This window comes from Centruroides vittatus, unplaced genomic scaffold (genome assembly GCF_030686945.1).
Source record: "Centruroides vittatus isolate TY-2023 unplaced genomic scaffold, ASM3068694v2 contig_1213, whole genome shotgun sequence".
NCBI classification, from domain to species: Eukaryota; Metazoa; Arthropoda; class Arachnida; order Scorpiones; family Buthidae; genus Centruroides; species Centruroides vittatus.
The window spans coordinates 2,513,385-2,801,742 of NW_027120776.1; the positions used below are offsets into that span (position 1 = coordinate 2,513,385).

The 288,358-nt window shown below is 33.1% G+C and overlaps 3 protein-coding genes, 1 long non-coding RNA gene and 1 pseudogene across 8 annotated transcripts; 2 read left to right on the forward strand and 3 right to left on the reverse strand.

The window, feature by feature from the left end:
• The first annotated feature begins 1,333 nt into the window (after positions 1–1,333).
• Positions 1,334–23,604, forward strand: LOC136986531 (translocon-associated protein subunit gamma). Its single transcript, XM_067284084.1, has 5 exons — positions 1,334–1,474; positions 19,720–19,846; positions 21,606–21,698; positions 23,036–23,167; positions 23,498–23,604. The coding sequence occupies exons 1-5, from the start codon at positions 1,348–1,350 to the stop codon at positions 23,562–23,564; spliced, it is 546 nt and encodes a 181-aa protein (XP_067140185.1). The 5' UTR covers positions 1,334–1,347; the 3' UTR covers positions 23,565–23,604.
• Positions 23,605–24,679: 1,075 nt separating this feature from the next.
• On the reverse strand, positions 24,680–121,401 carry LOC136985840 (eukaryotic translation initiation factor 4 gamma 1-like). The gene is made up of 25 exons (XM_067283212.1): positions 121,167–121,401; positions 120,628–120,761; positions 119,571–119,681; positions 116,172–116,321; positions 115,266–115,463; positions 114,777–114,926; positions 114,252–114,331; positions 112,968–113,160; positions 102,862–102,960; positions 53,676–53,873; positions 50,637–50,783; positions 50,112–50,191; positions 45,392–45,575; positions 39,761–39,859; positions 39,509–39,662; positions 37,683–37,780; positions 35,686–35,807; positions 33,230–33,389; positions 32,678–32,850; positions 29,703–29,907; positions 29,335–29,433; positions 28,456–28,593; positions 25,604–25,682; positions 24,939–25,085; positions 24,680–24,864 (listed from the first exon to the last, which is right to left on the reverse strand). The coding sequence occupies exons 1-25, from the start codon at positions 121,399–121,401 to the stop codon at positions 24,680–24,682; spliced, it is 3,618 nt and encodes a 1,205-aa protein (XP_067139313.1).
• Positions 73,585–74,167, forward strand: LOC136985682 (uncharacterized). The gene is made up of 2 exons (XR_010882370.1): positions 73,585–73,749; positions 74,061–74,167. It is a non-coding gene; the product is annotated as an uncharacterized lncRNA (long non-coding RNA).
• A 20,405-nt stretch (positions 121,402–141,806) lies between the features above and the next one.
• Positions 141,807–284,308, reverse strand: LOC136986541 (eukaryotic translation initiation factor 4 gamma 3-like). Of its 5 annotated transcripts, none has more exons than XM_067284121.1 (32): positions 284,153–284,308; positions 250,544–250,593; positions 240,085–240,116; positions 221,169–221,408; positions 213,905–214,123; positions 213,173–213,278; positions 212,648–212,844; positions 210,920–211,051; positions 208,087–208,807; positions 177,012–177,115; positions 168,529–168,766; positions 167,994–168,124; positions 165,855–165,965; positions 163,569–163,745; positions 162,711–162,908; positions 162,216–162,362; positions 161,701–161,780; positions 159,657–159,840; positions 157,479–157,577; positions 157,227–157,380; positions 155,433–155,530; positions 153,942–154,063; positions 151,534–151,596; positions 149,848–150,041; positions 149,666–149,766; positions 149,172–149,344; positions 148,225–148,429; positions 147,796–147,894; positions 146,932–147,069; positions 144,599–144,677; positions 143,117–143,263; positions 141,807–143,039 (listed from the first exon to the last, which is right to left on the reverse strand). In XM_067284121.1, the coding sequence occupies exons 1-32, from the start codon at positions 284,215–284,217 to the stop codon at positions 142,855–142,857; spliced, it is 4,989 nt and encodes a 1,662-aa protein (XP_067140222.1). In that variant the 5' UTR covers positions 284,218–284,308; the 3' UTR covers positions 141,807–142,854. The 5 variants fall into 5 exon arrangements, with proteins under 5 accessions (XP_067140222.1, XP_067140206.1, XP_067140214.1 ...); XM_067284105.1 differs by having other exon boundaries at positions 177,000–177,115; positions 221,169–221,405; positions 284,153–284,307; XM_067284113.1 differs by having other exon boundaries at positions 177,000–177,115; positions 213,179–213,278; positions 284,153–284,307.
• LOC136986565 (protein GVQW3-like) lies at positions 215,770–216,481 on the reverse strand (annotated as a pseudogene).
• Positions 284,309–288,358: the final 4,050 nt, after the last annotated feature.

The following is a 288,358-nucleotide window of genomic DNA, read 5'->3' on the forward strand; positions in this document are numbered from 1 at the left end:
TACTGTATTTATGAATTTATGTATTTGTTTTGTGTAAGATCCAAAATTATTCTGTTAACTTAAACATATATACTTATAAGTGTATATACTTTACTTTTCATATGTGATTTTATTGTTTTGTTCAGTTGATTACTCCTGTACTAATTACCATAATAAACATCTACATGCTGTACATTAGAATGATTAGAATATTTACTTTTTAAATTACTCTCATTGACTTTTAACAGAGGGGTTTTTTAAAGGTTTGTACGAAGGCAACTCATATACATCAACAATACATGCACAGTTCATGTAGTATCAGGATTATTGGTATATACGATACACTTATGCAGCAACTTATAGGCCTACAGTACGTTGCTTTATTTTTTTCTTGCGAAGACACAATGCAGTGACAGTAGATTTAAAACACTGGGCAAAATTTGCCCAGTGTTTTAAATCTACTGTCACGGCATTGTGCCTTCGCAAGAAAGAAAACATAAAACACGGTTTCCTCAAGATAAAACGTTGCTTTATATATAACCGTATGGTAACAGAACAGTATTTTAAATAGAACAGTAGAACAGTACGTTATAGTAAAGAAGTAGCAGCGTACACAGCTACATATACGCTGCGACAACTTGAAATACAAAAATTGATTCGTTCACCTATCGATTTTTTGTCTTTCAATTATAGCTTTCGTAGAGCAGAAACGGCCGGACTTTTATTGAAATACCGAAATTCCTATATTGTTTTTGATTAAAAATATTTCAAAAGTTCAATCGGATTATTGAACAAACTTTATATAAAAATTAAAGAATTTTTATTTGAGTAAATGAGAAAAGGAACTAAAATGACGATTTGAACTGAGTTCTTTTACTAGATTCCGGTACACAAGACATGAACGTGAGGTTTATCTCTTTCCGCCCTGTTGGCACTAAGAGGGCCTCTTATTATGGGTACGGCCGGGCCCACAATGGGACGGTCGGGTAGCGAGGGAAAGGGCCCGATTAGTTATTTTATTAACAGAAAATAGAACCTTCAAGACTACTTTTTGTGAATCAAAAAGCATATTACATATTTCATTTATTCAAAAAAAACACATGGCAATAGAAAACGCTCTACAAATCTTATACAAATGCTCGCGCTACCGCCTTCCCCAGATAATTTTTAAGCCGCTACGCACGTATAGATCACTCTTTTTATTACTTTAACAACCGGCATTTGCTCTAATTAATATTTATTAATTATCCACGCAGAGTACACACGTCCATAGAAAATCTTTACCACACCGATATCGATTTTTCACACGCCACGCTACCTGGTATTACTTATAGAAGTTAACAGTTTAGTGACGTGTCTTCGTACAAGATGGCGGGTGGAAAGAAGCTTACTAAAGAGGAAGAGCTTTTACTTCAAGATTTCAGCCGAAACGTCTCGACCAAGTCGTCGGCGTTATTCTACGGAAATGCATTTATAGTTTCGGCCATTCCAATATGTAAGAATTTACGTAATTATTAGTTTTATGGCTGATATAGTTAAAGTGGATTGACACGTGCTTTGTATGGCTGATGATAGCATATGATAAATCTATGGTAAATCCTTTGGTAATTATATAAAGAGAATATCTTACTGTTTTTACCCGTATAATGCGAATTGGGAGAAGAATTAATATAATAATGATTAATCATATAGATGGATAAAGTTCTGTTATGCTATTTTGATATATTTTTTCAGTGTAATGACTTGATTTGTTTATAATTTTGCTCTTTTAGATGCTTTTATTAAACTGTATTTAATGACAGATTTAACTGTTATTTATTATCCTTTACGTGCCGGTTTGATGACTGGGATAAGAGGAATTTGCATGCCGTTTTTATCTGAGTAGAAGAATTGGCTGCGTTCGGCAGAGTCGACGGTTGTAACTGAGCGAAGGTGTTTCGATTGGTAGCTGTTTCGTAGTTATATCTGCCGAACGACGAGTGATGTATGCGTTGGAACAAAAAGTGGCCGTCATTGGTCGGTTTTGGTTAACATAAATGAAAGATGCTACTAAATATGTTAAAGTACCAAACATGTTCCAAAACAATGCCGCTGTGGAGGGTGTTCGGCAGAAAAATACTCGACAGCTCCGGAACTGTCGAGTCTGCCGAATGTGGCCATTGGATACTTTGGCGTATCTGCGTCGCTTTATTTTTTAGACCTGAATAAGGAGAGCCTTTAAATCGTGCCCATTATGGTTTGGGATCATTATAATGTATGTAACTATTTTTATCCTTCTCAACTATTATCTCACCTCTATGTAATGCATCTTAATGCTGTTGCATGTACCTGAACTTACGTAATTCGTATCCTTGGTAGACTCTCTTAATTGTACTAGGAGTAATTTGCAGCTTGGAGTACAGAATGTTGCATTATTTCATTAATTACACATATAACATACAAAAGAGGTGAGATAAACAGTATTGTTTGCTATATGATACTTCGGAAACAAAAATAAATTGTTATCCAAGGGTTGAGACTATGGCCAGATGGCCGAGTGGTCAAGGTGGCAGCCCACCGCTCTGGGGGACCCGGGATTGAATTTGAACGGGTCAGAAAAATCCCCAGGAAACTTTTGAGGTTGTATGTCCTGATATGTCAGGCCCTTGTAAGGGCTGTCCATAAATGATGTTCACACTACAAGTGAGGGAGATGTTTATGACAAGTTGGATGAGGGGAGTGGTTGAACTTCACTGAATAATATTTTATTAAATTTTATATAGTTTATGCATTTATTTATTTTTATTTCAAAATTTCTTGTATGTTTATTTTCTACTTACGGTATCTATCATTCATAAAGTGATAAAGTTTTTAAGAGGGGTTAAGTTTTGTTGGATGTCCAAAGAAGAGAAGGATTACAGAAACTTGGATAAGGGGAGAGGGGAGTAAAAATTTCAAGAAAAATGCAGATGTTATTTATGGATAGCTCCTAACACAACAATTACCTGCATACTCATCCACTCATATCTTTGTTATGTAATTTATGGACATCTGTTTTGGTATACTTTATCTCCTGGCTGGTATGAAAATTCTTGAGCCAATGGTAACCAATATCCCAAGTAATGCAGGATTGTAATCTGGTTGGATGGTTGAGGTGATAAAGGCCAGCCTTTATTACCATGGCAATCTAGTCATCGGTACATCTGGGTCGCCGCCATCATCTGGCAGGTTCCATTGATTGGCCATAGAGCCCTAATATTTTGCATCAAACAAATCGATCAATTATAATCTTTATGTGTGCACTTCATTTCGACCATGGAACAAATAGTAGTAATAATCTATTATGCAAATATTCTAATACAAATTTTGTTTTAATTACAAAAGTTTTTAAAAGAAAAAATTGAATTGTATATTTTATTCTCGATGAAAACATAAATATTGAATAACAATTAAATTAGGAAAATGCAATGGTTATTCCAGACTAGTTTTATGTATGAGTATTTAAATTTGAATTGCTTCAAAATTTATTATTTTTTTAAATGTATTATTTGATTTATTCCAGAAAATGATTATGCATGGTTAAATAATGAAATTTAGTTAATACAGTCGAGTCCGCATAAGTCGACACCCCAAGGGGAAGTGAAAATGTGTCGAGTTATCCAATACGACGACTAAAGCCAAGTCGAAAAAACCACAATACTACAATTAGGAAAATACAGTAGTGCAATGTACCTCTCTGACCATCCATCACTGGCACTAAAGTTGGTTTCTACTCCAAGTACCCTAGCAATTTCCATCACCTTTTATTTCAGTATCAGTCTGGAAACAGGAAGAGCTGATGAATGAATATGCTTTAGCCAACGTACCAGAGCATATTCGACATCTTTGTACGGCGACTTTCTCTGGTGTTTTCGAGACAGCCGCGACGAAAATCAAAGAAAAAGTTTCTTAATTTCCTCTTTTCAGATTCCCACCAATGTTGTCTTTGGAAGGATTTTTTGTTTTGCAAATTCGGCTTGCGAAGTTTCCTTACATTCAAATTCAGACGCAAGTTCGTATTTTTCGTTCAGCGTGTCCAAAAGCGACGTTGTTAGCTTTTGGACACTCATTTCTAACAGAAATGTAAAACAGGTGCTACAAGTAATGCTTGATATGAAAAAAATGCAAAATTGGATTCTGCTGTGACGTTGATATAGATTGTATGTTTTCTTTTTGTTTATCTGTTATTATTTTATATATAAAAATACATAAAATGTTAAGGCATTTTTATTAATATGTATAAATTAAATAATTCGACTCCCCTCCAGAAAAAAACGAGTTTACACCGCACTGTGCGGTGTGAACTCGTTTTTTCAGGAGAGGAGTCGACTTATCGGATGTCTAAACGAGTGTGGGACAGCAAAAGTATGTCGATTTATCCAGTGGTGACGAGTTAAACAGTGTCGAGTAAACCAGAGTTTTTTTAACATTAATGCCTATGCAAGTCAGCCGAGACCACTGACTACTTAACCAACGATGTCGAGTTATACCTATGACGACTTACGTGGACTTGACTCAATATAATGCAAAATAATAGGCACTTGTAGACATATTTTACACAAAGATAAACTTGTGATTTGTAAGGGTATTTTACTTTCAAAAGACAACTGTTTTTAAGATGTTTTTTTGAAAGTAAGGATACTTGTTTGTTTCCTGTTGAGAATTTGGTGTGTCTTCATTGCAGTTTAAAAACTGCAGAAATGACAATGCTATTGACAATAATGTTTGAAAAATAAATATTTTTGTCAATATGATGATGATTATTTTGCATTAAGTACTTCCTTTTGCATTTTGTACCTTAGGCAATAATGTCCAGGTTTGTAGGTGCACAGGAATACTGTCTAGACTGCAGAATTTATTGTGAACCTCTAAAACTGACATGATATCAATGTCTGAATCCAGCAATGGCTGACAAGGTGTCAAAAGTATAGAATACAGTGACCTCACTATCACAAGATGGTGAAACAATGTTAATAATTCATTAAACTTTTATAACTCGTTACAAAGTACTAAATACAGTAGGTCTAAATTTCTGTTTTTGTTTTTTGTCAAAAAACATTAAGGTGAAAATTTGGAAAATTCATCTAGGGAATGAGTGTTTAGTGTGTTAAATCCGAAAAAGTACACAAAGGACACTATATGCACACACACAAATACACACACAATATTATATTAATATAATATTGCGTAAGTGTGTGTGTGAGGCCAATTTAGTTTATTATATTATATATATAATATAATATAATATAATAAACAATATTGGCCTCACTGACATGAAATTTTGCATAGAAGAATTCTTATGTAAAAACAAAATGTGAGTTGAAAGGCAATCAAATATGTTACCAGAAAAGCCAGAAATCTCAGCCAAATATTTTGTTTTCTGTGAAGTGTCAAAATTCAATTCTTGATGTTTCATAGGATGCCATCATTTCTAAATGATCAGGTAAAAACAACAAGTGACGCTTCTTACTAAAAATAAATGAAAATATAAAAGAAACTGTCTATCGGCGTTACTGGTAAATATGTTTAATCAATGAGTACGAGCACTTTCGACAGTATATAACCATCATCTTCAGGTAAAATGGCAAATCGAATGTTATAAATCTAGAGAAAGAACACATTTTTAAACTGCTCTTTGCGCACGAGCATGGAACATTAAAAGTTTAAAAGAAAATTTAAACAAACTGCAAATACTATAAAATGCTATGGGGATAGGAGAATCTTGTTCATTTGGGAGTCTCTATTTATTACATCAATGTTTCCATACAACTCTCCCACACTTGATATTCCAGAACTATGGGTTGAGATGTTCAACTTGCTAAAATCATTGGTCATGCAGTTAATACATATATATGTACAGTACATATACATATATATATATAGTATCTTGGGGATGTCAAACGATCCAAGACAATATCTCTTAATGCATGTTATATTCAACACTTTCCGGAACCTTTTACCGGTGTTAGACGCAAATCGAGAAATTTCCATTAACGTTTGTTATATTACAACTTATATTGCTATATGTATATGGTGCAACCAAAGTCGGGCCTGTAAACAGTTTATTATATAAGTTATATTAAATATTTGAAATGAGCAAAGATTTTACCAATAATTCTATTATCAACTGGTGGCCTCTCGGGATGCACAGCATTTAAAATATATCTACAACTGAATATTGTATGGTGCTGTTCTTTGCATCCGTAAGAATAAGCTCTATTGTTTCTTCTTTTGTTAATTTTGCCGAAATGGTGTGTCACTTAAATCTGATGATAATGATAGTTAAAAACGATATTGATTCAACCATATATGTAGACCTAACTGACAGTTTTGGCAAATTCGATTTTAATAAAAAGTTGATTCTGAAATAGTTGAGTTCTGTCAATAAGCATTACATGATTTCTAATAAATTAATTAGAAATTAAGTTTGAATTTTAACTAAATGATTTAGAAATTGGTGTATTTTGGATGATAATGACAGCCCTAGTTTCTCAAAAATAATTCTACTTTTAAATATGTTTGGCTATTAAAAATTGGACTATGGTTTATGAAGCATTAGCAGAAGAATTATATTTATATACAGTCAAATCCCTTCATAACACTACTTACAAGTTAGTGGAACAAGAAAAAATATTGCTGAAGAGAGATTTATTGTTATAGTGGAAGTTTTTTAAAAAGTATCCCCTTCCTCATTTAACACGGACTCCAAATATGGTTATTTCTACAAAGTTAGACAATGTTAGAAAAGAATATATATAGTATTAGTAGTTCCTCTAGGACATGATTTAAGTGATTTTATTGCATATTGTTTCTACCAGGACTGTGTGGAGGTGGTAGATTAACACTGACTCTGACTTCAACTCAGAATTCTAGAAAGTCCAATTCTGATTCAGGCTCCTGTGTCTAAATAATTATTTAAAAGTATGTTTTGTTCATATTAACCCAGAAGTACATCACTACCAAGTGAATCATCAGGCATTCCTATTGAAAGTGTTTATTTTTTTTCACGGTTTTTTCATTTTTACCACTATCATCATCTTCTTCAACCACATATTGACACACAAAATGTTTATCATCTCTAGTTATGGTAAAATATTAAAAAAAAAAAAAAAGAGAGAGAGAGAGATTTAACTTGAGTCTTTTTAGCCATTTTGTATGGATTTTTGATGATAAAAATTTAGAATTAGATAATAGCCAGGTTGAGACCGAAGTTTTCAACATGTAAACGTGTACGTTGGACGTTCGGCGTCGCTTTCCTGTAAGCCTAGAAGTTTTGGCAGTGGGCTTTGGAATGTCAAGCATAATTCCACTGACTTTCCAAATTCCATTGCCAAACTTCTAGGCTTACAGGAAAGTGGCGCCGAATGTCTGACTTACACGTTTTTGCATTGAAAACGTCGGTCTCAACCTCGCTAATACAGAATATATTGAAATGTAATTTTTTGAAAAGAGAATCAATTGTAGTTAATTATATGCAAAGAAAGATACAAAGTAGAAGAATCGTCATAAAATAAGATCAGAAAGTTCTATAATAGAAGATTGGAGGATAATGCTCCTATTAGGAGCTTAACGTAAAGGTGAAAGAAAAAATAAACTAAGTAAAACTAAAACTATAAAAGTAAAAAATAAGCTAATTCTAAATTATAATTTCTTGAGAATATACTTATTATTTGATTGTTTGGTAAGTTAGTAGCTTTTTTTTTTGGGAGAAATAAAAGAAACAGTGTTAAAACTAAAAGTGTACTTATATTCAGTTACATATGCACCATTGTTTATGATGTGTTGCCGTCTACAGGGAAGCTTCGTAATACCTTCTTCATAGAACTTCTAGTTTTTTGTGGGAAAAACTAGAAAGCTTCTAAAGTTCTTATTACAAAAGGAATGCTGCAGAGCCTGGAACAAATGGTAGTCTGATGGAACAAGGTCAGGAGAGTATGGAGTAGGGTAAAACATCTCAGCTAGTTCCAATAATTTATGGCAAGTTCTTAAAGAAGTACAGTGGTGCCTTGTATAATGTATGCCTCGAATAACGGACGCTGTGAACAACAGACTTTCTGTTTGGCCATTATGTGACTCGAGCAATGGACTTTCCGTTCGGCAGATACGTGAGGTGAACAACGGACTTTCTGCGAACAAGTGCGAATGATGTTTCCACTCTTTTGCCGTTGCTAATGACAATCTACTTTTTTTAGATGTTTTCCCCTTCTTGGCTTCCCAGAATAGCTTCTTGATGTAGGTATTTTGGGAGCCTGTTGAAAACAGTTGCTCTTTGGCTGCAGAAGAGTAAGCTGTTTTTTTTCCTTCTTCTTCTTTGTCCAACCTGCCCTCCCATTGGAAGTCTAACCAAAACGCCTGGGCCAAAATTCCAGGTTGTCTTCAAGGAATGGATCCTGGAAACCTTTGCTCCTGCTGTAAAGAAATACCTGCTAGACAAAGCTGTCACTCAAAGCCCTACTGATACTGGACAATGCCCCTGGTCACCCAAAAGACCTGGAGGACATCCTGGAAGAAAGCTATCCTTTCATCAAGGTGCAGTATCTGCCAGCAAACACCACTGCCATCCTTCAGCCAATGGATCAGCAATCATTGTCAACTTCAAAAAACTGTGGATCAGAGCTCTCTTCATGAATGTGTTTGAAGAATGTCAGCTTTGTGGAGACATGACTGTCCCAAAAGTTCTGGAAAGAGAAGTTTGATGTTCTTGTGACAGTGAGACTCATCCAGAAGGCCTGGGGAGAAGTCACGCAGAAGACCCTCAATTCAGCCTGGAAGAGGCTTGTTCCTGAATGGACCCAGGAAGAACCAGCTGAGGATATAGAAGTGGTGAAGGAGATCATCTCGATGGCCTGAGAGTTGGAATTGGAAGTGGAAATGGAGGATATAGAGGAGCTCATTGAAGGAACACCAAGAAGAGCTGACAACTGAAGAGTTCCAAGCACTTCTGGCTGAGAAACACGATGAAGCTCAAAGGAAAGCTTCATCTGACGACAAGGAGGAGCAATCCAATCAACTAATTTCAACTGCTGCCATCAAGGACTTCCTTGTCAAATGGGGAGAGGTTCAGGAGTTTACCAACAATCACTATCCAAACACAGCTGAGGCCAACAGGATCAATGATCTCTACAATGACACCCTTGCCCGTCATTTCCAACAGGTGTTGAAGAAGAGAGAGAAACAGACCACCTTGGACATGTTTTTCAAGAAGCCGGCTGCCAAAATACAAAGGATGGAACAAGAGGAGTTGACCCTGCAAGCCCCGGTAGCCTCTCTTGAATCTGACTCCGATTAAAAAACAATAAAAAAGAGACCTGCTGCATGTGTAAAAAGTGTGTGTCTGTATGAATGTGTGAAAAAAGTGTTCCTCCATCTCCTCCTCACAACATCTGACTACTCGGCATAATTGGCGACTGCTCCATTTTCATTTTTTTTTAATGGTACAGTACGGTTATTTTATGCAGCGGAACGAATTAGACGTTTTAACATGTATTTCTATGGGAAAATGCGTTTCGTATAATGAACTTTTCACTTAACGGACTTTCACCTGAAACGGATTAAGTACGTAATATGAGGCACCACTGTATATAGTCTGACATTATCTTGATTATTCTGTTGGGAACAATACTTATCAGAATCGATTGTTTGATTCTTTGGAAGCAGCTGGTGGTACAGAATTCCTTTCCACTCCCACCAGACAGTGAGCATGACCGACAGACGAAGACTGGCTTTTGGAGCTTTTAATGGTGATTTGATTTTCTTGCCGCAGGATAGTTTCCAGTCGATGTTATTAGTGATTCGCTTTTCATCACCTGTTACTGGTCGTTTCAGAAAAGGGTCAATTTCATTTTGTTTTTGAAGAGAATTGCAAATAGAGATGCAATCAAACAAATTCTTTTCTGTTCAGTCATGAGGTGTCCAAATGTAATGATTCGCATATCCGAGCTTTTTCAATTGAAATACAGTAGTGTTCGACAATTTCAATATGTCTATCATCTCTCAAGTTGTGTATGAGGGTTGTCATCCAATAATGTTTTGATCCGGTTCTCTTCAATAATGATTGGTCTTCCTGAGCATGGATCATCTTCGATGTTGAAATTACCCACTTTAAATTTAGTGAACTGTTATGGCATCTTCATCATAAACCTCACATGTTTCTGTTGATATGTGCTTCTGGTCCTTAATTACATATATTATACTTTTGTCATCTTTGGACATTCTTATGAACTAGGACTTGTTACACTGAGGGAATTTTTTTTTCTCTCTTCCCTTGGTGTAACAGATCCTTGTACACAAGAACATCCATAATCTTAATGGATTTTTTGTAATGGACATTTAATTTGTTTAATAATGGACATCATTTTTCTTAATATTCATTGATTCATACAATTCTAATAATTTTCACTTCATCCAGTATCTCAATTGTTGGCTAAGAAAAATTGCTATAAACTTTCCGAACAACTCAATAAAATATTACAAAAAGCAGTTTTAAACATTAAGGTATCCCCGTACTTTATTACATTAAACTCATTTATATAATAAAGTTCTGCCAGAAATTATATAAGGATGTTTACGTGTTGCAGATTATGCTAATTGTAAAAGTAGAAGAGGCTTTTTTTACAATTACTTTTACCTACTAAGATCGGGTTCTGGCAGATTTTGGGTTTCGACTGTGCAGGTTTACTATTATTTACAGTTTTTTGAAAAACTCGGAGATGATAGATTTGAGCCCAAAAAGTGCTAAACTGCCATAGAAAAAGTTAAAGCTGGTTTCCTTCATTGTTTAATGTTAAATGTTATCGAAACAATTTTGCTCAAAAGCTAATTTTTCAACCAAACAAAGTAAAAAATGATAATTAATTTTACACAGTAATAAAAAAAAATGCCTATTGATTGCATTAATGTTTGCGATAGAATTGCTGTATTCGGAGTACGGTGTTTTGATTCCAAAAATGAGCGATGATAAAATTTAATCCACTGCTTTATCATCATTGTAGAGAAAGGAATAATACATGTATTTATAAGAACAGTAAAAAAAGAAATGTAATGCTAAACAGATTTATCACAGTAGAGCCGTGTTTTTCAACCTTTTTCATTGAGTGGCACCCCTGATTGAAAAAGAAAAAAATTGTGACACCCTTGACCGGTGGCGGATCTAGAATCTAAATAAGGGGAGACTAATGGGCCAGATGAATCTTTTGCAAAAACGAATATTATGCGCAACGCTGGGGCGGGGTCCAGGGAGGGGGACTCTCTTCCCGAGAAGAAAAATTTTAAAAATTGACAGTATGAAGTAGCATTTTAATGCAAAAAATGCATTTCTACGTGTTAAAAATCAAAATTTAAGTCCATTGAATTTTGTCGAATTACCTACATGTAAAATAATCGTCTCACTATTTTTTTTAAAATCTACTTTTAGTGTCGGCCCTAAACTTTGCGACACCCCAATCGTGGTGCTGCGGCACCCTAGTTGAAAAACACTGCAATAGAGGATATTGTTCGGTCGAGAAAAGTTTTACCGAAAGCTAACACTAATTGTATAGGAACTATATTTCTTATTGTTAAGGAGAGATTTATTGTTACATTGATAATCACTGTATATTAGAAGCTAAAGAATATTATCCACTTCTAGAGACAGGTGAATTTGTTTTTAATCATGTTCCAAACTTATTTATAACGTTGAAGGTGTATTAAAGTTTTTAATCTCATTATCATTGATTCTGAAAGAGCAAAAAATTTCAGTGTCAACGATACCGAAGAGGAGATAAAATGCTTTTACTGTATTTGATTTTAATTAAGTTCTATTTTACTTGAATATGCATTTACTAGATTTATAAGTGGTGAAAAGATTAAATATTTAAAACATTAGAGATTCATTGTAAAACATCACATTACAGAAAGCAGTCATATATGTCATACGCAGGTATAGTTACTCCCGCCATTTACCTGCGTATGACATATATGACTGCTTTCTGTAATGCGATGTTTTACAATGAATCTCTAATGTTTTTAAACTTCTGTGTACTGTCTGTCTGTGATACGACACCCGTGCATGAAAAGACCACAGGTACAATAAGTACTCTATCCATTTGCCGCAAGAGCTTTATTTCGTGGGCGAGTTTTGAATATTTTCTAACGTTTTCAGTGTATGTATTTTGTATATTGTGGGTGTTTGGAACAGTTATGTCTGTGTTAGATGTGATTTTATTTTATTTGCCAATGAATGTGATGTCTGGTCTATTGTGATGGATCGTTTGTTCTGTGATTATGGCAGCAAGTTCATAGTATATTTTGTATTGTTTTATATGACTATCTGAGGTGTGTATTTGTAGTATGGTTGCTGGGTGTACAGTAGCCTGTGTTTGTGTGCAAGCTTTTAATGTATTATATTTGATATTTCGCAAGTAGTCAGTCTGTGTTAAATGGCTTACAATCCTATGTGATGTGCTACAATCTAATTTTGTACATGATGTGACATTTCCTACAAATGTCATCTGGAAATGTTCTCTGTCTCTTTTAAAATTGCTTCCTGTAGTTTTTTTGTAATTATGATCTGGTCTTGCATGGCAATTATGAACTTGTCTCTCTAAAGCAACCTCCATGAGTCAGTTAGCTGTTCTTTCAACATTATCCTTGTCAAGATTGTTAGAATGCTTACCATGAAGCTCCATCTGATTTCAGCACTGCTTCATAGTGTGTGTTTTTTGTATCTTGTATTAAATTTAGGTCAGTGTTGTAGATTTAATGGTGAACTACTGTTTTTGTCATCAAGATTTGCATTTGTTTTCTGTAGAAAAACACTTGTAGTGTCTCTATGTTTGTAGTAAAGATTTACTATTTCTGTGAGGATTAGTCTTCCCTCTTTATGATGAAGATTCAGCCTTTCTATGGACAATTTAGTGTGGTGTTTATGTTTTATTAATGTTTGTTTATCAATTAGCCTTTAATCCCTTTTTATATATACGTGGTACGATCCAAAAGTTTGGGGACTGCAGTAATCTATGACAACAAAAGCATGTATTTGAAGTTACAGTGTATGAAATGGATTCTACCAAACCACCTCTACATGTTCAGGTTAATTTCACCCTTGTCATATGATTAAACCACGAGCGCTGCTGTTTTTTTCCGGAGATAGTTACCTTTGTTCTGCGACGTAATAAAAGGGAGTTTCAAGAACAACCTCCAACATTTCGTCTTCACCGTGGTAAAATCACCATACACCTTTCTTAGCAATTTTAAAATCTCCGTAGGTGTTTTACCTAAACGCTGACAAAATTTAATGTTGGAGGTTGTTCTTGAAACTCCACTTTTATTACGTCGCAGAACAAAGGTAACTATCTCCAGAAAAAAACAGCAGCACTTACGGTTTAATCACATGACAAGGGTGAAATTAACCTGAACACCGTAGAGGTGGTTTGGTAGAATCCATTTCATACGCTGTAACTTCAAATACATGCTTTTGTTGTCATAGATTACTGCAGTTCCCGAACTTTTGGATTGTACCACGTAATACAATAATATACTTTTCACAAATACACAGTATATAATTTTATTGAAGGATTACCACACAATTGAAACCATTATTGCCTTACATGCCTTCTAAAATGCATTTTGGCCTCTGATGTGAAATGATCCTAATCAGTTAGGCCAGTGTTCTGCAACATTTCTCTACTTGTGGCACACCCATAACCCAACACGGCGCACCAAAATGTTATTCTCCTCAAAAACATATGATGTGATATTATTAATAGCCACTAACCTATTATTATTAAACAGACACCAACACCTGTGAGCAAATTTATTTTACATATAATTCCTTAGAATACATAAAAATGCATGGCTTGTAGTAAAGAATAAACAAACATCATCTTATTTCATCAGTTCTGTGGCAAAGAATGAAATACAAGCATAAGAAACATAACTGTGATAAAAATATATAAATAAAACTTGAAATGAACAGAACATGTAAAAGTTCACATCAAACCTTTCACCATGTGACGGCACACCAGTTGTGGAACACTGAGTTAGGCAATCGTATACGGTGGGTGATTGGTTAACAAACATAATCCGTTCCAAGACTGTTCACTATCCAAATTGTTTGTTAACCGATTAGCAATTTACCATAGGTTTTTATGGGAATTTGATTAATTCGTTCTGGAGACTTCAAAAAATAAAAAATATATACTTTCTTACTATGTTTATTTATATGTAATAATAAAAATACAGTAGAGCGTCATTTATCCGAATCAATTGGAGACTGGGGTTGCTCGGATAACTTATTTTTCGGATAACTGATTATGTGCAAAAAAATATATTTTTTCGCAACTATCCAATGTCGAAATTTTTCTCCATTGCGTGTCGCTTTGCGTTGAATTTTCGTTGATGTTAAGCCAAACAAATTTTTTAAAACAATAATCGTGGCTATTGTATCATTAAAAATTATTTCTTTATTTTGTACAAACAAAATAAATATATTGAAAAATATAAGAAGAAAAAAATTATATTTTGGAAGTTAATCTAGTATCAAAAACGTTCGATTCGGCACAACACAGTCCGACCGGAACGCTTTCGGTTAACCGACGTTTCGGTTGATCGGCTTTCGGATAAACGACGCTCTACTGTACATAAATACACAGTCTTGCATTTTTATTAATCGTGTTTTTTTCATTTGTGGGGGTTAAAGAATTTGTCCAATGTCGATTGCTTTTCTCTCCAGGATTTTTCAAAAGTAATTAATAGCATTGTAATTGTAGAGATTTCCAAGTCTATTAACCTCAACCTGGTTTGGATGCCATTCTAAGACCGTTGTTCAGACATCCTTCACTTCTTCAAAACATCTTTAATAGCAGATACCGGCATTAATCCTCTTTTTCAGAAGAAAACATCTTGCCAAGTTTCTTGGTGTTCTTCATTCGAGAGTTCTTGGCATTGTTCTGTCGTCAGGTCAGTTTCAGGTTTCAATATGAGCTCTTCAATGTTCTTTATTTCTCAGATGTAGTTTTGTTACTCCTTTAGCTGCTTGAGTCTTCTTGATTATATTGTATCTTTCTTAGATAAGATTGAACTATGACTTATTGTAGATCTGTTCAAGCCATACCGCCCAGCAACATCAGACATCTTCTGCCCACTCTTACCTTTCAAAAATAAAACCCCACTTTCGCAAATACTGTAAAAGAATTGTTTCTGTCAGAAAAATAAAAGGCTGGAATTACAAGGGAGAATTTCAAAGTTTGGAGGAATACTATCCGATCGGTATATACCAGGTTGAGCGTCGATGTCGACTTCTCCCACTTTCTGAAAAGTCTCAAATTGTTGCCCGAAGACAAGGGAGGACCAATTGGTATTCATTATTTTACGTCGCTGCTTCTTCTGTTTGTTGTGTGAGATGTTCATTGTCCAAACATAAAAATCTTTTGCAAAAGTGTTCGTTATCTGATTTGTTCGTTAACCAGTCACCCACTGTATTATACGTAAGGCAAAAATATTTAACAATGTTACAAGATTCGCACGTTCATAAACCACAAAATATCATTAAAATAATAATAATAAAATGATAAAAACCAATAACCAATAAAATATTTAAATCATATGCTTAGCTGTCGACAGCTTTACAGATTACATGGTGAACATTTTAACATTATATTATACACACATCAAATTATGTAAAATATGTTGTTTCATTAATATTGATGTAGTAAAACCTTGTGGTCTTATGTTCTCATGCATCTATGAGCCATAATTATCATTTTTAGTTGATTCACTGTTAACATGGTCACATGGTATTATGCCATACTTAGAGCAAATTCACCTGATAATTATGATATACTTCAGTCTAAAAGTAATTTTATTACGAACTATCCATATAAAATCATTTTACCTTTTCCAGTTGAAGGTGTGCACCAAACTTTAACACATTCATGTATTACCAATTACATAGAGTAACTAAAGTAATAATACATATGTGTAACTTATGTGCCAAGCCAATATCTATAAAATCATGTTTCATCCATTAGATTAACAATAAATCTGATCTCGTACAAAAATCATTATTAGTTATCTTTTACTTATTTTTTCATTGTTTATTATCCACCATTCAAACTTCACTTACACTATAACTACCTTTGAACTACACTACTCACTGTTAGTATTATTTAATACCTAGGTAGTTGTGCCATTATTTATTCTCAGACCATCATTTTCTCTCATTACTACAGTGTCTAAGAATGGTAACGTATTGTTATTCTATTTTTTTTATCTCAAACTGTACATCTAGGTCTATTTTATTAAAACTAACTGCTAAATCGGGGGTTGCCAAACTGGTCGATATTAACGTTATTACTTTCGTATGTAACAATACCATCGTTTACATTTCTGGTATATGACTGATGTATTTGTCGTATTCAATCGTGCACAGTTCTGCTAATATAGGAGCTATTCTGGAGCCCATAGGAGGTCCTTTTATTTGAGTGTACTATTTTTCATTCATTACAAAGTGGTTATTTTGTATAATAAAAGTAACAAATTTGATAAGCCAATTTGGGCACTTTTATACTTTCTAATGTATTTACCGTATTTTACAGACTATAAGATGCTATGGACTATAAGACACACCTGAATTTTGGAGGCAATTTTTCGAAGAAAAAAATGCGTCTTATAGTCCGTAAAATACGGTATATCGTAATTCTATTCAAAGATATTGAGAGATACATATGCTATTGTGCGTTTGAGCTTAATATCTATTCTTTTTAATTTACTTAGCAACATTTTGTATGTATATTAAAAGCAAAATGTTCTGTCACCACCAACCATAACCAAAACATCACTTTACAAAATAAATCGGCAACGAGTTGCTCGACTTTTCCGGCAACGTTTAAAATTTTGGTGGTGCCATCTGTTATGATGATAAAAAACTTTTTATATTTCTAACTATTATAAAATGGCAAAAGCTTAATTTTCGCGGTAGGTACGGGTTTTATAGAAAATTTCAAATGCTAGTAATGAGTAAAATCATCATTAATGTCAACAATGGTTTGTGTTGTGACATCTAAAGATGCGAGGTGATCTCGCTGCCCATAATCTCTGAATTGCTAGTCCCGTCGTCGATTGGTTTGGCTATCGACTTTCTTTAACACACTATATTTGTTAAGAAATTAACAAATTCATTATCTGTACCTTATTAAGTCCATTTTGGCTTTTGGTGTGGCTTTCTGGCCCCGAGAGCCAATGGCTACATTGTCACTGAAGTACTTTGAGTTGGTATATGTTATCCATTTGTGTGTGAGTGAAGTGGTGAATGTATATTGGGAGCTAGTTGTCATACTCGGGCTAATGGGCTAGTATTGTATTTGCCCAATGATAGCCAAGGAAGAATGTGGCAGATTTTTTGAACACGAGCCTCTGTCTACTCTAAGATCTCGTTAACCTGGACAACATCTGAGCTGGTATTAAGTAGAGAACATGTCAGAATTACATTTTTCTTTCCAGAGAAATGGGTATGCTTATACAGTGGGTGATCGGTTAACAAACATAATCCGTTCCAAGACTTTGCTATCCGAATTGTTCGTTAACCGATTATCGATTTACCATAGGTTTTTATGGGAATTTGATTAATTTGTTCTGGAGACCCCAAAAAATAAAAAAATATGTACTTTCTTACTACATTTACTTATATGTAATAATAAAAATACATATATACACAGTCTTGCATTTTTATTAGTCGTGTTTTTTTATTTGTGGGGGTTAAAGAATCTGTCTAATGTCGATTGCTTTTCTCACCAGGATTTTTCGGAAGTAATTAATAGCATTGTAATTGTTGAGATCCCGAAGTCTATTAGCCTCAACCTGGTATACTTGTATGCTGTCATCTTTACATCATGGTAAAGTTTATACATCTATAGTCTAAATCTCTCTATCTATTTATCTGTCCAGAGTTAGAATTGACCAGAGCCACTAAACTCTTTGTAGGGGAAAATCATATATACCTTATATTCTGTGCCATCTCTGACAATGTGTTATCCAGGCTTCATGCTTCTTAACTGCAATGATATAACAAGAAGTAGTGTGTTTGGCAAGGACTTGGTCGTTCAGCTGTTACTTAATGCTTATACAGGGTACGTTCGATAGAAAACTGGAAAAATACCACTAAAATTCGGGAGGATGAGCAATAGAAGAGTAATTTTAACCCGCAAAACTCCGATGTCCGAGGCAACAGTAGCGGCAATGGCATCTATTACCATAACAACTTTTTTTGTGAAAATGATAAATTTTGATTTTATTATTTCAAGAAATCAGTTGCGTCATACTTACACATTACAAAATGAATTTCTGGTTATATTTTTTTATATATAGAATTTAAATTACATTAATTTGACGTAATTACTTCATGTTTAGTAAGTCTTTGAGATTGATGTCTGAAAATATTTTTTGACATAAAAACTCATTTGATTCCTACTAGCTTTTATTTACTTACATTACTATTAACCAAAACTTTTCTTCAATTATCAAAAATTCACTGCATCCTGTTTTATAGGAGAATACTAACAATAGCGAGGTCGAGGCCGAAGTTTTAAATGCAAAAACGTGTACGTTGCGTCGAAAACTTCGGCCTCGACCTCGCTAATACTTACATCAGTTCTTACACACTTTCATGTTTTTTGGTTCATTTTCATCATCAGATACACCATCCACAGAAGAAATAATATAAATATCATATAGGACTACGGTGGCCAAACTATAGCTCCTCTCGACCTTTATTGTGGCTTTGTATAGTTACACAATTTCTTTTTATTAACTCGAAACATGCTACTTAAACATGTAATATTGTATAATTAAATGGGAACTGCGATAAGAGTCAAGAAGAGCTGCGTATGGCTCACGAGTCAGCTTTTGGTCACGGTGGATATGGAATATAGAAACATTTTAAAATTTAAATTGCCTGTAGTGGTCTGCTTGAGGTGATTGTTTGTTGGAAGAGATTCAAATTTAAAAGTGTATATCTGACATTTATATAATTTCTTCGGTGGACATATACTTGTTAAGTCAAAAGATTCAAAAGTGCTTTTGAACTGATATAAATGTTGTTAATATCTCCAATAAAGTATAAAATAGTGAACTTAACTACGTTTTTGCATTGAAAAGTGAATATAAATCCTTCATTTTATAATAAAATTTTGCTTATTATTCAATTCTCTTTAATCAAATGATGGTTCACATAGAATGTGTGTTTGATAGCCGACCTACGGTTACAATTGTCTATATTGGGTCGGCAACTCGTGGCATGCGGAACGATTTTCAACGGCACATCAATCGAATAGACTTATAGTTAAAATCGTATTTTAATTATTAACTACACATTTAAATGGAAGCCATAATACAGTGTAGGCCGTGGTATATTAAAAATGAATATCTTGCTTGTATGTATATATTGCACCCGCATGCATTTACGCTCCATGTTGTCATCTACATATCGTGCATTCGCTTCACATGCAAGAACATAATTCAAAATTATATATTTTTGAAGTCCATTAACCAGACCAATTTTGATAATATATATATCAAAATTGGTAGAATTGTGTCGGCACCCAGAATAACGCTATAACTTGGCACGACATCGACGAAAGGATGCCGACGTTTGGTCTATATCGTCACTTAATGAAAATATTCTACGTTTAGTGTATTAATGATGGCTGCAATTTATAATTATTACATTTACAAATTTATTATTTTTAGGGTTATTTTGGAGAATTCATCAGATGGATATCGTACAATCTGCTGCTTTGTTTGCTGTCATCACTCTCATCAGTACTTGGCTTGTAGCATTTGCCTATAAGAATGTGAAGTTTGTGCTTAAGCATAAGTGAGTATTTTATTTGTCAACATATTATTATTTTTTAACATTTCATCTGTGATTTGTTGAAAATCTCTCAGAGTATTATTTCAACATTTCAGTATATGTTTATAGTTAGTAATTCATGTATAGGATTCTGAGAAAATATTGATTTACATAATATAAAAATTCATACAGTAACTGACACGCTACTATAAATGTTAACAAGATTCAATTAGTGTGTACAGCTATTGAAGAAGATAAGAGGAACCCACAGTAAAGAGACCATCCTCTCCACGTGATTTACCACCAATAGCCACGTGAAGTATAGTCGTCGTTGCGTTTGGCGAGTGCCAACTCGTAGGGCATAGAGTATGGAGAGAAACAAAGATCGATAGATTGGTTTGCATTATCCAAGTACAGTATAATAGGTATCTGGTTTTATGACCTAATTGACTGTTAAAGTCCAGGCATCAATTAAGCATAAACAACTTGATGATTTTAAAATTGGGTAGTGACAATGACAAATATTTCTTTTATATTCTATTAAAGACGTATCCAAGATTTGCACTAGTCTTTGTTTTGTTCTTTAATAGTGGTTTGTAAGACAATCGAAGCAAAATGTTATTTGCATCATAGTACACGAGACAAACTATGTTAGAATGTGATTAGTCGAAAAGGTTTTGAACGCTACCTTTGAAAAGGCGATTGGTCGAACAAATTGACTTTCGTCAAAAGTCGAGATATGTTCGACTTCTAATTAACCGTTTGAATAGTTACCGAAAAGGGACGAACCGACAGTTTGTATGCCGATCTGAATTATGATGATTTTTGGTCAGAATTAAGTTTTCAAACAGTAAATTTATATATAAATAAATATTAAATGCGGTGTGGTTTTAGATTTCCCAATTTTTATTAATAAAAACAAAGTCCACTATAAAGCAAGCCTTGCAAAAAACATTTTTATAGTATTGTACTCTTTAGTTTTTGAGAATGCAATTTTCATTCCAATGTGTGTCTTGGAAGAAACAGATCGAATCTGTAATATCGAAAGTCTATGGTATGTCGTCAAGAGTTGAAATTACTTCAGAAATTTTGACACTCGTTCCCATTTGTTATACAAGAAAATCTAAATGTATTTCGACAATGGATGCAAGAATATTTCTTTTGTTTTTGAAGATGTGTTAGTATCTGTGTTTGTAATCCACAGGTTTATGTGTAATCGGAGTTTAAAACTGCACCCTCTTCCGATTACAAGTACGAACAAGTGTCCGTGGAGCTATGGCCGCTCCATAGGCACAATACACCGTGGAGAGGGTTATCCAAAGGTTTTGTGCGCGAAAGTAGTTTGCGCAAGAAAGTAGTAGTGTGCACGAAAGTGCCAAGAAACTGCTACTAGCATAAATATAAATACATCTATAAATACTTTCACTTAAGTTTTTAAAGTATGTGATTGTGAGAAGTCACCCGAATAAATTTTTTAAACTTGGTACTGTATCACGTTGACAAAATATTATTCCACAAGTCAAATAATATAGGGTCTCAGTTAATCGGGACTAATTAAGTTAGTTTCGAGAGTGTATTTTTGTCTTTAATCTTGCAAAATGCATACCTTGGTATTGTCAAGTTTACACAGAAATAACTTGTGTAGAAATTAAATTACAACGATTTCCAACGGTAGGTCTTCGTTTGTAGAAAAGTTTTGTTTCGTTCATCTCCAAATAAGTATTCTTAATTTTAGAGATTAGCGTAGTCGATTTAAAATCATCATTTGCCGTGTTTTTGTTAGGGTCGCCGTAAAGAGAGAAGAGGCAGTGACAAGAGAAATTATGAAAAAATTGGCAGACGACAAGAAAATGTCTAAAAAGGAGAAGGACGAAAGGTAATGTATCATGTCCCATTTATATTAAATCAAATTTATTTATTTACGAATATATTAATAGTAGCAGAAAAGCCCGGCATTGCTCGGTCAAAATATTATTGTATATAGGAAGCATATACTACTTAAGTAAATCTATTATAAGTCCATAAATCGCAATGAGTTTGATCAAGCTTTCGATTTTAGTTTCGGGCAAATATTAAGATAATTACATTATAGCCAATCTTATCCGTTTTCACAGAATGCAAGAATTAGGTCCCCGTTTCCAGACTAATTAGATGATTTTTTAGATAGGTCTAAAAATATGTTCGATTTCCCACAAAAATGCAAAGTTTCAAGTATATTATTGGTAACAATGTAAAATATACAGTATATCGCCATTGAAATGGCGACCGATGGGTAAAATCTGTATTTTCTCGTCGACTTGCCGGCTTGCAAATTACTGGAACTGCACACCATCTTCACTGTTTCGGGCTAAACACGAGTCGTGCAATTGTTACGTGTTGCAACAAGAGTATCCTTTTCCCAACTGGTGTATTGCTTATCCAGTTATACCACAGCCGAAATTTATTATATCTAGGATTTAAACAGATCAAAAGAAACTGGATGTCTTAAATTATATTTGTTGGAAAAATAGTTATCATGTTTAAATTTCCGCATTCTGTTTGAATTAGATTATCGAATTGTTAGCATAGACTTAGGTGTAGTAAATCTAGCTTTATCCCAAGAGACTTCTATGTTATGTTTCTTAGCGTATGCCATACACGAATAGAACATAGAAATTTGAGTCAATGGATGATCTAACGGATAAAATTACTCCAACACCAGGTTTAAGATGTTTCTTTTCACACCTATTAGTACCAAAATTTATATTTTTTTCTCCTCAAAGTAGATAGCCAAATCGAGAAGTGACTGCCACCTCGAGCTAGATAGGCTTCGACTCTTCCTTTGACAACAAGGCCATCTGGAAATTAAAAAATGGAGCTCTCGGTATTAGAGAAATGCTTTGCACTGTAAGCAAATAGTCTAGATCACACGATCGGTGCCATGAGTATGGAAATTATTACGTTCTTGTGTAGATACTTAAATTAATGCTACAGTAAAATATGTAGAAAGCTGGTTGTGGGAAAACAAGATTAGTATATAAAAGTTCACAGAGAGCATCAATGCTGTCATTTATATCATCACACTGTATTTTTTGGAATAATTGTTCAAAGATGCAGTAGTTTTGTTTATCAGCAAACGGAGCTCTAGTATAATTTACCCAATTTTGTTACCCGAGAAGAATACGGATGGAGGGTCTTGTAATTTTTCATTTTGTTTTATTACTTTTTTTGTAGAATTTTATGGAAGAAGAACGAAGTGGCCGACTACGAAGCGACCACGTTTTCCATCTTTTACAACAACGCTTTATACTTAATGCTCATCACGGTCGCTTCCTTTTACGTGATGCGATCGTTTACGCCCAGCGTGTATCCTTTTACCGTTCGTCTTCGTATCGACGCGGTGGCATTTTAATGAACTTTACATATAAATACGGTAGAGCTTCGATCGTCCGAAAAATTTCGACCTTGGAGAGTAATTCCGGAAAGCCTTTGCCAACAATAATTATTACATAATCTGTGTTTCCAATGTTAGAAAAACACTACAACCAGAAGCTCTCGACTCATTTTAAAATTATTTCCTTACTAAGCACAATCGCTTTTCCGATATGGGCTCGGATTATTTTTGACGGTCGACGCTCTACCGTATTTTAAAAAAATTTTCACCAATTTAATCGTACTTCCTTAACGTAAAAATAGGAACTACGTGCTGTCGGTGGGAACCGCGGGAGGTCTGTTGGCTCTGTTTTCTACAAGTTCTCACTAAACTTAAACATTTTAAACTGACAATAAAAGTTTGAACAAAAGTTTTGACTTTCTTCTTTTAGTAAGTTTACACTTAAGATAATAGACCTCTTTCCTTTTTGTCCATACCAAACTGCACGTAAAGACGAAAGCCTAAAACAAGTTAACATGTCTGAAGCAAGCATAAACTTTTTGGGCATGCCTAAATTACGTCATCCTTTGATGGAGTATTATCTCTATATTATTAAGCAAGTACTATTCATTAGTTACACATATTAACCATCTTGAACTCAAAACTGGTATTTTTCTAGTTGCCAACTGACTAAAAGAATCGACATTAAAACTTCTCATATTGTTCTCTTATTATCTTGACAAAACTCGCGACTTGTCCAAAAACTAATTAGCAAGCATACAAATAGTGTTTTACCAAATTTTAAATTAAAAAAATACTCTATGAAGAGTTTGATGTACACTTCTCTCAGGGACAAATCTTACCTTACTTTTCCTAACCTAACATTGCATGAGAGTATAACAAATAGAAGCGGCTTGTTGTTTCGACTTCTACCAAAGCTTATCTGTGCTTGTCGACATTCTCCAATTTTGGACTTCACAGTAACATATATATATATATATAAAAATACATTACCGAAGATTTTAGTTGACTTTATGCAATTATTATATTTAATTCCTTTTTTTCTTGTTTTTTAGAATCATTAATATTTTCTAATGTACATGAGCTGAGATATCAACAGAATAATTCATTATTATTAAATACCGCAATCAGCGATCTCTTTGATAACCTTCCAGAATCTTTCCTTGCAACATTGCTTATAAAATTGTGCCTTACTCAATTTTGCACTGCAACTTTTTCCCTCTTTAGATCCAATTTTTTTTTTTTTAAACCTAAATGTACATGTGCCAAGGCTTTATGGGATATCAACAGATCGATCCAAATTCACTAAACACCACAACAAATCAGTGAATTCTTCCAAAATAAATCTAACTGTTGATCCACTTGCAACATTGTCTCGTTAAAACCTGGAATCACCCGACGTAGTATTCAAACTTTTGTTTTGGAAAAAGTGGTCAACCCATTAGTTCGTGAAGTATAAAAGAAAAAATTTTTTACAATAAAGATCAATTTTCTTCTATAGAGTCGTCCTCTTGTTCTCGTATCCAAAGCATAAACGACGTCACAGACTTTAATGCCATTCCCTTTCCTTCCTGTTCGGCAGGATCCGTGCTCTGTTCCCACTGTATGAAGGCCTCGTAAGATATTATGTCTTGGTCGTCCAAAAATTGGAAGATGTTTATCAATAAACCTGTAGACAAAAAAAATAGCCGTAAGTATCATCTGCTGACGAGAAAGTACCACCCGTGATAAAAACAGGCTTACCTTTTGGATGTTCTAAACGATTTACAATTGCTTGTAAGGCGTACAACACTTGTAATTCTAGACAAATCACTAGGTCCAAATATTTCTGCAACAATGGTAGCCTAGGCAATAGTTTCTTCCTATCAAACCTACTTACTGAAACCTCACCTGAAACATATAAAAAATATTTAAATCAAATTCAATATGCAAATCATGTCAAAATTTGAGATATGGTAAAGCAAAAAAAAACCACCTAATTGCAAAACTGATTTGAAACAGGATTTAATTTGAGTTTGAGAAAATTTGCACTTATGTAAGCAAACAAATCCAATATTTTTTTGTAAGGATTAAAATGTGAAAAGTTGAGATTTGCCAATTGACGTAGCCAATGGCTTTTCCAAGCAAAGGCTGACATTTCTCATTGTTACTTCATATTGCTTAAATCGGGTCATAAAATGAAAGATAATTATAAAATTAAAACAGACCACAAAGACAATCAATTAACATTACAGGCACCTTTATCTTATATAGGAGATTTTACTTCTGTAAGCATTATTTTATTTAACAATAAATTATTCTGCATTATTCTTGTAAAATAACAAGATATTAGCTTTAAGATTATACTAACAAAGGTGAACTAAAAGTATTAATTTCTACTAGAATTATTAGAATAGAAAAATAATTACCTTCAATGGAATTTTCCACTAATGATGTTGCTAAGGCACGAACAAATTCCGTATCCCGGTCTTTCTCTTCAATATTGGCCTTCAAAACATTAAAATTTGAACATTAATTTAAAAATGGAGGGAAAAAAGTTCCATTATTCAAATATCCCTTGATTAAAGTGGTTAAGGCAGTCAACGAGATTGCAGCCAAGCATGTGGCCGCAAAACAATATCAGTACGTGGCACACTATAATTTGAGGGTGCAAACCGAGGAATTTAGTGTGGGGGATATGGTCCTGGTGAGAAAAATGTACAGAGACAAGTCCGACGATTGGTGGGAAGGGCCCGCTGTCGTAGAAAGACGAGAGCTTCAGGGCAGCTACAGAATAAGGTTAGAGGATGGTAGGACGAAGTGGGTCCATGTGGACAGACTCAGAAAATATCAAAAGCAAATCTGCACCGTCGTAGAGGTATTTGACTCGGACACGAGCTTTGGGGAGATAGTGGAGGCACCGTCGATGTGGCAGTTATACGATCGCAGATGGAAGAATGGGGAACAGATTCCACAGACTGCAGAATAAGGTGGATGAAACCATAAGGGAATTGTTAGACGCAGGGCTAATCCAACCCAGCATATCTGAATACGCTCACCCTATACTCTGCATAGCCAAAAAGGGAGGTGGAATACAGTTATGTGTGGATTATGCACCTGAACTTTGCTATGGTACCTGACAGATATCTGATGGTACCCTCCACTGAATTAGTCTATCAGTTAGCTGAGGCTAGATATATAACCTCACTAGATCTCTGTAGAGGGTATTGGCAAGTACTGTTAGAAGCAGAATGAAACAGTGTTTTTTTGCATCGTGGTCAGTATGAATGGGAAGTAATGCCCTTTGGTCTAAAAAATGCAGCCGCAGGTGGTCAATGTATGCTACCGCAAAGATTTTGCAGTAGCATACATTGACAACACGGCCATATACTCACGGAACTGGGAAGAACACCTGACCCACATCAAAGTGGTGTTGGGGCATTAAGGGATGCCGGACTGACCGTAAACACCAACGGTCTAGCGAACTGAGAAGTGTCAGGTCACTAGACCACACATCCTATATCTAGGGCACATTATTGGCTCCGGACAACACGTGCCAGACCCATATCAAATCAAAGCAATAACCACTCTGGCCCTGCCCAAGACGAAGGAGTAACTTGAGAGCTTAGGTATATGCGGGTATTATCAAGATTACATTTTGGATTTTGCGGGGTTGACAAACCCTCTTACCAATCTGCTCGCACACTAAGCGCAGAAAACAATCGAATGGAATCAGGAGCTCAAAGGGTCGTTTGAGGCAGTAAAGGTGAATTTAGGACAAGCCTCGTTACTGTTCTCTCTGGACCAGGAAAAGTTATTCATTCTATTCACGGATGCATCGAATCATGCTATCGGCATCTGTCTAGTGCAATTCTCGCCAGAAGGCCAATAGCCTTCACTAGTCGAAAGTTAAAGGGGGCAGAGGTCCAATGGGCTACCATCGAGAAAGAGGCCTATGCAATTATCTGGGGCCTCCACAAGTTTAATTACTGGATCTATGGGAGACCGGTCACAGACCACAACCATTAGAAATATCTGACGTCCACTCTGCAGAATGCTAAACTTACTCGGTGGGCACTCACGTTACAAGGCTACGACATACGGATTGAGTACCAGAAAGGGAAACTACATGGTAACGCAGACACACTCTCATGTTTATAGTGGATGGTGAAGATCGGTTAGCGGGAGACTGCATCGCATAGCATCTCTGTGCATGGAGGGGGAAATTTCTTCCCAGATATTCCAGAACCATGAAAATGGGTCAGTCCGAGTGGAATGGACAACTGTGATTTGTAAGATTGTGACAGCAAGGTGCAGGGTATCAAACAGGCTCAAGTGAGCACAGTTTGATCCTTGACAGGGGAGGTGTTGGGGTAGAATCGTGTAAAGACATAATTTCTGCATGTTTTAAAAATTGGTAATGGTTGAGGAAGCAATCGTTGGATTTTGAATGCGTAATCGCCGATTGGTCGGCAGACATCACACAACTCGGCGGACCTCCGATAAAGCTACAACCAGTTTGATCACTGATTGGTTGTCCAGCTGCCGCCGACAACTATATAAAGTCAATGTCGAGGCGGGAAATTTGAGTTTGCTCTGGGAATGTCAAATAACCCATAGACTTCGTTGCCAAGGAGAAGTTTACCCAGGGACGTTACGCTATCCATATAGTTTGTTAGCAGCATCAACTATACATCGAATTCGTCTGGGACGTCAGTCAACACATCAAAGCCCGAAGCGAGACAGGACCCAGCGCTTTGTTTGTTTGGCATCAGAAGATAGCTACTAGCCATCAACCATCCAAATCATTGCAAAGTGTCTTTCTGACAAACCAGATCAGCACATAAGAACTATTTGAACTTTATCTAATGTTATTGGTGCACCAAGTTGGTCGCCAATCATGTACACATTGTACGTTTTAAACTTCACTGTTGGCCTAATTGGATGATGACAAAACTATCAATTCAATCAATTTATTGCCTCATCTTTCATTAAAGAAATTCAGCATTTTATATGTAAAATATAATCCAAATGGAATACTATTGCCTGTCAGAATAACAAGTCTTACAGTAAATCCTACATAAACATAGTATAAATATTTTTTCCAGTTTGGAATGTTTCTATTTTGAACAGGTTTTAATATACTCCCTTTACCCAAAACAGATCAATTTTATTAACTAAAAAAATACATAGATTAATAATAAACTAGTTTAGAAATAGAAAGATCAGTGTTAATATTTAAAAGCGTCTCATAGTAGTAAAGGCAACGATTTATACTCACGTCGATCCAATCAAATATTACCCCGTTGTCGACATCCTTCCTTAAATAAGTATCCAATTTTTCTTTTATTTTATCGAACGACAGTTTTTCTAATGGTTGCCGTTGATTATCATCCTTACTTATGGTACATTCAAGTTTCTGTAATAATAATAATAAATTGTTAATAATATGCTTCTAAAATACACGACTTGCACGAGATATCCGAACTCGACTAAACTATTTTCTATTCTAAATCTTAACAAAAAGTTCAAACAATATTGAAGTTTTCTTCTGATTTCAGTAGAATAGTAAACCTCAGAAACTGAATTAAATTTCCTCAATGACATTTATATATCTGTTCAAATTATCAGGAAGGAATATTAAAAAAAATCCTTGTTCAAAAATTATTTAGTAAAACCATTTTTTTTTTCAAATAATGAACTAATACAAATCCAATGCCACAGCATGCTAAAGCGATCAAGCTTGTGATACTATTTGGTGGAGTCACGATCAACATCTTTAAGTCTCGTAATGAATTTTAAAGCATTTTTTGTGAACTTCAGATACTCACAGACTTGTGTATGCATGTGGGCAGTGGCTGCATGACACTTCAAATGTTAAGAACTAAAGTACTCCTTACACCACAAACTTTTAAATAAACAAAATTTTATTTAAAAGTTTGTGGTGTAAAATCAGAAAATGCAGTAAAAACTGAAGTTGACCCGATTTTCATCAATGTAATGCCATCTACGACAAAATCAATAGTCGTTCTATCTTGTGGCCCCCTTCCTCGAAGTCTAACGTTAATGAATTTTTCGAGCTATCCATTCAACTGATTAAAATGGATGGGTCTATCCTATATATAGACAATATCCGATATGTAAAATAAAATCTACTTACATTCTGTTTTATGAAATCTGTAATATTTTCATTTTCATTCAGGAAATCTGACCAGCTTAATCCTGATGATTTCCAAAGCTGAGCAACTCTCTTGGATCCCTGAAACATAATTAAAGTTATATAATCATTGGCTTTATTCTATTGAATTCAAATTAATTTAGAATTTTAAAATATTCTCTTTTATGTATCATATGAAAATGTTTTTAAAATTCGAAACTCCCGCAGTCAAACGTTATTCGTGTCTTAAGAATTATATAAATTCAAAATAAGTTTTGTCATTACGTGTCAACAACGTTTTTTAATGCAAGGAACAAGAGTAGTTTAATAAAACATTATTAGTGCCAACAAATTCATAAATTATTACCAACCTCATTTTTTAGTACTATGTGTAATAATTCAGACATCAATTTTCCAGCTGTTCCATTAGCTTTGCAAGGTTCTGCAGCATCTTTGAGGAATGCTAGTGAAATTGAATTATCCTGTATCATCGGTTCGATAAGTTCGCCCAGATACTGCCATATTTTTGGAACGTCGATGGCACAATCGTCGGCCATTTCCAAAACAGACTTCAGCCTGTAAATACAGAAAATAATATTAATTTTATGGATGCTTAATAAAATAATTATGATGTAACATACACAAGTTATAAGTAGCACTAATATGAAGTATGAATAAAAATGATAATCATGTTCTTGGCATACTTTTACTACACACACGCATTCAGACATAAGAATATCACTATAGCATTTACATCCCTTTACATTTACGATTCTATTATCCGAGTCGAACTTCACATGAAAACTGTCCAAAATGCCAGAGATTTCAATGATACTCAGCAAGGAAAAAGTTACAGAAAACCCTGTGATGGAGCACAAGATATTCTTGTAACCACATTTTAGAAATCCCAAAATCAATTCTTCAGACGAATTTTAAATAGGAATAAAAATTTTGAACACTCTAAATGGGAATTTTAATTATCGGAGAAAGATTCTGATAGTCGGATAGTGTATACCTATGTTATACAGCACTGGCAACTAGCAAGTAGTGCCAAATGTTAGAAATTTTTGTGCAAGAGTACCCGAGATCATTCCATTAATGCATGTCTTCAGACATTTCATGCTGAAAAGCAAAGTTTTAATGCTGTATCTTAAACAAAAATGTAAATGTAAACATTTTAAAGTTAATATTAATTGTTTATATGAAGAATTAATATATAATGGAACACAGGAAGAATAAAATGCCAAGAACGAGCATCCAAATTATAAAACCTCAAAACAAAATTAAAACATTCAGAAATTTTTACATAAAATACCTTACACATAAAATTATCATCAAATTATAAAAATGATTAAGTTCGTAGAAATGTACAGACAAGTAACAGACATCATCTATATATATAATTGAGACGAGTTAATGATAATACAGGGTGACAATAATTAACCCGTACAAGTTTTTTGTATCGTAAATTTATTAAAGAAATGAAAATTAGCAAAACAACAGCATATAACAGTGACAATACTTTATGTATTAATCAGATATTCAGCCAGTTTCAAAGTGGCCTCCTTTTGCTTTGATGCAGAGCCCCAAATGCGTTTTGAAATTCTCAGCGATGGGCCGCGCTCTTCTGGAGACAGTTTGTCTCACTCCCAGCGCAAGGATTGCTTCAGCGACTCCAAACTTTCATGGCGCTTAGAACAGGCCCTGGCCTCCAAAATGGACCACACACTGTAGTCCATTGGGTTCAGATGCGGCGAGTATGGTGGCCATTCCGCAGACAAGATGAAATCGGGAAAATGAGCCTTGCACACTCCTGAGTCTTCTTCGCTCTGTGAGTCGGCGCCGAGTCCTGCTGAAACGTCCATTTCGCACTGCCAAAATGCTGCTGAGCCCACAGAAGTACCACAGCCTCGAGAATGTTATGGTGGTACACATCTTGATTGATTTTGGCCCCTTGATCGACGAAAACAAGGGGTGTCTTGCTGCTCGCACAAATTCCGCCCCAAACCATGACTGACATTGGATTTTGTGATGTTCGATGACGGCTGAGCATCCAGGAGTCCCCGCGGACCAGTTCCTGTCGTTTTTATGGTTGTACGGAGAAAAGCTTCTCGTCTGTGAAGAGAATGCACTCCCATTGTCGACCTGCGGCCCGACGCTTGAGTCAACGGGATCTTTGGAGTCTCAGGCACTTGTTTTCATCGGTGAGGAGCTGAACCTTTTGGAACTTGTAGGGCTTGAGTACAAGTTCCTTTTTCGCCATTAAACGCACCAATTCGCCATTGATTCTGATCTCACGAGCAATTTTTCTCATGGAGACCTTCGCATGTCAGTCAACTCGCTTTGTGATGATCTTGCGGTTCCTAGACGTGTTGACAGTGCACTTTCTTCCACGTCCGGGATGGTCACCATTGTGGCCAAGCTCCTTGAATCGCCGAACTGCATCTGAGACTGTCATTTTTGGAACACCAAGCAGACAAACAATTTCACATTGATGCTTTCCTTGCCGGAATAGCTTCAAAATTGCACAACATTTGTTCGACACCATTAAAAAAATAAAGAACTAACCCTTATTACATCGAAAGTACATCTACACGGGCAGGAAATCATGGAGAATTAAACAATAGTATGTAAATTGGTGACAGTAAAAAAGTTCAAGTGCAGCATTGCTACAAACTTTGTACGGGTTAATTATTGTCACCCTGTAATAATAATAATCAGTGCAGAGCCCAAATGGTTAGGAGTTGAAAGTTGAAATTTAGTACACAGTTAGGGTACGTCACAAGAACGCACACTAAGAACAGTTTTTCGAAATTCCTCCCCACGGGGGAGATAAACAGGATTAAGGCTTAACACTTCCATCAACAATTGAAGTGTTAAGTAACAATGGAGAACAAGAGAAAGCGACGTGCAAGATTTACGGGCGCTGGAGGAAAAAAAGAGAAAAAGAGTAATACGTTAGAACATATTCGATTTTCAAATTTAAACATATTAGTTCGGTTTTTCTCGACTTTTCTTCTTTAGAACATTCGATGAAAATCGAACGATATAATCAGAACACGTCGTGAAAATCGAACAATATTAGAACATTCGATTTTCAAATTCGACCTTTCTTTAGAAATATTTAGTTTGTTGATGAAATTACTCTCTTTCTTTTGTGACTATAATGTAATAATCTAATCTTTGCTTTTGTCCGAGCAACGCCAGGCCTACCTGCTAGTTTGCATATAATTTTAAAAAAAAATCATTATCAACTGCAACTTTCAGTGAAACAGCATTTATATATAGCATAATTATAAATAAATAAATAAATATATTACATATCAATAGAATTAATTTTACTTACCCTTTAACATATAAATCCAATGTAATTATTTCCTTTTTTACAAGATGATGCATCAATTTTCCTATTAAATGCCGACTTTTACTACAACGGTCAAAAACTTGGAAAATGGCAGAGGAAATAAACACCGGGGCAGTCGTCGGATTAACCGTTTCCGCTACGCAGAGAATTGCTTCCTACAATAACAAAGTCTCTCAGTCTGCTTTCCTTAATTACATAAATTTATTTATTAATTGCAATTTTATGATCGTACAATACATAGTTTTGTAATTAGAAATTTTATAAAATTTTTAACTTCAACCATCAATTTTAATATAAAACTGAAAGAATCTAAGTTTTACTATTTAAGTTTTATTTTATTACGTATGATTTTTATGTTGTCAAGCAATACAAATTCTTATAATCAAAAAAACATTTATTTTATCAAGTAAGCTGGTGAAATGTTAATGTACATTAAATCGCTACTGTTAATGTACATTAAATCGCTAATGTACATCTACATTAATGTAACATTAAATCGCTACTGTTGAAAATAAACATTAAAATTTTACATACCTTAAAATCAGGATTACACAAAAATTCATCAACAAGGGATTTAGTCTTTTTCTCCACGACCTTAATTGCCTGTTTTCTTTTTTTAGAACTTAATTTCCTGAGAGGAGGCACAGGAATAGTGCTGCTGCTACGACTGGATTCTCGACCGTAAGCAGCAAACCTAATTTGAACAACAGGACGTTTTGAACTCGTTTTATTGTTTATGACCACAAGAAACTTATATATAAAAATATTTATTACTTTCTAGTTTAACTATTAAATAGAAACCAGTGTAAATATTAATAGTTAACATAACCTTTTCCAAAAACAACTAGTAAACAACATATGAAGTATGTTTTCAGAATTTACGTGAATATTTATGACGGAATCGAAGATACTGTAGATAAACAATAAGATATTGATTTATGGCTAATAGAAAGTAACACATTATAGTCAATGGTAGATCAACCAGAAGTAAATTCTGTTGCGTAAGACAAATGATTTATTTATCATCAGATACACCACCCTGTATTTATTGTTCAGAAAGCATGAGGTTTTGTAAGGTTAATATTACAGAATTTGTTAACTTGCTGAAGTATGCCTTGTTATTTACCAATGGTAAAGTTTATACAAATTTAGAAAAGACAGAAGACAGTGGAAATAAGTCTACAGTTTTCAAATTGCAGCCCAAATAATAAATAGTACAAAGTTTTACACTTTCTATAATATTTTGTAAAGGGCTTTCACTTTTCAATTTTAAAAAATTCCAGCTTTGTATAAGCCAATTCGTGCAGATGAAATAGATCATTAGACGTTTTTGGGTGCGGCATCACAACTAGTATAATTAATTAATATTCACTAAGTCCAATAAGTCCAAAGCATCATCATCAGAAGCAGCCACTGATAATGAATTGCTACTAGATCATTCTGGTAGAAAACATATTTATATACATACATACATACATACATACATACTATACATTCTATTTATACATACATTATTATACATTTCGGTTAATGTTACCTATGGTAGCGAACATGGCGGCTCATCTCTGAAACAGTGCGGACTCACATTCTAACCTAACCTATTCTAATAAATTACCATAATTATTGCCAAAATATTAGAATAGGGGTAATTTATTAGAATAGGTTAGGTTAGGTTAGAACGTGCGGCTCCACTGTTTCAGAGACGAGCCGCCATGTTCGCTACCATAGGTAACATTAACCTATATTTCTTTGTGTGAAAAAAGTGTTTGAGTTTGTTTTGATCAAAATGTACAGAACAAAATGGCCGTTCGTGCAGAGTTACTCACGGAAATGAATTATATAATCGAATATAATTAAAATATCCTAAATTATAAATAACATTAAAACTGTCATCTTTACATCATGGCTTTAAAAGATTAAATAGTCAATCGAGTATACATACTGTATGTATGAATAGCCACATCCTTTTATAATAGGTTCTTAATATTTTAGAATTTAAAAACCCAACTAATCGTATCAACTTTAAATATTTATATAAACTGTTACTCCCATCAAATAATTAAGAGGAAAAATGTTTATTTTACAAATAAGCAAGCACAATATCAATCAAATCTACAATTAAGCAAACAATAAGACATTCAACTTATTAATAATTGTTATAATGAAGTGTGTTTTACAAACAATCAAAGATAGTAGATGAACAAAGAAAACTTTAATTGTACTATTACGATAATATACAGGTTTGTATACCAGATGCCAGGTAGTCTCGATTCCGACACACGACACTAGTAACATTAATTATTAATACTGGAAACAGACCATCACCGAATCATACCGCACGACAAAATCTATGGGATTGGCGAGAAATCTCAACATCGACCACACGGTATGATACGTATACAATAACATAAAATAATCTCAAATTAAAACCTATAACTAATTATACTACTAAAGAATAAAATAGAGGATGGGACAGATTGAGGAAATAGAGAAATGGGTACCCAATGTTCCGTATCTGGATCCTTAAGATGGTCATTTGTGCATGGATCTTTCTTTGAAGTCTAAAATCGAGTCTTTCTGTTCACGTGACTCCAGAATTAATTACTTGGTTCTAATATTCACGTTTTTGTTCCTTAGATTGTCCGATGGTGTCTCAATAACTATCTCCTCAGTAGTTTACGTCTCTCATCTATTCCGCACGATGACTAAACGTACCAGAATAGTTGACACTCGTGTACATTTCCATGGCTCAAACCCCAACTGTCCACTCTCCCTCACTATTGCTCTCTGGGTTGCATACCCTTCTGTTTCACAAGGTTCCTTGTGACCACATAAGGAAATGAAGTTTGAATAAGAAAATTCCAGAAAGGATAGATAATAGAACAAAAGATGAAAGCTATAAAAGAGAAATAGAGATGATAATAAAAATATAAAATACACGCATATAACTACAAAATACATATGGCGCACAGCCACATAATAAAACTTACCTATTTTTAAGCACAGTTGACTTGTTTTCAGAATCCTGATTGGTGTTTTTAACATTACCACCACTGCTATCTTGATCCAATGTAGCAAAACCATGCCCCAATTGTAAGTCTGTTTCACGAACCTATGATTAAACAAAAAATAAAAAAACAATTTAAATTTATGCAATTGTAAAATATAAATTAAGCCAAAAATATTTGACAATATAGTTAAATCAGAAACGAAGAATTCCATTTGCTTTAACAGTATGTTCTGCAGAAGAAGCTTTTCATTATTTATTAAAAGCAAACTGGTGTAATCACTGAAGGTTTCCATAAGCATATCAAAACATGTTTCAATATTTGTAAACACTGCATTTTACACTGAGTAGTCAAACTGAAGTAGAACTTGCAATAAGTAGCATACAGATGTCAGAAAGCAGCAGTAGAAGCAAGGCCAGCTCAGTGTTGCCAACCCTTGCTGAAAGCATCAAATTGGGCTACTGCTTGCAACTTCTACTTTAATTTGATTACCCTGTATCATAATGGAAAGGAGGAAGCTTTCTTGGACTTAAAATATACATTATGTTATACTAGTGGCATAGCTAAGGTTCTCCGGGCCAGGTGCGGAACCAGATTTGTGGGCCCTGAAAAAAATTTTTGGCAGGGGGTGTCCCTTTTCCATAATGGTAATCGGGATTGTCCAAACAAAAACAAGTAATTTTTTTATTTATTTTAAACATTGCGTTTAGACGTTCGCTTACTTTCATTTGATGAATGATGCGTTAGGTATTTTTTTTGCTTTGTTTACGTAAATGGCCGACTAAAATATTTTTGTGTAGTGATTTATATAGTGCATAACTAGATTACAGTTAAGTTGCTGGTTTTCTTGTGTAATAGAGGCCCAGCAGCTCGAGTAGCCAAATGCCAAATTTTGCTTTGTTCTGATTGCCGTGAAAAATTTTTTGGGTCGTTTTTGCTGTGATTTTGGGGCCCCCATGGGCCTATTGCTTTCCAGGGGCCCAGTGCGGACCACACCTACCACACCCCCTAGCTATGCCATTGTGTTATACATAATATAGATATTTAAAAATCAAATTTACAATTAAAATTAACAACTTTTAGATAATAAAATCAAGCTTCAACGATCAAGCTTGTTAACAACGATAAAGCATTGACAGTAACATTCAAAATACTTTGATACCAAAACATTTTGAAATCCACTTGTAAATTTATCAGGCTAAAGAGGCCAAAACAAGGTTTTCTACCAGTAACCGAGTGGATAAATCTACCAAACCCGACTAGTTGTTGGTCGTGGGTTCATGTCTGACCGTATTGGTCATTTGTGCGTAACTCCTAAATGGGGGCCAGTATAGCACAGAAAATCCTATTGTTTCACTTAACATTTACATATAATAATTTAACTATTATTTTAAAATCTGAATAGAACAGTATATTTTATCGAAAAAATAAAATGTATAATAAAAGAAAACACGAATGCACGTTAAAATTCATACAAAGCAAAGTAAAACGCAAAATTTGAAGGAAAAACATTGCAAAATTGCAAATATTAAGAAAATACTGATAAAATTTTTTGCATGAAATATTTACATATATGAAATGGATATTTGTTCGAATGGAATTCCCGAATGCCAAAAACCATTTACTTTTGGAAAATGAATTATACAGTTAATCCATTTAACTTGTCGATTAATCATTTATATTAACAAAATTGAAGGAAAACAAAATTGATTTATACGTAACATTAGAAATAATTTCATACAATTGTAAATTTATTAAACAAATCTTTTCTGTATGTAAAAACGTTACTTTGTGTGAGGTATTTCATACCAATCACACATTACAAATAACAGTTGCGATAAAACCTATTTGTTTAAAGCTATGTTATCGAACTCAGTTAAATTGCATTCTTATAAATCTGTCCCATAATTGTAACTATTATCAATTTTTCTTATGTAAAAATTTTTGACGCAAGAAAACGATCGTCTTCAAATACGTACAGACTTTGGAAGTTTTAATTTGCTCAGATCTATGGTTCCTTTAGTCTTACTGGACTGCATGTTCCATCCGTCGTCTTGATAATTTGCCGATCCTCTACCTATTAAATAAAGTTTAAAAGAAAAATTTGCAATGAGCATTAAAACAATGTAAATGAAATTCAACAGAAAAAATATTACAAGTAATCACTCATTAGAACTTAATGAGAATGTGCACTATTTAAGATGGCACTACATTGAAGCTCAACTGTTCAGTTACACTTGTACTCAGTAAAAAAAAACTGTTCTTCAGCACTTAAAGTGCTGGAGAACAGTTCAAATTAATTACGTGCTGTCAATCTATGAAGAGAATTTGCCATTCTAAAAATTTTACTGCTCTACTTACTTTAGACCAGCGTTTCTCAACCTGGGGGTTGCGAGACAATAATGAAATCCTCCTGAGAAAAAATAATTTATTATAAACTTATAAACGTTTTACTTACAATAAGTACTGGTGTAAAGAAAAAAAATTAATGTGATGATTTCATTTGTTTTTCATTTAAAATTTTCTCCATACATGGATCAAATCACAAAGAGCAGGTACACATCAAGCTGGAACTTGTAAATTGCTCGTGTATGTACACGTCATACATGCGTGTTCGTACCCGTTGCTATAAATGCAGTGACATAAAAGAATAGGAATAGCTGTATTACATTTTTTATACCGTCGGTATTTTCTTAATGTATAAAATTAGTGCAACGTGATTATATAATAATTTAAAAAATTTACATTTATAATTACAGTCAAAATTTGATTCGTAATAGTAAGGCTTACTGTTATTATTCCTTTGGGTGGGGGTCGCAAAACATTCATTTATTTATATTTACTATTTGCGGGTCACGGAGCTAAGAAGGTTGAGAATCGCTGCTTTAGACTAAACTGTGTAATAAAAAATTAAAAAAAACTCTCAATTTAAAAATCAAGCTTATTTTATTTGGACTACCAAATGCACTTTTAGAGTTTTAAAACTTCAAAAACACCAACATTAATTTTTTGATTAAACTGCTTCAAATTATCATTTTAAGTATTTCTGCTAACATTACTAAAAACTATTTTGTATTGAGAGTTGTTAGATTGACAGTTTTTATAGTTTTGAAAAACAGATTTTGACTAGGCAGTAAAAGCAGTAAACATGTGCTCCTCCTATTTATGGTTTCCAAGGTTTTCTTGTAAGACAAACACTAACCTAGAAAGTACATTTGCACACAGAATAACTACGTATTGTTAGTGTCTGATCCTTTGATGTATTAATATTCAATAGAATACATTATGCTCGTTTACCTGCTCACTACTGCCTAGTATCAGGTGTATCAAAAGTGGTTTTTTTCCTCCCCTACCTAACGCATATAGTTTTATAATGACAAGTTTAATTTCCATGGTAACAGAGCCACACTTCTTGCTTTTATCTCCTACGCTAGATTTACTATTATATTTTGGATGCATTTTTGAAGCACTAAATGTAAACATTTATAAAAATTGCAAATAGAAAAAATGCAGTCACTCCAATGTTACCAACGTCAATACAATCTCAATAGCAGCAATGGAACATCAGAATTCAAGCAAAAATAAAAACTATGATGTGCTACCGAAAGAATTTCGAACAATTTATCTATTAAATTTTTTTTATTTGTTACTGACAAATGACAGACTTCGACACCATCCCGTGACTGGCAAGAAAACTTCAAAATCCATGCAAAATTTTAATTTTAAAATGTATGGTCAAATTGGTCTTAAGTTGAATATATTCAAATAGGAGGGCTCCTGTAACAAATACAAAAGATTTCTTTACCTTTTCTATTCATGTTACGATCCTCAAAGCTTCTCTTTTGGAAGACAGTTCGATGCCGTAACCGTTGTCGTTCTAGTGCTTCCCTGTGCGCTTCGAGATGAATCTGATCAATTGTTTTTGGATTATTCTCTTCTCTTTGTGGAACCCAATTGTTCTATAAAAAGTTATTATTATTAACAGAAACAAAATTAAAATAATTAACAAAAGATAAAACCATAGATGTGGCTACGAATCAAAATTTAGATTTCATACCTCTCTAAGTTCAATTACATCTTGTAACATACTTCTGACTGTTGAACTAGTCATTTTTCTAACTACAATTTCTTTCATTGATTCAAAGTATGAGTTTATCTGTAATTTTATTTAAGCCGGTTATTATATAGATTGGAATTTACTATTATTATTATAAAGATCAGATTAAATTTCAGATGAAGATAATTTATGTAAAGTATTTTAGGTATAAATTAGTTATTTGAAAACTTATTTGATTAAAAAAAGTTATTTTCAAAATTAATATTACATTTCCCTTTTTCCGATTATAATTGAATTTAAATCTGACCTACTACAAATGCTATTGGAAAAACATTGTAAACATTTTCATAAAGAGAGAATTCAGATATTTAATTCTTTATTTCTATTGATTTTTTCCATCAGAACTTGGTTTCTGAGAGAATTTAAAATGTTTCATTACATTCACAGGATTATTTGGAATTTTGTTTTCCCAATTAAAGCGTTAACACAGTCAAATCACATTAATAAAATTAATTGAATCTAGAAGTTTTTAGGTCCCTTCAACTTTATTAATGTATTTATGAGATCTGTCTTAAACAAATTTTACAAAAGAAAACTTACTACAAAATGGCAAAAGCCAATTTTTCTTCTTTTCAAAGTTATTTCTTTATCTTTAATCTGTTTTGATGTGTTTAAAAAAAACTTGTGTGTTACTTTAAACATGCACTTAAATGAGATACAATGATTTAAAGAATCAATATATGTTTTTGACATTGGAAACTGTCAAAAAGACATTTTCAGAGCTTAGAGTTAATTGTTGAACTATGTACAGTATTGTACAGTACCTAGTGACAAAATTGTTTTAGCCCTCAGGCTGAGAAGAATTTGTGAAATGAAAGAGGTATATCACTTCCAAGAACAGCTAAGGCAAACCATAAGATGGATAAAACGCAACAACATCACTATGGCTAGAGCTGACAAGGATAAACTGTTAGTAGTGATGAAGCGGGATACTTATGAAAAAGGCTTAGAAGAATACATTAGCATGACTCCATGTACGAAAGTGCAGGGGGTTTATATAGATAAATTACAATCGCAGGTCAAACGTTTTGCGAACACAAAGCTGGCCAAGAGAATGAAAATGAGAAATATAATAATTGATGCTCCAGAGATACCGCGGTTATTTGCATTTGCAAAAACACACAAAAAAGCACAGCAACTCAGACCAATGGTAGACAAGACTAAGGCCCCCACACGTATTTTAGATTCTTTTACCCATAACTTGCTCATCCCACACCTGGAAGGATACCAATTCAATATAACCAACCCAGCAGAACTTATAGAACAATTGAAGACGATAGCAAAACCAGCTTATGCTACGGTCTTAGACTTCAGATCATTGTTTCCGTCGATAGAACTACCACCTTGTTTTTGCGAACTAAGGGACTTTCTGTTTTCGATAGTTGAGGACAACACAACGCACCAACATATTCTCGAACTAGCCCATTTGTTATGCTATGGCTCTCTTTTCCAATTTAAAGGGATCACGTACATGCAAGGCAAAGAAGTCCCGATGGGCAGTCCACTTTCGGGTGATTTGTGCGAAATGGTAATTACGAGATTGGAAAACAATATTCTACCGCGCTTCTTGCCCAACATCTTGTTGTACAAACGTTACATCATTATATTTTGGAAAGTAGAACCAGACATAAAATTTTTCCTCGAAGCCATAAAAAGTAATCTGTACGGGCTAACATTAGAGGTGGAGCAACACGACTCATCGAGGGTGCACTTCTTGGATATTGATATCAACTTTGAAGGAGCTAATATACTCACATCAGTATACCTGAAAGCCTAGCACGTTCCACACATATATCCCAAGAAATTCATATGATCCTTTTCAATACAAAATAGCTGCCTTCCGAGCATTAGTGAGAAGGGCTCATATGCACTCCTCTACAAAAAAAGAGCTCGAAACGGAGCTCCTTCATATCCAAAATATTGCTATAAGCCATGGATACAGCAAAGCTCTCATTGAAAAGTTGTCTAGAAGACATGAGAATTCCTAAAAGGCAAATAGTCTGACAGGACAACCATTGAATATCAGACAGGAAGAAAATGAAAGTATGTCTATCACATACAATCCAGGCTGAAATCCATTTACAACACCGTGGCCAACTGACAAGGAATTAACATCACATACAGAAGATGTCAAACTCTCTTCAGAATATTAAGCAACGGCAAGGACCCGCCAAATCTCGAAAGGCTTCTGGGAGTATATACGATACCACTAGAAGACCACAGGTGCGATAGACAACTAACATACATTGGTTCCACAAAACGTGCGTTAAAAGTGAGGTTAAAGGAGCACGAGTCAGACATACAGCACGGTAGATACACTACGGCCCTGGTGACGTACACGTCGGAAGAGGAGATAATGGCGGACCTGCATGCGGCAAAAATCATTATACCCAGCTATAACCCACAGCAATTGAAATGGCTAGAAGCCATGGAGATATTTAAGGCGGGATTATGTAGTACGTGCATTAATCATAAGGAGGAAATGATCCTATCCAGTGCATGGCAGGTTTTGCTAGAAAACAGTGTTTAAAGGGAGAAGCATCAAGCATGCACAGTACAAACATCCAGCTGTTGCACATAATAATATTCCGAAAATAAATTCAAATTGAATATTTATTCAAATGTTAACGGCCTATATGACGAAGCCTGAAGAAGAGCCCAGGAGGGGCTGTAAAAACGTTTGCGATTCTAAAAATAGATTGACACCGGTTAAAAGGTTAGAAGAATTTATTTAACTTCATCGCATGTATATTGGATGAAAATAATGCTCAGTGGGATCAGTTCATACATCCAACATTGTGTGTGTATAATGTCGCGACCCATTTTTCGACCAATGAGTCCCCCACTTTCCTACTTTACAGGTTTGACCCAAAGTTTCCACAAATGCTGCCATTTAGTGATTCTCAAGATGCCATAGACCCTGGTGACTATCGCAATTTCTTACTGAAGCAACTAAGGGTCATCCACGACACTGCTTAGGACTTGAATCGTGAGAAGAACCACAATAACAGAGAGAGACAGAATAAACACAAAAGCCCCCGCCCATTTAATGTGCAGTAAAGGGTGTGGCTTTTGAAGAAGATGAAGGGTCGTAAGTATGGAAAATTTTTCCCTAAATATACGAGTCCTTATCAGATCATTCACATCCTTGGACCTGTAGATGTAGAAATTGAAGGAGGGTCCAGAGGTGACAAGAGTGTTGTTCACATTGACCAAATTAAACCGTGCCTTACTAGTATACATTTCCCTAATAAATCCTGGTGGATGCAGAAGCGTGAGAGCAATGAATATGGGGATGATGATGACCAAGCTGATATCCCGTATGTCCCAGCTGTGCACTATAGAGCAGGGAATGCACCAACTCGAAGTAATTCTGAACAAGAAATGAACCATTCAGATACTTGCGATCAACCTATTCATAATTACAACCTTCGGGGTACATAGTGCAAGTGGCAAAAGTTTACCGCTTTTACTGACTGACTTTAAGGGGGGGGCATGTGTAACGATCGCTCACCATGTTTTTCCTTATCTTGGACACAATGCCCTTTGTTTGATGCATTCCCGAATGGTCCATCATCCGTTAGACCTGGAGGAGTGATGATCTTGGTGGAGGAGGACAGTAGAATATAAAAGGCAAACAGGCCGACGGAAGACAGCTTTTTCTTTCCATCGAGGGACCGAGCAGGATGAATGACGAGGTCAACGAAAAGGGAAAGTTATCGGCAATCGAGATTGAGAGAGGAAATGAGCAGTAGGAACAAAGCTTCTACAAGGACTCATCCATGTAATTAATTGTATATAGTAGATATACTTTTTTGTATGTAACTTACGCATATCAGTACAAAATAATTCACGAAAACAGAGAATTTCTTGTAGTACTCGTCAAATTAATGTTAACTCAACTTTGGGTTGAAAGAATAAATCTTACAAAATAACTTTTTTTTTTGCTGATCTTGTGTTTAAAGAGTTAAAGCTCCCACATATAAAAAAACTGACCTAGCAGCCAAATTGAATACAGGAATTGGACACATGTAAAACTAAAGTTAAAAGTAACATTTTTGCATGGCTTTCAATAAAAATTGTAATTTTAAAATTAAAAACAAACCAACTAATTATTAATTAATATTGCAATTCAGTAATGTTGTGAAATAGTAATTGAAAAACAATTCCATTTACAAGGAAGTACAGTAGTATCACATTGGCATTATGATGCTTAATTCATTAAAATTATTAGCATATTAAATTAGTTGGCCTTATTTTTGATATCATTAATCATATCTTTACCTTTCTAAACCTATCAAAATTTCTATCAAAGGTTTAGATAGGTGACCTTTGTTCTAGAGTGGGCATGAGTGTCCACTCTAGAATAGAACAGTGCGTGAATAATGACGGCGAGCAGAATGAGTATTTTAAATATTAAGACTGTGGTTGTTATATGTATGTGCAACTTTCACTTGTTTGTATAATAAATGCAATAAGAATTGGGCCTATTTTCTGTTTTCAAAACTGTATACCTACTTTTGCACCCTCGTATTTTCATTTTCCTTACTGGCAAGTTGGTCAAAGCGGTGGAGTCAATCTACCATTTTGGGGAACCCAAGATTGAATCCAGGTAGATTGTAAAATGAAGGGATTTTTGAGGGTGGTCTGTCCTAATATGTCTGGTTCCATCCACACGGTCATGGGTTTGGCCAAACTGAACACGGGCTAGGGAGAATATTTTCCTTACAATCCACATGACAAAGAAAAAACAAAATGTCTGATTTCTAATGCACATGTCAGCTATGTTACTGTGAACACTATGAAAGTGCTGAACAATTACAGCATTTACTATAAAAAAAAAAGTAATTTTACAAGTTGGACAAACATTCTTGGTATATACCTAATGACTGCATTAATGTCACAGGAATTCTGATCAACATTAAAGTTGAAAAAGCACCCTTTGTCACGATATGTTTTGTGCTTTTCCATTTTGGTTCTCATGATTTTGAGGAAATTGAAAGCAGTGTATTTTGAACTAAGCAATGTAATATAATTGTTACTAATTCACGTGACTATAAATATTTTATATTATACGATAATTCAACTTGTTAACATTAAAATACTTATCTCATCTAGAGTGAAAATTACTTTTCATTAACAGATTTCACAAAAACTAATAATGTAATAAGAGGATTTTCTTGTAAAGGCTGGTGCACCCAAGTTGCTATAATGCTACACTACATAGTAAATTCAATGCAGCATTGAACAAATGAAGCCTTGCACACTGCATATAGTTTATAAGCACACTATAAGCTGTAGGTGGGACTGTTAGTGATATATATACATATAGTAACAAAATTCTTTAGAAATAAACTATTACATTTTACATTTCCAGTTTGTAAAGTTGAATATTTTTTAAAAAAGCAAACAGAACAACAATTTCTTTTGATAATACAAATATTCATATGAATCAAAGCATCTGATGGAGGAAAATAACCAAGCATCATCAAAAATTAAATAATGTTATCCATTATCAAAATATCAATCTTACACATTTCAGAATTAAAATTAAAATGTAAAAAGACTAACCAAAGAACTTGGTTTGTTAGTATTAGCTGATTTCTTCTCGGTTTCAAGTTCCTTTCCAATTGTCGTAAGAAGTAGACAAAAACATTCTAATGAATGTTCATCGCCACGAAGTAGCAATTTTTTCAGACATTCGTGCATAATTGATGCAGTTAGCATACAAATTTTAAATAGTTCTCCAATAAATCTAAAAATGACAAGGGCACCAATTTATTATGAAAACAGATTATAAACAATAAAATTCATTTATATAAAGATGTTTTACCATTTCTATTTAGTAATAAAAAAAATTTTCTGAAAATAAGTAATAATTATCACGACAGATTAAGTAAGATTGACACAGCCACTACAGAACACAATAAAATACATAATATTCTTTATGAAAAATAAACACAGTAAACGCCACTTAATGTAATCACTAGTATGCCTATTAGTCATTAATATTATCAAAAGTAAAAACTTATCTCATGTTTTATAAGTTAAACATTTCAACCACTCTTTGCTAACAGTACAATAGTTTGAATTAGTGGCATTTTTTACTTCAAATAAACACCAACGAAACCCAATAATATAAGTAACAACACACCCAACAGCCATAAGTGATTAAGTTAATTTTAGTAGCGCCATCTCTTGTGCAAACCAATAATTAAAATTTAGAATAAACTGGAAGAAAAGAATTGGCCCGAAGAGGAACTCTAACCCGCAACTCCCGCTTGCCATGCAGACGCGTTGCCAATTACGCTACCCGGACCTTCATTCCGATCTCCTCTTCCAGCATATATGAGTCACAACTGGGGACGCATCTGCACCCACGGCCTGCAACCTCCACACAGGCAACTCAGTCGGCCAACAGAAGCCCCAACCAAGCAATGATAAACAAATAAACACCAACGAAACCCGATAATATAAGTAACAACACACCCAACAGCCGTAAGTGAATGGGTTAATTTTAGTAGCGCCATCTCTTGCGCAAACCAATAATTAAAATTTAGAATAAACTGGAAGAAAAGCGATGGCGCTACTAAAATTAACCCGTTCACTTACAGCTGTTAGGTGTATTATTTCTTACTTCAATTAAATGAATTAATAGTACAGGTAAGACTCCTACAACGTGGTACTTTTACGTGTTTTTGCTCCAATGCAGTTGGAAAAACGTAGAAATTTTTTACAATGCGGTACTTTTACAATGCAGTTTAGGAAATGTGTGGCGACTCCCCCTAGTCCCCAGTTGGATAATGCTCTAAATGCTTCCTGGAAAGCTTTATTACCAGAAATGATCAGTCAGGAAAATGTTGTTGAGCCAATTCAGCATGAATATAATAACAGTAAGCCTTGCACACGCAATAGGAGGCGATGGATTCACTGAAATAACTGTTGTTGATATTCTAGAATTAGTTACGGAAAATGAAATAAACGAAGCAGATTTGGTAACAGTTACATCCGAAACATTATCGATTGAAGATAATTCTGAAGATCTTTTCAATGAAGAAACCAAAAACTTCACTCTGAAAGGTGTAGAAAAATGTTTGGACATGGTGAAACAGACGGAATCTTACTTTGTAGAGAACGATCCTCTGCCGGAGAGAGTGAAAATGTTTAAAAGAAATTTTCAAAATTGCTTATCTGCCTATCAAGAAATTTATAAAGATTTGCAAAGCAAGAGCAAACAATCTCTAATGACAGATTCTTTAAAACTTAAACCTACTGGAAGTGCAGTAAACTTGTCGATGAAACAAGCTCAGATCTTGAAATAAGGCCAGTCAAACGTTCTTGAACAAGTATAATAAGTTCTTATAATAAGTTCTTATAATAAGTGATGATGAGGAATAAATTTGTGAGCATAACATTATGTTTCTTTTTGATTTTGACTTGAAATCATAATCTTTTTAGTTTTTATATGATGTTGAATTTCATTTAAGTTTTATGAAATGGTTTTATGTACATAAATTTAAAAAAAATGATGAAAATGTTACACCATAAAATGCAGTTAATTTCAGTTTTAGAACCAAATCCCAGTTTTTGTATTAAGTTGGTGTCTCCTATAATGCAATTTCCCACAACGTATTTTCAAAAAACGTATCTATCGCATTGTAGGAGGCCTACCTGTAATTAGTAAATTTTAAAACACATTTGTATGTATGTATTGATTGCAATATCAGTCAATAAAATTACAATTTCTAGTAACATCATAGTCTTATTTACTTAACTAAATGTTATCAGATTATGATGCACTCCGAACCAATTACCAGTGGCATAGTGAACATAATTGGCGCACCCCTCCCCCATCCAGAAACACATATAGTTTATCTTGTAGACCATTTGGCGCCCCTCTGCAAGCGGCACCCGGGGCATGATACGCCCTTGCTCTCCCCTCGCTACGCCACTGCCAATTACATTATGATAACAAAACATCAAAAAAAAATGAACGTTTTTGAACCCCTTTTGGGCTCTGCATCAGATTCTTAAATGTGCCTAGATGGTTATTCGATTATCGAATGACGTTTAAAAAACACTTTTGTTTTTCAATATCTCATTATCAGAATAAAAACAACTTCATCAAAAAACTGGAACTACACTTAGAGTCGCGAACCACACCTAAACACAAAGTTTCCAGCAAAATAAACTTAAAATCTTACAGAGTGAACCTTTTCAGCCACAAATTTATCGGACTTCCTCAGGAAAAAAAGTGGCTGACAACAAATTCAGCACAGCAATTTACCGCAAAGCTACGTACGCCCCACTTTTCATACCAACCAATTCAGCGGACCCATGGTCATATAAGGCTTCTGCATTCCGTGCACTGGTAGCCAGAGCCTACTCCCATTCTACACATTTGTCAAATACCAACAAGGAACTGGAACATCTCAAACAGGTACCATCCAACCATGGGTATAGCCGCATGTTTATCGACAATCTGGCATCCAAATATCTGGTTCAGTCATCTAACAATGTCAACAAAGCAGAAACGAATTAGGTGGTCTTAGACTACGAACCGTCACTACTTCGCATATATAGAAGGATTGCAAATGATTTAAACTTACTCCTTACCTACAAAAAAAAACCCAGCGTTTTCCGCCTTCTGACAAACGCGAAGGATGGAGCTGACAATGCAATGGCTCCTGGGATTTACCACATCTCCTACATGACGAGAGGTTTGACAGAATACTGTCTTACATAGGATCCACGTACAGATTGCTGCAGGTCAGACTAAAGGATCACAAATACGATGTCCTAAAAGGAAACACCAATACTGCTTTAGCTCGTTATGCCAGCGATCCGGGGATTTCCCCCTGTTGGGACCGAGCCAGGCTAATTCACAAGGTCTACGACTGGCAAAATATTAAAATTTTAGAAGCAGTGGAGATCTACAAGGCGAGCAGGAATGGAACCTGCATCAACAGCTTGGAAACACTATCTAGACTCATAATAGACATCATACATTACGTCACAGCCGTTTACAACCTTTTAAAATTTACAAGGCGGCGATGTTCTATTTATAGAACGCTTTTTCCGTTTATTTTTTCCTGGGGAAGGCTGATAAATTTGTAGCCGAAAACGTTCAATCTGTAAGTTTTTAAGTTTATTTTGCTGGAAACTTTGTGTTTAGGTGTGATTCGTGACTCGTTATCAGACCATATTTGGTTCCGGGTGTGTCATCATCATTAATTCGGTGTGGTGAGTAGATATTAAAATGTTATCAGTTCGAGCAAGTCCAAAATGATAACAACGAGCAGATTCTACTTCACAAGTTTCATATTTAACAGTAGAAATTAATATTTTTGATGTTACATTTATTCAAAAAATATATTTGGAATCAAAACATAAGTATTGATAAATAGCAAAATTGCATTCCAATGCTTAATTTTTAAGACATCTTTTATCAGAAATACCTTACAGAAGTAATAAAAAAATTGAATACCTACAATAAAAGTTCAAAAATTAAATCCAAACAAATTGTTATTACAAATCACTAAATGTAAATGACTTTGCGAGTGTCAGAATTTTTCAAGTTTTTCTTATGTATTTAAATGTAAAATGCTGATTTCTATATAACACATTTTCAAATCTAAATATTTTGTGAAGAAAATCAGCAAAATTCTAATTTTGTAATGGAATAATTATATAATTCAAAATCTTAAAATAATAGCAACACCAAGAAATTATATAGACATCAACTCTCTGTTTAGATAATTATAAAAACTCAAATACGTTATCACAAAGTTTAACTTACACAAATATTAATTTTCAATTTTCATATTTATATAAGAGACTTGGTAAACATAAGGAAAACATGATTTATTCCTCGGAAAATGATTTACAAACAATTTTTATGTTAAAAGAACACAATTTACTATTGCAAAATCTAAACAGAATATAAATTACAATATATCTGAACCAAACAATTTTGAACATACGGATGAATCCAGTGTGTAAAACTTGAAAATTCTGTGAAATTTTAGTAACCTTAATTTAATTAAATAATTAATGATTAAGTGTACTCTGATATAGTTTGTTAGTAAATTAATATGAGACAAAGTTTACATATTTTCAAGTTTAGAACATTGTTTATACAAATACATTTATACCTATTTATAACTGCACTATGCTTCCTCTACTCGAGCATAATAATAAAAATCAGTGTAAAAAGAATTATTGTAAAATGTTACTCGCATTAACTACTCTAATATGACTGACAGAATATTAACAAATACGTAAAAATTACTTTATGTTTCCCAGGGATCGATGCCTCGATTTTCTTTCCTCCTCTTCCAGCTCTTCTCTAAGCTGTTTCTTCTCATCCTCCTGATTAATCAGAATTCCATTATTTACAATTAAATAAAATGCTAGAAATTATATAGTTGAAAATATCTCATAATTGCAAATTATTAAAGAAAAAAGTAAGCTTTCTCCATATTTCTTTATTGATTAAATAACTGCAGATACGTTGAGTCAGTAATAGTGTTTTTACAGAATAATTTGAAATGAAATGGTTTAAATTCAATGAAAAAACGAGTATCGGGATAGTAATATTCATATAATTTTTCTTTCTTGAATACATAAAATTTTCAATAACCTATTGCTTGCAGTCATATGCATTTGAACAAATCACCATGCAAGATTCCATAGTTAGGGTGTTTTGTTTATCTTCAAATTCAAGTTAACATACACATTAAGAACTTAAAACAACTTCACGATAGAAACCTTATATGGTTATATATTTATCATCATTAGGTAAATCGTTACTTACAGTTTCTGCATTTTCAATCAGCTGATGTCTATTCTCGTAATTAATTTCGTCGTTATTATCTCTCTCAAATTCGGCCTGACATTTAGTCAGCAAAGCTTTCCTGAAGTTCGTTGATTTCTGATTGCCAGTATTTACATTGAGTTTTGACTAAAATTTTAAACAATTTATTAATAAAAAGATCGAATTTTTAAAAAGTAAATTGTATTTAACGGGAGTAATTATAATATACATATTAATAAAGCAGAAAATAATATCAATTCACAGTGGCGTGCCGTGACATTTGATGATAGGGAAGCTGTGTTTCTGTAAGAAGCCGACTTACAGGGGCAATCAATTAATTGCGCGTCAGGGCCCGTTCGTATTCATTTGTTCGATAAGCCAGTAAAAACCGTATACTTCTTTAAATGTATTTTTAATAGATTATCTGACGTACTTAATAAAAAAGTTCAATGTAATTACCTTCGTTATTTGATTCAATAAATTTCCTATGCCCTCTAAATGCCAATTCTCGCTTTGAGAAAAAACATAAAACATCTATTAATTTAGATATATCTATTAATCGTAATTATCTCGTTATAATTTTCAATATTTATTTTATATTGTCTACCAATGTTAAATTCTATTCCGCTTTGATTTCCAAATTGCTTCAATTTTACGAAAGAATCGTCATTCGTCATAAATTTTATCGTCAAAATGTCGAAATTTTTTGTTGACGTATTTATATTTAATTTAGGCATTGGTCTTTCTTTTTTAACAATGTTTTCTTTTTCATTATACGGTCTCGAGCCAAAACTTTTTTTAAATAAATTTTTGAATCACTAGCCACCATATAAGGGCTAAAATTAAAATTATCAGAAAAACTTACTTGGTAAAACAAAATGTGTGACAAATATACATACCTAGTACAAAAAAATTCTTCAATTGTACGAATATACTTTTAATGAAACTTATAATTAAATATAACTTTGTGAAGAAACATACATAAAAATAACAAAATATTCTTTACTTTTTAAATCTTAAAACAATCCACTTAGTGAAATACTGTAGCTCCCTACGAGTGGCTAATGAATGGATCGGAGACTGTCCAGGTAGGTGTGTCCGTGCCAAATCCCGAGGATGCCGATACCGGTCAATGTCAAATGCCTCTTTTGTCGCGTCACTAATATATATCATAGGACGCGACGGGGTTGTTGTAGATTTTAAACGTTTCTCACCATAGCTGTAAAAATCTAAATATGTTAAACTTAACAGATTGTCCGTCGTTCGTTTTCTAACTAATTTGTTTTAGGACCGAGTGTTCACGAAAATTTTCAAAATTTACAACTTTTCGGTCACTCTCGTTAAACTGGAAAAATTTCTGTCTTTATTACATCTAATATTACAAAGAGATCAGACCCCACTGTACTCGGCAAGAGATTGGTTCGGTTAAGCTTCTGTTTAAGTAAACTTTCGGCTCTTTCATCGAGGTTTTATTTATGTTTCTAATTCCCTAATCGCTTAATTATTTAACTACTTCTTAAATAGAAATAAGTCAAAACCGGTTACTTTGTACTCGAATATCTCGAGTAGTCTTGGGAAAAAAGTGGAAAGAAATTTTTATGACAACCGATACATAAATCGTAAATTTAAGGAAAATAAATTCTAGAGCTTTTTTTGTACCATTGTACGTCTCATTCATTAAATTTGGTTGTAAATGATGATGCCAAAGTAACAGTTAATTTTTTATCACTGTACTAGAAGTGTACACGTTTTTTCTGCATCCCCTTACAGATGGGACATACTAAATCGTAATATCACCGGTTTAACATTGAAATCCGTAAGTAATATAAGATGGGAGGGCAGAATAAACGCGGAATAAATGTATCAAATATTTTAATGGATTTTTTTTAAAACTCCTGTCAACTATACAGAACTATCATAAAAACATGCCAGGAAATTCCTATCGGTTGGGTTAAGTTATAAATCTAGTCTACGGTGGGCAACCTTTTTTATAACGTGGGCCAGAATAAATTTTACGTTTTTTTTCCGCGAGCCATAGTAGTTAATTGACGCTTTCTTGTAACTCGTAATTTTTTTAGTCTGCAAATATGAAATAAATAAATAAAAAGTTAATTACTACATTTATTTCTCTTATCGTTTTCGAAAATTACAAAGAATTGGAAAATAACTATTCCAATTTAATAATCTATTAAAGATCTCGCGGGCCGGATAGAAACTTTTTGCCAGCCGTAGCTGGCCCGCGGGCCGGGGGTTGTCCGCCGTTGATCTAGTCTGCTCATGATTCACATAATCAGGCGAGGGTGGCCGAATATCTAGCAGGTAGCTAACAGCCCACAACCGGTCCGGGATATAAAGTCGGACTCTTTACGCGTGTGTCGCTTCTACCAGCTAAACCGGGTGAGGTTGGTGCTCTGTAAACCGCATGTGACAATGCCTATATAATCTGGCTGATTGGAAACTGACCCGGTTTCGACATTCCTTCCGCCACCGAATTATTCGAATATACAATAGCAATCTTATCGTTTTTTTCACATGTAGTATAGAAATTTGTAAAAGATACATAATGCAGTTATAATAAAATATTAATTTTAATTAATGCAAAGTACGTTAAAATATGAAAATTTATATTTTATAAAATACAAGGGAAGGTCATTGGAAGGTGGAATCGGCGCTTCCATCGCTTCCAATGACGGCACGCCACTGACAATTCAGTTAATTGGGGTCCCAAAGTATTTTTAATGTAAAATGTGTAATACATTAATTTTATAGTATCATTTTTAAACTCTTTTAACTCAATTGTTAAACTTAACATAACCTTTCTTATATATACACATTGCTGTTAATAAATTCAAAAAATTTCAATTTGTACGAAGAAAACTATACCTATCCACATTAAATTTACAAATAGATAAAGATCTAAATCAACGTTAATTCATTTCTTTGGGAAACATTTAAAACACTAAAATTTACATAGTACAGAACTATTAATAAATAAAATCATATAAATGGTTTAAATATTAAGAAAAAAAAAATTCTTACCATTGCAATATGTTTACACATATATGCATAAGGAACACCAGAATTTGGCTCATCAATTGCCTTCTCAAAAATAAGATTAACGACACATTTCAGTCCTTCTTCATTATTTATTGGTAATTGCTTCACTTGTTTTACTAGTGTCTGAAAGTTTTGTGGAGTTAACTTATTTAGAATTCCTCTTAGATTCTTCTCTAATTCCTGTTTAAAAAATTAAAAACTTATTAAGAAATGATTAACTAAATTCTCGTTAAATATGTCATAACCGAACCTTCATTTATTTCAGAATTAAAACGATCTATTTGAACATTTTGTCTTTCATACAAAAGAATTATTTGTAAATTAAAAAAGATTTTTTGTACGTAATTTTTAAAAAATAAAGATCTGGACAAAAAGTTCATTTGAAATATTAACAAAGCCAATGCAAAAATGTCTAGTGTCATCCCTTTCATCCCCTCCACAGAAACAGGAGGCACAGCAGCATCCGAAACATTCTTAATAGGTAAGCTGCATGATTGTTGTTGTTATAATGTAAAAAGGACAAAAGGGATGCTAAACATTTTCTATATTGTTTTATATACAAATATTTCAAGTTATTACGTATGAATCTGAAAACTTTAATAATAGAAACTTCACTCAAATTATTTTTATTATAGTAATTTCCTATCAGTTTAAAAATTTTACAAATGCATTACTTAATATATTTTTTTTAATATATCAATTGTATATAAGTGATGCAATTTTTATATCTTTTCTTTTCACATCAAAATATCCAAATAACTGAAAATAAAGAATATCAAATTAGGTGAATATTCCAGTGTGTATGTGTATATATACACACACACACACACTTCAAACCGAAAAAACAAACACTAAACTATTTACTTGGGTTTTCTGTTTGTCAGCATCATCATCATCAATTTCCTTTTTAAAATCTGGCTTCGAGACATTGCCACATTTGTGTAATTTGACATCTTCATTAGATGAATTTGAAATGGTAATTATCTCTTTAGGTTTACCATGACCTTGTTGATCCTGTCTCCGTCTTCTTCCAATTCCTTCAGAAGGCTAACAAGAGAATTTTAATATATAATAATAGTAACAATAAAATGCTATTAACAGTGATTAACTAAATAAAACTATTAAAGTTGTAATAAACACAATCTACAATTTAAATATTCTTTTTTCTATCTAACTTGAATGTCAGAAATCTATTAAAATTCAAAAATTAACAACAGAGGTGGAAAAAATTCAATTCAAGTGTTTTCAAATCAAATGTAGTCTGCGTTAATCATATTGGGAAGTCAATCGGTAATCAACAGGAAGTGTTTACGCATCAATGGTTAATTTTGACCAACGAAACATCAAAGGTTAAAATTTATACACAAATAAAATTGAAAAATTACTCTTAAGTTTGCTCAAAAAGTTAAAATCGCATCAATTTCTTGCTTTAGGTTAGAAATATCTTGTTAAATATCAAATTTGTTTTTAATTCAGTGAAATTTTAAACTTAAAGTGAAAATATGTATGACAGTAATTAGAATGAAATTTCAGGAAGATCATTTCTCGTCAAACAGCCTTACGGTAATCAATGTATTTGCCGAACATACATTACTATATACAAAAATATTCGTCAAGTTTAACATGCTAATTAAATTCATTGCTTGAAATTTTTCAATTTAATTCAATGATCCAAATAACAACATATTAACTGTCGGACAGATGAAATTCGTGTTCAGATTTTGCATGGTTTAGCGACAAAAAAAAGAAGTTTACTACTTTACTATAGAGTTTTTATTCAGCACATGACCTGTTCTTGTACTCACGAAGGAAAAAAGATCAGACACAAAATAGGGTTCTATTTTTATACTTGAAACCAGAGCACCATTTGTAGAAAATGCCCACAACACAAATAACAGAATTAAAAAATATTAAAATCACATAGATCACAATAGTAATAATAATAGCAACAACAACAATAATAATTATTATTATCCCCCTTTTTTTCCTTTCTTAACAATTCGATGCAAGAAAAGCAATTTTCCTTTTGGAACAGACATAAAATTTCCCAATTGTGTCTGTCTCACTGACCTATAATTAAAATGGAAAAAACAATTTAAATTTATGCAACTGTAAAATATAAATTAAGCCAAAAATATCTAACAATACAGTTAAATCAGGAATGAGAAATTCCATTTGTTTCAACAGTATGTTCTGCAAAACAGCTTTTATCGTTTATTAAAAACAAACAGGTGTAATCACTGAACGTTTCCATAAGCATATCAAAACACATTTCAATATTTTTAAACACTGCATTTTACATTGAATAATCAAACTAATGAAGAACTTGCAATAAGAATAAGTAGCATACAGATGTCAGAAAGCATTAAAACTGTGCTAATGCTTGCAACTTCTACTTTAATTTGATTATCCTGTATCATAATGGAAAAGGGGAAATCTTTCATAAACTTAAAATATACATTATGTTATACATGATATACAGGGTGATTCAAAAGTCACAGAAATTTTTAAAATTAATAACTCGCAAACTATTTACAGTAAGGTGGTGCAGTTTCCACGAAAATGCTTAGAAAGAAATAAGACTTTTTCATATGTAATAAAAATTTTAGTACCAAAATAGTTACATTTCTTGCCATAGATGGCACTTGATAAAATTACATAATTCGTGTAGTTCTTACTAGAGATTACACTAAGAACATTTTTATTTATTTTATTATTCTTACTTTAACAAATTTACAAATGTTTTGGCGCACATTGCCGTCTATGGCAAGAAATGTAACTGTTATGATACTGAAATTTTTATTACACCTAAAAAAGTGCTGTTTCTTTCTAAGCATTTCTGTGAAAACCACATCATCTTACTGTAAATAGTTTGCGAGTTATTAATTTTTTAAAATTTCTGTGTCGTTTGAATCACCCTGTACATTAGCCGTCTTCAAGCCTTCCTTTCGCATTGGACGATTACAAGTGGCACTTCAGTCAGTTCTGAGCAACATTGCCGGATTTGGCTTCTTTGCGATTAAGAATATTACATAGAAAAATTAACTTTTTATAGTCTGTCTTGGCAAGTTCATTTGTTGCACAATTCGTTGCAATCTACTTTAAAGATAAAATGAGTGTTCTCCACATAGTAAATCACAGTGTATGCATGTATTTTGAGTCTTGCGATCTTTATTTCCGATCAATTTACAGGCGTGTAAATGGCCGAAAACATTTATTGTGATTAAAGTTATTGCCGGAAAATCACGAATGGTTTTTTGGAGATTGGCTACTTTAGGGCTACTTTTTAAAAAATTTTTGGTTACAAACACTAAAAACATCTGGCAACACTAGTTTTGAGTGAGTTCTTGGATAATCTTCACCAAATGAGACTCTAGTAGCTATAGCACCATCATGAAGCGATCACCCTCTCGTACAGGAGATCATTGCCGACTATTGTAAATTGGTGCTTCAATGAACTAACATAAATTAATTAAATTAACTGCGTGATTAAGTTATTCCTTTTTCTCTTCTAATCGAAGCAGATTTATTCTTATCTCTATTTATCAACCCCTAACAATGAATGTAAGACTGTATAAAAAGTGTTCGAGTTATATGGCGCATCTGAACTCGTCTGTCAAAAAACTGGCGCATGATATGCAAAAGGTTGGCCACCCCTGCTGTAGACATAAAAAATCAAATTTGCATGCAATGTGTGAAATGCGATAGGAATACACAAACACGAGAATTCAATTAAAACAAATTTAATTTTGTGATAAACAATTATATACAGATAAGTTCTTTCGGATTCCCTCGGTCCAATTTCTCTTACTGTCTGATGGTAACAACAAACCAAGTAGCTTACTTTCTTGGTAACTACTTGCCTGGCGATACTAATCAAAACACGCGTGATCCTTAACTAAATTAATCCTAAAGATAGAAAACTATAGAGATAGGGAAATGAGAAGAATGAATAGGATAGTGGGGTACCCAATTTCTCACTAAACTTCGATGCGGACTTGTGCTTTGTTCTGCGTAGCTCTGGGTTCTTCTTCAATGTGTTAAATATCTTCTACTATAATTTTTCTCGGTCACTCCGATTCTATCGTCCGGATCTTTACTTCACGGCTCTCTATTCGGCTCTCCTCGAATTCCGTCTCACAAGCTCACTGATTTGAGTCCGTGCTTCTTCGTGTCCGGCAAAAGAATGACCCTTCGTGACCCAGATTTTAACTCGTTATCTTACTCAGTCTTTGTCCCACCCGACCCCCTGGTGGGTGGGAAGTGGAAAGCCCCTGTTCCCAAAAGCCGGAACAATGAACAAAGGAAGTTTAAGAAAGGAAGGATTAAGAAAGAGAGAAAATTATTAAAACTAATTAAATCTATAACACACATATATAAAAATATATAGCGTACAGCCACATTCAATTAAAATTAACAACTTTTAGATAATAAAATCAAGCTTCAAAATTTAATTTTTGTTAACAATGGTAAAGCATTACTAGTAATATTCAAGATTTTTAAATAGCCAAGAAATTTTGGAATCCACTTATATATTTTTCAGGCTAAAGAGGCCAAAACTAAGGTCGTCTATCAGTAGCCGAGTGGATAAAACTATCGAATCTGACTAGTTGATCGTGGGTTCGTGCCTGATCAATGGGCTGGCCGTGTGGATTTTACTGCGTAACTTTTAAATAGAGAGAAGCATATCAGTGAAAATTCTCCCAGGAGGTATCGCCCATAAGTCGTGTTTCTATATTCCATCAAACCAAACTGAAACTAAAGTACTCAGAAAAAATTCCATCAGTAAGAGGAAAAAATTTATTGCTTCACTTAACATTTACATATAATAATTTCACTATTACTTTAAAATTTGAATAGAACAATATATTCTATCGAATAAATAAAATGAATAATAAAAAACATTTATAAAAGTATGAGTGCATGTTAAAATTCATACAAGGCGAAGTAAAATGTAAATATTGAAGTAAACACATTGCAAAATATCAGTATTTTATTAATAATTGCAAACATTTTTTGCATCAAATATTTACATATATGAAATGGATATTTGTTTGAATAAAATTTCCAAACATCTGAGAAAACATTTAGTCTTGGAAAATGAATTATACAGCTAATCTATTTAACTTGTCGATTAATCATTTATATTGAGAATAAAATTGAAGGAAAATATAAAATGGATTTATACATAACATTAGAAATAATTCCGCACAATTGTAAATTTATTACACAGATCTTTGCTGTATGTAAAAACATTACTTTGTATGAAGTATTTCATACCAACCACACATTATAAAAAACAGTTGTAATACAAGCTACTAGCAGATCAGCCCGACATTACCCGGGCAAAAAATAACAACAAAGGTTAAGATTATTAGATTATTTTGTACTTATAATATAATAATAAAAGCATTAGATTATATTATAGTATTTCATTTATATTTACAAAGGTTTATTGCACCAAATGACCAATCTAACACATTTTAAAAATGTTTTAAATTGTGTACAGTAGACGAATAAAGAACCCTTACATAAGATAATCCTTGTAGTTATATAGATCAAACAACTATAATATAACAAACACTAAAATGAGAACTATATAAAGAGTTTGGTTATTTTAGACTACTCTTGTCACGTTTATCACGATATTCCAATGGTACGAAATGGCACAACCTCAGTCAAGTAGACACCAACTGAAAATAGATCTTAAAAAATTTCAGATATTGTATTTTTTCCTAATGGTAACTCTAAAAACCTGTACCATTCGCAGCCGAATGTCAAATGGTAATCTGCTAACCAATCAAATTTTGTGAAAAAAAACAAATCATATATTTAAACTCGACACCCTCAATAACCACTTAAAACATATTTTATGCTTGCTGGTAACTTTATATTATACAATTTTCCTATTCGAATGCCATTATACCGCTTATCCAATAGAAAAGAGACTGTTGTAGGAGGTCGTCGAAGTAATTCAACCAAAAGTAGTCGTTTACCTCCTCCCAGAAGAGAGAATGGTCAACGACTATTAATGAATACTGGGCTACTATTAGCGAGGTTGAGGCTGAAGTTTTCAATGCAAAAACGTGTACGTCGGACGTTCAACGCTGCCTTCCTGTAAGCCTAGAAGTTTGACAATGGCGTTTGGAAAGTCAGTGGAATCATGCTCGACATTCCAAAGGCCATTACAAAACTTCTAGGCTTACAGGAAAGCGGCGCCAAACATCCAATGTTCATGTCTTTGCATTGAAAACTTCGGCCTCAACCTCACTATTAATAATTGAAAAGTGATCCGTGTTGGATGGGTTGTGATGGCCGCGTACATGATCGAAGTTCTTAACCTTAATGTCCGAATGACTTCATATGACTTTTTTAAATAAAAAATCATTTTAGTAAAAATAGTAAAATAAATCATGGCTGACGTTATTTAACATTTAATAAATGTAAAATATAAAATACAATGCATTCACGAAAAGTAAAAACCTTTATCTTTGCTTTTCTTTCCATCATTCATACCGTCATTGTATTTTATATTTTATTAAATGTTAAATAACATTGGCCATGATTTATTTTACTATTTTTACTAAAATATAATATTGTGACAGTGGCAGTAGCAAGAACACCAGAAGACATTTTACCATAGTTGCATATTTTATTGCGGAAGCAGTAGCCTAAAAAGGAAGGTCATCTCTGTAGTTTTTGTAAATTTTAATGGACAACTAATGGTGTGAACAACGGAAAGAAAAGCAAAGACAAAGGTTTTTGCTCTTTGTGAATGCGTTGTATTTTATATTTTACATTTATTTAAAAAAAATAATGTAAAAATGCGATAATAATTAACTTTATATGATAATACAGTGTACAAACTACGTGGAAAATGTGTTCTCGTAAATATTGCATTTACAGAAAAATTATTGGGCTACAATTTCAAAAAATTGTAGACCTTTAAATTCCCACTGATATTCCTTGTCTATCTGTGTGTTGTCTGTCCTCTTTTAATCTCAAGAATGGTGTTAGATAGACGAAAGTCGAGAGCAGATATGCTTAGGAGCAGGACATGTAGATCAGAGGCATAGCTACCATGGAGTAGTTGGAACAAACTGCTCCAGGTGCACGAATCATGAGGGTGCCAAGTTAGAAAGGGCGAAATAAAAACTTGTAAAAACATTTGTAAAAGTTATTTTGAATTTAATAATCAATCAATTCACTATTAGATTTAATTCTGTTCTACAATTATGTACACTTTTCAAGTGTTTATTACCTGCATATCTTGTCGCGTCATCTGATAAAAATATTCTGAAAGGATCAGAATTGTTACAATTGGCATATCCCTCCGACATTTCGCATAGTTTTGGACCTCAACTGCTTCAATTTAAAATGCATTTTTATACTCAGGTAAAAGAAATTACTTCTATACACCAAGTTGCCGAACTACTTTTAATTCACACCGCAGCCTGAAGTAGCTTCTCAGACATTATTGCTGCATGCCTCATTTTTTTTTTAACTTTACCGGCAATGAAAGCGACAGCAGAAAAAAGTTTTTCAAAACTAAAATTAATCAAAATTTATTTAAGAAGCAGCGTGTCACAACACCGTCTTAGCTCTGAGTACTATATCAATTGAAAAAAACAATAGCTTGTCAATTTGATCGGGAGAAAGTGATTGACCGATTTGCAAACGATAAAGCGAGAACACAATTTTGAAATTTTTAAAATCTATTATTATGTATTTGTTATGAAACTAAACATGCATACATTTTGTCAATACAGTTTATATAATATGTAGTAAATATTATTAATAGCCAGGCCGGATGGCCGAGCAGTTAAGGTGGCAACCTACCGCTCTGGGGGACTCGGGATCAAATTCGGACGGGTCGAAAAATTCTTAGGAATTTCTCGGGGTTGGTCATCATATAACATACTCTGAGTAAATTGTCTCTGCTCTGCCAAATGACAGTATAGAGTTCAAAAAGACTATGTCTTAATCATAGGCCTGGTCTGGCACCTGATAATCACTGAGGTGTCTGGACTTATAAGCTTAAACCCGAGTTAAGTGCTTGGACTCTGATAGTGCTACCCAATAGGGACCATACATCCTCGCCTTCCTCGCTTTCGAGTCCAACCCTCTTACATGGACATACATTTTGGTGCAGTCTGTACTGTGCATAGAGTTTTCTACCAAAGAGAGACCAGCTCTTATAAATGATCAGCGGGGTCGATACAGTTTATATAATATGGTAGGTAGGTCAATCTATGCCTATAAGCAGGGCCCCCCTTTCCAAGGAAGGGGGCCCTGCTCAGTGCATCAATTTTGTCAGCCCCTTGGCAGAAGTCCTCAGTTAGAGGACAGTCAAATACATAATGTCTCGCGTCTCCGCGAGGGCACCCACAGGAGCAGCTATCATCTCCTTGTCTGAACTTGGACTTGAAGTGGGGAAAACTCCCATGTCCGATCAGGATTTGCATTATGTACCAATTACAACTCACCGGAGTTTGGCCAACTTCAGGCACGAAGGCATAGATTGACCTACCTACCATACTTTGAGTCCAGCGGTCTGGCCGGAGGGGGGTTGGTTCATCCGTATATGTCGGCCCTGTCCCTCCCCATCCGGCTGCCCCATTGTGGGCCTGCCCGAACTCATAATGGGCTTGCTAAAATGATATCCTCGTAGTATCCATAGGGTGAAAAGAGTTAAAGAGTACCCCGTACTTAAAAAGTTGCAATTTATTTTATTAATATTTTTATATTTATTAAATTGAATATCTTATTGTTGAAATGCTTCGAATCTCAAATAAATTGTTATTAAGTAAGATTTTAAATCGAAATAATTAGATATGTGTGTTTAAATTAAATGTTCAAAATAAATTTCGCGAGACTTCTTCTGAGGAACTAGGGGCACATTGATTCTACTTGCTCCAGGGCACCGAATATATATCTACGCCACTGGTCTAGATTAACTTTATATGAACTTCCGATGCAAACCGGAAGTCATGCTATATCAATTCAAAATTTTTCCGTGAACGGAGTTAGATAGATAACCGGCACGACTCTATTGCTAACAGGAAAACCGTGAAGTACACGGGCAAGACACCATTAAAGGAATTGAGAACATTATGACAAAGTTGCAGCCTGGCATTGTATCCATGCCACAATAAATAATCGCTCGTTAGAATTAGTTTGGTTGTTTGGTTAGGGCAATGCAACACGTGAGTGATATGCCGAGGGAATACATTTCGGGAAGACTTTTATGGGAAGTTGGGCTCTATTTAAATGTTACTAATGTGAAGAAAACCCAGCAAACTCCAGCCCATTCACCATGCCCGAGCAAATCGAATGAGATTGAAATTAATTAATTTACAGAAATCCAATAGATATTTTGGGGTTGGATGTTGGACATTACCTAAGTTAGCATTATATAAACATAATTGCCATTTCGTAGCAATTGGTTGAACAAACTAGGTGTGTATAGAAAACAAACATTCAAACATACATTCTCATTTATTTATATAGATTATTTGTTTAAAGCTAAGTTATCAAACTCAGTTAAATTGCATTTTTATAATCTGTCCCATAATTGTAACTATTATCAATTTTTCTTATGTAAAAATGTTTGATGCAAGAAAATGATCGTATTCAAAATACATACCGACTTTGGAACTTTTAATTTGCTTGGCTCTGTGGTTTCTTCAGTCTTACTGGACAGCATGTTCCATCCGTCAACTTGATAATTTGCCAATTCTGTACATATTAAATAAAACAATATAATAAAATTGCAATGAACATTAAAACATAATATAAATGAAATTGCAGCAAAAAATATTAAAAGTAATCATTTATTTTTTCTGAAATTGTCACTAAATTGAAGCCACTTAACACGATCGATAGTAATAAAATGACACAAATTTGATTCTGAAATCACGTCATTTGGTGAATTAGTAAACCACGGTTACTAAAGGAACTCTCTATACTCACAAAGACAATCCAAGCGAAAGTACTCATCACAGTACTATTTAAGATGGCACTACATTGAAGCTCAACTGTTCAGTTACACTTGTACTCAGTAAAAACTGTTCTCCAGCATTTATAAAATATAATTTATTTTCAAACTTTGACTTAAAAGTTTGAATAAATGACACACTGTCAAAGTATGAAAAAACTTTGCCATTCTAAAAATTTTATTGCACTGCTTGCTTTGCCAGTTTTATTACAAAAAGTTCCCAAAGAAAAATAAACTCAATTTAGATCAAGCTTATTTTATTTGAACTATCAAATGCACTTTCAACGTTTCAACGTTGTTGGGCAACCTCATTTTCTCTCAACTTTATTTTTATGTACTTTTTGCATATTTTATCCAATTAAATAGTAATTAGTACTTTATTCATAATGGTTAATATTACCTTAGGTTCCAAAATGGCGGCTCGTCTCTGCTTCCAGGAAGGAAACAGTGGAAACGCACGTTTTCCTAAACCTAACCTATTCTAATAAATTACCATATTAGGAACCAAATTATTAGAATAGGCTAGGTTTAGGAAAACGTGCGTCCCAACTGTTTTCTTCCTGGAAGCAGAGACGAGCCGCCATCTTGGAACCTAAGGTAACATTAACCTTAATGATAATAAACTGGGATACTATAGATTGCACCGTACGGAATTTTGAGACTTCAAGTATATACTTGAACTCGGGACCGAGACGAGTTCAACGATACCCTACTTTTGGACCGGAGACGAAAAATAAGAAAGTTATCATACTTTTTTAATGCCATCATGCAGACGACACCATAGTTGCTAGTACCGCCATCTTGCGGTAAAGTCTGCAAATCACATTTTAAAAAAGCACTGTGAAAGGCAATAAATTGTACGAACAGTCGAATGACACCTCGTTTTTTTTTTTTTTTTTTTGTTCAAGAACTAACGTGAATCAATAACTAGTGACGTTAAACACTCAGCGGCCTGCTGGCAGCCCCCCCTCTGGGAGGTCCGTCAGGAGCACGAACAGTCGAACGTCACCTAGTGGAAAACTCTAAAATGGAGTAGAATGCACTGTGAAAGGCAAGAAATCGTAAATATATATTTTTTTTTTTAACTATTTCCGCCCTGTGGGCACTAAGAGGGCCTCTTTTAGAAGACCCATTATGGGTTCGGCCAGGCCCACAATGGGGCGACCGGGTGGTGAGGGCCGGGGCCCGACATATCCAAACGGACCACCCCCGAAAAATTCCTGGGGATTTTCGACCCGTTCGGATTCGATCCCGGGTCCTCCAGAGCGGTAGGCTGCCACCTTGACCGCTCGGCCATCCAGCCGTCAATCGTAAATATCATAACTTTCTTATTTTTCGTCTGCAATCCAAAAGTAGGGTATCGTTGAACTCGTCTCGGTCCCGAGTTCAAATATACGAAGGCTATTTTTTTAAATAAGGTCCGTTTTTTAATAAAAAGAAAAATACTGTAAATATCGTTAAAATATATTTTTTTCCATATTCTACATACTTTTATCTACTTTTCTACATAATTTCCATTTTGTTTAAACATTTGTCATACCGCTCAACAATTTTTTGAATTCCGGCTTCAAAGAAATCTGCCGCCTGTCAAGAAGCCCAATCCACGACTGCAGTTTTCACTTCTTCTTCGTCGTTGAAATGTTGACCACCAAGGAACTCCTTTAAGTATCGAAACAAGTGAAAATCACTGGGTGCAAGGTCTGGACTGTGTGGATGATCGTATCGAGTCAAAACGATAAAGCACTGCCTAATCTTTTTGTTTTGTGATCGTCAGAAAGCAGTCTTGGAACGCACCGAGAAAACAATTTTCGATGATTCAGTTTCTCCGAAACAATGGTATACAAAACTGATCTTGAAATCTGTGGAAATTCAATTGATAACGTTGAAATCGTGAATCGTCGGTCCTCTCGAATTTTGTTATCCACATCACGAATCAAATCTTCAGAAATCAGAGAAGGTCGGCTAGGGCGTGGCTCATCGTGCACATTAACTCGCCCATCCTTGAACATTCTTACCCATTTTCGAACTTTACTGTCACTCGTAGCATTATCACCGTAAACTTCACAAATCTGACGGCGAATTTCCGCTGCTGCCAAGTTTCTTGCATTCAAGAATCGAATAACAGATCGTATCTCACAGTCGGCGGGAGACTCAATTTTCTTAAACCTTTTAAATTTCTACAGCTCAGCATACAGACGGACGATATGGCTGCAAATGGCGTCAAAACGCGCGCTAAGCTTGCTCGGAGCAGAAGCGCATGCGTACTGCCGTGATTGCGCATTATTCTCACTTTCATTCACAAACGGACCTTATTTAAAAATAGCCCTCGTATATTCAAAGTCCCGAAATTCCATAGAGTGCAATCTATAGTACACCCTAAGAAACAACTAGAGGTTGGTTTCAGATGTCAAACTCCATTATGACGACAAATCCAATAGTAACCTAAAAAATATTTCTGTACACATATTGTTAATTAATGTTCGATTCTTTGATGTATTTATATTCAATAGAATACCTTATGCTCGTTTACCTGCTCGCTACTGCTTAGTAGCGAGTGTTTCAAAAGTGGTTTTTCCCACCTAACGCGCATAGTTTAATAATGACAAGTGTAATTCCCAATAGTCCCAGACTAAGGGGAATCCGATTTAATTTTTACAACGAAAATGACAAGACTACAACATTGAGCACGTGAAGTTAATACAGTAGAGCATCGATTATCCGACCCCGATTAATCGACCGCGTTCTAGTCGGCAAATTCAAATGTCCGCTAGTGATGTGGCACTACAATATTTGGTTATGTCTTGACTACTTTAATATTATTTTTGTTAAATTTTTGCATCTTTTAGCTGGCAGCACTAGCTCGACAATGAAAGGAAGGCTAGTATTTAAACCAGGCCTAATACACTATACTAATAATGTATTTTTTCATACTTTTCGGTTACCCGACTTTTCAGTTATCCGACCAACCCCAGTCCCCAATTAAGTCGGATAATCGATGCTTTACTGTATTACAAAATTTTCCCGATTTTCCGGTTTTGGCACAAGACTATTTCACCTTGTACAATCCAACTAATAGAAAAGTCGTGAGATAGTTCTTACGGAAGAGTGTGTTTCCAAAAATGCCGATGCAAACGGATGAAAAAATAAAGTTCTACACACTTTCCCTTTTGTAGTTCTGGCTTGCTTGTCCACTTCTCTCTTTCTTTCCTTACGAATCACACACCACAAAAGTGGTAAGAACCAAGGGAGTACACCTTAAGTACCCCTCCACAGTGGCTCCCCTACCGTGGAACCAAACCGTTACAAGAAATAAATAAAATAATAATAATAATCAAAATGGTGTTGTAACACCACACAACTTTAGTTTCCACTATAACAGAGTAACACTTCTTGTATTTATCTCCAATGCTAAATTTATTACATTACATTTTAGTTGCATTTTTGAAGCACTAAATGTAGTTTTGAAGCACTAAAAGCCGGGTTACATGCCAATTGTACAGTATTAACTCTAATGATGCCATCAATGTGTCTCACGAATGGAAGTACTGCTATGAAGGAACGGGCAACGCCCACACCAGCAGTTAAGAACCACACTCCCACCCTCTTTTGGTTCATTTATATGTATTTATATCGGTGTTTATGTTACATATACCAATCTACCACCATGGTAATGCACATGCGTAACTGTTTATACACACGCCTGGAGTGTTCCATTGTTTTAAAAATCTGTTTGTGCTGTTCCATGCTTTTGAAAATAATTTCGTAATTTTTGTTCTTCGCATTCACTTGTTCGAATCTCACTAGATTTTTAAACCCGAAGAAGACCGAAAGTACGGTCAAAAGCGTTTGTTTTCTATTAAATATTTACTACTGGACTTTTAAAGTTTATGAGTGTTAATTTGCACTAAATGTAAAAGTTTATGAAAATTGCAAGCAATAACAAAAAATGCAGTTTGTGGGATCCACAAAGATCCGTAAGAAAATAATTGCAGGAATGTAGGAGTGTGATTATCACAATGGGAGACAACGAAAAACCACATGTAACTAAGTTTACATACAAAAAATATACACAAATTCCACAAGTAAGCTACGCGTGGTGGTTTACACAAAGGTCCTTCTAACGATGCAATACGTGCAAGGGCGTAGCCAGGAAAGGGCACGGGTGTAATATTTTTAATAGTTATTAATTTGCTATTACAAAAGATTTATCAAACTACAATTATTTAATTAATTTGAAAGTTGACTAATAGATTTCTTTATTAAGCCAATACATACTATACATTAATAATAATAGATAAAGAATTCCCACATCCCACAGTACAGAAAGTAGACTACAAAAACAAATTAAAATATTAAAAACAGATACTAAATTTATCATCGAACATATCATAAGGAAAAGTTAAAATCACTTGTAAGGGTCCATTTAAACACAACAGTGACTGTTTGGTGACAGCGACGTGACGTGACCGTGCTGTGGGCGAGTGGTCGTGGACTTTTCCGAGGACGAATTGGGTATAATAGCTATATCTTTGGACGAAGAAGACAAAGAAATGCAATTAAAAAAGCATACATCATGGACAAAAAATATCAACAGAATGGGAGTTTCATACTCTATAAAAAATTGAGATGACGAATCTATATTTTTTTGAATATTTTCGAATGTCCCAACATGCATTTCATATTTTATTAAACAAAACAGAGAAATATTCATTTCGTACCCAATGTCCACGTATTTCGAGTGAGATAAATCGAATAAAACAGGGTGTTGATGCACGATTTCATTTAAATGTTCGTCATCCATTCGAAAACAAAATTTACCATCAGTGAAAATATCGTTCCCATCAAATGTACTTTCACAGTACGGTCACGCCACTGCCACTGCACAGCACTGTGACGGACGAGTCTGGACAGAGTGGTTTAAAACTAGATCAATGATTTCCTACAGGCAAATATTCACTGCAATGTGCCAGTACGTCACTGTTGTGCGTAAATGGATCTTTAAACATTATTTAAAAACAGAAAAACAAAAACAAAATTGATAAAGGGTATTGATATTCTTCCTAAGTTGAATATATGTAAGTAGAAGAGCTCCTGTATCAAATACAAAAGATTTCTTTACCTTTTCTATTCACGTTACGATCCTCAAAACTTCTCTTTCGAAAGACGTTCTTGTGCTTCCCTGTGCGCTTCGAGACGATTCTGATCAGTTATTTTTGGATTATTCTCGTCAATTCGTGGAACCCTATAGAAAGCGATTATTGTTAACAAAAACAAAATTAAAATAATAAGCTTAACATAATTCTGACCCTTGAATTAGTCGTTTTTCTAACTACAATACCTTTCGTTGATTCAACGTACGAGTTTATGCGTAATTTTATTTAGGCCGGTTATCATATAGATTGGAACTTGCTATTATTATTACAAAGGTTACATAAATTATCATCTTCAGTCGAAACTTATCTAAAGTATTTTAGATATAAATTAGTTATTTGAAAACTTATCTGATTAAAAAAACAATTGATTTTCGAAATTAACTGGTTAACAACTACTTTTTTTTTAAATATATAAGTTTAGTTAAACGTAAAAAATACCTTAAACTTAAAAAGAACGAAATAAATGCGTTAATTCCGAAGAGAAAGCTTCCAAGTTTCTCGTTTCGGCACGGAACTCGACACTTGTTCTTTAGCTCGTTTATAACCGATTGACCTTGAAAACAGCTGTACCAGTTATTCCCGGGACGTTTACATACACTCTTTAGGGCAGGGATGGGCAACCTGCGGCCCGCGTCGCACAAAATATTACAAAACAATATAACCGTCTATAAAATAAAAATTTAAAATACTAACATCTACTCGTCTGTAATCGTACTAAATACCAAGAACCCGCTTCGTATATATATATATATATATATATATTCGACGCAGCTAGAGACGGCCCTTGGGTTGATTCATTTTTGCGTTTTTAAGGGGTGCTACAATTGTTTACAAATGCACGTGTACTTTCGTAGACTGTCCATACGCGCTTGACCCTTTTTCAAGACTAAACGAAGCTCGAGGGAGTAATATGCATTCGTAAACAATTCTATTGCCCCTTAAAGACGCAAAAATAAACCAATCCGAGGACCAACTCTAATTGCAAGGTATCTGGTAATTTAATACGACTTCACTCGATACTTCATATTGAGCTGTAAAGTTATACCAACGCTTTGTATCGTTGCATTTAATTTTTTTGGTATTTTCTACATTTTTACTATTAATGGACTCCTGCTACTTCGAATTATTTTTTAGTCCTCGCAGACCATGGTTATTACGGACTTTTTAGTCGCCGTTTCATTTAGTCACTACTCGAGTTACGATCACCTCGTCCGAAGTTGCGGAACCGAACCCCGTCGTAAGTCGAGAAGTGACTAGTTATTTCACCATAGTCGTAGTTTTATTCATTTCATTTGACAAAAGTAAATACAAAATTAATATAAAGTATATTTTAATCATTTTTTCGATGTAGATTTTCACCTTACATGCAGTTTTGGTTTCGTTTTCCGATCGACTTGTTTTTGGACTGCAATTTGAAAAATTTGCAAATCTATAAATTCCCACTGTCGTCCGTCTGTCTGTCTTTCCTTAAACTAGGGGCAGGAGGCCCCAATTAACTATTTACGAACTTCCGGTTCAAAACCCGTGTCACGTTATTTCAATCCAAAAATTTCCCCCGAAAGGAGTTAGATAAATGACCGGCACGACTCTATGGCTAGGAAAAGTACGCTGTAGGGGGAAAAGTCACTACTAATTTGAGGCGGAGAACATATTAATTAAAAATGTGATTAAAAATTGCAGCCTAGCATTGTTCAGTTTTGGTTTCATTTCGCCACGAGTGATGCGTCGTGGATTTGTTTGTAAAGCGAAGATATGGATCATAAAAGAAGACGATAAGCTTTAGATTTAATACAAAAAATAGATATTTTCCATCTTAAATCTAACGAAATATATCAAGATAAAGTTGATAAAGAAATGTCTCGGAATAAATAGACAACTTCAGACATTTCGATAGCGAGAGAAAAACAACAGAACTTAGTCCGTAGTAATGACTTATCGCGATAAAATGGACTTTCATTGTGATGAACCAATATCTTCAATTCCATAGTAGTTTGTTACAGCGAGCTTTTACTATATTTATTAGTGCAGTATTTTATTCATTTTATTTATCCTCAATTTATAGATGTCAACAAGAAAGAAACGGAAGATGAAAATCGAATTTATAATGAGTCGTGGAAATACGATTACTTTTTCATTCATTATGAAAAAAAATCTTGTTTGTTTAATTTGTTCGGAAAGTACTGCAGTTTTTAAGGAATATAACGTTAAAAGGCATTACACCACTAAACATTCCAATAAATACGACCGGTTTACTGGAGACTTAAGAAAACAGAAAGTGGAAAAACTGATGAAAGCCGTAACCTCCCGGCAAGCATTCTTAATGAAAACAAATAATGAATCTGAATCCGTAACAAAAGCTAGTTATGAAATCTGTAATCTATTGGCAAAAACTCTTCATTGTTATTCTGATGGAATGTTTATAAAGCAACTAGCTGACCCAGCCACGCGTTGTTGTGGCTCAAAATGTATCTATTATAAATGTATAACATTTCCCCCGTGGGGTGAATTTCAAAAAATCCCTTAGTGTACAGTACATTTTCTTGACGTACCCTATTGCGTTTTAACGCAATCAAAAACGTGTCTAAAATAGTATAATAAAAGCAGAGTTCTTCACAGTAAGCCTTAATCCTGTCCCTCTCCCCCCAGTGGAGGGAATTTCGACATGTATATTAGGGCCTATATAAAAACACGTGCGTATTCGAATGCAACGTGGTGTCAAAATTTCAAAGGAATTGGTAGGAACAAACGAACGTTATATTTTATTTATATAGATAGATAGAAAATGATCTGCTTTAGTCCATTCTCACAGAAAAACATAATGCCTCGCAGAAAAGCAAACTTAAGTCGTTGGAAGTTAGCGCCATCTGTTGGACATAAAAGCCTTAATTCATATATAAATATATTTTTGAAAGGGGGGAAATGGTGGTCTTCACATATGTCACAAACCTTCGCGGGAATGTATTAAACAACTTCCCAAAGTTTCATGGCAATCGGATAAATGGTATAGTAATGCATGAAGGACAAATAGACAGACATCCTGTACATTCGTTTTTATATATATAGATGTATTGAAAAAGCAGTTGAAATTATATGTCCTGATCAGAAGATTTTTGCAAATATTAGTTTATCTCGACGAACGGTTGCGAGAAGAATCGATGAAATGGCAGATAATGTTGACGAATCATTAAAAACGAGTAAAAGCCTTTGAATATTTTTCCATTTGTCTGGATGAATCCACCGACATAACAGATACGGTTCAACTTGCAATTTTCATTGGAGGCATTGATTCAGAATTAAACATTACTGAAGAATTTTTAGATTTAGTTGGGCTAAAAGGAAATACTACAGGAGAGATTATGTACGGGGCTTTTGAAAAAACCTTGGAAAAAAATGAACTCTCACTATTAAAACTGAGTGGAATTACAACTGATGGCGCCCAGTCTTTCGGAGGAGAGCGACGCGGTTTAATTGGTATTCTCTCGGATAAATCAGCACAAAACGAAAATCCAAATGATTTATTTATTTGCCGTTGTGTTTTGCACGTGGAGAATTTATGCGCTAAGAAAATTAATATGGAACATGTTATGGATACAGTAGTATCCACAGTGAACTTTCTGAGAGGTCGCGCATTGAACCATCGTCAGTTTAAAGAATTTTTGTCTGATATTGATGCTGAAAATAATGACGTTGTTTATTTTACTGACGTCAGATGGTTAAGCAAATCTTCAGTCTTACAAAGATTTTACAATCTCTTACCAGAAATAAAATTATTTATGGAAATGAAAGGAAAACCTGTTAAAGAACTTTCAGACTGCGAATGGCTGACAGATCTTGCGTTTTTTGTCGATATTACAATGCATTTGTCAGAATTAAATATAAAAATACAAGGAAAAAATCTTATCATATCTGAATTTATAACGTTTATAAAAGCATTTATATCCAAGCTCAAATTATGGAGCACGCAATTGCGTAACAAAAATTGTCACTTTTCTCCACTTTATTACAACGCACCGAACTTAAAAATTATTTTAAATATGCAGAGAAAGTCGAAAAACCAGAACAAGAATTTTAAAATATGATAGATTCGAAAAATTTCTTAGCCGAGAAAAAGAAATACGAATAATTACGGCACCTTTTTCAGTAAAGGTAGGAAACGTACCAAATGAACTTCAATTGGAGTTAATAAAGATTTGAAAGATGCTTTTAAAGAAAAAAATTTGGTAGATTTTTATAAAACTTTTATCAAAGAAAATCAATTTCCTAACTTAAGAAAGTATGCGGCAAAAATTCTGTCCTTATTTTGTACAACTTACGTATGCGAACAGTTTTTTTTCCGCAATGAATTTAGTAAAAAGTAAAACAAGAAATCGGCTAACGGACTCTCATCTAAAAAATAATTTAAAATTAGCGATGACAAATATTCAGCCAAATATATCTGATATATTACATTCGCATCAATTCCAGCAGTCACATTAAGTACAGTATACCTATGTTCATTATGAATAAATATTTGTGATTTACCCGTATTTTTTTTCTTCTTATGTGCGGCCCGCGTCAATTCTGAAGTTTCAAATGTGGCCCTTACATAGAAAAAGGTTGCCCATCCCTGATTTATATCATCACACTTATTTTTTGGAATAATTGTCCAAAGATGCAGTAGTTTTGTTTATCAGCAAACAGAGCTCTAGTATAATTTACCCAATTTTGTTACCCGAGAAGAATACGGATGGAGGGTCTTGTAATTTTTCATTTTGTTTTATTACTTTTTTTGTAGAATTTTATGGAAGAAGAACGAAGTGGCCGACTACGAAGCGACCACGTTTTCCATCTTTTACAACAACGCTTTATACTTAATGCTCATCACGGTCGCTTCCTTTTACGTGATGCGATCGTTTACGCCCAGCGTGTATCCTTTTACCGTTCGTCTTCGTATCGACGCGGTGGCATTTTAATGAACTTTACATATAAATACGGTAGAGCTTCGATCGTCCGAGTAATTCCGGAAAGCCTTTGCCAACAATAATTATTACATAATCTGTGTTTCCAATGATAGAAAAACACTACAACCAGAAGCTCGCGACTCATTTTAAAATTATTTCCTTACTAAGCACGATCGATTATCCGATACAGGCTCGGATTATTTTGGACGGTCGACGCTCTACCGTATTTTAAAAAATTTTTCACCAATTTAATCGTACTTCCTTAACGTAAAAATAGGAACTACGTGCTGTCGGTGGGAACCGCGGGAGGACTGTTGGCTCTGTTTTCTACAAGTTCTCACTAAACTTAAACATTTTAAACTGACAATAAAAGTTTGAACAAAAGTTTTGACTTTCTTCTTTTAGTAAGTTTACACTTAAGATAATAGACCTCTTTCCTTTTTGTCCATACCAAACTGCACGTAAAGACGAAAGCCTAAAACAAGTTAACATGTCTGAAGCAAGCATAAACTTTTTGGGCATGCATAAATTACGTCATCCTTTGATGGAGTATTATCTCTATATTATTAAGCAAGTACTATTCATTAGTTACACATATTAACCATCTTGAACTCTGAAACTGGTATTTTTCTAGTTGCCAACAGACTAAAAGAATCGACATTAAAACTTCTCATATTGTTCTCTTATCTTGACAAAACTCGCGACTTGTCCAAAAACTAATTAGCAAGCATACAAATAGTGTTTTACCAAAGTTTAAATTAAAAAAATACTCTATGAAGAGTTTGACGTACCCTTCTCTCAGGGACAAATCTTACCTTACCTAACCTAACATCGCATAAGACTGACAAACAGCAGTGTTTGAAAGTATAACAAATAGAAGCGGCTTGTCGTTTCGACTTCTACCAAAGCTTATCCGTACTTGTCGACATTCTCCAATTTCGGACTTCACAGTAACATATATATAAATACATTTCACAAATTATTCTCAAAAAACTTTGGTAGACTTTATGCAATTATTATATTTAATTCCTTTTTCTTTTCTTGTTTTTTAGAATCATTAATATTTTCTAATGTACACGAGCTGAGATATCAACAGAGTAATTCATTATTATTAAATGCCGCAATCGGCGATCTCTTTTATGACCTTCCAGAATCTTTCCTTGCAACATTGAGTAAGGCACAATTTTATAAGCAATTTTGCACTGCAACTTTTTCCCTCTTTAGATCCAATTTTTTTTTTTTTTTTTTAAACCTAAATGTACATGTGCCAAGGCTTTATGGGATATCAACAGATCGATCCAAATTCACTAACTGTCTCGTTAAAACCTGGAATCATCCGATGTAGTATTCGAACTTTTGTTTTGAAAAATCGTGAAGTATGAAAGAAAAAATTTAATTTTACAATAAAGATCAATTTTCTTCTATAGAGTCGTCCTGCTTGTTCTCGTATCCAAAGCATAAAGTCTGCGACGGTCGTTTAATGCCACTCTTTCCTTCCTGTTCGGAAGGATCCGTGCTCTGTTCCCACTGTATGAAGGCCTCGTCAGATATGTCTTGGTCGTCCAAAAATTGGAAGATATTGATCAATAAACCTGTAGACATAAAAAAATAGCCGTAAGTATCGTCTGCTGACGAGAAAGTACCACCCGTGATAAAACAGGCTTACCTTTTGGATGTTCTAAACGATTTACAATCGCTTGTAAGGCGTACAACACTTGTAATTCTAGACAAATCTCTAGGTCCAAATATTTCTGCAACAATGGTAGCCTAGGCAACAGTTTCTTCCTATCAAACCTACTTACTGAAACCTCACCTGGAACATATAAAAAATAGTTAAATACAGTCAAACCTGTTTTTATGCGCTCTTTTTATGTGCGATTTTTATTTGTGCGATTTTTTTAATGCGAATTTTTAATTTGTGCGGTATAGTTGGCGACTAATCTCGTGCAATTCGTCATGTCTTACGTTGACTTATTATAGCTAAATAAACTTATTATAGCATAAATGCACTTATTATAGTAATATTATTGCATGAATATGCGAAAAATGAATTAATTTACTTTTTAAGTCAACAAAACACCACCTGGACAAAAATATGTAAAACAGACGATAGACCAGACGATGCAGTCAAGTGCTGACATATGTTGTCAATAAATTCTATTTCGTACGGTTTTGAGTTATTTTCTATGTGAGACTTTTTTTATGCGGTCCCTGTTGACCGCATAAAAAAAATATTTTTTAATTGTGTTGCAAAAACTATTTTTTTACAGCCATTCGTGAAACTGCTTTGAAACAGGATTTAATTTGAGTTTGAGAAAATTCGCACTTATGTAAGCGAACAAATCCAAAATTTTTGTAAGGATTAAAATGTCAAAAGTTGAGATTTGCCAATTGACGTAGCCAATGGCTTTTCCAAGCAAAGGCTGAAATTTCTCATTGTTACTTCATATTGCTTAAATCGGGTCATAAAATGAAAGATGATTATAAAATTTAAACAGACCACAAAGACAATCAATTAACCCTTTTCCCCCGACATCTCGTTTATGTTTATTTTGCGATCCCTCCTAAGGCAATATAGGTCAGTCAGGCGATATTATTTTAAAAGTTCACCAAAAATCAAATTATCATTATATCTATATGAAAAAAAAAATCACTTACATTTATTAATATCTTCAGTTTTAAATACGATATTTTTCAATACATTTTATTAGAAAAATTTATAAGAAAAAAATATATATCAGAACTGACACACAAACTTGACAATTTGTAACATTTTGTGAAAATTCACATTGTCTAGTTACATAGTTGTTTGCTGGCACCGAGCCAGAAAGACGTAGAATATTGTTTTCTACAATTCGATATAACACTTATGCGTGTATGTTTATTCGTTGTGAAATTATCGCACATTGTATCAAACATTTGTTTGAAATCAAAATTTTATACTGCTATCAACTAATATAATGAATTATTATACTTTATTCACTTCGTATCGAACGGGATTATATCTGTTGTTAATAAATTTTACAAAAATCGATATTTACCAAAGTAACGGCGAAGTTTTGCTTAAAAAGCCAGGGTACCGATCGATCGGTGCCTTCGGGGACAAAGGGTTAATTAATGTTAATGTTAACAACACAGATATGTGATCAATATTTTCAATAAATATCATATTAAATAATACAAATGTTTTAATCCCAATCATCACTTTATTTATTTCCCCAAACATATTTATGTAACTAAAATTAGTTTTAACTAATGTTAAAAGTTAAAACTAGTTTTATCTAAAATCAAAACATGTACTGTACAACAGTAAATTCTAGTTTTAACTAGACAAAACGGGTTTTAATGACATTCGGTAAAAAACTAGTTTTGACTAGTTAAAATACGTTTTAACTAAAAACTAGTTTTTACTGTAACATTTATATTGTCAAGTAATACAAATTCTTATAATCAAAAACACATTTATTTTATCAAGTAAGCTGGTGCAACATACTGTACATTAATGTAATTAAATTGCTACTGTTGAAGAATTTTACATACCTTAAAATCAGAATTATGCAAAAATTCATCAATAAGGGATTTAGTCTTTTTCTTCATGACCTCAATTGCCTGTTTTCTTTCTTTAGTTCTAAATTTCCTGAGAGGAGGCAGAGAAATATTGCTTCTGCTATGACTGGATTCTCGACCGGAAGCATCAAACCTAATTTGAACAATGGGACGTTTTGTACTCGTTTCATTGTTTATGACCCACAAGAAACATTTTTATATATAAGTTTATTACTTTCTAGTTTAACTATTAAATAGAAACTACTGTAAATATTAATAGTTAACATAACCTTTTCTAAAAACAACTAGTAAACAACATATCAAATATGTTGTCAGAAGTTATGTGATACCAGGACCACCGTAAGCAGGTGTGCACCGCACACGGGCAGCACGTCCAGGGGGCAGCAAATTGGTATTGCCGGCAAGCTCGGCATAGGTAGTTGTAGTTAAACAGGGGCAGCATAATCGGTATTGCACACGGGTGCTTAAACAGCTAGCGGCGCTTCTGTGTGATACTGTAGATAAACAATAAGATACTGTCTTTCATGCGAAGACACAATGTAGTGACAGTAGATTTAAAACACTGGGCAAATTTTCATTCTTTATTCATCCTTATCCAACCGAATAAAGGATGAAAATTTGCCCAGTGTTTTAAACCACTGTCACTGCATTGTGTCTTCGCAAGAAAGAAAACATAAAACATGGTTTCCTCAAGATAAAAATAAGATACTGATTTACAGCTAATAGAAAGTAACATATTATAGTCAACCAGAAGTAAATTCTGTTGCATGAGACAAATGATTTATTTATCATCAGATACACCACCCTGTATTTATGATTCAGATAGCCTGAGGTTTTATAAGGTTGATATTACAGTTTGTGAACTTGCTGAAGTATGCCTTGTTATTTACCAATGGTAAAATTTATACAAATAAATAGTAATGAAATTCTAATCGATTGGAATGGGATGGATCTACCCTATTCCATTGATTTCATTGAAATTTAGAAAAGAAACAGACAGAAGACAGTGGAAATTTATAAGTCTACAGTTTTTCAAATTGCGGCCCAATTAATTAATAGATAGTACAAAGTGTTACAATTTCTATAATATTTTGTAAAGGGCTTTCACTTTTCAATTTTAAAAAATTCCAGCTCTGTATAAGCCAATTCGTACGGATGAAATAGATCATTAATTGATGAACTAACAACATATCACAACAACTATCCTGCAGGTTTCTGTAGGATCCAGAAGTTTTTTCTCTCTGCATTCAGTTTCCTTTTGTAGGAAACTTTGAAAGGGGGTTTCCTGTAAGTTTACAAGTTCTACAGTATATGTAAGTCTTACTATTATGCAAATTAACTGTTGCGGCAGTTCGGACCAAAAAAATCTACTAAGCAGAAAGTAAAAACACCAGTTCTCTCAGTAGCCTGTAAGAAAAGGAATGTCGTAAGATGTCAATTATCAATTAATGAACTATTTTGTCACTACAAATTTGTTTTTTTATACTTTATTGGAATTTTCTTAAAAAACATATATCTGAATCCTTGCAGTACTGAGTAATCTTTTATGATTAAAAGAGAAATCACAGTAATGGCATAATTTTATTTTATAAATAGAAAACCCAATACTAAACTTCAATAAAAATATTAAATTGATCATAGGAAGTGCACTTAATGAGAAATCAAGGGAGTAGTAATCACAGTTTAGTTAAATGTAAGTTTTTAAAATGGGGTAAAAAATTTGAAACAAGCATAAAAAGTCAGACATTTGTAAAATCTATTCAAATTTGCTGAAAATCTTAATATTTTTAAAATAATATATCTGTCTGGATTTAGTTAATAATCGAAGAGGTGAAATAACATTTTATTTCCTTTAAAATCCCAACAAATCATGCGGATCAAAAAATTTACATTGCCATCAATCATTTTCTACACTAAAGTCTATTTACCTAGCTATTGAATAATTATTAATTCATTTGTTTATCTACTTGTGTTTGGGACACTGCTACAAAATGTCCCCTAAGTTTATGCATAATTCTACCAAAAATTTATTTATTTACCCATTTAAATTAACATTTTAAAAAACCTTGTGTCCACTTCCGTTTTAAACTATACAATGCCAAGAGACTACTGCGCACCCAACCCGAGTTAGTCTTTCAATACCAAAACTAACAAAAAGTACAAACACACATTTCAAATCTTTGAGAATGCGTGTTTATACTTTTTATGGACAGAATGACTACTCGTTAAAATGGAAATTGAAATTACTGTATAGTTTTTTCTTTTATCATAAAATATTTAACAAAGTTTATCACAAAATATATCTAGTTCTGCATTTATTATGCCTAATAACTGCAGAACACAGGTCATCTACTGTCCATTATTATGCATGGGAAAAATTTGATGATGTTTGCCTGTTCATTTTGTATATAGAAGAGCATCAAGTGCCTTCTATTATAAAAGAAAATCCCTTCATCTGTTGAGAAAAACTTTGTTATTGGTCCCTCCAGCAAGATCTTATGCTAAAGTTCCTTTGGGAACAGTCTTCATATAAAACAATCGTTGCATCGGCTCAATGAATCAAAGAATAAATCAAGGGGGATATTTTATTTTTGTGTTTTGAGGGAACATCGGTGTACCAATTTACACATAACAATTGTGTTAACCGATGAACTGTCGCTTTTAACACATTATCAACAAATTGTAATATTGTTTTACTTTATCTGTACGTTCATACTAACTATATTTAGTTAGCGTGAACGTACAAACCTGTTGTAATAAATGATTAATTTATAATGTTTGGAGTACAGTAATACCTTGACTTACGCGAACCTGGAGTTATGCGACTTTCAAATCTTGACGATTCGTCTTTTGTTTGAGCGCCATGAAACTCTTGATTACTCACTCCCCCACACTATTGTTCAGCTTACATGTTTGCATGTGTCGCACGGAATTGACGCATAGCTACAATTTATCGTGTGTTATTTATTTCTGTGTTTGTTATATCTATGGAGACTTGAGAGAGTCTATTATGTCATCCAAACGAAGTAGAACCGATTCTTCTGCACCAAACAAGAAAACAAAAACTTTATCTTTATCAGGAGCTGACAATTGATGAGCTCATAGAAATGCGTGAGCAAGAGCAAGACATTGAAGAACTTGATTCTTTAGACCCAGTTCAATCAGAAGATGGAATGGTGGTTGGAAACTTGACAGAATGCCTCAGTTTAATTGAAAAAGGGTTACAAATTTAAGAAAATATAGACTGCAACGAAGAGCACATTTCTTCTACAAAACGAGAAATAAAAACATTATTAGCATGCTACGAGGAAATTTTGGGGGGGATAAAAAATTATCTTTGAGCCGTCAGACGAATTTGTTAGATTTTATGAATCCTTCTACATCAAAATAATTTTGGTTTACGATTTTAATAATATAATTTGTTATACATATGTATTATCTAAGATTTTATGAAACATTTTTTTCTAAATTATTGTTTTCTTTAGTTCCGGCCCCATTTAAAAGTAATTTGTATTTATATACGAAATTATACCCCGACTTACACGAATTCGACTTATGCGATAGATGGGACCAAGCGATAATCGCGTAAGTTCGGGGTATTACTGTACAGTTATTTCTATCACCTAATTACTAATTCATCTGTTAATCACTGATTTCCCACATGCCAAAAGCTACATTCAGAACAGAATGTACTAATTCTGAATTTAGGGCAGGCCTGGCCGCAGGTTGGCCAGGCCTGCCCTAGAGTGTAGCTTGTTTATGTAGTTTTTGTCGACAGGTTCACAGTCCGTGTCAATGATGTACTGCTGCATGAGTGATCTGTAGGAACTTTCCTTTAATAGGACGAGAGACTTGTTTTTATCCACTTTCAGGACTATAATGTGCTCCTCTGCAAGCCATTTCTTGGTTTTTTTGTATGAGATGCCAAAAATTGTTATTACAGGCCTTGTTGGTGGAAGGAAGTTTTATTTAGTTCAATTACTGGTAAAAAAGGTTTTGTTTGTGACAGTTCAGTTCAAAATTTAATTGTTATAAAAATTAACTGAACTTTATAGTACCATATCAATGTAAAATAATATTTTTTAATTATAAAAATGAAGGATGTCCTAAAAAATAATGTCTAAATGTTAATATATCATATAATTTACATGTCTTCTAACTATCTGGGTATTTTCGATTAAATGGCAAAACAAACATGGAAAATCAGCAGAAGCAACAAGCAGTTTATCAAGTTCCTGGAAATAAAGAGTTGTAGTGTAACAAATCCATAGACAGCTTAAAACTATTTATGGGAAAGCAACAATCAATTACAGCAATGTCAAAAGACGAATGAGGTGCTGGGAAGTCTTCTGCAACCAATAACTGTTATAGCAGCAACTGCTAACTGCAGTAACAGTGTGAACCGACAAAGTGGACAACATCCTTCATGATGATTAGTGCACGTCCACTAGGAAAAACTGTAATGAACTTTAATGTGATCACAGTGCCGTTGAATGAATGATCTGTAACTTGGGATATTGAAAAATGTGTGTATTGAGGGGACCAAAACAGAGATATTCTTGGCTAACGTAAACAGGAGATGAAATATCTACATTTCTGTGACTGAAAAAAGGTGTGGTCACAAGAATGAAGACACTAACTCACTTAGCCAAAAAGTCTGAGACCGGGTGACACAGGTGGCTGTGTGTGTGTGTGTGTACTTGTGCTCCGTTTTTGGATTGCGTTTTCTCCGGAATTTCTCGCTGGTTTTTTGACTATGATAGACCAATAGATTCAGCTTTACGTCTGCTAACTGTGAGTGCTTGTTTTATTAAAATCAGATAATTATTTTCGGAGTTATTGCCATCCGAATTTTTGGACATTAGTCGGCCCGCATCAGCCCCCCCGTTTGCGATCCGATTTTGTTCCTGACGGTTTTTGTTAGTCTGCTGGCTCATTTACCTGCTCCGTGAATTTGGTCTTAGTCCGTGCATTATTCGCCGAGCTATCATCAGGTAAACTTTTACCGTTAGACAAAGGACTGTATCTTCGCCACATGGTCGGACTAGCCACTGGGCGCGACGTAGCCGGTTTGGCGTATTGCATGCTATGGGCTTTGGTTTTGTCTGTTGTGTATTTTCGTGACAGGAATCAGTGTATTTCGTCACCCTGCTAGTTATACGGTTCAAACGTTTCATTTCCTTCACCAAGTTTTGTTACTGGTCATCTTTCGCCGATCGGCACCTGCTAAGCACAACGGCGTTTTTATTTTCCCAGTTTATTTAAAGGCTTTTGACTCACCATTTGTCTCTCAAGTCTTATTCGTCATTGCTCCCATAATGCCTAAGCACATAATTAAAGAATTTAGTACAAAATCCCACAAGGTGCTTGCTGAACTCAAAGGTTACTGTGCAAATAACTACAATAATAAATTAGGTGCTAAAGAGCAAGTGTGTGTGATAACCGAACACTTCACTAAGGTCATTGACATGGCAGTGGCTTCTTTTAAGACCTACTGCTACCAAGAATCCCTTAAACAAAAGTTAGCTATGCTTACTACCAAAGAAGATCTCATCCAATTGATGGTAACTCAGCAGAAGTCTCTGGCTATCATCTCTAAACTGAAAGCTGACCAAACCTTACTGAATACACAGGAAGATATTAGTAAGGCTGTTGAAGCAACTAAAAGTCTGGAGGTCCAAGTTTTGAAAATTAGGGAGCTGGGTAAAACACCTGGTGATGGGGTGTGCAGTGGGGATGGTAGACAACTCTATAGTGAAGCAGTAAAGTATAATACCAACCACTCAAAACCAAACAATGGAAACTCCCTGTGTACTTTATTGGTCTAACCAACTGAAAACAATGCTGATCCGGAGGAGACCAAGAAAACAATCAAGGAAAAAATTAATCCTAGTAGCTTAAAGGTAGGGATCAGAGGCTTTAGGAAGATAGATAGAAAGGGAATAGCCATCGATGTTAATTCAAAACACGAGCTGCAAGCATTAGAAAAGGAATTAAGAGATAAGACACCAAACCTAAAAGTAATGGTCCCCAACAAGAGAAAGCCAAAAGTCCTAATTAAAAATGTACCAAGATATTTAGAGAAAGATGAAATTATGCACTGCATCTTCAAACAAAACGAAGCCCTACAAGCAAACCAAAGCAAAGAACAATTTGAAGAAGACCTTAACTTACATTTTGCACTTGGTACTGGCGGTAACAATGACACTGTCAATTGGGTAGCCGATGTTTCTCCTGCCATTCTGAACATCTTTAAGAAACTTAAAAAAGTAAATAATGAATGGGCACGATGTTCCACTGAGGAACATTATTCCATTCTGCAGTGTTACAAATGTTGCGGATTCGGCCACACCAGTGAGTATTGTGAACAACCTGCAGAAATCTGCAGTCATTGCACTGGCCCCCATAGGTACAAGGACTGCCTCCACAGAAGCAAGACCCCAAAATGCCACAATTGTCATCTTCAGAAGGAGAGGAACCATATGCACAACACCTTCATAAAAGCTACCCTGCATACAAGCACATCAAAAATATTATTATAAACAGGACCGATTATGGGGAGTAACCACACTGGAATTAAATTTCGGCAAGTCAATCTCCAACGCTCTATTAGTGCTGCGTCCTCTCTCGGCAATGATTTTACCCAGTTTGACATTGTTCTGCTCCAGGAGCCCTACTGTGTCAGGAAGAGGGTGGCCTGCATTCCTCACAGGCACCTGGTGGTGCAAGGTGTTAATAAAAGCCCATGGGCTGCTATCGTTATCCCCAATAACAGGATTGCTGTGTTCCACCATAGGCAATTTACCATTGAGTACATTACTTGCATTGAAACTCAACTTGGAGACCACAGCTTAGTGGTTATAAGTGTCTATGCACCAGGCAAGGAAAATATTGGTAACGTTCTTCACACAATACAAGATATAACGCACCATTTTCAAGACAGCTCCTTCGTCATCGCCGGTGATCTTAATGCCCACTCTCCCACATGGGGAGGTGAGGATCTTGATCCCAGGGGGAGGCAGTCGAGAATTTCTTGGCAGGGAGCAACCTATTTGTTGCCAACGACCCCCAGTCACCACCAACATTTGTGGGACCTAATGGGAGCTCTTGGATTGATGTCACCTGTATTACTTCTGAATTCTTAGTTGCCATGTTGCCCTCCTGGCTGGTTTAGCTCCTCTTGAGCAGAAGTCAGTGTTTGGTGACCATCTTGGATAACTCTGTGCCAGTGTCTCTATTGGATATAATGTGCCTTGTGGATTACTTGGTGTGTGTTGAATAAGTGCTCTTGTATTGCATCTGCAGGTGTCTGTTTTTGTTGTGTCTAGCCAGGGTTGTCTAGTCAAGACAGGTGTCTCACCAACAGAGACTGTGTTGGAATAGCTGGGCACCTCTTGCCTAACTTTGCTTTGTTTGGAGGGATCACTGATTGCAGGATTGGTTCATCCCCCCTTCTGCCCTGAAGGTTGTTAAGTGCCAACAGGTGCCTTGTCTGGCACTCAGACAACAGCAGCAGACAGGTACTGTGCATCCAGCCAGCAGCCCCTGCTGTCAAGGGCCAAGCTTGCTTGGCCTTTCCGTACATCAGCCTGGTCCTTATCAGCTACTGACCTCAGCTTCGTCGGTGTTTCTGCCTTTATGGACACTTGTCACAAAAACAATTTATTGTACTGTCCTTATTTTTGGACTGAACACTGCTTTGGTCTTGCACAGCCCATTTACTAAGACACTTTACCACCACACTTTTCTATGCCTGGCAACACGTGTTCTGCGTCCTCTCAACCTGGGTAAGCCTATTTGTCGGTGGTTACTAATCTAGGTTATCTATCTGTCTATCTATCTATCTAGGTTATCTATCTAGGTTATCTCTCTGCACTGTTGGTTATTTTATCAATAGTGCAGAGCTGTCTCTGGCTACTGAGCCATCTGTACACTCTTTTACTCATTAACACTCAGGTTTGTTTGTTCTTACAGTTTTACTGCTTCCATGGAGTCACAGGCCCTTTCCACCTTTTTGGGCAATGCATACAGAATCGCTGGTGAGGTGAAGGTTTACCTTGCTGATAATCCTAATGGGCAGCTTGGCACTGGTAAACATGCAAGATATTTGTCTGACCAAATTCAGAATATCATTGACTTGGCAAAGGATACCATCTCCAAAAAGTGTGCCTCAGTAACAGAACCAACTTCACATGCTATTAAAGAAGGACACACTCTGAATGCCCCTTCTACTTCTGTTACCCCAAGAAGAAAAAGAATTACATCTCCTTTACAGAATGAGATACTCATTAATGGCACAACTCTGCCAATGCCTGTCCTCTTGCCTCCCAAATCCCACTGCTCTACCGAACATCACTTGCCAGAACTTGGCAACACTCTCAAAGAAATCATCTACAAAACTGATAATATCTGTAAGAGTAATGATCAGATTAATAAGGAGGTGAAGGGCATGGTTAAAAAGCTGAACTCTGATTCTACCAAGAAACAAATGGAGGATTTATCAACCAAACTAAACAATTTCATCGAAGATGGGCCAATTAATAGCATACTACAAACTCAAACCTGTGTTGAAAAAAAATTGGATAAGCTTCACTCCAACTGCCACTACAACAGCACTCCTCAAAAGTCCTTTAGTAGTGCTCTTCAATCAGAAAAGATATTAAGCTCAACAGAGGCTTTCAAGACTCCCATGACCAGACCTGAGGTATTGCTCCTTTATCACAGAGGTGAAGACAAAAGCTGCAACAACCTAAGGAAAATGTTATATGAAAAAATTAGACCTTCCCATCTTCGTATTGGAATAAAAAGAATTCGTAACATAGGGCAAGGTGGCCTTGCCATAGACCTAAGGAGTAAAGAGGATGTTAAAATACTACAAAAGAACATTGAAGAAAAAATTCCTGAAATCACTGCTAGAAAACCCAAAAAAAGAATGACGTACCTCACCATATTCTCTGTACCAGCTGAAATCACCCGTGAAGAACTCCCTAAACTTTTATACAGCCAAAATGACATCATTGGCCAGAACTTTACAATAGAGGAACTGGAAAATGCTTTCACGATTAGGTTTGCCGTGGGCAAGAAAAATAACTCTTTCACTAACTGGGCAGTGGAGGTCACGCCTCGTCTCAGGAAACTCCTGTTAATGTCAGACAGGATAAACTTGGAATGGACAAGATGCAAAGTGGCTGACTTCTGTCCTATAACACAATGTTACCGCTGTTGCAGATTTGGACACACTTCAAAAAATTGCTCTCAAACCAACACCACCTGCAGTCATTGCTGTGGTGATCATAGCTACAGGGACTGTCCCAACAGAAATTCTAGACCTTCCTGTATCAATTGCAAGAACTACAAAAAGAACAACACCGAATACAACGCCCGGGAGAGCTCCTGCCCCATTTTTCAGAAGACTAAACAAGATATAATTTCTAGAATAGAATATGGAACAAACTGACAATTCAAAAATTCGTTTTCTGCAAATCAATCTGGACAGGGGCATCAGTGCCACCTCGCTTCTCAACACCCATCTCAGTAATTTTGATGTTGTTCTTACACAGGAGCCATACTGCATTCGTAACACCCCAGCCTGTCTCCCAAGCTACTGTAGTACCATACAAAGTACTGACAATTACCCCTGGGCAATGACTATTATTGTCAACAAGGATCTTACTGTGCTTCACCATAAGCAACTTGGCAGTGAACATATTGTTTGCATTGAAGTCAGCACCAAGCTGGGGAGGCTTATTGTGGTTAATATTTACTGCCCATATGACGGTAACTTAGACAACATCCTCTCCAAAATACAAAATATCATCAATCATTTCCAGGGTGAGAATATTATTGTGGCTGGTGACACGAACTCTCACTCCCCCTGCTGGGGTGGGGCTCAACTTGACAACAGGGGTATCATCCTCGAAGATTTCCTTGCTTCTAATAACCTGTTAGTCATCAACAACCCATTCTCTCCTCCTACCTTTAATTCCAGCAGAGGGAAAAGCTGGATTGATGTCACTACAAGCTCTCCCAACTGTCAGCCACTCATCTTTGACTGGAAAGTTCTCTCAGAGGACTCTCTTTCTGGGCACTCTTACATCACCTTCACCTCCAAGACCCCAACCTACCCTAATCGCAGAAAAAAATATAACACCTCTCGTGCTGACTGGCTTGGGATACAATGTTATCTTACCACACACCTTGTTGATTATGACAGCCAGAATATTGACTCTATTCGTCACTCACTGGACAACAACATTCAGCTTATTTCCACCGCCTGCGAATTATACATTCCTAGGACTTCCCCTAAGGGAAGACCGGTTCCATGGATGGAATCATACTCTTTCCGATCTTCGCAGGACCAATAACCATCTCCGCAAATTGTACCAACGCACTTTCGTGGAACCTGACTGCTCCGCTCTTAGGACTCAATACCTTCAACATCAATGGACTTACAAAGAGGAAATTAGGAAATCCAAAATCAATTCCTGGCGGGAATATTGCTCCAAGGCCTCTAATAATCCTTGGGGATATATTACGAAGCTTTGTACAAACAAGCTACGTCAAAGTCGCATCATTTCTACTGCACACACTGATGAAAGCTATACAAAAAACCTGGAGGAGACTCTACAGGCCCAGATTGACAACTTCTGCTTTAAAGATCCACCTGAACTGGACAACAATTACCACAGTAATATAAGAAATAACATCCATGACAATATAAATACTACAGACATGCTGCCGTTCACATATGAGGAAATCGACCAAATCTTCAACACCCTCAAACGTGGCAAAGCCCCTGGTGTTGACTACATCACTGCAGATATCGCCAGGCAGCTCTGGAAGCTCATTCCAGATCCTCTACTACAGATTTTCAATAATTGTCTTAAGCACGGCATTTTCCCCAAGGCCTGGAAAATTGCCAATATCATTCCTATTCCTAAACCAGGCAACCCAGATGACTTCCGTCCGATCTCTCTTTTACCAGTAATGGGTAAGATCTTGGAAAAACTGATTAACAACAGGCTCATCTGGCATATTGAAAAAGGAAAACATCTCAGCAACCATCAATATGGCTTCAGACCACAACGTTCTGCCCCGCAAGCCATTAACTCAGTCATCAGTAACATCAAATCATTACTCAACAATAGCAAGTATATTCTAGGCATCAGTCTAGATATCTCAAAAGCCTTTGACCACGCCTGGTGGCCTCTCATTTTACAACAACTGAAAGATTTCAACTGCCCTGCTAACCTGTACAAACTTATAAAAGACTACCTAAATGACAGAACGGCCATCCTCCAATATGGCGACCACAAGTGTATGCGGAAGGTGGAACGCGGCTGCCCACAGGGGTCCATATGTGGCCCCACCCTATGGAACATCGTGTTCGATTCGTTTCTTAAGATGGACTTTGGACAGGATTCTATCACGGCTTATGCCGATGATGTGATTCTACTCATTGGTAGTAACTCCAGAGCTGGGCTGGAGCACAGGGCTAATCTGGTATTAAAAAACATTTGCACTTGGGGAGAAAACAACAAGCTCAACTTCAACGCTGACAAGTCCAAGTGCATTATGTTCAACAGGCCCAGCGGTAAAAACTTATACGCCCGTGTTCCTACTATCAAAATGCATGGCAAAACTATTAAAGTAGACAAGTCCTTAAAATACTTGGGGATAACTTTGGACCCGACACTTACCTGGACTCAACATATCAAAAATATTGCAAACCGCACTGGACTTATTTTTCATACTTTTGGCAAGTATGCCAAAAATATTTGGGGCCTCAATGCCGAGGCGATGTCAACCATTTATGACTACATTTTTGTCCCCACTTTGACCTACGCTTGTGGCACCTGGGGCCATGCAGCCTACAAAGTCCATCCTCGCAGGTCCTTAACATCTGCTCAACGCAAAGCCCTGCTCCTTATGACAAAGGCTTACCATACTGCTCCGACTGATGGTTTGCAGGTGATAGCAAAAAAACCTCTAATTGAGAAGACCATTGACTTTTTTCACAAACATTGGAAGCTTAAATGGGGACACGACATCGATATCAACCCCTTCCAAAGAATCTGTGTCAAAGATGTAGAAGTGAACACTCCTTTTTATCTTGTCCAATACCCAGGTCAGTGTAATCCAATCAATTTCGATGACAACATAAATACCGTAATTGAAGTCTTTACTGATGGCTCCAGAATAGACAGTCATGTTGGGTGCAGCTTTGTAGCCTACTGTGATGGCAACGAAATCTACCACAGGCGACTTCGTCTGGCTGACCACTGTTCCGCTTTCCAAGCCGAGCTCTTTGCCATCAACTCTGCCCTCCACTGGTGTGACAATAATCACAAAAGTCAAAAAATTAATATTGTTACTGATAGCCAGGCTGCCATTGCCATCATTAAAAACAAGCACCCTCACGGACTGGTTACCGACATCTACCGAACTGCAATGGCATCCTCCAACAGCTACTCCTTAACCTGGACCCGTGCTCACTAGGGTAATCCTGGAAACGACAGGGCTGACATTCTTGCAAAATCTGCAGCTAAAGACACTACTATTTCTATCACCTACAATAAAATAAGCAAATTACTCTGGAACAACCTTCTTCACGACTAGCGAAACACGTGGAATGCCCGGCAATCTATCACAAATAAATTCTTCCCCATCATCACTGATTAATTCAACTACAAGTGGATTAAAATTAATCATCATAGCACGCAGTTCTACACCAACCATGGAAACTTCTTTAACTACCTGAATAGATTCGCCCATCAATCAACCAACACCTGTCCTCTCTGTGACATACAGGATGGAGCCAACCATTATATTTTTGAGTGCCCTATGCTTGAAGCTGAAAGGTTACATCTAAAGACCATCATTAATTCTAGAGGCATTCAATGGCCATGCAATCTCAACGATCTGGTCAATGATCAGACCACCTACACCCACTTTGCCCAGCTGGTCTCCCAGTACCACAGCCTCGTCACTCATCGTTCCGCCACTTCTCTTCTCTGAACCACATCGTTTGGTCTATGTCCCATCAGCTACACTCAGCACCTGTTTTTTCTGCTATTTTAGGCATATTGTATATCATAACCATTTATAGAATATTTGATGTGATTTTTGGCAACTCCTGTACTTTACTGCACTCATGTATATTATTTATCCTGTACCTTCAATACTTTCACTGTATTGTAAGCTTTTTTTTTTTTTTAACATTTGTATAATATTTTTATTCCAATTTTATTTGTATAATATGTATCATATATTTTATTTTCTGTATTTTGCATTTGTAATTCTGCATTTTAAATTCTCTTTGTATATTATATTTTAAACCTTCATTTTATATCCTTACTTGTATTTTGTACTTTTAAAAAAAATTTTTGTATCTTCGTATTCTTATACTACATTTTGGATTTGTACTTTATATTTTGTATTTTTATTTTGTATATGTATTCTTGATATGTTTTTGTACTCGCGTTGTTACCGGTTGTGCTTTTTGCGGTACCGGTGTTGTACTTTTCTGTGCAGCAAATAAAATTGATTGATTGATTGATTGTATTACTTCTGACCTGCTTCCTATGCTATCCCAATGGAAGGTCTGCAGCGAGGATAGCCTTTCCGATCATAACTATATTGACTTTATGATTGACTGCAACACTACTGACATCTCTGTTAATCACAACAAAGTATATAGAACCATCAATGCCAATTGGGATCACTTCTTAAACTGCCTAGATAAGTGTACTAACCTCCTGCACTTGGCCGACAGCACTCACTTGGCTGGGGATATTATCGACGCATATATTAACTATCTCCCAAGCATGTGATGAGGCTTTCCCGATTAACAGACCTCAAAAACATGGGGTGCCGTGGTGGAATGAGGATCTTGCCAATATGCAGCGAATCAACAAGCAGCACAGAAAATCCTATCAGCACTGCACTACGGCTGAAAGGGACACTCTTAAATTCAGGTACTTGAACTACCAGGCCATTAAAGATGCAAAAATGAAGTCGTGGAGAGAGTACTGTTCCTCGCCTCTTCTAACCCCTGGGGCTTCGTGTATAAGAGTTGTGCACTGAAGTTAAGGACTCCCAGCTGCCTTACTCATTTCTGCTCTGTTACAGGTGATGCAACTACTATGGAGGAAACCGTCAACCTGCTGCTGGACACATTGTGTCCAGTGGATAACCCCTCAGAAGATGACAGCACTCATCATACTATCAGGGCAGAGTCAATTTCTTTCTTGCGGGGTCCTTGCCCACCCCCTTTCACCGCACTGGAAATCAACGCAGCGATCAAGAGGATCGCATCCCGTAAAGCCCCCGGACTTGACGAGATCACCGCTGACATCGTCAGAAAAATTTGGGAGTGCTGTCAGACTATTCTGTTACGCATTTACAATCTCTGTCTCAGTCACAACATTTTCCCAACTGCCTGGAAAAGGGTAAGATTAGTCTTGATCCCGAAAATTAAAGACATTATTATTAACTCGCCAAATGAATATCAGGAACATCTCGCTCTTACCTATATTGGGTAAGGTCATGGAAAGGTTAATCATGAATAGATTGGCTTGGCACCTAGAGCAATGTGGTTATCTCAACACTCAACAATTTGGCTTCCGGACTGGAACCAGCACTATTGACGCCATCCACTCACTGATCAGCAAGATCAGGGAATTTCATAACAACTATCCATACATTCTTGGACTAAGTCCAAGAATGTATGGATAGTTGGAGCAATGTCCAGACTTAGTCTGGACATTGCTGGTGCCTTTAACTCGGCCTGGTGGCCGTTGGTACTGCTTAGGCTGAGGCAAAGTCAGTGCCCCTCCTATATCTATAACATCATAAAAAGCTATCTACAAGCCCATTCAGTCACTCTGCAAATGGGGTCCAGTTCCTACACTCGTCCGATGGTTCGTGGGTGCCCACAAGGCTCCGTGTTGGGGCCATTTCTCCGGTACCTGTTATTTAATAGTTTCCTCAATGAGAACTTTGGCTGTGACTGGAAAGTAGCTTACGCAGACGATGCCATGGTGCTGGTAACTGCTGCTTCGAGGGCCGAAATGGAAAGGAAAGCCAATGACACTCTTGTCAAAATTCAATGTTGGGACAAAACACAAACTGGAATTAAATCCAAATAAAACTAGAGGTATCATCTTTACAAGGCCCAGGAAACCTCATCTCTATAGAAGAGTCCCGACCATCAAAATGGAGCACACCAGCGTCAGGATACAGCCTACACTGAAGTACCTTGGCATCACGTTATACCATAAGCTCAGCTGGATCCCACATGTGAAAAATATCCGCAACAAGACCAACCTACTGTTTAATGAAATGACTAAAGTGGCCAAATCTAAATGGGGTCTCTGCTCTGAAACTATGAGCATTATTTATGACACTGTCTTCCTACCAATAATTTCTTATGTGGCTCCGGTTTTGACCGATGCCCTTGGCATGACTCACCTTGATAGGAAACTCCAAAGTGCACAACGCACTGCACTTTTGCGCATCTGCCGGGCCTACTCTACAGCCCCAACGGCAGCTTTGCAGGTGATAGCTGGGAAACTCCCAATCAAGCATGAACTGGTAATTGCCACCCAAAGATGGCTCATGAGGAAGGGCCAGAGCATTAGTATAAGTGACACAACCTACTGCAACATAGAGGCTACTATGCCTAACAGTTCTTCTGCCTCCCCGGGCACTTGGTCGCCCATCGAGGACTGCCCTTGGCTAGCACAATCCTTAAACATCTTTACAGATGGTTCCAAGAATGGTAAAGAGGTCGGCTGCGCTTTTGTGGCGTTTAAAGACAATACAGAAATTCACAACTCTTCAGCAAAGCTGGGCAGTTCCTGCTCGGCATTCCAGGCAGAACTCTCAGCCATCCTTTCCGCCATCAAATGGTGCAACTCGTCCTTCGTTGGGCTGCCCATTAACATCTTCACAGACTCAAGTTCGTCTGTGCAGGCAATCTGCAACTACAATTGGAGCCACTCAATCTGCAACCAGATCCTCCACGAGATCGCAAGTAACACCAACAATTATGCCATTGTGTGGGTGAGGGGCCATTCAGGCGTAGCTGGGAATGAGCGGGCTGATGAGTTGGCTCGCTCTGCTTCTGCTGCACAAAGTGCTCCTATTTACTCGGCTACACCACATAGCTTCATCATCAGGAAGCTTAAAGAACACGCCCTGGCCAACTGGCAACTGGAATGGGACAGACGGGAAGACAGCCTAACGAAAGACTTTTTCCCTAAAGTCACGACAACACCAGTCCACGCAATCGAGCACTACACTACCCAGTTCTACACTGGGCATGGTAGGTTCCAGCAGTACCTCTATAGGTTCAACAAAATCTCCAACCAAAACTGTAACATCTGTGGCATTCCCGACGGAGTCAATCACTACCTGTTCCACTGCCCCATGCTCCAAGATGTGTGGCAAAAGATTATAATGCTACTACTAACAAACATCAACTAGCCATGTAATCCTGACATCATAATTAAAGACAACAATGTCTTCAGTGCCTCTAAAGAACTGACTCACAGGTACTTTCAAAGGACTACAACAAATTAACAAAACACCATCTATTGTTTGTCTCTTCACTTGTTTTCACACTGCTTTTCTCTGTGCTCACGTCACTGTTTTAATCGGCAGTGTTTCCCTGTACAAAGGCATCCACTCGTCTTTGTATTTGTCATCATGGTATGTGCTTCTTCTCATGTTACATGTACCTATACCTTCTGCTCTTCATGCTACTTGAAGCTCGTCTGTTTCATAATGTACTTTCTTGTACTGAAAACTGCATCTGTCGATTTAATGTTATACCATACATCATCTTCCTAAATTATAACCTGTATTTCCTGTTCTGTAAATATCCTTTTGTCTCAATTTTTCTGGTATACTATAATTGTCGGTATAAACTGTACCTTGTGTATTCTTCCTAGGATACAAACTGTATTCCTAGCCCTGTGGTTACGTCTATTGTTCCATTATCCACAATAAACTTTAATTGTCGGCTCTAATTTTGTAACTCGCGAATTCATGCATGCTGTATCCCTTGTAAAATTGTCTTGATTTATTCTGTATTTTACCCTGGTAATGCCTAGCGGTGCTGGGGCTCTCTGATAATAAAGATGTTATATAAGGAAAAAAAAAAGCCAAAAAGTCCGGCATTGGAAAAAAGTCATGGAGACAATGTAATAGAATGCCTGTGGAAGCTAGTTCAGCGACTTCTTGGAGATGAGAGGTGAATAGTCAACAGTGAACAATACATCACCACAGTGTGCAACCATCACCAAAATGAGCTGGAATAGTGTGCCACCCCCTCTACACAGTCCATATTTGGCACATTTAGACTTCTGTTTGGCCCACTGAAAAAAAGTGTGCAGAAAGCATTCCCCACCACACATGCTGTTTGATACTGGACCAGACAACAATCTCTCACATTTTCCAAGATGACTTTATGGCTTAAATTAAACAGGGAAATGCGTGTTTGCAAATAGTAAGAGACTACTTCGTGTAAGTGCATTCTGTTACTGACATAGCAAAGTATTTTAATGCCCAATTCTGTACCTGTATCTGGAATTTATCTTGAGTTATAGCCAAATAGGAATTATTTTTAGAACATCCCTCATAATTGCACAGCATTTTTGAGTAATTACTTCTTTATTAAATCTTATAAAATGTATAATGTATCTTAAGGATATATTAAATTTTTAAATATAACATTAAACATCTGTACATGTGTATACACACAAACACACATTTGTCATCATCATCATGAAAATATTTACTGGTTTTATTCATGTGCAAACACATGCACATAAACCAGTAAATCAATTAAAATTCTAACAATATTTGCATTTCATAAACAATTTATGTAATTTACTCCGCAGAAAATGAGGTAAAAAATTTCTTAATGATAAGAATGATTACTGGCGAAAAAATATTAGTTTTGGTAAGAGATTTGTTTTTAATATAGAATAAACAATAAATTGTTAAATATTCTGTTATAAATTGTTTAAAAAATTTAAATTTTCACAAAGGTAAAGCAATAAAGTTTAATTATTTGTCCACTTAAGATCCAAATAATTTGTTTTTTTATAGTATGCTCTTAATATTTTAGAATTTAAAAACCCAACTAATTGTATCAACTTTAAATATTTATATGAACTGTTACTCCATCAAATAATTAAGAGGAAGTTTATTTTACAAATAAGCAAGCACAATATCAATCAAATATACAACTAAGCAAACAATAAGACATTCAACTTATTAATATTAAAACTTGCCTATTTTTAAGCACAGTAGACTTGTTTTCGGAATGCTGATTGGTGTTTTTAACATTATTACCGCTGCTACCTTGATCCAACGTAGCAAAACCATGCCCCAATTTTATGTCTGTCTCACCAACCTATGATTAAACAAAAAAAAACAATATCAATTTAAATTTATGCAATTGTAATATATAAATTAAGCCAAAAATATTTGACAATATAGTTAAATCAGAAACGAGGAATTCCATTTGCTTCAACAGTATGTTCTGCAAAAGGAGCTTTCATCACTTATTAAAAATAAATTGGTGTAATCACTGAACACTGCCATAAGCATATCAAAACACGTTTCAACGTCTTTAAACACTGCATTACATTAGGTAATCAAACTACAGTAGAACTTGCAATAAGTAGCATACGGATGTCAGAAAGCAGTAGTACAAGCAAGGCAAGCCTGACTCGGAGCATAAAAACCGTGCTACTGCTTGCAACTTCTTTAATTTGATTACCCTGTATCATAATAGAGGGGAGAGAAGCTTTTGTAGACTTAAAACATATTATGTTACACATAATATAAATTCCTAATGGATATATCTATCAGTCTAAAGAGGCCAAAAACTAAGGTCGCCTGCCAGTAGCCCAGTTGATAAAACTACCAAACCAAACCAGACTAGTTGGTTGTGGGTTCGTGCCCGACCAACGGGCTGGCCATCTGGATTTTTCTGCATTTGTGCGTAACTCCTAAATAGAGGCCAGTATAGCATAGAAATTCCTCCAGTGAGGCATTGCCCGTATGTCATGTTGCTGCATTCCATCAAACCAAACAAACTAAGGTTACTCAGATGAATCTAAGTAACCGTATAAAAAGTCATCAACTTCAACAACAAATCAACAAAAGAAATAAATTTATTGTTTCATTTAACATTTAAATATAATGATTTCACTATTGTATTAAAATCTGAATAGACAATATATTCTATTGAATAAATAAAATGAATAATAATAATAAAAAAATTTATAGAAACATGAATGCATGTTAAAATTCATAGAATGTGGAAGTAAAATACAAATATTGAAGTTAAAGCGTTGCAAAATTGCAATTATTAATAAAATACTGATATCAATTTTTGCATGAAATATTTACATATACAGGTATACCTCGAGTTACATCGTTCTCGATTCTACGTCGTTTGTCAAAAAAAGTATACGGAAAAATAAAAATCAAGTTTAATTCAGTTTATTCGACTTTACATCCGTCCGCCACAAATATCGAAGTCGTAATATTGCTAGAAAAGCGTTGAAAGCACATAAAATCGTATTAAAATATGTACATTTACAGTAAATGTTAATATAATCATAAATCCTAGAAAACGAAACACGAAAACATCTGTGTTTCTGTGCTGTCGTCTTATTTAGCAATCTTTAAGTGCTCATTATCTGCATTTTCCACCATAGTTTCGACTTACGTCGTAACTACACAAGTAAATTTGACTTAAGTCGCCTCTCCTGGAACCAATTACAGATGTAAGGCGAGGTGTAACTATTTGTTTGAATAAAATTCCGAAACATCTGAGAAAACATTTACTTTTGGAAAGTGAATTATACTAGTAATTCAGTTAACTTGTTGATTAATCATTTATATTGACAACAAAATTGAAGGAAAACATAAAATGGATTTATACGTAACATTAGAAATAATTTCATACAATCGTAAATTTATTAAACAGATGTTTTCTGTATGTAAAAACGTTACTTTGTGTGAGGTATTTCATACCAATCACACATTCTAAATAACAGTTGCGATAAAACCTATTTGTTTAAAGCTATGTTATCGAACTCAGTTAAATTGCATTCTTATAAATCTGTCCCATAATTGTAACTATTATCAATTTTTCTTATGTAAAAATTTTTGACACAAGAAAACGATCGTATTCAAAATACGTACCGACTTCGGAACTTTTAATTTGCTCGGATCTATGGTTCCTTTAGTCTTACTGGACTGCATGTTCCATCTGTCGTCTTGATAATTTGCCGATCCTCTACCTATCAAAGTTTAGAAGAAAAATTTGCAATGAACGTTAAAACAATGTAAATGAAATTCAACAGAAAAAAATATTACAAGTAATCATTTTATTTTCTTCTGAAATTGTCACTAAATTAATTTTTATTGTTAGGCGGCTTTATAGTAATGAAATGACACACAAATTTGAATTTTGAAATTACATAATTTTGTGAATTAGATATCCGCAGCTACTAAAGGAATTCTCTATACCAGGGATGGCAAACCTTTTTGAGAAGTTGGTCAAATTTTGTTTATTATTTTTTTCTAGTACTAGCTTGTGGGTCGCTAAATCAGTGATGTCACATGGAAAGGGGGGAGGATGGTTAAAAACTACTTATTTTTGGTTCTCACTTTTAAAATCCTCTAAAAAAAAGTTTAAGTTTCCTTTTTGTTTTGCAAGTGAAGAGCAAAAAATAAAGGTCGACGTCATAAATTGATATCAATGAGGTGATACCACGAATTACCACACCGGGTGACACTATGCCCAGTCTGCAGTCGCCCCTGCACAGAGTATTTGAACGAACAAGGAATAAAGAAAATCACATATACATTATGAAATATTTATTAATAGATATGGTTACAGGTATTTGTATGTATAATAAAGTTGAAGTATATTTAATGAGAAATCTGTTGTTGTTTATTTTCAGATAGTTTCTTATTAGGTTCACATTCCGTATTCATTAGTTTAACGCATTTCGCAGTCAATTCATTTCCAAGTTGACTTCTATTGGTAGATTTTACAAAATATGTCAAAGAAAACAATTTTTCACACGAATACATGGACCCAAACTTCGTTAAAAGAGCATTAGCAAGTTTCTTCATTGATATAAAATTATTTGGTAAAGAATCCCATACGTTTAATATAATATTTTTAATTTTTAGTGTGGGATCATTAGTATCTGCACTACTTTCAAACATTTTTCTACGCTATGCTGCTTTGAAATTCAACTAATTCCATTTCTAAATCACGGATACCTAGCCACATAAATTCGCTTAACTCCATTGCTTCGAATTCCGTTTTGTATGGATATAAAATAAAGTGAAATGTATTTTCCAAACTTTTAAATTGATTAAATCTCTCCTCAAAACCTTGTTTTATTTTCTGTATAATCGTTAAATATTTTTTAATTGCATTTTCTTGAATGTCGAGCGTATTTTCAAAAATTATTGTATTTTTAAAATGTTTTTGTAATTGAGGAAAATATTTCATGATTTTCATTTCCAAATCCTTAGTAAAGCTGTCAAGTTTCGTTATAAATATTTTAATATTTTCAAACATTGTTAAAACAATTTGTCCATTTCCTTGAAGTTTTTTATTCGGTTCGTTAAAATGCCGAGTGATGTCACATAAGAACATTAAATCGTTTAACCAATCTGTATTTGAAAATTTGTAAAGACTATTTGTCTTTTTCATTCAAAACGTGCTTAATTTCTTCTAATGAAACGACAAACCAATTAAGAACTTGACCGCAACTGAGCCATCGAACATTGTTATGTGTCGAAATCCCTGAATACTGGCACTCGATTTCCTCTAATAATTGGGCAAATTGTCGTTTATTAAGAGCTCTTGCATTTATAAAATTGATGGCTTTTATTACAACTGGAATTACATTGGAAAATGTTTTTAAACCTTGCTTCGCACAGAGAACTTGCTGGTGTATTATACTATGAAATTCAATCAGAGAATGTGTAATATTTTGCTTAAGATACTGAATAAAACCAATGTTTTTCCCCACCGTATCGGGTGCACCGTCTGTTGTTACAGAAACGATTTTCTGTAGGTCAATATCCATTTCTTTAAATGCAATATCAAATTCTTTAAAAATATCAAGACCAGTACACTTCCCTTTCAATGTTATTAGTTTCATTAGCTCTTCTTTCATTATATTGCCTGATTGATATCGAGCCAACACTGCTAATTGTGCATAACCATTTGTACGTGCAAATACATTGTATGTACATGATGTGACTTTTTCGTTACAAATTACACACAAAGTTGTTTTATTCTTTTCAATCACACCACATTTATCAAACCATTCTGTTTGATATGGTCTGGAACTTGTATCATTTGTTTTTATTTTTTTAACCGCCGACATAGTACAGGGCTACAACTAAAAATATTTATATTTAGAATACAATAATTTGAGAAGAAATTTCTTATTAACATACCTGATATACATACATACGTAGATGAGAAACTTTAATAATAATTTTGAATTATTAAACACTTCTAGATGCATACAAGGCTGCCGCTTAGTTCAACACTGGCACATCTCCCCGTTCTACGATGCAACAAATATGTACGAGCATCAAGTTTATGACTAACTGTCATAAATGCACAGGTGCAGTGACACAAAAGAAAATCAGCTGGCCAATGTCCACTTGGAAATATCTATGTAACGTATTGGCCTTTTAGCAGAGAGGGAACAAAAGAAGTGCAACCTTGTCAATTGGACCCACTGCAATCAGGTAATATACTACTTGTAAGGTGTTGACTTGTAAACAGGGAAAACAAAGGAAGCACTGACTGTCAATTGGACCCACCTGTGGTCAGACGCATGGGTCTCTCTTTTATGATATAAAAAAATAAGTTTATAAAAATCAACGTGTGGGTCATTTAAAAAGCCTGCGTTGGTCAGTGTCTGACCTGCGTGTCATAGATTCGCCACCCTGCTCTACACTAACAAAGACAATCGAAGTGAAAGTACTCATTAGAACTTAATGAAAATGTGCACTATTTAAGATGGCACTACCTTGAGGTTCAACTGTACAGTTACACTTGTACTCAGTAAAAACTGTTCTCCAGCACTTAAGCTTTGATTTTAAATTGAATTTATGTTATTTGGACAACCAAATGCAGTTTCAAAGTTTGGACAACCTCATTTTCTCGACTTCTTTTTGTACTTTATGCATATTTAATCCCATTAAATAGTAATAGTACTTTTTATAATAATAGTAAAGAAATTGAAAACCTAAGTAAATATCATCTTTTGAAATCTGAAGTTAGCCATGTGTGGAATACACAGACAACTGTCATCCTAATAGTAATAGGAGCAACAGGAATACAGTAGAGAGTCGAAAATCGAAATCAATTGGGGACTGGGGTTGTTCAGATTAGTCATTTGTTCCGATTACCAATTATGTACGAAAAAATATATTAACCTGTCCGATGTTCAAATATTTCTCCATTGCGTGTCGCTTCGTGTTGAATTTTCATCGATTTTAAGCCTAACGAAAATTTTTATAATAATCGAGGCTATCGTATCGTTAAAAATTATTTCTGCATTTTGTACAAACAAAATAAATATATTAAAAAATATAAAAACAAAAAAAATTATACTTTAGAAGTTAATTTAGTATCAAAAACGTTCGATTCAGCACGACACAGTCCGACTGAAAATCGTGCCGATTACCGGCGATTCCGATTACCAGGGTTTCGATTAACGACTCTCTACTGTAGTAGCAAAAACCAAAGAAATACATAGATCAATTAGGATCCAACATTGACATCAGCATTCTTCAGAAACAGGTAGCCATACACACGTCCCTTATATACTCAGTAGAGTGCTTGATACTACTATCTTTGTGGTCAACACGCCAGATCCACTCAAGCATAATATGCAGCAATCTTTAGACACACAGCATTCATCAGTTAATCCAGAGTTACCCAATATGACTGTTGCGACTAGGACATAATGCTCATCTGGAAACTTATTAAGAGGAGGAAAACGGAGGAGAAGAGGAACTACTTGCATGTAAAGTACATCTAACGCAGTAAAGGGGGAAACAGGTACCTTCTTTCCCATGGATTACAGGAGGAGGTACTTTTTACTCCGACGTAAATCATGTAAAAATATAAATAAAATAATAATAATAAAACAAATACAGGTTTGTTTGAGATGTCAAACTCCATTATGACGACAAATCCAATATGGCTTCACATATTACACAGAAAGCAGAAGGATGTCAAGTTAGCACGGCTAAGTAACTCAATTTTAGAAAAATGCCCATGAAAACCTAGCAGACGCAGGGGAAAAAAAAAAAAAAAAAAAAAAAAACAAATCACTGCTACTTCTGTGGCTGCTAGTTAAAACTTCAAAAACAGCAATATTAATTTTTTGATTAAACTGCTTCAAATTATCATTTTAACTATTTCTGCTTACATTGTTAAACTATTTTGTATTGAGAGTTGTTAGATTGACAGTTTTTATAGTTTTGAAAAACACATTTTGACTAGGCAGTAAACATGTACAGTACAACCCCTACTTATGAACAGGTTAGGTTTCCAAAGTTTTCTCATAAGTCGAAACTAACCTAGAGAGTACATTTGTACACAGATTTACTATGTATTGTTAGTGCTTGATCCTTCAATGCATTAATATTCAATACAATACGTTATGCTCGTTTACCTGCTCACTACCGCCTGGTAGCAGGTGTTTCAAAAGTGATTTTTCTCCCAACCTAACACACACAGTATTATAATGACAAGTTTAGTTTCCATTGTAACAGAGTAACACTTCTTGCATTTATCTCCAATGCTAGATTTAGTATTACATTTTAGTTGCATTTTTGAAGCACTAAATGTAAACATTTATAAAAATTGCAAATAGAAAAAAAATGCAGTCACTCCAGTGTTACCAACGTCAATACAATCTCAATAGCAGCAATGGAACATCAGAATTCAAGCAAAAATAAAAAAAACTATGATATTCTACCGAAAGAATTCCAAACAATTTATCTATTAAATTTTTTTTATTTGTTACTGACAAATGACAGACTTCGACACCATCCCGTGACCGGCAAGAGAACTTCAAAATCCATGCAAAATTTTAATTTTAAATGTATGGTCAAATTGTTCTTAAGTTGAATATATTCAAGTAGAAAGGCTCCTGTAACAAATACATAAGATTTATCTTTCGTATTCATGTTTCGATCCTCAAAGCTTCCCTTTTGGAAGACAGTTTGTTGCAGTAACTGTTGCCGTTCTTGTGCTTCCCTGTGCGCTTCGAGATGAATCTGATCAATCGTTTTTGGATTATTCTAGTCTCTTCGTGGAACCCAATTGTTCTATAAAAAGTTATTATTAATAACAAAAACAAAATTAAAATAATAAGCAAAAGATAAAACCATGAATGTGGATAAGAATAAAAATTTAAATTCCTTACCTCTCTAAGTTCAATTACATCTTGTAACATAAATCCGACTCTTGAACTAGTCGTTTTTCTAACTACAATATTTCTAATTGATTCAATATATGAGTTTATCTGTAATTTTATTTAGGCCGGTTATTATGGATGAATTGGAATTTGCTATTATTATTATTATTACAAAGATTACATAAATTATCTTCAGTTAAAACTTATCAAAAGTATTTTAGATATAAATTAGTTATTTTAAAACTTATTTGATTAAAAAAAGTTATTTTCAAAATTAATATTACACTTCCTTTTTTCCGATTATAATTAAATTTAAATCTGACGTACTACGAACGCTATTGGAAAAACATTGTATTATTTTACGAAATAATTCTCTCTTTATGAAAACATTGTTTTAAGATATTTAATTCTTTATGATTTTTTCCATCAGATCTTGGTTTCTGAGAAAAATTAAAATATTTCATTACATTCACAGGATTATTTGGAATTTTGTTTTCCTAATTAAAGCATTAACACGGTCAAACCACATTAATAAAATTAATTGAATCTAGAAGTTTTCAGGTCCCTTCAACTTTATTAATGTATTTATGAGATTTGTCTTAAGTGAATTTTACAAAAAAAACTTACTACAAAATGGCAAAAGCCAATTTTTCTTCTTTTCAAAAGTTATTTCTTTATCTCATCTGTTTTTATATGTTCAGAATAAACTTGTGTGGTACTTTAAACATGCACTTAAATGAGATATATTGATTCTTTAAACCAATGTATGTTTTTGACATTGGTTAGAACTGACAAAAAGACATTTTCAGAGCTTAGAGTTGATTGTTGAACTATGTACAATACCTAGTGACCAAATTGTTTTTAGCCCTAGGGCTGAGAGGAATTTGTATAGAAAAACTAGTTGAAATTGTGACAATCGCTCGCCATGTTTTTCCCTATCTCGGACACAATGCTCTTTGTTTGATGCATTCCCGAACGGTCCATCGTCCGTTAGACCCGGAGGGGGCGATGAACCCGGTGGGGGAGGACAAGAGAATATAAAAGGCGGACGGGCCGACGAAAGACAGCTTTTTCTTTCCGTCGAGGGACCAAGCTGAACGAATGAAGAAATCAACATAAAGGGAAAGTTATTGGCTATTGAGATTGAGAGAGGGAACAAGCGGTAGGAACAAAGCTTCTAGGACTCGTCCATGTAACTAATTGTGTATAGTAGATATATTTTTTTTGTATGTAACTTACGCTTATCAGTAAAAAATAATTGTTGCAAAAACCAAGAATTTCTTGTAATACTCATCGAATTAATGTTAATTCAACTTTGGGTTGAGAGAATAAATCTTACAATGGCATCTGCAACAGGACTGTGTGTAGTCTATAAGAAAGACTTCTCAATAGAATTCTGTATAAAGGTTTTATGTTCCTTTGTTTGTACCCCGGGAAAGAACATAATGAGCGAACCGGATAGTCTTCGTGGAATCCCTCTCGATGGTGCCAGTATGGCATCTGCCCCGATTGTTACAGGATTCCTAGGAATGATCCCTACCTTTTCAAATACTAGTAATGACTCAGTGAATATACGTCAATTTTTCCAAACCGTCTACAACATTGCCTGCATAGCCTGATGGGATTCGGAAGTCAAGATTGTGATATTGCAGGCAAAACTCAAAGGAGGACCAATGTCTACATTTTTCTCCTTACAAGACTTGTACCCCATTCCTTCGATGATGTGAAGAATAGCTTAATGAAAAGTTAGGACAAAACTGAATTCCAGGAAAAGAGCATACTAGACCAACTACTGAGCATTCAACAACTAAGAGAAGAGAAGGTATGTGATTACATTATTAGACTTAATGCCTTATTTTATGGAGCCATATCTAAGGATAATCAGGCCTCATTACTCCGTAACAATGTCGTGATGAAAAGATTCATAAAAGGACCTAAATCCACAACTTCGGGAACACATCCTCCGTGGCGAACCAAAACCTTAAATGAAGCTATCGATATCACAGAGCGCAAGGAAAACGTCAGTAACGAGTGTGGGAATTTCGGGAATAATAGAAATATTTCCATTATACAAAATCCCAAGAATGATTGTGACAACAAGGGAGAAAAGTTAGTGCAGAGACAGAAAAAAACGACAGATTATCTCATTTTGAGGCTGCAGTGAGTTCACTGTGCGAATCCTCTCACTCAACTAGCCAAGAATAGCCATGTGGGACAGAGAATAAGACAGTCTGTGCTTTATTTTTAATAACCGGAATCATCTAGCGAGGAAATGCCCCAAGCGTGGATCCTCAAATTTAAACTGAATATGGAACAGAATAAATGCCAGCACTCTGTTCCCAGCTGTAAAATAAGTCTGGCTGGAGTCAATGTATCTGAGAAGAGGCTCCCAATTATAAAAGGAACCATGGGGCAGCTGGATAAGGCGCTGCTATGCAATACAGGTGCTGAGAAATTGGTAATTGACACCAATTTTCTAGGTAGGTTAGAGCTCCAGCACAGAAAACAGCCCTATATGAGAAAGGAGATGAGAATTCGGGGGATCAATGGGCATATTTCTGTTTCTGAGTGGGCCCTGGAAGTAAAGGTTAGTAAGGATCATGAGGCTATTGGTTTGTTATTCTCGCGTATAAGGCTCCCTTCTGACCTTGAATACGACAACATATTGGGGGCTGATTTTGTTGGCAAATTTCCGTCAGTTCTGAATGAGGTGAGGGTAGCATTTGAGAGCAGGAATAATTCATATAGAGACTATGGATACTATGTAAGTTGCGCTAAAGTAAATACCAATGAAAGCATCATCGGAATGATAGATTTTTCACATGTGGAGAAACCTTACCGTAATGAGATTATAGGCTTAGTGAAAGAAAGGAGTGGTGTTTTTGCTTTGGATGTTAAAGAACTTACTGGCACTTCTAAATTACTGCATAGACCAATAGTCGATGATACAAAGGTAGTAAATGTGAAGCAGTATCGTATCCCTAACTGCCATTTGAGCAAGCTAAAAACATTGATGCAGGCCATTTTAAAAGCCAGCATCTACGAAGAGATCTCCTCAGAATGAAATTCTCCTATTCACGTCATAGCTAAGGAATCCAGCAAGATAAGAATGACCTTAGATCTCCCTTATTTAGGTATAAAAGGAAAGTTAATGAAGTAACCAAAAATCAAAAATTTCCAATGGCTCGTATAGACGATATCTTGGAGAAATTTCATGGGAGCAAAGTGTACTAGATCTTAAGTCCGGTTATTTCCAAATCCCTATCAATCCATCAACCCGCCATATTTGCTTTTTCCACTTCATGGGGCAAGTATCAAATGTGTCGACTTCCTCAGGGAGCCAAAAATGCTGGAAAAATTTTCAATATGTGATGTCTCGTTTCTTGGGAAAGCACATAAGGATAAACTGCTGTGTTTCAAGACGATATCATCATATTCTCCCCATCAATTGACGAACATATGAAAATACCAGGGGATATATTTTCTCTTATCAGCAAGGCAAATCTAAAATTAAACCCAAAGAAGTGCAAATTCCTTGTAAACAAAGTTTGCTATTTAGGTCACCTAATTGATGGGGAAGGTATTGGTTCTGATCCCAAGAACACTGATGCAATAGTCCACAGAGGAGCTCCTAAAAACATAACAGAAGTCAGAAGCTTCCTTGGAATGATAGGATTTTTCCAAAAATTCATTCCAAATTTCTCGGAAATAGCCTTTCCACTCACTGAACTGACCAGAAAGCACAAAAAATTCAGGTGGGAAAAGCCCCATCAAATTAGCTTTGACCGCTTGAAGGACTTCTTCATTAAACCACCCATTCTAACCCAACCAGATTCCGTGCGGACAAGTGTTCCAGTGCTGTCCTCTAGCAATGGTGAGGTGAAGATTTGGTTCCTGTGAAATACTTTAGTTACAAAATCCATGGTGCTGAATCAAATTACTCTACAATTGAGGAGTCTCTCGCTCTAGTCCTTGCCCTTCACCATTTTCGCCCTTTGATCCTAAACCAACGTGTGATGATATATTCCGACCACAAGACCTTATCCTATTTAAAGAACATGAAGAATCATAATGGCCGATTGATGAGGTCGGCGATCAAAATATCAGATTTTGATAGAGGTTAACCACATGAAGGGTTGTGATAACCATGTGGCAGACTGCTTGTCAAGGATGTATACTGACCCTCAATCCTACAAACCGATTATTATAAATACTAATGGCGAAAACACAAACTTGTTAGAGAAAGTTATAAAATCCCAAGATAGTGACAAATTCTTTGGCCCAATAAAGAGTTCTCCTAAAGGATCATCATCAAGGTCGGGAGGGGAGTTGAAAGGGGATGATTCTGCCTGAGTTCCAATTAGATAAACATAATTTCATCCACGTGAGACCAAAAGTATACAGAAAGGGGCAAAATAAGAAGCACTTGTGTTGGTAAAGATGCCATACAAGACGTTATAAGAAATTTTCATAACCATCCTTTAGCAGAGCATTGGGGATGGGATAAAACAAGAAAGCTTATTAGCCAGTATTATAACTTCCGAGGGATAAATAAAAGCATCAAACAGTATATCAACCATTGTAGAGAATGTCAGATGCACAACCACCACAAGGGCAGAGCTCCATTCCAGGAAACTGAAGTTGCAGAGTATCCATTTCAAAAGATATCTGTCAACATCATAGGACCCCTCACAACTACACATAAAGGAAAACATTACATCCTCGTCATGATTGATACGTTTACCCATTTCACTGAGGCCTCTCCTTTACCTGACCAGTCTGCTAAGTCGATAGCCAATGCTATATTTGACACTATTATTCGTTGCTACGGCTGTCCGCAAATAATTATTTCTGACCGGGGTACAAATTTTACATCATCTCTGTTTGAGAATATGTACAAGGTTCTTGAGATAAAGAGGAATATCACTACCACTTGTAGACCCTGTTCGAATTCCATCTGTGAACGGGTCAACAAATTGTTGATGTCATCGCACGTACATCGGATGGAAATAATTCTCAGTGGGATCAGTTCGTATGTCTGGCATTGTTTGCAAATAATGCCGCGACCCATTCTTCAACCAATGAGTCCCCCACTTTCCTACTTTACGGGTTTGACCCAAAGTTTCCACAAATGCCGCCATCTAGTGATTCTCAAGATACCATAGACCCTGGCGACTATCCCGATTTCTTACTGAAGCAACTAACAGTCATCCGGGCAGTGGAGTAGCGTGGGTGTCAGCTGCCCGGGGCGGAGGAAAATATTGCCACTCCCTTATTTAGGTATAAGTAATGAAAAATTCAGTGCTCATTTCAATCAATCCGAATCGTAGGTGCGACAAAAATATGAAATGAAATGGTTCAAATTTTTACAAAATATTATTTATTGTGAAATTTTGTTGCCCCCTAAAAGTGCCGCCTGGGGCAGGCCGCCCCTGCCACCCCCACTACGCTATGCCACAGCATCCAGGACACTGTTTATGACTTGAGTTGTGAGAAGAACCACAGTACAGAGAGAGATGGAATAAACACACAAGTCTCTGCCCATTTAATGTGGGGTAAAGGGCATGGCTTTTGAGGAAGGCAAAGGGCTGTAAGTATGGAAAATTTTCCCCTAAATATATGGGCCCTTATTGGATCATTTGCATCCTTGGACCCATTGTGGCTGTACGCCATATTTTTGTACATATGTATTTTAGATTTAATTAGTTTTAATAATTTTCTTTCTTTCTTAACCCTTCTTTCTAACTTCCTTTGTTCATTGTTCTGGCTTTTGGGAACAGGGGCTTCCCACTCCCCACCCACCAGGGGGCCGTGTGGGACAAAGACTTCGAGTGGAGGACGAGTCAAATCTGGGTCACGAAGGGTCATTTTTTTTCCCCGGCCGGACACGAAGAAGCACGGACGAAAACGGCGAGCTCGTGAGACGGAATTCTACGAGGGCCGAATGGAGAGCCGTGAGGTGAGGATCTGGATTTTCAAATCAGAGACACCGAAAAGAAATTATAGTAGAAGATATTTAAAACATTGACGAACCCAGAGACACGCAGAATAGAGCACCAGCCAGCATCGAGTTCAGCGAGAACAAGGGTACCCCACTATCCTATCAATTCTTCTCATTTCCTTATCTCTATACTTTTCTATCCCTAGGTTTAAGTTAGTTAAGGATCGCGCGGGTTTCATTAGTATTGTCGGGCAAGTAGTTTCCAAGAAGGTAAGCTACTTGGGTTATTGTTACTAACGGACAGTAAGAGAAATTGGACCGAGGGAATCCAAAAGAACTCATCTGTATATATTGTTTATCGCAAAATTAAATTTGTTTTAATTGAATTCACGTGTCTGTGTATTCCTATCGCGCTTCACACATCACACCGTAACGTAGAAATCAAAGGGGGATCCAGAGGTGACAAGAATGTTGTTCACATCGACCGAATTAAACCATGCCTTACTGGTATGCTTCTCCCAAACAAACCCCGGTGGACGCAGAAGTGCGAGAGCAACGAATATGGGACGATGACGACCAAGCTGATATCCCAGCTGTGCAATATAGATCAGGGAACGCACCGACTCGAAGTAACTCTGAACAAGAAATGAACAATTCAGATACTCACAAACAACCTATTCATAATTACAGCCTTTGGGGTAGAAAGATAAACTTTTGCTGCTTGAACTATGGAAACTGACTTTAACGGGACGGTATGTGTGAAGATCGCTTGCCATGTTTTTCACTGTCTCAGACACAATGCCCTATGTTTGATGCATTCCCAAATGGTCCATCGTCTGTTAGATCCGGAGGGGGCAATGAACCTGGTGGGGGAGGACAGGCCGACGGAAGACAGCTTTTTCTTTCCATCGAGGGACCGAGGTGGATGAATGACGAAGTCAATGAAAACGGAAAGTTATCGGCGATCAAGATCGAGAGAGGGAACGAGCAGTAGGAACAGAGCTTCTAGAAGGACTCGTCCATGTAACTAATTGTATATAGTAGATATATTTTTTTTTGTAACTTACACGTATCAGTAGAAAATAATTGTCACGAAAACCAAGAATTTCTTGTAGTACTCGTCAAATTAATGTTAACTCAACTTTAGGTTGAGAGAATAAATCTTACAAAATAACTTTTTTTTTTTGTTGCTGATGTCGTGTTTAAAGAGTTAAAGCTCCCAGATATAAAAAAAAACTGACCTAGCAGCCAAATTGAATACAGGAATTGGACACATGTAAAACTAAAGTTAAAAGTAACGTTTTTGCATGACTTTCAATGAAAATTGTAATTTTAAAATTAAAAATGAACAAACTAATTATTAATTAATATTGTAATTCAGTAATGTGAAATAGTAATTGAAAAACAATTCAATTTACAGGGAAGCACAATAGTATCACATCAGTGTTATGATGCTTAATTCATTAAAATTATTAGCACATTAAATTAGTTGGCCTTATTTTTGATATCATTAATCATATCTTTACCTTTCTAAATCTATAGAGATTTCTATCAAAAGTTTAGATAGGTGACCTTTGTTCTAGAGTGGGCGTGAGTGTCCCCTCTAGATTAGAACAGTGTGTGAATAACGACGGCAAGCAGAATGAGTATTTTAAATATTAAGGCTGTGCTTGTTATTACGAGAATTGGGCTGTTTTCTGTTTTCATAACTGTATACCTACTTTTGCACCCCCCCCTGTATTTTCATTTTCCTTACTGGCAAGTTGGTCAAAGAGGTGGATCAGGGCTTAAAGCAGTCATAGCAGTGAAAAAAAAAGTGAGAAAAGAGAGTTCACACTGAAAAAAAGCTAATAGTGTTAAAGTGAACTAAAACAGGCGTTACTAAAAAACACACAAACACACACATTTTGTATCAATAACATTGCACATGATATTAGATTGATTATTAAGTGGACTGATAAGATTAAATATGAAAATGGTTAGGCTGAGTTTATACTCCAGAAAAGTGACCAGTAAGACTGCATTAAGCCAGAACAGGCCTGCATTAAGTTTTCATGTGCCCCGTACGGAATTCCCACCGTTACACAGCAAAGCAAATGAAATAGTAACGTAACTACCAGAATGTGTTTCCATATAATATGCCAAATTTCAAATGCCATTTATTTCAAGGTACATTTTTTGATTTCTTTATAAAAAAAATGTAATTAAAGAAGAAAAAAAACAACTTCTGACAGAATCAGTGGGTTGCATGTTCATTACGTAGCAATACCACTAATAATTGTGACTCAAACATTTATTTGGTAATTTTATCAATATTTTTTAAGTGATTAAAAATAAAATTAGTATTACCAGTAATGAATTCTGTAGTCTCCAAATCTATTCACCTGAGTACAATAAAATAATTTTTAGTAATTTGACCCACAACTGACAGAGGAGAGAGTTTATGAAAACAATGTAATTAAATGTTTAGCAGTTTGTTGTCCTTCACAGTAGGGAACTGGCAGAGTCTATTACTTTCACAGGAGAAAATACATAAAGCTTTCTACTACCCTGAAGTTGAAAAATAATACAATCCCATGAGATTTAACAAATCTGACGTCAATAAGTAAATGATGAAATTATTTATAGAGAGTTGATATTTGATAAGTTTAGTTTTTTGCATTTATAAATCAAATTACAGAAATTATAAATAAAAATCTCATTTTTTAAAAATTAAAAATCAAAATTTCGCTTACAAATGATCGAGACGCAGCGCATGCTTTTTATTTTTATAAATCGCTTTGTTTTATTAGACACAGATATTATTCCTATATAGATTTATTAATTATAATAAACATATTTTAATGTAATTTTATACTTAATGTAACACTGTAATTAACGTCTAAAATGAAAAAGTAATTGAATCGAGTCTCGCCTCCATATTAATTAATGTGCCACAGTAATTAATTGATCATGTTGCATCAAATTAAATAATTTATAAAAATTAAAATAATTGGCTATATCTGTTCACAATGATATTGTAAAAACACACTGTACTTATAGTTTAGCATTTCCAATAATATTTAATTTATTTTTGAATTTTAAAATATAAGAAAAACAATTTTTTAAATTAAGTTTTATGCATTTATATCTGCAACTTCAGATAATACAAATATATAAGAATCTGCCAAAAGAAGTTAATTAATAATAATTAAAATCGGAAAAAATATATAAAATTTTCAAGGTAAGGAAACTTGTAAAAAGTCAGGTATGTGATCACGTAACCCCATCTCCCCACTTTTCATAACTAAACGGTCGAAGTTGAAATGAAAGCCTAAACTCCAGTAGAAGTAAAAACACGAGTTTCTACTGTTAGCATTAAATAAAATCTATTTCTTTCTTTTGTCCACTGTGCTCAAATAAATACAAATGCTAAAAACAATGCCACATAAAAATCAATCACTCTTAACACCGAACTAGAAGTGTACTTATGTCTTAATGCAGTGTGATCGTATCGAAGCGCCACGGAGATCAGCATTTCAGAAGAATTCAAGCAAGGAGAACCCACACGCAAATTCCTACAGCATGTACAGAATATCAAGCTTTAAGAAGCTCTTTGTTTTGTTAGTCTATATACATGTACACTACATGTGTATATGACAATGCCTTATCATGTCGCGCACAGTCCATAAGGTGTATGGGTTCGTGCTAGTCGCTATTTCTCTCCTGAGAGCATTTATGAAAAAAAAAATTCACATGGGAAGTGAAAAAAGCTAAAAAAGTAAGTTTTTCTCAGAAAAAGCTAAAAAAGAGAGTCACTTTAAGCCCTGTGGAGTCAATCTACCATTCTGGGGAACCCAAGATTGAATCCAGGTAGATTGTAAAATGAAGGGATTTTTGAGGGTGGTCTCTTCTGATATGTCTGGTCCCATGCACATGGTCGTGAATATGGCCAAACTGAACACGGGTCAGGGAGAATGTTTCCCTTAGGATCCACATGACAAAGAGGAAACAAAATGTCCAATTTCTAATGTACATGTCAACTGTCTTTTGATATGACAAATATTCATTAGAATATAATCATCTGATGGAGGAAAAATAACAATGCATCATCAAAAATTAAATAAAGTTGTCAATTATCAAAATATCAATCTTACACATTTCAGAATTAAAATTAAAATGTAAAATGACTAACCAATGAACTTGATTTGTTAGTATTAGATTTTTTAGATTTCTTCTTATTGGTTTCAAGTTCCTTTCCAATTGTCGTAAGAAGTAGACACAAACATTCTAATGAATGTTCATCGCCACGAAGTAGCAATATTTTCAGATATTTGCGCATAATTGTTGCAGAAAACATATGAAGTTTAAAAAGTTCTCCAGTAAATCTAAAAATGACAAGGGCACCAATATATTATGAAAAGAAATTATAAACGATAAAATTCATTTATATAAAGATATTTTGCCATTTCTATTCAATAATAAAAAAAATACATAATAATATTCTTTATGAAAAATACACACAGTAAACTCTACTTACTGTAATCACCAGTGTGGCTATTAGTCATTAACATTATCGAAAGTAGAAACTTATCAGAGTTCAGTTATTGTTATCGCAATCTTCGTGATAATTAGAAAAATACTTTTTTGTACTAAGCATCAATGTTTGGATAACAAAGTGCAATATCACTTTTAACTGATGTTTTAAAGGTTAAACATTTCAACTACTCTTTGCTAACAGTAAAATAGTTTACATTGGTAACATTTACTTCAAATATTAGTTTTCAATTTGCAGATATTTTCAATTATAGACTTGCTTGAGACCCATTGAAGGGATTTTTGAGGGTGGTCTCTTCTGATATGTCTGGTCCCATGCACATGGTCGTGAATATGGCCAAACTGAACACGGGTCAGGGAAAATGTTTCCCTTAGGATCCACATGACAAAGAGGAAACAAAATGTCCAATTTCTAATGTACATGTCAACTGTCTTTTGATATGACAAATATTCAGTGAGACACTTGCTGAACATAAGGAAAACATGATTATACTTCATTTTCTTGAAAAACAAAACAATTTTTATGTTAAAAACAACACAATTTACTATTGCAAAATCTAATTTTCTAAACAGAATATAGATTACAATATATCTGGACCAAACAATTTTGAACACACTGATGTATCCAGTGCGTAAAACTTGGAAAATTTTGTGTAATTTTAGTAACCTTAATCATTAATTATTTAATTAAATTAAGTGTGCACTGATATAGTTTGTTAATAAATTAATATGAGACAAAGTTTACATATTTTCAAATTTATAACATGGTTTATACAAATATATTTATACCTATGATTGCACTATGCTTCCTCTGTACGAGTATAATAATAAAAATCAGTGTAAAAAGGATTATTGTAAAATATAATTTGCATTAATTATTCGATTATGAGTGACAAAATATTAAAAAATGTGTAAAAGTTACTTTATATTTCCCAGCGATCGACGCCTCGATTTTCTTTCCTCCTCTTCCAGCTCTTCTCTAAGCTGTTTCTTCTTTTCCTCCTGAAGGATCAGAATTCCATTATTTACAATTGAATAAAATACTAGAAATTATATAATTGAAAATATCTCAAAATTGCAAATTATTAAACAAAACAATGGGCTTTCTTCATATTTCTTTATTGATTAAATAACTGCTGATATGTTGAGTCAGTAGTAGTATTTTTACAGAATAATTTGAAATGAAATGATTTAAATTCAATAAAAAAAAGGAGCATCTGGATAGTAATATTCATATATTTTTCTTTCTTAAATACATAAAATTTTCAATAACCTATTGCTTGCATTCAAATGCATTTGAACAAATCACCATGCAAGATTCTATAGTTAGTGTATTTTGTGTATCTTCAAATTCAAGTTAACATAGACACTAAAAACTTAAAACAACTTCACGATAAAAACCTTACATGATTATATATTTATCATCATTAGGTAAATCATTACTTACAGTTTCTGCATTTTCAATCAGCTGAAGTCTATTCTTATAATTAATTTCGTCTTTATTATCTTTCTGAAATTCGGTGTTACATTTTATCAGCAAAGCTTTCCTGAAGAAGTTTCTTGATTTCTGATTGCCAGTATTTACATTGAGTTTTGACTAAAATTTCAAACAATTTATTAATAAAAAGATGGAATTTTAATAGAAGTAATTATAATATACATAATGAAGCAGAAAATAATATTAACTCGGTTAATTGGGGGTTTCAGGGTATTTTTAATGTAAAATGTGTAATACATTAATTTTATAGTATCATTTTTAAACTCCTTTAATTCGAACGTTAACCCTTCTTATACATATGTATTGCTGTTAATAAATTCAAAACTTTAAATTGGTATGAAGAAAACTATACCTATCTTCATTAAATTTACATAGTAGAGAACTATTTATAAATTAAATCATTCTAAATCACTTAAACATTAAAAAATTAATTCTTACCTTTGCAATGTGTTTACACATATTTGCACAAGGAACACTAAAATTTGGCTCATCAATTGCCTTCTCAACAATAAGATTAACGACACACATCAGTCGTCCTCCATTATTTATTGGTAATTGCTTCACTTGTTCTACTAGTGTCTGTAAGTTTTGTAGAGTTAACTTACTTAAAATTCCTCTTAGTTTCTTCTCTAATTCCTGTTTAAAAAATTAAAAACTTATTAAGAAATGATTAACTAAATTCTTGTAAAGTTGTCATAACCAAACCTTCATTTATTTCAAAATTAAAACAACCTAATTCAACATTTCGTCTTTCATACAAAAGAAATATCTGGAGAAAAAATTTTATTTCAAATATTAACGAAGCCAATGTAAAAATGTCTAGTGTCGTCCCTTTCATCCTCTTCACAGAAACAGGAGGCACAGCAGCATTCGAGACATTTTTATAAAGGTATGCTGCGTGACTGTTGTTCTTATAACAGAAAAAGGACAAAGTGGATGCTAAACATTTTCTGTATTGTTTTATATAGAAGTATTTCAAGTATTTATGTATGAATCTGAAAACTTTCATAATAGAAATTTCATTCAAATTATTTTGATCACACTAATTTCCTATCACTTTAAAAACTTTACAAATGCATTACTTAATATATTAATTGTTTATAAGTGATGCAATTTTTATATATTTTTTTGACAAAAAAAATAGCCAAATAACTAAAAATAATGAATATCAACTGAGATCAATATTCCAATGCCTATGTGTATGTATAGACACACACACACACACACCCACACCAAACCAAAAAAACAAACACTAAACTATTTACTGTGACTGTGTATTACTCACTACAGTGTTCACTACAGTGTTAAGAGTTAGAAGACATTATTCTGTGCTAAACTATTTACTTGGGTTTTCTGTTTGTCAGCATCATCATCGTCAATTTCCTTTTTAACATGTGGCTTCCAGGCATTGACACATTTCTGTAATTTCACGTTTTCATTGAATGAATTTGAAATGGTAATTATCTTTTTAGGTTTATCACGACCTTGCCGACTCTGTACTTTACAATTAATAAAAATTTTTCTGTAATTTTTTAATTTTAATTATGCTGTGCCACCACTAGAGGACTTTTTAACTATTTTACATTTTGCGGCGAATGGTAGCCTACAAAGAAAGGTCGACTTTGCCGGTAGAACTGTTATTGCCTCGTATAGCATGTGAAGGGACAAATCAGCTAGACTCATCTATGTATGTATAGTCAAATAGAAATATTTTTCTGTAAAGCCATATTCGTCCCGGCAATTTTTACTAATTGCTGACTGTCTTCTTCCAATTCCTCCAGAAGGCAAACAAGAGAATTTTAATATATAATAATAGTGACAATAAAATGTTATTAACAGTGATTAACTAAACAAAACTATTAAAGTTGTAATAAATCTACAATTTAAATATTGTTTTTGCTATCTGTGAGCCTAACGGTTTAAGGACGTAAAATTTTGAGTTTTACTGTTAAATGATTTTTTCGAAGGAATGTAAACATTAGTCGACGAGAAGGGAAACTATCTTGCGATCTCACGGAAATGGGTCAAATGTCAACTTTTAACATCAACAATTCGGGAAGAAATCGCAAGTCATCGCACACCTGTGAATTGGTCATTGTAACGACAAACGACCGGTTGGCTCGATGCCAACAATGACCATATAAAAGCAATCGTTACAGGAAGTTCAGGGCGATCACTCAGAAGTTGTTCTTGGTACATGTATCTTCCGTCCCGGTCCTGTCCGTGAAGAAAACAGTAGAAGACATTGCACTGTTCCAGCTTCAATGTTCCCGCACAGTCGTCGCATATGGTCATCCGGCAACAAATAGAGGTATAATTTAGGGCCAAAACCTTTGTAAACTCTCTCCCACTCTAGAGGTTAGGCATGCGGCATAGCGATTAGGTTGATTGCCAATTTCTATAAGTTATATGTTAACCGCATTTAATCATTTATCCTTTATGTATACTCTTGTATATTAGATTAAGTATATAATAAACTCCTTATTTGTTTATTTAACCTGAGAACCTGCCTATCATTGCTCGCACGAACACCTGTCGACTTCCTCACCACTCGATAACAACCCATCCAACTGACGAGGAGATCGGATCTCATCAACCTGTGCAGAGTAAGTGGTCATAAGGGATTGACCCCTGACCCCCTGCTTATCTCACATATCTAACTTGATTGTCAGAAATCTATTAAAATTTCAAAAATTAACTACAGCGGTAGAAAAAATTCAATTAATATGTTTTCAAATCAAAAATGTAATCTGCGTTAATCATAATCACTACCGGGAAGTCAATTAGTAATCAACAGGGAAATTTTAAGCATCAATGGTTGATTTTGACCAACAAAACATCAAAAAAGGTGAATTTATACACACAAATAAAATTGAAAAAATTACTCTAAATTTTGCTCAAAAGTTAAAATTGCATCAATTTCTTGCTTTAGGTTGGAAATATCTTGTTAAATATCAAATTTCTGTTTAACTTCAAATTTTCAATGAATTTAAGTGAAGATATGTATGATTGTAATTAGAACGAAACTTTCAGGAAGACCATTTCTCACCATGGTAATCAATGTATTTGTCGTATGTACCTTACCATATACAAGGGTACTCATCAAGTCTTCAAAAATTCATTGCTTGAAATTTTTTAGGGTAATTTAATGGACCAAATAACATATTAACTGTCGGACAATGAGATTCGATGCAAGAAAGGCAATTTTCCTCATTCTTCTCATTTGCTGCTCCAAGCTAAATTCTCAATCATCATTCATTAAAAAAAAAAAAAAACCTAGAAAATTAATTATCACATTTGTATATATTTAATTTACCATTAAATTGATAAATTACAAGGGAAATTCAAAAACACCGGTACTATGAATACGTTATTTAATTACAAGAGAAGTGACACTCTGATCTGTAATTAAAATAAATATAAACAACACGTTATTTTAGAACAATTTAGGTTAAATACCTGCCAAGATGAACTAAGGTTAGAAGAGAAAATAATTAATAAAAATTCAGTTAAAATAATTAAAGTTTTCCAGGAAATTTTTATTTTTTGGCAAAAATTGGGTTAACCGGTTACGTAACTTATACATATTGATATATTGCCAACTATTCATTATGTTATGCTAACTCAGAATCAGAAAAGCCTTTCGAACACAACTATTTTATGTAATGTTCAACATTTTGGCATTCTTATTAATTAAATGGGGATATTAAAAATAATAATTGGTTTGAATGACGGCCCGAATTGTTTCGAGTAAACCAAATCTGAGCCCTAACCTCATTCTCTACATTTTCTTAACTATTCCTATTCAGCTGTTTTATTAATTCTTTTATTGTGATCATTGAGTAATTCTATTTTTATACTTGTTCTTCGTGTTACTTAATTGATTTCTTTATTCTGTAATGCATTTAGCTGAAGATGTTTGCTTTTCAAATAAATGTAATATAACTTTAAGTACAGCACTTGCTTTTCGTCTGAATATAAAGAATATTTCGTATGGGCATACAAACAAGCGAGTTTAAACAAGTCGAACAAACATAAATTTGCTACAAATAACCATTTCTTGTTAATTCTGTGAATTCTTAGTTAATATTTTCTTGAATGAATGATATTATATACTTCTTTTTATTGATTCGAGAACAATGGGTAAATAAATTTTACCTAACTGTACTCGCTCTGGAACAATTCCAATTTACTCGAGTATGCCTCTACCGTGAAGCAATACATCTTTTCCGACAGACCGATGCCGATGCAGCAATTGTCTGTCTAGCAATACGAAAGCCAGATTGAGTCGAGTCAAATGTTTGAGATTTTCATAGACTGCACTAATCTGGCCCAAATATGTCATCCCTCGTTACTTCATTTCCCGTACAAACGAAAAGACTGAGCTCACACTTAAAAGAATGCTCTCAATGTCCTTAGAATTAAAATTTGATGTACATCATCTTTCAAAAACTTACTAGTGTCTTATTCATATTACTTTTATATATTTTATCTCAATTTTAAAGTAAAATACTTCAAATTATTCCTATTATCAGTTTTATAAGAATGATTTTTACAGTTAGTGGATATAAATGAAAGACTAACCAAAAGCTAAATAGCTTAAACTAAATTAATTTACATATTTAATTAAATTTTTAATTGACTAGGGCAATAAAGTATTTGTGTAATCTAAGATGAAAATAAAAATTTCCTTATCTACATAAATTAATTTTGCGTTTTATCTCACGTAAAGAAGATGCTTACAGGGTGCGACTGCCTGCTAGCAAAATTCGGTACGACGAGATCCGAATAATTCCGAGGCCGCAGAGGAGCGGACGCAGGTCGATTATCATCCGGTAATTTCTGGAGATGTGCCTAATAAAAGAAAAACAAAATTTATTAAATAAATGATAAGATGAATTACTTAAGACACTTCTTTTTAACATGTGTCAAATTTAGCCACATATTTCTATAACTGAAAGTTCTCTAGAACTTTTTCCAGAAAAACAATAGTAATAAATTTTCTAGAAAAAACACTTCAAATTTGTTCATTATATATTACACAGCAATAAAAACAAAGTTTGTGAAAAACTATGTAAAATTTATCCGAGTGATTTTATTATTCGTGATACAGATGAATGAATCACATCTTCTATTACTAGTGACTATTGTATGTAAACTTCCCCTTGATATCTTAAATTCATATTCTGTATTTTCACTTTTCATACCCAATTAATTATAATAACTAATCATTTCATCTACATAATTTTAATTATTGTGTATAGATAACAGAATGACCCAAAAGTTAGTAAACCAAAATATATTTTAAGATTAAGAAATTAAATTATGAGGCAGTCGTCAGAAACTGGTTTTGACCAATGTAAAAATGCATCTTGGCTCGCCGACATTCGGGTCATCCCGTATTAAACGACTGCATTTAGTTTAGTAAGGGCGAAATCTCAAAGATACCCAAAATCTACAAGTAATAAATGAAATTAATATTGCAATATGTTAAATTTAAAATGGGTCCAGTAAGGAGGAGCTTATTAAATAGCACCATAAATCATGCATTGATAAAAGAAGTGTAGTTAACTAGAAGCTAAAGATATTTACCTCTTAACTTATATATAACACACACGCACGTAGTTAAAAACGAGACAGACACACTCTTACAAAGCTGATCGAAGTAATTGTGAAAATACTAAACCTATCAAATATTTTCTGGTGTGTTCTTACCAATTCTGAACATTGAATGCAGCAAAACATTCCAAATTTTATAGCAATTAGAAACTTTACACCGAATAAATAACAGACATCTTACCTTTTCTTTAACTATTTCCGCCGACGACGGAAGATTTCGCGGTTTCTGCAAGCAGAGAGGTTCTCCTTGCAATTGTAATAGGAAAGCCCGATCGTATATCTTTTTACCTTCGGGGTTAATAGGACTCCATTGATCTGATTTAAATCAAAAATCGTTATTAACAATTACAATTACAAGTAAAATAATTCAATAAGTTTGTGTTTTAAGTAAATTAAGCAAATATCATTAACATAAATATAAAAACTATTAATCCTTTTGTACAAGTGTGATTGTCGAGGTAAACAAAAGGAAATTAAAAACCTTCATTTTCTTTTGGGAAAATTTCTAAATTTTAAAGTTTTATCACCGTCATCATTCAATGAAGAAAATTAAATGTATACATTTAAAAGTAGAAAACTACCATTAATATTTAATTATATTTTTATTAGCATGAATTTTATCAATTAAAATCAATTTACATAATGTGTTTACATGTATTTCATGCAGTTTTTAATGTAATTTTTATACAAAGGAATTGAAAAAAAAAACTAGAACCTTACCTTCTGAATAATTGTACTTTAATTCTGGCTCTTTTATGGAGTTTTCGGTCACAGAATTTTCATTATTTTCCAATCTATTCTGGACTTCCATACTAACGCTTACATTTTCCTCATTTTTCTCGGCCACTTTCCTCTTCTTTTCCAATAAATCAGTACCCGATTCGCAAGTGTTTATCTGAGGAATGACCTCGACCACATTTGAATCCGGAGTAGGTGATAGCGATGGAATCGACATATCCTAGAAATAAATATTCATATACAAAAGTTTACTCTAAATGTGAAATTCTGATTATCATTATATTATTCTAAATGAGAGAGAAAGAAAAATAAATAATAAACTGATTGCTAAATTTCTTTCATTTCTCATATGCAATTATTGACTTCGTACTCAATCGTAAGACAACTATCAACATCTGAATCAAAATGAAAATTGCAAGCGTGCAGAAATATATGGAAATAATATTCATCGCTTGTGTGAGGTTCCGGAAAGGGTCGAAACAAAAATTTAATTTCAAATTAATTAGGAGCAAAAACGCTATTGTCAAGTCGGATCAAAGGTGATGTTAGTTATGTAATGGAGAAGGAGGAGGAACAAACTGTCAAACAAACTGCAATGCTAAAACAAATGATGTAATGGATCAGATGGAATGTCAGTCGGGAAAGGTACAACTGACTCAACGGGAAGTGTTTAACCATCAATGGTTAATTTTGACCAAAGAAACATCAAAAGGTTCTCAGTCAGAATTTATACACACAAATAAAATTGAAAGTTTACTCTTAAGTTTTGCTCAAAATTTCTGTTTAATTCAGAGAAAATGTAGAGTTAAAATGAAGATATGTATGACAGTACAGTAATACCTCGGTTTTCGTTGACTTCGGTTATCATCGATTTTGGTTTTCGTCGGTTCCCTTGGATTTCGTTGACGTGTCCGTATAACCTCGCCGATAATTTTGTGAAAACAAAGGGCGACCCACACGCTTCCCTGCTCAGTGTGGCGTTGTTTCTCGTCGTGTGGACACTAGCCCGTGCATCTAGCCAAACAACTTTTCTATGAAAGCCGGATGGCCGAGCGGTCAAGGTGGCAGCCAACTGCTGTGGGGGAATCCGGACAGGTTGCCAAGGATCGATCCGGACAGGTTGAAAAAGTCCCAAGAATTTTTTGGGTGGTGGACCGTCCAGATATGTCGGGCCCGTCCTCGCCACCCGGCCGCCGCATCGTGGGACTAGCCGAATCCATAATGGACTTGCTATAATAAGACCTCTTAGTGCTCACAGGGCAGAAAGAGTTTAAAAAATCCAAACAATTTCATTGCTTCCCTTTCCTTTTACCTCCATCATGGGACCAAAGAAAAAGTTTCCAGAGCCAGCATCCTTTCGAATGCCATGTTAATTGTTAATTTATTCATTACATTAGTGTTTTATATTCATTTTATATTAAATTCTTATTGTTTTTAGTATTAAACAGTATATTTATTCTCTATAAAATGTGTTTTTAGTATGTATTTCGGAATGTTTAGAATGAATTAATTGGATTTACATTGATTCATATGTAAATAATTGCCTTGGTTTTTGTTGGTTTCTGATTTCGCCGATTGTTTTCGGACAGATTATTGACGAAAACCGAGGTATCACTGTAATTAGAATGAAATTTCAGGAAGACCACTTCTCACCGTAGCAGCCTTACGATAATCAATGTATTTGCCGTACGTACATTACCATATACAAAAATATTCGTCACGTTCAACATGTTAATTACTGTAAAATTCATTGCTTGAAATTTTTCAGTTTAATTTAACGATCCAAATAACAACATATTAACTGTCGGACAGATGAGATTCGTGTTCACATTTTGCATAGTTTAGCAACAAAAAAAAACTAGACTTTACTATAGAGCGGCACGAGTCCTGACGGCACTCCCCGGAAGTGGCGGTGGAGAGGTGGCACCCTCGTGTTTAGGGGGTTTTTAGGAGTCTCTAGTCAGTTGTAACAAAAAGTGTTCGAAACAGAAATTTTAGTTGTACTTGCGAAAATTTTCACTTTTAAATTTTACCCCATTTTTGAGGGTCTCGAAAAGTTCACATATAGTCATTTTGGGGGGCCTGTATCTCGGGAAGGGTCGCCCGTACACCCATGGTTTATTAGACTGTTTTTGTTCCTATCAGTATGCTCTACAGCTCTGTTAAAGTCCCAACCTCCTCATTCGGACCTAGAATTGTACCATTTGGTAAGAATAACGAAAACTTAACAAGGCAACGATACACGAGTGACAAATTTTATTTTTAAAAAAATGTAAAAAAAAAGGAATAGAGACAAAAAAAGACACGAACTTAACCTAATCGGATACAAAGATAGGTACTGTACATAATTACCTACAGAGAGCATATGCAGTGTCCTTATGTCGATGGAGATGGATTCCTTTTCGACCTTACCGGTCCGCTGCTTGCCTTCCGTACTATTAGCGGATAACCCTTACCTTCCTTCTCACTTAATTAATCGGGCCTTCAGAGTGCAGTCCAAGCACAAAGATACTCAACCACACACGACACATACATTTTTAAAATTTCCGCCATCCGGGAACTTCAGTACACACGTGACTCGTCGAATAGCCAATAACCAATTACAAGCCTCACCCATCAAAGGGTGGTACGCGACATACAACACCTCCCGAGAGGTTGTTTTTATACGAAACAAAATTCATCCCCGTTTCTCCATTTACAAACACAAAACCGATTACATAATTAACATTAATACACCAACCAATTTGAACAAAAAAAGGGTGTACTGTAGATTACACTCTATGGAATTTCAGGATTTTGATTATATATTGGAACTCAGGGGACCGAGACGAGTTCAACGGTACCCTATTTTTGGGCCGGAGACGAAAAATAAAAAAAGTTATCATACTTTTTCACTTACCATACTTTTTTAATGCTCTCACGAAGACGGCACCATAGTTGCTAGTACTGCCATCTTGCGGTAAAGTCTGCAAACCGTGACGTCGGACTATAGTCATCTCCCGCAGCGTTAAACACGCGATACGAGAGCGGAGAGAGCGACGCGACTTACGATCATCGCGAGATCGCCATTTCGGTTAATGTTACTTATGGCAGCGAACATGGCAGCCCGACTGACCTCTCGTATGGGCGCCACCACACGCCGCCATGTGCTAAACTAGTGATCGATTCACGGTAGTTCTTGAACAAAGTAAAAAAGGGGGAAACGTCTACTAAAGGCAATTTTAACAGCAAGCGACGGGACTCCCGATCGCGATAGCGAGGCCGACTTAGCGGAGAGCGACGCGACTCCCTATCATCGCGCGATCGCCGAAAAAAGTATGATAACTTTTTTATTTTTCGTCTCCGGTCCAAAAGTAGGGTATCGTTGAACTCGTCTCGGTCCCCTGAGTTCAGATATATACCCAAACATACGAAATTCCATAGGGAGTAATCTATAGTATACCCAAAAAAAATTACAATAAAATACATTTAGTGATCATGCACTACAGACCACTAATCCCAAGAACCGAAGACAAAGGGCTACCGGTTCCAAGAACTTGAAACACGAGAGAGGGAAGTCCCGAGGGCCAATTTGAATAAAGAAGGAGTATGAACTGGACCTTCGTGGTAGTCAGTAGAGAGTGCTCGAGATCAGAGGTAGCTTGTGACTGAATAGTACCGAGGGAAGGACATTTTGGTTACGTTAGACGGATAGAACACTCTAGAGTCAACGTTGGATCTTTCAAGAAAGAGAAGAAATTCCACGTTTAGTATATCGTTGGAATCTGAGGTGGTGCCTATCCCGTGACCTCGAGATAAAGTGAAACGCGGGTATTTTGATCTTTCCCCTTTCCTGTATACTTTCTCGTAGCGTCTGCTACTTCCTTTAGTTATGAGTTAGTGAGTAAGAGTTAGTTTTAAGTTCCTGCACGTGTACCATTGTCGAGGAATTATTGTGGCATTAAGCAACCGTTTTCTTTTGTATAGTGTAAATTTCGTGGGGTGGGATCCAATAAGAACCTAGTTCACGAGCGATAAAATACTTGTGATTTAAATACTTTGCTAAGTATTCTTTGTGCTAGCCTATTCGGTAGTCTATACATGTGTCGCTCACAAACATAACATACCAGTAGCTGAGTGGATAAAACTACTGAATCCAACTAGTTGGTCATGGATTCATGCCTGACCAATGGGCTGGCCGTGTGGATTTTACTGTGTAACTTTTAAACAGAGGCCAGTATATCAGAGAAAATTCTCCCATGACGCATCACCCATAACGGTCGACGGCCAAATGGCCGAGCGGTAAAGGTGGCAGCCTACCACTCTGGGGGACCCGGGATCGAATCCGAACGGGTCGAATAATCCCCAGGAATTTTTCGGGGGGTGGTCCGTTCGGATATGTCGGGCCCCGTCCCTCACCACCCGGTCGCCCCATTGTGGGCCTGGCCGAACCCATAATGGGCCTACTAAAAGAGGCCCTCTTAGTGCCCACAGGACGGAAAGAGTTAAAAAAAAAAAAAAAAACCATAACGGTCGATTTACACACAACAGTACGTGACGTGCCGGCACAGTACAATAAATTTTTGCCTGTGGGAAATCGTTGACCTAGTTTTAAACCAACCTGTCCAGACTCGTTCGTTACAGTGCTGTGGAGTGGCAGTGGAGTGGCAGTGGCGTGACTGTAACGTGAAAGTACGTACATTTCTCGGGAACCCACATGACTTCTGTGTACACTCTTAGTGTACATAGTACTGACTATAAGCGAAAGTAATTTTACAAGCTGAACAAATATTCTTGGTATATACCTAATGACTGCATTAATGTCGTAGGAATTGTGAACAATGTTAACAAGGCGCGTTGTATTTTTAACATTACTGGAGGGTGATTGCCGCACTCACCCTACATATTTTTGTATTTTTAATGATCTGTTTTGAGAAATTTTACTTAGAACAAGAAGATTATTTAAAAATACACATTTTAATGTTTTCCTTACTTCAGTTAGAAAAGATTAAAAGAAATTTTGATATGCTTCAGGATTTTCATACGGAGATCCTGACTGTCATTGTTTGCGAGAAAAGAGCCTACATTTTCTTTTCCAGGCTTTTCATCGAGCCATTTCGGAAACATTTTATATCGTTTTATGATAGCACTTATATACAATATCACTTTGCAATTAGAATCGTACCACTTTGAATGCGAAAAAAGACATAGGATTATTCACGGGTCAGCGCCACGCAACTTGTCCAACACGACCGAAACAGAAGCGGCACTGAAAGCGTTAGTGATGACTATTATTTCTGATTCTCGTATCGTGTTGAAGGAAAAAAGATGCACGAGAGTTTGGCCACGAAACTTCCAGGAAGCCCGAATTACAAGCAGTTTAATATGAAACGGCAGATTAATGAAGTTTCTACTATGTATTAATGCTTTTCAAACTATCTGCAGTGGCAGAAAAACAATGCTTTTTCAATATGTCATGAACCATTGCTATATTTGAACTGTTATTTGTATAGGTATGAACACACATGAAAAGGTGCGAGGACCCGAACGGGGGTCGACTGGGAGGTCCGAATGTGGGATATCAATCGAGAGATTAGAAATCTGTTCAGACGCAACTAGGAGGAATTGAATATCCCGATTAAACAATGGAAGTCTTTTCTATTTAAACAATAGAAGGGAATAAAGTCGAAAAACGAAGCTGGAGAGGCATCATATTCAGTCGCGACGTTGACCTCTCCCTCGCCCTCCATCGGGTTTCGAATTGTCACCAGGTTACAAGGAGAGACCAATGGAGAAACGATTTTTGATGCAAAACGCTTAAAAACCGCGCATTCAAGAACATCCGAGTTCTTGGTTCTCGGTTCGTGCTTGTCGGTTATTTTGTTGTTGATGCTAGTCATCTAAATTTGCTACCGTGTCGAATAACCACCACCATCTAGTCGGCGCCCGGATTTTACCTTTGCAGCCCGGAGACATCGGGTTCCTACCCGATCCATCCTTCTCTCCAATCTTCAATTCGAGACTGTGCCACAAGCCCCAGGGCTTCCACCGAACGTACATTGACGTGGGAATGAGTGAGCCTTTAACCGGACGCGGGATATTCTATCAATAAGAAGAAACTTTTTAATCTTCCCAGAATTCGGTTTGTGTCCAAGCTTTGAAGAGAATTGTAAGAACCTACTATTTTTATTAAACGGTTTGGTTAATGTTACCCTTGGTGCCAAGATGGCGGCTCGTCTCTGATTCCAGCAAGGAAACAGTGGGACGCACGTTTTAACCTAACCAAACCTATTCTAATAAATTACCATAATTATTAGCAACCAAATTATTAGAATAGGTTAGGTTAGGTTGAAACGTGCGTTCCACTGTTTCCTTGCTGGAATCAGAGACGAGCAGCCATCTTGCCACCAAGGGTAACATTAACCAACGGTTTTATGATAGTAACCTGTCTTAGTGAGTCTTTACACTCCCACACGACCGTTTGACCGCTCGATCATCGAGACATCTTTCCACCCGATCGGCAAACTTCACAATGGTAATGTGACGCGGGTAATAATGTAATAAAAGAAGCGTGGATAGCTAGAAAAAGGCTAATATTAATAATGAAATGAAAAAAAAAGTAAGTTGGCATAGCACATGCTTAAGTATTCATTCGAGAAAATTATGTGAAAACTTCTCCATTTTTTTCTGGATAAATTATACATGTAAGTTATTAAAACATTTTTAACAATCTGAATTAAATATAGTCAAACAGTGGCGTGCCGTGATATTTGATGACAGGGAAGCTGTGTTTCTGTAAGAAGCCGACTTCCAGGGGCAATCAGTTAATTGCACGTCAGTGATGGTCTAGGGCAGTGGTTCTTAACCTTTTTATACTCGCGGCCCACCAAATATTTTATAATTTTTTTGTAACCCCCATTTTTTAATAATAATTTATATTTGATAATTTGATAATTTATCTATAATAAATTGATTTTTTTATTATTGCTTTATTTTTTATATAATAAATGTAAATCATAACTTTATTATTTCATTATCTATTTAAATAACATTCAAACTTCACAATTAAACACGAAAACTCATTAATTTTTAACAGAAAATAAAATAAGAAACATGTCGATAAATCGATCCAATGTCGATGCTAAAACTAAACTAAAATTAAAACGCCCACTTGTGGTAAGGATTTTGCATAACTTTTGCAAAAATATTTAAATTTTCAAAGCCTACTATTTTTACTAATTATTTTTAAAATTCCAAGCATTAATAGTTTCTTAAAATTGCTTTGGAATAAAAGAAGTAAATACTGCGGTGTAAGTAGCATATTTACATTTATTTCTTCTGTACTAACAAAGTTGTATGTAGGAAGAAATACAAAATAAATAAATAAAAACTAAATAGGAAAACTTTATCTTTCTTATTTCACTTTTCAATACGATATTCGGATTATACATCAATTTTCTTTTTATTATATTCTGAAGGAAATTTTGCATAATTTGGCGGCCCCCGGCAAACTTCTTATGGGTCCCCAGGAACCGCGGCCCCCTGTTAAGAATCACTGGTCTAGGGTCCATTCGTATTCATTTGTTCGATAAGCCAGTAAAAACTGTACACTTCTCTAAATGTATTTTTAATATCACAATTACATTCCGAATCGCTAGCCACGATATAAGGGCTAAAATTAAAAATAAATTATAAAAACTTACTCGGTGAAATAAAATGTGCGATGGATATACATACCTGGTACAATGTATTGTTCGATTGTATTAATATACTTTTAAAGAAAATTATAATTAAAATATAGCTTTGTAAAGAAACGTACATAAAAATAACATAAAATATTCTTTACTTTTTAAATCTTAAAACAATCCACTTAGTCAAATATCTTGATACGAGTAGCTAATGGATGGAACTAGTGACGGTCCAGGTAGGTGTGTGCGTGCCAAATCCCGAGGGTGCCGATACCGGTCAACGTCAAATGCCTCTTTTGTCGCATCACTAGTATATCTCAAAGGACGCCACAGGGCTGTTGTAAATTTTAAACGTTTCTCACCGTAGCTGTAAAAATCTAACTATGTTAAACTTAATAGTCATTCGTTTTCTAACTAATTCGTTTTAATACCAGGTGTACACGGAAATCAGTTTCCCACTGTACTGAGCGAGTGATTGGTTCTGTTAAGCTTTTGTTGAAGTAAAATTCTGGCTCTTTCAACAGGGTTTTATTTATGTCCCCATTCCCTAATCTCTTAATTATTTAGTCACTTCTTAAGTAGAAATAAGTCGAAACCAGTTACTTTGTACCTGAATATCTGTAGTCTTGGGAAAACAGTGGAAAGACAAATTTTTATGACAACGGATATATAAATCGTAAATTTAAGGAAAATAAATTCTAGAGCTTTTTTTTGTACCGTTGTACGTCTCCAAATTTAATGAATACCGTTGTATTCATTAAATTTGGTTGTAAATGATGCTGCCAAAGTAACAGTTAAGTTTTAACACTGTACTAGAATTGTACACGTTTTTTCTGCATCCCCTTGCAGATGGGACGTACTAAATCGTAATATCACCGGTTTAACATCGAAATCCGTAAGTAATATAAGATGGGAGAGCGGAATAAACGCAGAATAAATATATCAAATATTTTAATGGAGTTTTTTTAAACTCCTGTCAACTATACAGAACTATCATAAAAACGTGCCAGTAAACTCCTATCGGTTGGGTTGTTATAAATCTAGTCTAGGGTGGGCAACCCTTTTTATAACGTGGGCCAGAATAAATTTTACGTTTTTTTCCGCGCCGTAGTAGTTAATTGACGCCTTCTTCTGACTCGTAATTTTTTTAGTCTGCAAATATGAAATAAATAAATAAAAAGTTAATTACTACATTTATTTCTCTTATCGTTTTCGAAAATTACAAAGAATTGGAAAAATAACTAATTAATAGTTATTTTTCCAATTTAATAATCTATTAAAGATCTCGCGGGCCGGATAGAAACTTTTCGCCAGCCGTACCTGGCCCGCGGGTTGCCCGCCGTTGATCTAGTCTGCTCGTGATTCACATAATCGGACGAAGGTGGTCGAATATCTAGCAGGCGGCTAACAGCCCACAACCGCTCCGGGATATAAAGTTGAACGCTTTACGCGTGTGTCGCGTTTTCCAGCTAAATCGTGACGTTGGTGCTCTGTAAAACGCATGCGCCACTACCTATAATCTGGCTGCTTGGAAGTTGACAGGCAGGCTGCTAACAGCTCAGAACCGGTCCGGGATATAAAATTGGACGCTTTACGCGTGTTACTTCTACCAGCTTAACCGAGTGAGGTTGGTGCACTGTAAACCGCATGTGCTAATGCCTATATAATCTGGCTGATTGAAGACTGACCCGGTTTCGACATTCCTTCCGCCACCGAATTATTCGACTATACAATAGCAATCTTATCGTTTTTTTTCACGTGTAGTATAGAAATTTGTAAAAGATACATAATGCAGTTATAATAAAATATTAATTTTAATTAATTCAAAGTACGTTAAAATATGAAAATTTATATTTTATAAAATTCAAGGGAAGGTCATTGGAAGGTGGAATCGGCGCTTCCATCGCTTCCAATGACGGCACGCCACTGTAGTCAAACCACTACCAGATATATAAAATATAATCTCGGAAAAATAGCCCAATTTATTATTAAATAATTTGTCACTAGAGGAAAGCATTAGCGCCATCTCTTATTAAATTTAATAATTAATCGCGGAAAAGTGGCCGATGTAAGACGATGGGCTTCTCCAACACTGGCGTCTAATTACAGAACGATTCCGTAGCCGTAGTTCTGTTTTTTACCACGAGATGTCGCTACTTCGTGACGTCAAGAAGCTGGACAAGCATAATTCTACGACCTCACCGAATCACGTGACGGAACGCAATCGGTGTAAATACAGCACGGTCAGAATTAATTTATTACAAACAAAATTTGCTACCGTTCGTTTCTCGAACGGCAAATTTGTCTTTTGTCTAATATTCAATGTTTATATTGTAGCTTTAAAAGACGACTATTGTTCGTTATTTTTATCAAAATATTTAAAATTATACAGTGTATTATAAAAGTTATTCTGTAGAACATGTAAACTTCCCTTCTTAAATTCTTTTAATCTCAATATTTTTCCGCCGAATTTTCAGTCTCTTACTCGAAATTTTCGTTTCCTTTTGTATTACAGTAGGGACTCGTTAATCGGAACCCCGGTAATCGGAACGATTTTCAGTCGGACTGTGTCGTGCTGAATCGAACGTTTTTGATACTAGATTTACTTCTAAAGTATAATTTTCATGTTTTTATATTCTTCAATATATTTATTTTGTTTGTACAAAATAAAGAAATAATTTTTAACGATACAATAGCTTCGATTATTATAATAAAAATTTTCTTTAGGCTTAAAATCGACGAAAATTCAACACGAAGCGACACGCAACGGAGAAAAATTTGAACATCGGACAGGTTAATATATTTTTTCGTACATAATCGGTAATCGGAACAAATCACTAATCGGAACAACCCCCGTCCCCAATTGATTCCGATTTTCGGTTCTCTACTGTAATTAATAAAATTATTCATTGCTTTTTAGAAATAATTTATACGTTTTATATTAGAAAATTTGCAATATTTTATTTCACAACTAACGTTTACCTTTATTTCAAAGGTAAACGTCAATGTTCCACAAAACCAAACTCGATTTTCTCCATCGGCATCCTTATTTGGTTTTCACGAGATTTTTAAAAAACCAAACCCTGGCCAATAAAGCTAGTGGAACTGAGTTGAGCGCCACCTGTACGCAGGCATAGAAAACTGCTTCGGGAAAACGCGTGTCTTTGGATTGGATGCGTACTGAAACGCAGTGGTTGTTTTCTTCCTGTGATAATGAACCACAGCTTTCTGCCACACAAAACTTCAAAAACTAACTATTGTGTGGTCGGTTGTAGTATTACCTATATTACTGCGCCGTCAGGAACAAAGTTTTATTCGTTCCCGAATGAACAATACCCTGGGAGGAAAGAGAAATGACTGGCTGCAATTTAATTCCTGAGGTTAATTATATAATGAAGATGTGTTGCATTCTAACCAATCTCCTGTTATAAAACCTTGGTTGGCTCTATTTTAAATTTAGTTCTCTAATGTAAAGTTTAGTAATTTTCTTTTTTTTTTTTAATTATTATTTTGTTAATCTGACAGATATTAATTGGCATACGATGTGATATTTGAATTTAAGAGATCTGTGGAAGAAAAGGGTAAGAAGCAAAATTAGTATTTTGAGAAAATGAAGGTAAAAGTTCTCCCTGTTAATACAATACTATTAGCTCCTGCTATGGTCCTTATTGAAGCTCCTTTAAATATGCGGTTAGTTAAAAATTTCATTATTTCCCATGCAATGAATATATTGTTTACTTCTTCCACACCACACTTTAAATTTACAAAATTAAGAGTATAATAAATATCAGAAGATTAATACTGCTCAGTCCTAATGATCTACAGTCACTTCTCAACTTACGACCATTTCGACTTACGACGGGGTTCCGCAACTTCGGACGTAAGTCGAGAAGTGACTATACAGCATTGACTAATACAGGCATTCTTTGACCGTAAAGTGCTCTGAATGTAGTACGTATATATTATTTAAATATATAGTTTTAAATAATATATAAATTTATAATTTATCAAATTTCTATTTATTAATATATATATAGTGTTACATGTGACACGTAAAATTCATACAGGATAAATTCATATATTGTAAGAATGCTATTATTCCTCAACAACAATCAAATGAACGAAATGTTGAAACAAAAGTAATGAACATGAAATACTAAACTTTAAAATTATCACATTGAAAAATCACTGGTAAGATGATCATCACCAGAATCTTCCTCACTAGAATGTTTTTGTATGGTTTCCAAGTGTAACATTTTATCGTTATTGCTTTTAAGTAGCTCCTTTGCTATTAACAGTGCTTCACAGGAATCGGCAAGAACTCGATTTTGTAGTTCAGCTTTTACTAAATTTAATTGCAAAAAAAAAAAAAAAAAAAAAAAATACATTCAACTGCTGAATGAGGAAGCAATAAAAACATCTATTTACTTCCAAACTAAAGTAAAAAAATATAGAAATAAGAATATAAATGAATGTTTTGAAAGGTATTAGGATTTCATGAATAGTACTAGGAAAATGGTGTTGGGTATCTTGGTACTGAAACAATTAAAAAAGGTACTAGATTAGTACAAAAGTACCAGATGCAACAACACTGGGGCTGGCTTTGTAGCCCCCATTCTGTTACCCGGCGTCGCAGCTAGAGGCGCCTCGATCTAGTTTCGTCGTTCCTTCCGCTAGCTCTATACATGACTAATTGGACACCCTGTATATTTGTATGTGAAACTAGAGATCCAAATAATGTAACTGATAATATGTATGTTATAAATTCGAAATTAATTTCTAATTGTTATATAAGATTGTGATACAACAACCTGCCTTCTTTCCAAACTTTAATGATAAATTATTAAATTAGCCTTAATGTAACCTGAAAATAATGCAACAATTTATGCTTTTGTTTGATGATTGATTTGATATTTGATTTAATTTGTGTGTCATTGAGCTTATTACTAAAAGGAAGAGATCCAATGTGATATATTTAAAACATTTACTTGTATTTCTAGCTACGATGTCATAATTACTGCTGGTGTTCAAGAAATTTTGAAGAAATTCTATAAATTTAAAGCTGCGTAAAGAAACGCGGCCTACCTGAACGTCACGACACTACCGGAATCTCGTGGTAAATACCAGAACTACGGCTACGGAATCGTTCTGTAATTAGCCGCCAGTGAAGTGGCTAGAAAATATAGTGTCGAAAGCGCTTATATTCCTCCATTATAACCGTTTGGTCCATGCATCCAGGTCAATGACGTCACAAAAAAGGTAGCGCTGATGTCAATCGTAGTGCTACTTTCACTTTGGCTACACAATATCCTTTCATACAACATTGAAAGCGATTAAATTTGTGTTTGTAAAGTGAATAAATAAATGAATAAAATTGAGGAGGGTTTTGGAATGTATCAGCTACACAAAATTTTGTTAGGCAAATTAGTGATCTGATCAATTAATATTATGACCTCGATGCATGGACCATGCAAGAAAATAATTACAGTAGATCCCCCATAACACGGCGAAAAAATTGCGATCGGTTTCGTATAACACGCTAAAAGACTCGTATAACACGGTTAAAAGTCATCGCCGACTCGTGTCGCAACAAGATTGGTCGAATCTGGACCAATAGTGGACTAGCAGCCGAACTACTTGCTGCCGTCCAGCATCACGCGTATATACGTAGACTTTAAGCGGGAAAGTATTGATAATTTTTATACAGTTCTTGTGAAAACAACATTTACAGTATTATTCAACGACCATAAAAATTATATTTCTATTAATGTTGTCTCCAAAGTTAAGTTATTCCTTCTGCGAAGAAATCGGTGATCAGGAAACACATCCGCCATTAGATGAGTCGCTCTGCGACGAAACCAAGCTGAGGCAATGGAGTCTTCGAACGGTGCACACCAATCCAACAATTTTTTTGTTTATAGCATAGTTTATATGGATTATTCCCAAAAAATTATACGTGATTTGGAAATGTTGAGTCAAATTATTCTAGAATCGATTAATTTTATGGAAGAAAACCTTTCAAACAGCCGTAGCCCCTAAACTGCACACGTACCGGGCTGTGATTGGCTCATATATTTAAGGGACTCGTACAACGCTGACTCATATAACACGGAACGTATCTACCGTGTTATAGGGGGGCTCTACTGCATATTAAGTTCTCTTATCTCTGTACCAAACTTATCACAACTTGATAAAACAAATACTCAGAAAATGATGCTGGAGACACATGTGCAGCAGATAAGTATATTTATGGTACTAATTGGGTGGTAAAATATCATTACCCGTGTATCAGAAGAAAAGTGACCGACGCTTAATTTATTACATATCTGGTTATGTTGCTCGAAAATGTATTTCAACAGTTTGTTCGAGTTGTGAAAATTGTTTTAACATATTGCTTGAGTCTGATGTTCCTAACTCTGAAATGGAAATTTGGTAAAGGTGGTCTACCATATCCCACCAAAGAACTGCAGGTCTTAATGATGAAACTAGAAGATAACTATACTTTTTCATTCGATGTAAGAGAACTGCACAAGAAGTTTTAAATAATTTAATTTTAATGAAACAGCTGCACATTAAAAAATTTAGTTTAATGTGTGGGTACTTGACAGTAGCCATTGGCGTAGCCAGGATTTTGTTATGGAAGGGACCTAGTAGAGGCTGTAATTTTCTGGGAGGGGCGTGCCCACCCGTGCCCCTTCCCGGCTACGCCCATGACAGTAGGCTAACCAGTTAACACCACAGCTGAAATTTATTATATCTAAGATTTAGAGAAATCAAAAGAAACTGGAGGAAGAACTGCACATCTTAAATTATTCCAGAAAATTGTATTTAATGATCAGAAAGTTGATAATTTATTTGTATGTTTGAAAACCTAAATTAATTCAAACAGAATGTGGAATTTAACATATATGCTATGTTTGTTGGCATATGACAACACACAAATTTAAATTTCTATGTTCTATTCGAGTAAAAATATTTGTATGTCTGATCATCCATTTATGAATAAAATTACTTCAGCACACGGCTCAAAAAAATGTCTTTAAGATGTGCCACAAGAGTATGGAAATTAGTACATTTCTCATGTAAAGGAGGTGTCGTGTAGATATACACTTAAATTAACACAACCGTATTTAATGCTATGGTCAAAGTATGTAGATATCTGGTTTCCCAACAACCACATTAGTATATAGAAACATCAATGCTCTTGGCCCTCTATTTTTTTGGATAATTGTCAAAAGATGCAGCGGTGATGTGCTGTAGTTTTGTTCGTGACGCAAAGCAGAACTCTAGTATAATTTACCCAATTTTGATTTCCAAATACAATACGGACGGAGGGTCTGGTAATTTTTCATTTTGTTTTATTATTTTTTTTCGTATAATTTTACGGAAGAAGAATGGAGTGGCCGAATACGAAGCAACCACGTTTTCCATCTTTTACAACAATGCAATATACTTAATGTTCATCACGGTCGCTTCCTTTTACGTGATGCGACCATTTACGCCCAGCGTGAATTCTTTCGCCGTTCATCGTCGTATTGATGCAATGGAATTTTAATAAATTGTGCGTGCAAATACAGTAGAGCTTTCCAAAGTCAAAATTTTCCAGACGATCAGAATAATTCCGGAAAGCCTTTATGTAATAATTACTGTTGGCAATTGTTTCCCAGTGTTAGCAAAAGCCCTACAAACAGAAGCTCGTGACTCATTTAAAAATTATTATTTGCTTACTAAGCGCAATTGGTTATCCAAAATGGTCCCGCTCAGATTATTTTGGACGGTCGACGCTCTACCGTATTTGTTTTTTATTTTTCACCAATTTAACCGCACTTCACTTCCTTAACATAAAAATAGGAACCGCGTGCTGTTGTTGGGCACCGCGAGGGGACTGTTGGCTGTTTTATCCAAGTTCTCACTAAACAAACATTTTAAACTGACAATAAAAGTTAGAAATAAATTGAAACTTTTGTTCGTTTTAATAAGTTTACGCTTAAGTTATGGTAATAAATCGTTGAATACTAGTACGTTAATGAATATTCAAGAGCATACTTAAATAGAAAATGAAGTAATAAAGAGACTTCCCTTTCAAGTGGATTAAAAAGCATTTTGTTGTCATAACAAACTTTTCCCTTTTGTCTTGTTCATTTCTAATTGTTGTACAAACAAAACAAGTTAACATGTCTGAAGCAAACACTCCGTCAAAGGACGATGTAAACGTTCTTCGTAACAATCTCTGTATTATTAAGCACGTATGGTTCGTTAGTTCCAGAACTACTACTTTGACTTAAAGTACATGTAAAGAAACTGACGACTTGTCCAAAAACTAACTCTCATTAATTAGCAAGCATATTCAATTTAATCACCTGAATCAGAGTTGCATTTATAGAGTATTTCTTAATTTAAAATCTGTTGCAAAATTGGATAGAACACTACAGTGTGTTCTACCCAATTTTGCAACAGCTTTCCACTTTTAAAACCTGCCGATTTTACCGAATTTCACACCATCTGTCACATTTAAGTTTTTACTTTTGCATTGTATATGGTCAATATTATATGAGTAATGTTTATATGTCATTTCAATAAGTGTACGAAATCTAGAGAACCAACTAATTAAGAATATTATCACATTAGATATCCATTAGAACAAATAAAATCATTCTAGTGTTAAAGTTGATGTAAATTAGACAAAACATGCTTAATAACGAATATATTTGTTGGTTAGATAAATCTACGAATAGAGACTTGTCGAGTGTGACACACGACATTCTAATCAATGATCCAATAGTATCCAGAGGTCTCTCTCAAATTAGTGCCTTTGTATGAGTGGAAGTGAATGCTTTCCAACAATAAGCATATGTAACATTAAAGAACTTGGCTGTAAGCATACAATTAGTAGCAACATTATACAATCTAGCACACAAAAAACGTATCTTAGCAGAAACAGAATAATAAAGTAACAGAAGCAGACTGTCAGTATCATCATCATCATCGGACATTGGAAGTGGTTGTAGGTGGCTGCAAACGTCAAATAATGTTTGGAAGCATGGCTGACGTTCTCTCCTGGTTCCATTCATCATTGGCCAAGTGTTCCGTCGCTAAACACTGGGAGTTTGGTCGAGGGTTTGTGCCTCCCCAGAACAAGCTGGCCATGTGGAGTTTTCTGGGTTTTCTCCGTGACTAACGCCCGAATAAAGGCCAGTTACCCTTGAAGAGATTTCCCGGAAGGTATTACCCTTAGGCAGATCGTCCGAGTTTTGTGTTGCCATAACTTAACTAAACAAACAAACTCTCCCAGTTCTCATAATGTATGTGGACGTGCGCAATTAGAAACACTGATATTTACACATTTGCAAGCCCCAAGGAATTGAACCAGATCTCTTTTGAGCCACCCTCAAATGTATATTATAAATGAGTTTGACATTAACAATTATTCAGAAAATAGTCTAAAAATTTGAAATTTTAAACCGAAATTTATTGAGAAAAATACTCTTAATGTCACACGTACAAGGTCACTAACCTTGCTCGACTGCAGTATGCAGCAAATACAGAAGACAGCACGGCCATCCGAAGCAGCGAGGTGAATGACAGTATGGATATATCTACCGTCTCAACCTCTCGGGCAAGTAAAGTTCCACAAAAAAATGTCTAGCATCAAACGTGGAAAGATGAGGCAAATGGGCCAGATTTAGAAATATGAAAATGCCGAATCAAGTTTGCTCGCGTATCATGGACAGATGAATCGAGTTTTACTATCAACTAGTTGAATGGTTGTACCTAGGTATAACAAGTGCCAACTACACCTGAGCATACAATTGTTCAAACCACTAAATTGTGGAATATGACAGGCCATCTAATTGTACTATTGAAAAACCTTTGTGCCCTCTTGTTTAATATAGTCAGAACAATTTGGAGAAACTAAATGATATGAAATAGGAAAAGTTACATTATTATCCTATCTTATATAGTGGATGTATTATAAGAATAGGCAAATTAGATGAGACGACTGCTGGGATAAAGATCAATGATTTGAGATATACTGGTAATACCACTTTCTTCTGGATATTTCCTATCAGAAAATAGTTTATTACATAAGTTATATAGCAAAATGATAAAGCTAGTCTAACATTGCTGCCAAGACAAAGGCAATGTCAACCAGGATTCTCTGCGAGTTTATAGTTAAAGTTATCGGTTAAAGTTCTGGGGTGCAGTGTGAAGGAGACCAGACACTTCTGAGGTGGAAAAATGAAAGACTGCATAGAATCATAATGAATAGAGAGACAGCAATATCACCAAATATAAAGGTGGAGGCACTATTTGACAAACAAAAGCCAACCAATTTTGACTGTACAACACATGCAAATGGAATGGAATAAAAATCATGCAGGGCAAAAAAGGAAGGAAGGACAAAGACAATGAACAAAATTACAAGTTTCCAACAGCTAATGAGGATTTTGTTAAAAATCGAACCTAACTCAATGGCACTTAAACGACAACTCCATTCAAATGTTACACTATTGCTCCATTTCAGTATCAGATCCCACTACTAGTTACGATGGTTTTGGCATATAGCGACGAGATTCTGTCCCGCTACAAGCTGGGTCGTATCCACAAATTCAAACAATGACAAAGATTCATTAATCATCTAGTTTATGTATTGAAAGAATCATTTCGAGTGGAATGCCAGTCTTTTAATAGTCAATTTCAAATAATGTCATATTATATTCTCAATAGGTTCGGTCTGTAGAAAGAAAAAAAAAGTTGCGAAGAAAGCCAAGGAGGACTTATGGCCATTACCATAACCTGGCAACATTCTAGTTAAATAAAAACACTAGAACAAAGTCACAGTTTGTAGAAACTTCCGTATCCATTCACACGATGTTAGATTGTATTATTTCAAATCTGGTTGCAATTTTAAATGAATACATAAAATTTAGCAGATCTTTGAACTCATGAGATGCCAACTGCTAAAATGCCACATCGTCTCGCTTTGAAAAAGAAAGTGCAATGGATCTTTTAATTTCTCGAAAGACGTGTCCCAGAGCAGTAGTCAAAACTGCAAGCTTGATGGGCTTCCCAAGCAGGATTTTTGTCAATTTTTCAACACGTTACTCCTTTTCATTCAGCTTGGTAAATTAATGCACGAGAGAAATTTAAAGAAGGAATAACAATTCTCGATGCAATAAATGTATGAATAACTAAAACTGCATCCCCAAATTCATCAAACGAGATTTTTCTGTTAGAAAAAGTTCTACAAAACAAAGTACCTTACCTAAAAGATTATTTATGAGAAATGCATAATCCATTATACTGTCTTTTAATGGGAATTTTGTCTGCAGAAAGCAGTGATCACTTTAGTCCTGACAAATTATAGACATCTACTGAAATTATTAGCAAAGCTGTTTTACATTTAAAAATAATTTTGACCAACTACAGTATAAGATGGCGGATGAAAAAGCTCCAGTGCTAGTGTATTGCACGATGTGAAAACGGCATCGGTCGAGCAAACAACACTAGCATCTCTTGTGAAAATCCACATGCAATATCGGGACTGTGGGGGATAATGGTGGCCAAGCAATCGACACTGTCTATGTCACTGTCATGCTGGGTGTTCCTAATCATAATCATCTACAATGGTGAGATAAGCAGTTACTTTGTGTTTATTATCAAATTACCCTATGTTTCTGCTAAGTTCTTGAACGGGTCTACTTTTTTGTGTGCCACCCTATACAATATAATGGAATCACAATCAACTGATTTGATGAAAAGTAAATAATGTATTTGAACATTTAAGATTTCCATCAAGCATACAAAAATTCAATTTAAAGAGTATGTATATCAGTGAGACTTTGTTTGTCAATTATAATCAGTGCAATTGGTTAAGTGACTAAAATATTTTTAGCATGTCGTGTGTTTAGATTGAGCATTCCGACGTGACCTTAAGTCATTTTTCACATAAACATGTGGCGTAGAAGAATGTTTTTGTGGCTATATGATGCATTTTAAAAGGTTAAACGTGTACTCCCATTTGGCAAATTTGAGTGAATGAAAGTGTGAAGACAATTTCTACATAACTTGTAACACACTAAATCACCCAAATGTAATTATTTTAGAATATTTTTACTGATTATGGAATCTATAATGTTGTTTTTTAGGTGTTTTTCTTTTCAGAAGCATTCAGTTGCATCTACATTACTACACAACCTTTTTAGAGAAATAAACAAACATTTCTCCTATGAAAATCAATTCTCTTACTTAAACTGCTCTTCAATTATGGTATGTAGAAGATGGCTTGTGTCAGGTACATTGTCAAATACGAATCAAGCAAACACACATCACAGTGCACCTAGTGTGACAAAACATAGTTAATTGGCTTTTGGGCTATCTTGTACATTAAATTGTGTGCAGAGAACTTCAGAATGACAATTATTATTATTTTCCAAGCATTTGGAATTATTTTCGGATCGACGGGAGTAATAATGGGAATCAACCCAATAACCAACATTTAAATTACATACTAAACTGCATTAAAATTACAATAACGACTCTCACAAGATTAATTTTTTCCATTTCTTTTTTATTGTTTATACATAAAGATGAGCAAAATTTAAACTGGACCAACTGCTTGGAAAATTCTTTTCGTTCTGGCGAGAAACCTTCAGAAGTCTTATTATGTATACGTGTAATGGCAAAGTAACTCGATATTATACGTAGAGGATTTCCGGTCGATAAAATTTTGCATTAAAAATAATTTAAAATATATAATATATATATATAATAATAATAATAATAATATAATATAATATAAAGACTATAAAAGAAATATAACAGTAACTATATTTAAATTTTGTGGCAAATTGTTTAACAAAAGGCAAGAGGGGAGAAGGAGAAGAAGAAGAAGAGAGTACGAGACCTTCCAGAAAAGATTTTTGCTCGGCAAAACGTGAAAAAGACAACTACCCCTTGTTAATATATTTTAATAATAATTTTTTAAGAGTAGAGCCATTTTTTTCTTTTTTTTCATATGTACAACATGGGTTGGGCAACCGTAAATCAACATAAACTAGAAACAATGAAGAGACGAGTCTCTGCATCTCTTCCACATATATAAGCTAATTCAAAGAGAAAAATATGAAATATTAAAAAATAGAAAGAGACCCTCTCTTCCAAATAAACAATATGCAGAATATCAGCAATGTCTGGTTATACTGTCATCATTATTATTTCTTTTAACTATGTGATGCGGAGTTGTAGCTCATGCGGGATCGTGACTATGCACATACATATAATTTTAGGAGGGAGAAGAAAACAAAAAAATAATTTACACAGTCGTCTTTAAATAGCTAAACTAGCTGTCAAATGTACATAAAATAAACATAATCCCTTCAGTTAGTATTGCCCATAGAACCTGTAAATCAATAATAATTTTTTCTTTCTTTAAAGATGAAACGTAAGAGAGGAAAAGGAATATATATATATATAAATACATTTCACAAATTATTCTCAAAAAACTTTGGTAGATTTTAGTTGACTTTATGCAATTATTATATTTAATTCCTTTTTTTCTTGTTTTTTAGAATCATTAATATTTTCTAATGTACATGAGCTGAGATATCAACAGAATAATTCATTATTATTAAATACCGCAATCAGCGATCTCTTTGATAACCTTCCAGAATCTTTCCTTGCAACATTGCTTATAAAATTGTGCCTTACTCAATTTTGCACTGCAACTTTTTCCCTCTTTAGATCCAATTTTTTTTTTTTTAAACCTAAATGTACATGTGCCAAGGCTTTATGGGATATCAACAGATCGATCCAAATTCACTAAACACCACAACAAATCAGTGAATTCTTCCAAAATAAATCTAACTGTTGATCCACTTGCAACATTGTCTCGTTAAAACCTGGAATCACCCGACGTAGTATTCAAACTTTTGTTTTGGAAAAAGTGGTCAACCCATTAGTTCGTGAAGTATGAAAGAAAAAATTTAATTTTACAATAAAGATCAATTTTCTTCTATAGAGTCGTCCTCTTGTTCTCGTATCCAAAGCATAAACGACGTCACAGACTTTAATGCCACTCCCTTTCCTTCCTGTTCGGCAGGATCCGTGCTCTGTTCCCACTGTATGAAGGCCTCGTCAGATATTATGTCTTGGTCGTCCAAAAATTGGAAGATATTGATCAATAAACCTGGAGACGTAGAAAAAAATAGCCGTGAGTATCATCTGCTGACGAGAAAGTACCACCCGTGATAAAAACAGGCTTACCTTTTGGATGTTCTAAACGATTTACAATTGCTTGTAAGGCGTACAACACTTGTAATTCTAGACAAATCTCTAGGTCCAAATATTTCTGCAACAATGGTAGCCTAGGCAACAGTTTCTTCTTATCAAACCTACTTACTGAAACCTCACCTGGAACATATAAAAAATAGTTAAATTGAATTTGCATTCAATACACAAATTATGTGTCAAAATTTGAGATACGGTAAAGCAAAAAAAAAACACCTAATTGAAAAACTGATTTGAAACATGATTTAATTTGAGTTTGAGAAAATTTGCACTTATGTAAGCAAACAAATCCACACAAGTGATTACTAACAGTTAAGATTCTCCAAATACTTATGATCTATTTTGGTTTTAAACAAATTACAGTAACACGTCTATTGTTTTTTGCAGAAAATTTGTCTCGGTTTTCGTCGGCATGTCTACGTGACCTCCTGCTAATTTTGAGAAAACATAGGGCAACCCACACATTTTCCTATTCAATATGGCATTGTTTCTCATTGTGTGAGCATTACCCAGCATGTCTAGGAAAACAATTCCATTGCTTTCCTTTCCTTTTAGCTCCATCATGGAACCAAAGAAAGTTTCCACAGCCAGCAGCCCTTCGAATGCCATGTTAAATCCTATGTTAACATTCATTTATTCTTTACATTAGTCTTTTATATTCATTTTATATTAATCATTTATTGTTTTTAGTATTAAGCACAATATTTATGCTCTATAAAATATAAAGTATGTATTTTGGAATGTCTAAAACGAATTAATTGGATTTACATTGATTCATACGGAAGTAATTGCCTCGAATTTCGTCAATTGTTTTCGGATGAATAATCAACGAAAACCGAGGTATCACTGTATAAACGATCTGTATATTTTAAACGTCAAAGTTTTAGCTTTACTTGATTTTTTTTATAGTATAAGACAGCAATAACATTATCAGTTAGATTCCATTTAGCTACAAGAAAAGCATGCCATAGACTAATGTCAGTTCATTTATATAGCAAAGCAATTCCATGCATGTAATGTTATAATGAAATAACAATACTTTTTTGTAAGGATTAAAATGTTGTCAGAAGTTGAAATTTGCCAATTGACGTAGCCAATGGCTTTTCCAAGCAAAGGCTGAAATTTCTCATTATTTAAGCACTATGAAGTAACAAAGTCATAAAATGAAAGACAGCTCTCTTGACTGATTATAAAACTTAGAGAGACCACGATGGTAATCAACTAACATTACTAGGCATCGACTTAGTAGTACAGGCACCTATATAGGAGATATTATTATTACATTCTTGTTTTTTTACTTCTGTAAGCATTCTTTTATCTAACAACAAATTATTCTGCATTATTCTTGTAAAATAATATATTAAAGCTAATATCTTGTTAATTATACTAACAAAGATGAACTAAAAGTATTAATTTCTATTAAAATTATTAGAATAGAAAAAAAACTTGAAAAATTACCTTCGATGGAATTTTCCACTAACGATGTTGCTAAGGCACGAACAAATTCCGTATCCCGGTCCTTCTCTTCAATATTGGCCTTCAAAACATTAAAATTTGAACATTAATTTAAAAATGGAGGGGAAAAAGTTCCATTATTCAAATATCCCTTGATTAGAACTTAAAGTAAAAACAGCTGGTAAAGCTTTGCATGTAAATGGATTGCCGCATTTAATTTCGTGTGTTAAGTAACGGATACTTGTGGTTATATATATGTGAGAATACGATTTATCCCGTATACTCACATATATATAACCACAAGTATCCGTTACTTAACACACGAAATTAAATGCGGCAATCCATTTACATGCAAAGCTTTACCAGCTGTTTAGAAAGATTAATTAAATATATTATTTTCCAAGTGAAAATACATTTTTATTTTCTTGTTAAAACAAACATTTTGTGCAAGAATGATGTTTCCATCTAAAACTTCCTTGTTGATGATAACGGAACTTACTCACCTTTCAGTTTATCCCCCTTTCCCATCTTTAAACCTATGTTTACCAAGTATTTTAATTAAGAAACACCTTTTGATTCATGTTATTATACATAAATTAAATTGTAATAACTGAAGATTGTTATCATTTAATAAATAGAAGATTAAATTAAACAAATTATTTGATTATGTAAAAGGGAGGAACTACCCCCCTTTTCTGTTAAAATGGAAATCCAACAGTTTGTATCACCACCGTCATCACCAGATTTCAACGTCATTCGAGACTTTGTTCCCCAGATTTCACCCCAACTTCCCTGTTTACATAAGGAAAATCCCTTGTTTTGATTAGGTAAAGCAGAAGGATAATATCAAAATTTGCACCCAAATCCAGGAGTCTGCTTAGAAACTTCAATCCATGAAGAAGTGAACTAGGGTTCTCCAATGTATGATAAGGAGTCTGCCTAAAGCATTTGTCTAAGCAGTTAGCAAAGGATTCTCCTATATGTTATAGTAGAGTTCGCTGAAAGCTTCATCCCATGAAGAAGTAAATTTGGGTTCTCCAAAATCCAACGTCCGAATTGAATCAATCTGCTGATGGAAGAAAAATTAAAGTGGAAGAATCAAGACTTATATCTTGTGCAAAGAGAAAATGAACCTGAGAACTCTCTCTTGAAGACTGAATTGTAAATCCAAGACAAGTCTACAATTTGTCAACGTAGTATATCATACTCGAGAATTTACGTAAACTCTCTCTCTCGTGCGGTCAGAACTTGGAGTTTAAGATAGATTTAAAGGGATTGTTGTTGTATTTCTTCTTATTTTTGAGTTATTTTATTAAAATCTTCTTTGTTCTTTGTTAAATGGACTCATCTCTGACTCAATCCCATCCAGCATTTTTCCAAACTTATTCGCGACCCTCCCACTCGTTATCCCGTGAAGTTTAAGGCGTGTTAACTCGCTAAAATTAATAATTTAACTGGTGTCAGGAGAAAACAACCTTCAGGGGTTTTTGCGAATGTCTGAAACAAATAATAATCTTTAAAAAGCCATCCTAACTCAGAGAGGCCAATCCAGGTCGAAGCCTGGTAAGTGGTGGACGGTTATTAGTTATGTAACGTGGATACCACCCTGGAGGATCTCACATATAAAAAGATTTCCAATCGATTACCGACATTCCTAATGTATATTATTTGACTAACTTTACGACCTCTGCCTATTTAACCTAATATTTATATTGACAAATGCATTATTATAGACAGAGAAGCAAGGTCCTAGTGGAAGACAACAGTAATCTATATAACAATCTATTCATTACTATTTTCTATTAATACATTTTTACTTCATGTTTTTACTTAGTGCTCAGATTTTGCAGCAAGTTTTTGTATAATGCACAATTAGATCATTATTATAATCAACGTGACTTATTGGTTTGACTTCAACAGAATGGGCCCTTACTAAATAACAAAATCCTAATAAATAGTTGGCGTAATTGGATGACGACACAACTATCAATTCAATCAATGAATTGTCACATTTTTTAATAAAAAAATTTAGCATTTTATGTATAAAATATCATCCAAATGGAATGCTATTGCCTGTCACAATAACACGTCTTACAGTAAAACCTGCATAAACAGGAATCGCACAGTATAAATATTTTTTCCAGTTTTGAATGTTTCTATTTTGAACAGATTTTAATGTACTCCCTTTATTTATTAAACATCACTACCCCACCATTACCCAAAACAGATCAATTTCATTAACTAAAAAAATATATAACTTAATAATAAACTGGTTTAAAAAGATCAGTGTTGATATTTAAAATCTCAGAGTAGTAAAGACAACGATTTATACTCACGTCGATCCAATCGAATATTATCTCGTTGTCGGCATCCTTCCTTAAATAAGTATCCAATTTTTCTTTTATTTTATCGAACGACAGTTTTTCTAATGGTTGCTGCTGATTATCATCCTTACTTATGGTACATTCAAGTTTCTGTAATAATAATAATAAATTGTTAATAATATGCTTCTAAAATACACGACTTGCACGAGATATCCGAACTCGACTAAACTATTTTCTATTATAAATCGTAACAAAAAGTTCAAACAATATTGAAGTTTTCTTCTGATTTCGGTAGAATAGTAAACCTCAGAAACTGAATTAAATTTCCTCAATGACATTTATATATCTGTTCAAATTATCAGGAAGGAATATTAAAAAAATCCTTGTTCAAAAATTTAGTAAAACCAGTTTTTTTTCTTCAAATAATGAACTGATAAAAATCTTATGCCACAGCATTGCTAAAGCGATCAAGCTTGTGATACTATTTGGTGGAGTCACGATCATCATCTTTGTCTCATAATGAATTTTTAAAGCATTTTTTGTGAACTTCAGATACTCACAGATTTGTGTATGCATGGTGGGCAGTGGCTGCATGACACTTCAAATGTTAAGAACTAAAGTACTCCTTACACCACAAACTTTATTTAAGGGTTTGTGGTGTAAAAACTGGAGATTTTCATTTAAGAAACTGAAGTTGACCCGATTTTCATCAATGTAATGCCATCTACGACAAAATCAATAGTCGTCCTATCTTGTGGCCTCTTCCTCGAAGTCTAACGTTAACAAATTTTTCGAGCTATCCATTCAACTGATTAAAATGGATGGGTCTATCCTATATATAGACAATATCTGATATGTAAAATAAAATCTACTTACATTCTGTTTTATGAAATCTGTAATATTTTCATTTTCATTCAGGAAATCTGACCAGCTTAATCCTGATGATTTCCAAAGCTGAGCAACTCTCTTGGATCCCTGAAACATAATTAAAGTTATACAATCATTGGCTTTATTCTATTCAATTCAAATTAACTTAGAATTTTAAAATATTCTCTTTTATATATCATATGAAAATGTTTTTAAAATTCGAAACTCCATCAATCAAACTTTCATTATATTCATAAGAATAAGTTTAAAGTATCATAATAAATTTGGATATTTTAAACTTTTATACAATTCTTAAGACACGAATAATGTCAAAATAAGTTGCGTCAGTAGTTGTCAACAACGTTTTTTAATGCAAGGAACAAGAGTAGTTTAATAGAACATTTATTAGTGCCAACAAATTCATAAATTATTACCAACCTGATTTTTTAGTACAATGTGTAATAATTCAGACATCAATTTTCCAGCTGTTCCATTAGCTTTGCAAGGTTCTGCAGCATCTTTAAGGAATGCTAGTGAAATCGAATTATCCTGTATCATCGGTTCGATAAGTTCGCCCAGATACTGCCATATTTTTGGAACGTCGATGGCACAATCGTCGGCCATTTCCAAAACAGACTTCAGCCTGTAAATACAGAAAATAATATTAATTTTATGGATGCTTAATAAAATAATTATTTATTAAAAATGGTTATTATGTAACATACACAAGTTATAAGTAGCACTAATATGAAGTATGAATAAAAATGATAATCATGTTCTTGGCATACTTTTACTGTGCACACACATGCAGACATAAGAATATCACTATAGCATTTACATCCCTTTACATTTACGATTCTATTATCCGAGTTGAAATTTACACGAGAACTGTCCAAAATGCCAGAGATTTCAATGACACTCAACAAGTGAAAATGTTACAGGAAACCCTGTAGTGGGTGCACAAGATATTCTTATAACCACATTTGAGAAATCCCGAAATCAATTCTTCAGACAATTTTTAAATCGGAATAAAAATTTTTAACACTCTAAATGGGAATTTTAATTATTGGAGAAAGATTCTGATAGTCAGATAGTGTATACATGTTATACAGCACTGACAACTATTAAATAGTGCCGAACGTTAGAAATTTTTGTGCAAGAGTCCCCGAGATCATCCCATTAATGCATGTCTTCAGACATTTCATGCCCAAAAGCAAAGTTCTAATGCTGTATCTTAAAAATGTAAACGTAAACATTTTAAAGTTAATATTAATTAGTTATATAAACAATTAATATAAAATGGAACACAGGAAAAATAAAATGCCAAGAATGGGCATCCAAATTAGAAATCCTTATATATTATCAATAAGAGTAATTTTACTTACCCTTTAACATATAAATCCAACGTGATTATTTTCTTTTTTACAAGATGATGCATCAATTCTCCTATTAAATGCCGACTTTGACTAGAACGCTCCAAAACTTGGAAAATGGCAGAGGAAATAAACACCGGGGCAGTCGTCGGATTGACCGTTTCCACTACGCAGAGAATTGCTTCCTACAATAACAAAGTCTCTCAGTCTGCTTTCCTTAATTACATAAATTTATTTATTAGTTGCAATTTTATGATCGTACAATAAATAGATTCTTTCAGTTTTATGTTTAAATTGATGGTTGGATGTTATATAAAATTTCTAATTACAAAACTAAGTTTACTACTTAAAATTTATTTTATTAAGTATGGCTTTTATGGCGTCAAACAATACAAAGTCTTACAATCAAAAACATTTATTTTATCAAGTAAGCCGGTGCAATATACTGTATGTTAACGTAACATTAAATTCCTACTGTTGAAGATAAACATCAAAATTTTACATACCTTCAAATCAGAATTATGCAAAAATTCATCAATAAGGGGTTTAGTCTTTTTCTCCATTTCTTCATTAGAGAAATTACCACCTTTCAGAATTAGATGTGGAGCTTAAAGAAAAAAAACCAACAATTATATTAAAAAAATAAATGCAAAAACAAATATTTATATCTATTATTTTCCCTATTTACTTGTTTCTTTGGTCAATGTCTCGTTTGTTTGTGACACAGAAACTTGTTTGTGGCCGTCCGAGTTCGTGAAGTCTTTTACGGCCTCAATTGCCTGTTTTCTTTCTTTAGTTGACGTCTGAGACGACGATTTCCTGAGAGGAGGCGGAGGATTATTGCTTCCGCTACGACTGGATTCTCGACTGGAAGCAGCAGACCTAATTAGAACAACAGGACGTTATACCACAAGAAACATACATAAAAAGATTAATTGCTTTCTTATTTAACTATTAAATAAAAACCAGTGTAAATATTAATCATTAACATAACTTTTTCCATAAAACAACTAGTAAACAGCATATGAAGTATATTTTCAGAAGTTACGTGAATATTTATGACGGAATCAAAGATACTGTAGATAAACAATAAGATATTGATTTACGGCTAATAGAAAGTAACATGTTATAGTCAATGGTAGATCAACCGGAAGTTAATTCTGTTGCGTAAGACAAATGACTTATTTATCAGATACATCACCCTGTATTTATGATTCAGATAGCCCGAGGTTTTGTAAGGTTAATATTACAGAATTTGTTAACTTGCTGAAGTATGCCTTGTTATTTACCAATGGTAAAGTTTATACAAATAAATAGTAATGAAATTCTAATCGATTGAAATGTGATAGATCTATTTAATTAAGCTAGATCTACCCTATTCCAATGATTTTATGTAGAAATCTTGAGATTTCATTGACACGACATGAATATGAATTAACATTGAAATTACGAATATTAATATGAGCCATTATTTACTGTGATATTGTCACAAGCCAGGCTGAAATTTTTTATCATAATTTTTAAATGTATTTAATTTAAAACATATGCTCACAAGAGAGATCATACTAATGGCATAATTTTGTTTTATGAATAAAAAACTAATATAAAATTTCACTAATCATATTAAATTGATTGAGGGAACGAGAAATCAAAAGCGCAATAATGACAGTTTACTTAAATGTCAGTTTTTAAAATATGGTAAACTCAGTATATAATTTAAAACAAGTATAAAAGGTCAGACATTTTTTAAAATCTATTCAAGTTTACTGAAGATCTTAATATTTTAAAAATAATATATCTGTCTGGATTTAGTTAATAATTGAAGAGGTAAAATAACATTTTATTTCCTTTAAAATCACAACAAATCATGCGAATCAAAAAATTTAGAATGCCAGCAATCATTTTCTACACTAAAGAGTATTTACCTAGCTATTGATTAATTATTAATTCAATTGTTTATCTACTTTTGTTAGGGGACATTTTGTAGGATTGTCCTCTCAAAGTCTATGTACAATTCTACCAAAAGATGTAACTAAAAATTTATTTATTCACTCATTTAAATTAACATTTGAAAAATCTTCTGTCTGCTTCCATTCAAAACTACACAATGCCAAGAAGACTGTACTGTGCACCCAACCGAAGCACCCCTAATGTTGCCAGGTGCCCAATAATTTAACGTTCTTGATTTAAAATTTGAATATTTTATCCATCAATTAAACTTTAATGCAGTTCGAAATATTTTCTAGTACGTTGCTTCTCCAACAAAAGATTCTAATAAATCTCGTCGTAAATTCCAACAAGTATATTGTATTTTCTTTCATTTTATAAATCATAAACACACGTTAAGTTGCAAATGGTTTTCAAAATACGATACCTTTGAGATCCTCTTCTTGGCTCGTAGTTAGGATAAGTCTGTTCGGTTGCTAATGCCGAAAACCTGAAAAATTAAAGTCTTTCAGTACAAAAACTAACGAAAAGTACAAACACACATTTTCAAATCTTTGAGAATGTGTGTTTATACTTTTTATGGACAGAATGACAACTCGTTAAAATGGAAATTGAAATTACTGTAAAGTTTGTTAAATATTTTATGATAAAAGAAAAAAAGTTTATCACAAAATATATCTAGTTCTGCATTTATTATGCCTAATAACTGCAGAACACAGGTCATCTACTGTCCATTGTTATGCATGGGAAAAATTTGCCGACTGTTTGCTCTATTCATTTTGTGTATAGAAGAGCATCAAGTGCCTTTTATAATAAAAGAAAATCTTTCATCTGTTGAGAAAAACTTTGTTATTGGTCCCTCCAGCAAGATCTTATGCTAAAGCTCCTTCAGGAACAGTCTTCATATATAACAATCGTTGCATCGGCTCAATGAATCGAAGAATAAATCAAGGAGATATTTTATTTGTGTTTCAAGGAATAGCAGTATACCAATTTACAGATAACTGTGTTAACCAATGAACTGTTGCTTTTAAACACATTATCAACAAATTGTAATATTGTTTTACTTTATCTGTACGTTCATGCTAACTAAATATAGTTAGCGTAAACGTACAAACCTGTTATAATGAATGATCAATTTATAATGTTTGGCGTATAGTTATTTCTATCACCTAATTACTAATTCATCTGTTAATCACTGATTTCCCACATGCCAAGAGCTACATTCAGAACAGCATGTACTAATTCTGAATAATAGAAGACAGCTCCTGATGTTTATATGATAAGAAAGAGGCAAATATTTGCAAACTCACCAGAAGCATTTTTTTTTATTATTATTCACTTCAAAAAATTTAAATTTTGATCTGTTTTATAAGTTACAAACAGTTCAAAATTTGTTATAAAAATTAACTGAACTTTACTAGTACCATATCAATGTAAAATAATATTTTTTAATTATAAAAATAAAGAATGTCCTAAAAAATAATGCCTAAATGCTAATATATCGTGTAATTTACACGTCTGCTAACTATCTGGGTATTTTTGATTAGATGGCAAAAACACATGGAAAACCAGCAGAAACAAGTGGTTTATCAAGTTCCTGGAAATAGAGAGGGCTGGAGTGTACCAGATCCATAAACAGCTTAAAAACATTTATGGGAATGCAACAATCAATTACAATTATTGCTATGACTGTTGTTGGTCACAGAAGTAACTGGTAATTGCAGTAATAGTGTAACATTCTTCATGCTGATTAGTGCATGTCCACCAGGAAAAACTGCAACAAACTTAAATGTGAACAGTGTCATTGAAACAATGAATGTTATTTCTTGGAGAGTTAACAGTGTACAATACACCACCAAAATGAACTGGATGGTGTGCCTCCCCTCTATGCAATCCAGATTTGGCGCATTTAGACTTATCTGTTCGGCCCACTGAAGAATGGTGTGGTGTGTGTAAAGCATTCTTGCCACGGAAGCTATTCGATACTGAACCAGACAACAATCTCCAACTTTTCTGAGATGGCTTCACGACTTGGATTAAACAGTAGACAGTGTGTTTGCACACAGTAAGAGACTACTTCGTGTAAGTGCTTTCTGTTACTGATATAGCAAAATATTTTAATGCCAAATTCTGTACCTGTTTCACAAATATATCTTGAGTTACAGCCAATTAGGCATTATTTTTAAAACATCCCTAATAACTGCACAACATTTTTGAGTAATTACTTCTTTATTAAATCTTATAAAATGTATAATGTATCTTAAGGGTATATTAAATTTTTAAATATAATATTAAACATGTGTACGTGTGTATACACACAAACACGCATTTGTTATCATCATAAAATATTTACAGGTTTGTATCCATGTGCAAACACATGCAGTAAATCAATTAAAATTCTTAACAATACTTGCATTTCATAAACAATTTATGTAATCTACTCTGCAGAAAATGAGATAATTCTAATCATTAGAAAAAAAATCTTTAACGGCAAAGATATTAGTTTTGGTAAGAGATTTGTTTTTAATATAGAATAAACAATAAATTGTTAAATGTTCTGTTATAAATTGTTTAAAAAATTTAAATTTTCACAAAGGCAAAGCAATAAAGTTTGATTATTTGTCCACTTAAGATCCAAATAATTTGTTTTTTTATAGTATGTTCTTAATATTTTAGAACTTAAAAACCCAACTAATTGTATCAACTTTAAATACTTAAATAAATTATTATTTCCTGTCAAATAATTAAGAGGAGAAATGTTTATTTTACAAGCAGAATATCATTCAAATCTACAAACGATAATGTCATTCACTTATTAATATTAAAACTTACCTATTTTTAAGCACAGTTGACTTGTTTTCGGAATCCTGGTTGGTGTTTTTAACATTACCACCGCTGCTACCTTGACCCCACTTAGCAAAACCATGACCCAATTGTATGTCTGTCTCACCAACCTATAGATTAAACAAAAAAAAACAATATCAATTTAAATTTATGCAATTGTAATACATAAATTAAGCCAAAAATATTTGACAATATAGTTAAATCAGAAACGAGGAATTCCATTTGCTTCAACAGTATGTTCTGCAAAAGTAGCTATCATCATTTATAAAAATTAAATAGGCGTAATTACTGAACACTTCCATAAGTGTATCAAAACACGTTTCAACATCTTTAAACACTGAATTACATTGAGTAATCAACTACAGTAGAACTTGCAATAAGTAGCATATGGATGTAAGAAAGCAGTAGTACAAGCAAGGCATAAAACTGAGCTAATGCTTGCAACTTCTACTTAAATTTGATTACCCTGTATCATAATACAGGGGGAAGCTTTTGTAGACTTAAAACATACGTTATGTTACACATAATATAAATTCCCAATAGATATATCAGTCAGTCTAAAAAGGCCAAAAAACTAAAATTGCCTGCCAGTAGCCAAGTGGATAAAACTACTAAACCCAACTAGTTCATCTTGGGGTTGTGCCTGACCAACAGGCTGGCCATGTGGATTTTTCTGTGTCTGTACATAACTCCTAAATATGAGCCAGAAATTCCTACAGTGAGGCACTGCCTATATGTTGCTGTATTCCATCAAACCAAACTGAGACTAATGTACTCAGAGAAATTTCAGTAACTTTATTAAAATGCCATCAGAAAGTCGAAATAAAACTGTATCGTTTCACTTAACATTTAAATATAATAATTTCATTATTATTTTAAAATCTCAATAGAACCATGTATTCTATTGAATAAATAAAATGAATAATAATAATAAAAAAATTTATAAAAACACAAATGCACGTTAAAATTCATACAAAGCAAAGTAAAATGCAAAATTTGAAGGAAAAACATTGCAAAATTGCAATTATTAATAAAATACTGATAAAATTTTTTGCATGAAATATTTACATATATGAAATGGATATTTGTTCGAATGAAATTCCCAAATGTCAAAAACCATTTACTTTTGGAAAATGAATTATACAGTTAATCCATTTAACTTGTCGATTAATCATTTATATTAACAAAATTGAAGGAAAACAAAATGGATTTATACGTAACATTAGAAATAATTTCACACAATTGTAAATTTATTAAACAGGTCTTTTCTGTATGTAAAAACGTTACTTTGTGTGAGGTATTTCATACCAATCACACATTCTAAATAACAGTTGCGATAAAACCTATTTGTTTAAAGCTATGTTATCAAACTCAGTTAAATTGCATTCTTATAAATCTGTCCCATAATTGTAACTATTATGAATTTTTCTTACGTAAAAATTTTTGACGCAAGAAAACGATCGTCTTCAAAATACGTACCGACTTCGGAAGTTTTAATTTGCTCGGATCTATGGTTCCTTTAGTCTTACTGGACTGCATGTTCCATCCGTCGTCTTGATAATTTGCCGATCCTCTACCTATTAAATAAAGTTTAAAAGAAAAATTTGCAATGAGCATTAAAACAATGTAAATGAAATTCAACAGAAAAAATATTACAAGTAATCACTCATTAGAACTTAATGAGAATGTGCACTATTTAAGATGGCACTACATTGAAGCTCAACTGTTCAGTTACACCTGTACTCAGTAAAAAAACTGTTCTTCAGCACTTAAAGTGCTGGAGAACAGTTTAAATTAATTACGTGCTGTCAATCTAGGAAGAGAATTTGCCAATCTAAAAATTTTACTGCACTGCTTACTTTAGACCAGTGTTTCTCAACCTGGGGGTCGCGAGACAATAATAAAATCATTTTATGAGAAAAAAAATCACTTATTATAAACTTATAAACGTTTTACTTACAATAAGTACTGGTGTAAAAAAAAAAAAATTAATGTGATCATTTCATTTAAAATTTTCTCCATACATGGATCAAATCACAAAGAGCACATACACATCGAGTTGGAACTTGTAAATTGCTAGTGTATGTGAACGTCATACATGCGTGTTCGTACCCGTCGCTATAAATGCAGTGACGTAAAATAATAAGAATAGCCGTATTACATTTTTTATACCGTCGGTATTTTCTTAATGTATAAAATTAGTGTAATGTGATTATATAATAATTTAAAAAATTTACATTTATAATTACAGTCAAAATTTAATTCGTAATAGTAAGGTTTACTGTTATTATCCCTTTGGGTGGAGGTCGCAAAACATTCATTTTATTTATATTTACTATTTTCAGGTCGCGGAGCTAAGAAGGTTGAGAATTGCTGCTTTAGACTAAACTGTGTAATAAAAAAGAAAAACACTCAATTTAAAAATCAAGCTTATATTATTTAGACTACCAAATGCACTTTTAGAGTTTTAAAACTTCAAAAACACCAACATTAATTTTTTGATTCAACTGCTTCAAATTATCATTTTTTAGTAATGTTAGCAGAAATACTTAAACTATTTTGTATTGAGAGTTGTTGGATTGACAGTTTTGAAAAACAGATTTTGACTAGGCAGCTCCTCCTATTTATGAACAGGTTAGGTTTCCAAAGTTTTCTCATAAGTCAAAACTAACCTAGAGAGTACATTTGTACACAGAATTACTATGTATTGTTAGTGCTTGATCCTTCAATGTATTAATATTCAATACAATACGTTATGCTCGTTTACCTGCTCGCTACTGCCTGGTAGCAGGTGTTTCAAAAGTGGTTTTTCTCCCAACCTAACATACACAGTATTATAATGACAAGTTTAATTTCCATGATAACAGAGCCACACTTCTTGCTTTTATCTCCTATGCTAGATTTACTATTATATTTTGGATGCATTTTTGAAGCACTAAATGTAAACATTTATAAAAATTGCAAATAGAAAAAAAATGCAGTCACTCCAGTGTTACCAACATCAATACAATCTCAATAGCAGCAATGGAACATCAGAATTCAAGCAAAAATAAAAAACTATGATATGCTACCGAAAGAATTTCGAACAATTTATCTATTAAATTTTTTTTATTTGTTACTGACAAATGACAGACTTCGACACCATCCCGTGACTGGCAAGAAAACTTCAAAATCCATACAAAATTTTAATTTTAGATGTATGGTCAAATTGTTCTTAAGTTGAATATATTCAAGTAGGAGAGTTCCTGTAACAAACACAAAAGATTTCTTTACCTTTTCTATTCATGTTACGATCCTCAAAGCTTCTCTTTTGGAAGACAGTTTGTTGCAGTAACTGTTGCTGTTCTTGTGCTTCCCTGTGCGCTTCGAGATGAATCTGATCAATTGTTTTTGGATTATTCTCGTCTCTTCGTGGAACCCAATTGTTCTATAAAAAGTTATTATTATTAACAGAAACAAAATTAAAATAATAAGCAAAAGATAAAACCACAGATGTGGCTAAGAATGAAAATTTAAATTCCTTACCCCTCTAAGTTCAATTACATCTTGTAACATAAATCTGACTCTTGAAGTAGTTGTTCTTCTCTCTACAATTTCTTTCATTGATTCAAAGTATGAGTTTATCTGTAATTTTATTTAGGCAGGTTATTATATAGATTAGATTAAGTTTCAGATGAAGCTAATTTATGTAAAGTATTTTAGGTATAAATTAGTTATTTGAGAACTTATCTGGTAAAAAAATTGATTTTCTAAATTATTACATTTCCCCATTTTCAATCATATTTGAATTGAAATCTGACACACTTAAAACTCTATTAAAAACATTATTTTATTTCGTAAAATTTTTACAATGTTTTCATAAAGAGAATTAAAGATATTTAATTTTTGATGATTTTTTTTCCATTACAACTCGGATTCTAAGAAAATTTAAAATGCTCAATACGTAAGAAAAAAAATTCCATTTTGTTTTGTGTGTTATTTTGTATTATGTATAATCCAGTGAATGTAATAATTCAATGGATTATTTGGAATTTTGTCTTCTTAATTAAAGCGTTAACACAGTCAAACCACACGAATAAAGTTGAGGGAATCTAGAAGTTTTTAGATCCGTTCAACTTTATTGATGTATCAGATTTGTCTTAAATGTACTTCACAAAAAAAAAAAAAAACTTACTACAAAATGGCAAAAGCCAACTTTTCTTCTAGTTATTTCTTTATCTTTTATCTGTTCTGATATGTTTAAATATAAATAAACTTGTTTGTTACTCCAAACATGAACTTTAAAGAAAAATCACTATATTTCAATAAACCATTGTACGTTTTTGACATTAATTAAAACTGATAAAAAAGACATTTTCAGAGCTTAGAGTTAATTGTTGATCTATAAACAGTACCTGGATACAAAATTGTTTTTAGCCCTCAGGCTGAGGAGAATTTCTATAGAAAAACCAGTCGAAACAACTTTTCCCTTTGCCGATCTTGTGTTTACAGAGTTAAAGCTGGCAGATATAACAAACTGACCTAGCAATCAAATTGAATATAAGAGCATGGACACACAGAACTAAATTTAAAAGTAACTTTATTGCTTGGGTTTCACTTTCATTGAAACCCAAGCAACTAATTATTGATAGTAATTAATATTGTAATTCAGTAATGTTGTGAAATATTAATTGAAAAACTCAATTCCATATATTTCTCATTTTCCTTGCTGGTAAGATAGTCAAGGCAATAGGGTTTTCCAGAATGGTAGACTGACAAGATTATTTTCCAATCTATCTGGATTCAAAGTAATTTTTGAGGGTGGTCTGTCTTGATATGTCTGGTCCCATCCACACCTGCCTTGCCAAACTAAACACGAGCCTGGGAAAAGTTTCCCTTAGCACCAACATGACAGAGGGAACAAAATGTCTGATTTCCAATGTACACATCAACTATCTTAACTAATTATTCAGCACTAATAGCGTACACAGTATTGACTATAAGCAAAAGCAATTTTACAAGTCGGATAAACATTCTTGGTATATACCTGATGACTGCATTAACGTCACAGGAATTATGAACAACATTAAAGTTGAAAATGCACCTTGGTCACGGTATATTTTGTGCTTTTCCATTTTGGTTCTCATTTTGAAAAAATTGAAAGCAGTGTATTTTGTACTAAGCAATGTAATATAATTGTTACTAATTCACAGGACTATAAAATATTTTATATTATACAATAATTGAACTTGTTAACATTAAAATACCTCTCTCATGTAGACTGCAAATTACTTTTCGTTTAGTTTTTGCAAAATCTGCATTAATGTAATACGATGAATTTCTTGTTTAAACGCTGGTGCACACTAGTTGCTATAATGCTATACTATGTAGCAAATTCAATGCAGCATTGAAAAAATGAAGCCTCACACACTGCATATAGTATATAAGCACACTAAGTTGTGTGTGAGAATTTTACAGTATTAGTGATATATATATAGTAACATGAAGTTATTTGGAAATAAATTACCAGTTTGTGAAGTTGAATAATTTTTAAAAAAGCAAACACATCATCAATTTCTTTTGATATGACAAATATTCACAAGAATCTAAGTATCTGATAAAAAAAAATAACCAATCATCATCAAAAATTAAGTAAAGTTGTCCATTTTCGAAATATCAATCTTACACCTTTCAGACTTAAAATTAAAATGCAAGAAGACTAACCAATGAACTCGGTTTGTTAGTATTAGCTGATTTCTTCTCGGTGTCAAGTTCCTTTCCAATTGTTGTAAGAAGTCGACACAAACATTCTAATGAATCTTCATCGCCACGATGTAGCAATTTTTTCAGACATTCGTGCATAATTGATGCAGTTAGCATATGAAGTTTAAACAGTTCTCCAATAAATCTAAAAATAACAAAGGCACCAATTTACTATGAACACAGATTATAAACAATAAAATTCAATTATATAAAGATGTTTTGCCATTTCTATTTAGTAATAATTATAAAAATAATAATGAAAAATTTTCTGAAAATATTTAAGTAACAATTATCATAACAGATTAAATAAGATTGATGCAGCCAGTACAAAACACAATAAAATACACATTCTTTATGAAAAATACACACAGTAAACTCCATTTAATGTATTCACTAGTATGGCTATAAGTCATTAATATTATCAGAAGTATAAACTTATCAGAGTTCAGTTATTATCACAATCTTTCTGATAATTAAAAAAATACTTATTTGTACTAAGCATCAACATTTGGATAACAAAGTGCAATCATTATCACTTTTAACTTATGTTTTATAAGTTAAACATTTCAACTACTCTTTGCTAACAGTATAATAGTTTGAATTAGTGGCATTTCTTACTTCCATTAAATGAATTAATAGTAATTAGTAAATTTTAAAACATATTTGTATGTATATATCGTTTGTAATATCAGTCAATAAAATCAAAATTTCTAGTAACGTCATAGTCTTATTTACTTAACTAAATGTTATCAGATAATAATGCCCAGGAACAAATTAAGGCGTGATAATGAAACATCGAATATTTTTGAACCCATTTTGGGCTCTACATCGGGTTCTTAACCGTTCCTAAATGGTTATTCGATTATTGAATAATGTTTATATAAAAGTTTGTTTCTCCTATGTTTTGTTATAACACCGTAATTGGTTCTGGGCGTGTCATAATCATTAATTCGGTGTGGTGAGTAGTTATTTAAATGTTATCAGTTCGAGAAAGTCCAAAATGATAACAACGAGCAGATTCTACCCCACAAGTTTCATATTTAACAGTAAAAATTAATATTTTTGATGTTACACTTATTCAAAAAATATATTTGGAATCAAAACATAAGTAAATAGCAAAATTGCATTGCTAAACTTAATTTTTAAGACATCTCTTATCAGAAATACCTTACAAAAATAATAAGAAAATTGAATACCTACAATAAATGTTCAAAAATTAAATCCAAAACAAATTGTAATTACAAATCACTAAATGTAAATGATTAATCCTTTGCGAGTGTCTCAAGATTTTTCAAGTTTTTCTTATGTATTTAAATGTAAAATGCTGATTTCTACATAATGCATTTTCAAATCAAAATATTTTGTGAGGAAAATAAATGAAATTCTAATTTTGTAATGGAATAATTATATAATTCAAAATCTTAAAACAATAGCAACACCACAAAATTATATAGAAATCAACTCTCTGTTTAGATAATTAAAAAAACTGAAATATGTTATCACAAAGTTTAGCTTACATAGATATAAATTTTCAATTTGCATAATTATGTAAGAGACTTGCTGAACATAAGGAAAACATGTTTTGTTCCTTAAAAAATAAAGTATAAACAATTTTTATGCTTAAAACAACACAATTTACTATTGCGAGATCTAATTTTCTAAACAGAATATAGATTACAATATATCTGAACCAAACAATTTTGAAACAACTGATGTAGCCAGTGCGTAAAACTTGGAAAATTCTTTGAAATTTTGGTGACGTTAATTTAATTAAATAATTAATGATTAAGTGTACTCTGATATATTTTGTGAAAAATTAATATGACATTTTCAAATTTATAACATGGTTTATACAAATATATTTATACCTATGACTGCACTATGCTCCCTCTGAACAAGTATAATAATAAAAATCAATCAGTGTTAAAAGGATTATTGTAAAATATAATTTGCATTAATTATTCTATTATGAGTGACGAAATATTAACAAATGTGTAAAAATTACTTTATGTTTCCCAGCGATCGACGCCTCGATTTTCTTTCCTCCTCTTCCAGCTCTTCTTTAAGCTGTTTCTTCTTTTCCCCCTGAAAAATCAGAATTCCATTATTTACAATTGAATAAAATGCTAGAAATTATATAGTTGAAAATATCGCATAATTGCAAATTATTAAAGAAAAAAAAGGACTTTCTTTATTAATTAAATAACTGCTGATACATTCAGTCATTAGTAGTATTTTTACAGAATAATTTGAAATGGAATGATTTAAATTCAATAAAAAAAAAAGCATCTGGATAGTAATATTCATATAATTTTTCTTTCTTGAATACATAAAATTTTCAATAACCTATTGCTTGCATTCATATGCATTTGAACAAATCACTGTGCAAGATTCTATAGTTAGTGTGTTTTGTGTATCTTCAAATTCAAGTTAACATAGACACTAGAAACTTAAAACAACTTCAAAATAAAAATCTTATATGGTTATATATTTATCATCATTAGAAAAATCGTTACTTACAGTTTCTGCATTTTCAATCAGCTGAAGTCTATTCTTATAATTAATTTCGTCGTTATTATCTCTCTCAAATTCGGCCTGACATTTAGTCAGCAGAGCTTTCCTGAAGTTTGTTGATTTCTCATTGCCAGTATTTACATTGAGTTTTGACTAAAATTTCAAACAATTTATTGATAAAAAAGATATTTTAATAGAAGTAATGATAATATACATAATGGAGCAAAAAATAATATTAACTCAGTTAATTGGGGTTTCAGAGTGTTTTTTAATGCAAAATGTGTAATACATTAATTTTATAGTATCATTTTTAAACTACTTTAATTCAGACGTTAAACTTAACATAACCCTTCTTATACATACGTATTGCTGTTAATAAATTCAAAACTTTAAATTTGTATGAAGAAAACTATACCTATTTTCATTAAATTTACATAGTAGAGAACTACTTATAAAGAGAATCATTCTAAATCATTTAAACATTAAAAAACAAATTCTTACCATTGCAATATGTTTACACATATTTGCATAAGGAACACTAAAATTTGGCTCATCAATTGCCTTTTCAAAAATAAGATTAATGACACATTTCAGTCTTTCTTCATTATCTATTGGTAATTGCTTCACTTGTTCTACTAGCGTCTGGAATTTTTGTGGAGTTAACTTATTTAAAATTCCTCTTAGTTTCTTCTCTAATTCCTGTTTAAAAAATTAAAAACTTATTAAGAAATGATTAACTAAATTCTCGTTAAATATGTCATAACCGAACCTTCATTTATTTCAGAATTAAAACGATCTATTTGAACATTTTGTCTTTCATACAAAAGAATTATTTGTAAATTTAAAAAGATTTTTTTGTACGTAATTTTTTTAAAAAATAAAGATCTGGACAAAAAATTCATTTGAAATATTAACAAAGCCAATACAAAAATGTCTAGTGTCATCCCTTTCATCCCCTCCACAGAAACAGGAGGCACAGCAGCATTCAAGACACTTAAAAAGTATGCTGTGTGACTGTTGTTCTTATAATGTGAAAAGAACAAAAGAGATGCTAAACATTTTCCGTATTGTTTTACATACAAGTATTTCAAGTATTTATGTATGAATCTGAAAACTTTCATAATAGAAATTTCATTCAAATTACTTTGATTACACTAATTTCCTATCATTTTGAAAATTTTATAAGTGCATTACTTAATATATTAATTGTATATAAGTAATTCAATTTTTACATCTTTTTTCACATGAAAGGCCAAATAAGTGAAAATAATGAATATGAAATTAAGTGAATATTCCAGTATTTGTGAGTATGTACACATACACACTTCAAACTGAAAAAACAAACACTAAATTATTTACTTGAGTTTTCTGTTTGTCAGCATCTTCGTCATCAATCTCCTTTTTAACGTGTGGCTTCCAGGCATTACCACATTCGTGCAATTTGACATCTTGATTGAACGAATTTGAAATGGTAATTATCTTTTTAGGTTTATCACGACCTTGTTGACTCTGTCTTCTTCCAATTCCTCCAGAAGGCTAACAAGAGAATTTTAATATATAATAATAGTAACAATAAAATGCTATTAACAGTAATTAACTAAATAAAACTATTGAAATTGTAATAAACACAATCTACAATTTAAATATTCTTTTTTCTATCTAACTTGATTGTCAGAAATCTATTAAAATTCATAAATTAACAACAGAGGTGGAAAAAATTCAATTAATATGTTTTCAAATCAAAAATGAACTCTGCGTGAATCATAATCACTATCGGGAAGTCAATTAGTAATCAACAGGAAGAGTTTAAGCATCAATGATTAATTTTGACCAATAAAACATCAAAAGGTTCCCAGTCAGAATTTATATACACAAATAAAATTGAAAAATTACTCATATGTATGATTGTAATTAGAACGAAACTTTCAGGAAGACCATTTCTCACCATGGTGATCAATGTCTTTTTCGTATGTACCTTACCATATACAAGGGTATTAATCAAGTCTAACATATTAATGTAAAATCCATTGCTTGAAATTTTTCAGTGTAATTTTGTAGACCAAATAACAACACATTAACTGTCAGACAATAAGATTCGATGCAAGAAAGGCAATTTTCCTCATTCCTCTCATTTGCTGCTCCAAGCTGAATTTAATCATCATTCATTAAAAAAAAAACCTAGAAAATTAATTATCACATTTGTATATATTTAGTTTACCATTAAATTGATAAATTACAAGGGAAATTCAAAAACACCGGTACTATGAATACGTTATTTAATTACAAGAGAAGTGACACTCTGATCTGTAATTAAAATAAATATAAACAACACGTTATTTTAGAACAATTTAGGTTAAATACCTGCCAAGATGAACTAAGATTAGAAGAGAAACTAATTAATAAAAATTCAGTTTAAATAATTAAAGTTTCGCAGGAAATTTTTACTTTTCGGTGAAAATTGGGTTAACAGGTTATGTATTTTATACATATTGATATATTGCCAACTATTCATTATGTTATGCTAGTTTTTCTACTCAGAATCAGAAACAAAAAACCTTTCGAACATGACTATTTTATGTGATGTAAGACATTTTGGTGTTCTTATTAATTAAATGAGGATATTAAAAATAATAAATGTTGGTTTGAACGACGACCTGAATTGTTTCGAGTAAACCAAATCTGAGCCCTAACCCCATTCTCTACATTTTCTTAACTATTCCTATTCAGCTGTTTTATTAATTCTTTTATTGTGATCATTGAGTAATTCTATTTTTATACTTGTTCTTCGTGTTACTTAATTGATTTCTTTATTCTGTAATGCATTTGGCCGAAGATGTTTGCTTTTCAAATAAATGCAAGATAACTTTAAGTACAGCACTTGTTTTTTGTCTGAATATAAAGAATATTTCGTATGCGCATACAAACAAGTGAGTTTAAACAAGTCGAACAAACATAAATTTGCTACAAATAATCATTTCTTGTTAATTTCGTGAATTCTTAGTTATTTTCTTGAATGAATAATATTGATATTATATACTTCTTTTTACTGATTCGGGAACAACGGATAAATAAATTTTACCTAACTGTACTCGCTCTGGAACAATTCCAATTTACTTAAGTATGCCTCTACCGTAAAGTGATACATCTTTTCCGACAGACCGATGCCGATGCAGCAAGTATCTGTCTAGCAATACGAAAGCCAGATTGAGTCGAGTCAATGTTTGAGATTTTCATGGACTGCACTAATCTGGCCCAAATATGTCATCCCTCGTTACTTCATTTCCTGTACAAATGAAAAGACTGAGCTCACACTTAAAAGAATGCTTTCAATGCCCTTGGAATTAAAACTTGATGTAAGTCATCTTTCAAAAACTTACGAGTGTCTTATTCATATCACTTTTATATTTTATCTCAATTTTAAAGTGAAATACTTCAAATTATTCCTATTATGAGTTTTATAAGAATGATTCTTACAGTTAGTGGATATAAATGAAAGACTAACCAAAAGCTAAATTGCTTAAACTAAATTAATTTACATATTTAATTGACTAGAGCAATAAAGTATTTGTGTAATTTAACATGAAAATAAATCCTTATCTACATAAATTAATTTTGCATTTTATTTCACGTATAAAAGATGCTTACCGGGCGTGACTGCCTGCTAGCGAAATTCGGCATGAAGGGATCCGAATAATTCCGAGGCGGCATAGGAGCGGACGCAGGTCGATTATCATCCGGTAATTTCTGGAGATGTGCCTAATAAAAGAAAAACAAAATTTATTAAATAAATAATAAGATGAATTATTTATGAACAAAAATCATTTATTTTTAACATGTATAAAATTTAGCCACATATTTCTATAACTGAAAGTTCTCCAGAACTTTTTCCAGAAAAACAATAGTAATAAATTCTAGAAAAAACACTTCAAATTTGTTCATTATATATTACACAGCAATAAAAACGCAGTTTGTGAAAAACTATGTAAATTTATCTTTGGATAAGAATTTATCCGAGTAATTTTATTATTCGTGATACAGACGAATGAATCACATGCAAGATAAAAATGAAATAATCTGCGTAAAATATTTTTTAAAAATAACCGACAGTTAAGAATAAATTCAAAGTAACAAACAATAATAAGTTCTTTTTTAAATATAAATATAGAAGACAACATTTCTGTGAAGTTAACTATCCTGTTATTTATTTATAAACAATATTTTTTTAAAGAATTTTCTGTAACAACACCCCTTTATTGTTTAGTAATTTAAATCTTAAGAATCGACAAGCTGACTACAGTAATACGAAATTATACATAGATCTTCTATTACTAGTGACTATTGTATGTAACCTTCCCTTTGATATCTTAAATTTCTGTATTTTCACTCTTCATACACAATTAATTATAACAACTAATCATTTCATGTACATAATTTTAATTGTGTATAGGTGACAACAGAATGGCCCAAAAGTTAATCTTAAAATATATTTTGGTTTACTAAGAGATTGAATTATGAACAATACACAAGCAGTTGTCAAAAACTGATTTTGGCCAATCTAAAATGCATCTTGGCTCGCCGACATTCGGGTCATCCCATATTAAACAAATGCATTTAGTTTAATAAGGACAAAATCTCAAAGATACCCAAAATCTACAAGTAATAAACGAAACTAATATTGCGATATATTAAACTGGGGAGATTATCCATTGACATGATAACTTAATCCTTTTTTGCCTTATAGAATCATCACAGAGAAATTTGCATATATTGTCAAGGTGATCAGCTATTGGATGCTTTTCACGTGATAGCTAGGTGTGCTAATTTAGAAAGAATTCGTGAAAGTATTTTTGGTATCCCTATTATTCTGCTTGAGAGTTTTCTGAACCTTATTGATAATTCATGCAATTTTGATTTAATTAAATTTTGTTCAGAAGGTTAAATTATTATTTAGGTAATCTTATGTTGACTTATTTTGTTTCAGTGATCCTTTGCACAGAGAGTGGTGTACATTTTGTTTGGTTTTGCATATTGGAGTATTCGATTTTGCCCAAAGGTAGCATTTGCTTTCTTCTTTTAAAAGTGTCTTCGCAGCTAAATCCTTTTTTTGTCTTATAGGTGGGTGTAATTAATTTCTTTATATAATGTTGTTTCTTTATTGTTTGAATAGTTCTCCCCAAAATTTTTTATTTTTATATATGGATAGTTTGTTTAAATATTTCATAGTATCGCTTTGTATAATTTGTTTGTTTTATTTATGTATATTTTATTTTTTTTTCTCTGTAATGACTTATGAATTGTAATATTACATTAGTTTGCAATGTATATGTAATAATTTTGTTGTATGTATTCCCCGCATCATTGGTTCTTCCCAGTATGTCTAAATAAATAAATAAAATATATTAAATTTAAAATGGATCCACTAAGGAGGAGCTTATTACTGGCACTAGTAAAAACAGTGTTAAATAATAAATACACTTAAAAATTATTTAAGCAACTGCAATTTTTATAACCATAAATCATGCATTGATAAAAGTAGTGTAGTTAACTATAAGCTAAAGATATTTACCTCTTAACTTATATACATATATACACAAGCATGCGCACGTAAATTAAAAATGAGACACACTCCTTACAAAGCTGATCAAAGTAATTATGAAAATACTAAACCTATCAAATATTTTCTGGTGTGTTCTTACCAATTTTAAACATTTAATGCAGCAAAACATTTCAAATTTTATAGCAATTAGAAATTTTTCACCGAGTAAACAACAGACGACATCTTACCTTTTCTTTAACTATTTCCACCGACGGAAGATTTCGCGGTTTCTGCAAGCAGAGGGGTTCTCCTTGCAATTTTAACAGGAAAGACCGATCGTATATCTTTTTACCTTCGGGGTTAATAGGACTCCATTGATCTGATTTAAATCAAAATTCATTATTAATAATTACAATTACAAGTAAAATAATTCAATAAGTTTGTGTTTTTAGTAAATTAAGCAAATATCATTAACATAAATATAAAAACTATTAATCCTTTTGTACAAGTGTGATTGTCGAGGTAAACAAAAGGAAATTAAAAACCTTCATTTTGTTTTGGGAAAATTTCTAAATTTTAAAGTTTTATCACCGTCATCATTTAATGAAGAAAAAAAAATGTATACATTTAAAAGTGGGAAACTACCATTAATATTTAATTATATTTTTATTAGTGTGAATTTTATCAATTAAAATTAATTTACATAATGTGTTTACATGTATTTCATGCAGTTTTTAATGTAATTTTTATACCAAGGAATTGAAGGAAAAAAAAAAATTTTACCTTCTGAATAATTATACTTTAATTCTGGCTCTTTTATGGAGTTTTCAGTGACGGAATTTTCATTATTTTCCATCCTATTCTGGACTTCCATACTAACTCTTATGTTTTCCTCATTTTTCTCGGCCACTTTCCTCTTCTCTTCCAATAAATCAGTATCCGATTCGCAAGTGTTTATCTGAGGAATGACCTCGACCACATTTGAATCCGGAGTAGGTGATAGCGATGGAATAGACATATCCTAAAAATAAATATTCATTATACAAAAGTTTACTCTAAATGTGAAATTCTGATTATCAATATATTATTCTAAATGAGAGAGAAAGAAAAATAAATAATAATCTGATTGCTAAATTTCTTTCATTTCTCATATGCAATTATTGACTCCGTACTCAATCGTAAGACAACTATCAACATCTGAATCGAAATGAAAATTGCAAGCGTGCAGAAATATATGGAAATAATATTCATCTTTTGTGCGAGGTTCCAGAAAGGGTCGAAACAAAAATTTAATTTCAAATTAATTAGGAGCAAAAACGCTATTGTCTAGTCCAGTGGTTCCCAACCGGTGTTCCGCGAAACAGTGGTGTTCCGTAAGCATCTCCCAAGTGTTCCGCAGATTTAGTCGCAAATCAGAAAGTGTACAATCGTATTCGAACCGCCGAATATCAAAAAATGAAAATCATAAAATTTTCATAAACTTAAATATATATGTACGACTCGTACTTATGGAGTGTACTACTGTTTCGAATAAGATAAAGGCAATGATAAAAACTGAATGAAATATGTAAAAAAAAAACAGGTACAAGTTTCCCATTAAAGTTATTTAGGTATATTTTTTCCTGTCTTAGAATTGCATTAATAATATGAGTAGAGATTTTGAATTATAACTGCTCAATTCTAATAAAATAACTGATGACAAGCTTGTGTTTCATATTAACTTAAGTAAGTGTTCCGCTAAAGAAAATTGCTCACAAAAGTGTTCCGCATCCTAGAAAAGGTTGGGAACCACTGGTCTAGTCAGATCAAAGGTGATGTTAGTTATGTAATGGAGAAGGAGGAGGAACAAACTGTCAAACAAACTGCAATGCTAAAACAATTGATGTAATGGATCAGATGGAATGTTAGTCGGGAAAGGTACAACTGACTCGAGAGCTCAAACAGTCGATCTAGAAAAATAATTTCAGAATAGGGAAAAATTTGATGGATAGAAAAACATTGCATATGATCGTTAAAGTTCCAAAATGACAGAAATCACAAACGACGAGCTAAATTATGAGCGCAAGGCTTATGGTTCTATCAACAATCTCCGGGCATAGCTGCCACGAATCAGACTTTTCTCGTGACCCAATCTGTTTTCACCTGGAAACAAAGGAGAGACCAATCGGAAAGCAAGGAATGGGATGTGGGGCCAATCAGAAATATAGATAACGGAGAAAAACTATAAAAATCGGTAATTCAAGGTCAAAGAACTGTCTTTCTTCTGGATTAAGCCGAAAGTCATGCTCATTAAGTTGTGTTGCCATCAGCCACAGCATCTTTGCCGATCATCCGCATCTGTCCAACAAACCCTTCTCGTCCACCCTGGGGCTACGACCGACAGACCGAAACTCTTGACATTCCGAAGGAACACCGAGATTTGGGAACTGTCTAATATCGATGGTAAGCATAAATTCGACAATATAAATGGCTTTTTAACTTTGTAAGACACTTGTCATCATTCGTCTCTTCGGCCACAACCCAAATACAAATATCCCTAGGTTTGTCCTGATGAGGGATAAATTGACCTCCCCTAAAAATCGAAAAACTTACACTTGATCCTGACTTCCTGAATAGGTTAGAGTTTTTAGTGACCAAATTCAAACATTCTTGATACATAATTATTAGAAAGACAAAATTATATTTATTTAAATGTAATGTACAGTTTACATGTTTAATTGTTTTGTGATTTTATTTTTATATGATTTGCCAGGTCTTTCGTACAAAATAGTAAATAATAAGTAAAACTTCAAAACAACTGTTTAATAAAATGATTTAATGAATAAAGAGCTACTTTAATGGTCTATTATTATTACTTTTTATATACAGTAAACTTATCTAAAAACGAACACCGATAGAGAGAATTCTCGCATTAAAAAGCAAATTTTGTCGGGACAACAGCAAAATTCAAGAAAATTCAGCAATGTTAAACTTCCACACTGTTCATTTTAATGTGATAAAGCAAACAAAAATTTCACCAGAATTTATTAAACCAAACTGTAAATTACCTTCACAAGCCCCACAAAATAATCTAATTCCAATGATTTTATTCACACCAAAAAGTGAAAAGCAAAGTGATACCGTAAATAAATGTTCTATTTCGAGTAGAATAATTTTCTCCGAAAAAACTAAGACAGGTTCGACTCCAAATTGTAGAACAATTCAAACATCTGGTTTTACCAGACCAATCTACTGTACTCAGTTTAATGACTCCCGCCCTCTTTAAATGAATGTGATCCCATGCAAACACGCATGTTCTAGTTTGCATATTGGTGGTGCAGTGATGCCAGGTTTTAGCTTTTTTTCCCACTCTTTTGCTACCAGAAAATATTTTCTATTTTTTCAAACAACCTTCAATAGAAAAAGTCATGGATTTCTTTTTGCTTTGTCCTGTTTGATTTGAAGATCATTTCGATCATGATTTATTTTTGTAAATAAATTAATTCAAATATTAGTTATAATTTAAAGATTTCAGTATCATATATATATGTGAAATATAAAAATCATAATCATGTTCCATAAAAAAGATAAATTTATATAGGAAAAAAAATTCCACAGAGCAAACATTAAATCTTCAGCTAGATTTGCACTTCTGACAACAGCAATAAAAACCTATATTATTACTGTCTGTATGACATTCACACTAGTTCACTGCAATTGCTCGAATGTTGGCCAAGATTCGACATTTATTTGCCATTCTACATGGGTTGTTGGAAAAGTTCGGTAAATTTTAATGAAATGGCACCATAATTTGTTCGGTGACATCATAGCTTGTGATAAAACGTTTTTATTTAAACAAGTAAACAGGTGCCCAGATCAAAATGGAGTTGGATAAAGTTCACAAGAACTATGCACAAGCATTGACGACTAAACTCATTATCCAAAAATAAACAAACATGGTCAAACATGCAGTGAAGATGAAGTGTGCTCTGGATGTCTAGTTGAGGTAACCATGACAGACATCATTAAAAAAGTCCATAGTATTGTGAGATTCTGGACTGGTTAATTAGTTTAATTAAAGGGGAAAAATTAATATGCAGTTAAATTTGTGAAGTGGAAAAAACCAACTTTCTTTTTCCCACCATCTAACTTTTCCATTGACTTCTTACCGATAGCTAAAGATGATCAAATAACCGTACAAATCGACAATTTTAATGACGTTTTGAATAAGTGTCGAGTAAAGCTAAACATATGGTTATTAATGAGAAGAAATGCCAAAATCGATTAAATTATGAGGTAAGAAAAGTCAGAACACCTTGGTGATATCCAAGAACTTTGAAATTTGTCGCCTTATATCAGTGTTTTTGAACCTTTTTCATTGAGTGGCACCCCTGATTGAAAAATAAAAAATCGTGGCACTCTTGACCAGCAGCGATCTAGTCTGAAAAAGGGGGGCTTTTAATGGGAGAGATGAATTTTTTGCGAAAACGAATATTATGCGCAATGCTGGGGTTGGGTCTGGGGAGGAGACTCCCTCCCTGGGAAAAAAAATTTTTTTAAATTGACAGTTTAAAGTAACATTTTAATACAAAAATAGTGTTTCTATGTGTTCAAAATCAAAATTTAAGTCCATGAATTTTGTCGAAATACTGACAATGAGTTATCTTGAACTACACTTAATTTCAATGAAAATGCCTGAAGGTCCTAAACTTTGTGACACCCCAATTGCGGTGCCACGGCACCCCGGTTGAAAAACACTGCCTTATATGGTAAAGAGTCAGAATACCTGGCAAAGAACATAACAACAATTCAGCCAGGTTGTCGATGTGTTACAACCAACAATTCGTCCAGGTTGTTGTGGTGCTTACGACCCATACTGGCCAGAGCAGTGACACAGTGCGAACTTAGAGTGCAATAAATTCAGTCACCTAATTTTTCTCCCACACTCAAGGGAGGATAAAAGGGGCTTGAACCCGATCATTGGGGCAGACATCAACAGAAGAGCATAGGAGAAGTCCTACCTGCCCGTTCCCATCCCGCGATACTACGACAAAAGTAGAAGACAATGTCAATCTCTCTGAGGTATTATGTTAGAATGTATTTAACTCTCTCTTGGTCAATTAATATAAGAACTTAGAGGTAGGATACAGAATATCTAGAAATGTATTATCCCACAAAGCTAGCACTTATAGTTGTACATAGATTTAGTTGCTTCAATATATTTTTTGCTTTAGTTTATTAAACATTGATTGTTAGTTGTCAACCTGTCTTCATTCTGGACACCTCATCAACTTATCTATGACCTCCCACTCGACTTACAGCCCTCCTAGCCATCCAGTGATCATGTGAGTCAGGTTTTACCAACTCAATACCGATCAAAGGGGTTCAGAACTTTACTCTCTAACCCAGCGGTTCCCAACCTTTTTTCGACCAGGGACTACAAGGTTTAAGAAAAATAAACTTTAATCAAAACTTTTAACGTAAGTAATTGTTAAACTCAAGAGTAACATGCTTTAACAGTACTATTATAATAGAAAACATAACATTTTTAGTAAAAATTAAATTCAGTTTGTATCAATGTGGGAATAATAATTTAAAATGAATAAAAGTTTTAAATCTTTCGCGGACCATATTTTAGCTCTTGCAAACCACTGGTTGGGAACCACTGCACTAACCCCTGGCTTCTCACAGTATCATTATGGAAGATTGCTGTGTAAAAGTGCATGAGATTGCCGAGACTGTAGGTATCTCAACTGAACAAGTGCACAATATCCTGATGAAAAATTGCAGATGAAAAAGCTGTGTGAATGATGAGTGCTGCAACTGTTGATTGTGGACCAAAAACACATGTGAAAGGACATTTCAACTCAGTGTTTGGCAATGTTTAACCACAATTCGCAGGACTTTTTGCATCGATTTGTAACTGTGGATGAAACAGTGATTCATCACTATACACCTGAGACAAAGCAACACTCAAAGCAGTGGACAATGAGTGGTGAAAGTGTACCAAAAAAGGCAAAGACTGGCCATTACCTTGCCAGCCAACAACTGTTTTTTCAGACTCCCAAGAAATCATCCTAGTTGACTACTTGGAGAAGGGTAAAACAACAACAGGCTCCTATTATTCAACATTTCTGGACCATTTGAAAAAAGAGATGAAACAAAAACAGCCAAGACTGGTGCACAAAGAAGTGCTCTTTCACCAAGACAATGCACCATCCCATAAATCATCAGTTGTAATGGCAAAATTGCATGAATTGCACTTTGAATTGATTCCTTATCCACCCTAGTCTCCAAACTTGGCCCCATCTAACCTCTTCCTGTCCTCAAACTCAAAAATTTGGCTTGGTGAAAAGTAATTCTCATCAAATAAGGATGTCATTGTGGCTGTCAATGCATATTTTGCACACCTCGACAAAAGCTACTTTTCCAACAGGATTAAAAATTGGAAACTCACCGTACCAAGTGTATAGCCCTCAATGGAGATTATATTGAAAAATAAAATTGTTTTTTTCCCAGAACTTGTGTTTAACTTACTTCTTTACCATACTTATCAAACGACCCTCATAATGATACCGACTAGATGTGCAAACCTGTTAATTTTGAGAAATGGGTAGATCAGTATTTGTTACCTCATAACTCAATTACTTATTAGGGAGACAATGGGTATAAATCATAAACAGTAATGAATTACTATTGACACTTTGGAATCTCAACTCAAATAGAATTTTATCAAATCTCTGCTAGTTACATGAGTTTTTTGCTTATTTTATAAAGCGAGTTTTTATTGTCTTTATTTCAATTAAACAGATGATGTTCCCAGTCAGGTTAATCAGATTTCTTAAACATAAGTCAATTTAAGAATATATAAGTAGGAGAAAACTAAACATCTTCACATATCTGTTTTGTCCAATCACCAAAAACTAAAAGAACTTCAGACTTCTAATTGAAACCTCTATATATAGTTTTTAATTATTGGGCTTATCATCAGTGAATATTTTAAACTGTACTTTCATCATTTTAGAGGCACATCCACTAATGAAAGGTTGCCTCTGAAGCAAAACAGTTTCCGGTGACTGAACAAGATGGATACATACGTGAAGATAAAAACATCTTCACATATTTTTCTTCTACATATATATCTTTAAAAGTGTATAATACTGTCTACCAGTTATAATATTGTTATATTAGTTATATTGTTTATATTACAGATAGTTCTGAGATTTGTGAGAGAAATTATAGTGTTATGCCTATTAAAATTAAAGCCTTAACTGCAGACATTTTTTTATTCACAAAACTAAAGTATCGAGTACTGATCTTTTAAACCAGTGCATAGTTTTTTACTACAAATAATGTATCTTATCAAGCTTCGTGTTTAGCTTGAATTTATTTTAATTTTTATTTAATTCTTTTAGTGAATTTTAGTGAGGCCCAGACAATGAGAATATTCCTCTATCTTGAGGGAGCTGTTTAAGTCCAGGATTTTTTTTTTGAAATGTTAATTTGAAGATTCCAGGTCCCATCCCTCATCATTTAGTCATCACCTTGAAAGCTTGATTGAAACTAATCAGTACACAAAACATTTGCTATGCCATTACTGCCTAAGAACTAAGGATTAAAGGATTACAATATACGACATTTTAAATCAATATGTACTTAAGCGAGATGATAAAAAATAGATTAGTACGCAAGATAAGTTCTAGTTAATTTTACTAATTCGTTAAATTTTATAATTATAATTGTTGACCTGCAGAACACATGTTTATTGCTGTATATTGTTACATTTGTTTGTTATTCTCCTGTTGTGAATGATTCCAAGAGAGATATTATGAAAAAATTATTACTCCAGATCCTTGCAAGTAACAGGCAGAAAAGTAATGGGAAATTACTATCTGCACATCACTAATACTGACTAATCAGTGCAAACTTTTCACAGCTTCCTGCAATCTCTCTAACAAAATGGAGAAAATGTTTGTAAAAGGCAATGGCTATACAATATATCTAAAACGTTTCTATTCTAATAAAAACCTCTTCTTGCAATGTCAAAGGTTGAATTATGCTTACATCATTATTTTCTACACTTGAGACAATAATACTGAGTATCTAGAAAAGACTGCAGGGATAAGGAAAAAACCACACACAAATTATCACCCCCTGGTGTGAATGCAGTCTTAGTCAACACGAACTTTTCATTTACAGTTTTCTAATCTTATGTTTACCTTAATACAGGTATACCTCAAGTTACGTCGGTCAAAAGAGTATATGGAATAATGAAAATTAAGTTTAAGTCATTTTATTAGACTTTACATCCATCCGCCACAAATATCGAAGTCGTAATATCACTAGAAAAGCATTAAAAGCACATAAAATTATATTAAAATATATACATTTACAGTAAATGTTAATATAATCATCATAAATCCTAGAGAGCAAAACACGAAAACATCTGTGTTTCTGTGTTGTCGTCTTATTTAGCGATCTTTAAGTGCTCATTATTGGCATTTTCCACTGTAGTTCGACTTACGTCGTAACTACACAAGAAAATTTGACTTACGTCGCCTCTCCTGGAACCAATTACAGAAGTAAGGTGAAGTATCCCTGTACTGATATTTAAGTGAAACTGTCAAGTCTTAACTATTGTGTATTAATCTGCAACATGCTAAAACTAACAGCATAGAACTCGAGCATTTTTTGCTGAAGGTATTTAGAAAATTAATCCAATTCACAGATAACCAACCGACAGATTTCAAGAAATAAATCAAATTGACTAGTTTATAACAGATTAGCAAGATTTTTAAAAATAAATTGTTTGAAGAGATCTAATGTTAAACAGGTTTCTTTAATCTATTCAATTATAAAGATAATAAAATTAAAGACACAAACTGAAGTAGAAGCATAACTTCAGAAAATCAATGATATCACAAGTTATCAAATGTAATTTTAAAAATAGAAGTTTTAAACTCTCTTATCTAATGATAGAGATCCCATAATAAATTTAACAGTTTGTCGACTACTCGGTAACATAACATTAGTCATTATTGCATTTGACGGCATTTACTAGTACTTACACATGGTACTATACCTGAATTTCGTTTTTCTAAATGTTAAATTAAGGAAGGACGCACTAACGTACACATACAGTTTATATCATTATCGAATTCCTTAGTTAACTACAGTTGGTTGCTTCTCAATAGAGAAAGACACGCAGAATGCGTGTACTTCCTGCATAATGCAATGCATTATTATGTTTAAATTAAAAACAGAAATTAAAATACCTGAGTATTTACATCTGTTTTATCTAAAAATGCATCCATATCACCACCCTCTTTTGTTTCTCCTTTTCTGTTCAGATCTTTCCATTTCTTGGCTTTACTTTTTTTACCTTCTTTCCCTAGAAAAAAAAATAACAAAACCAAAATTAAATTACAGTTTTATGTATTTTGTTAATAACAATTAGGTGTTTCTAATATGTGCACACGAACTGTATTAAACACGAGTATACCATATGTGTAAGTTATAAATATACTTAGCATACATAAACACACTTAAGTAAATATACTGAGCACGCTATACAAAATATTCTACTTTAATTCATTGGTAATTTTAGTATTATAGTATATTAATAATTTATCTTTATGAAAATGGCATTTATAATGAGATTTTCAGTATTCCATTAGTGCCAAAATACTATGTTACAGACTCAAATTCCTATTACAGAATTGGTATTTTCACACAGATGAACAAACAAGAATAAAAATAATAAATTTTACTTAAATATTTTGCTGATCAATTACATGCATGCAATCTATAGAATCAGTAAAACTTGTCTTGTTTCAACTGCGTACAGACTGATATTTAACTTTGCAAGAAAAGATATTTCTATTAAATTATCTTAAATTAGGAAAATCAGATTGCTATGTGAAAGAAAGAAAAAAAATACAATCTATCAATAACAAAACTAAAACACCCAAGTAAATATAATTTTTATCAATTGTTACACTTGGATTGTAACATTTAACCTTCAGTTAACAAAAATAGGAGCAAAGTTCGACTCAATTCTAGTTTCTTTTCCAAATACAGTACAGTAGAGACTCGTAAATCGGAACCCCAATAATCGGAATCGCCGGTAATCGGCACGATTTTCAGTCGGACTGTGTCGTGCTGAATCGAACGTTTTTGATACTAGATTTACTTCTAAAGTATAATTTTCATGTTTTTATATTCTTCAATATATTTATTTTGTTTGTACAAAATGCAGAAATAATTTTTAACGATACGATAGCCTCAATTATTATTATAAAAATTTTCGTTAGGCTTAAAATCGACGAAAATTCAACACGAAGCAACACGCAACGGAGAAAAATTTGAACATCGGACAGGTTAATATATTTTTTCGTACATAATCCGTAATCGGAACAAATCCCTAATCTGAACAATCCCAGCCCCCAATTGATTCCGATTTTCGGTTCACTACTGTAGTTACATTCCAAAAGGGGTTACGTTCCAAAAGTTTACTCTCTCTACTTGTCACTAAGAGAAATATGGTTATTAAAGCAATCGACAACTAACTAACAATCACTGTTAAAAGTACTGGATTATGTATTAATATTTTAATCAAGGACATTTTCTTTTTACAAAGTATTGTCTTCTAAGCTTTTTTTTTTTTGGTTGATCTTTATGAAAAATATCAACAAAGTCTTCATTTTTATAGATGACAAAATAAAAATGTTATTACAGTAGCGTTCACTTATAATGAACTCTCGGCTATAACGAATAAATTTTAAAAGTACGAATGAACACCCACAAGAGCAATGATATTTTTTTCCAGCTACAACCAACCCATATATAACGATCATCATCTGGATTTAAAAATTGAAAATTATCGCTTGTGTGTACAAAGAACACCCTTGAGTTATTACTAGGATTTTAAATAAAAGCTTTTTCCCGTAACATAATGGGAGCGACAAGAAAGAATTAAAAGGTAAGGGAGTCATGACCTAAAAATGGAAAAGATTGCTTAATTTGGGAATTTTTGCTTTTAATTAATTTCAATGCACACATTTATCTAATTTTTCATCACAAATTTAAATTTTTATACTCTTTCTATACCAGTTTTCTTACGTTGCTAAGGTATTCTCTGAGGTTCATCTACTGGCCCATTAACAACAAACTTAAAAATTTACACTGTTGAAGATTTTCATTTGTTAGTGCTGTAATTTAAATTTTAAATGTTATTTCTCATCTGTCATTAACAGTTAAATGATTTTCAAAGGTATTTTGTTCAATTTCCCATCCATTTAACGTTTGGAAATTGAAAGTATGCTTTTCATTGGTTAGAAAAATTCTATTCGCTGGCATTGGTTATAAAGAGTAACAAACCGCACATAATCTTGAGGCATATTGACTTGTCGCTCGCTAAGTCAGAATTACAAAGTACTGTGCATACATCTTTGTAAAATACGACGACCAAGTGCTAATCAGCATAAACAGAAACCTTAGTCATTTACGTTACAGACTAAATATGAAATTATTAAAGGGTTGGAAATCGGTGTAAAGCAAAATAATGTAAAGAAATGAATATAACTAAATCAACAGTTGCTACCATTTGGAAGGAAAAAGCCTTGAATTATCAAGTTTGAAATTTGCAAATGCTGAAAAGTTTAGAAAATCAGTACATGACGAATTAGTTCAAGTATTGTTAAAATGGTTTTCTCAACAGAGCTAAAAACAACTATTAGTGGTGTTATATTGCAGTCAAAAGCAGAATAGTTAGGAAACAAATTGGAAGAGTCCAGAGTTTAAATGCAGTAGAAGACGGATAGAGAGATTAAATAAAAAAGAAAAGACATAGTATTAGAAGCTGAAAAATTGTTGGAGAAGCAGCTGCAGTAACTGATTGCAAAATAAGTGACCAAAAGTTAGAAAATTTCTGAGATTGCAATCTTTAATGGAGATGAAACTAGTCTTTTTTAAAGCTTACATCAAATAGGACGCAAAAATTCAAAGTAGAAAGCGGTGCGGGAGGAAAATTACAGAAAGAATTACTATTCCATTAGCAGCAAATCTCATGGGAATGGAAAAGAAAATTGTTAGTAATCAGTACATTGAGAAAGCTAAGATGTTTCAAAAATAAACAGCTACCAGTAAACTACAAATCTAACTGGAGAGCTTGGATGACTTCTGACATTTTCTGTGACAAACTGCAAAAATGGGATGAAGAACTGAAAAAAAATAAATGAAAAATTTTATTGATTGATTGACAACTGCCTGACACATCCTGACAAAGAATTTACACTGCATTACACTGGTGTTCACGCCATCCAACACGCATTCAAAACTACAGTCTTTAGATCAAGGTGTTATAGTAAACCTGACAAAAAGCACAAAACATTGAAATTTCAACGCACTAAAATCTGTGCGCAAATTTGAGACAACAGGAATGCTTACTTGAATAGAAAATATTGAATAACTTGAAAATTATGAACTTTTGTATGAAGGATTTCATAAATTCTTGAACCGTATTAGAAGAAAACCGCACGGTACAAGGGATACCTGTACCCCAGGTAAGTTTTTTTGCTGTCCAACTTGTTTAAAAAAAACTCAATTATAAAATTATAATTGTTTGGTATGAAAAGTTACCGAGGGGGAAATACTAGCTTAATTTTATATACAAATCTTTAAAAACCAAGCAAAATGTTGATTTGGCAGAATTTTGCTGGTTACGTAAGGTGATAATATTAAAACAGACAAATATTATTTTTATTACAAAATAAATGATAGAAAACAGAGAATTACAAGGTTAATAACTAATAAGTCCATATCAGTATACATAAAAACTAACCAATAATGTTAACAGAAATAAATTTTAAAACGAAGCAGATAGGACAACTTTGAAGAAAACTGTTCCAGTGACAACAACAAACTAGCCAATTAATGAAAAATTTAATGTTACTAGAGACAAGTATAACCGAACATTTCATCATATTCTTATGCATGGTGTAATAAAATTCCGGATCAATTTTAAGAATAATTTTCAGGTCATAAATAAGCTTAAAACATTCAAAATGTTTTTCCAAATTTGCTTCATTTTTGAGATTAGCCTGCCCCCCAAAATGATGTGCTTTTCAAATTCCCCATGAAGTACTAATACTGGAGTTGTCGACTTTTAAAAGTGATTTTGTATTATTTTGTTATTCGTTGTCGATCGAGGTAAGTCGATGCTGCCCGAGTAGGTTCTGATGTAATACATGCAAACAAAGCCTTATCCACTAAGATTTAGCATCCATCCACTTAATTACAATAAAAAAAATTGTTGGAAAGCAAGAGTTTAATGTAAATTTACTTTGAATGGCATTTTGTTTTTTACAAAATTAGAATAATTTACAAAAACTGTCCAAAAAAAGTCTCCTGCATCCATTGAGGACATTTTGAACAATTCAATTTTCATTTATTAATAAAAATGGTTTCTGATAAAACATTTTTGGCAGGACATATGTCGAAAATAAAACAGATTTTGAAAAAATTTATAGAGTATTTTTAAGCTTTCATTTGACCCTACAATGTATCCCTAAAATATTGGACCAAGGTAGAAGTTTGGCCAAAGTTCTACAGATTCAAACTGCAATTTTCCTAGTTATCTAAGGTGTTAGTTGAAGTTACCAAGAATGTTTATCATTAAATATTTTTTTTGTTTATGCTGAAGTTTTTGGTATATTTTTCATTTATCATCATCAGTTTATCATCATCAGCATATAAACAGTGCAGAAACTGGATGATGATCATCCAGTTTCTGCACTGTTTATATGCTGATAAGACTACCCCGGCCAAGGAATACAGGAAAATTTTAGTTTGAATTGTAGAATGTTGGCCAAACTGGACTTTCTTATATGTTGCCGTTTCTGAAGCTACATGACAACTCTTCTAAGAAACAAAGCAAGCATCACTTCCCCCATCATCTCTTGCTATTGGAAATCTGCTATAGGGTTAAGGGACTCAAATATGCCCCAAGCATTGCATTCAACACTGTCTCGCAATGATATGTCATATATTCATATCTCGGAAGGCTTAATTTTTTTTTAACTTGACATTTAGATACTGAATATTCTAGTCTCATTTTTAAGACACAATCTCTCTGCATTTTGGCAAATTTTCCCACCCAAAATTAATATCTACAGGCCTAGTCTATAGTCATTAATTGCCAAAATTCATACAATGCTACTCACATTTTTATAATAAGATTATTGATGTAATAATGTTTTTCTACTACAAATTTTTCCAGGACTGCTTTGATTTTCCCCAAGCCTTATTTGTGCAATTGGACATTTTGTACCTCTGAATTCTGTTATATTAATAATTCCAACTTTGCACACAAGAATTTGCACAGATTACACAATAAAAAAAGCTAACATAGCTAAACTATGGTTCAAGTATTTTATAATCCAACATCTTTTTTTACTCTTTCCACCATGTGGGTGCTAAGAGGATGTTTTCCCCATACCCATTACGTGTTTGACCAGGTTCAAAATAGAGCAACTGGATGATGAGGGACAGAGCCTAATATCTAGAACGGATAACTCACGAAAATTCCTGGAGTCTTTCGATCGTCTGGGTCCCTAGAGCAGTAGGCAGACGCCTTAACTGCCTCACCCATCCATAATACAATGTCGGGTTAATTCACTAATATAGCTAAACATTGTTAAAAAAATATGGATAATTGAAAGAAAAGCTACATTATTCTCATTTCTTCCTTAAGTTTTTTAAATTGGTCCCTCAAAATATTTAACATTTCTACTGTATTTAATTACTACATTGATAAATATCAAAATCAACAATTATCTTAAGTTCAAAGTTAATCAAATACTTTCTATATTATAAAACATTTAAATACTGCTGTAGCCTGAAGAACAAGAAACTGTATTATGACACATTAATGGTCATCTATTCCAAAGTATCCATTAGGTAAAGCCTCAATTCAACAAAATTTCTAGTCTATATGTTATATGTGAAAATTTACATATAAAAAGCATTTTAAAGTAAGTGTGTAGTTAAATTTCAAATCTAAGAGTTATTATTTTTAACTTCATGTCACAACAGGAATGTCTTTATTCATCTCTGGATGATGTTGGTTTTTTTTTAGTCAAATTTTAATTGTTTTCTTTTTTTTTAAAAGATTAATTGTATTTAACTAAACAAGTAATCTGTATTTTCCTAAGAATTTTTGTTTGTTTATTTCAACTTAGATTCGTGGTTCCCAACGTGGGGCGCACACCCCCAGGGGAGAAATTCGAGAATGAATTATTAACAGTGAATTTGAAAGCCCGCTATTTATATTACATTTATGCATTTTAGTTCTCTATTATATGTTTTGAAATTTTATTTGCTGCTTTCTCGTATCACTTCATATTACTTTTTTAAAACAATTTCTTAGTGATTTCTTCCTCGGCACTTCAACTGTCCTTCTATTCCTTTATTTTTCTCTTTCATAAATGCCATGCTCTCTGGAAGCTTGTTTAAACCAACTTAATGGCCTTTTAAGGCTTTCTCCACGTAAATAAGAATTGTATGTCACAGGGGCATTAGGATTTTAGAGATGCTTAGGTGGGGTGTGGCCAAAAAACTGTTGGGAACTACTGGTTTTAGATTGTATATTTGTTTATTACAGTCTCAGAAGTACTAAGTGTATATAATAATACATATATAAAACTTTTCTGTGAAATTAAACTTACATTTTTGTAATTAAAATTACATGTAAATGAATCTACATTAACTAGTTTATCTGTTTTTACTTATTAGTTGATTTGATTTTTTTAACTTTCACATACAGAAAATCTACTTTATTATACTACACAACAGACTCTGGCTTTAATGAACACACCCTTGCCTAAATTAGTCCATTAAATCGAGGTTTTACTGTACTGCATTTCTAACATATTCAGTGGCATTAACCCGAGTTAGAACAGTTAATTTGTATCACTCCCAGATCTATTTTGATAAACACAAATACTCAGAGCCCGCAAGAGATTAATTTTGGCACTCGAAGCAGAAACTGTTCCATTAAAATCATTTACCATTAATCCAGAATAAAATTTACATGAAACAATCGTAGTGAATTGAAGACAAGTAGTAATTCTTAACATAAAACTGGCGAGTTCTGTAATAGAATAGTGATTACTACACTGAAAACATTTACATCAGAAGACTACAATTGAAAAACTGCTTATAACGTGTAATAATATTTCGTGACATTATACAACACCATTTAGGCTTTTTATTCGCAGAACATATTACATTTAAGCAAATGTTTTTGGAGATTTCACTTCATATTTTTAGAGTTAAATTAAATTGAAAATAAAATGAGACCAGCTACTATAAAATGCACAACATTAGTTTTTAATAAACTAAAGAATTATTACTATTATTATAAAAGGTAAGTTAAACAAACCAATGATGAGTTATCTAGTTATAACAAGGCTAATTTTATAATTAGATAAAATAATCTGACTAGGGTAGGTGATTAAACTGTCTTCTCATAATAATTTTAATAAATTAATTTTATTATAATTATTAAAATTGGGTTTGCGAATTTATTGTTAATAATCTCTGTTTTAAAATTAAATTATTCTAGAAAAATTACTGAATATTTCAGAAATTTTTACGACTTATACACTTATATTCAAACGCATTACAAATATATAGGAATGAAAAATATGTTATCATCGTCAAAGAATAAAATAAGACATTTCTCAATTGAGTTAGTCAATCATCAATAGATAAAAGATTGTAGGAGAGAAAAAAACTAGCACAAAATTACAAAATTAAAAGCATTATCTTTAAAAATAAAAAATTTTCTAAAACTAATTTGACAAAGGAAAATATAAAAATGCTAACGAAAATCTAAAACTTGGTTTAAACAATTTTAGTTAAATAAAATCAAATTATATACAACACACACACAATTTAAAAATAAATAAAATTGTTTAGTAAATTACTGTTACTTTACTATTTAATAACTTAAATGTGATGACAAATGGATTGTAAGTTCAAAGACAAAGTAAAATTGCATGTTTAAAGAAACCAAAATTTGAACTTGTTTGAAAAATGTTGCCGGGACTTCAGTTAACAATATATATTAAATTTGAAATATTTGAATAAATTTAAATTTTGGCTCTTTAAGCAAGTAGATTTCTAAATAAAAATTAAATACAGAACATGGCCGGCATTATTCACATTTAATAAATATAAAATATAAATACGACTTTACAAAGTTGGAACTTTGTCTTGTCTTTACTTCCGCCGTTCACACCATCAGCAATCCTTTAGAATTCACAGTCTCTCGGAGAGAGTACCAACAAAGTGGACTCAAGACAAACAAAACTCAGTCGCTTTTTACCTGTTTTTAAATTCTTTTACGGAGACAGTAGCCTCAAAAAAAAGGTCGTCTCCGAGAGACTGTGAATTCTAAAGGATTGCTGATGGTGTGAACGGCAGAAGTAAAGACAAGACAAAGTTCCAACTTTGTAAAGTCGTATTTATATTTTATACAAGTAGATTTCTTTAAATCTTCGACTTAAGTGTGTGGAACATCCAAACATTATTTTTAAAGCTTTATTAACTATTTATATCATCAGTTTGGTTCCTTTTTCAGTACCAAAACTTCCCATCATCCACTTTACAATTCGATTTCTATCTGACAGCAAGAAAGCTTTCACTCTATTTGGGAAAATCAATTTGTCGTCTGTCTCTCGAACTTTTACAACCACAACTTAAATCATTAAAATGTTGTAACCTAGCAAACTCGTGAATAAGTGACAGCACAGATGTCTTTCATAAAGATAGCCACGCAACAAGCGTCACAGCTTTCACTCTTCTAATAAATCAATTCAAAAGTTTAATTGACTCATCAAGTTAAATGATGTTGGAAAACAGACCATCAGATTGCTGGGCATTCAGGCTAATTTAATAATTTGCTTTAAATTTAATTACTAAATTAGGTTTGTTAAATAATATGGCAAATCATTTGGCAATACAAATTGGGTTGTTGTATTTGTTATAATGTATCCCTCTTAATGCATAAACTGCATAAATTATATTCACCACATTGAAAATTAACATTGCAATATGAGCTAAAACACAGCCAAACTAAAAAAATTGCAAATTGACTTTTGAAAAGCTAAGAAGCTTGAAAAACAATAATAGTTTCAATAAATAGAGTATTAACATCAATATTAACCAGGCAATTGACATTAATTAATCACCACCTGTCAAGGTAAAAAAAAAAGCTCATTATTTCCAATAAACCATAGTATTGATGTCAAAAGTAACATATGGTTCCAGAAGGCTCATTAATAACAGCAATATCTGAGAAGAAATGAAGCAAAGAGTGAGCTACAAGCAGTATCTCATCCAAAGTAGGCAGTTGCTAAACAGCATCTGTTTCCTCAATGTTAATGATGATTTATTTATAAACAATTGGAATTTAGATACACAGTAGAGCGCCGATTATCCAAATACCGATCAACCGAAATATCGGTTAACCGAAAGTGTTCCGATCGGCAAATTCAAATTTCTGACGGGGCTGTGGCACTGAAATATTTGGCTATGTCTTGGGCTACTCCAATATTATTTTTGGTGGTGTGCGTATTTTAGCTGACAGCACTGGTGCGAACACGAGAGGGCAGCAAGATAAAATAACTTGTTGTTCTATGGGTATGTTTGTAAAGTCAAATGAGTTAAACGCGTTAGTAACGAATTGGTCAAAAAGTAGTAGTCTCGCTCGGCATGCATGCTCTGCGGTGATGACATTTCAAATGAAACTCTAACAAAGTTCACGAAGGAGAGTTAGCTTTTTTTGTTAAGAAAATGGTACCTGGCGATACTGATGTTTCTAAATCTACTCGAGTGTTTAAATTGTGAATTAAAAAGTGAAATGATAGAAATAACAATTAGAAAAGCCTTACTGTCCTTACAATTTATCATCATTTAAAGTCGTCTACGTGGACGTTATTTATTAATAGGACCTTGTACTGGTGTATTGGCACAGTAATGAGAGTTAATTCAGTAAAGTTTCTTTATTTTATCACCTGTAGTAGCAATATCCGTATTGCTACTACAGGTGATAAAATAAAGAAACTTTACTGAATTAACTCTCATTACTGTGCCAATACACCAGTACAAGGTCCTATTAATAAATAACGTCCACGTAGACGACTTTAAATGATAATGATAGAAATAACAACTGTCCACCTGAAGCAATCTAAGAAAAATATTTCGGATAAGGTTGCACTAGCAACATTCATATCTTCAATTTTAGAAACGGCCATTTAGTTATAAACAAACTGATTGATTAGACTAACTCGTTAGACTTTACTAAAAGTCTATCTCATTGATCAGAATACTTTTGATACTGGATTAACTTCCGAAATATAATTTTTGTTTTTATATTTTTCAATATATTTATTTTGTTTGTGCAAATAAATAATTTTTAATAATACAATAACCACGATTATTATTTTAAAAAAAATTTTTGTTAGGCTTAACATTGACGAAAATTCAATGCGAAGCAACATGCAATGGAGAAAAATTTCAACATGGGATAGGTCAATATATTTTTTCGTACAGGATCAGTTATCCGAAAAATCCCAGTCCCAAATTGTTTCGGATAATCGATGCTCTACTTTAAAAAGCATATCCACTTCTGTGGAAAGAAACAAAAAAATTGATTTATGTTCTCCACTTAATACTGACTCAGATGTCGCCCAAGTCAATTAAGGTCCATGTTCTTGATTAGGAGAGGCTCGTGTTTGAAAAATTTGCCACTATCTCCCTTGGTCATCAGTGAACAAATGTAGCACTGGCCTAACTATGGCTACTACATCACAAACACATTTACCTCACCCACACTAATCCAGCCAAAGTGTTTTCAGTGGCAATCCAACAATTGACATAACAAGACCAGAAAACCCTACCAACAAAGTGGACTCAAGACAAATTCATCCACACTATATTATCACAAAACTAGAAACACAGCATAAACATTACATGATAAATTCACAAAAAATAAATAAATACTCTTATTACTGTTACAGCAAAGGACTGATGATCAAAAAAGAATTACACTTAACAGTAGTATTCCACAAACAATACTTGAACGTAAGTTGCACAACAGATATACCACTGATCACGTGTAAGTATTGAGGTATTGTCAATCACAGATAGTGACTGACAATACCTCAACACAGTCACTCAAGAAAACCTACTTGGCACAACGTGCACAATGAAAAAACAATTACAACCACCACAGAGCTATTTAATACACACAAATTTCAGGAGATGCTGAACACACAGGATTAGGCATCAACAGATCACAAATACACATACATCAAAACTAAAAAACCTTACACTAGCTAAATATATATATGTTACCAAAATATATTAAATCAGAATTTTCAGATACAACATTTTCGGACGTGCAAGTTTATTCTGGTGCTCTCGTTGTAGTTACCATACCATGGTTTCAAACTATACTTATGGACAAACAGATCATAAGCCTGCTAGCAAAAGAAACTAAAAATGAACACATTACACAACAATTAGGCAGGCTGAAACAATATGCTAAAGACAATATAACGCCAAACAGTAGTGTTTGGTGTGTCAACCAGTTTTTAAACAAAATAATTTACAGCATCTTCATGTCCTAAACTTGTTTTATCTTTACAGAAACAACTTGTCAAATTGTTAAGCAACTTTATCAATAATAATAATAATAATAATAGGTTGTCAATAATGCTGTTTCCTAATAAACAAAGCATTGTTGAAGAAAGATTATAAAGTAGAAGTGATGCTGTAAAATTGACCGAACTACTAGTATTTGGTTAGCTACATAAACACCTTTAATGAAAGGAGGTTAAGAAAATATTGAAAAAATTCACATAATACATACAGGAATACATTCACATTCTTAAACAGAAACTAGCAGCCAAGTTACAAAGACTCAAACAATACAAAACCTGTATTCTATAAAAACAAGAAAAATAAATTATTCACAAACAAAGACGACTTTTCTACAGACAACTGTATGCCAAATCCACCACATAATCAAAACAATGTTCAAACTATGGTCCAATCAAAATACAAAAATGAAGCAAGCTGGACCAGAGGAAAAAATTGGAAGATACAATACACAAATCGTGACATGTGAAAACAAAAACCATCCTACATGCAGTACAAACACATAATTGGAAAATACATGGTGCAGACAATATTCACAATTTCTGGTTGAAAAAAATTTACATATCTTCACTAGAAACTACCCAAAAAAATGTTATACACAAAATGAACAACCCACAAGATATATTTTTTATGTAAGAAATTTTAACAAGACAAAACTATATGCCAAATCCAGCCCATAAAACAATTTCAATCCACTGCACACTTTACTAAAATAAAACAGTCAACATTTTAAATTCTTGAAAACATTCATTTTATTTTAGTAAACCGAGTTTTCGTAGTCTGTTATTTTCTATTATATCCAGTTCTAAGTTAACTGTTTCCTCACACATTACATAAACAAAACCACCACCAGAGACCTATCCACACAATTATATATTCCTACACTGCACAAAAATTATTCATTTTTCATCAAAGTATACTATCGTGTAGAACAAATTCTCAGAGAATAGACGACCGTCATAAAAACTACACAGGATGCAAAGAACAATTACTCAGATTCAGCCAGTCTATGACAAGCATATAAACACAAACCTACACAGCATACACACACACACACGCTGTGTAGATCTGTGCATTATATTATAGGAAGGCATTTGACACCATTCCGGGCTTGTGGTTACTGCATTTTAGATAAAATACAATCAACAGTATTTACATTTCTAGAAAACACAATACAACACTGAAAATGACACCTCAGACTTCACAACACACACATCAAAGCAAACAAAATACACATTAGGTGAGACATTTTCCAGGGAGACTCATTAAGTCCATTTTGATTTTGTCTGATCTTGAACCCACTGGATACATCATCTCACCTCATATACATGAATGACAAAACTATGTATCGAAACAAGCACAGATAAATCATTTATTAGTAATTACATACTGCACTGATAAAAACATGGAGTTTGGCCTAGACAAACATTTCACATTGAAAAAGGAATCCTACAGAAAAAGAACTTTGTTCTCTGAAATAGAAATCTGTAAGGAGGATGAGGTTCACAAGTATTTAAAATTTTAACAAGATAAACTCACAAAACAAATATGAGACTAACAACAAAATACAAAAATAGATTATTGGTGGTATTGAATTTATAGTTGAATGCAAAACACACATTTATAGTAGTACTCTGACAATGTCTGTGTTGATCAACATATTCATTTGGAGTCATACATTGGTAACACACACAACTAGAACTATTACAAAGGAAAACGCATTAAAACAGACAGCATCCTAAGTCATTTAAAGAAAAGCTAACAAGGCCTCACAGATATTGTAAATATCACTACGAATAGATACAGACACTGTAAGAGTTTTCCTATAAAAACAACAATTGTCACAATTACACAAAGCAAAAACTAAAACAAGCAGTACACCAGTAAACTTACGCATCACTGAACAGGCAAAAAACAGACACATCAAAATACTTTAGTGTACACGAGCTCCACAATAGGCATTCTAAAAAATCTCAATACAGTTTGCACATTGACAAAACTGCATCAAACTGCTGGTGGACTCAGATGCCTCTTTGGAGAGAGGATTTCTGATTGTCATACAAAAACCATATTTTAAAAGATGACACCTAAAAGAAATGCAGCATCGGGTACAAAACTAAGTGCTGCCACTAGACCTTCACAGTATCTGGTTCAAGAATAGCAAATTTTTCCCTAATTTCCATCATAATCTGTCTCCAAAGGAATATGCAGAAATCCAAGCAAATGATAAAATAATTTAGGTATTTTAGGATGTTCAGCAACAAATTGAATGAACTTTTATTTTTATAATTTTACACATTTTTCCTGATTTTTGAAGAAAAAAATCCGAATTTTCCTATATTTCATAAAATAGCTGCAAATACCCTCCAATTTCTCAATATTCATACTTTATAAAGAAGTGTTTTCTAGAGGTAGAGGTTCTAGGTCTTAGAAGAGAGGTATTCACATGGGAAAGTCTTTACATATCCACTTTAACACCGTGCAATGCACAGACATTAGAAATCCCGCAACTGTGGATATCGTTATTCAAACAATCTAAATGATAAATTTCCTCTCTTAGTTACACCACAGCCAAATACAACACCATTATTTACGTATTAAATATTTTGGAGTTATTACATCATCACAGCACATTTCTACACCTATAATAATTATTGCAATTTTAATATGTATACGGAATTCCATCCACGTGCTTTACATAATTTAAATAGTCCGTTAAAAAGCTAACTGTTCGAAAATTATAGTATTTCGATTTTCGCCTGAAAGATAACTGTAAGCTGTTGAAAGTGCTTGCGAGTACATGTGAATTTTTACAAATCACCACTTGTAACGCCACAACACCGATGTGTTAATCATTCATTACTGTACGTTGGCGTGAAGTGTAATATTCATACTTTTCTTCACAAAACCCTTTTCTTTCTTTCTTGGGTTTATCTGGAGAAGTCATCCATTTGGGCTATATTCTCCGACGCGCTGCCGCCTGGTGGTTAGTTGAAGCAACCTGTTTGGCAAATAAACAATTCCAAGGCCGCCACGTGTTGGCTCGGCGGTACGTCGGTGGATGGCCAGTAAATCGGTATTAACGAGTGGGTCAGGTTGAGGGACAGTTGTACTGAGGGTATGACGGGGCCCATCATATCATGGGCATTTGAGCCAGTAGTGATACAATGTTTCCTCTGTGCCACAGTAAGGGCATGGAGGTGGTGGGAGTGTAAGAATGCATTCAGTGGGGCCGTGTCCATGCGGTGGCGGGCCAGCAAAGTTTCTGTTTGGTGGGACGAGACATATTGATAAGGCCACTTGGCAAAAGTGGTCATAAAACCCTAATTTCCCACAATTGGATAAATTTCCTGCCATATGGCAGCCCTGCAAACAACATGTTGCATCAAGTTGCCAGCTGTTAGCACAGATTACTTTATATAGACATGATCAAATAGCAAACATAATACATCAAAAGTTTGTGCATGAACACAAACCACTACGCACTCAATTATATCACGAAGACACAAAGAAAACATACTATGACCATGCCTAATCACAGACAGAACAAGACATAACAGACCCAACACTACATTCACTGGCAGGCAAAACACACCAAAAAAATCAGCAAATACTCCCAAGTTTCCCATGCAATAAGGTATCTGTAAAGTATGGATAGGGTACTTATTTTGCTCGTGATCCTTTCTTGCACAGACAACATACCACACACCACACAAATTAGAAACATCAGTTTGTCACAACAGGACAATTACATCGGATTACAGAAAGCAGCCATACTAAACACATACCACAGAAGAAATACGAAAAGCATGTAACCATAGTAAGAATTTTTTGTAGCTATGTCATGATCATAATCTGGCACAGCATTAAGTGTTAAACATTTTCTAACTTTTAAATATTGCACAGACGAATTTATTCCCACAAACCTGTACATGGATTGTAGACCACACTGAAATTCTGCTTAAAAATAATAAACAACAAATAACATCATACATGAACAAAAATTTGAAATGTGTAATAATTCTTTTTATTTCAATGGAAGGAATTAATTAATTTTATTAGTTAAATTATTTCAAGTTTTCCTTCAATAACTTTTTCCTTAAAACAAGATTTCTCCAGATTAGTTCAGGCCAAAATAAAAGTGAAATGCTAGTAATTAAAATTAACAACTCGTATTCACTTGTTACTAACTGCTTAAGCACATTATAAACAAAATCTACCGTTTTAGAAAAAAGATCAAAGTTTTGTATAGATAAGGGAAATTGCAGAATGATTCCCATTGAATTTGCTATAAAAATGTAAGCTTTTAAATAATAAATCCTCAAACCCAAGTTTTAGGTAACGCCAAGTGAGCTGTTATATCATCGGGTTATAACAAGGCTAATTTAATTATCAGATGATATTAAATTAGTCTTCTTATAGTCTAACAATAAGGCAATAAACTTTTAAACCTAAACATCCGAGCATTCACTAATATTAGAAAAGTCGAATTATTTAAAACAGGAAATAATGACTCACCCGACCGTAACAAGAAACAGGCTCAAATATAGAAGTTTTCTACGACAATTGTGTGAGGTATTTACGATAAACGTTTAAAAAGTGTAGTGATAAATAGCAAAATTTCGGAAGGTTTTTCCATTCACATAAATAATCTTTTATCGTCTAGCCATTTACGTAACGAAACAGGTAATTATATCATTTATATTAAAAAATTACTATACTTCACACTACAGTTTGTCACATTTGTAAGCAATACATTTTAATATTTTATTTAAAAAACCTGTTAAGTATAGATATATAAAAGACCACAAAGACTTATTTACATGTAAAAATAAAAGTGTAATTTAAAGAATGTAATTATAGACACTGCCTATTTAGTGTCTTCTAATGATTAAAAATTCAATTACAAAACAATTCTAGCCATATTAAAATAAAAATGCCCATCTTAATGCTAAAGGTTATGTACTTTTAAAAAATATAAAATTGTTCCGACAATTTTATCTGAATTTAAAATAAAAATTGCCGTACTGAAATCACGCGCATCTAATTTTATAAAGTAGAACGGAATAAAATACGAGAGAAGAGAGTACTTAAAATTAAAAAATGGAAATAAATTATATATTTAAGTGAAGGTTATAGTCAGCTTCTAACAATTAGCATTATATAAATGCAGTAAGATTTATAACAGAAGTATTTTTAGATTCACAGCAATTCTTCTCTAGTGATTCAAACAATCTTTACCCATAGTTAAAGAATTAAGGAAACTAATAAAATCTAACTGTATCAAATGTAAGAGACTAACATTATAAACAGTTTTCTCCATTAACTTATTACCAAAACCAAACTAAAGCTAATTTTAAATGATTATATATAACATTTTTGTTTTTGATATTAAAGTTAGATAAAAAGTTCTCAAATCAGCAAGGATTTATCTTCTTTATTATTCATAAAACATGAGGTTAAAATTAACAACGGTGTAAGGAATTAGATTAAATGTTTTCCTATATTTTGCTCCTTTCACAATTATTCTGTGACTTCAGATGCACAAACCACATAGAACAGATCCTTGATTATACGCCTTACGGAAATAATTGCAGACTATTCTCATTTAGATGGATAAATTACGTTTACTACGAGCTATACATGGAAATAATTACATAAGATCTGCAACACCGTTAAATGAGGGTGTCACAGAAAGTTTGTGGAATGAGACGATTAGAGGGGGTTCTCGACACAGCTTGATGCTTGCGCAGTTATAAACAGGACGGACTTTCAATCATAAAGGCTTTTTTTAAAAGTATTATGAATAAAACAATTTATCTGTAGCTGGATATTAACTTGAACACGAGATCTATTCGTATTTTAATTAAAGAAAGCCGTTTATATCAAACACATTAAGAGAGCAGCCATATTTAAGTTAACATTTTAATGCTTTTTATAAATTTATTTAGGCCTAAACAATAATAAGCAGTTTTTTTTTAAAAAAAGACAGTTTTTAGCAATTAAATTTTAGAAATATTTGTTAAGATATAAAAACTTTTAACCTACAACAACAAACTTTGCTTCAATTACATTGAATACAAATCTTGTACTGTATGCAAGCAAAAAGAACAGTACTTTATGCATAGAAGTTTCAAGTAATGTTAGTTATTCATCGATCACATTTAGTAAAAAAAACTATTTATAAAGCTATCCGGTCGAATTCTACGAAAAACTTCCAGAGACTTAACCAAACAAATGCTTCGACATCTTAAAGTTTTTTAGAAGTTTCTTCACACTGCCGCAACTTACACTAAATTAACCACAAAACTCTCATATAAATGCAAACAATCTGTCAAATACAGTAACATTCCTACACTCGATATAATTAAGAACTTTACTCGACTAAACGAAACCTTTAATATAACAATTAACATTAAAAATAACGAGAGTAAAGCACTTCCCGTACGACTAACAACATAAATAAATCTGAGACGCCTTCATTTAAATAATCCCTCAATTTCCACTTCCCATAAGCTTTTTATAAACCTCTCTCTACAAAAATAAACTAATACAGAGAAAAACAACATAATAAGCCATGTTTTTGCACCGGAGACAGGCGGAGCTTTCCGAATCGCCAGCCTAACGTAGAGGGGCGAAACTTCCGACAGACGAAGCCCCGGCATTAGAAATACCGCACTTATAAATTTTCGATCTGCCCGCAGACTAAAAGACTCAAACGGAACATAGTTTACAGACCAAACGCGGAACATTCAGATAAATATCAAAGCAAATTAGAGATAACTTTGAGTATTCTTTTTCTAGAGTCCAACGCAAAAGTCTAGGCCTTTATTTACACATTTCATTGCCCGATATAAGGCGAAAACTAACAATTCGCGCGGTTCGTTGTCTGGAAATTACAATGTTTTCTATAATTACGGCATTCGGAAAGTATAATAGACGATTGGAGAATCCCTCGAACTCGATTCGTACACCCGTTAAACCGTGGAGTGAAGGAATTCGATCCCTCCAGAGTCGATATATACGGGACTAGACCCGTATCGGAGCGAAATTTTCGATCTGCCAGCCAAACGAGCGACGTCGGAGAAGGTATTTATAGACGTTATAAGGAGGAGGAATGGCTAATAATCGGAGCCGTACCCGACGCCCGATCGGACTTCGAGAGGGGGGGCGAGATGCGCAACAAGTGCGGCACCCGACGCGCGACGTCGCACGCGTCGCGGATATACGCGTACGGGACACGGGGGTGGCCATTTTGCGCGCGCGAGAAGGCAGAAAAACGACGGGCGATTCCCACGCCCGCCCGCCCATCGCCGGCCGTAATGGATGACTTCATTCACGTTGTTCCAGTCGTCGCGACTTCCCTTACCTCGAGATCCGCTTTCGCTGCGATAACGCCGACTGGCCATGTTGGTCGACGGATCCGGGAAGAGACGAACGATATCACATGTGCGTAGTAACGGGCGAGCGGATGATACGCCCGACGTAAGGCACTTTTTCTTCTTCTTTCTTTTTAGTTTGTTTCTTTTTTTTTAATCCGAAATTCTCTCTTACTGTTCCGTCGTCGGAGGGAGAAGCGGGGCCATCATCATGGCGCCGCCGGGGTGAGCGACAGACCCGGAGTAAACCAAACCGAGGCCTCCAGAGACAAATATAGACGGAGTTGTCAGCGTCGCGTAACTAGGTCGACTTCTTGGACAGAATTTCTCGTATCGAAGGTGACGCCATCGCCGTATTTTCTCGCTCCTTTCTCGCCGGCGACGGTGACCGACACACCTACACTACAATATATAATAATAATAAAAGAAGAGAGAGAGAACCTCCACTTATCGCGCGATTTTTCTATCACCTCGCCCGTCTCCCTACTCTCTCTTCCCCCTTTTTTCTATTTCCACACGTGGGAAAATAATCTCCTCCTCCCGAACAGGGTAACCTCGTCCGCGGCGCTCTACGGTATTTTCGGGAGGCGGCCACCTAGCGTCATTTCCGGTCGCGGGAAGGGGGAGAAGAAGGCGCATTTCGGACGGTAACTTACGGGATCGGCGCTTTATCGGGGTCTTCTGTGGAGAGGCTTTCGTATCCGGTGACACAGAGCCGCGGGCTCGTCGACGAAATGCATAGGAACCAGAGTTTTAAACTCGTTTTCTTTTTTTTTTCCTTTCCTTTAAATCGAGGGGAACAGGTTTCTGCGCCGCGCCGATTTTTCGCTTTCTCCGGCGCGAAACGAGTGAACTGATCGAAATCGTTCTCTCCCCCCCCCGTTAACTGTAAAGTTGAACGAACGTCTGCCACCTCTCGTCTTTTCTCCCGGTTTTTGTTCGCCGTCATCTCGATTTAGCGCAGTCTTTCGGTAAAACGTTCCCCCCTCACCACGCCGGGTAAATATTTGTGTGGCTTCGACGGGGAATTAACGCGTTGGCTATTGACGACGTAGAAATCACGCACGCTTACGCCTTCGATCAATGACTTCGCGTGTCGGCGACTCCATAACTTCACTTAACAATTACGCAGGCATTTTGCAATAGATGAATTTCAACACCCAGTTAAAACTTTACATACGTATTATATAATACGTATATGTATATCTGAAACGATTTGGTAATTGAAATTGATTTAATAATTCTATAAAAATTTACTTGACGTCTCACTCGATTTCTTGATGGTAAATAATACAAATCAAACTAGGGCCTGGGCCTATAGTGTTCCTCTTTACGTAGTGAAGAAAATCCATTGCAAAGAAACTCTGGTTGTTTTAAATTGCAGAATTAAACCGTGTGGGTACAGTCTCGATCACGGTGGTTCGCTTCGTCATTTTTACCGGGCGGACGGGAATCTTGGTACTTTAATGAGTTGAACCGACGGTAAAGACGCTTTCTTCTCGACGAGTGAGGAAATTTATCGGAATCCTCTTTAAAAAAGATCCGAGCACTTCCCTCCGGAAAGAGGCTTTGCCGTAAACGACCGTGGTTTCGTAATGACGATAATGGTTAATCTACGAGTTATCTGAACGACGAAAGAACATCTGTTATACTTTCTCTGACTGTCGGGCTGGTAATCGGTACGATAGTCTCGAACAAAAGATAATTTCTTTAAAGAACCGTATATAATCTTTCGAGTATGGAAACATGAAATGTAAACACGCAAGTTTAATACAAACCAATCTTAAATAATACAATATGTTTAAACAATGAATGGAGGATAACTAATTTAACACTTTTTGTAGTGTTGAATAGTTAATTGGCTGCAAAAGAGAAATTAATAGAGAGTCAGAAATATTTGATTTCGAAGCGGTTGATGGCAACGACGGATCAATATCAATTCCCAACGGTGTTGCTCGATCCTAGATTTCAAATATGATTATTACTGAATGAATGTATGACGCAGGACAATATTATGGGCCTTTTATATATTAATAATACAAGTAGTCACCACGATACTGAATATTTTTATCATACTGTAGTGCATAATGAATTCTGTTCACATTGCACTGGTCTTTTAGAAAAAACAGCTTTGATTTGACTTGGACAATTCAATCTATGCATAAAAAGAAAAAATGTAAATGATTCAGAGAGAATCTTGTCCGGATCCATGTAATAATGACAATTCAATGTTTATTGGCAAAATGGCTGCACAATGAATGTATTATTTAGGTGTACTGTATTGTAAATTGTAAACACTTTACATAAGGTAATAATGCATCAATAGGATGGCCGAACCAGCCGCAATAGCTACTTATGTCGGCATTCAATTTCAAGAATTTTTCATATTTTGGCATGGATATATGCGCATCCAACTGATCCATAATGTTGGACTTAACATTGCTAAGAACTAATTACATTTTAAATAAAGTGAAATACAAGCACAAAATTTGAAAACCATGTACTCATCAAAATGTGTTTAAATATTTGATATAAACAAAATAAATAATTTAATTATAAGCATTCAAAACTTGCTTGTTGTTCGAGTAAAACTAAGACAAGAAGTTTCTTATCTTAGTTTTTCCACCGTCAACAGATAAGCAACAGGATAAATATGTAAAACCTGATATTTAATAAATATTTTTCAAGTGGCAGTTACATTCGTTTACTTGTTTCTTCGCAGCTCTGGTTCTGGTTATTTTATTGGCCGTGCTTATCTTCGTTTAAAAATTAAATATAAAATTTCACGATAATATTCGCACATTGTTCCAAGTATAATATATTCTGTATAAATTTTATTAATATTGTAATATGAAGCTAAAATTAGAAAATTATAATTCAGAAACACTTTGAAACAATTCTCTACATGCTTGCATGTATGAAGCTTTAATGATGCATAATTATACTAAACTGTCAAGAATTTTTCACGAAATTCAAGCAAGAGAAGAAATAATATAAACTTTGTGTAAAATATTAAAAATTCTTCGTATCTAAAGTACGACGTCACTGAAAAACTGTCAACAAATTCGACTATTTTCTGATAGAAATACCAAATTATTATTGTAAATATGGAAAAAACAGACAGTAGTAATAGCATATTTAAAAATAAAACCAAGCTAATACTGTAATGTTTTGACTAAATAAGTCAAAATGATGTAATATCAAAATAATTCATTTGTATACGAGGACTGTTTTCAATATTGCTCTGGCCAATTGCCAGGATTCTGGAGTAAATGACTATATAAGTACGACGTTATACGACCTTACAAAGTAGAGTGGATAGAATTGCATGTTTGTGGCACATCATCACCTGGTTGGCATTCAAGCTCTTCTGGATACAATTCTGTAGGTACCAAAAGGCACGGAGGCATGGCATTAAATACTTGAAAATTACAGGGCTTCGAAGTAACTATTTTTTCAAAATAGTTACTCCGAATTGTATGGATAAATACTCCATATAATTTTTACAGTTCATATATATATTTTTAAGTTAATTAATAAAACTATTTTCCCGTAGTCTTTGTAAACTGAAATCTGGAAATAAACAACTATAATTACTACAGAGAAATGACATAATTACAGTATTCAAAATACGGCATTTCATACAATAACAATGACATAAAATTTATCTTGCTGTATTTACAGTGATTTCAGCGTATGATCAACTCATAAGAGCGTATCGAAAAAACACTTCAATACTTTTCAGAAATTCATAACTACAACAAATATGTCGAAACAATAGACGAATGCATAATTATCAAAGGTAAACTCAAATGCCGTAATAAATCCAGTATTCGGGAAAGAAACGGTTACACAATAATTACGAATAACATTCAATATGTATTACACTTTAAATACCAAAGTGTAAATTACCCAACTACCGTGGGGAATAATACCGTGGGACCAAGTTAACAGTAAATCATCTAGAAGAAAAAATTATGACCTACAGAAGCATGAAAGGAACACAAGACCGTAACGTTTTATTACAGTAATAATAAAACAACATGTTTTACTTAATTTGCTGTGTTGTATAATGCAGTGTTAAAATGTTCGCCATGTAATATATAACGGCATCATTTACTAGATTCAAATAAGATTATTATTATTATCCAACTAAGTAAAAAAACTACACACTCCCAATAGATGATCGTGCAGCAATGTTCAACAGAATGAGAAAATGGCAGACTATTGCACAGGCCCCTCACGGAACCTTGTTAAAATAACAAGCAGCAGTTATGTTTAATATTTTAAACTTGCATTAATTAAATTGTCACTGCACCAAGAAAATCAAATATGATTTATCACATGCTAAGATGACTTACTTATCGTACAGTAAAATATAGGTCAGGGCCATTCGAAGCACTTTTGTGGCCTCCGATCCAATTTCTTTCGAGACAATACAACAAACAGAGAACGAAAAATATTAATGATGGGCAGTGTGACGAGGCTCCAACAGAGCCCTTCAGACGTGGGCATGTATGCACGTGCATTCGTGTAGCCCCAAATACAGTCACTTTATTAATTCTACTGTTTTAATTAATAAAGTTATACATAATGTTTAACAGCATTTATTAAATGTTATAAAAGTTTCTTTTCTAATTCGATATAAAATACACACTTTTCCAGAATGTAAGCTAAGAAATGTTCTCAAAATTATATAGCTAATATTATACAATATATACTGCAAATAATTTTTTCAATTTTGTTTTTAAGTACACCATTTAGTAAAAATTTTAATGCAATTTGTTGTTATATATATATATATATATATATATTATTATTATTATTGAAGAAAATTATTATATGCATTCATTTCTACACATTTTTGTATAGGTTTGCAAGTTATAACTCGAATTATGAATAATATTTAACGCTGAAATTCATTAAAAAATTTGCAAAACGCTGTTAATTCCCTATGCTGAATTTAAGTTCTTGTATCTAAATGCTCTGAATATGAGATGCTATCAACAAATTACAACCAAATGCAATGTTAAAACTTCTGCCACGTATATAAAAGTATTGCTTCAATTAATTTCGTGCGTTAATCAAATCCTGCGTTAGGCGAGAGATATCATTATAAATAAGACGCCGTTATTACAATTTTATTAAATATCATTATACGGGTTGTCTCAAAAGTCAATATTACGATGACATTCGATTTTATTTTTAAATGTTGGCATTAATTGATTTATGTCAACTTTTGTATAATTGTTAAATTTTCCATTCATACACGCATCACTGATGATAAATGTGAAAGAACAAGTGTTTGTGGTAACACGAAAGATAAGACAATTCTGCGAAATTAATATCATCAAAATTAGAGAAATTTGAAAGTCATAAGAAAAGTCCAACAAACAAGGCTATTTGTGACTTAAGCTTAGTTCATACTGAGCAAATAGCAAAAGCGATTTTTATTCTTTAACGAAATTGACTCATACAATCAAACGCGAAAAGCTATTGCAAATTTTAAGCAACCGATCTTCTGCAAGTGAGAGAAAATGTCATCTCGAAAAACAAAATGGCTGCTCCCGATATTCTTTTGCTAAACACACTCATTTATTTATTGAGAAAAAAGGTGTGTCAAAAAGAAAACGATGCTGGGTGAGAGGAATATTAAAAATCCGTAATTACGCTATTTGCTGTATTGCGTGAGAAAGTTTCTGTAGCCATCTTGAAAACAGCAAGAACCAAGTGACAACTAACGAGAATACGACTGGTGGCGGAATTTTTTCTCTAGCGAAAAAGCTTGACAGTTCCGAACTTCGAAGCGATTCGCGAAATGGTGAAATTTTCCGGAAACGACGTCACGTCTGATGTGTTTTTTGCTTTCACCAGCAAATCGTGCTCAGTGTGAACTAAGCTTTAAGCTAGAAAGTGTGTTCTGGGAAGCAACTTATTGAGTGAGCTCTATAGAGACACTGATGGTTGCCATATAGAACTCCAATTTTTTTTCTGCATATACTTTGAAATAAATATATTTTATGTTTAAACTGTTCAAAATAGATAGCAACTTTGGGTTGGTTGGTTGGGGTTTTGGCACAAGAGCCATATAGGCCAAGCTGCACCGTCTCAAATGGTGATCGACTTTTGAGACATCCTTTACTTAGGTCTATTCAAAATTTAAGTAGACCTAAGCTAATAACTTACTGTCAAGTGCTTTTGCTAATCTCTTTATAGTTAATAATAAAGAAAATATAACAGAATAAAAATGTGAAAGATTAAAACATTTAATTACAAAAAAATTTTACCTTTTAAAAATATATGTTTTATAATATAATATAAACAGTAGTTTGCTTAAAGTAAATAGTTTTATTTTCATATTAGAAAAAACAACTAAACATTTGTGTTATATGGCACAAATAGAACCAATGCTTGTAGATTTTAACATAATCCAAGTGATCAGATGTGTAGCTTTTAAGAATAAGGTTATAACATTTGTAAAAATAAAGATGAACACTTTATCCAAAAAAATAAAATAAAATCATTGCAATACTCAATCATATTCTACCAAGATGCAAATTTATAAATGCCATTCCTATAAAAAGTTGTTTAATTCCTTTATCGATTTTCTTGTTGGTTTCGAAATTTCCACATGTACGTAAGACTGACAATGAGAAAATATAGAGGGTGAGAAAGGTTCTCAACCAAGACTCTAGCATTTATCCCGAGTAAAGTCTTGTGTCGTTCCGAAAAAGCACAATTCCTAAGCAATACCAACTGGTGCAAACTGTTTTCTGAAACAAAAAGGATCAGAAACTTGCCGATAATTGTTTTACTTGGGACTTATTCCATTAAATTAGTTTTGTTGATCATTTGCAAAGTTAGAACATAATTATTGCATTCTGTATGACAAGATCTTTCTTAACTAAAATAAAGATCAAAGTATAGTCGATAATAAAGGTATTAGTAACCTTAAGTATAGAAATGTATTTTTCCCTCTATTGATTTGTATTTGTAACTTGTCGACGACCTAACGGCATAGTAACATTAAAATGATAAAATTGTTTCCTACATATTTTTCACACAGAGAAAGTTCTTCGGCAGAATGACACCTGATCCCACCGAATAACATACACTCTATCCAGGGAATTCCTTAACCAGTTGACCTGAAGAAAAGCAACATGCTTGTTTGAAAACGTTTGTCACTCACAATATACAATATATACGTGTTACGCGCCGGTTACAGGTTCCAGAGTGTGTAGATTTCACCCCTGTGCTCAAGTTGGAATCATTTCTGTGATAAAAAAAGAATGTAAAGAGCTAACAGTCCTTTCAATAATTCAATTAAAATTAACTGATGATCTAAAAACCACATGATTACAATTCTGTATCAGAATTTAGTGACTTGATATTGATTCTACTTAGCATATAAATTTGTAATTTCTTCTTCAATTTTTAATCTTAGTTTTTTTAAATCAGATTTTATTATATTCTGATGACTAACACCGTAAAAGGATGCAATAGACAAGAGCTAGTACACGAAAAGAGAACTAAATATAATAATTTGCAATATGTCTGTATACGAGACAATATTTTATTAGCGTAACAAGGCATGCACAAATAATGTGCTTTATTAATATAATTATATATGATCATCAAATTTATTCTTGAATATGAGAATAACGACATGCAATCCAATTCTTTTGACATGCACGTATGAAAAACACATCATGACCTGTTCTGCTTAAATTCAATTACTACTAATTATTGTGGCATACTCTCTTCAATCCAAGGGATACAAAACACACTAATTACACTTCTAATAAGCCAGGTGTAATTAAATTCCTCAGAAGGTAAACAAACAGAATTCTAAATCATTAAATAAACACTTAAAACTTTGAGTTACTTCTAATATATTTATTAATAATAATGTTCTCAAAACAAAAATTCTTAAGTTGTTATTAAACAGTTTTTCTGAATTCTAAAACAATCAAATATAGAACAATGTTAAGTGTTTTAACTTATTTTAGTGTTATGAATTTTCTAGTAGTAGTAATAAAATCAATTTATAATTGTGGAAAAATTATTTTTTGCAAGTTCTTTTAACATCTTATCACTAATTATTTTCACTAGTAATCTAAATAATTATTGTCCTAACTAAGGATAATGTATTGTTAAAAATATATGTTTTTGCTCTCCAATTATAAATTTTTTCTCCTATTTACTGAACTTACTAATATCGTAAACAAATACACCAAAAACTGCCATAAATGATCAGGTTAAATTTTGGATAAATGATTATAGAAATAACTTTGGTACTATAGCTAGGCATTAGGTGCCATCTCTTGTTAAAACTAGTAATTATAATATTTTAATTAATTTAGATTAAACTGGAAGAAAAGAGTCGACCCAAAGCGAGATTCGAACCCGCAACTGCCGCTTACCGTGTGGATGCATTGCCAGTTACGCTACTTGGATCTTCAGTCCGATGTCCTCTTCCAGCATGTACAAGCCTAAGACATAACCATCGATGGCTATTATGATGCCAACTGGGGACGCCTCTGCGCCCACAGCCCGCAACATCCATACAAGGCAGCTCAGTTGACCATTGCAACCCCGCTAAGGTACAGGCAGTGGTGATATTTGGCAGGTTCGCAGAGGTTCGGCCGAACCCGTTGTTAAAATTTTCAGTTTCCCGAGCCTTGTTAAACACACGGAACATTTCTCAGTGGGTTTGTTTTTTTTTTTTTTTAAATATATTAAAATATGCGTATTATACTCTGTAATACTACTAAACTAAAGCCTTATACCCCGTTCATACCAAGCATTTCAATCTAGATTGTGAGCAAGGTCAAGGAGTATGTCTTGGTGCAATCTCTCTCGACCGTTTCAATCGAGGTTTAATCGCGATCGATTCAAGAGAGTTTTGATCCAGTCATAAGAGAGACCCGAGAATGCCACGCGCGCGAGATAATACAAGATGGCTGTCGAACACGTGTCGGGCTATGGACAGCGAAAGAAAAAGTATAATGTATCTCGAGAGATGATGACACGTGTGTATTTCCATAAGTGCCATTTCGCGATTACCCCTGCCTTAAAAAAAAAAAAAAAAAAAAAGGGTCGACAGCTGTAAAATATTATCGTTACCTGCCCTTCACCCGTGGCTTGTTACGTTCAAAGTACGTCACTGATTGTTAGATATACGGTTGCAAGAAAAGGTATTGTATTTATTTCTATTCAAAACTTCCATTTCATTTGTCGGTGATTGTCAGGGAAAAATTTTCTGCTAGCAAACCCCTTGTTAAATATTTCGAATATCATCACTGGGTACAGGTATACAAATATACAACAAATGAAACCTGATAACATAAGCAAATACAGCATAAACTGCTGTAAATGATCGGGTTAAATTTTGGATAACTTATTATAGAAATAACTTGATCATTTACGGGAGTTTTTGGTGTATTTGCTTGTTATCGGGTTTTGTTTGTTGTGTATTTGTATATCATCATAAAACAGTTTCCCAACAATTAATCTTAAATCAAGCAGGTATCATTTTCATACTGTTAAAAAAATAGATGTAATATTTCAAATATATTATCTATTGAATATCTAATACAAAAAAAAAAACATGTCAAATTAAATTATCCTTAAATGATTAGTATCCTTGAAAAATCTTTACAAAATTAAGAAATCTTTCATCTTAATACTATATTACTGCCACAACCAGGGCTAGCACTAGGGTATGCAGCACCTGCCTGCAGTTTAACCATCATCATCCTCTGCAGTCTTCTAAGTAATTTAGGCCTCTAATAACTTATGCCCAACTTCACCTGAATATTGCATCTATTCTAATATATGTTACGTTTAACATGTCTTTTTCCAAATAGGATTCATCATTCAATAGTACTCTTCATCTAGCTCTTAGCTTGGCTTTCTCGATTAACAGACAAAAGCAATCCACAGAAGAGTTGCTTCAACTTTATGTGCAACATTTAAAACTGCATGTGTGCCACCATCTGTTAGGATATTTTATTAAAAACTTATATTTTTAATTATTACAAAATGGCAAAAAAGGTTAATTATGAGGGTAGGGATAGGTTTTAGAAAAAATTGTAAATGCTAACAAGTAAAATAATCATTAAGTGAGACCTTACTCGAGATGTGACACAAGACCCTCTATCTCCTCACCAGACCTTTAACTACAAAACTTTAATAGCATCAATTCATCTAATACACAAACCTCCTTGCAAATTTTCTGAAATTTTTGACAAAAAGCACAGGAATTATTAAGCCTGAAAAAGGGTGAACAAAATCATGCCCCTGCAGACATTAAGACAGTAAAAACCCAATTTTTCATTTCTTGACATTTCAGGGTCATACGTTCAAAAATGTAAAAATCTTTGAGGTCATTTTCTGACCAATTGCCATACTTTTCCCTATAATATAGCCAGGAAAGTAAAAACAAAGTTTTAACTACAAAACTTCATATTATTACCTACATTGCCCATTTCTGATAATTTGCAAGCACCACCACATTCTATTAAACAGCATTGTAAAATTTTAATTGTCGATTCTATTTGTGCTGATTTATCCTAACAATAAATAATTTATATGCTTAATTTTTATTAATATTTAGAAGTTGTTGCTGTTTGAGATTTTTTCAAAATCCTCTCCACCCTGCAGACATGGCTCTTACAAGCCCAACAGACTCAGCCTGCCATAACTAGGGGAAACGACCCTTATTATGAAGTTTCAGCCAATACTCAAGCTCAGATCTATAGAGCAGTGTTTCTCAATCATTTTCTTACCATAGACGGGTAAAGTTACGAATAACTTTACATGGACCAATAATTATATGCAACTATGAATTATGCTTATCTAGCATTACTGTATAGTTTGTTACATAGTCTGGTGATTGAGAAACACTGCTTTAGAATAACAGGCTGTTCTTTTGGTAACATTCAAAACTCGAGTTTCTATTGTATCATAACAATCATCATCCTTTAACAAGTTTGACCATAACTATTTTAATTCTATATTTCAAGAAACTGCAAAACCATAGCGTAATGAGGCCAGAATTTTACTCTCACATAAATAATCTACTAATAAAAGGCCGGATTCACGAAAGTGTTGTCAGTTACAACATCGTATTCTTGCAATGTAGTTAAATGTGACAAATTCATGACATATCGTATCTGCAATTCACAAAGCTCATCGTAACTGGATTTACTATTTATGACAAAATATCAGTGATCTGATTTCAAGAGTGTATTGTTTTGTCCAATAGGAATATAGTCCAGAAACTTTCAAATGATGATTTTGTGAGTTTTGGTGATTAAATGGGAGAGAGAAAAAGAAGGCATCAGTTTACTTCTACCAAATACAGGCATTGATACATGGAGTTAAGAAAAAGAAAAAATAATATAATAGAGGATACATCCAATTATTACCTCTCATGGAAAAAGTATTAATTGGAAATTAATTTGCAAAGAAGCAAATAGTGTTAGTAATGTATATAGAAGCATAGAAGAAATTCAACATAAATGGAGAAAGATTACATGATAGCATTTCAAAGAAAAGACTGATGAGATTTCTATATAATCAATTAAAACTATAAAAAGGATTGTTATATTGTGATTAAGAGAATAATAGAGAATGTGTGTGTGTGTGTACGTGTACACATACACACACATACTAGGGTTTCTCAAATGGGATCCCAGGAAACAGTTCAGTTTTATCCCAGGACAAGCAAAAGACCGGGAAATGAGAAACCCTAATACACACCTTTGCCAAATGAGGTTTCAGTTCCTCGATTAAACTACAAATTGTTTCCCTTGAATTTGATAGTATCAGCAGATTAATTCCATTAACAAAATATCTTTGATCGACAGACAAAATAAACAAAAAATTTTTGATGAATTATGTAGTTTGTCAACCGAGTAAGTTAAATACTCGTCGACCATCTCGAATTGTCTCGACTTACAGCAACCCACTCCATGTCATGATATTAAAACACCATGACATTTTCAGTTACGACAAGTTTAGTACCAAATTTTGTCGTATTGTAACTTAAAAGAAACATTCGTCATAAGATGCACTTTTGTGAATCCGGGCCCAGGTCTTTGATATTTCTGACATTCTTGTATCTAACTAGTTAACATCTGAAAACAATCTTTCTATCTTTCTAAGTTATTACACGAGTATTAGGTCATTTCATTTTTATATTAAAAAAATAAAATAAACACTTAATTATATAAAATATTTTAAAACTTACCTTCTGGTTTGCTTTCATTATTTAATGATGCATCTGCACTGTGTGTACGATTGCTTTTTTCAGATCCTGTATCTTTAACTGTCTCACTTTTCACAGTAGCAGTAATAGTTGTAGGAGTAACAGTTTTAGTAGCAACAACAACAGTATCAGTCGAATTAGATGAATCGGTCAACTTTTCATCTGGTATATTTTTATTTGAATCCTCTAATTCTTTAGAATTATCTTCGTTTTCTGTCACAGTTTCAACATTTTCACTTTTATCATCCGATAACTCGACGTCTTCGGGAGTGAATTCAGAGACACAAGGAATGTTTTCGGTTTTTGTTTCTTCTGGAAAACAATTCTCGTCAATTTGTTCTTGCTCCCTAGTTTTTTCTAAGTTTTCTTTTAAAGAATCATCTACTTTAATATCCTCTATATTGCTTTCATTTATAAAATTATTCTTTTTATTTGAATTAATTTCTAAATGTTCATGGGTAACAGATATATTATTTGTTTTTGATAAATTAATATTTTCCTCACTACTATGATGTTCATGTATACAATTATCAACAACGTTATTGCATTTTTCACTTGCAACATTACTTAATTCTTCCGGTAGAGATGGAGGAATTTCTATGCAACTATCAAGCTGTTCTGCAGATATTAATGGCGGAGGAAATTTTAGATTCTCTGCTAAATTGTAACGTTGTGGACTATCTTCGTAAAATGCTTGAGAATCCTAGAATTTTAAATGAAGATAAATAAATCGATTTAAAAACTAATTCACTTTTTAAAAGATTTTTTTCAAAACAAAATTTGTTTATAAGTTACATTCCAGTTTTAATTTATTACCAATTCTCAGCTGCTTTATATAATACTTTTATACAAAAGTGCAGAATGTACAAAATTAAAGACAATGTCTTTAGACAGCAAAGCTTAAGTAACAGTGAGTGTCAAAATGGTACTTTGTCCACAACTCCAGCAAGTAGTGCAAAAACTTTTGGCTGAATTTTAATCACTTCAGTATGACCATACATCTTACTTTGGTGAGAACAGTATATGTTGACAATCAACTAGAAGAAATGTGTCTTGCTATTGTCTACAATGTGCTAACTCGGTAATGAATAATTTTATTTCTTCTCGAGTCTACCTTTTCTTAAACTAAAAAGAATTAAATACTGCTCAGTAGTTATGACAATCTTTTAATAACCATTTGGATATTTTTAATGTACTAAACCTCAGTAGAACTTCTGTCTAGAGCCAATTGTAATAAATTACTGTAATTTATTCTCTTAAATTACTGGGTTGTTGCAAATGAAAAGGCAGTCTTTTTAAAATTTAAACTTTGCAGCCTTAAAGTTCAGCTTTTTTCCACGTGAACAGTGCTGTATATTTTCAATTGGAAGAGCACATATATAATAAGTGAATTTAGAAATGTAATCTCATTTATATTGAGAGTTCCACATGTTTAAGAGTACTTTTTCTAATGGCATAGAGAAAAAGAAATCAAATAAATTTTCTTTTTTAAGTATAAGCAGGACATAATGCAGCTGAAGTCACCTGAAATACCAATAAAACTTTTGGTGAAGATTCTGAGTGAGCAGGCCACCAGGCATTGGTTAAAAAAAATTTTCATTCTGGGAATAAAAACATCAAAAATCAGAATTGAAGAACATTTTACTGTCCAGGAAACAGCAAAAAGGTTGAACGTTCTAAACATTATCCAATCATTTCTCAACATCTAAACATGTTAGGGAAAGTCAAGAAGCTCAACAAATGCATACCACACAAACTCAGTGAGAGAGTTAATGACTTTTGGCTTCTCATTCTTGTGATTTCTATCAAATTAGCATTAATGCATTTCTATTGTGTTGGGAAAAGTGTATTAATGTTGTTTGAGACAGTTTTGATTGAATATGTAAGTTTTAAATTGCATCAATAAGCATTCAATGTAAGTAGTAAAAATTGGCCATTTCATTTGCAACAACCTAATATGTGAAGGTTGTCCAACTTAGAAGTTTACTGTAAAAGTATAAAATTATCCACAAAATTTCATGTGAAAAAAAAATATCAGATTGGTTGTATTGAGTAATTATTTCAAATATCAAACAAAGCACATTCCTTTATCAGGCTATTAAGGCTAAATAAAATAAAAGCTATATCTAAATTAATTAGTCTGAAAGCAAAAATCAGATACAGGTGAGGGTGGCTTAACTGGCAATGTGTACGCACGATAATCAGAAACAGTTGATTTGAGTCACATCTTTTCTTCCAGAAAAGATGTGACTTATGAGCCAGAAAGACTGATCTCTTATGAAATTTAATTAAATTTCAGAAGAGATGGCAACCTAACTGTCTACCTCCTGCCAAATTACTTATTAATTATTTAGTCCGATAAAGGAATCTGGCTGTTCATTTGATATAATTGAAAAAAGTATTCTTGTAATAATTACACTTAACACAGATAAACAAAATTAAAAAAACCACATAATAAATGTTCTTTAAAATGCTTTTCTTGCAGTTTAATTAAAGCTTTAAATTGTAAACTTGACTCAATTTCATATAAGCATGATAATATATTGAGATATTTTCAATACATAAATTTTGAGCGTTTTGCATTTATAGTTTCAAATAACTTCTATGCATTTTATTCAATAAACTCAAATATTCAGAAGAATCAAATTATGATGCTTTAGTTGGTATTTTCTTAAAATTCTTAAAATTTTTTATTTCAAATTTATTAAAGACAAACATTTACAAGAGTTTCAAAGACCCCGTGACTAAGAATCAGTTTTATTTATCAAAACATTAATTATAAACTTTTAGAATAAAAAGAATGAATAATAAATACCTCTGTTTGATTTAGTTTCCCTTCAGCTGTATCTGTTGAAGCGGAAGATAATGTAGGTGAGGTCCTTGAAGCTAGTGCTGCAACTTGTTCTGCAAACTGAGCAGCTATACTGGAAGTTTGTTGGGTTGAATCCTAATTTTAAATTAGAACATTTTAAAACTTTTGATGATAAAAATCTAACAATTTTGTTGCAGTTAAATCAATGAACCAATAGCGAGGTTGAGGCTGAAGTTTTAAATGTGTACGTCGGACGTTTGGCACCACTTTCCCGTAAGCCTAGAAGTTTGACAATGGCGTTTGGAATGTTGAGCATGATTCTACTGACTTTCTAAATGCCATTGTCAAACTTCTAGGCTTACGAAAAAGCGCCGCCGAACGTTCGACGTACACGTTTTCACATTTAAAACTTCGGCCTCAACCTTGCTAATATCAATATTCAAAATTATTAAAATATATTCATGTGCAATTTTGTAAATCTTTAATTGCTGGAATATAAATGTTGATATTACATACATAAAGCCTAACTTTTAATGTTTTTTTTACATAATTTTATCATCAATTTATAAACAATTTATCTTGTTTACGAACTTTGTTAGCGACCACAAATAACGAAAAAGAGAAAGTAAACTACACGCTTTGGCTTGCAGAATTAGTAAGAGCTATTAGAAAAAAGTATAGCATGTTTACCATGACAACTAGAGAATTTTATTCTTAAAGCTCTTATTGACTGATTCTGCAACAAAAGCATGCAGTTTACTTTCTCTTCAACTGTCACCATTTGGTATCACTACAGCATCTGTAAATAAACTACACACATGCAACAGCACAAAATTTTAAAATTTTTACTTTTTAAGCTACAAAATCAAAACTCAAATATTACAAAATTAATTTTATTACTACTTAAATCATTTCTCAGAAACACTTATTCGGTAAATCGAGATTGAAGAGTTCTTACGGAAAACTTCAAATAATTATTATTAATCAATACCTTGAACACAGACTGACAATTATTTCACACTTAGATAGTATACGAAACTTAATATACAAAATTAAAAATTCAAAAACTACTTCAAAACTGATTTGTAATTAAAAAAGAGAAGAGACTTAAAACAGATCTAGCAATTTAAAAAACAAATAAAAATTCTTAAGTTCAGATGTTTCATAATGAACGTCTCACTGAAATATAAAATTTAAGTAACTTGGCATTTTCCAGAAAACCTAGGAATAATTTGAATATAATGCATAAAAATTAATGAATATGGGGAAATTATTCATCATCCAAGTTGTTTTTGATAGATTAGAAGTTTATGTTTAAGGAGAGTGAAGTCAGTATTCCTCCTCTGTTACAGTTCCTTATCAGTTACTTATCCTTAAAGGAAAAGATAAGGATAAACCACTAATTACAACTTAGTTTATTAAATTAACATGTAGTTTATATTAAGCTAAAAACCACAATAAAAAAATTTATTAATATACAAATTAGCCAATAATCATTCAGAATCAATGTATCAATGTATCATACTATGTATTTCAAAAGCATTATTGAAGAATTCATTGTTCAATTAAAAATATGCCCATTAATAACAATTATTAGCAGATCGGATTTTATACTTATTGCATAAATTTGTTCAATGAGATTATCTGTGTAACTTTCACGGCGATATAACAGAAGCCTATCGTACAACTTTACCGAGATAATTAAGTAAGTTCAAATGAATTTCGACTTACATTTTGTGAGCTTGTTCCAACATTTGTATTAGCATTATTTGCATTCATATTAATTATTTCATCAGTTATAACTTTGCCAGAAGGATCTTGTATGCATATTATCTTTTTTTTCCTTTTGGGAGGAACTGAAGATGTAGTATTTGAACTAGTGGAATTTGCTGATCTTCCACCGGGTAATTGAATAGGAGAAAAATACACTAAATAAATAAATAAACATATATTTTATTAAATTTTCTAATTGTATTTTGATAAAATATTGTCTATTTTTAAATATGATAGAAAAGCAAAGTTAATTTTACTAGTTAACTTAATACATTTTAATAAAACTGCTTATTGTAAGAAAATTTAATTTTAACCCACACAATCCCACAGTTTTTAACCCACAGTTAATAATAAGGCTTTGAGACGTTCTATAAAATTTAACTTGCTACTTTGAAATCAGTATTTAAAGAAAAACAGACTAAAATGTTTCATGAGATACTTTCTAAATGAATTTTAAAATGTAACAGTATAACAAATGCTTACTTGTACCAGAAGTATTATAGTATGTATGTGCATTGTTTGGTCGATATATGACATGCTGTGACGATGAAATAGGATATTGGGCAGTCTGGAATTGATTCTGTGAATACTGAAAAAAATATTTTAATTATTAACCATTATAATGTCAATATATTGAAACTATATTTAAAAAAATCTTAAGATTTTACATTTTTCAACAGAGAAGGAAAAAAATATTTTTTAATTTTATAAATTTTTTAATCTCTTTCCAAATACAAAACTGAATCTTAGTTCTTTTACATTTTATTTTCCTACATAATATTTTTACTTTTATTTGTATAGTCTTATATGGTCATCAAAGTGTAAATAATAATAATAATTAATAATATCATTATGGTATACAAAAATCTGGCAAAAATAAAGGCAAATTATCGCAAGAAAAATTAGTTTATTGAAGTTAAAAATCAACAGATGTTTCCAAGAACTTTCAGACCAATTAAGTCCATCTAAAATACTGCTAAAACGGTATTTTTAGCAAGTTTTTGGACACACTTAATTGGTACAGAAGTACTTGGGAATCAACATAAAATGTCTTCAAATTCAATAAAATTGTATTCTCTGTGAAAAATTGGATTGTTTTATTGAATGTTTTTAATAAGGAGATTAAACTATACTGAACTCTTTCAAAACGCTACAATGTTTATGTCGAATTTATTCATTAAACTCCGAAGTACAAAAGATCCGAAATGTACTTACTTGGATTGTCATTGGCACAGCAGAAGGTATAATCATTGGCTGTGAATTTATGTGTGTTCCATAGGTAGCCTGAGCTGCATACATGCTATTGTTAGACATTTGTCCTGTATACTGATGAGCATTTGATGATATTCCTGATGATGATATAACTGTCATACCACTAGTTCGTGTGTTGTATGGCAGTGTGTTAGAAGTATTCTGACGTGTATGAAAATAAGTCTAGAAAATTTTTAACATTTAAATTAATAAATACAAAAACAATTTAATATTTCATAATATAAGAATTCAAGTTATTATTTATTACATTAATTAAAAATCAGAAGTGAAGATTGTAATTTTCTTACTTTCCCCCCATATAAAAAGCTTTAATGCAAGTCAATTATAATTTTACTTAGGTGTTCAGTTTATAAATTAGTAAAGTCTTATGTGATTTTCAAAATATAGTAAAATCTCAATAATAAAAATGAAAGAGAAATCACATTTGGATTAGTGAAGACTAATAATCTGAAATTCCAGTTAATCTTAACAGAAGGAAATCTTGATTGATCTCTGCTCTCACCACTGAACAAAATACATGGCTATCGTACCACGTGCCATCTACAATATACAATGTGTACAAAATAAATTTCTCATCCGAACGAAAAACAAAGGCTTATCTCCTGCGTTTCTCCTTCCTATTTGTCATACACTTACTCATAATAAGACCAAAATCCCTATACACATAAACTGAGTAAGAGTATGTCAATTCTCAAAACACTGAATACAGTACATTGAGAAATCCACATTAATATTAAGCAAATATACTGGAAAAGAAAAAAAATTTGAAAAATCTAAAACACTGGATAACCTGAACAGGTTTTGGCCCTAATTAATTTGGAAGAGTAAGATTCTACTGCGATATATTTTATCATTAAGACATCTTATTTTATTTTACTCGTAACATTTTCATATTTGACTTTCTACAGGATTTAAAGCCATACTCATACTTTTATAATTCAAATCTATTATCAATATAAACAGAACTGTTCCATCAACGACAATATCTCATGTAACTTCAAACAGCCCTCTTACATGAATTTCTTTACCATAGCTTCCTATTGCCAAGCTGTCATCCCATTGATGTTTATATGATAATTATGTATAATGAAGTTTTAAAAACTCGAATAAAATTTTTTAAACTTTTACCATATATGATTTCTCTTATTTTATCAGTCTGTCTACTTCCCTATTTTTCACACTAATTTCTCTTTATATAAGGTGTGTTCAAAAAGTATCAAACCTTTGGCCAGCAAAAATACATTTATTGATTTTGAGGTACAAAACCCTAATCCCCTTCAAAGTAGTGTCCTTGGTAAGGTATACACTTCTCCCAGTGCTCCTGCCATTGCTGCAAACACTGCTGGAATGCCTCTTTTGGAATGGCCATCAGCCAGTCCATCACATTTTGCATGATGTCTTCTCTTGACTCAAATTGGATTCCTTTTAGCAGCATTTTCAGCTTGGGAAATAGCCAAAAGTCACACAGAGCTATGTCGGGAGAGAATGGAGTGTGACGAACCACAGGAATGTTGTGTTTGCCAACGAAAGTCTGAATCAGATGCGCAGAATGGGCAGGTGCGTTATCATGATGAAGTTGCTAAATTTTTGTTGACAACAGATCCGATTTCACACTTTCGTTGACAACAGATCCGGTTGTTTGCATCACACAGCATCACAAAGATGACGAAGGACCTCCCGGTAGTATTCCTTTGTGATGGTTTCGCAATGTGGTGCATACTCATGATGCACCACCCCACGGGAGTCTAAAAAAACTGTCAACATGACCTTGACATTGCTGCAGACCTGCCACGCTTTTTTTTTTGGCCTCAGGATGTCGAATGTTTCCACTGTGATGACTGCATCTTAGTTTCTGGGTTGTACCCATAAACCCACGACGCATCGCCTGTGATTACAGTTTTCAGGAAATTGGGATTACTGCTTGCATTGTCCAGCATGTCCTGTGCAATTTCCAGATGCCTTTGCTTCTTTTCCACTGTTAGCAGTTTCGGTATGAATTTCGCGGACACTCTTCATACCCAAATCCTCAGTCAAAATTGAATGTACCGATCCAATGCGTACTCCTGTCTCATTCGCAAGTTCTCTGACTGTGATACGATGGTCCACAATGACCAAAGTCCGCACTTGCTCAATGACAGTCTCATTTCGGCTTGTTGAGGGTTTGCCTGAACGCGGTTTGCTGTCCACTGATGTGCGACCATCTTTGAAGCAGTTGTACCATTCTTTTATCTGTGTGTTGCTCATGGCATCGTCCCCAAAAGCCTGTTGAATCTTGCGAATGGTTTCCACTTGGGTATCGCCAAGCTTTTGTCAAAATATGATGCAATATTGCTGCTCATGTTGTTCCGTCATTTTCCAACTTACTGGAATCCGACAAGTGCTCACTACACGTCCTCACTCTTAGGCCGACTGCCAGTGACTGACGCTTCCTGCAGGCGGGAAAAAAATTCAGGACTGCGCATGACTATCTCCTCCACATCTCCACCGAAGGAGGCCTCCCGCGTATCATTGGTTTACACAAGTAAAGTAAAGATCCGATACTTTTTGAACACCCCTCATATATTTCTCAACGGCCTATTATATCTATCAGAAAACATCCAACACACAAAAATACTTTTGAGACAAATAAAATTAGTATGAAGATAGAAGCATTTGTAAATAAAATTTACAAATTCTATGTTATCTTTTTATACTAATCATCATTATATTTATACAGATAATCATTCAGATATTCAATTTCTCATCTTTCAATCTCTTCCACTATAATTTCAACCAAAAGGAAATGACCCAATTGTTAAAGCCCAATCTGGAGCAATACTTTCCTTCGAATGTAAGGTTTAAAATTGCTATCTATCTATTAATACTTTTATGCAATATACTAAATATTTAATTTAGAACAAGACAAAAAAAAGTCTCCCCTCATAAAACCAAAACCACCACTTGAAGTAATACATTCACAATACACTCAAGCCTGTTTTTGTGCGGTCTATTTTTGTGCGATTTTTTATTTGTGCGATTTGTTTTGTGTGATTTTTTGTGTGCGGTATATGAATTTCAATCAAATTGGTATACTGCACAAAACACATTGCACGTATAAAGAATTGCACAAAAAAAGACCGCACAAAAACAGGTTTGAGTGTACATGTGCATACATAACACCAGTGCCGTAACTAGGATTTTGAATGCCTATGGCCAAGAAAAAAATGGCGCGCCTTTTTAATTTTTGTTATTAAATAAAAATAAAAATGGTGGTTTATTTCTGAAATATATGTTCGTAGAAATTACAGATAATAAATACTATATAAATATAATTATAGAAGCTTTTTTGTGTTATTAATTTCGAATACATATTATTCCAAAACCTTCTCGTTGGCGCCTTTATTAAATCGGCGCATATGGCGGGAGCCACGTTGGCCATACCCTAGTTACGGCTCTGCATAACACTTAACATATTATTGAGTGTTTGGTTTAAACATTTCGTACGGTGACAAATTAAGCACTTTTCATGAGGAGACTAACTGTGTGCGAACATACATTCAGTCAAATGGTATGCACATAACATTTTGTGATTTATAAGTGACTGCATAATAAAACTATGCATGAAGAATTTAAAAAAAAATCATTATCCTGCATAAGCAGATTCTGTCTTTAACGAGTAAATTCAATATTTTGAATAATCTTCAATTTATTCTTATTAGATGAACTACCTGACCATCTTTTGTGATCAGCACAGATATGAGAGCTCTTTTCAATGCTCTCACATCTATGTTGCAACTTATAAAGCTAATATTGTTTAAAAATTTATTATATCCATATTTAGTTAAAAAACTATAAATAATAGTTAAAATTTTAATAATGAACAATTGATGGCAAGACAAAATGAAAATGCTATTATTTAAAATAGTGTAGAATAAATAAATTAAAAAATAAGCACACAGCACTTAAGCTAATCTAACAAACATTGTGACATTCTGTGTTGGAGTTGAACTTTCACATACTATAACCTAAAATACATACAGTAAAAATGTTCCTAGAATTGTGGTATAGTAGTATGACGACAGGATATATGAAAACGTTTACCTAATCACATTCAGAGTAGCACCCTTCAACACAAACACACCTTATCAATCTTTCCACTGTTGGAAGTACTGTCGGAAGTCTGCTAAAATATTCAATTCATCATAGAATACAGCATCATCTCTCTAACCAAAAGAAATTGCACCTTGTCAAATCGAAGAAAAGTGATGTTAACTGCATTCTTTAATTCAGTGTGATGCATCATGCATTCATACTACCTGTATAGTGTTACTGCTCATTTCAATGTGCTATTTTTGCATATGTTGAAAGATGCCATTTAGAGAAAAATGATGTGACAAATGATAAAAGGGGTTGTGTCTTCTTTGCGATAATGCACTGAGTCACTCATTGGTTGTTGTGCAGCACTTCTTTGTCAACAAAAGACTTCCTGTCAACCCCGACCACCGTACTCACCAGATCTTATTCCAAGTGAATTTTAGCTGTTCTGAACACTGAAAATGGATCTCAAAAGGGAGACATTTTCAAACCATGGAGGGCACCAAATCGAACACCAATCTTGTCATTGTTGGAAGCACTGTTGTGCTTCCAACAATGACAAGATTGATAGGACATGTATTAAAGGGTACTATTTTGAAGGTGATTAGGTAAGCATTTCTGTATGTTCTATCATTACAGTGCTATACCACAATTTCAGGAACTTTGTGTATTTGGCTTTTTGTTTTGAGATTAAGATTTTTCTGGCAATATACTCAATGTCCTCCTTCTAATGCACTATTTCATTTTTCTAAAACATTACATCAGTAAGACCAATGGAGCCTTATTATATAAATATTTCTCAAATTACTATAACTTTAAATTTAAATTATTAAACAAAATATTTAAATGAAAAATAAAATTTAAATAAAAATTAAACATAAACAGACCTGATATTTGATTTTTTGTTCAATATACACTTATATTTCTACATTTTAAACTAACACTATTGGCAACATGTTAAAAAATAATAATGCAAAAATAAAATATTTGAATTCAATCGTTGCATGCATAAATTAAAGTATTTACAACTGAAAAAAACATGTTCCATTGTTCTTTAAAATAAAATAATAATTTTATAGATATTAAACATCTATAGAATGAAAACATCTGGGCAAATACAAATAAAATAAAAACATATGTTTGTTTTAATGTCATACTTGATGACCCATTAATCCAAATATTAAAAAACTGAATTAAACATATGTTCATAATATTAAACACAACTAGTCACTTCAAAATTACAATTGTTTATATATTTATATACAATATTAAAAGGTATTATATATACCTTTAAACTACTATCATTTTTTTCATTTTCCAAATTATGTTTTCAAATTTTGAAAAGAATAAACCATTACAGCAAGAAAATACTTAAAATGAAATCTCATATTGCTCTTTTGAAAAAATTTGATGTAAATAAATTTTGCTTTTATTATAGGGTTATATTATTAACTTAAAACATGCCTCAAAAGTTTTAGTTAACATCATACAGCAAAGAATAAAAAAACACACATCAGGAACTAGATGAGTCCCAATCTGGTTTCTGAACAGGCAGAGGGACAATGATACAACTTATAAGAGAAAGCATGATCGGTCATAATAGAGAGTTATTTGTATGTTTTGTCAACTTCGAGAAGGCCATTGATAGTGGGCCTTTGAGTGCATGGCCGAAAAGCTTAAGAGGGAACATCGGTCACGAGTTGTATTAACAATGGCTGCATTCGGCAGACTCAACAGTTCCGGAGCTGTTGAGTATTTTTCTGCCGAACACCTTCTACAGTAGTGCTGTTTTGGAACCTGTTTGGTATTTTGACATCACATTTAGTATTAGTTTATTTCATTTAATCTACCTATCACTACCCGAAACTGACCAGGACGGCGGCTTTTTGTTCCAACACGTGTCACTCGTCGTTCACAGACGTAACTATGAAACAGCTACCAATTTGCTCAGTTACAAGTGTTGACTCTGCCGAACACAGCCATTGACACTAACAAGTATTTAAGAAAAAAAAATTTTCAAGAGTTCACACAAACTTACAAAAACTATTGAAAATGAAATATAATGCAATTCTGACAATTTAACATGAATGTATGTTACTAGAGAAATGTTAATATTTAAAAATTTGTAAAGAACGAAAAATTAAAAAATTCTAGAATAAATAATTTAAATGTTAGTACTGGACCTTAGAAATTATGAAAAAAATTTTAAAAAACTCAACGAAACTCAGATTAAAAAACGAATAATTCAGAAGATATTAAAAAAAATAAATCAAGTTTCCCGAACACCTCGTTTTATAAATTGTACTTCATAAAATGGATTTTATATAATAAAAATGTCAGAAAAATCTTTTTTCATAAAAATTAGAAATCTTACATTGCCTTCAAAATCAAAGTTCTTCCATAAACGTCGATTTTGAAAGCTTTGCCGAATTTTGCCAGATTACCTAATTCCTGTAATTGTCATTAAAATGTTTCACACAAATCCAACAATTTGTTTCAATATTTCATTAATAAACAAACCACTTTCAGATTTATTATTCCCGTTTATAAAGGATTGCTAATCTGATGTTTTCTTCCTGGAGAGCTTTTTTTGCATTCTCAGCATTTCCCAATGAAGTCAAACCATATTACCTCAACAATCAGAGGATAAGATAGTGTATCATCACCTCCACAAAAATAAAAAAAAATGATGATGGTACTTCTCTTCAAAATGCTTGATTTATTGCCATCTCAAGTCCTCCATGTTCCGAACTCTTCCTCAAGCTGCCATCCATCACTCCTGCTCACACAGTCTTCTCCCACATCTCTCTCCTCCTCTTCATTATAGCCCAGCTATCCAGGCTCTCTGAAACTCTTCCTTTTATCGCAACATTCTTCATTCGATCCATCCAAGAATGGATCGGATGAAGAATGTTGCGATATAACCTCTCCATAGCAAATCCTTCTCAGAAAATGCAAAATCGTTTAATGAAATATTAAGTGAAAACTTTTTTACATTTGTAAATATATCAAAAACACTCGTAACAAAACATCTCTGGACATGCAGATTTATTATTGAAATTAAGTAAATAATCGAACGATTATCAATTCTTATATATAATATTAAAATTGAAAAGTAACATGAACCATTTACCTGCATATTAGATTGTGTTTGACCTTGAGACTGTAACTGTGTTTGTGGCTGTTGAACTAATGTATTAGGCCCATGATTTGAACCAGGCATCCCAGCTTGGGTGTGCTGTGGTCCCGAGACTGAACCATATATATTGGACACAGACGACGGTTGAGATAACACGGCTTGTTTGTTCATGTCATGAGGACCACCATTTGTAACAGATGGAACAGTTCTTGACGGTATAGATCTAATTTGCTGCTAAAATGAATAAAAAAATAATTTTTTAATAAATAATAATTGACAACTGATAAAATTTACAGAGAATGTGATGATCTCATAAAACAGCAAAACAGAATTGCAGCAAAGCTATTTTTTAATTTAAATTGTTTTTTTAAATTTCACAACGAAATTTTATCGTATGAAAGCTGTTTAAAACATGCTAAAAATATAGATGAATTTCAGTTGATAAGTTAAAAGTCTTACAAAAAAATTAGAGATTTATATTCAACAGAACTTAGCATAAAGCAATTATCTCAAAGGCAGCTTTCACTTATAAAAAAAGAAACAAAAATTTCAATTGAGAGATAATTTATGTAATGAAAACACTGAATTGTGTGATGCTAAAAAATAGCCTTATAAGCACATTTTTAAAAACAGCACAAAGCAGGTACATAGCATAAAATAAACAACAAATCAAAAGCAACCATCAAAGATGACAAGTAATTAATAATTACATTGAACTGAACAAGAAATAGTTACAAACAAGAGAATCTCTGAAATATAAAGTTGACAACATATTTTAGTTCAGTGATGAGCAACCAATTCTGAATGTAGGCCATTGGTGAACTTTGTAATTTCAAATGTGCCGCATGCATTTATTTTAGAGCCGCCACAAACTACAGCTTTGCAAGAGCAAAATGCTAGCAAACGTGCGCTAGCATACCCGACGACGTCAAAGGCCCTGCCCCTTTCTTTGTTCCTGCATGCTTACCCCTTTGCTAGCACAGTGATGTGAGCATGTGTTCACTGTTGACAGAATTCAACAGATAGAGCAGTTGTGGTAGTAAGTGCAAGCAGTAAAAATGGCTCATAGCCTCGAGGGGAAAAGTGGGGGATTTGGAGCACGACTGAGTGTATGCTAGCTCCTGTTCCCTGTAGTTTGCGATGGCTCTTAGAGCTGCAGGCCTTCAACCTGCTGAGTACAAACTTGCTCCAGAAGTGTCAATACATTAGATACTAAAATAATATATGCTGATAATACAAAACTAGTAATATATAGTTTATTCTCATATTTTAATTGGTCAAGTTTAATTTGAATGTTCTTTGCCACAAATATCAGCTTAACTTGAATTACGTAATCACGCAAGTTAGAAAATATGAAAATAAAATTACAATACCGAACCCCTAAGAGCAGCGATATTGGGCCCTCACACAATTCAGCTTGCAAGATGCTCATTCTAACTTTAATATTTTTAATTGTTAATACCAAAACTTATAAACAGAATAAAGCACAATAAATTTATTAAATATGATTTATTAAAAATAAAAAGGAACTAAAATTACTTATTGCTAACGTAAGGAATCTTATATTTTAAAAATTGCTAAAAAACATATCACAAACAAAATATTCTCAAATATTTCATATTAAACTTAATGATTTTCCTTCAAACGATAAAGCAGTTTATTTTTATTAGTATCAGAGTGCTTAAAATAATTAAAAACTAAATTTGGAAAGTATAAAAAACCACTTTAACAATCTCCAACAATACAAATTACTAATTTTATATTAAAAAAAAGTCACTACACAATTTGTTGCAAGAAAAAGTTTTTATACTGTACAAAGTGAGAATGGTGTTTATCTGAATTTTGTTTACACGGAGATATTAAATTATGTACAGAAGACGGCTTGAACAGCTTTCTGGCATAATTATCAACTTCCATAACTTATTTAGCATTGTTTTTTGTCTTGTTGGTAAAGTATGGGGTTGATAACTAAACAATAAAGAAATCTGCAAAGTTATGATATACTATTGACAGGACTAAATTTCAAATTTCAATCTATTATTCTGTTTAACATAAATCAAATTTCAGAACAAATAAAACTGTCTTAAGATAATTAAAGATATTAGCAAGGTTGAGGCCGAAGTTTTAAATGCGAAAACGTGTACGTCGGACGTTCCGTGCCACTTTCTTGTAAGCCCAGAAGTTTGACAATGACATTTGGAATGTCGAGCGTGATTCCACTGACTTTCCAAACGCCATTGTCAAATTTCTAGGCTTACTGGAAAGCAGTGCTGAACGTCCGACGTACACGTTTTTGCATTTAAAACTTCAGCCTCAACCTTGCTATTCTCTCTAACATTTCATTCAATTTGAAAAAAAGTAGAAGAAATTTTATGAAATTTTTTTTTTTGGTTAAATAATGAAAGTTTTGCTTACTTTAAGGCTTAATTCAACATAAATTTTTCATTTTTCTCCAAAATATCAAGCATTATTCCTCTTATCCCATATTATACAGGCCAACTTTTACTACTAGTAGATTTCACTTATTATGAGTTTAACTAAGGCCAATCAAAATTAGACTAATTTCACACAAAGTAATTAGCACTTTCATTTAAAAGTTAGATATACAAACTTGGACACAAACTAGAAAATGCTCTTTAGTTAGTCCACTTCACTAGGTATCATAAAAAACTTTTAAAGCAATAAAAACATCTTAAAGATTTACTTAATGTTGACACACTATAAAAGTGTACATTGATTGTCGAAGTAAATGAATTTCAGATATATATATGTGGTGCCTGTCCCCCACGCTGGTGACATGGTCGAGCCGAATGTCGTGCGCATCCATTCTGGCGCACGCAGGAAAAGACGACGACAGAGTTGGAGAAGAAGAAGCAATGATGTGTCTGCTTCAAGACGACTGCCCAGCCATCCAGACCCCATATATATATATAATAATTATTTCAAGAATCAGATTGGGCCAAACACCTTTGAGAAGAGATGATTACATTAAGGAAATGATAGGCATAGAAAGAGAAGGAAACAATGAAAAGCTACAAGAAGCATGGGAAATAAACTGCAAAGAAAGGATTCTAGAGGCCCAAGCATTGTAAAATAGTGTACTTAGTTTTTCTTTAAAATTCCTATTATAATTTGTATTCATACAGGTCAGGATGTCTCGTTATAATAAAGTTTTGTTTTGTGTTATAACAAGGGTGCAAGGTAACATTTTGATTCCCAAACTTAATTCTGCATCGATTTGTAGAACTGTTTTCAATGCGAAAATTATCAACTTAATGTATTACAATCAGTCAGTCTTATTATTACAGTTGATGAAAACATTTATAGGCTAAGGATACCTTATGGATTACATATAATCAGTTTAACGTCTTAATATACTTTCCCTGTTGCAATCAATATATTGATATTATTAATAGAATACTTACACTTCACAACTTCTGTAAAGCATATGCCACATATGACATGTTTTCAGATTACGAAAAACAATTCCATATATCAGAAACAGTAAATATAAATATCCGAGAGTATTAAAATCAAGAGTAATGCCGTAAGGCTGAAGCAATAAAAGCATCAGGCTGCCACTCTGGAGAACCCAAGTTCAAATCCAGATCAGAAACCTCAAATTTTTTGTGTGGGTTATCCCAGATATTGAGTCCCATCCCTCACCAACTGCAGAGTGTCTGAATGAATCTACGGGATGTATGATTGTAAGGCCCTCAGTGCTGATAGAGCAGTGGTTCTTAACCTTTTTTTAATCACGACTCTTTTTAGTTTTTTAAAAATGTTCGCGACTCCCCTTTCGCATCCGTTGTATTTAATCAATAAAACAAAAAATAAAAGGTTCGACAAAATATATTTTAGGACTTAATAAAAAATATCATCACTATTGTTAAGTATTAATTATTAATGTGATGATTGAGCTTGCATCCGCTTAACTTCGGACTATAGAGCTAGTGGAAGGAACGCCAAAACTAGATTGAGGCGCCTCTAGCAGCGACTCTGAGTAACAGAATCAGGGCTACAAAGCACCACTAAAAGTATGAAATGGCCTTGTTAACGGAGGTCTCAACTATACCCAATTAGTTTGCCACAGTCGAATTTCACCAGGCATAAGGAGAGATGCGGGTGCCGGCTGTGCACTGATTACATTGCATATCTCGCGTGTTGCCAAGCATAAATATATTATTAACATTAACGCCCCAAAAAAGCTAAGGCGACCCCCTTGTGGGTTGCGACCCACCAGTTGGGAACCGTTGTGCTAGAGGGTGGAAAAGAAAAATGCAATCACTAAAGTATTGCAAACATTTTTTGCAACTTTGTCATTTGCATTTCAGAACATCTGTTTCAGTAAATAAAACAAAAATAAAGAATTATTTTCAACAATTTGACTACTATTCTAACAGATTAGAGATTTCACACAATTCATGGAGAATGTCTAATTTCTCTGATTATGATGATAAAATTTAAACAAAAGAATACTTGATTACCCCACATATGAACACGATTATTGTTACTTAAGTGACAGGTAAATATCCAAATTCTTTTCTTTTTTTACAGTAAATAAAACTCAACTCTTCCAAAAAGATTATGTAGAACATTTCAGATAAAAAAAAGTATATTATATTATATTTCTTTCTATATTAGAAAAAAATTAAAATAAAATTATTTTAATAGAATTTTTCCCTTCTCTCGTGTTTATGTAAACAGCTTCTTCCATCTTTGAGAAATAATAATAATAATAATACAGTAGAGCATCGATTATCCGACCCCCGATTAACCGACTTATCGGTTAACCGATTGCGTTCTAGTCGGCAAATTCAAATGTCCGCTAGTGATGTGGCACTACAATATTTGGTTATGTCTTGGCTACTTTAATATTATTTTTGTTAAATTTTTGCATGCTTTAGCTTGCAGCACTGGCTTGACTATGAAAGGGAGGCTAGTAATTAAACCAGGCCTAATACACTATACTAATAATGTATTTTTTCATACTTTTCGGTTATCCGACCAACCCCAGTCCCCAATAAAGTCGGATAATCGATGCTCTACTGTAATTATAAAACTAGCATTGTAAAAAAAGGCATTATTAGTTATTAATCTCATATTTCATAGCATTTCTCTGTGCAAGATAAAAACTGATTATTTCAACTATACATACATCAAAAATTCAAACTTTTTCTAACTGACTGCACATTCTATAACACTAATATAGGCAAAATATTCTCACACCATACCATATAAACAGTAGCACAGTTGTGTGTGTATTATATATAATTTCAAATTAATTTGCCTGCAGCACATAGGTTGGTCATCATATTTATAATGAAAAATGGCACCATCTGTTACAAAATAATTTTTAAAAAATATCCTACTTTTAATTACTATAAAATTGCAAAATGCTTAATTTTCACATTATGGTTAGGTTTTATAAAAAATTGTAAATGCTGATAACAAGTGAAACCTTTGTTAATTCTGACTCTACTCGGGATATGACAACCCCTTCTCTATCTCCCCACCCCTTGACCTTTAATAACCAAAATATAATAGCCTCAATTCCCCTAATACACAAACCACCCTCCAAAATTTCAGAAATTTGACAAAAAGCATGAGTTATTAAGCCTTGAAAAAAGTGAACACATCCCTCCCCACATTCGCACATTCAAACACACAGAAAAACCCAAAATTTTTTCATTTCTCGATGTTTCACGGTTCTGAGTCCAAAAATGGGAGGCGATCATTTTTTGACCGATCACCAAACTTTCCCTCTGTTACATATAACAGACAGGAAAGCAAAGTAAGGCAAATTCACAAGTTAAGAGTACTCTACTTTGGAACGAGAGTATAAAGCAATTGTTATTTCAAAGCCAAAAGTAGATAATGATAAACAGATTACATATACTAAGGAAAAAACTATTTAGTACAAGCATTAAGTATCAGAATCTTCTTTTTTTTTTTTACTAATACATAAGCATCTTTTAAACTGACCAACTGGGATATATTGAAGAATTTTTATACACACACACACACACACTTCTGTTTTCATTTCTAAGGACATTCTCATTATTAGTTTTACTATAATAATTTGCATTATTAATGAGGTGTATTTATGACAATACAGAACACTCGAGTAATGCTTCATTTCCACCTGAAAAAATTTTTTAAAATAGATTGTTTCCATTCTTATTCCATTTATATCCACTACATTAGAAACCGAGTGCAATTTCTCAAGGCCAATAAACAACAAAAAGCCTAACTGGATGACTGGGATAATGCCACCTATCTTATCAACATTTTTGGACCCATTGCCTTACTTTCCCTCTATTAAACGTAACAGCTGGAAAAGTAAAAAAAAAAAACAAGTTTTCCTTTACTTCTGCAATTTAATTTGAAAACCAAGCTGTCAAATAATTTCTCTAAATTATTATTCTCTAATTGGTGTATTATAAAAACAAAATGTATAACTGTATGGAAAAGCAGAAATATTTTCAACTCGGTTTTCTATCTGGAATATATTAAAATTTGAAATTTCTGAACAGAAAACTAGCGCGTCTTTTCCTGGAATATTTTATGCTAACGTGGAAACCAAGCTTAATACAAGAACGTTTTAAGATAATTGTTTAACCTTTTAACTAACAAGAAAATCAAGAATTATATTACAAATAAAATCTATTTCTAAAATAACCTTGCACTTTGCTCATAAAAATCAAAACAAAAATCTAGTAATTCATTTCTCTAAATTAAAATTATTGCATATTCATAATAAAATTAGTCATTTTAATGTATTTATTGATTAGGTTGTCAATTGTAAACAAAAGTGCAAATGACATCAAAGGAATCTTTTCTAGGTTATTAAAAACTACGCCGTGATAATTAGTATGTAGAGCACAGAATTGTAGAACCATTGTTTTGAGAAATGATCAAATAAATCATTTTTGTAAACTAGAAATCAAATCTGAACAGATGGTAGTGTTTGCAAATTATGTCAGGAACAGTCTTATAATAAAAAATGTAGGGCAGGTATTGATTTAAGTTAATTTCATTCACTACAATAATGTAATTAAAACATTTAGTTTGCATATAGCAATGGAAACAAATTTTGATTAGCCAAAAGCAAATGATAATCAATTTAAATCCATGATTTATGGAAATACATTTATATATTTCACACTTTACTTACTGGATTTTGTTCAAGAATTCAAGATAGGATTTATCCAAGTTGAAGGTTTTGTTTAGCTTCAACTCTGAAAAATGGTGTATAATTTACTAGAAATGCTGGAAGAAAAGAAAAACCATTGATTTATCAAAATGATCAGCAACTGATATTCTTTAAACAAACAGTCAAATACAATCAAACCATGATATAATTCTCTCCTAAATAAAACCATCCCTTGTGAAGTGCTAATGAATACCATATTTTCCTGCATATAACCCGCAGAAAATTGCTAGAACGAAAAAATCTTTGTACAGCATGTACCAATACATATCCTGTGTCTAAGAGAGAGTAGCTTTACAGGCATGAGTAATTTGCAATTTAAAATCAGCATGTAACTGCACTGTGATTTGACATGATCACCTTGTTGCATGATGAGGTGCTCATGCATATGCTTCTGTTTCAGATTGCATTTCATTACCCATACTCATTTTCAGAGTATTTCAAGCATAGCTAACCTACAGATTATATACGCAACAATACTTGTAAATGAGTCTTCCACAAACATTAAACTCTTCACTACCTCTGAATTATTAAACGTACAATTTTTCATTGCAAAAGACAGTCCAGTGATTTGGTGATATAAAAAAGTTGCACACAAGTGTATACGTAATGTGTTTTTGCTTCTGAGAAGCATCACCATTTGTTTGCCCCTGAAATTGGCAAATGAACTGTGCCAATTTCAGGGGTAAACAAAAGCTAAAAGTCAAGGTTTGACATATATAGAATGCTTTAGCTCCTGAAATTAAAAAAAAATCATCATCATCAAGAATATTCAGTAGTTGATCAGAACAATAAATCAAAAGTAATGAGCATAGTCATAATGGTCAATTATATAATCTCCAATATCAAATGATCAACCTTTGATTAATTTATAATAATATTAAAGATACTCCTGAAATTCATTGGGCCATAACTTGGAAGATTAAATATATAAAGTAATGGCAACTTAATCATCTATCTTTAGTCTAAATTACTTTTATCTATAAATTTAATTAGCTAAGTTATGATCCAAGGAATCCAGCAGGTATCATTATGTTAGTTTATGACAATTCAGAATTAGTCAACAGTATAATACAGACATGGGCAAATGCAGCTCAGAGAGACGCACGTGGCTCTTTTTGAGTTACGTGCGGCTCTTGCTGAAAGTGTTACTTTCTGCTTTTTATTATTATTTTTACAATTTTATTTCCACAATTTTGTGAAAATATGTAATTATTAATATATATATATATATGTAATATTTAGTAATTTATTTCCAAGTTGGTGCAATAAATTAAATTGACGTTTCAAGTCTATTCTTTTAAAACAAGTTTTTGACCCGGATGGGGGACACCCTATTCTTCCCTGCCTTATCGTACTATCCGCCACGACAGTACAGAACTGCAGCTCCCATGCATTTTGCAAAACCTACATTTTTGGCTCCCTCTGAACTCTTGCTTGCCCACCTCTGGTATAATATACAGTCAAACCTGTTTTTATGCGGGGGATAGGGACCGCATTAAAAAAAACGCATTAAAAAAAATCTCACAAAACTTCACGAATGGCTGTAAATAATAGTTTTCGCGACACAATTAAAAAATATTTTTTTTTATGCGGTCAACAGGGACCGCATAAAAAAAGTCTCACATAGAAAATAACTCAAAACCGTACGAAATAGAATTTATTGACAACAGATGTCAGCACTTGACTGCATCGTCTGGTCTATCGTCTGTTTTACATATTTTTGTCCAGGTGGTGTTTTGTTGACTTAAAAAGTAAATTATTTCATTTTTCGCATATTCATGCAATAATATTACTATAATAAGTGCATTTATGCTATAATAAGTTTATTTAGCTATAATAAGTCAACGTAAGACATGACGAATCGCACGAGACTAGTCGCCAACTATACCGCACAAATTAAAAATTCGCATTAAAAAAAAATCGCACATAAAAAGAGCGCATAAAAACAGGTTTGACTGTACTGTTAAAAATACTTGCATCTATGAAATCATTAGTATTTAAAATACTTTTACTGATCTAAATGTAAGAAATGCTTTAGGCGGCAAAAGATAATATCCTTAATAGAATTTAGAAATTTAAAAGTAAAATCATCGTTACTTTGGGATGCCTCCTGTAATGATACTCTGCTTAATGTAATTAGTTAACTAGATTACAATTAATGGAAATTCTGGTTTTATGAACTAATCTAAAAAAAAAAAAAAACTGTCAAATTTACTAATTATACAATTTATATTGTTAATTAATAATGATTATTATAATTAATTTGGCATAAAACTGAAGTACCAAATGCTAGCAATTGATAATTAAAAATGATTATCAGTCACATGTTGAAGCTGATAGCGGAAAAAATGCACACCTATTTACCTGAAGATAATGCTAATTATAATCTAAACTCCATTGATAATAAGTAGAGTAATTTATGTTTTAGGAAATGCTAATTCTGATAACATTAGATCAGGGGTTGACCAAATGTTTTGACTGTCGGGTCCTTCAAGTCAACCTTGACCTTTAAGCTTAAAAAGGAAGAGAAGGATTGCTAATATAGTCAATAATAAATCTGGTGAGCCAGTATTAATCCATATGCCATTTCCATTGAAAAGTTGGATTTAGTGTGCAAATTTAAACATCCTGAACTGTCTGATACACAATCCATCAGACTAATAATTTTTAATGAATCATTTTCAAATCAACACTGATTTATGACATCCAAAAAGACCATATCAACCAAGGATAGATAATGACTACTTTGGCAACTTCATTAGATATTTGACAATACTGTTATCATAACAAGCATTTTATCATAACAATTTTTCTTTTGTATCATGTTCTGAGAATCAGTAAAAATCTCAAAATTCATCTAAACTTTTAAACACTTCTATTCCTTAGAATAGTTCCCATTCAATCATTTATATCATCAATAATCTAAATATAGTCATAAGATAAGAGTCATTAAAACTTTGGGTTAACGTTACCTATGGTTCCAAGATGGCAGCTCTTCTCTGATTCCAGCAAATAGAAGAAGGAAAACAGTGAGGACGCACGTTCTAACCTAACCTATTCTAATAAATTACCATAATTATTACCAACAAAATTATTAGAATAGGTTAAGTTAGGTTAGGTTAGAACGTGCGTCCCCACTGTTTCCTTGCTGGAATCAGATGAGCCACCATCTTGGAACCATAGGTAACATTAACCAAATTTTGTAATTATGCCTATTAGTCTAAACCGGTATTACTCAACTTTTTTGAATCACCACTCCCCTTGGTTAACTACTTATAAACTAAAAACTAGACATTCTTACACAGATATATAATAATAATGCATTTTTATTGCCTTGAAGCATGCTTTATTTATCATTAAATAATCGAGAGATTAGTAAAGAAAAACAATTTTTCTAAGTATCTTTCCATTCTTATTTTATTACTGAAACTCAGAACATAAAAAAATCAAGCAAATTAATGTGTTACAAAGCCTCATATCTTAACCAACATAGGATACGTATAATTGTTATTTAGGACATTTAATTTGTAATATTTTTCTGTTCTTTATCACCAGACCAACAGAAGATTGCAACATGTGACACCTGAAAGCATAATGTATTCAAGCATGTCATTTTGAAGCTCGTGTTTACATAGATCTATGCTAATAGTTTATATTTCTTGACTGTTTACAATTACATAGATCCAATACAAAAGTTATTTTATTTGACCTATGGCATGAAATTTTTCCCCATCTCCAATAGCTTCGATTGCTTTACTCTAAAAATCAGAATGAAGTCATTAAGATGATCAGATACAGCATCATTAATATAATTTTGATTCCAGCTGGTTAAAAGTTAGACTTAACAAGTAAAACGGCAAGGCCATTTTTGGGACAAGACTGTCTCGGAGACTCACTACTAAGCAGGGTCACTTCGATGCTCATAGCAGGTCTCATTCTCATTCTCCAATCTTCTTTGTTATCACTGGTTATGAGTGCAATCATTCAAACTTTGCTGGCCTCGGCCATGAGGTTGTCGAAAATGCATTTTTGGTGAAATTAACCTAGCCAATGTCGAAATTTCTCTGTTGCATATTGCCCAGAGTTGAATTTTTGTCGATGCCTAACAAAAAGTTCCAGTTTTTGAAAAAATAATAATCGTAGCTATTGTATCATCCAAAATTTATTTTTTTTTTGCACAAACAAAATAAATATATTAATAAATGTAAACACAAAAAAAAATTATATTTCAGAAGTTAGTTTTAATATAAAATTATAATGAGTAGCGCCATCTAATTTCAAAAACGCACAACATTCGCATTTCCAACTTCCCAATGAGCAACACACGCGCAAACTTGAACTAGTGCCCGTTTGTAGTGTGTCGCCATTTTGTATTTTATTTTGACTCAGTTCTCGGTCCCCTGACTAAGTACAACTCTGGTTTATTTTAGGTGCGTATGATTTCGGCACCAAATACTCTGCCAAATTGCAACACCTGACATGTACTCCTTCATACCTCTAAGTATATATATATATGTTAGTTATTTAACTATATGAAATTTAATTATTTATCTGAATATAAACAAAACAATTCATACTCTAGAATAGCCAATGGTTGCATAATTTTATTGTTAAGTTACCAGAAATAACACACAGTGATGACAATCTGAGAAAAGGATCTTATATCTTGGTTGGAAGGCTTAGAGGCAGAACAATGTCCCATCTATATCATGCTTCTTATATTACACATCCAATTACAAAATATCCATAAACTATCTAAATTTTATTCTAAAACAAGTTGTAATGTTTTCAAATCATCATCCAAAACAAATTATAATGTTACTAAAGAGCTTTGCACCCTGCTCATTTTGCTCACTCAACAACATGCTTTGTCCACTTGTTCATTGGTTCCTTATGCCACCATTTTTTTAATTTTGTGATGGAAGAACAATTTTATGCTAAGTATTTTATATAAACATATAAGTACATTTATAAAATTATTCTATTTTTAACAAATATATAAATAGGAAAAAAAAAATGTACTTCTGTAAAGTATTCAGAATTTTAAGAACAAGTCAAACCTCCAAGTTTCAAACACAAACACATCGCTTTTCAAACAAAATTTTGAATGCCGTATTTGCCCCAGTTGTCATACGATAACTTGGCTGCCAAACAACCTACTCAGAAAGAGCCAGCCACAGATTAGACACACACAGATGGTCAACTCCATATACTTCATGTGTTAAAGAAAGTTTACAGCCTGACCAATCAATGACAAGACTACTGCTTCAGAAGTTAGTGAATGCCAAAATTGCCTCGCGGCATTAGATGTCACAACATGAACCATCAGCGACAATGTTATTATTAGTGATGTAACGAATAGTATATTTGGCCTCAGCCGAATACCGAATATTCGGCCAGGAGCGTGGCTGAGTGGCTGAATATTTGGCAAAACTATTCGGCTTGATTAACGCAAGTACGAAAATTGGCGCGCAAACCGCATTATGGCAAGGATCGCGCACTCTGCTTTCTATTGGCCCAATGTCACTACGATTTTTTCTTCCAGTTGGTCTAAATTATTTAAATTAATTAATTAAATTATAATTATTAAAGTTAATATGAGATAAAGCCTAACGTCTACCTCTAGTGCCAAATTGGTTTATAATTTATGTAATAGCCGTAAATAGCCCGATATGATTCGGCAGTTGTTGGTATTTAGATGTAAGTTATAACTTAAGTTATTTTATTTCCAAATCGATCTTTTTAACTCTAATTTTTTTTTTTAATACATATTTGTAGACTGAATAGTGCCCTAAGGATATACTTCAGTGGAGACATATGGTCTAGTTTCTGCCAATAATTATACTTTGTGGAACAGTTCAAATATATTATTGGGGGTTTCTACTTGTGAAGTTTTGTGATATTTTGTTGCTATTGTTTTTGTCAATATTTTTAAAATTAACACGATTTCAAATGTTATCTTTTGTATATAATGAGAAATGCTCATTCTTTGCTTTATATATAAAATAAATTATATATTAGTTACTCATCTTCTAGAAATAGATAAATAATTCTTTCATTAAATACGATAAGTTTCAATAAAACGTTTCGTAAATCATTTTAAAATATCGTAAAAAAATATAAAAATATACACGAATACGAATATAACATAATTAACTAATCAATAATATTAATGCCCGATACATTCTAACCTACCATCAATGCCATAAGATATCGGGCTAGATAAAGGATATATTATTATTTAATTACGAAATAATTTAATACTAGAGTTAGATGCTATTTCTTATTAACTTTAATAATTATAGTTTAATTTTCAGCATTAATAAAAGTTACCAAAATGATTAATTTACTGTGTTTTTGTTATTTCTTACTCCTGTTTTTAGGTATTCGGTATTCGGCCGAATAGTGAAAAATAGGCCGAATACCGAGTAGTAACCGAATATTCGTTACATCACTAGTTATTATAAATTACATTTCAATGCACATGTGGGTAAAATACTACTTCCGGTTTTTGATATGCATCGCAATTCAATTTAAATCAACTTAATTGATAAAAACCACATTAATTGACCTTTGTGTAATATAAATAACATCTATGAATCAGCGTTTAAAGGTGCTTAACTGAACTTATTACATTAATAAATCTTTTTATTTAATATTTAATTTAATATTTGTTAATATAGGTAGCTAGTTAATTAAAACTCTGGTTTTTACACAAACTAAATTAAAAGTAAAATCAAAATCAATTAATATCAAAGCAATTGAAACATGATATTTCAGAAAGAGTGGATAAAGTACTGGTCTGTCGTGATTGATTTTGTTATATCTCATCCAGGCAGTCAGGTCTATTTATAGTATTTTTGTTAAAGGTTTTGGTTGGCAGTGATGGAACATTTTGCTTTTAATAACTTTTAGGAACAAATTATGTTTGAAAACTGAGATTTGACTATTAAAATAAATTTAGATCTCATTTGACAGAATAAAATTTGTATAATTATGTGTCCATCATTTTGTCTACATCATGTGCATGTTATATAGATCCAACCAAAATTGTAAATTTTTATCTTCAAAAAATCTGTGTCTATCATCATCGTAAATTTTGATTAATGAAAATTTTACGTGCACCCAGTTAAATATTGAATAAGTAGAAAGTAAAGTTATTTTATGATTTAAAACTTTCCACACGTATTTCTTAAAAGGAGATGTTATGAAAGAAATGCATTTAAAGAAAGATTGTTAAATTTCCATTCAGTTCAGTGTTAAAATTACTAATTGTTTGAAATCTTTTATTTTAATATTTGTTTAAACTTTGTTATATATTGTATTTATATAACTATTTAAAGAAGGAAAGATTAAAAATTATTCTCAGTTTGGTGTGTAAGATTTCTTTATAATTGATAAACTTAAAAATATTTCAAACAGTTTCACGTATGTAAAAGCCTTTTACCGGTGTGCGTGTCATCACTCTAAACCAATTAGTTACAAACATTTTTGAACCTTAATGGTTCTTCTTCAGGTAACGATCCCCTAATGGAATGTGCTTCGATTCTAAGTTGTGAAGAAATACGATCCGGAACGTTGTCCCGTCCCGATAACATCAATCTGGACTTGCGTGCTACGATTGCCGTGCTCTCATTTATCGTTTTATCTAGTAGGATCTACATAGGATCCACCAAACGCCACCTTGAAACGCGTATCAAAGAGCACGTAGCTGATATTAACCATGGAAGAAACAACACTGCTCTAGCCGTTTACTTGTCGGACCCTGACATTGAACCCATTTTCACCCAGGCAAAGGTCGTTCACACCACCTACCGCACTAACCACCTCAGATGGCTGGAGGTGATCTATATATGTCTTAACACTTTTAATGAAGGTAATTGCATTAACTACAAGGACAAGATAACGCTATCGACGGCATGGCAGGCCCTACTAGATAAAAGGATAAATTAGAGCACGGCAATCATTGCACACAAGTCCAGATTGACGTCATCGGGACGGGACAACGTTCCGGATCGTATTTCTTCACAACTTAGAATCTAAGCACATTCCATTAGGGGATCGTTACCTGAAGAAGAACCATTAAGGTTCAAAAACGTTTGTAACTAATTGGTTTAGAGTGATGACACGCACAGCGGTAAAAGGCTTTTAGATATGTGAAACTGTGCTGTTCTCCGGTGTAGATATTATAACATCTTTCGAATATTTCAAACATTGCATCAGTTATAAAGTTACTTGGCTTGAGTTTTATAAACAAACATCTAGAACCTTGATACTCTTAAAAATATTGTCAATCCATGCACAATATTTTCTCCAGTTTTCCACTAATTCTTTGAGACTGTTAAGGTCATTAAAATTTTAATCATAAAGATGCAAATGCTAGCTAAACTTAATGTAAATGATTTTAAAAAGTTTTTGGTCTGATAATGAAATATTGTATTTTTGTTTTTGTACTTTTATTTTTCAATACAATCTCTCTGAACCTCAATGCACTTTTGTCCAGTGATGCTCTCTCTAGAGCCCATACAAGAATTGCACTTCCAGAATGGAAGTGATATTCTTCAAGGTCATCAAAATAACCATTCGCTGCCACTGTCTGATGAAAATATCTTAACAAGGAATTCAAGTTAGGGAATAGGTGAAAGTCAGATGGAGCCAAATTAAGCAAATCATATTTTAGTTCCATAATTTTTTTCCATAGGAACAACACTTGTACGGGCACATGCATTATCTTGATGAAAATTTTTTTAAACATGGTCTCTCTCATTAATTTTTTGTTTAGTTGAGCCAAAAGATAGCATTAAAAGAAAGAAGAAAAACAAATGGGGACTGTGCTAAGTCATTACCTTTCCAGCAGATAAACTGACTCTTTTAGAGGTGGGGAATCACTACGCTTGCATTGTTTCAACTGCAGTTTTATTTCTGGTGTATACTGGTCAATCCAAGTTTCATCAATGGTTACATATCAACAAATACAAATCAGCTGTATCCTTTTTAAAATGCTCCAAACAGCCTTGAGAAATTTCATTTGAATGCACGTTTGATCAATTGTTAGCAAGTGTGTCATCAATCTTACAGATAACTTTTTTCATACCTAATTGGTTAGGATGTGAAATTTTCCATTCATCTCAGACACCCAAATCCTTAGCAACTTTGGACACTCAATCAGCAATCCTCCAAAACAAAAACATGCACTTTATGAATGATTTCAAGTGTCATCACACTTCTTGGAAGACAATCTTCACAGCTGACATCAAGTTTGTATGTCTATGTTTAAATTCGGCAGCATATTTTTTATGGTTGTAAATGAAGGTGCATTATCACCAAACACATCTTTCATCTCATTAAAAATTTGCATTAATGTTAAATCTTTTTATAAACAAAAAACTATCACTATCGCTACACGATGTTTGATTTTATCCATTTCAAACAGTATACGGATTTTTTTTTTTGTAAAGAGATGTTTAAACAAAGTTTAAATGTACGTTCGTGTAAATTTGAACTTTCCTTTTAGATTCTAACTCATTTGAACTTTGATGAATCCTTAATTTCTTTGCATTTTGACATGCTTAGTCTATGATAGAATTGAAACAGGATGAAGACAGAACTAATTATATTATGCTTTTAGCCATTATTCATGCTCAACAATTAAAAAAATTAGTAACATACTAGTGAGGTTGAAGCTGAACTTTTTCAACTCAAAAATGTGTAAGTTGGATGTTCGACACCTCTTTCCTGTAAGCCCAGAAGTTTGGCAATAGCCTTTGGAATGTCGAGCATGATTCCACTGACTTTCCAAATACCACTGCCAAACTTTAAGGCTTACAGGAAAGCGGCACCAAACATCCGACATACACATTTTCGCACTGAAAACTTCGGCCTCAACCTCGCTATTATTTTTCTTGAATTCTTTGGACTCAATTCCACACCATCTATGTACTGTATTTAGTTTTGTTGATGAGCACTACTTGATGAACTTGATATATGTGAAAAATTTATTGGAGTAATTTATTAAATTTAGTATACTATCTCTTTTGTCTTTAGTTACTCTTGCACCTTCAGTAGTTATAGCAAAAATCCAACTCTGTTCTATAAAGTATGGTTATTTATATTCCCACTGCAACTTAAAATCACAATTGCAAAATCTTTAACATTTGATTTGGCTTCTGAACAATTCATATTTACATTCAGATTTAATACAGTAGACCCCCCCTATACATGGGTTCATATAACATGGATTCGTATAACACAGTGAAAAAATTGCGATCATGTTTGTACAACACACTAAGAGAGACTTGTAGAACACGGTAAAACGTCATCGCCGACTCCTCTCGTGACAGGACTGGTCAAATCTGGACCAATAGCAGACATTGCACAAACCGTCGAGTTTAAACAAGCAGCAGACCTACTAAAAAACATTTATTATTCAACGGCCATAAAAATTATATTTATATTAATGATGTCTCCAAAGTTCAGCAAATTTTTCACAGAAAAATAACTTATCGAGAAACACGAACCAACCGTTCGACGAGCCGCTCCGTGACAAAAACAAGCTTAAGCAATGGTGTCATCAAACAGTGCACACTCGGTAAGTAATCCTACAATTTTTTGTTTATAGCGTAGTTTATATGGATTAGTCCCAAAAAATTATACCTGATTTGGAAATGTCGAGTCAAATCAGTCTAGAATCAATTAATTTTTATGGAAGAAAACCTTTCAAACAGCCGTAACCCCTAAACTGCAGGTGCGCCAGGCTGTTATTGGCTCGTGTATTTAAATGACTCATATAACACGGAATTCATATAACACAGAATGTATCTACCGTGTTATACAGGAATCTACTGTATATTAAATTTGAGCCACATACCTTTTGTAGCTGTTGGCATCTTTTGTTGCATAAAAAAAATAAATGCTGGTACTCTGAAAACAATCTTGTTTTATACCGAGTCTCATTTTTACAAAAAGTCCTATATTCTATCATTTTTTTTAATGTTGAAATTTAATAAATAAATTTTTATATTTGTGTAATAGTTGAAAACCACTGCTCTGGAAGTTCAAGATGTAAATTTTGAATTTTTGAGTACTTTTTGCTTTTTGAAAAATCATCCATTTGGTAATGCAACTATCAAAGATGTGCTATCACACATGTTTACAGTCCTATAATTTGTATATGAAGTAGCAGCTCCAAAAACTTAGAGATGTTTAAAACAAATTAGAATCTAGAAAACATTTCTTAGTTACAAACAATAACTAACATTGGTTTAGTTGCAACCGACCACTGCAGTTCACAAGTCTATACTTTGATACCTTATTTGAGATTTAACCAGTTTACTTTCTTCATAATTAATAAACATTAATAATTATATCATTAGAAAGCATAAATGTCAACAAAAGTAGCACAAATAAAGCTGATTATTGATTTAATTCCATTTGTTTCTTCTTTATTATTTGCAGAAAAGTTTTTATATACTAATAAAATAAAGTTTATATACAGATTTAAACAACTTCAAAAATAGAACATGTTTATATTCACTACAGATAATGTTGTATGATGTAATACCAATACCAAAATATTAAACTGATAGCGATTTAAACACAATTCTGAAGTAAATAAATAAATTCTAGCATTTAAAATAATAATATAACTTTAGAATAGATAAAATAGACCAGCAAAATTTAAAAATATCTACCAACCTCTTGATTATATCGAATGTATTCTTCTTGACCTGAAAAATAAAATATATCAATGCCAAAATGGTCAAAGTCATTAATCATAATACCAAGTTTAATAATTGCACACGCACACACAAAATTAATATAAAATACTTTATTAAAAATTACATTTGTTTGCCCACACAGTCAAACCTTAATATAAAAGCCATTCTAAATAGCACTACTCTCAAAGAACTAATAAATACTTTTAAATGGATCTTCCCAATAAATATTAAATACAAATCTTTCAATATCAGAGTTACAGAACGTATAATTTTGCATTTCAAATGACAATGAAAGTCGCATGATTTGATGACAACAAACAATCAACCATTTGTATGTTTAACTTCTAATTAGTTTCTTTAATTTATTTTGAAAGCTTTTCACATTCAATAAAATATAAAATGCCTTAAATCAAAACAATAATCACAAATAGGCCTTATTAAAAGAAAATCAGATACCCTTACAGTATTCCAGATGATAGTATGAGTAATTCTAAGCAAAAAGTTTATATGATCACGTGTCAGATTTGTAATGGTTACTGAGATATTGCAAGTAGAAGGCACCACGAGGAATGCATGATGAAAGCATGGGATAGAAATATACAGTAAAGACCTGTTTTTACTAAGGTGTTGGAAAATTGCTTCAGTATGAAGCTTGTTACATGTTAAAGAAGCCAAATGATCACAGGTACAGTACATGACCACTACTATTAATAATTAAAAACTGACTAGAGGTAGACATTGGACACCATCTCTTATTGAATTTAATAATAATTAAATTAATATTTATTAAATAATTAAGAAAATTCTGGAAATCGTTTGGCTTTAATATAATTATTGGGCTTTGAGATGTTTGAAAATGTCACCATCCATATCAATAAACCTGTCAATGCATGTTTACCTAATGAGCAACATCACTGTGATGTTGCTCATTAGGTAAAGTGACCAGACATTCAAGATTAACTGGGACAGTCCCAATTTTTGGCTCTGTCCTGGCTTGAAAAAATGTCCCAGATTATCCTGTTAACATTTATATGTAAATATTAGTCATTGATATAAACAACAACGTTATTAAGCAACAAAATCATTCTAACTTCACACCTTATATTTCCTACCTTCAATTTTTAGAGCATTCCGAATTGAAATTTAGAAAATCTGGTGACTTTATCATTAGGTGACCATCCTGGTGTTCATTGATTTAGGTAATAATGAGTTATGTGAGTAATTCCCAATGTTTACTCATCTTTGTACATGAAACTTGACCTTCCAGCCCCATAAGCAGAAATTCAAGGAGTTACATTTGGGCTCTGTGCTGACCATGAAATAGACTACCATAACTGATCCACTAGTTAAAAGAGAGAATTGTATCTTAGTAAACTTTACCAATTTGATACACGTTCATATCAACTTTTTTCTGCTTAAAATCACTCATCTCTCCTGAAATATAGTGTGATTCAGGAAGAAATTACAGTAAGTACAAAGATAAAAATTTTTTAAATTTTAAAATATACTGTTTTATTTTATTATATTAAAATGAAAAAATGAATTTTTAATATTTATGTTTCTGTATCATAAAATCAGTAATAAAACATGAATATAAATCAATCAAAACATGAGTCAGAACAGCAGTCTACAAAGGAACATTTGCATTTTTTCCATTACATCTGAGTACATGGCTTAAATTCTGCTTGGGAATATCCTGCCCTGAATACTGCAAATGATATAGTTCGCATTTCTATGTTAACATATATTTGGGTGGACAGAACCAAGAACGCTCTACATATAAGAACCAAGACAGCAGGGACTGGAAGGCATTGGTAGGGACAATTTGTGTTAATGTACCAGCTTTGTGGTGAACAGAAAACAATCCCAGCAAGTACTCTGTGAATGAGTAAGTCTAAAAAGGGTATCTCCCTACCTTGTTCTTGCTCAACAAAAAATTGTTGGATAGATAGAAGATAACATGTCTATAAAGATGTGCTTGCTTGGGATGGCACTGAGGAAATGTAAGATATTTATATAATGCATACATACGAGTGAGTAGTGTATAGCCAATGAGGAACTAAAAACTCTAAACTCAACGTTCCTCATAAGTTCTGCAAAAGCAGCAGAGAGGAGAGAGCTCATAGGTACACCATGGGTTTGCTTGTAAATAGCACTATTAAATTGAAAATAATTGTTTTCAGTAATAAGAAAAAGCACTTTGCTCAAATCTAATACCTTGAGGTATAGGAACAAGGCATTTTCAAGCATTACTGCATCGAAATGTGGTACCATGGATATGAAGATACCACATCAATCTTATAAAATCAATACTTGCTTGTGGACATGGATGAAAGATCCTTAGTGATGCCTGTCTTGACATTGAATGCAGAGCTAGTTACACAATTAAAAATAAGCATTAAAGAAGTAATATGCTTTGCAAAAGCCTTTTGTAAGTAATATGCAAGATGTGCTATGACAAAAGAATGCTATTTTTATGGGAAAACCTTTATATTGCATCACTTTCACCCATTTTTGACACAACGTTGAATTCAAATATGTGCGTGTTTTATATTATATAGATGTCGAAATCCCCCCCACAGGGAAGAGTGACAAAATTAAGGCTTACCGTGAAGAAAACTGGTCTTCTATTATTCTATTTTAGATGCAGTTTTTTGCATTTTTGATTGCATTTTGACAGGGCCAAGAGAATGTACAGTAAGAAGGAATTTTTCGAAATTCCCCCCGCGGGGAGTGTTATACATTTATAATAGATACATTTTGAGCAACAGCAACACATGGCTGCATACAGCCAGTAATGAATAAAAGCTTCATTAATTAAGTCCTACTCTTCTTGAGATATGATGCATGACCCCCTTTACCTCCCCATTCCAACCTTCAACCACCAAAATTACAAGCCACTATGCCAAATTTCGTTTCTTAATATCTCAGGATGGGATAAATATGAAGTGAAATAGATGCCAACACACACGGAATTTTTTCATCTTTTGTTTACTTTTTTGGATTCAGGTGGTCTCAAAACATGGAAATTTGCAAAAAACTCAGAGGGTCAAATGTGACACGATTCCAATGTTGTTATGTATACATAACAGTCGAAAAAGTAATATAGATAGACCAAGAAATAAAGAAAAAACCATTAAAGTTCATCATCAGGAATGCATTTTAATGAAAGTATCAGCTTTAGAAAAGAAACTGGCTGGTGAAGGTTTAATTACACTCCAAGATTGTGTATCTGAAATTCACAAGATGCACAAACTATTTTGCCATAACAATCAAAGAATTACTTTAAAACAAAAAAAACTCTCTCTACTTTTTAATCAGATAACCTTTAACAACCGTTTTTTTATCAGATAGTACTGTTTCAAATAAACTAGACATTATTTTGACTGAATTAAAAAATGAAAATGGAAAATTCTTACATGAAAACAAGTCATTGAGGACAATGTAAAGATAACAGAAATATGTGAACGAACAGTGATATTCAAACTCACAATTTACCAACAGAAAAGATCGTACTAGAAAATGGGGATAATGAAAATGACATCATCTGTCAGAAAACTGTCTAAATAATAAGTAGTGGGGTGGTGGTTGTGGTAATGCAAAGGAAGAAAAATTTTCAAAAAAATTCAATCGATTTCAACTTATCATTTCCAAGAGTTAAAATATAAACACAAATTAACAAGCATAAAGATATTCTGATCTTCCTATTCTTTGTAATACTGGTGAAAGCCACTTTAAGGCCGAGACTCGCAGTGTTCAACTCGCTTTTATGACCTGCTCGGGAGTAAAATATCATGGTCACGTGATTAAAAGCTTTTACAGGTAGGGTTTTACATCCGTTTTTCCGCTAGTGGAGTCTCAGCTTAAGTAAAGATTATGCCAATGCACTATAATCCCAGTTCTTTGAAATAATATAGTTTGACGCCATGTTGGATAACTGAAAACTCAAAAATGAAAGGTTTGGCCATTTTAAATTAAAACTTACAAATATGAACGCTTTAGAAATAAAAATATATATTATTATACAGTGGGTGATTGGTTAACGAACAGTTTGGACTGCGAACAAATCAAACAATTGACACTTTCCCGAAAGATTTTCATGTTTGGACAACAAACAAGAAACAAATCTTAAACACAGTGTTGCAAAAATATATTTTAATGGCAACTATATGTGGTTTATAAAACGAGACAGTTGTATACATAATCTTTTTTGCACTAGTTGATTTCTGTTCTCTTAATTTTTGTAAGTGCTTTTTCTGAACTTTTTATTTAAAAAACTGATAATATTTTGGGGCCAAAAAAGAGTGGTGTCAAGAACTGTGTTCACTATAGAAACTAAGCAAGAGATAATAGCCAAGGTAGAGTGAGCAGATGTCGTCTCATATTGTAGGCAGGTGACTTCAACAGGTCTATAGTAGATAGCCTTTAGCTAAGAAAGAATTAAAAAGACTCAAGCAGATAAAGGAGTAATGAAAATCGCATCTGAGAAACAAAGACATGCAATCCATGAAAAAATTGAGAGATTGCTTTTAGTTTGTTATTACATGTAAACAAACAAAAAATTTATATACTTTGTATATTTTTTGGGGTCTTCAGAACAAATTAATCAAACAACATCAATAAACCTTTATAATCAAACCAGCAAATAAAGTTTTTAATACACTTTGACAAGCGCTTTCGATCCTAATTGGGATCAAAACATTCTCTACAAAAATTTCAAATGCTTAAAGAGCAATTTCAAAGCACTTGTCAAAGTATATTAAAAACTTTATTTGCTGGTTCAATTATAAAGGTTTATTGGTGTTATTTACTATATAACCAGCTGAGAGATTTAGAATTAATCAAACTTCCACAAAAAAAATCTATGGTAAATCGATAATCGGTTAACAAACAATTTGGATAGCAAACGTGGTCTCAAAACAGATTATGTTCTTTAACCGATCACCCACTGTAGTTACATTTTTATGAATGATTTGTTTCATATTGAAGTTGAATGATAAAAGACAGAAATAATTTTCTAACACATGTTACTGTTTTAAACTTCAAAAAGTCTTTTAGCAATTTTTGTTTTATAGCAGTTCCTCCCTTCTTTGCCACATTGTTCTGCAGTCACCTCGGCATCACTTTTCACATCTCTTAAGGTTAACCTTTGTTCATCACCTGGCTTCCCTCATTGTGGGATGTCCAAACCCATAATGAGCATGGAAAAAGAACCCACAAGGCAAAAACAATTGAAAAGAAGTCACCTCAGAATAAACCACTTGCTTGGTACAAAGTTAAAAGTACTGTAGTATTTACATGCTCGGTACATTCATGGCAAAGCTTTTATGAATTCACTTACAGGCTTGCCTCAAATATGAAAAACCTTGGTTAATCAGAGTTTGGACAAATTGTGGTTCAACTGTAATACAAAATAAAAAAGTACTAGAATGTTTAGAAAAGTGCAAAAAATATTAAAACAGCTGAATCTGCAAGGATATTTTTTAACTATATGTTGATCTCTAAATTTACCCTACTCAAAAACAGGATGATCTAGAATGAATCTAGAAGTTTCACACCAGTTCAAATTTATAATAATTTAGGTTTTTAAATATTGTGGGATATAATCAAAGATAAAGAAGAATATCCAAATCTCTCAGCAACTGCAAAGAATTCAAGATCGTGCCTTTTCATGCTAAATAAGTAAACAAGTCAGCATGCTTGTACATCCAGCAATGATGCGCGCACACTGTGTGTGAAAGTAATGCATGCATAAAGTTCACAGTGTCACGTTTCTGGATTGTCAGAGATCATCTGCTTTTTTGTATTGGAACAAATTAACAAAATTTTGTTACAAACTGTGGGAATTTTTAATGATACTTAGACAATATTAGCTACAACGATGCTCGGGTAAATATACAGTGATGACAAAACTGTCACAAGCCAGAATTTACAAGTGATACAAGAGGTTTAAAGAAGGTAAGGGAATCTGTGAAAGACAACTTGCATCCAAGCAGACTTGCCACAATGTGAAATGAACAATTAATTTATCAAATTCTGGAGGAAACTAGAGGAAAACAAATTTGAACAGAATTGACGATTTGACAAAAGAATTTTCCATAGTTAGGTTCACAAGTTCCTTCACAACAATCTCAAAATGCATTGTTTACCAGCACATTGTCCCAAGAATACTGACAGATGAACAACGGATGAAACAATCCATCGGTAGAGAAACGACGCAGTTGATAAAGTTCCCGATTTCTTAATAAAACATGATGTGTGTATAATCCACAAACACAGTCTTTGACCATCCTCTTTGCATCAATAGTAGTATGCAAGAACAGATCAAAAGGGAGAGAAATCTGCTGAAGATTGATGATAAGGAAGTTGCACACAAAGAGTTCATCCCTGATGGTCGCACAATTGAGAAATATACTGTGCATTGCTTTTATGGAAATTAATCAGGAAGAAATGCCTAGAACTGAGCTGCAAAATCTTGGGTTCCGATACAAACACCAGATTCCTGTCTTTACCCTACTCTCCCAATTTGGATCCTGTAGATTTTTACCTTTATCTGATGACTCCTTCATTGACTCTAATCATTTCAAGTCATCAGAAAAGGTACGACAATTTTTATTTTTATTGAAATTATTAACTGAGCTTAAATTTTAAGGAAGTTATCCGTAACAGTTCTGTTAATGGTTTGAAGTTCTTTGTTGTTTCAGGGCATCAGCTTAATGTAAAAGAAAGACATCATTTCGGACATCCACTGGATTACTAAAAGCAAACTACTTACTTTTACTTACGTTTTTAAAAGCAAATTAATGACTTATTAACTTTGAATTTTTAAAATAGATATTTAACAAAGCACTAAACCACAGACTGCCATGATGCCATACAATGTAGACCACATGCATTGGCAGACATGTGCAATCTCCAATGTTCTAATAGTTACACAAACTTCAATAAACATAAGATTATTTTAATGTATAATAAAGTTAAATGTAATAAATTCAACAATTGTAAAATACTCAAGATTGGGTTGGCCAATAAGTACATGTGGTTTTTGCTGATAAGAGTTAGATGCTCTGAAAAGCAATTATTAGTAGTTTTAATCTTAAAAACACTTGGTTGTTTGACTAGTGGCATTTCACCAACACTTGTCAAAAATAAAGTTTGATGATCAGTTTTGTTCTCTGTCAGTATTCAAAAGATGAATGAACAAAACATGTATTATCGACACAATAAGCTTTTTTTATTATTATTTTAACCCTTAACCCGTGAGGTGGGGGTCACTGTGACCCCAGTAAAACTTTGACTGGCTTCTACTAGTCTGTCAGCCAGTGCCAGTGGTGGAGACTCAAGGTACCTTCAACTTAGTTGTCTTTGAGCCATCTGAACTTGTGTGTGTTTCACTGTCGTTCCATATTTTTTTTATACAAGCTTAAATTTTTTGTTTTGGGATCATCCTGACCCCACCTCACGGGTTACGTAAACAATTTTCTTCAATCTAATTGTAATGTTGAAATAAAATGTGTGGTGCAGAAACGTTTCTTCTTCTTTTATTAACTTATTAGTAATGTTAAGATCCCAAATATATTGAAATGGAGGCCATACAGGGTGTAGATGTATATGGGGAATGAAGGGGATGGGGATGTAGATGGGAAATAAAAAGTGGATTGTTTACATCAACATCAATTGCAAAAGATTACCTGGAAGCGTGGTGAACTGCCGCAAACCACTTCAAAAGTTGGACTTCATCCAAGTCATACTCTTGATTTGGTGAAATTGGAAGGGTGTTTTGTTTTGCAAAGTGCTTCTGAAAAACGAAACAATCAAGTCCAACATATACTGTGACCAGCTGGACAAATGAAATGCAGAGATTCAGGAGAAGTGTCCAGAAGTGGTGAATCAAAGTTGTCATCTTCCACCACGATAATGCCTGGCTACATACGTTATTGTGAACCCAGCAAAAATTATTAGAGTTTGGCTGGGATGTCATACCTCATCCTCCATATTCACCTGACCTTCTGATTACCACTTGTTTCGATCCCTTCAAAATTCTTTAAATGAACAGCACTTCATTTCCGATGACGACATAAAACAGCTCTTAACAGTTTTTTGCAAAAAAAAACCAAACAAAAAACAGAAGTTTTTTAAATGAGGTATTAGGAAACTTCCAAAAAAATGGCAAAAGGTACTTGAAAAAAAAAACGGTGAATATATTAAATATATCTACTTAAGGTAGTTATTTATGTTAAAACTTATCACACCAGTGAACTTTAACACAAAATTTCTTAAATTTAACATATATTTAAGTTCGCAAAGAGATTTACGATAATTAAAACTTTCAATATTTACAAAATATGTAAAATACACCCAAAATGTATTTCAGACTTTAAAATAGTCTCGCTTCAGTTGGTGTTGTGATTAAACACGAGAAAGTATACATAAAAGTTATATCAAAAAGGCCATAACGAGGAGGAAGACACAATTAAGAAACTGGGGCACTATCTCACGAGTGCAGTATAATAACTTCATGTAATGAATATATTCTTGAAAATTTTTATTTTCACTTAAAAAACAAACTGACTTATTGGCCAACGTAATATTTTAATTAAAATTTTGGCTGTTGGCCTTTTCTTGACCATGATAACCTTAATTTTGAAAAAGATGGTAAGTGTCTCAAAATCATCATACATCACAAAAGATTCTAACAATAAACCTTGTGATAGTACAACTGATCACATGACCAATCAAAAACCTCCCTAAAACCACCAGTAATTCAAATCAATTCAAAACAGATTTGAAATGTTTATAGTTTTCTGCATGTCAAGAGGTTGCGAAGTTTAATTTGAGAACTCGTGTTTCTTGGTAAAGTTTACATAGACGAAAGGTATAACAAGTTCATGATTATGGACCATCTGCTGACTTTAATTCATCAAACAGTCCATACTTGCTTTCAGACTTTTAAGATACAGATAATCCATGGGTTATATACAGTACATCAAATTATAGCAGTATGTTGTTCTCTCAACAAATGAACAATCAATCAAGGTGCTGAATGGAGTGAAATCAAATGATCATATTTTACGGCATACGAGAAGCAACTTTTGTAAAAAAAAAACCTGTATTTTGTGTGTATTACTATCTCCTGTATGCTAATGAATTCTCGAAATTGTATATGCTTGTATTCATGATAATTACGATTAAAATTAAAATACTTGGTTAAGTTTAAGCTCAAGAACTTCTCGTAATCAAAGATTTTTTCTATGTTAGACAGTTCTATCATTTGAGAACCAAATGTCGTTCAAAAACTCACGTAAGTAAACAAATGCGACTGCATCATTGCAATTTAGAATAATAAACAATTAACTTTATTAATTAAACTTAATCATAATAAAATATTTATTTATTCATTCAGTTATACTAATTCTGCTCCACTTGCTTTGAAAATTCTGTTCAAGTAGAATTCAAAACCAGAAGGGAGGGGGGGGGAACACTAATCAAAACTGAATGAATGTTCAAGACTTCAAGCTGTAATCAAATCTTTGGCTAATCTTAAACGAGACAACTGCTACATTATATTGTAACTGAATTTTACTATTAAAAAATTACTTATTAAAAGAATTTTCACTTTCAAAATGTCTAAAATAACTCTCGAATGTACATAACAATTGTCATTTTTATAAACTTTGTAATTCAAATCAGGATTAATTTTACAACAGATGTAAGTTTAAGTTTCTGCTGTTCGGCACTCAATGTTAGAAGTTTAAAATTTCATATTAAAATAACTGTTTCATTTAGCACGAGCGAAAATAAATATTTTGAAGCACTGTCAACTTCAATCAAGATAACAGATGATGACAGATACAAGAAGCTTGAGTATTTATAAATCAAATACAGAATTATCATTGAACTTAATAAAAATTTGTTAAATACGTCTTGAATGATTGCAGGTTTATTACTAAAACCCCTTCCATCCTGTGTACCAAGAGGGCATTTTATCCACAATCATCATGGGAATGGCCAGACCGACTATGGAGTAGTTGGACGGCGAGGGGCGGGGACGATATTATGCTTTTGTATTAAATGGTTAAATATCCAGTAAAAGGTGCCGACTCTCACTCTAGAACTCGTCGGCCAAAATTTTCACGCGGGGGTTAGCCCGAATATACAAATTGCATTCCGTCCCCATCGTTCCGCCACTTCCACAATTTTAGGTACATTACGGCTGGCCAAACCCAGGGAAATTACACTTTTAAATTAAATTGAAAAAGTGTTACATAACCATAAACACCTTTATAAATAATATTTGCTTTAAAAAAAAAAAAATAAAAAATTAAAGGAACTACTTCATAAGATATTAAATAAACTTAATTACCACTTTACATATATTTAGAAATTTAAAATTATACATCATATAACAAAGAAGAGAGAAAAGAAACTGTACTTACTACGTAAAGAAACTGTGACGGGCGTCGAAGATCCACGAGAAACAATATTACTGTATTGAAATTAAGTAAAATATCGATTTATCCGTACGTTTTTTCTCATAATTCAACAGTAAGTAAGTGTATAAAAGCTAAGTAAACGTTAGGAAATAAGCTAAATTAACAAACACACAGCGCATTCCCGTCGATAACGTGACATATGTCGCACGCATTAACGTCTGGATGAGACACATTGAGAACGCACTACGATCAATTCTTCAACGTAGTCATGAATTAAACAGTTTTGTCGGTTCAACGTATCCAGTAAACGCTACGAAAGCCATCACCGAAGGCGAGGTCACAACCCCTACAGTTAGTGACTTCGATTAGCTACGCGCTCCCTCCCTAAAGGCAAATCGAAATGTCAAGTGCGCACTATACTCCAATTACGGTCACAGCTGTACTGAACACACGCTTTTAAAACACTAACCACGAATAAAAAAAGGGGGGAAAGCTCGCTATCTTATTAGGAGTGACTTAGTCTCGCGTTTTAAACGTGATAAAATTTTAAAATAAACTCTGCTTATTTGTGTGACTTAAGCCAATAAAACGAGACAAAGTACAACGCGATCATTGAAAACTTCCGTTGTGAGCTCACAGGTGACGAAATTAACGTCACAGATCGAAAGTATGACGCATAGGCTTTCGTAAGCGCCGACTTTATTATTCGCGTAATTACACGAGACAAAGTATTTAAAAAATAAACAACGAGGGTATTTAGAAGCGTGTTTGCCGTATTACTGAGAGAGAGGAACTTGCGACTTTCTAAGTAATACAGAAATAAATAAATTACGACAATCGCGAGAAGGGGGAGGGGGAAAAAAAGGACGATCAGATGAGAATTCTGTGTCATCTAAATGCCTATCTGTTCAACGGTATCGCTTCTAAATTAACGCTTTAATGAGGAGATTAACAAAAAAAATAAGAAGGGGAAAAAAACGATAAAGAAATTTCCATGTTTGATTTTCTACCGAATAAAAAAAAAATTAATTAAATTTATCTTCGACGAGATAAATCCATTATAATCAATCATTTATAAAATTCTTTAAAAAATTAATTTAAAATAAGTGTTTAAAAGCTTTAGGATGAAGAATTTTTAATCATATTTGAATTACTTTAAAAAGTACATTTAAAATATAATTTTATTCCTCTTAAATCGAAAAAAAAAAACATGCCGAACTCCGATTTAGCGACTCTAGAACGGGCGCTAAATCCAACGTGACGCTAAACGGAAGTGACGTACTTCGAAGTTTGAACGTCACACGACATTTTGTAAAGATTCTTATATTCGCCGGAAACGTGGGTTAGCACCTTAATGGCACGATCGCGGTTTGACCGTAGAATTATTTTCGCGAGGATTTAAAACCCTACCGGACCTCGACCATTTTTTTTTAATATATATTTTTCCAATTAAGGAAGCGCGACAGATACGAAATGAGCTAGATTTTTGTCGCAACGCCATGGGCCGGCCTCGATTTTGCCCATTAGGAACACGTCTAGCGCGTAACGAGGTCGGTTGAAGGATAAGAACCACATCCCGATTACCGCGGAATGTGAAAAACCACGTGACAGACGGGTTCGTATCCCTCAAAACTAGCAAATTCTTCGTCAGAAAGTAACTCTACGCCGCCATTTTAAGAAGTGGGGAGGAAGAAAATGGCTACGAAATCGAATACCCGAACACGTTTTCCTTAACACGAGCGCATTCAAACCTGAATTTATGCATTTAAAAAAAACCCAGCATTTTCTACATTTAAATTTTCATGAATAGAATTTGATTAGATCAATGTTTCCCATTTTTAGTCGGCGACCTCCTTTTTATAACAGTAGAAGGCCGTGACTGTTGCCGAACTTTTAAGGGGTCGCGACTTACATGCTGATAATAAATATATTTATCATCGAAATCTTAATTGCTGCGTGGAAATGTAAGTAACGAAGCTTTCTACGAAGATAAGTACTGTACGTGCAGTTACTAATTATATAAAGCGTACAACGCACTAGACATAAATATGTACAATTTCAAACATTACAGAGCTAATTACAGATAAACTGTCACATACAGGGCACGATTTACACAAGCTTCGGCTTAACCCGCGCTTCTAAAACTTAGGGCCTTACTAAAAACGGAAAGAATTATAGATTTTCGAGATGTGTGAAGCGTAAATATTTCAGTAGTTTAATTTTTAATTACTCCAATCGGGCCCCGCAGTTGTTAAGATGGAGCCTGGCTTCACGCCACGGACTTCTACCAAACTAATAAATTTAGAAGTTGAAATACCCCTCGACTAACTTAAGAGGGCCCGATTACAAATAAGGCCTTGTATATTGTACTGTTTCGTGGCATCCTATTTTTACTGTATATGCAAATTAAATGTTTTGTATTGTTTTAGAAATTATTTTAAGTTTAGAGATAAGATAAACACTGCTACTTGTAAGCAGCCTGCATAAAAATCAACTGCTTGTCTGTCTGTCACACTCATTGTCACATGAACTTTGTACATTAATTATACTACTGCTACTTCGACTGTTATGCAACCCTTGTATCAAAAGATCAAGGTATTAATGAGTCATCAGCATTCGACAACTACGAATAATGAATTTAGCGTTAGACAGTGTAAAACCTGTCGTTTACACTGTAAAGAACTCGGAAAAAAAAATGTCAAACTACAAACAGGTTTAACAGAAGTTCATCCTCAGACTTGCTAATAAATATATTTAGCTTCAGAATTTAGGAGAAGGCACCTTTAACGCGACATAATGATCCGTTTCCGATACTTGCGACGATAAACCGGGGATGTGTATGATGTCATACGCGTTCCGATATCGCAAAACAGAGCCATTAACTCGTCACACGTCGATAATTGTTCAATTTAGTCGAGGGGGGAAGCGTGTCCGCGTGCGTTAATCTCGCCGTTCAATCTGAAAATCTAACAATTAAACACTACTAAAATTGAAATAAGAGTTTTCGCACGTGTTTACGCTAACTTAAGTAAGGTAATGGGGTGGGAACCTTTGCGCGTTAACTGTTTAACTTAAATTTTTGATACGGAGGATGTACTTTAATCGGAGAGTTTGATAGAAAGTTATGTTTTAAAAAAAAAAGTAATTCGATAATGTCTATCGAATCCAGTTTCTAACTGCACGTAAATTTTCTTGGAACGAAGTTACGTTTTAATATAATTACCTTACGTAAAATAGAGGGGGGGAAGGTGAAAATCAAGTCAAAAACACAAGCTTTGACCATCACCTTCCACGCGTTTCGTAAGAATATATTTCAAACCTTTAAACTTTAAATTAAGAAATATCGAGTTTTAGAACAAACTTAACCTATTTTTACGGAGCCAAAAGCAATTTTTGGATCCTTAAAATTAGGTTCGAGATACGCTCCTGGAAAGAAGAGTAAACAAAAAAATAAAAACATTAAATTTTTTGGTTCCTTGAAGCGGGCTTGGCGTTTTTCGATTAGAGTTTTACTTGATTAATTATCAATCGCACAGATTTACACTAAATTTTAAAATTAACCCCAAACTGTTTACGTTCACGCAAATTACAAATAAAATCTCAGTTTAGTACGAATAATACACACACACACAATTCTACTGCCCGTTACCACAGAAGTTAATTAACTAGAACCCACAGATGAAGGGGGTAATTGTAATAAGTGTCAAAGTTCATTGGGTATCCGTCTTGTGTATATGCTTCTTTCGCGATAACGTATCAAACTTTACTACTGATTTAATATTAATGCAACATACATTATACTTACTAACTGTTCTATATTCAGTACAGTATATGGACATTTTTTATATTCATATTCATATATTTAAAATCAAGCAATTATAGTGGAATTAAATGAACTACAAATAAAATGGATTTCTTGATTGAAATTTTCTTCAAATTTCTATCAATTGAATATTTACTTTCACGTAAATTTCGACACGTTACCCTACCATATATTTGTCGCATTAAAACAAATATAAGGTAATGTAAAATGAGTTAATCTTTACCTACGTAGACAGTCATGGCGGCGGGATGCACGTTCTAACCTAACCTATTCTAATTGCCGAAATTTCCCTTTCTTCATAGTAATTTTTTGAGTTATTTTACATCTTACATTAGTAATTTATTAGAATAGGTTAGGTTAGAACGTGCGTCCCGCCACCATGACAGTCCACGTAGGTAAAGATTAGTAATTGTTGCATTTTACGGTCAATTTGTTTCTATGTTATTGGTGTATATTTATGTAATTCTTAAGTAAACTATTAAAATGCTGACAAAATTTTTAAGTTTTCAGCATTAGGAAGAATTGTTCTTAATAAACAGCTTTCAATTTTCTGTACAATCTCGTTAATATGAAATACACACTAGACATAATACATACTGTAAAACCGCCATTTACGGTCACCTCTATTAAACGGACGTTTTTACAATCCTCAGACCATCCAAATAGGAATCTATTATATTTACCTGTAAATAGCGGACGCTGTCGTTCATAACCAACCTTACGAAAACACTATGTTCCGCCTTCAATATTCCGAAACAATTATGTACGAAATATTTCACAACCGAAACAAAGAATCTGTTCAAACATACATGAGACGACGAATTTTCACCGCAGGCGTCGAACAAAGATGGTTGAAAATAGGAATAGGGGAGGGCAGGTTGTAGAAACTAAGTAATGCAGTCGATTCCTGGTAATTCCACTCTCGATAACTCGAACAAAATTAATAATATATTTAATATTAATATAATCTTTTACCTCTCATTTAACCCAAGGTTAAGTAACTAACCGTTCTTCTCTGGCGCCACTCGATAATAGCAATAATACGTGTTAAAGATTATGACCCTTTTTCCAATATGCCAATGCAAAACGCCACGACGAGCTTGCCACCAATCGTTTTCTAAAATTTCATCAGCAGCAAAGTCATTGCTGGTCAATGTCAGTTTTTTAATGTTTTTATTTCTAAACATTTATAATACTGTAAGAGCATAATCCCAGTGTACACAAATGTGTACATGTAAATTTCAAAAACTAAGTGGTTAGTTTAAACAAAAACATGCTTAACATGTGTTTTTCATAACAAAGTACACCTAAAATAACTTAATGATATAGCATAGGTCATTTTTCTCTGGTACTAACGAGGCTATTGAAAATCCTCCCAGGCAGATTGCCCACACGTTGCATTGCCTTATCCCATCAAGCTAATCCAATTATACAAAATATTACTACTATTAATACAATATAACAAGCACTTACTGTAATCTCGTTTGAGATTTACATACATTTACAAATATTGGTAATGTATTATCAATTATTAATGGTACAAGGATTTCAAAGAAGCACTCCAGAAAAATTCTGGCATTTAACATTAAATTATAATTAAGAGAGGTATACAATTTCAAGCATCCAAAACAACATAATTACAGTCAAACCTGTTTTTATGCGGGGGATAGGGACCGCATTAAAAAAAACGCATAAAAAAAAATCGCACGAAACTTCACGAGGGGCTGTAAATAATAGTTTTCGCAACACAATTAAAAAATATTTTTTTTATGCGGTCAACAGGGACCGCATAAAAAAAGTCTCACATAGAAAATAACTCAAAACCGTACGAAATAGAATTTATTGACAACAGATGTCAGCACTTGACTGCATCGTCTGGTCTATCGTCTGTTTTACATATTTTTGTTCAGGTGGTGTTTTGTTGACTTAAAAAGTAAATTATTTCATTTTTCGCATATTCATGCAATAATATTACTATAATAAGTGCATTTATGCTATAATAAGTTTATTTAGCTATAATAAGTCAACGTAAGACATGACGAATCGCACGAGACTAGTCGCCAACTATACCGCACAAATTAAAAACTCACATTAAAAAAATCGCACAAATAAAAATCGCACATAAAAACAGGTTTGACTGTATATGTTTTACCAGCTTAAACAAATATCTAATAAAACCATTAGATTTTAGCATATTTTTCAATATTAGCTTAATACAGTATTGAATTTTTCATTGACAATTAGTGCCTGGGCCTCCTTTGATCTTCCTTCACAACACTTTTGTTAATAGAACTGCTTTTCTCATTGTCTTTCAGTACTTAATATTTAAGAAAAATTATTCAATTTTCAGAAATGACGTTTTATTCTTTACAAATGCCCAAAGGTAAACGTTCTAACTAATGTTCTTTACATTTAGCATGCTGCATGTTATGAATCCCCAGTATATTGGAAAATGGTTTAAAATACTATTTTAAAACACTACAGATTTATAATTATTAATTCAGTTAAATTGGAACATAATACTTAAAATATTTATTAAAGTCAGTGGACAGTCTGCATAGGATACTTTCTGACACATCAAATTTTTTCTCATTAGCCCTGCAAATGGATGGCCAGTTCTCTAATTGATGATTTGCATAATTCCCGATCTCCACTTCCCTAACTATCTGGTGATTACATAATGTGCCTGTTGATTTGGTAACCTTTCATTTAATAAGCAGAAAAATCATAATGTGAAAACAAATGATGATATCACATTCAGACACAATAAGTTCCTTGGATTGAGGCATATTATCTTAGTGGCATGTAAACGATGAATTTGGTGAATGCAGATACCGCCAAAGGTCCGTATTTTATATGGGACAGTTTGAAACTATGTAGTTTTCAATTAAAATACAATTAGTGTCTAGACCCTCACTTTATAATTTGATTATATTTTCTAAACCAATCACTTTATTGTAGAAAGTATTAAAGTTCATTGTACAATAAGTACAGTCCATTTCAAAATTATAAACACACCAGTTTATAGTAACGTGGTGGGGGCGGCCCGCCCCAGGCGGCACTTTAAGGGGGCGGCAAAATTTCACAATAAATAATAATAATACCTAAATAAGGGGGCAGCGAAATTTTCCTCCGCCCCGGGCAGCTGACACCCACGCTATGCCACTGAAACACACCCAAACTTTTTCAACAATAAAAACATTAACAATGTATTTATTATATTAATATATTGTTTACATAATCAATTTAAACATTTTCTGAAAATTTTAGAGCAATCTGACAATTACAAAAAAAATTATCAGAGATTTTCAATTTTTGATTGTTTCGAAAGTACACATGTGCATAAAAAAACAATCTCAATGAAGTGCTTTTAATTAAGTACATCTGATTTCTCCTTCAACTCCAAACTGATCTATCGACTCCTTAGGAGTTTATGTCAACGACGTTGGGAATCAGTTTTAGAACTATTCTGCATTCCATTTTCGTACATGAACTGAAGACAAAGCAATATGAAGCCAAGAAAGTTCCACAGTTAATATGCATCTGTTGGTTACTGAATCAAGCAGTTCAATGCATACTTTTCTCTATAACACTGCTAAGTTTTGTTCATATTAATTAATAAAAAAAAATTGTGAAACAAATTTCAAACTGTTTATTTGTAAAAACACCAATTCTGAACAATTAAAACTTAAATTTATTAGCAAAATTATTATTTTTACTTTTATTCTAGAGAAATGTATCACATACATCCCCACACACTTTTTCTGTGAGCAAATGAAAACATTTTGAAAATATCACTTTTTAACCTTGATACCAATTTTCGAAACTTTATTAACCAATAAAATTTTCTCTAACAATTATTTTAATATAGTTAAAAACACCAATGCTAAATACATCGAAAAACTTAACACTAACAATTTACATATGTATCATCTAATAAAACATATGGAACTGATAATGTTACTCTAAAATCATAGATTTCAATATACAGGTATACCTCACCTTACATCGGTAATCGGTTCCAGGAGAGGCAACGTAAGTCGAAAAACGACACAAGTCTAATTTACTTGTCACTAGGCTAAACCACATATTACCATTTTCAGTTCTGTATTTTATTTATTAATGCATTTGTAATAATATATGGTTAATAAGAATCTATTTTAAGCTTACAAACAAATAAATTTTAGTTTTTAATACAGTACAGGAAAAAAAGTAATCTAAATTTACCAATACATGTATGTACTGTACATACTTGTAAACATACATGTTTACAATTTGGTGATGTTTACAGTACAGGTAACCCCCATATAACACAGTACTTCTATAGCACGGATTCGCTCTAACACGGTTCAAGAATTGGGAACATCCCCCCATATAACACGGTGCTTTTATAGCACGGGTTCATTCTAACACTGTTCGGGAATTAAATAAAACTCTCGTACAACATAAAATGTAATAAAAACTGTTACTAGTTGATGATACTCATGCTGAGATCATCATATAGGAAGAATAATCCTCTGGTAAAATAATAAATAAGCATTTTACCCGTGAAAAAAATTACTATATAAAGCTGAAAAACCGGATTTTATCAATGTATGCCAAAAATGACCACTAGAGGCACCCGTAGCAAGTATTTAAATTAACAATATAAATTATTTTATATTTTTACACTATAATATTCAGTATATTGTTATTTTTATTTGTAATTTTGTATTTACCTTTCTACTTGTGAATAATCAATCCGATTTAAAGAAGGATTTAACAGCATGTTTTTTAATTCTAGGAACCTAACCCCTCTTTTCGCACTAGTTCTTTGTTTCATATAACACGGATTCGCATAACATGGCAATTTTTTGGAACGTAACGCCCGTGTTATACGGGGGTTACCTGTACATCGCGGACTCTCTATTTGTGAATGTGGTTTCTCTAAGACATTATTAAATAAGATGATTTTTTAAGGTTAAATAACAAATACAGTTATTAAAATTATTTTGTGATAGTAGAAAATAAACTAATTTATGTTAAATTTACCAATATCGAGTGGCGCTGACAATGATGCCAAATGGTAGATATTGGAACTACCGTGAAAAAGGCCAATAATGAGCACTTAAAGACCGTTAAATAAGACGACAACACGGAAACACAGATGTTTTCGTGTTTCGTTCTCTAGGATTTATGATGATTATATTAACATTTACTGTAAATGTACATATTTTAATATGATTTTATGTGCTTTCAACGCTTTTCTAGTGATATTACGACTTCGATATTTGTGGCGAACGGATGTAAAGTCGAATAAAATGACTTAAACTTGATTTTTTTTTCTCCATATACTTTTTTGACAAACAACATATATCGAGAACGACATAACTCGAGGTATACCTGTACTTATTATAAAGGTACTAAAATGAAGAATTGCATGGACGTATGTAACTTAGATTAGATATGTTAGAGATATCAGCATATCAGATATCACAGATAACTGAAGGTTAAATATTTATAAAAATAAACAAATTTAAAAAAATTCAAAACTATGTTTTATTTTATTACTTTGACTTTTGTCTAAAATTAAAAAGAATCAAGTCTAAACATCTAGGATTTGAGTGAATTTATCATAGCAATGCACTAAGGAACATTAAATATAAACTTAGAAAATTCCCAAAGGATGATCTTTAAAAGTGTCCCTCTCCTTAGTCCCTTTTCTTGTGGCATTAGGAGATAATTTCACAGTGGGGTCAATCTTGCAGGCTTCTTGTTTGTCTCAACATGCAAATCATCACACGTTACACTCTTCCTTCTAGCAGCAGCACAAACATTTACAAAAGTCACACATTTAATATTTGTATTACAATATTAAATGCTTCATCAAAATGTAGTAGTACTAATAATCAAAAACTAACAGAAGAATACAAATTTGTTACTTGGAATTTTAGCTGTAAGTGCACATATTAAGACTGTGTGTAAACAATTACTGAAGCTGGACCTTATTTCTTCCTATCAACAAACTTCTGCCAGAACTGCAATTAATTTATTTACATTTAATGAAAAACACAAAACATTGCAGTTACTACAGCTGACTGTTTAACCGGAACGATTACGATGACCAAAAATTGTGGTTTGTTAAAAGCAATTTAAGTCACATCACTATTTGCATATAAAAATTGTAATAAAACTTAGAAAAGACACATTTTGGCAACACCAAAACTGACATTATTAGCCAAAAAGCTGCCTACATGTTTAACTGCTATTTTAATTTCATCTGTTAACATTTGTCTTCTCAGTTAGTCTCAAAGTACTTGTGCAAGCTATCTAAATTCTCTCTTCCTTAATTTTTAATAATGAACTATGAACACATCTGCACAAAAACATCTGTCTCTAAACAAAATCATTTGATATATATTATATTCAAACTTGTTAGCTTTCCGCAGACCTTGTCCAAGGTTACTTTTGACCTTTGGGGTTACTATGTGAATTCCATATGTCCACCCAGAGTCCATGAGCCTTGAACATAGTAATTCAGAAAGTCGAATAATTTGAGTGCTGAATTAAAAACTTTAAATTTAAAATTTTTTGTATATTTTATTAACGTTTCAAATATTATTCAATTAGCATGTAATTCTTAGGTGCTCAGCAGATTTTATTATTCCTTTATTTTTTCCTTTAATATGTATAACATTTCCTGAAACTTGTATTAAAATCAAGATTTTTTCCTTATATAAAACATAAGAATAAACATTAAATTAAAGTTAGAGATAAGCAATAAATCTTATTAAATCTAACTATAATTATGAGTAGAAAAAGTTTAGTAACTAAAAATACAGAAGTTATGGTTCAATTATGCTAACACATTTACTGTACTTGATATACACTTGTAACTGACAGGGGCGGAAGACCAGGTGCACTCGGTGGTATTACCTGGCTTGAAAATAAAGAAAAGAAGGCAGAATGCGAAGGCGAAAATACAGAAAATAGGATAGGGGCGAAAAAAAGGGAGGCATGGGGCATCTTCGTCGGATTTATTAAAACAAAGTAAAAAAAAAAAGAATACAGATTAAATAGCAAACAGTACATTAGTAACATTGAAAATGTACCAAACACACGCCCACTACACTTTGTGGGAGCGGCATAGGTAGTATTTACAAATAGAACATTTAGTAAAAACAAGACTCAAATTTTAAAATGTCCGACAATAATTCTTGTACTGATAAATTAGACTGAAAATAAATACCGCACCCATATTAAAGATAATTTACAAAATTGATACAAATATAAATATCTGTAATGAGGACTTATCATACCAACTAGCAACCGATTATGCAATTTTATAGCTTTTATTATTTTCGCTATCATACTGAAAAATTTCTCTCGCTAAAATGCATTTCAAAAATTCCTCTTCAGTTAGCAAATTTTGAGGGTATGTAAACGGGAACACCAACATCAATAATATATTTTACAATTTTTGTAATCAGTAACTAGTAATTAAATGCTTTTGCAATATTACGGTTTACAACATTATAATTAATTATAAAGTTGCAGAATTAATCCTCGAAACTTTACATAATTGATAAATTTGCCAACTGAAGAGAGGTTTTTTTAAAATCCGAAATGAATTTTAGCAAGAAAATTTTTTTATCGTGTATGATAATGAAAAAACTGTAAAATTGCACAATTGATTATTACTTGGTAAGATAAGCCCTCGTTACAAATATTTATATTTTTATCAATTTTGTGAATTGTAATAAAAAGGGCTAAGAACTTTAGATAATTTAACATATTAAAAATAACTAACAGTAATTTAAAAAGTTTGTAGGCAGTGTTACACAAGAAACCAAATCATAGTTATATTAATTTGATGCAATAAATCTGCAACAAAGTTCAGTAAAACTGATTATCCAAGATAATGTGGACCAATGCTACCCCCATAACTGATAGTGAAGATTAGGATTTCTCAAACGGGATCCCGGTTGTTTTTTTAACCCAGGAAATTCTTCTCGTCCCGAGAAATCCCGCAAATTTCTTAAAAGTTCACTTTTTTCTTATTTTATGTTAAGGTTGTGGAAATTTTGCCAATAGAGAGTATAATGAACTCAAACTGTCAGAATACATTTGTATTTATTAATTTTAAATCTACTTATTAGTTTTTTTTAATTTTTCCTCGTTACGGCATGTCACAAATGGTCAATAATCAATATGAAACTTATTTGTGGCAGGACTTCTGAAAATTCTTTACTTGTCGGAACCTGTAATATCTGGAATAATTGTGCTTATGCTGTCTTAATTTTTTAACTGTCCCCAGTAGCTGCAATAACTGTAACGCCAGGTTGTGCAAATTGGGCAAGGATACAAACAAGTATGAAGTTTTTCTTCATAAACCTAATTATTAAAGCCAAATGAATTGCCGAATTATTGGGCTATAAGCTCGATGCCGCTATTAAAGCAGCCAAGGCAGACAAATCAAGAATACTAGAGAGCAAAAGTAGTACTACAATCTCGAAAACAAACTAGAAATCTTCCAGGCTATGGGTGAAAAAACACATAACATCTGTCTTCTCTTAAATGCATTAAACACGATTCCACTCATATCATTTGAATCAGAAAGAACATTCTCAGTAGCAGGACTTTTCATTATTGAAATAAGAATCAGATTGAGTGATTGGAGTATTGACCATCTCTGTTTTTAAAATCTTATTATAAAAATTTACAATATATTTTGGATTATGTTTTATTTAAAAAAAAAAATTACCTTTTAAGTTAGAAGTTTGATCTAAGTTCTTTTTTTTTAAATTTTTGACTCAATTCAAAGCATTTGTTTTTTGTTGTCTGTTGTTGTATGCAGTTTCCAGCAAATTTTAATAAATTTTTTCTATTTGTGAAAATTTCTACGTAATTCAAAGGTAATTTTTAATATATATCTTACACTGCATTATTAATATGATTTGGGAGGTTGCGGAACGTATTAAATTTAAAAAATGAAAAATAATTATATTTGATTTCATGATATTTTCTATATCTTAAAAATAATTCTATCCTGGGATTTCCCGAGATCCCAGAAAACAGTTTACTTTTATCCCGGAATCCCAGGACAAGCAAGAGACTGGGAAATGAGAAACCCTAGTGCAGATAAACCAGATGACCATGGTCATTTTGGGTTAAAAATAATGAATGTGAAAGATATGTATAAAAAAAAAATATTATGCAAAAGTGAACTAATCATAAGAAAAAACACTTATTGTCCAGGGAGACTGCACATGAAAATAACGACTTCTATGCCCATTGTTGGTCTGGCCAACCCAAAATGGGCATAGAAAAAAAAAAAAGCCCTTTTAGTTTCCACAGGGAATAAAGTCATCTCTGCATTAGTCACTTGCTCAAGTATACTTTAGATTAAAAGTACAGTCAAACCTGTTTTTATGCGGGGGATAGGGACCGCATTAAAAAAAACGCATTAAAAAAAAAAAAAAAAAAAAAAATCGCACGAAACTTCACGAGGGGCTATAAAAAATAGTTTTCGCAACACAATTAAAAAAATATTTTTTTATGCGGTGAATGGGACCGCATAAAAAAAGTCTCACATAGAAAATAACTCAAAACCGTACGAAATAGAATTTATTGACAACAGATGTCAGCACTTGACTGCATCGTCTGATCTATCGTCTGTTTTACATATTTTTGTCCAGGTGGTGTTTTGTTGACTTAAAAAGTAAATAATTTCATTTTTCGCATATTCATGCAATAATATTACTATAATAAGTGCATTTATGCTATAATAAGTTTATTTAGCTATGATAAGTCAACGTGAGACATGACGAATCACACGAGACTAGTCGCCAACTATACCGCACAAATAAAAAAAAAAAAATCGCACCAAAAAAACCGCATAAATTAAAAATTCGCATTAAAAAAAATCGCACATAAAAAGAGCGCATAAAAACAGGTTTGACTGTATTACAGTATTTACACACTCAGTACATTCACAGCAAAGCTTCTAATAATTAAGAATAGTAGTATATTCACTTACAGGTTCTCCTCAGAAAATTCAAAATCTTAGCTAATTGGGGCTTGGATAATCAGGATTCTACTATACCTAAATTATATAAATTTACAAAAAGTAACTCAAATTATTATTTATAAAGTACTAACACAGCTTACTTTTATTTTTTTTTATATAAAATATTTTAATTTATGCACCATCATATTTCAGATCTCACAATGATGTCTCTAAACTTGTACTAAAAGAAATCAAAACAAAAACGAGAAAAACACTGGCGTGGAATTTTAATGTAAAGCAGCCACGTGCGATTTTTTCGAAGTAAGAATTCATGTGATCCAGTAACTGACTTATTAGTCCATTAAACTATCAGGTCATTGCAACTAGACTGAATACCCATTAATCATCATTTGTAATTTTTTTGGCATTAATGTAACACGTTTATACTGTACTTCGATAATTTGAAAATCATCAAAATTTAGTGTGTCAAAACTGATTCTATTATTATACAGTGCATTCGGTACTTAATAATAGCTGAAGTCGGCAACTAGTAATATTTTCAAATTCTGTATTTTATAATGGAATGCTGTTAGAATAAAACTCTTGACTAGAACTATACAGTTTAGTTGATTCAGCTCTCAAAATTGCCTTTTTAAAAACTTACAACAAATGAAAAGGAAACAGGAACAGACGCTACCTAGTAGGAACATTATCTCGAAACTGAAAAGTATCAAAATATATTTCTGTGATGGCCACATTTTTAAGTTTTTTGACAAGACTAGTTATTTGATATCCCTTTTTTCACTAGAGTTTTTGTTCTAGTTAAGTTTTTTCATTCTTATTGTATCCTAACTGTGAATTTTGTGTTTTTTATCATCAGGATATCTTTTATAGTACTCTGTAATACATAAAACAATTATAATAAATTTTACAAAAATTTGAAGTTTTTATATAAAATTTCAATTTATACATGATGAATTTAACTGAAAATATGCAAAGAATTTTCAACAGGTAATGTCATAGATTTTTCTAGTTTCATTTGTCACTGGCAAATTTATGTTAATAAATTGAGATGTTGAAAACAATATCTTATAGAATTCTTTAGATGCTTTTATTTTCAACATTCATTTCCTTTATTATTATTATTCTTTCATAATAATAAGTTTATCAAGACTATTTTCATAAAAATTAATTAAATATAAATCGAGTTAAGAGCCCAAAGGAATTTTAAATCAGAAAAATACTTCGAATACAATCGTGTTTACTACAATCACGAATATTGTTAGTCATTTGACATTATCAGAATTAACAAGTTCCAAAACATATGTTTTACAACTGTATTTTAACTAAACTATAACTGAATTCTGATTACAAGAGATTATCTTCGGTAAATAGGCATTTTTAAATAGTTTTTTCGTGTTATCTCAATTTATAGTTGATAACAACTGATCTTGCTTGCTTTAGTAGTTAAAATTGCTGTCGCATACTAGAGTTACATGCTAACTGGTTGTTGAAAATGATACTGTAAAACATTATCAGAAAAAATAGATTTAACTTTGTTAAGATGCCTGTATGGATGGATCTTAAACTTTGTCTACAAGAGATGTTAGCATAGTTGCTCATATCATTCTTATAAGATATTAATGACTGGAGTGCTACAGATACTAAATGCATATTAATATTATAAAATTCTTAATAAAATCATGGCATCAGTTCACACTTTGGTTCTGTACTCTATTTCAAAAGAATAAAACAACAAGGAAGCACTATACATTCCAAATCACATTATTCCAATTGGAAATTTAAAAAAAAAAATCTCATAGCATGTTTCTATTGGCCTCTAATGTATAATTATAAATTTTTATATAATTATTTAAAACAGTGTGTTCAAATTTAGGAATAAATGTATTCTGAGTAGCAGTTCTATGAAGGCACTGTAGGAACATATTGTGATCATCTCTAACCTGTGAGAAATGCAACCAACATACAAACAAACCAGGATTTTATGTAACAATACGTAAACCTCAATAATTAAATTTGGCTTCTCTTAATTTGACAAATCAACCTTTTAATAATTTTTCTCAAAATAAAAGTTTGGACTTTGTATAAAACTTAATTACCAAAATTATAACACTGTGCTTTCTTAGAGCTTACTCTTAAAATCCAAACACTTTTTGAACATTGTTGGTTCTTCGAGACATTAAATGTCCCAAAACTGAAAATATCAACAGCAAAGAAACCCCAAAAACACATTATATGGATTAATATGAAGCTAAAAATAGTAATATTTGACAGATATAATCATTCACTTTTATAATCACTTGAATGGGATTTTTCGGATAAATAAACCCAAATGTTATGTCCTTCGAATCCGACATTCACCCGAGTTCAAGAGTTACTCTGAGTAATTCTTGAACTTAGGTGAATGTCAGATTTGAAGAACATAACATTTCAGTTTATTCATCCAAAAAACCCCTTTTAAGTGATTATAAAAATGAATTTGCATTATATTATAGAATACTCAACAGTTAAATTAAGCATTTAAACATGTAAGCTGCTTGGAGTATGTTACAAAATTAAATTGGAATCATTTTACATAATACACAATAGAATTATTATTACTTGATCAGAAAGTAGAATGTTTTTAATAGAAATTCTGAAATAGAAAAGTAGTAGTAAGTTATTGTTATCCAGTTAAAATGAAAACTTAACTTACATCACAAAACCTTCATAATGCCAGTAAAAAATTTAATATAGCACAGAAAATATCTTTGACACATTTTTAATCATAACAACATTAGCTTCAGGTTGTAATTGAAATTTCAATCACAAACTGATGTCTTTGATGCATTCCGATTTAGAACACTGACTGACCTGAAGATGATCCATTTGCGATTCAAATGTCTCAGATGTTTTGTGCTATATTAAATTTTTATTGGAGTTAAAGATTTTGTGTTTTGATAAATAAAATCACTGATTATCCTAAAATCTTCAAAATTCTTGAAAATATTATTGCAACTCTTAAACTCACTACAATTCTAATTCTAAAATCATGGCATTCAAAGTTCTAATGTGACTGGCATTACAGGAGGAGAAAATTGAGAAAATAACAAACCAAACTTGATCAACTTTTTAAAAGTACAGTACATGACTTAATTTCACACTTTCTTTTCATTTTATATGCTGTTCAAATATATTATACATACAGTAGACCCTCCATAACACGGTAGATATGTTCCGTGTTATATGAATCCGTGTTGTACGAGTCACTTAAATACATGAACCAATCACAGCCCGGCATGTGTGCAGTTTAGGGGTTACAACTGTTTGAAAGGTTTTCTTCCATAAAATTAAATCGATTCTAGACTAGTTTCACTCAACATTTCCAAATCACGTATAATTTTGTGGGAATAATCCATATAAACTATGTAATAAACAAAAAATTGTAGGATTACTTACAGAGTGCGCACCGTTCGACGACGCCATTGCTTAAGCTTGTTTTTGTTGCAGAGTGGCTCGTCGAACGACGGGAGCGTGTTTCCCGATAAGTTATTTTTCTGCGAAAAATTTGCCAAACTTTGGAGACATCATTAATAAAAATATAATTTTTATAGCCATTGAATAATGTTTTTTAGTAGGTCCGGTGCTCGTTCAAACTCGACAGTTTGTACAATATCCGCTATTGGTCCAGATTCGATTAATCCTGTTGTGATACGAGTCGGCGATGATGTTTTACTGTGTTATACAAGTCTCTTTTAGCGTGTTATATGAACACAATCACAACTTTTTTGCTGTGTTATACAAACCCGTGTTATAGGGGGGGTCTACTGTATAGTAAATTGAAACTTCTCTATTAAGAATTACACACACACAAATTCACCTGTATAACATTAACTTGGGCTGCACCATACTTTTGTGGAAACTATATTCATTTGGAAAGAAACTTAAAAACAGATTTCATTTGTACATTTTTCTCAGTTTCCTTGAAAAATGCATAAATGGGGGTTTGACTGTATATATAGGAAGTCCTTGTTACTTTGAACTGGGATAGTTTGTAATCCTGTTAGTTCGTAACTGTACTTTTGTCCCAGCTGGGAATGTACAAATTTGATTGTTAAGAAATTCAGTTAGTTTGAAATACAGCTACTTTAAAACTCGAAGTGAAACTTCTGTCTAAACCGTGTGATGCGCATGTTAATTTGTTCATTTATATTGAAGTGCCTCCATATTATAAGAGAACAATAAACCGATAACTCTAATCTGGTCAATATGACTTTGCTTTTACATTAACACATTTTCAAATGTCATCTTACCCATGACTACTCCTTTATTCCTCCTCTTATCTGATAAAATTCGGCTGGTTTTCGGGATTGCAAGATTGGGCTGCAAGTAGTAGATTGAGATATTTGTAGGTCTCTAGGCTACTACATTTGGGTGACTTACTATTTTTTGGACCACTTTAAAAATAATTTGGGCTACATTTCAAGGAATTCTGCTTTATTTTTTATAAAATCTATCTGGCAACCTGTAAGGTTGTCACCTGACAAGTGCTGTTTACCTGTAGTTTATATTATTATTAATTAATAAAAATAGCATTCCGTATACATAGCAGTATACCATTTGTTTAATAAATTTCATCAGTTACATGGAAATTGACATTGTACAGAAATACGTAAATCTCTGATAATTCGAAACTCGATAGTTTGAAGTCGCAATTATTTCGTCCATTGAATTTCAAACTAACGAGGATTTCCTGTACCAGGTCTCCTTACCAAAAATAAGAAACAAAGCTTTTTCTATCCACTCTTGGGCCTATCATGCTATAGTGTTATTGTCGGTTCTCTAACATTTTAAGAGAAAGTCAACTATCATCTGATAATCATTACTAAAATAATCATTATACTGGTAACTATGTGAATCTATCAGTATTCTATTGATGAGTTTAACATTTCCTCCTTCTGACAGAATTTCAGAGACTATTTGGTTTAAGTAAGACAGATTTCCTAATGTTATTTCAAATTGTTACCTATTCAACTCTTGTCTGGCTTGTTTTTTCTATTGTTGCTTGAACCTACATCTTACAGAATTCATATCATTGTCTTTTTGAAAAAACAGTAAACAATCAATGCCAGCTTCACGACCAAAACAAATCAAATTTGACACATTCTGATGTTTCAGTAAGTATGACTGTTGTTGCTACAAATCTATTTGCTTCTGTTTTCTACATTTATCAATATTTCAACCTATTCGTCAACTACAAATAATTTCAAGCAAGCTAAAATAAAACGAACTTCAAAAGTTCGCTTTTGAAATCATTCTATCTTTATAGTTTACCTAATTTCATACTAAATAATACAAAATTAACCCCAACCTGGAAAACAAAAATGGTTGTAGCAGTCAAAATATTTCATCTATGTCTTCTTATAATCTACACATCACTATATTACAAATAAGTCAAACTAAATATTTTGTATTGCTGATTAATACTTTTACATTTCATTTCTTTCTTCAAAACATGTTTGATACCTAATTAATATTACATTTCCAATTTTGTATTGTTAGCTATATCGCACTTGAAAGAATGACGTCTGAAACTAATTGCAATGTAAGTCATTTTATCAGTTAACGGAAAAATGCAACCACCAGAAATATTAAAATCATCGTGCCTATTTGCTAAGAATGGCATCAGTATAGAATCACCGAGAATATATATAATCCATGTTCTATATTAAATATGATATAACATTATCTCAAATCAATGTAAAGAAACAAACAGAAATAATATAATGAAAATTATCACAGTACACTATTTGAACGAAATTCGTCTGGTGTTTGGTTTGACCTTTCAGTTCAACACAGGACAAGATCCATAGAACATGACAGTCCAGTTGGCAATTCTGGCTATTACAGATAGGTTAGTTATATCGATTATCTGAGAATAGGTAGCTACTTGCTGAAGACATTAATCAAACAGAGGAAGAGAGAGTGCATAGCACCCATGCATTTTTAATCTAAGAATTCCGTTTAACATAGTTATTTGTGTGTCAGTTGCATCAGTTTTAAGTCAATCATATAGCCAACCATGCAGCTCTCTTTAGCATCTTGCACATTAAGCAAGCAGGTCTACTACTACAAAATGTAGACAGGATGTTAATTAAAAAGCCTCCGATTTTTCTTTATTATGTGAATATAAAATCATACTAATTATTTTTTTTATCGGTAGGTGTAATAAAAAAAAAAAACAATTGCACTGTGCACCTGCAATACTGAATACAAAAATAGGGATTGTGGTGTTTCTTACTGTCAATGGTGAGGGAGAAAAACCTTTACAAGCTTTTAAGCTAGAATTTATAATATTAATCCAACTGCAAGGACAATTTATGTAATTTATTCTTCATTATTTTTATACAACTTTAAACCCCAAATATATAAAATATCTACCAATTAAATATATATAAATACTAAGCAAAGTTATTGCCATAAAAAGTTAAAACTAAAAAAACTGAAATATAAAAAAAGGTATTCAAAAAAAATATTTGACAATGATCAGTTAACAATCGTACAATTAGCTGATTAACAATGAATAATTGAGATTGTATAATCAACTTGATAATACTCCCATCCTTATATTATACAAAAAATATTTTTTGTAAAATAAAAAGACAAAGAACCAGAAATACATCAACTAAATTATTAAAAATTATAATTTAATTATTCAAAACTGAAAATATATAGAAATATTAATCTGTTTTTTCATTCTTATATAAAAAAATGGTGCACTTCCTGCCAAGATTTTTATTTAAAACAACAATAAAAATAAGTGTTTGCTAAGTTCCTTTAGTACTTCATCCGAAAAAACAAAATTAAAGACATATACTTAGAAAAAAAAACCAATTTGGTATATTATTAAATTAACTATAAAAATTTAGTTCATTAATTATATATTTGACAAAATAAATATAAATAATAGGTTTTATGAAGGAAAACGGCACTTCTCCAAATTGAATGGGGAAAGATTTGCTGATTTTTTTTTAAGTGACTAACATTGTGTTAGTCACTTTGATATATTTAAAATGAATGTTAATGTTACTGTCTTAGGTCAAGCTGTCTGTAGATTTTATCTATTCGTTCATATATGTATATCCTGTAATTTATAAGAAACTTAGGAGGAGGAATATAACAAAGATTATTTCCCTATTGTGAAACTTTATACAAACTACAAAAAAAAAAGCTGAATTAATTACCAATTTCTTTACAGATATAAGGATTTTTCTTTTTGTTTATATATAATTATGAAAAGAATTTGGAAAGAGATTACTTCTACAAACAACTATTTCTTACATAATACAAGTTCAGTGAAATTTTACTAATGGACACTGTAATATATATTTTATAAACATTTATAATTAATATTTATGTACAAATTAATAAAAATTGACAATAGGTAAAATATTAAACTATACATTCTTTCCAATTGCACAACTCCATTTAATTCTGATAAAAGACAAATTGAGGATTTAAAGGACTCCTTGGACATGACAGAAGATTAATACATCACTATTAAACTGTACAGTACATCTATCTTTTCACTATAATAATTTTATTCTTTTTTAGAAAATTATAACATTTATACTGTTAAAGTACATTAATATAGTCCATTTTATAATAATATATATATTTTTATAAAATCAAATTAATCTATATTTGTCATATGATCATCTAGTAAAATCTTATAATTTAGCTTAAAATTGTACATATATTGCAGCTCATTGTAATGAGTTATATAACGAAACAATGTTTCGGAATAAATTAAAAACACATTTAATTGACGAAGCCTTACTTATCACTACATAAACATTTTTGAAGCCTTGAAGCTTCATCCTCAATACCTCATTTAAAAAAATTATTCAAAAGAAAACAAACAGTTTAAAGTGTTCTTTGAAACTAAGACAACAAATTACAACAGCTGACAATTACATAAAATCATTTAATTATACTTTTAATAAATAAAAAAGTTATAAAATTCTTTTGTACTTAAAAATAAAGCATTTATTTACATATAAATTATGTTGAAAAGTCCCAAATTTCCAATCACAGACTTAAATCATAAAAGAAACTATGCAAATAATAATTTAAGATATTTTTCCCTTTCAATTTATTTGTTAAGAACAAAGAAACTAAGTAAAGCTTTTCTGAATAAATGCATTATGATGAATTCAAAATTTCTCACTTCATTTGATTATTGTATAGAATAAAATTCAACATTAATTTATTAAATATTTTATTTACATGTAAATATTTAATAAATTAATGAGACTAAATAAATTAGCTCAGCTCTCACAGACATTAATTTCTGAAATCAATGTATATGAGAGCTGATCAAAAATTAACGAGACTGATACTCCCAAGTGTAACAAGATTGGTTCATTTGTATATGGCAGGGATGGTGAACCTATAGCACATAAGAGAAATCATATGATTTCTGTCTTTTCAATCATCCTTTCTGTTTATCACCTGATCATCTTTTTTTTCAATCAGATTTTTTACATTTATTCGAATTAAAGCGTATTCGTTTAATTTCTTAAAATATCATTATTCGAAGTCTAGGACATTGGCATGCATTAACATCTTTAAAGCTAAGTATGCTTACAATATGGCACGCGGACTCAAAAAAGGTTCGCCATCCCTGGTATATGGCAACGTAACACAGACAATCTACTGAAGGAGATGCATTATAAGGGAAACTGGCTCCTATTTAAGTGTTACAAACATGAAGACGAAAAACTCCACATGGCCAACCTGTTTGAAGATGTAAACCCACAACCAATTACCAGTGTTCAGTGGTTTCATCTATTCAGCTACTGGTGGGCCAGTGTAACATGAAGCCCAAGAACAATTTTTTTTTTTATTTTGCAGAAGGAAGCTTTGTCATGAGTTGTAACAAAAAACTTGAGAGAAAGTGCTATGTCTGTCTGGTTCCAGTGTGTCACATGATTTAATTTACTCTTCACTGAAAAAAAACCTACAAGAAACAATTAATTGTTTGAAACTGAAGCATTGTTGAAACAGGGCTATGCAATTAAACTGTGTATACGTGTAAGGAAATCAAGATCGGAAACGTGTAGCATGTTATGCCAGGCTTTGAGATGTAATAACAACATAGCCAAGTGTTACTCCCTCGCATACAGAATTCAATGAAGGGAAAGTGTTAAAGATCATTCACATAACTTCAAACATCAGTACGACAACTAACGTGACTGCAGCCATCATCTACGAAGACCATAGAACATCATTACAACAACTGTAAAAAGATTTTAGGCATTTCCTATAGAAGCATGCAAGCAATCATAAGTACACATTTAAAACTTATTCATATTTCACTTTGATTCCAAAACTGTTGATGCAGCATCAAATAGGTGTGCACACAGAGCTAAATGCCAGTCTTTGCATACAAGATGAAAATGTTCTGAAAACCACAATTCCAGCAGATGAGGCATAACTGTAACATTATGATCCTGCCACAAAACAGTGAATAGACAAACATTTGTTTGCCTCTAAAGATGATAAAAACTATTAAGTCAGCAAATAAGCTAATGACTATTGTGTTCTTTGATCATGAAGGAATTGTTCACCAGCATGCAGTGGAATATAGTAACATCAAACAGGCACTGGCTTCACCCCATCCTCTCTACAGTCCCGATCTTCCCCCATGTGACTTCTAGCTTTTTCCAGAACAAGAAACCATTACACAACCATTATCCATCATCAAACAAGCCGCATAAGTGATTTTGAAAAACCATACAAAGAATGGCCTTGGCCTTATACATGTCTTCCATAAGTGAGTGGCAATGCTGAGACAAATGTCAAGTGCAGAAGAGAATATCTTGAAGAAAAAAACATGTAAATGACAATAATTAAAACCAATTTTTCATTTCTGCACAGACTTCATATATATATATATTTGTAGAACAGGAAATTGAGTAATTTGACCACCTATTTAGCCCCTGGGCAAAATGTTAAAAACAAGATTAATAAATACTATTGTAAATTATTAGCACTGTATTTTAAATTTAAACTGAGAATGGCCAAACAAGTAATTTGGCTGAAATGCATTTTGTAAAAAAAGCAGAGTCAATGGAAAATAACAACATGCTGAATATAAACAACATGCTGAATAAACACATGCTGAATAAACAACATGCTGAATATAAACATTTTCATTTATTTAGGTCTCAGTGGCCAGTGGCAGATAGAGAAATAGAGGTCATTATCTGTCATCTCATCTGCATTAATTCAGTCAATCAAATAATTTAAAAAGTTGTCCAAATTGTGAAATGTCCCGAGGCCAATCATGGCTCCAACTCATTCACAGAGAGACACCAAAGACATTCTTTGTCTTGAGATCAAACTGAACAGAGTGACGACGACTTCAAGCTCAATCAGCAGGTCAATACATTATTTAAATCTTTTTTTCAATCTAAAAATAAAAATAATTTGTAAAATCTGGCAAATAGCGAGAGAAAAGTAAATCAGATCATATTGTCATGTTCAAATGAACCTTCCAAAATAATAATTAAATATTAATATAATTGAAAAAGAAATCTTTATATACCATGTTTATAAAAATCCAGCAACAAGTTGCTTAACTTTTCCAGCAACATTTAAAAATGCTTATGTGGTGCCATCTGTTATGATAGTTAAAAATATAAATAAATAGTTTTTAATAATAAAATACCATAAAATGGCAAAAAGCTTAATTTTGAGGGCAGAGATGGGTTTTATAAAAAACTGTAAATGCTAATAACAAATAAAATAGTCATTAAGTCCGACCCTACTGGAGATACACACGACCATTATCTTCTTACCCCTCAACATTTAACCACCAAAATTTAATAGCATCAATCCCCCTACTACACAAACCTCCCTGCAAAATTTCAGAAACTTTTGACAAAAAGCACAGGAGTTATTAAACTTCAAAGAGGGTGAACGAAATCATGCCCCACATACACACTAACATTCATACATACAGAAAAAAACCGCAGAATTTTTTCGCATTTCGACATTTCAAGGTCCCAAGTCCAAATATGTAAACTCTAGGGGGGGTGATTTAAAGCAAATAAAATAAAACTTCAAATTACAGATATACCTCGAGTTACATCATTTGTCAAAAAAGTATATGGAAAAATAAAAATCAAATTTAAGTCATTTTATTCGACTTTACATCCATCCGTCACAAATACTGAAGTCATAATATCATTAGAAAAGCGTTGAAAGCACAAAATCATATTAAAATATGTACATTTACAGTAAATGTTAAGATAATCGTCATAAATCCCAGAGAACGAAACACAAAAACGTCTGTGTTTCTGTGTTGTCTTATTTAGCGGTCTTTAAGTGCTCATTATTGGCATTTTCCACCGTAGTTTTAACTTACGTCTTAACCACATAAGTAAATTCGACTTACATTGTTTTTCGACTTACATCACCTCTCCTGGAACCAATTACAGACGTAAGGCAAAGCATACCTGTATATTGTAATATAAAACCACTTCTTGCCCAATAATATAATATGCATATTAGTTATAATTATATCTTATTTAAAATTATGGTCTCATCATACATATGAGACTATTATACTATTTAGACCATTTTATTTACTTATCCCAAAATGCTTAGCCCTCTTCAGTTGGATATAGGTCTAAAACATAGAAAATTGTTTTGAAACAATACAGAAAATTATCATCATACATATAAACACATTTAAATGATTGACAGCCAGTTAAAATATGGCATTTACAACTATTAAAAGCACATAAGAATTTGCTGCCAATCACACGTAACATAACTAAATCATTGATATATGTAAAAATCATGACAACATATCACTTTAGGTATACAATACACGATAAAATAAGGGCCACAACATCTAAAATGGTCTTCCCTTATAAGTGTATTATAACTCACAACATTTCATAATCCTGAGTTATAGTATATTCATGGATTTTTTGTTTTTGGTGTTCTCCTATACACTGCTAATCCTTTAAATGTTTTTGTATGTTAATGTTATATTTCTGTACTGTTTCAAAACAATTTCTTGTGTTTTAGACCTATATCCAACTGAAGAGGGCTAAGTAATGATGGCAGAAATGCATTTTGGAATATGAAAATAAAACAGTCTAAATAGTATAATAGTCTCATATGTATGATAAGTTCAATTCTAAATAAGATATAGTATAACATACATATATAATCAGATTGTTATTTGTACATACACACGTTCCATAATCATCTTGGAATTAACATGTACGCACACAATGTCAAATTAAATTGGATTTATATTTAAATGAAATTTTTGACTATCATGCAGGTATTAAGAGAGCTCCTTTTTATAATCACACTCATCACAAGTTTGACCACAAGGGGATAGCCAGATGGGTCCAACTTATCCAGGACACACCACCCTTGAAAAATTCTTGACACTGCTAGCCAACACCAATCTCGGGTCCCTCAAAAGTAAGCTAATGCCTTAACTATCTTAGCTATTCAGCCTTTTCTATTTTGAAGAGATAAAAACAATTATATGAACAACAACAACAAAAACAATATATAAAACTAAACAAAACAACTGTGCAATCTACCAAAACATCACAAATAAAAATTTAGTTTTAAGTAATTCTACATATCATTACAGTCTAGAATAAAGTCAAGAAAACAGTAACCTTCTTAGTCTTAAAAAAACAAGCATCATTTACATATTTTCAAGAGTTCATGTACTTGTGATAATTACACTTTTCTATAAAAAACATAGATAAAAGATTTTTGTTTTCAAATTCATATGAAATAAAGTTCATTCATTCTTTCAGATGTAATGTTTTGGAAGTTTTGAACAATGTTAGCAAAGAATTTGATTTTTATGTCCCTATCGTTAACAGAAATAAATTTGTTAGTATATCATTGTTGATGTATTAAGCTATGTTGCCGGCAGCTTAATTTCAAAAGATGAAAGATACAAACCATTGAAAATTCTAAGATCTTGTTCTTTTATTACTCGAGAAGAGAAGGGAAAAAATTATAAGCTAAGTCAACTATGTTATTTTGTTTATACATTATATTCTAATTCCAATATTAACATACAGAAAACAATTCACTACTTGAACAAACAATTGCTTCCTACAAAATTCTCTTATCAAATACATTTCCGAATTTTTTAATTCAAATAGCGTTTAGTTTTAGGAAAGGGCAAAACCACTATAGTAGCAGAAAATTCGGAAATTTTAAGACAGATTACATTGAGATTTATCTAAAAAAACCTGCACAGACATTGAACAGATCATAGACAATAATGTCAAGTTAAGAACTTCTAATATAGCTAATATTGATGCTCAGTTATGTCTACAAAATTGTTAATGTTTCAATCCAACAAATGTTCTGTCCGGTTTCCATATATTCATGAGAATTTAATACACAGAAACCAAATGGTACAGTACATTCTTTTCTTAAATAAGAATACACCACTAGAATAACAAAATTTTATATAATTCCACATAAACCTGGGATAATTTACATTTTTAAGATTGCCATTTGTCTGGGCTTCATTACTTAAAATATGCAAATTTCTATCTAATTATCCAATTTCTGTCCCTGAACTAAATCAAATTAAACACAAGTTTGAATCACCATTGTCAAGATTAGCACTGTTTTAATCTGTTTAGTTGGCACTGGATACTACAACAGACATTTGGCATTTATGTACACTTTATCATAAATTTATCAGAAGCTTTTAGTATTTTATCTCCAAGGCATCTACTATCAGTCCCAGACTGGAAATGGAAAAGGATTTTTAAAAAACTAAAGTTGTTTGTATGATATTCATCACTTAAAGTTTTAAACAAACAAAATTACTGTTTCACTTCAGTAAACACTGGTATAAAAGCTACATAAAATATAATACTTGAAGGGCATAAGAATAGTATATCACAAAAATTCATCCTCAGGAAATCAGTATCTATAATGATGCCAATCTACAAGATATATGAAGACCAAATGTAGAGAAAAATGAAATAAATGTGTAACCTTTTTGTAACTTTAGGCAATGGATTTGTTACATTCAACTATGCCCCATTATTACAGACCTTCCCGATGACTTTTCTTTATCTTTCGATTTCGATAAAGTAACGAGACTTTTTTGTTATAATCTTATATCCTGGTTTATTTTATCGACTTCTAGTAAATACTTAACTTAAAATAAATAGCTTTTAATTATTAAGGAGTCGAAAGTTTTTAAGTTTTTGTGTGTTTAAATTAAAAAAGTTAAAGTCAATAACTTAAAAGTTAGCAACCACATAATTGATTTTTTCAGGCTGTATTTTCATTTCTAAATGTAGACGTTTTGTTCGTATTCTGGAACTTATATTCATGGAACCTTTAGCAAACCTGAGGGAAAACCAGAGTATAAATGCACTTGACCATTTAAAATATATTGGACGATTCAATCTTTGTATTACAGTGATTCCACACTTTGTTTCACAATCCACATTGAACACACTTTGTTCTCTCAATGAATTTATGTAATATAAAAAATTTATCAAGTACTTAAAATTGTTTATCCTTGAGTGTCATACTCATTATTGGGATTTGGAAAATTTATATCCAGTTACATAAATAATTACTGATTTTTTTTTAGTCTCTACAAATTAAAAACAAGTATATTAAGGAAAACTATTTCACAAAAATCTGTTATATTTTATTAAAAACAAATAACTGTGTATATTAGGATCCTACAAAAAAAACTTTCAATCTAAATATATAAAATTACATGTCCCGACTGACCGATTCATCATCGCCCAGAGAAAACCGCTGAACCTAAAGGGGTAAAAAATTTGGTACACAGTTCGGATATGTTACGAAAATGCACACTAAGAAGGGATTTTTCAAAATTTCCCCCCACGAGGGAAGGATTAAGGCTTAACATGAAGAACGGCTTCTACTATTTTAGATGCAATTTTTCATTTTTCATTGAGTTTTGTATTTATTGAGTACTTGGATATATTAAATTGATAACACTTCAGACATTGTTATAAATATTTTTATATATTTTGATTTTTTAACTAAATGTTCGAACCGTTTTAAATTCAAATTTGTTATTGCATATTGGTTCGATTACAGAATGATTGTAAACGTTTCATAAAATTGATCAGGTTGAAAACATTCATTTGAAGCAGTGAAATGATTCTCAGCAATAAGAGCTGTGTGTTGTATAACAATTACTATGGTTGTTGAAGATTACTTTTCACAGTAATAACTTAATTTCCAAACGTGCAATATTTACCAAATCATCCAAATTGTTTACCCAAGAACGCCGGGCACATTTGCTAGTACAATGTAAAATCAAACAGAAAATTTAATTATGCTACTGCACTTCCTTGGACCACGTTTAATAATATTTGGAGGCATTGCAAATTTTTAGCATAAACATGTGATACATCCTTTATGCTAAACATTGGACTTGTACATGGCAACGACGTATATATAGTTATCAGATGATCGTGAAATTTAACCATCCTGAAAGGTTCTTCACAATACATATTATAGAAGCTCTTCAATTTAGTACAAAGTTAACCACTCAGCAGTGAGGGACGTATATATACGTCGAGGGCGATCATGTGGCAGTGGTGAGGGACGTATATATACGTTAAATTCTTTTGAGGGTATCACCAAAATCTAGCCAAAAACTACCGCAAAAAAAAATTCACATAAAAAATGAATTATGTAACAATAAAAAAAGACTTTTCTTTACTAGACATAACTGTTTACAAATACTTTTTCTAAAACAGAAATGAGAAAAATTGCGTGAAAAAATACTTTAAAAATTTTTCGGATATATTCTCCACTACTAAGGGATAGAACCATACCTGACTCTCCCACTGATGAAAGGTTAAGAGCCTTCATTTGGTTAAAATATTGGAAAATTTTTGAAACACAAAAAGTCAATGGTGCAATAGCCGTAAAACTTTGCAGGAATGATGCCAAGGACATTTCCTTAATGACAGTGTTTTGATTTTGGTCTCAGTTCCTTATTTGTAGGCTTTAATATGAAAAGTTATATTTGGAAAAATGCATATTGTGAATAGCTTACTGTTCAACACATTCTCTCAAGCTGTAATAAAGCTCTCTTAAAAAAGAGCATAGAATTCTACATTAGAATTATGAACTTTAAAATTGATTTCTCTGATTAAAGCAAAAAATTCAGTTCTTACAAACCACATTTGTAGGATAAAAGGTCGAATTTGCACTTCAAAATGAAAACAGAAGCATGAGTAACTTTGTCAATTTCATTTCTCTCTCCTACTTTCTCATGCTAAATCATTTGCGCCCTCAAATGTTCCGACCAGAATTTCTTTAGTTATTCCCCATTTTCGATTTCCTTCTACTCTTTTGCAAGTATACTGTCTTCAGTAATTCCTCCTCATTCATTCATTCATCATGGACCAACCATCATAAAGCAGACTTACTCGCCTTTTATATGACATTTGTTACACACCACATTCTTCCATGATATCCTCATTCCTCATATAGTTCCACTTTATCGCTCCTTATATTCTGTCAAATATCTCATTTCATATGCAGTGACATGATTCCTCTCTTCTGCCATACCTTATCTCAGTATAGAAATAAACACTTCTGTACATTGTTATTCCGACGTCTCTTGATATACACTTGTTTCTCGCAAATTTATCGTAGTGCCTATAATTTATGCTCCAGTATTTGCTCTACATTTCTCTGTTAGATTTAGAGATTAGAATATAGCTTGTAAACAGAAATTGTAGACATTCTTCATCTTTTGACCACTTTAGTTGATTGTAATGTGTATTTATAAAAATATTTTTCCCCAATAGCAGAACAGTGTTAACTGAATTCACATTTACTCCCTCACTGAAAAACAACAGTTTTCTCCCCACACAAAAGGTATAATTGTCTACAGACATTTCCTTTATACTGTAAAATAAATAAATAATAAATAAAGTCATTATCATTCAAGTAACCTATGTTAATTATTTCCCATCATATATTTGTATACTCAATATTTTTGTACAGAATTTAACTTACAAAACAAGACTGTGGAGTCAAAGTTAGTCAAAAGCAATTCTTGAGTTGCTGGAGTTTAAATTGGAATCCGTAAAATGAACCAATTCTTAACTTGAAAAGCTTACGGTTCAAAATAGTCTGAAGATTTCCATCGGCAAAAAATAAAATGCCTTGTTTGTTGTCTGCATTCAGTCAATACAGAAGTATATATTTTTAAAAAATTAATTTTTGAAGACAGTCCATTGAAGTAGGAATCGCCATTTATTCTATTTCAAAAATACGCAATATATTTATTAATATATATCCTATATTGATATATAAATAAAGGAGTCGGAGTTGAAATCTAAGGTACCGTATACTATAAAATCATTGTAATCAGGGCTGCGTAAATGTTTTGACTAAGTGATAAAATGGAACCATAATTTAAATTAGAGACTATATGTATGTACTGTACATGCACAACAAGTCAAGTTTTAAGTAAAAAAGATTACAGATAAATCATAAGTACAGGATATAATTTAATCTATAGATAAACTTCTCACACAGTAATTAAAAGAATAAAATGACATAAAATCTAAAAAAATTATAAAAATGGCTATTTCAAAGGGTTATAAGAAACAAATGCAGTTTCAAATAAATAAAAATTAAATTTATGAATTATATTTTTACATAATTTATAAATAAAAATCAATTACAATGTAAATGTATTTTACAGATAATTTTATAATAATAATAATAAAAATTCAGTTTTACTATTTAAGAACATTTGAATAACTATTTAAATTTCATTTTGTAAAATATCGAGAGAAAATTTCAAGTAAATCACAAAAATGTGCGCGCGGATATTCATTCATAATTACAGACTTTATTTATATCATCTAACAATGATAAATAATCCATATTTATTTAACATAAACCGATATTGACTTTAACCAACCAACCAATAACTCACTCCACATTAATAGTGATTAGCTGTAATTTAAGTTTAACAATGATCAGTCAGCCACAGATGTAGAATTAATTCTCTTATAATGATAAAATAGATGGAAAAAAAAAAATGTAATTATTTCCATTATTCATTGATATAATTGTATTTAAATAAATTTTAAGTCACAAAAAACTCATTTTTTAAGTCATTCCTACTGGACTATAAAAATGGGGGCATGGAAGTAAAGTATTTTCCATTATAATAGAACAATGCAAAACATTTGAATGATTGATATGTACATAATTAAACACTTTTTTAATTAAAAATATACATGTACATAGAGTAAGAAATTCATGTTTTGTGATGGCAATTAAGTTTTACAGGTACTATACAACATATTGTACATACACCTGTACTAAATCAGGTGTATCACACCAGTGGTGCATTCAAAGGGGATCCAAGGGGCCTGGTACCCTCCAAAGAAAAAAAAAGAACACTAGAAATTTACCAATCTTTTCCTAATTAAAATTCTTTGTATTTATATTGTGTCTTCTATTTCTACACTACTTATAAATTAGCAGCCAAATAACACAAGAATTTTATTGAATTCTGCATTAAAAATGTTTTTATCCATTCGACCCGGTCCCCAAGATCAAATCCCGAGCACGCCACCACATCACGCACTTTACGGAAATAAACAAGCGTAATACAGATCAAGTAGCCAGGTTGCAATTTCAACCTCCCGATGGTGATTAAATAAGTTTTACAGTTACTATACAACATATTGTACTGTACATACAACTGTACTAAATCAGGTGTATCACACACTTTATGGAACATAAATAAGTTTAATCTAAACTTCTTGAATTGTAAACAAGGAAAGAATCAGTTACACATTTGTAGCCAGGATGCAATTTCGACCCGTAAAGTAAGACTGTTCTTAAAAGTGTACTAATCACACACTCCACGATTACGATTCTCAGATTTGGTTACATATTTACAGGGTTGAATTGCAGCACAAATACAAGGTACATTTTACAGGTGCTACACAACATATTGTACATACAAGTGTACTAAATCAGGTGTATTGCACACTTCATGGACATAAGTGTCAATTAGTCCTCAGATTCAGTTACACATTTGTACCTGTGCTGCAATTCAACCCCATAAGAAACATTTTACAACATACTGTACGTACAAGTGTACTAAATCAGGTGTATTGCACACTTTACAAACACAAGTAAGTGTCGATTATGGTCCTCAGACTCTGTTACACATTTGTATCTGCACTGCAACTCAACCCAGTAAGGTATGTTTTACAGGTACTACACAACATATTGTAGGTACAAGTGTACCGAATCAGGTGTATTACACACTTCACGAACGTAAATGAAATGTAGACGAAGCTTCTCAGATTGTTAATACGGGACTTGTGCTTCGTTTTCAATCCCCATGGCTATCTATAAGCGGTGTGTTGATAATTAAAAGGCCACACACAACGTCTACCGTGCCTATACCGAACACGCAATAACGCCTATGCAGTATCTCCGACTCGATTGCTAACTCTTAACGTTATCCGGCGCCGAAATCGTTTAAAAAAACCGACGGGCACGTACAGGTGTTTTCTGAGAATTTCTGTACCAAGAACAACCTGCGAAGCGAAAATACGTCTGACGTGTTCGACCCGTTAGGCCTAATCTCTTAAGCCTAGCAGCAGTTAAACTTAAAAATGGCTAATTATTAATTATCTCGCGTTTGTTCTTACTTTGATCGGTTGGAAAAGGATACTTATTTTGTCCTCTTTGTTGTCGTAGGTTAGAAGGAACTTGTTTCGACTTGGTCAGAGTGCTCATCGCAAAGCAGAATGTCTCAATCACACATTTAGGGTTCGAGGCCCTGATATATGGACAAACTACCGATGCCGTCGGCGCCACCAACGTTTCGCCGAAATATAGCCAAAAGTGACTTAATTATTTTTATAAACTGGACGGATTTTAATACTTTTTCCGTGGTAATTATTTTTTTATTTTTTAAATAATCTCTAATGTAATTATTAAGTTAGAAATGGAGTGAGAAAGGTGAACGAAGTTGTTGGGCGCTTATCACACTCGTAATAAATTAAATGATAATTTCGGCTCGTGCGGTTCCGTTCCCCGAATACTGGTGAATACTGGTGAGGGATTGAGTCCGATATTTCCGAACTGACCATCCCCAAAAAATTACTAAACTTTTTTGACTCGTCCGAATTCTATCCCAAGTCTCCCGGAGCGGTAGACTGCCACCTTAACTCCTCGGCCATCCAGATCTCAAATTAACAACTACTGTGTTCTTAAAGAGAATTGGCAAAAGACTAATTGTGCGACAATTTTATATATTTTCTATTTAAATTGTTTTGTGATTAATATCTTATTTTCATTTTAAAACAATCATATTCATGCACGATCGCCGGACGGCCGAACGGTCAAAGTGACAGCCTACCACCACTCTGAGGGACCCGGGTTCGAATTTATACTGGAAAAAAACGAAAAATCCCCAGAAATCTTCCGGATATGTCGGGCCCCGTCCCTCACCACCCGGCCGCCCCATTGTGGGCTTGGCCGAACCATAATGGGCTTGCTAAAAGAGGCCTTCTTAATGCCCACAGGGCGATTGAATAAGCGCGAATGTATTTTGGATTTAATACAAAGTTGTATTATAAGAATAAAATTTTAATACTCAATAATATCTCATTTTTCTCTTGTCTCCGAAGAATTATCATCAGCTTTCGATTTTTAGATTCACGAGTAAGGAAATGCAAGACACAGACAGCCAAGGATGGTGCCTCCCGGGAGGAATTTTTAGTGGGAAATTTTTTGATTTATCTAAATTACGTAGCGAATCGCAATATTTATATTCGTGTCCGGACTATATCGACGAGTAACTCTTAGACATAAAAACTATTATAATTAATGACGATCCGAACAAAGACGTACTAAAGGAATTATATGATTTAATATCATTAATTTTTACGGTACCATCCACCAGTGGGTCTGCTGAGCGCAGTTTTTCGACCACGAAGCAAATTCATACACTGGGCAGGAACACTGGCCCAGTCGGATAAAAAATTGTGGTCGCAAGCGTTGCTTTCGATTGAAAACGCTTTCAAATACGTTGATGGAGTCGACGACCGGCGACTTTTACAATAAAGTAATTAATGACTTTGCGGAAAAAATCGCCGAATAGAGTTAGTTTATAAAAAGTTAAAAAAAAACAATTTTTCTATTATTGTTTGTATTTTATCAATTTGTATTGTGTGTATTATTTGTATTTTGGAACTAAAATTAATAAATTGTTTATTTTTGTCATTTCCAGTATTTGTTTAAAACTTTTACGGAAATATGAGGTACCAAACAGGTCCGAACCGTCACGAAAGACGCAAAAAAACGGTTTAGATAAAAATTTATTAGTTTAAAAAAAAATAGGTAAAAGTCGTTTGTAGTCGGACACCCATTGTTTATATCAAACTGCCAGGCAGAAACCGTAAATCGCGGAAGGAAGTCGTCCTATGATCGGTGGAAGATCGAATTCGTCTTCGATTTTGACTTTTCTCCCGCTTCAGGTAACCCCGGGTTTCTTTATGCGGCGAGGGTGTAGCAAAATGACGTCACGAACAGTGTTGGCCAATTAGAAACCAGTTTCAGTGTGTTCGCTATAAAGCGCTTCTCGAGCGCTGCGTAAAGGAACGCGGCCTAAGAGTCTCGATACGTTTAGTAACCAGGGACCGACCACTCGGGAAGTGTGATTGAGGGAGAACGACCAATCGAAATGAACAAAAGAAAGAACGGAGATCGATATAATCCCCGACAATCGAGGACACCTGGCACTCGGTTAACATTCCGAATAACCAAAACGCCGTGTGTCAACGCGCAAAAAACAGTTTCTCGTTTATTGTGACACTTCGGACTTAGTCCGAAGTGACTAAGTCCGAAAGACGAAGCCTCCCCGTGCCTTACAGACTCGTCAGCGCCACTGTCCCGGGGCCACCTTCGATCGACGATCTAAAAACTACATCTACGCCCAGGACGTCCGTACGGCTAATTGTCCTAAAGCAAACTATTTTGTACATAGTGTATGTTTATTTTATGTTAAAATAAACGGTTTTTGTCAGATACTTGTCGTCTTTGTCTCTTCCGCCACCACGCACGTACGAATGGACCCTAGACCATCACTGACACACAATTAACTGATTTCCCCTGGAAGTCGGCTTCTTACAGAAACACTGCTTCCCTCTCATCAAATGTCACGGCACGCCCTTTAACTGGTGAATCAAAATCGCACTTAAATAATGGGAGGTCTAGGTAGACCCCACTCAGTTTATTTCCTTATAACGTATCTAAATACAATTTTAACTAAACGTAAGGTTACATTATGGTGGAAAAATGCACAATCTGTTAAAATTAAACTCAGCAATCTTTGCAGAGTGGTCCACTTGTATGTTCTAAACATACGAATGGATCATGCTTCACACATCGATTTTTAGTTTTCAGATCACGTTGACGAGGGCAGAACTTGCACTGACTTTTTCCTGACACTTCTTTCTGCTTCTGTTGCTTCTTGTTCATTAATTTTGTAGATAATTGCCTTCAACTTTCATAGAACGATATTCAGAATTTCACGTCTAGATATGTGTTCCTATATCAGAGACACCCATGTTTATCCTCCGTGGCTGCTTTCTTCCTGTTGCCCTGTAGTACATGATAACTGCGCTATTAACACCTGTAATGTCTAACATAGCAAAGAGCCATCGGCCATCTTCGAATACGCCTAAAAGTTGAATATGTGCTGCATAACTGATTCAGTGAATCAACCCCTCCTTTGGTGACATTATAATTCATAATCGTATCAGGTTTTCCGCTTCGATCGATCATTTGGTCATGATGCATTGTCGATAGCGGATTTATTGCTTTGTTCTTTTTCGGGACATAAGAACGTATGGTCATGTCCGCAGTGTGACCAAAGACAATAGCAACAAGTGGTTGACGAGGACTGTACACTCAGAAGGAACTCGTGGTTAGAATATACCACAAGTTCCTTGTAAGCGCAAGTAAGATATTCATGCTTGAGCTTTTCAGCTAGTTCTACTGATGTCTAGAGTGATATTTCTATTAGTGTCCTTCACTGGGCCAATCAATTGAAGAACATAAGCTGTAGGAACTGAAAATTGTCTCTGTCTTTTATCGAATTCCTCTTTGCCAACATTCACTGTTAGATATACAACGCGATGCAATTTTTGTGCCTAAATAATATAGTACATATGACCACTACATCTCGAAGTAGTTTCCACGTGCATAAAAGACGGCCAAAGAGTGTCCTGTACCAAACATCTCTTGGAAAGGGAGTGACGTCGTGTCCCCAGAGTGTTTATATGTATGACGAAGAGTGATTGATTGACAATTTAACCAGATTAGTCTTCTTTAAACTGATAAGGAGTATTGTTCGGCTTTTTACAACCTGCCCTTCTCCCCTATTCCTATTTTCAGGCAGTCTTTGGGTCTTTGGGGATTGTAAAAATGTCCGTTAATGGAGGTTTCGCTGTACTTTTTTCGAATTTTCCGGCGGTTTTCACGCTATTTACGAAGTACAGTCTGTCCAATCCACTTAGGCGATGGACTAGTTTACTGACCATTGGCATGGATAAAGGTGCATGTGTGACTGGTCAGCATAGTTCAATAATATACCCCTCTATCCCTAAGGTTTGTCAATCAGATGCCAACTGATTCATGCTATACCACATCCATGCGAATGATTAGTAAAGTAGTTTAACGCATAAGAGGTGCCTTTCTGGGTTAGTCAGACTGTAATCAGGTGGCTAATACGTCTTTCCAGGTATTGTTCGAAGATATAACGCCACTTCACTTCTGTGTTTAGTGAAATTTCTGTGTTCAGTGGTGTGTTAAAAAGGGAAACTGCCTGGGGCCCCACGAACAGGAGGCCCCAAACCAATTATTTACGAGA

Coding starts and splice junctions, on each gene's coding strand:
- LOC136986531 (XM_067284084.1), top strand. CDS start 1,348: ATGGCGGGTGGAAAGAAGCTTACTAAAGAGGAAGAGCTTTTACTTCAA. Junction 1,475..19,719: donor AGTTTCGGCCATTCCAATAT/GTAAGAATTTAC, acceptor TATTATTTTTAG/GGTTATTTTGGAGAATTCAT. Junction 21,699..23,035: donor AAAAAGGAGAAGGACGAAAG/GTAATGTATCAT, acceptor CTTTTTTTGTAG/AATTTTATGGAAGAAGAACG.
- LOC136985840 (XM_067283212.1), bottom strand. CDS start 121,401: ATGTCGATTCCATCGCTATCACCTACTCCGGATTCAAATGTGGTCGAG. Junction 120,762..121,166: donor AAAGTACAATTATTCAGAAG/GTAAGGTTCTAG, acceptor GATTTAAATCAG/ATCAATGGAGTCCTATTAAC. Junction 113,161..114,251: donor CGATCGCTGGGAAATATAAA/GTAACTTTTACA, acceptor TGTCATTTTTAG/ATTTACTGGAGAACTTTTTA.
- LOC136986541 (XM_067284097.1), bottom strand. CDS start 284,217: ATGAGCACTCTGACCAAGTCGAAACAAGTTCCTTCTAACCTACGACAA. Junction 162,909..163,568: donor CTGACAAACAGAAAACTCAA/GTAAATAATTTA, acceptor TTTTTTAAACAG/GAATTAGAGAAGAAACTAAG. Junction 148,430..149,171: donor TTGGATTTATATGTTAAAGG/GTAAGTAAAATT, acceptor CTGTATTTACAG/GCTGAAGTCTGTTTTGGAAA.